Source organism: Cyprinus carpio, chromosome A23, assembly GCF_018340385.1.
Source record: "Cyprinus carpio isolate SPL01 chromosome A23, ASM1834038v1, whole genome shotgun sequence".
NCBI lineage: Eukaryota > Metazoa > Chordata > Actinopteri > Cypriniformes > Cyprinidae > Cyprinus > Cyprinus carpio.
This window is the reverse complement of record NC_056594.1, coordinates 10165532-10409324: the sequence shown is the minus strand read 5'-3', so window position 1 is coordinate 10409324 and position 243793 is coordinate 10165532. Positions and strand designations below refer to the sequence as shown.

General features: G+C 37.1%; 12 protein-coding genes across 30 annotated transcripts in view; 10 read left to right on the top strand and 2 right to left on the bottom strand.

Annotated features, from left to right (window-relative positions):
• Nucleotides 1–2224: 2224 nt before the first annotated feature.
• Nucleotides 2225–41151, top strand: LOC109066020 (laminin subunit beta-1-like). 2 transcript variants are annotated; one of them, XM_042713032.1, is made up of 35 exons: nucleotides 2225–2300; nucleotides 7952–8027; nucleotides 14481–14650; nucleotides 18606–18741; nucleotides 20638–20711; nucleotides 20950–21138; nucleotides 21244–21307; nucleotides 22117–22319; nucleotides 22430–22550; nucleotides 22626–22814; nucleotides 22907–23086; nucleotides 23297–23409; nucleotides 23514–23593; nucleotides 24153–24309; nucleotides 26115–26168; nucleotides 26275–26445; nucleotides 27108–27229; nucleotides 28749–28869; nucleotides 29036–29228; nucleotides 29390–29533; nucleotides 29768–29999; nucleotides 30698–30861; nucleotides 30934–31158; nucleotides 32106–32320; nucleotides 35552–35648; nucleotides 35728–36100; nucleotides 36397–36578; nucleotides 37320–37567; nucleotides 37676–37891; nucleotides 37972–38116; nucleotides 38683–38893; nucleotides 38989–39130; nucleotides 39734–39910; nucleotides 40011–40170; nucleotides 40351–41151. In XM_042713032.1, exons 2-35 carry the CDS (start codon nucleotides 7997–7999, stop codon nucleotides 40485–40487), a joined length of 5436 nt encoding a protein of 1811 aa, XP_042568966.1. In that variant the 5' UTR covers nucleotides 2225–2300; nucleotides 7952–7996; the 3' UTR covers nucleotides 40488–41151. The 2 variants fall into 2 exon arrangements, with proteins under 2 accessions (XP_042568966.1, XP_042568965.1); XM_042713031.1 differs by lacking the exon at nucleotides 2225–2300 and adding an exon at nucleotides 7456–7605.
• Nucleotides 41152–42416: 1265 nt separating this feature from the next.
• Nucleotides 42417–74857, top strand: LOC109064189 (laminin subunit beta-2-like). The gene is made up of 34 exons (XM_042713030.1): nucleotides 42417–42655; nucleotides 42813–42883; nucleotides 52419–52588; nucleotides 52704–52839; nucleotides 55928–56001; nucleotides 56076–56264; nucleotides 56347–56410; nucleotides 58043–58245; nucleotides 58720–58840; nucleotides 58933–59121; nucleotides 59208–59387; nucleotides 60072–60184; nucleotides 60679–60758; nucleotides 60861–60999; nucleotides 61387–61545; nucleotides 61631–61758; nucleotides 62456–62585; nucleotides 62681–62873; nucleotides 62965–63108; nucleotides 63592–63823; nucleotides 63999–64162; nucleotides 66041–66265; nucleotides 66352–66569; nucleotides 68049–68145; nucleotides 68321–68693; nucleotides 69327–69511; nucleotides 69684–69925; nucleotides 70262–70465; nucleotides 70613–70757; nucleotides 71447–71654; nucleotides 71740–71881; nucleotides 71972–72148; nucleotides 72593–72752; nucleotides 74004–74857. The coding sequence occupies exons 2-34, from the start codon at nucleotides 42850–42852 to the stop codon at nucleotides 74138–74140; spliced, it is 5355 nt and encodes a 1784-aa protein (XP_042568964.1). The 5' UTR covers nucleotides 42417–42655; nucleotides 42813–42849; the 3' UTR covers nucleotides 74141–74857.
• Nucleotides 74858–76873: 2016 nt separating this feature from the next.
• LOC109064219 (ubiquitin carboxyl-terminal hydrolase 19-like) lies at nucleotides 76874–104671 on the top strand. 7 transcript variants are annotated; one of them, XM_042713024.1, is made up of 27 exons: nucleotides 76874–77279; nucleotides 79122–79445; nucleotides 83390–83521; nucleotides 83915–84051; nucleotides 84398–84903; nucleotides 85007–85319; nucleotides 86202–86358; nucleotides 86440–86511; nucleotides 86610–86725; nucleotides 89966–89998; nucleotides 91799–92016; nucleotides 92118–92310; nucleotides 92405–92538; nucleotides 92653–92811; nucleotides 93192–93302; nucleotides 93447–93557; nucleotides 93683–93784; nucleotides 93968–94108; nucleotides 94205–94323; nucleotides 94440–94583; nucleotides 95348–95685; nucleotides 95764–95877; nucleotides 95964–96180; nucleotides 96270–96422; nucleotides 97215–97381; nucleotides 97464–97639; nucleotides 99661–100327. In XM_042713024.1, the coding sequence occupies exons 5-27, from the start codon at nucleotides 84415–84417 to the stop codon at nucleotides 99940–99942; spliced, it is 4059 nt and encodes a 1352-aa protein (XP_042568958.1). In that variant the 5' UTR covers nucleotides 76874–77279; nucleotides 79122–79445; nucleotides 83390–83521; nucleotides 83915–84051; nucleotides 84398–84414; the 3' UTR covers nucleotides 99943–100327. The 7 variants fall into 7 exon arrangements, with proteins under 7 accessions (XP_042568958.1, XP_042568956.1, XP_042568960.1 ...); XM_042713022.1 differs by having other exon boundaries at nucleotides 91793–92016; XM_042713027.1 differs by lacking the exon at nucleotides 99661–100327 and adding an exon at nucleotides 103558–104671 and having other exon boundaries at nucleotides 76876–77279; nucleotides 91793–92016.
• A 464-nt stretch (nucleotides 104672–105135) lies between these two features.
• Nucleotides 105136–109625, top strand: LOC122135083. The gene is made up of 5 exons (XM_042713029.1): nucleotides 105136–105991; nucleotides 107531–107925; nucleotides 108001–108161; nucleotides 108240–108372; nucleotides 108449–109625. The coding sequence occupies exons 1-5, from the start codon at nucleotides 105733–105735 to the stop codon at nucleotides 108617–108619; spliced, it is 1119 nt and encodes a 372-aa protein (XP_042568963.1). The 5' UTR covers nucleotides 105136–105732; the 3' UTR covers nucleotides 108620–109625.
• A 2605-nt stretch (nucleotides 109626–112230) lies between these two features.
• Nucleotides 112231–121599, top strand: LOC122135082 (transketolase-like). The gene is made up of 14 exons (XM_042713013.1): nucleotides 112231–112501; nucleotides 115597–115714; nucleotides 115813–115926; nucleotides 116466–116563; nucleotides 116840–117031; nucleotides 117384–117511; nucleotides 117614–117810; nucleotides 117938–118102; nucleotides 118652–118808; nucleotides 118931–119061; nucleotides 119165–119248; nucleotides 119385–119481; nucleotides 120514–120633; nucleotides 120774–121599. The coding sequence occupies exons 1-14, from the start codon at nucleotides 112398–112400 to the stop codon at nucleotides 120944–120946; spliced, it is 1878 nt and encodes a 625-aa protein (XP_042568947.1). The 5' UTR covers nucleotides 112231–112397; the 3' UTR covers nucleotides 120947–121599.
• A 433-nt stretch (nucleotides 121600–122032) lies between these two features.
• Nucleotides 122033–123947, bottom strand: LOC109064220 (troponin C, slow skeletal and cardiac muscles-like). The gene is made up of 6 exons (XM_019081212.2): nucleotides 123731–123947; nucleotides 123089–123119; nucleotides 122800–122946; nucleotides 122593–122707; nucleotides 122361–122497; nucleotides 122033–122270 (listed from the first exon to the last, which is right to left on the bottom strand). The coding sequence occupies exons 1-6, from the start codon at nucleotides 123752–123754 to the stop codon at nucleotides 122239–122241; spliced, it is 486 nt and encodes a 161-aa protein (XP_018936757.2). The 5' UTR covers nucleotides 123755–123947; the 3' UTR covers nucleotides 122033–122238.
• Nucleotides 123948–127045: 3098 nt separating this feature from the next.
• LOC109064188 (extracellular matrix protein 2-like) lies at nucleotides 127046–144155 on the top strand. Of its 6 annotated transcripts, none has more exons than XM_042713015.1 (10): nucleotides 127046–127138; nucleotides 128005–128118; nucleotides 129244–129308; nucleotides 129687–130158; nucleotides 130287–130402; nucleotides 131019–131151; nucleotides 132002–132159; nucleotides 132252–132391; nucleotides 141926–142252; nucleotides 143588–144155. In XM_042713015.1, the coding sequence occupies exons 1-10, from the start codon at nucleotides 127090–127092 to the stop codon at nucleotides 143763–143765; spliced, it is 1752 nt and encodes a 583-aa protein (XP_042568949.1). In that variant the 5' UTR covers nucleotides 127046–127089; the 3' UTR covers nucleotides 143766–144155. The 6 variants fall into 6 exon arrangements, with proteins under 6 accessions (XP_042568949.1, XP_042568948.1, XP_042568951.1 ...); XM_042713014.1 differs by having other exon boundaries at nucleotides 129241–129308; XM_042713018.1 differs by lacking the exon at nucleotides 127046–127138 and adding an exon at nucleotides 129411–129458 and having other exon boundaries at nucleotides 128077–128118; nucleotides 129241–129308.
• A 5509-nt stretch (nucleotides 144156–149664) lies between these two features.
• On the top strand, nucleotides 149665–169111 carry LOC109061910 (biglycan-like). Its single transcript, XM_042713020.1, has 8 exons — nucleotides 149665–149958; nucleotides 160850–161127; nucleotides 163864–163976; nucleotides 164821–165034; nucleotides 165162–165272; nucleotides 165517–165610; nucleotides 167183–167321; nucleotides 167399–169111. The coding sequence occupies exons 2-8, from the start codon at nucleotides 160881–160883 to the stop codon at nucleotides 167594–167596; spliced, it is 1116 nt and encodes a 371-aa protein (XP_042568954.1). The 5' UTR covers nucleotides 149665–149958; nucleotides 160850–160880; the 3' UTR covers nucleotides 167597–169111.
• A 1270-nt stretch (nucleotides 169112–170381) lies between these two features.
• On the top strand, nucleotides 170382–182790 carry LOC109060458 (beta-1,4-galactosyltransferase 3-like). 2 transcript variants are annotated; one of them, XM_042713012.1, is made up of 8 exons: nucleotides 170382–170754; nucleotides 170923–171002; nucleotides 173823–174279; nucleotides 175159–175394; nucleotides 175577–175767; nucleotides 178219–178341; nucleotides 180394–180498; nucleotides 180990–182790. In XM_042713012.1, exons 3-8 carry the CDS (start codon nucleotides 174018–174020, stop codon nucleotides 181309–181311), a joined length of 1239 nt encoding a protein of 412 aa, XP_042568946.1. In that variant the 5' UTR covers nucleotides 170382–170754; nucleotides 170923–171002; nucleotides 173823–174017; the 3' UTR covers nucleotides 181312–182790. The 2 variants fall into 2 exon arrangements, with proteins under 2 accessions (XP_042568946.1, XP_042568945.1); XM_042713011.1 differs by having other exon boundaries at nucleotides 170384–170711.
• A 2809-nt stretch (nucleotides 182791–185599) lies between these two features.
• Nucleotides 185600–187408, bottom strand: LOC109060577 (protein Flattop-like). 2 transcript variants are annotated; one of them, XM_042713010.1, is made up of 5 exons: nucleotides 187093–187408; nucleotides 186951–187013; nucleotides 186312–186389; nucleotides 186005–186202; nucleotides 185600–185918 (listed from the first exon to the last, which is right to left on the bottom strand). In XM_042713010.1, exons 1-5 carry the CDS (start codon nucleotides 187117–187119, stop codon nucleotides 185658–185660), a joined length of 627 nt encoding a protein of 208 aa, XP_042568944.1. In that variant the 5' UTR covers nucleotides 187120–187408; the 3' UTR covers nucleotides 185600–185657. The 2 variants fall into 2 exon arrangements, with proteins under 2 accessions (XP_042568944.1, XP_042568943.1); XM_042713009.1 differs by lacking the exons at nucleotides 186951–187013; nucleotides 187093–187408 and adding an exon at nucleotides 186538–186649.
• Nucleotides 187409–187464: 56 nt separating this feature from the next.
• Nucleotides 187465–193102, top strand: LOC109048766 (cyclin-Q). Its single transcript, XM_042713007.1, has 5 exons — nucleotides 187465–187608; nucleotides 187773–187956; nucleotides 188038–188170; nucleotides 188816–189034; nucleotides 191875–193102. Exons 1-5 carry the CDS (start codon nucleotides 187515–187517, stop codon nucleotides 191962–191964), a joined length of 720 nt encoding a protein of 239 aa, XP_042568941.1. The 5' UTR covers nucleotides 187465–187514; the 3' UTR covers nucleotides 191965–193102.
• Nucleotides 193103–197103: 4001 nt separating this feature from the next.
• The window catches only part of LOC109048868 (plasma membrane calcium-transporting ATPase 3), a 56213-nt gene continuing 9523 nt past the window's right edge, over nucleotides 197104–243793 (top strand). Inside the window, exons 1-21 of one of the 5 annotated variants that reach the window (XM_042713006.1) lie at nucleotides 197104–197486; nucleotides 205575–206227; nucleotides 216255–216452; nucleotides 218261–218518; nucleotides 218774–218899; nucleotides 220588–220713; nucleotides 222772–222813; nucleotides 223388–223552; nucleotides 224908–225122; nucleotides 225338–225580; nucleotides 226296–226537; nucleotides 226659–226893; nucleotides 226976–227155; nucleotides 227260–227347; nucleotides 228772–228878; nucleotides 229136–229327; nucleotides 232295–232508; nucleotides 232818–233029; nucleotides 233601–233708; nucleotides 235628–235810; nucleotides 240544–240630. In XM_042713006.1, the coding sequence (XP_042568940.1) occupies nucleotides 205999–206227; nucleotides 216255–216452; nucleotides 218261–218518; nucleotides 218774–218899; nucleotides 220588–220713; nucleotides 222772–222813; nucleotides 223388–223552; nucleotides 224908–225122; nucleotides 225338–225580; nucleotides 226296–226537; nucleotides 226659–226893; nucleotides 226976–227155; nucleotides 227260–227347; nucleotides 228772–228878; nucleotides 229136–229327; nucleotides 232295–232508; nucleotides 232818–233029; nucleotides 233601–233708; nucleotides 235628–235810; nucleotides 240544–240630 (3450 nt within the window). In that variant the 5' untranslated portion in view covers nucleotides 197104–197486; nucleotides 205575–205998. Of the gene's footprint in view, nucleotides 197487–205574; nucleotides 206228–216254; nucleotides 216453–218260; nucleotides 218519–218773; nucleotides 218900–220587; nucleotides 220714–222771; nucleotides 222814–223387; nucleotides 223553–224907; nucleotides 225123–225337; nucleotides 225581–226295; nucleotides 226538–226658; nucleotides 226894–226975; nucleotides 227156–227259; nucleotides 227348–228771; nucleotides 228879–229135; nucleotides 229328–232294; nucleotides 232509–232817; nucleotides 233030–233600; nucleotides 233709–235627; nucleotides 235811–240543; nucleotides 240698–243793 lie in introns of all 5 variants that reach the window. The other 4 variants (XM_042713004.1, XM_042713002.1, XM_042713005.1 and 1 more) reach the window with 4 other exon arrangements.

Here is a 243793-nt window from a genome sequence, read left to right as displayed (position 1 = left end):
CATTTTTCAGTATTCTTTAATGAATAGAAAGTTCAAAATAACATTTACTTAAAATAGCGATCTTTTGTTAAATTAAAAATGTCTTTACTGTCACTTTTGTTTAATTTAACACATCCTTGCTGAATAAAAGTATTAATTTCTTGCAAAAAAAAAAATAAAATAATAAAATGACAGCAACCTTACCAACTCCAAATTTTTGAATGGTATAGTGTATATACAGTAGAAATATGCCTCATGTATAGTTTGTGGGTGAATCTGCAAATAAAGATGAAGTTTTTGGATTTGTAGAAACTGAAGACAAAGAAATCAGAGAAAAGTTATGATGTGAAATGAATATGAAATATTTAAGATATTTAAGTCTGCTGTCTGTTATTAGATCACATGAGTGCAGTTACCCTATGGGATGCTCTGAGACAACGCTCTGCACAGATACTGCAAGAATCAAACACAGAGCCCTCGATGGCGATTACTAATGAGGTCCAACTCACTCAAACAACTCTGAAATCTCTAAATTCGTTTTTTACTACGAGACAACCAGCAATGTAACACTTTGCTCTTCTTCAACAGATTGTGAGAAGGGTGACAGACTGGAAGACACTCAAGAAACAGGATCATCTGATGCACCTATCAGAGGTGAAATACATGTTCCGCTGTGCTCAGCGTAACCAGGCCATCTCTGCACTCCTTCTACAACATAACCCTCTTTTTGACTATGGGTTAAATAATGGACTGAACTGATTCCTGTCTATTATGCAGAATCAACCAAATGGTGAGGTGAAACATCAACACAAGGGGAGTGTTGAAATCAGGGATATGTCTCAGATGAGCAAGACATTTAGGACATAGGCAAACTGTATTTTTTTTCTGTTACTTTTAATGTTCAGTTGCCCCATTTAAAAACTTGCACAGGCTTGATAAATGAGTCAGTTAATGTGATGCACTGTAGTAGGCATTTGTACTTGCCCTTCCCTACCATCGGAGGGCAGCAGATTGTGAATTTGGCTTTTAATCTTATTACCGAAATAATTCTTTTTCTCTAGCACTCATCTGGTTTTTGCTTCAGGACCCAGACTGTACTTATCCAACACATATATAAAAACAATATTATAACCTGTATATATTGCCATCTGTGTCATATTTTATTGTGTGCAGTTAGACTTGATAAGCATATTTTGTTTGATATTTAATCTTGCTATTATATTTTATGTTTTTGATTTTTGCATTTAGCATTGTTTTGTTTTTTTACCTGTGAATCTATGACTCTAGGCCCACCAGTTAAGTAACTGTAATTAGCCTATATAAAAGCTGAATACACAATTTCATTTTTTCCCCCTTGCATTACATTATCTCTTCTGTGCCTCGTTAATGTATATCTCAGCAAGTCAAGTATATCTTCAGGTGTTCAGCCTATGTGCAACAAAGATACCTGTTAACAGGTGAGAAGTCACTTGACAGGAGGCAGTGTCTCCACGTCACGTTGAAATGACATGAAACGATAAGTGAGTGAAACAGTTTTTAGTGAATAAATACGTCATTTAATTTAAGTGGTGCATCATGCCTGCTATCGTCAATAAACTTAAGTTGCAGTAGGTGGTAATACATTTGCAGGGTGTCATATAAACAAGTTAAATTTAAGAATTTAATTTAAAGACCTTGTTAATACCATCTTATATGAAATTTAAGACCAAACCTAGATTACATGCATGCACCGATGATTTTTAATGGCTGATTCAGGTTTTTTTTTTTTTTAAGCAAATTTATTTGTTGTTTATTTGCTCTATAGAAGGCAAACTGGCTTAAACATGTATATTTTTCTTCCTATGTTTCGAGCAAGGTGAACATCTTGCTCTGGCTGCTGTAAACGGTCTGTCAGACTGGAGAAATTTTTGCGGTAACCAAAAACATTTTAAATCCACCAAAACTGAATTTAAGAGAACTTAATACGTTTTAAAGGCCTTTAATTAGGAAAACGTTATTTAAACCTGGACGCTTAACTATTAAATAAAACTAGAACATGACTACAAAATGACTAAAAAACAAACGCAGTGGAGACTGTCTCCTTATTTACAAGATCACCATAAAGTTACAAACGGGCGTATACATTAAACGTGTCATTTGAGGACTATGTAAAACACAAGCCATGACGTTGTCATACAAACACAGTTACCTGTTTAATACAGCGCGAGGAAAAACCGCGTGGACTCCACCTTCAGAAGTGAGCTTAGTTTGTATATAAACAGGTGAACGCGCTGCTCGCGAGAGGAGCGCTGCTGCTGCTGCTTATGAGAGTCAACCCACAGGTAAGAGTTAAATCTCTGCTGTCTAACTTTGTACTTTGATTCATTTACATGCACTTTTACCGGTTTTAATCTTATTTTTAAAAGATTAAACTCTTAGTATGTTGCACATATAAACTGGGAAGCCACAATTTATATGAACTTCTGATTTCAAGTGCAGTGCTGCACATTTCCCGTTGATTCTTTTATTTTACTACTACACTTGTTTCATGTTTATGTGTTTACTATACCAATACGATTGATTAGATATTGTGGAAGACAATAAGGGTAGAAGCGTTTTGTCTGAAGTTGAACTTCTGTCTGAAGTGCACAAACTCGTTATGAAAACGATAGGATTGTAATAGAAAAGCATGCTCTGACAGAGAAAGAGAGGCATTTTATTGGTCATGTGGGACTGTAGATGGAGATCTGTCATCAAAATCAGTTTCATTACAGTGGCAATGAAAAGATAAATGACCAGACATTGATGTTCTAATGACATTTTCTAAAACACACTGCAGAAAAATAATGAAAGAACATAAAATAAAATAATAAATTGACAGTGTTTAACTACTAGATGAATGACAAAGCTCAGTGTGTACATCAGCTACAGCCATAAATTACAATATACTGAGTACTGATTATAAGGCATTTAATAATGTATAATATCTGGGCTATCTGAGACCCCAAGTAATGCAACAATTTGCATACAGTATAGCTGATGCATTTAAGAAATGAATGTTGTTTTCTTATTGGTTGTTATAAGATTATATAAAAAAATCTTCAGAGTGTATGTTATATTTCCAAAATCTCCAAAACTGTCATACACTGTCATAATTTGCTCATCCACATGCCATTTCCAAAGTGTTTTCTTTCTTCTGTTGAACATAAAAGAAGATGTTTTGAGCAATGACTCTGTTTTTGTTGTCTTTACATCGGAAGACAAAACAGTTTGGTCACCACAGTTTATCAAAATATCTTCTTGTGTACTCTGCAAAGGAATGATACTCATACAGGTTTAGAAATGATGACAGAATTTTCATTTTGATTGAACTACCCCTTGAACTTTCCTAGTGCATTCTGTCTTTTCACAAAATGTACTTGTCACTGTGACAGCTTGCTTGTGAAGTCCACAGTATAATTGGAGTTAATGAGTGTGATGTCACATGATGATGTCAAGAATGTGATTCTTTCGTTTTCATTCTAAATATTTAGAAACCACTGAGACTGACAGTTGTTTTGTCCCATCATGTCAGCATGGCATTGACCTTGAAGTGGTTTGGTCTGAATTAATAAAGACTGATTATTTAAACTCTCCTACATGAGCAGTCTCATCAGTCAGTTGAGGTATTCTTCACTGTCAGACATGATGAAATTATGATGGAATTTGGTGTTCTGCATGCATATTAAACTGAATTGGCAAATACTGTATACACAGTACCTAAAAGCCTGTGTGATTTCTTGCTGGTGTACTTAAATGTTTTTATAAAGTGAATTGCTATGAGTCACAATGCCATTACAATCATAGGGAATATAATATTAATGTGCAGTCAGTGCCATATTTTGCATAACATGTTGTAGTAAAGATTAAAGTACAGGTATTTGGTAACATTTGGTAACGTCAATACTGAAATACAAAAATACCATTATTTTGATTCAGTAACCTGTATTGCTCTACTAAGCTCTCTAAAACCAAACATGAACATACTTAACCCCGTAAAGCGACCTTGTGTAGCCTGACATATGCAGTATAGTCAGAGAAATCAGTTCACTGTGCACTTTAAATATTAAAAGTAATTAAAAAAAAATAAGGCTTTTATGGCTTATATGTTATAGTATAGAGTTCACACTCAAGCACACACTAATTCAGAAAAAAATATGCAGATTGAGAAAATTGAGAAAGAAGAAAAATATGCAGTTTGGTGCAGTTGCTGATATTTAAATGATAAAAAGTAAGAAATTCTGATTGCTTGTAATATAAATCAATAAAATCTTTATAAAAGAATAGCAGACTAGAATAGCACACAACTATAAAATGCATATAAATATAAGCAGCACCCTATATCTCCCAATAATATGGATTAGTACAAAAAAAATGATGTATGGATAATCAAGTAAACCTAACATACTTCAGTCCAGTAAGAATTCATCTTGAAGTATTAATAACAATGTAATTGTACATTTATATTTAAAATTATTCATAATCATTTATATTTAAAATATTTCTCAGCAGAAAGATTTCTCTAGTATAATTTAGAATTATACTAGAAGGTCTTTTACTTGCTAAAAAAAAAATATAAAATATCAATCAGATGACAGATAGCATGTAGAAGTACGGTGTACCACAATGTTTTGATCATGTTTATATTTAGAGGCCATAGATATTCACATATTAAATAGGATACAGTAGACTTTATAGAGTTAACTGCAATTACAAATAATTAAATATTAATAAATTACAATTTATTTGTTTAAATGTTTACTTAATTAAAAATACTAGAAATTTTAATATTGAGAATGGTGTGATTCTACTGGTATTGGTATCAAGTGCCCTCGTTTACATCAGTGTGGGGAGTAATGTACTGTAGCTCTCTCCGGCATTCTAAGAGGAATGCAGGGAATTAGTTCCGGAACACAACTCGTCACTTTACTGAACCTTCTGGAATGACCCTCTCGGGAAGACCTGGTCTTCTTCTTAATCTTTTATTCTGTGGAAGTTCAAAGGTGATCATCAAGTGCAACATGAGTAATTCTGTAACATGTAATTGGTTCTTTGATCATGCACATACTGTGTCTCCTCAGGATTCTCCTCCTCCTGCACACACCAAATGAAAGAAACATACTTCTATACTGTTACATGAAGGCATGGCTTTGTGTGCATTAGGAATGTCAGTTTTCTGGAATTTCCATAATCCATTGTCATTAAATGATCTATAAATGATTTTTAATGATTTATTAGTTAACATGAACATAAAAAACATGCACATTCTTAAAGGGATAGTTCACCCAAAAATTTTAATGTCATGAAAAGCTGTTTCTTTTATGGCACTTCTTAGAAATTTTTCACAAACTTTCAATGATTCCCTCTTATACTCAGCCAACACTGACGTTTTGATGCGATTGATGTGATGATGTGAAACCTTGTCAGGGAGACTGATTGGTGATTGTTCTTAAATCAGGGATCTGCATCCTTTTTCAGGTCATTCACCAGGCAAAGTTTTAACTAAACTTTCACATGCCTTTTTGTTGTATGAGAAGAAAGCAGCTTTTGCGTTCCGTTTATATGAAAAAATGTCATGAGTTTAAGCTACAATAACGTTTTCCTGACTGCCTGTGCCATCACCAAATAACTAATTATAATAACTCACCAATATAATTATATAATTACAAAACATAATTACAAAATAAGTAATTCAGGCAAGGAAATGTTACATTTGGTGATCATTTGATATATTAGCGTAATGACATAAGATTAGTATAATCAACCAATTTATTAACTAATTAATTGATTGAATTTTGTATTAACTCAATTTTTTTTTTATTTTTTTTTTTTATTGTGTTTTACGGAAAAGGGAAATATTAGGAAGTGCAGTTGCTCTGTGACTGAAGGTAAGCAGAGGTTTACAGTTGGCTACTGTTTGGTCTTACTCTGGAAAAAGCCAGAGGTTGTTTAGTGTTGTTTATTTTTGACTGAAGGCTCAGCTGGAAAAAGCCAGAGGGAGTGTCTGGTTAGAGATTAACCTTGATGATAGATGGTTTTTAAACCAAGCACAGAAGCCAGAACCTGCAGTCCTGCATTAAAATTCAGTTTCTTTCTTACACCAAGTGATTATATTCATACAGCAGGCATGCTCAATTATCTGTAGTAGATGCCTGTATGGTTTCATACAGCTAGACATGACAAATGTTAATGCCATGAAAAGCAGTCAAATCAGATAAATTTTCAATTTCTTGTCCCATACACACACTTGTCTTTGTGTGTGAATGAGAGCATATCTGTCTTCTATTCTGAACGAAGCTGATTCTAAAGTCTCTTGCATACTCTTTTTAGAATGTCACATTTATAGTTATGTGAGTGATTTAAAACAAATAACCAATCCAACCAATTCAATCTCAGTGACAAGCAGTTGTACCCCTAAAAGTATATATTTTCACATTTCTATTCTATTCTATTCTATTCTATTCTATTCTATTCTATTCTGTTCTGTTCTGTTCTGTTCTGTATGACACTAAACAGTATGTTCATGTTGACTGTTGACTTGGTATAAAGTCATTAAACTGCTTTCTTAACAGCTGTGTGTGTTGTACATAAGTTGCTATCTCAGACATCGTGGCAGCCTATTGAACACTGAAGACCAACGTCAGTTTAGTATCTTTATTTAGTGTGTAAGGAGTGTTTTAATATGTTATACATTAATATTGATCTCTGTAATATTTCATCTGTGTTAGTTCTAACGTAAACATATTGAACACTGTTTAAACTCTGATTTAAATGTTAACAAGATAACGCTATCTAGCTGACTGGCAGGTAAAGTTTTGAGGTTTATATGAAATAAATAAAGGTTTATTGATTGATTGATTGATTGATTGATTGATTGATTGATTGCATTTTTATGTTTGTTTTAACATATTTTTTGGTCCAGGTGGGCTAACAGAACAAATATTTATGAACTAAATTTAAAGAAATACATAACTCCTCCAGGGATATATGGTGTTTTTATGTTTCCTTTCAACAAAGTGTTCAGTTCAGCTCAGCATCTCTTTCAAGTTTTTCCTTCTGTTCCGATTGTGAGTTGTATTGGAAGAGAAGAGGGTGTGGTCAGAGAAAGCCAAAGCATCACTGCCCTCCCCTCTGTACCCCTTAACCAGTTCAATGCCCCCTTAAAGAATGGTTCAGTGCATTCCATCAGCATGGAGACCGGCTCCCCCTTTAACACAGTGGCTTTCTGAGTGACAGCTGCATTTTAATAAGAATCGCTCTCCATTCACCACATTGCTGCGCTGAAGGCGGGGGAACCATTTTCCATCCACTCTGATTGGCTTAAGCAGGTCCTTCTGTTTTTGTCCGGAAAGGCCTGTTGTGCCTATAAAGGATTTTTACATTTTTTTGCATTCTTAACTTTACACACTCACACTTGTTTACACACAGAATCTTTCACACACACACACACACACACACACACACACACACACACACACACACACACACACACACACACACACACACACACACACACACACACACACCAGTCTCTCTCTTTTTGTCCCTCCAAGGGAGCTTTTCTGAGAAAAACCTTTCCAGAGGATAATTAACAACTTATGAGTTTCTGTGAGTACTGTATGTTTATTGTATTTTACATATAAGGATTTAGATAAAGAATCAGAGACTGTGCTTTGGTTGGTCTGTACAGATGAAGGTGATGTGCAGGTCATGCTGGCTTTACCAGTCAGTTTTGGGGTCTGTAAATACTGTCTTAATCCTGTTATTCACTTTATATGTGTCTTTTGTCCTTCCTCTTTGATTTGACAGTGTCATGTTGTGCTCTTTTTCTGAGAGGCATCATACCTTAGTGTGCTATGATGGTCTAGGTTTGATTTTAAGGACTGTGATTTTTCTTTGTAATTTTTATTTGATTTTACAGTGTCATCTTTTCTTATTTTTTTCATACTTTTAGGCTCCTGGAAATCATCTACTCATGATTGTTTGACAGCCCTTGGTGATGGCCAGATATTTCAGTGTTCTCCTTCTGGGTAAGTCCCATCTTAAATTGAACAGATTTCTGCATATACTAGAGTATGGTGGTCATGTCTTTACTTTCCAGATGTCAGATAAAAAGCTTAAGGTGGGATCATAAAATGACTGATGACAACACAAACAATCCCATGTGATTATCAAAGTCTGACTCTCCAGTGAGGTGAACGGGGATAAGCTTCTTAAACAAAGTGAAGTTCAAACGCACAGTCCCCAACCTGCCCCCCACCCGGGAGGTCTTTCACAGAAACTCCCACGAGAGCCCTTTTCAACACAAAACAATCTAGTCTTAAGCAAACGTGACATGACCATCCTGTTACCCCTCTCTCTTCTTTAGCATCAGTGCCTGCCATTTTTCTCTCTGAAGAGAAGTAATCAGGGGCATTGTGTTTGCTTGTCCTTGTGTCCTTTGTGTTTCATAATGAAAGGTATATGCATTATGGAGAGGAAACCGTACACCTGTGGCAAACTCTGCTAAACATGACAAGGAAAAGTTCTGTCTATGTTAGCACAACACTGAGAGATTACAAGTCTCTGGAGGGACCACCCTAAACATGCACTGCTTTTCCAAGTGAGGTGTTTGAATGCTTTTTCTTAATCATGACAGCTCTAATTTGATGGGCTTACAGTTTTAACACATGCTTCTGACATGTAGACTGGTGCTCCTGCAGAGGATGCACATTTAAAATCAAGTCAATTTCACTCTGTGCTATATGCATTGAATCAAATGAAAGAGTGAAAACTGAACAAGAGGTAGAGAAGTGGAGAATAAGAGTGGAGAGCATGATTTCATTAGCAGGGTGCTTGACTGAGAATGGAATGAGTGCAGTGCTGAGGATGGCCATTAGTTTTGACAAGTGATTGAGAGGGGGATCAACACACTAAGTCTGGCCCATTATTCTCATTGTAGCACAGTGCAATTATAAATGCATTTATTACTTTATCAGGATCCTTATATGCTCAGTCATTTAGCTAGATAACTAAATGTATTTTCCCTGTTGAAAGTACTTCACTTAAATGATTAAATGACTTGGATTGGAATGGATGGAAAATGGAAAAACAGTGCAACATTGGCTCTGTTCCAAACCCTAGTGAACTGCCTACCCAGACGGCATGTTTAGACATCATACTGTAGGTCCGCTCCCAATCTAAGGATGTTCTGAACAGTAAAATTATGCAGCTTTAGTTGGAGCAATAGCCATGTAAGTAGCACTCCAGTATATGTTGTGGCCGTGCCTTTGGTGACCCAAAATTAAGCTTTAAGCTGTGCAGGGCTTGATTGTTTTTAATATAAGAAGTTCTATTTATAGCAAATGTAAAAGCCCTTTCACACCAAAAAGTGTAATGAATAAACCTCAGGCAGAAGGAAAAGTAAATTCATGTCTGTACAGTAGAACACAGGAGAAGAAAGTTCAACACTCTTCAGCAATAAAAAAAACAGTAGCACGATTGTTAGTTTATCTAAAATCATTTTTGCTTATTAGTACGGTTGAACTGGATCATCAAAGGTCAGCAGCAAAGACATTAGTTAATCAAATGGGATTAGATATATTTGTATTATTTAACATTTAATGTTAAATAATCAATCGGCCATGTCTGTAATTTGTAAAGTAAAAATTCCCCCGCAAAAGAACTACCATATTTCGCTGAACACCGAGGTCCTGTGATAATAATAGTCCCGTGCGAATCAACATCTAATCTAATCAATGGCTCAGTACTTTCTTCCTATCTCTCTTCTCATCCCAAGCCACTTTTCGTTTATTTCTTAATTACTGGTCTTTCCCAAGGGTTTCGGGTAGGAGTTCTTTTCCCTCTCTCTACTACTTTTGTAGCAAAAAATTTATAATCTGCTCTCGCTGAACCAGACATGTTCTCCGCTTTGCTCGAGAAAGAAGTTAATAAAGGTTATGTAATCGGTCCACTCTCATCTCCTCCATTTAGTCTTTTTTTGCGTTAATTCGCTCTGAGTCGCCACCCACAAATATTCAGAGAAAGAACGGTTAACATTTGACATGTCTTCTTCCCATTCCAATTTCACAGCAGGCGTTAATGAATGTATCCCCTCAGAACATTTTTCTCTGCATTACGCTTTGGCTGATAACGCCTTGAGTATAATTCCCCAAGACAGATCTTTTATCTTTCGTCTGTTAAGCTTAGCTCATTCCATACCAAATCTATATGGTTTGATCCACTTAGACAAAGAGTGCTTGTCCGATCTCAAATTCTGGACTCTTAATGTCTTCTGGAATGTACGTCTGAATCTAAGCGTTTTGAATCTTCACAAGATTTGTCTCTTTCAGATATTTGTTTTTCACCTAATTTCTTTACCATTTTCCTTAAGCACTCCAAGAACGACTTGATAGGATCAAGTGTCACATTGTCTCTATATAAAAATTATTACCAGTTCTGCCCTTATTACTCCATGATTAGATATCGTAAAATTTGTCTCTGCACTTCTTTTTTACTCTCCTTTATTTATTTTACCTAACAGTGCATAACACCCATAACTAAGGCCTGGTTCAGCTCTCATTTAGCCACTGTTTTAGAAAGCTGCGGTCTGTCACTACTTCAATACTACACCAGCCATTCCTTTAGGATTGTGGCAGCCACAACTGCTGCTGAATGCGGAGGTCTAACATTAACAATCAAGTTACTGGGCAAATGGTCATCCTCCGCATTCAAATCTTACATTAGACCTGAACCACAAATCATCTCAAAGGCTCAGCAAATAATTTCAAGTTGTCCTCAAGGTAATCCATATGCAGTTACTGATGGTGGTGAAATACCTATTCATATTACTTCTAACTAGCTCTATGGTTTACTATCTGCGGCTTAACTTACCTAGCCTTTCTTTCTACAGCCTGTATTTCCGGCCTTCCCCTCTGTTGCCTATCTTTGCGGCATTTCTTCCTGTGGCCTGTCTTTCTCAGGCTGGATATTAAGGTCTTTCTCCTGTGGTCTATCGGGGCCTTTCCTCCTGTAGCCTATCTCTGTGCAGTCTATCGTGGCCTCTATCTTTATTTGGCCTATCGTGGCCTTTATCACTATTTGGCCTATCATGGCCTCTCTCTCTCTGAGGCCTTTGTGGTTCATCTCCTTTACTATATAAGCTAAAACTTTATCTACAATCTGTTACTTTTTTTAACACTTGTTATTCTCACCTTAATTATGACTAATTAAACATATTTTCTTTACTTTTGTTCACATGTTCTAGGATCTTCTAGGAAATACTTAGTCTGGTGGGTATTTAATTTTCTGTTCTTTGTATCAGTTTTGTAAATAAATACTTTTGAGATTTATCTTCACCTCCTGAGTCTTTCTGGTAGAATTTAAAATTTCCTTTATTTTTTTACTGTGATGAAATTTCTACAAATTTAATGAAGTGGTTCTGTTTAGAATTTAAAATTTCCTTTATTTTTTTACTGTGATGAAATTTCTTTTGTCCTTCCTCTTTGATTTGACAGTGTCATTTTGATTTTGTTTACTGTGATGAAATTTCTACAAATTTAATGAAGTGGTTCTGTTGATAGATTGTTTATGTATGCTGTTGTACTTTTTATATGTACTCAAGGAATGTATTGTTGTAACGAACACAAGATATTGTACATTAAAGTTTTTTTAGATTTGAAAGTGTGTGTAGATGTGTCATTTTAATTTAATGATTTAATATACCATTTTAGAATTCTGAAAAATAGCTTTATAACAAACTAATAGTGTGATGCATTTCTAATGAGCTGAAATGCTATTGAAAATGTTCTTGAACATTTCTCATTCCCCTCTCCTATTGTTTCCTGTCTCTCCTCTTACTGTCCATTATTCATGAATTGTAAGCATTAGCCAAGTCGTATTCTCATCAGTCCATGGGATTAAAAGTCGATGGCATGTCGCAGGTCAATATAAAAATCTGAATGAGAGGACGTTTGTTTGTTTATTTGCTTCCTTCATTCCATTTACACCCAAGGTACACTAGAACTTAATAACGGAAGATGGACACCTGAATAAGTTTGTCCACGGCTTCTCAGGAATTCAAGTGCTAATCATCAGAGATAACATGGACTTGTGGTTTACAGTATTTTGCTGGCTCAGGTACAAGTTCATTATCCGAAGCTTTGGGCTCTGTGCCCATTGTACTCTTCTTGACTCGATGTAGGTCAGTGAGACTGATTGTACAAGGAATATGATCAAGGTGTGTGAGCATCTGCCATTGTAATGGAATGTCTCTATGTGTCTTACAGCATGTGTAGTTTGTGAACTCTGGCCTATTTTGGAATAAACTGCATGTAGACCATATCCTATAGGTCTGCCAGCTTTGGGGTGCATATACTCCTTCATAAGCCCTTTATTGTACTATTATCAGTTCGATATGGATATGGAGGAATTGTAGTTGTGATCTGCCAAGTATTCAATTGTGATTGTTTGACTTTATAGCTGCCTTGCTTTGTCTGTACCTGCAGGTTCACTAAATGATTTTTTTTTCTTCACATTCTAGTTCTGGGTTTGACAGTGCATTGTCTATGGTAGCCCACCTTTTATTCCTGAATTACAGTGCATAAGTCCACTTATTAATTAAGGCATCATAACATTATAATATACAGTATGAAAATTGCATATTCATATTGAGCACATATTAATATCCAATACTGACCATTAACTGCAAGTTTAAAAAAAATCATTAATGTGGTCAGAAAAATGAAATGGCTCTAAAATGTCATGCATTCCTAGTAATCATAATCATATTGTTTGGAGACACATTAGTCTCTTCTGCTGTGGTCTCAGCTACCTTGTTACATGCAGTGCAACACATGTGGTGGCTTGTCGTTAAATGTTTGTGGAATGCCATTCCTTAGTTACCGATGGGTATTTTGTAAGACCTGTGTGATATACTTTTACACCTGGGATTTTTCTCTTAATGAATGACATCTTCCTGGCTTGGCATTCCTGTACTGTTGTCACTTTCCAGATGCTCATCTGCCTCTGGAAACGGAGACGTTGTTGTGTCTTCGGCCAGATGTTTGTCTTGAATCCGTGTGTGTTTTTAAAGTTAGAGGGTTGCGGTAGCTTATGTAATTTATGGGTGTTAGAGAATACCGGGGGGGAAACCTGCCTCGACATAAAAGATGCTTGTTCGTGATCTTGTTTATAAGAATTTACATTCTGGAATGTATTTGTTTATTTATTTACTTATTATAACTATAAATAATATATTAAGATATTTTTGATAAAATCCAAGAGCATTGTGACCCTGCATAGACAGCAATGTAACTACCACATTCAAGGCCCAGAAAGGTGGTAAGGACATCGTTAAAATAGGACATCTGTGGTTCAACCTAAATGTTATGAAGCTATGAGAATATGTTTTGTGTGCAAAGAAAACAAAAATTATTCAACAATTTCTTCTCTTGCGTGTCAGTAGAGAGTACCACGATGCATGCGTGTAGTGCTGCTGACGCAGGACCCAGCACTCTGACGTAGAACACTCATGTGCTGTGCTTTGTTTGCCAGCAGAGGTTATTTTTGTTTTCTTTGCGCACAGAAACTTTTCTCATAGCTTCATAACATTAAGGTTGAACCACAGATGTCACATGCCGCCATGACCTGTGTATTGTAATGATAAAGCAATGATAAAGAGCTCAAACACACTGAGATGTATCAAATCCTGAACCATTATGAGCTGGTATCATTTGAGGGTGTGGTAACGTGCTAGTCCTCTGTATTGATAGTTCCACAAAGTTAAAAATATATGTTTGAAATCCATTCAAGACCACCCATACATCTGGATTTGACAATGTCTGATAACCCTATGATGAAGTGTGGATTTTGAAAGGCAAACACAGTGTATTTTGAGTCCTACCTATGCAGAAGTAGCTATGTGGAACAAAGTCAGTTATTTACATGACTCAGTGAGAAAACTAAACCCTCAGTCTTTGATTCTGCCACCTGGATGGGAACGTGAGCTGCACGAGGTCATCAAACAGAAGCAATGCCATCCAGTCATTGGAATGTGTCATATGTGGTGTTATAGAAGGGAAAGTGTGGGTCAGGAAGAACTGATGCTGGAGCTTTTACTTTATCTTGCTGTGGATCAATTGCATTCACCACTCCCTTAGAAACAAAGGTCCATTCCAGTCACACAGTTGTAGACTTTGTAGGATATTTGGTCGTCTTAAGAGAATTTGCAGTCAATATGTCCAAAAGGCACTGCAAAAAGCATAGGGAACGTGTATATCAGAAGTCACTTTGCAGCAAGTAGAAAGGGACATTTACCCACAAGTCATTGTGCACCACCTTCAGTTTGACTATAATAAACATACATGAGATGCAGCCCTTCAAATATATTTTCATATTACACATAACAGCGAAAATGTAGTAATACATAATTTATTTATTTAAAAATTATCCAAACAAATTATAATTAGCTAATGACCTCCACTTCCTGTCTGTTTCCTCTCAAGTTCTTCCAGTTGTGGCTCAGGAGCTGCCCTCCACCCCACACGCCTGCATGGAAGGTAGCTGTTATCCGGCAACGGGAAACCTTCTGATTGGCCGAGCTATTAATCTTACTGCCACCTCCACCTGTGGCCTGGATGGGCCTGAGCAGTACTGCATTGTCAGTCATTTGCAGGTAAACTCAATAGTATTCCTGAACCATTGTTTCTCTTTCATATAGACACAGAAACATGATCTCATGCTGTGTAAACCATGCTCTCTGCTCCTGCATGTATGGCCTTGCCCTGTGCTCATGAAAATTATTTGTCATATGGAGATAGATGTGCTCATGCATGCAGGCCCTTTAGAAGGTTTTTTTTTTTTTAATGTGAGGTAAATTTGCATATACGAAAACTTACCATTCATCAAAATGTCACTGTTGTTGATTTTAGTTAAGCATGACGTTTTTCTGTCATGGCAAGGATTTTCCATCCATTGACTTCCACTGTTTGGAAATTTTAGGACTTTAATTAAAAAGATTGTTCACCCAAAAATCTGTCATCTGCTAGCTCATCTAACTGTTCCTTCACAACTTTAAAACGTTAAAACTGTTTTTTCGGTCGCCACAATATAAGTGATTTCATTTAATTTTTTTACTATCCTTGTAGGGACTTTTGATCCTCAAAATGAATAAACCCCAACCCCCCCCCCCCCCACAAAAATGAAGGCAACCCCCCCCCGCTATACACTTGCACACTTGTTAGATAACTGTACACACTGCTCTCTTGCATGTGTGCGGCTCAGTGAGCCACACCTCTTTTACTGAAGTAAAATATGCAGCCTAAGGCTTTTCTGTTCAATGCATGTGTAATTTAAAATACCTTGTATTCATCTACCTCTGTTTGCTTTTCCTCTTCTATCCTGAATCATTACTCCTCCCTTTTCCTCCAGGTGTCTATAAAGCACTCTTTTCTCTCCTCATAAAATGTATTTTCATTGACTGTTTAATGTTATATGAATGTCTTTTTAAAATGGTTCTGTGTATGTTCCCCTTATTAAAGCGTTTTGGGTGCATAAAAATGATAAACTGTTCAACTGCCTGGAGGCACCATACATCCTAGACAGGGAGAGTTAACACCCATTTTGTCCTCAGTGCAGGTGCTACCTGTCAGCAGTCTGACAATTTGTTTGTCAGTAGGGTGTCTGCAGAGTTCTCCATATTTCTGTTTGTGATGTGATGTACAGTATGTGATGTGATGTACTTCGCTTTGCTTCGTAGACAGAGTCTGGAAGGGCATAATTGACAAGCGTTTACTTTCTCATGGGGGGGGGTGCTTGTCTGAAGTTTAAAATCATTGGTGTACCTGTAAGCCAATCACATAACGTTTGGTTATGACGTGTGTTATGCGCCGGCTCAGCTACCTCGAACTGAAATAAACTAACTTGTTGAAGTTAATAACCAAACCCGTATATGCAAACTCACCATTTGTATGCGACGTGTGCCTCATCAATGACAATGGCGATGAGGTTGTCTTGGTATAGGGTTGATGCCAACATAGCTTGCCATTTTGGATTGAGAATCCAGGATTCAGGGCTACCAAAAATAAGGCTGAAATTCCCCTCCATGATTTCTCGATAATTGTGCATTCCAAACTGTGCAGCACACAGCAGTTTTGCTGCCTCCTTAACCTGATCCTAGATGAGAGCAACCAAGGGGGACACAATCACAATTATCGCCTTGTCGGACTTTGGCCTCCCCAGTTTCTCGCTGACAATCGGTAACAGTTGATAAATTAAACTTTTCCCAAAATCTGTCGGGAGTAGGGCCACAACATCACCTCCATTCAAAATGTGAAACAAACACTCTTCTTGTTCGGGCTTCAGTTGGCAAATGCCTGGAATATTCTCCACAACAGAGCAAACAGCTTCCCGTGTCTCCATGTCCGCTGTCGTTTTCGATTTCCCTAACCTAAACTACAATCTTAAATTAGGCGCTTAGCGTCTACGTCACGGCTCTCAGCCTGCCCTCTGTTCGTTGGTTGGATGGCTGGTGCGGAGCCGGAGAAATTCTGGGAGCTGGTTTGCTATCTCAGACTTAGTACAGAAGCGAACTGAAATTGTGCGGAAGTACGAAGTCTGACGTAGTCAGGCTATCTGTCAAGAGTGTCAAATGGAAATGCTAGTTTTAATTGACTGTGCTGTTATTTATTATTAATATCAAAAAGTGCATATGAATGAATCAGGATGGATGGATGAATAGTTGATATTTTTGATTGAGTGTGGTGTTATTTATTATTAATATCTGAATTAATGTCAAAAAGTGCATATGAATGAATCAGGATGGATGGATGAATATATGTCATGATCCGGTCACTGCACATCCGTTTATTCATCACACAGACTTTCACACAACACAGTACACCCTGGACTTCATTTTCCATAAACCCCTGCCTAGGAACTCATTATTGAACCTCACCTGTTTCCCATCAGTGACACTATAAAGGTTGCACTCATCCACACTCACATTGCGAAGTCTTATTTAGTTCTTTCTGGCATTTCCGAGCATGTTCCCTGTGTTTGTTCCTTCCGTGTTTTATCTTGGATTGTTTATACCGACTGTGATTCTCTGCTGCCTGCCGCGACCTCTGCTTGTTTCTGTTTTTGATTTTGGATATCCCTTGACATACCTGACGCTGTCCTTCGATCATTGCCTGTTTGACCATTCTGATAATAAACTACTGCATATGGATCCGAACGTCTCTGACTCCTTGTTACAGAAGACTTCGGCATATTAGGATCCAGCAGCCCGCTATCCTCTCGTTACCGAGATATCTGTTCCCACTCCTATGTCAGCGTTTCACCTACCAAGCACAACCATGGACCCAGTAGACCAGCTGTTCCGCCTCCGCTCCACCGCCCCTCCTAGTTTGTTTAGAGCGTCTGGAAGCCGCTCCTTGGGGGGGTCCAAACGTCTCTGACTCCTTGTTACAGGATGGATGGATGGATGGATGGATGAATTGTTGTTTCCTAAATAAAATAATTGGCTTATTGAATGTAAATATTTACTTTATTAATTTCTTTTTTTCCCTACCCCCATAATAATGTTGCATGAATACACTTAGTATAATAATAAATATTTTCAAATAAACTGAGAATTATTTCTAAACCACTTCTCACAATAAATATTATTTTAAGGCCACATTTAAAAACATATTTTGCTAAACTTAAATATAACTTAACTTAAATAAATATCTTAACAACCCTAAAAAAATATTTTTGTCAACAATTATTTTCTTAATTTTATTGAAACTAATGTGTAATTTAATTGTGGTGTATTTTTAGTGTAAAGATGACTATTTAGACATATCCAGGTCATTATTTTTATATAAATATAAGTTTAAACTTAACCATCTTTACCATCCTTATCATTATGTGTACATTCTTGCATCAAAAAAAATTATTCTCAAATAGAGTGGGATGCCACAAATATTAGAAAGTGTCTTTCTTTATCTCTATTATCCCTTATTTCAGTCCACGCACTTAAATTGTGTGAATCCACAGAGTAGCAGCTAACAGTGGCGCTAGAGGAATGAGAAATGTGGTTCATAATCCAGTTGATCACTTCTAATCCTATTGTTGGCAGCTCACAGTCAAAACTAGCCCGGTAAGCATGTGTCTAGTGTGTGGTAAGCACAATATTGTATAGTGTTGATATCGATGTCCTGCAGAGCTTGTGAAGATGTGAAATAGATACTGAGCTTCTCCTGGTTGTTGCTGTGACCTTTTCAAGGGTGCTGAAGAAATACATGTGTTTCTGTCGGTTCAGCCAGGTCACTGCTGGAGGTTTTGTTGCTCATGACAACAACTCGGCTTAGACAAAGTGCTCTGGCGTTTGTCCACACTAACGTTCATGTTCTGACCTGAATCCAGAAGGCATATTCCCCTCTCCTCCTCTGCTTCCAGGTTGGCATGGAACTGTTGTATGTCTTGGAAGCTACATGAGCCACGAGCCATGCTGGTTTAAGTTGTTATAAATGAAACTTTACCTGAAAAAAAGGTGTGGAGAGACTCCCGTCAGACTGCACAGCCATTGCTAAGTACTTTTGCAGAATGAGCATTTATTTCACTTTCTTTCTTGTGACTGTGTGCAGGATGTAAGTAAGTGCTTTAAGTGTGACTCTCAGAGGCCGTACGATGCCTATCATCACAAAAAGAGCCACAGGGTGGAGAATGTCATCTACCAAAGAGACAGCAGAGGAGAACTCACCTGGTGGCAGTCTGTAAATGGTGTGTGAGGGCCCAAAAGCCCACTTTAAAAGACCACTTTAAAAGTTTTTTTATTTTAAACTTAAGTTTTAGGATTTGGGGGAAACAAAAACATGAGAAAAATCGTCATGTTAATTTTTCAAATAGGTTTTTCACTCAGTATTTTGTAATGAAAAATTTACTATTTATTAATGTATTATTAAATGTATTATATTTATTTATTTATTTATTGTGTTGTTGTTTCTATTTAATACATGATAATAAGTGTGGTAAAATAAATGATTATTAAAATTAATTATTATTAGTACACATTAATGTTAATGTATACTATGGAAGCCCGTTTCCGCCACTGAATGAAATATAAAAAAAGGTAACTGCGACTTTTTATCTCACAATTCTAACTTTTTTTCTCAGAATTTTTTATTTCGTTTTCTGTTGCAAGTTAACATATGAATGAATGAATAATTGAGTTATAAAGTCAGAATTGCAAGAAATAAAGAGATATAAAGTCGCAATTCTGAGTTTTTTTTTTTTCTCACAATTGCGAGTTTTGCATTGTGAGTTTATATCCTGCATTGTGAGTTTATATCCCATAATTCTGACTTTATAACTCACAATTGCAAGTTTACATCATGCAATTCTGAATTGTTATAACTCACAATTGCGTGTTTATATTTTGTATTTCTGACTTTATATCTTGCAATTCTGACTTTATAAACTCACAATTTCGTGTTTATATCACGCAGTTCTGACTTTATAACTCGCAATTTTGACTTTATAACTCGCAATTGCGAGTTTATATCATGCAATTCTGACTTTATAACTCACAATTCTGACTTTATAACTCGCAATTCTGACTTTATAACTCGCAATTTTGACTTTATAACTCGCAATTACGAGTTTATATCATGCATTGCATGTTTTTTATCATGTAATTCTGACTTTATAACTCGCAAGGTTTTTGACTTTATAACTCACAATTGTGTGTGCCTTATATCACGCAATTCTGATATAACTCGCAATTCTGACTTTATAACTCACAATTGTGTTTATATATCATGCAATTCTGACTTTATAACTCGCAATTGCATGTTTATATCATGCAATTCTGACTTTATAACTCACAATTGCATGTTTTATATCATGGAATTCTGACTTTATAACTCACAATTGCGTGATTATATCATGCAATTCTGACTTTATAACTCGCAATTGCATGTTTATATCATGCAATTCTGACTTTATAACTCACAATTGCATGTTTATATCATGCGTGAGTTTATATCCCATTGAGTTTATATCCCATAATTCTGACTTTATAACTCACAACTGCAAGTTTAGATCATGCAATTATGAATTGTAACAATTTATAACTCGCAATTTTGACTTTATAACCTGCAATTGTGAGTTTATATCACGCAATTCTGACTTTATAACTCGCAATTGCGAGATATGAACTTGCAATTCTGAGAAAAAAAGTCACAATTACCTTGTTTTATTTTTTATTTAGTGGCAGAAACAGGCTTCCACAGTATACTGTATATTCAAATTGAAAAAATCTAAAACATAGAATGGAAACATTTGAAAAACATTTGAAATGTTTTTTAAACTACCTGAAAGATATTTATAATGTTTTTTATTTTTTTTTACTTTCACACAATAATTTGTAATGATTTGTATATTAATTAATTAAATTAGTTTCTATTTTTCATTTTTCTTTAATTCTAATAATACCTGATGATAGTAAGTGTTGTTTTTTAATAATTATTCAAATCATTGTTATATACAGTTAAGTAGTGTATACTGTATAATAAAATTGAAAAAAAAAACTTTGTGATATAACAAAAATTGACTGTATAAGTTCCACTTAATACAAGCTAATTGACTTTCAGTTTTCTTTCACCCGTTTGTGTGCAGGAGAGGAGAATGTCAGTATTAGACTGAATCTTGAGGCCATGTTCCATTTTACTCATCTCATCATGAAGTTTAAAGTATGTATACAGTATAAATGGATATACATAAGCACAACAATACATTTCAGTAATAGTTAAGTACAATATATATATATATATATATATATATATATATATATTATATATATATATATATATATATGTGTGTGTATATGTGTATATATATATATAATATATATATATATATATATTTCAATAAAAGTGAACCAACTTCTTCACTGCTAAAGACTTTAACCTTGTGTTTGCATCTTCATAGACGTTTAGGCCTGCTGCTATGATAATTGAGCGTTCGTCTGATTTTGGCCGTACATGGAGGCCATATCGCTACTACGCCTACAACTGCACCAAGACTTTCCCTTGGGTTCCTGCCCACTCGCTGTTGTTTACTGATGAGCTCATCTGTGAGGAACGCTACTCTGAAATTGAGCCATCCACTGAAGGAGAGGTGAGTGTGTGCTGAGGATATTTTAATAAGGATATGTTTCAATCTGTCTTTTATTGTTACTTTTGAATGCAGTCCTGCTATTTGATTGTATTAATTTTTTTTTAGGTCATCTACAAAGTGCTTGATCCTGCTGTCCATGTCAAAGACCCATACAGTCTTGGCATTCAGGGTTAGTGAACTAAAACAAATCTTTTACCATGTAACTGTTGTGCATTATTTTTTTATTAAAATGTATTTAGTCCTTATGTCAATAGGATTATTTAAGAAATATTTCACCCAAAACTGAAAATTTGGTTAAAATGTACTCACCCTCAGGCCATCCAAGACGTCAATGAGTTTGTTTCGACATTGGAACAAATTCTGAGAAATTTATCATTACATCACTTGCTCACCAATGGATCCACTGCAGTGAATGGGTGCCGTCAGAATGAGAGTTATTAAAACATCACAATAATCCATAAGTAATCCACATGACTCCAGTCCATCAATTAATATCTTGTGAAGCTGCATGTGTGTGAGAAACTAATCTATCATTAAGGTTTTTCAACTTTAAACCTTCACTTCTGGCCAAAATATGATTATATGATCCATAATAATGCTTCAAGCAGTCAAGAAGTCGATCCCCGTAGTCCACTCACTTCAGAATTTACCAACATATCTGTTTACTTCACAAGATAGTAATTGATGGACTGAAGTTGTGTGGATTATTGTGTTGTTTTTATCATCTGTTTGCACTCTCATTCTGACGGCACCCATTCACTGTAGAAGATCCATTGGTGAGCAAGTTTCTCCAAATCTGTTCCAATGAAGAAACAAACTTATTTTGAATAGGCTGAGAGTAAATTAAAATTTTTGGGTGAACTATGGCCAACTTGTGAGTTTACTATGAGTTTACTATAACAGGTGTACATTTTGTGTATACCGCACTGCATATAATGCAGTTGCCAACCACACAGTGTGTTAACAATCTTCCCTCAGATTTGTTGCAGATCACTAACCTACGGATAAACTTCACTAAACTGCACACTTTGGGTGATAACCTGCTTGACCGGCGTCCGGATGTGCTGCAGAAATATTACTATGCTCTGTATGAGCTGGTTGTTCGTGGGAGCTGCTTCTGCTATGGTCACGCGTCAGAGTGCGCACCAGTACACGGAGTGACCACCAGGGATCCAGGCATGGTGGGTATCGGTCAAACTGATTTGTAGTTTTGATTTAAAAACAGCTTGATTATTGTTGGATTGTGAATGAAGCACACTATTTAATAAATCCAATCCTTTTCATTGGAAAGATTCATGGACATTGTGTGTGTAAGCACAACACTGTGGGATTAAACTGTGAGCGCTGTAGAGATTTCTACCATGATGCACCCTGGAGGCCCGCCGAGACTGATAACACACACACATGCAGGGGTAAGATCCTGTACAAATGGATTTACTTATCCTAATACAAATGGCAAATATGTCTTAATTTGTGACTTTTCCCAGAATGCAACTGTAACGGTCACTCCAACCAGTGTCACTTTGACATGGCGGTGTATCTGGCTACGGGGAACGTCAGTGGAGGTGTGTGTGACAACTGTCTCCACAACACCATGGGCCACAACTGTGAGACCTGTAAACATTTTTACTATCAGCATCCAACTCGAGACATCAGAGACCCGGCAGCATGTATCCGTAAGTTGTTCATTTTCATGAGACTTTTTTTTTCGTTTTTGCATGGTTTTCTCCTGCCTGTTGTTCATGTTGTTTCCTATGTATGTGTGCAGCCTGTGACTGTGACCCGGTGGGATCTGTGGAGGGTGGAGTTTGTGACAGTCATACTGATCTGGATCTGGGTATGATTGGCGGTCAGTGTCGCTGTAAGCAGAACGTCAGGGGTCAGCGCTGTGACTACTGCAAAGAGGGTCACTATGGACTCAGCCTTGACAACCCACTGGGATGTCAGCGTAAGTGATTGTGTGCGTTTAGTGGATGTGAAGTCATTTCTTCTCAAGTTCATCACATTCACTATGAATGTGTTCCACTAACATTTGACAACTAGAAAAAAAATATTGGTCTCTAGAAATTCTGTTCATGTTTTTGAAAGAAGTCTCTTATGCTCACCAAGGGGCCTCTGCATATGACATTTATTGTGTTTATGTGTATGTCGTTGGCAGCATGTAACTGTGACTCCCGTGGCATCACTATGCAGCATGCGCCATGTGATCAGATCAGTGGCGACTGCTCCTGTAAGAGATACGTAACCGGCCGCTATTGCAACCAGTGTCTGGTACTAAATTCACTCTCTCCTTAAACAATAACCACCGCATAATATTTTTGCAGTTTTAATATTGAAAATTCAGAAAATGCCTGTATGTATTTGTTTGTGTACAGCCTGAATACTGGGGACTCAGTAATGATCTGGCTGGCTGCAGACCCTGCGACTGTGACTTCGGTGGAGCAACCAGCAGCAGGTGAGTCACTGATGTCTGTTATTGCATTTAAATGTGTGTTTACCCTTGATTAGCAATAAGGATGTGTCTGGTATCTGGGTGAAGTTTTGATATGTCAAGATTAAAGTCCTGCACTCTTTTGGGATTTGATTGGGATGGGTACTGAAGTCAAGAACTCTTTAGTTTGTTTAGAGAACTGAACTGAATGGAAGTGCTGAACTACAAGGTGAAAACAGTGAACGTTTTGTATCTTTTTTTTTGGTTTGTTTAGAGAACTGAACTGAATGGGTTTTTTTTCATTTTGAGACAAATGAAAAACACTTAAAAATAATGTCTGTTAAATACAATTTTAACAACAACAAAAAATGATTAGTAAAAATCTATCAAATAAAAAAAATGTAAAAAAGTTTACAGAGGAAAAAGTTATGTTGTGTAGAAAAAATGTTGTAATAGTTGTTGGGTTCTTCAGAATATTATGTGATTTTTTTATTATGAAAAGTAGTTATTAATTTGTTTTTTTGAATTTTTTTGAAGATATCCATGACAGTTTTCTCTAAACTCTGTTCTCCTTCACCTTCAGATGCAGGATGGACAACGGTCAGTGTGAGTGTCGGCCTCATCTGATTGGTCGGCAGTGTTCTGAAGTGCAGCCTACGTTTTTCTGTGCTTCTTTGGATAATAACAAGTATGAAGCAGAGGAAGCTTTAGGTCACTCCCCTGATGATCCTGCTCTTCCAGTGAGTAATATTGCTCAGTTGCACAGAGATCACATTTCTAAAGTCCACCTATTACTGGCATTTTAACTGTGTGTTATTTTTCCTTTTGGCAGACTAAACTATGCAGAGTTCATGTCATATTATCAGGGTACTGCTATATACAGTAAATCTTCCTGTTGTTATGAATGTGTCTGTTTTGCTCTTGGGGGGTGACGCTGGTATCATGGGTCATGAAAACAGGATCAGGCACATAGATCGAGTAATATGTCTGTGAAAGAATTCAGCTGAATCTTTCAGTCCATAAATGTTGATGTAATGTGTAAAATGTAAAACCACCTACTTTGTCAGTTTTTATTGATGTGAGTGGAACCCTCAGGTACCTTGACTGGCACTGCTCTGTGATACAAAACAATCAGATCAGCATGTCTATCTGATACCATCATATCCAGTCACACTTGGGTTTGGTGATAACTTTGGTTAAAAATTCAGTGCAAAAATAACTTTTTCCCCCTTAAATCAAGATTTTGGCCTTCCAGTTTGTTTCTCAGTTAAAATAAATATTTAAAAAATATGTATATTAATATTTTAAATAAAGGTTTAAAAATGATTTTTCTTTCCATATTGGCAGTTTTTCATCATAATTTATTTAGGTTTTCCCAGGATGGTTCACTGTACCCCCCCTCAGGAACTCAGTGCTGCGCTGGTTGTGCAGACACACTGTGGCATACACAAACAAACACACAGACGAACTGCAGAATGCTCCACAAGTCCACAGCTGAAGTGATCCAGAATAAGATCAGAGAGCAGAAGAGGTGCCAGCCTGTCAGAGAGCGTTATTAATGCACACCACACATATAAACACCTATCAGCACTGTCTGTTTCACACAGTCTCTCACAGTCTCTAGGTCTCTTCACCATCATCATTCCAGTTCACACTTTCACCGCCTGCCACCTCACTTACCTTTCTCCAGAAATGTTGTGTTCAAACGTTTGGGGTTGTTAAGAATGTTTTTAATGTTGATAAAAAAAGACTCTCATGCTCAGTAAGGCTGTATTATATGATCATTTGAAAATACAGCAAAAACAGTCATGTGAAATATTATTACAAATTAAAATGTGTTTTTTGTTCTTTTTAAGGTTGTGTTATATGATTATTTTGAAATATTGTTACAAATTAAAATGCTGATTTGCTGCTCAAGTCTTCAGTGTCACATGATCCTTTAGAAATCATTCTAATATATTATTACAAATTAAAATGCTGATTTGCTGCTCAAGAAAAATTTATTATAAATATTTATTATAAATAAAAACACTTATGCTGAATATTTTTATTGTGGAAATTGTCATACCTTTTTTCAGACATTTTGGATGAATAGAAAGTTCAAACAGAACCAAAACATTTCTGTTGATCCATTTAATGCATCCTTACTGAATAAAAGTTTTCATTATAAAAAAAATCTTACTGATCCAAACTTGAACTATAGTGTATATACTGTGTACTATTTGCATTGAGTACTGTACATTGTACTGTATACCAGTAGTATCCTTTATTGTAACTTGACTACCGCATGTTTACTTCAGGTATCTTCAGGCATTTTTTATCCAATTTTGTATAAAAACGTCTTAACTTTAGGCCATTTGGTCAGGTAATGAGTTGCAAAAGACATTACAAGTCACATTTGGTAAAAATTTCTGGAGCAGTGATAAATTTTGAAGTGGAAGGTTTGAAGTTGGAAGTTGAGCACATTGTAATGTGGGATGCAATAGCTAATTAAACATATTCTGGTTATATACTGCATATTTTAAGTTTGTGTGCTTGTTTTTAGGGCAACCCAAGGCCTCAGGCTGAGACTGACTGTGACCGACAGTTGCAGCAAACTGTAAGTTTCCCTTCAGATAACTCCACCTCCTCCTTCATCAGCCAATCCATACCTTGCACTACACTGCTGTATCTAGTTTAATAAGAATGTGTGAATCTGTTTTCAGTCCAGCGCAGACACGGTGCATAGAGTGCATAGAGAGAGACAACCGGGTCAGATGGTCACATGGACGGGGCCGGGCTTCGCTCGGGTTAAAGATGGCGCTGGCCTCAAGTTCACCATCAGCAATATCCCTTACGCTATGGAATATGATATTATGATCAGATACGAGCCAGAGGTGTGTGGTCTGAAACACTTAAGAGATTGTTTCGAAACATAGTAGCTGATTACTAGCTGGTAGATTATCTTAGACCAACCTACAAACAGCAACCAGCTATACAGTATGCCAACTACAAGTAATCCCCATATGGAACCATCTTAGAACAGGACCCAGCTACCATGTTTTAAAAAAAACAAATACCAGTTTAAACTGGTTTAAATGTCCAAAATGATTTTCTTCCTTAGTATTTCATCTAAATTTCCAGTGTAAACATTCTTAAATAAATACACATTTAAGAGGGAAAATAACTTGATATAAAGTTTTGTTTTTCTGAAAAAATGCATCAAAATTAAGTGAGTTTAATCTTAAAACATGAAAACAAAAATCTGCTAGTGAGGTTACATCATTGACAGAATTTTTTTTGTTGTTGTTGTTGTTGTTGTTTTAAGCATGAACTCATTTAATTTTGATACTTTTTGCAGAGTTTTTTCATTTTGTTTCTCAAGTAAATGAATCTTGATTAAAGAACACTGATATATTTGTACTGGAAAACAAGACAAACAGGTTTTTTTTTCCTCTTTGCAGTGTATTTACTTAATAAGATATCCCAAAATATCAGCCATGGTTTAAAATTAATGTTATTATTAATCATCTTGTCTATACTTTTTGATTGTATGCAGTCCACAGAGGACTGGGAGGCTCTAGTGAGCATCACGTCCCTGGATTTACCCACAAGTCTCCGCTGTGGAAACATGCTGCCCACAGAGCAGATGTACACAGTCACAATGCCCCACCACAGGAGGTGATATCATTGTGTTTATGTCTGTGTGTGTCTGTGTTTACCTGACACATCAGGAATGCTTTGTTTTTGGATGCAAGTATGCATTCATATTTCTTTGTATGCACTCCATTCATATTTAGTGTAAAGTAGACTTTTGTACTATTGCGTATTATGTACAAAGTACTATTTTTAAGCTTGTTTAACCCATCCTCACGTCATGGGAAACAGAGTTCCATGGCAGTTGTTTTGATCTCTTTTAGTGTAAGGGTGAGTTTTTGGGGGCCATTGTAATCTGAATCTAATCTGATTTCTGGCTTTATCCCAAGGCTCAGGGAACGCAGTAGTAAATTAGACTCTGTCAAAAGCTGCATACCCTTTTGAGCAAACACTGAGAGAATTAAAAAATAAGATTCTGGCTGAGTGAGAAAGTGGGAGAAACGAGAAAATGAAAAGAGGAAAGGGAGTCAGGCGAGTTCAGGAAGTTCAGTCTGGATATATTACTGGTCTAAGTCTTTCGATGTGGAATTAAAACCCAGGCAGTAGATAAGACTTCAGGCTGGTGGAGCATCTGTCTAACTGAGGGTACATAAATAAGGGTGGCTTTTTTGTTGTTGGAAGGGGTTTTGACTCAGTGAATGATTTATGATAGTTTAGTGATTGGCATAGATAAATGAGGCAGCTGTATGTGCTGGTGACGTTGATTGTTGTTTAGTTTGTGAATGGAAGTAGTTGTAATATCTCAAATAGCATTTGCATATTTCTACGATATACTGACAAAGATGCATTAAATTGAAAAGTTTCGATTTCAAATATATATAAGGAATAAATAACATTTTACAACATATTAAAATAGAAAACTACATTTTATAATTGTAATATTATTTCATAATATTACTATTTTATAGTATTTTTGATCAAATAAATGCAGTCTTGGATTAAATCATTAAAAAAGGGGTCAGCTGTGGCCTAATTTTAATTTTAAAACTCTTGTAACCCAAAAGGAAAACTATTATATGATTATGTTGATATAGGTCAGCTGTTGATGGTCTCGGTTGGACTGGCGGAGGTTGTAGTGTGGCAGGAGTTGGAGGTGGCGGGGGAGTGATGAAACACCGCTCTCTTCCACCCTCAATACCCAATGGCTGAAGTGCCCTTGAGCAAGGCCCTGAACCCCCAGTTGCTCCCCGGGCGCTGGATATATAGCTGCCCACTGCTCCGGGTGTGTGTTCACGGTGTGTTCACTTCTCACTGCTGTGTGTGTGCACTTTTGGATGGGTTAAATGCAGAGCACCAATTCCGAGTATGGGTTACCATACTTGGCAAATGTCACCACTTTCACTTTACGTTTTTTTAAAACCTCAAACTTTATTTACACATTTAAATTAGACATTCAATTTAAAAATTTTCCTAGGACCCCAATCAGATTTTTTGGACCTCATTGCAAATAAATTTTTTAATTATTTGTAGAGTAAAGGGAAAGAAATATGCATGACTGTACTGTACATAAATATTGTTAGTAATGGTTTGCAACTCTTTACAGGTACGTTGACATGCCAAGGCCCTTTTGCTTTGAGCCAAACAACCAGTATGTGGTTTCCATCCGTTTCCAGCGTCATGCTGTGTCTCACCGGCATCCCACCGCCTTCACCCTGATAGACTCAGTAAGGAGTTGTTAAATGCTTAAAACAAGGAATACATGTGGTGCAATTTCCTAACCACAGTTACTGTAATACAAGCACTGCCCCCTGCTGGTGTAATTATATTAAAGTATTGAGATTTCTGTTGATCTAATAATGACAAAAACTTACTCTTTCTCTCTTCCCACAGCTTGTACTGATACCCAGGTATGAAGAGCTTCCAGGTTTCCAGGGTGACGAGGCCCTAGATGAACGTCGACGTCAGGAGATGGAGTTGTACATGTGTTTGGATTCCTTCATGACTGTGCCGATGCCTGCGCTGGGCGAGCAGTGCACTAAACTCATCTGCAGCATCTCCGCGATCATTTATAACGGTGCCCTGGGTGAGTCACACAGTGATGGGGTCAAAGCTCAAAGATCCTTCCTCAATGCCCAGTCAAAACAACAGTCACATCACAACACGTCAATTTATTATGCTGTTGTTTAGATTCTTAAGAATGGCTTCCTAAAAAGTGGTAATAGTTTGAACTTTTTGTTTCTGCAGCATGTCAGTGTGACCCTCAGGGTTCACTGAGTGCAGAGTGTGACAAAATCGGAGGTCAATGTCACTGTAAACCCAATATTATTGGCCGTAAATGTGATCAGTGTGCACCGGGGACATTCAGATTTGGGCCATATGGCTGCACTGGTGAGACAATTTTTATTGTCAGAGGAGAATAAGCATATTAATTGATATTTAAATGAAAACACGTTGATAGTGTAAAAATATTTATTTGATAGACACCTTTGATAGGGCCATCAATGTTCTTTTTATATTGTAACTGTTTATTTTTTTTTCACAAATGTTAGTTTAAGATTTTAATTAAATTAAATTTGACAAATTTCGCATCGTCCCTCACTCCCTTTTCTCTGTCTCCAACAGTATGTGACTGCCACTCTCAGGGCTCTGTGGGGCATCAGTGTGACCCTGTGACGGGCCAGTGTCCGTGCCAGCATGGGGCGACTGGCCGCCAGTGCTCGGAATGCCAGCCAGGTCAGTGGGGATTTCCAAACTGTAGACAGTGCCAGTGTAACGGCCATGCGGAGACCTGTGACCCTGAAACAGGTGCCTGCTATGAGTGCAGAGACTACACAGCTGGACAGTTGTGTGAGAGGTGAGAGACTGCTTAATGTGGTCAATGCACTGACTATATCAGTGAGACGAAATCAATGACAAACTACATTTGGGTCACTGATTGAAGTCACAATGTAATGCATGCTTTGCAAAGGAGGTTGAGACAGCCACAATCTATATGTCAAATATGATCGCAAGAAAGTTATTAAAGTAAGTTAATTAATTAATAAATATAGATATATCTATATTAGATGCTGACTCCAAATGTTTGAAAGGTAGTGTAAGATTTGTTGATTTTATTCTGCAAGGATACAATAACTTGATCAAAAAATTAATAATTTTAGATTTTTACAGTTTCTATTTCAAATAAACAGTCCTTTGAACTTTGTATTTGTCAGAGAATCCTGACAAAAAAAGCATCATGGTTTCCACAAAAAATGTTAAGCAGCTCGATGGTTTTCAGCATCGATAATAATAAGAAATGTTCCATGAGCAGCAAATCAGCATAGTGGTATGAATTCTGAAGGGTCAAAATGCTCCATGAAATATGTTTATTGTAATAATAAATGTATGGTATGATACTAATAATATGCACATATCCATAGGCTACCCTGTAATAAATGTACAGTAGTGAGAGAAAATGTAGTCTTAATGTAATTAGAGATTAGTTAGAAATAAAATGAATAAGATATTATTCTCTAAAGAAGTGCATCTATTATTCTGCCCTTTCTTACTTAGGTGTGTAAACGGTTTCTATGGTAACCCAATATTGGGTTCTGGTGAGCACTGTCGCCCCTGTCCATGTCCAGGACACCCTGACAGCGGACACTCCAATGGTGCTTCCTGTCTTACAGATTATGCCTCCAATCAGATCCTCTGCCAGTGTGGTGAAGGATATGCAGGTAAAATAGTGTCACTAAATCAGCAGGTTTTAATTCTCATTAAGTAGTTTTACTGACAGTGTCCTCTCTAAGGTCCTCACTGTGATCTCTGTGCACCCGGTTACTATGGTGATCCTAAGCAGCCTGGTGGGACATGTCGGCCATGCCAGTGCAACGGGAACATTGACCCCCAAGACCCAGAGTCATGTGACCCACGAACTGGCCAATGCCTCAAGTGCCTGTATAACACAGACGGCCACTCTTGCTCTGAGTGTAAACCAGGTTACTATGGAAACGCACTCGCTCAGGACTGTAGGCGTAAGTACAGTGACTCTAAAGCTTCAAAGCATTTTTTGTAAAAAGGGGTCATATGACGTTGTTTAAATAGACATATTAAAAGACATAAATAAGACAACATTATTATGTGAATTTGGTGTGATGAAATGTGTTTATACAGTTTAAGGTTAAAAAAAAAACACATTATTTTCCACATACTGTGCATTATTGTTTCTACTCTATGCCCCGCCTTCTGAAACGTGTCGATTTTTACAAATCTCATCGCTCTGAAAAGCAGGGTGTGCTCTGATTGGCCAGATATCCAGTGCGTTGTGTGTGATGCCGAGTCCCAGCGCGGCGAGACAAAACCAATAAAACCCATTACAAACGATGTATTTGTAGCATCCAGTGGGGACATAATTACTGATTATAATGACTTATACTGTGTTTTTACGCGTTGCGTTGCATCACGCCATGTAAACATAAAACCATGTCTGCATTTGTGATCGGAGAAACGACAAACAACTAGCATTGCTGTACACTACTCAAAACCCGTGTTTGAATCATCAGTGGCAAATCCTTTAAATATGAAAATGTACTTACAGGCTGTGAGTGTGTCCTCTTTTGGAAGACCAAACAAAGTAGTTTCGCTCTGCGGCAACAATACTACAGCGAGAATCAAAGTTACGCCTTCTTTCTTTGCGTGAACATTTGGGCGGTGTTATGCAAATCTTCCCTCACAGTGACGTAGCGTAGGGGCATGTTTAGACGAGGCGTTTTAGGAGGGCATGGATGAGTCTTAACTTTTATAAAGAATATCTCTTTGGGTTTGAGACTTTAGTCTTTGCAACTTCAGGGATCTTATCTATTCACGGACAGCTTGTAACAATACAAAGATAAAGGAAATATTAAAATCACATTATATGATACCTTTAAATGAAGTAATTCATGCATTTATATCTAATTTTGCACTCTGTCTCGTCCTGCAGGCTGTACTTGTGTAACTGCAGGCACTTTAGAGGACTATTGTACTGATGGAGTGTGTCACTGTGATAAACAGACTGGTCAATGCCCCTGCAAACCAAACATCATGGGTCACAACTGTGACCAATGCACCCCCAACCACTGGAACTTCGGCTCAGACAGTGGATGTGAGCCCTGTAAATGTGCCCATCCAAATGCCCTCAGTACCCACTGCAACATGGTATGTTTAGTGACATACAGTATCTTTATTTATCGTTACATCTTTATTTTATCAGGGTTAGTCTCTCAAAATTGAAACCTCAACATAAAGCAATAAACGACAATAAACAGATGAAGGTCAAGGTATAATGTGACATGAACAGATGTGACTATACATTACAACAGGGGTTTTCAAACCCCCAAATGTGGTGAAATATACATGGCAACTGTCTTTTGTAATGCATAAACATCCAAAAACATAGTGCTACTAAACTTGAAATGATTTAAACCGCATGTTGTTTGCTAAATTAATTTATTAAATTCATTAAAGATAATAATAAGAAATGTTTCTTGTGTCTTTTGTAATGCATAAACGATCTGCCACAATAAAAACTATATTAATGGATGCAGAAAATTCAGCTTTGCCATCACAGGAATAAAATAGAAAATTGTTATTAGGGGCCAAGCACCGAAGGTGCTTAGGCACCTATTGTATCCGTCAGTAGGATTTTCTTCTTTTTCTTCTTCCGCCGCAAGTCTATGGCAGCCCATAGAACCACTTGCGGGACAGTTGTGAAATTTGGCACACTGATAGAGGACAGTGAGAAAAGTCACCATAGCAAATTTGGCGTCTCTAACTCAAACTCTCTAGCGCCATCACTTGTCCAAAGTTGCACTCATGTTTATGCTAATAACTTTTAAAACGTAGGTCAGAAAATGGTTTAGTTTAAGGTTTAGTTTTTTCACAATTTTTAATTGTTCGTAAAACCTACTTTTTCGAACTCATCCTAGGCTGTTGCACCGATTGTCATGAAAATTGAACCAGATTATCTTCAAGTGGAATTCAAGTTGTTTCGTCCAACCATTCTTGATTAACATGCGAAAGAATTCTATGAAAAGCACTCAAAAATGCATGTGAGGCTATATCTCCGCAACGGTTAGGCATATTGAGACCAAACTTGGTGTGTGTTATAACAAGCATGACCTGAGACTACTTGCAGCATTTCGGCACTGTACCTGGTGGTCAGGAGATATGAAAAATGCATATTTTTGCTTATAACATCTGAATGGTTGGGCCAAAAATGCCAAAACTGGTCTCTTTAGATTTGATGCATTATGCCAAGTCCAATGATATCCAATTTTTTCCATGTCAGCCATTTTGGGTGTTGGCCATTTTGAATTTTGTTATAAAATGCTATAATTTATGAACACATTGACGTATCCTAACGAAACTCGGTAAGCATCTTTGACCCCATGCCCTGGTGGTACTCAAAAAGTTTGGGTTCAGCGCCAACTTGTGGTCATAAGTTATAATGACGTTTATAAAAATGATAATAACTTTTGCTTACATTAGCCTATTGTAATGGGACTGATTTTGATAGATTCCTTGGATCATGCTGAGAACATTGATACCAATTTTTGCCATAATTGACTGAACTTCCTGTCCACCATTTTGATTTATGTTGAAAACCTACTTTTTCGAACTCCTCCTAGACCGTCAGTCCGATTTTCAATAAATTTGACTCAGATCATCTTCAGACCATGCTGGCAAAACGTTATGGATTTTGTGTCGTATGGATTTTAGCACTTCAACGAATTTGCTGGAAAGATGCCAAACTGCATCTGAGGGCTGTATCTCTGCAATGCTTTGACATATTTACATCAAACTATATATGTGCTATTGTCACCTCAAACTGATCACGCCACATCAATTTGGTAACAGTGCCACCTATTGGTCAAGAGTAATAAACCATTCATTAACTGTTAATTATTAAATTTCCAAAAATGCTAATAACTTTTGATTGCATTAGCCTATCGTAATGAAACTGGTGTCAAAATATTCCTTGGGTCATGCCCACAACAAAGATAAATTTTCACTAAGACATTCCGAACTCCCTGTCCGCCATTTTGATGTATGTTGAAAACATACTTTTTCGAACTCCTCCTCGACCATTGGTCCAATTTTCACCAAAATCGAGTCAGATGATTTTCCGACTGTAGTGACAAAACGTTATGGATTTCGTGTTGATAAGCGAAACGTTTTCGTACAGCACTGCTACAAATTTTAGGCACGGTGGCAAACTCCATCTGAGGCTTTATCTCTGCAAATATTTGACATGTTGATACAAATCTTTGTATGTGCCATTATCATCTCACCCTGACCATGCCACATTCATTTGGTAATAGCGCCACCTATTGGTCAAGACTAATAAACTATTAATTAACTGTTGATTATTAAATTTCCAAAAAAATGCTAATAACTTTTGATTGCATTAGCCTATTGTAATGAAACTGGTATGAAAATATTCCTCGGGTCATGCCAACAACATAGATACCAATTTTGCCATAGTCAGCCAATCTTCCTGTCCGCCATTTTGATTTATGTTGAAAACCTACTTTTTTTAACTTATCAACTGTTGGTTAGAATTTCACCAAAATCAAGTCAGATGATCTTCAGACTGTGGTTACAAAAATGTATGTATTTCGTGTCGATAAACAAAACAGATTTTGTACAGCGCCGCTACAAATTTTAGGCATAGTGCCAAACTGCATCTGAGGCTGTATCTCTGCAAATTTGACATATTGACACCAAACTTTGTAATTGCCATTGTCACCTCACACTGACCATGCCACATTAATTTGGTAACAGCGCTACTATTGGTCAAAAGTGATAAGCTAATAAATCATATTACTAGGTGTTGTATTTATGATTTTTCAGCCATTTTGACTAAAATAATCTTAAAATGGTTTTAATTACTCATTCCTGCAGTTGGTCTGAGGCTTGCTTCTGTAGTGCTTGGCCTTGTAATTGCTGCTTGCAGCTATATTTTTAAACTGTAATAATATTTCGCAAAATTATTGTTTTTACTGTTTTTTTTTGTATCAAATAAATGCATCCTTGATGAGCATAAGAAACTTCTTTCAAAATATTACGACACCAAACATTTCAACTGTAGTGTTTCTTACAAAAATTAAAAATACATTTAAACATAACATTTAAAATTAAATGTAAAATTAAAAAGACAAATTAGACTCTTTAGATAACTGAATATTTACTACATTGAACAGTTGTATCAGGCATTTTAGGCTTACGTTACGTTCAAAGATGCTTCAGATTATGTTTATTTTTTATGTATAATTAATTAATCTCATTTCTAATTAAGTTTTTTTTTTTTTGTCTGAAGAGGGTCTTGGATTTGATTGTTTTCATGGCTTAATGATTTTCTTCCTCTTCCTCTCTATGTACTTGTAGTTCAATGGTCAGTGTCATTGTCAGACAGGTTTGGGAGGGCGACAGTGTAATGAATGTGAGGCATTGCACTGGGGTGATCCCAGAGTGCAGTGTGAAGGTGAGTAGTGCACATACACACACATCTTCTTTTTCTTCTCGGTGTATATATCATTATTCCTTTATCTCCCTCTGATCAGAATGTAACTGCCACCCTCTGGGGTCCGAGATGGCTCAGTGTGACCATGTAACAGGAGCATGTGTGTGTAAGAAGGAGGCTTCAGGACGACGCTGTGATGAGTGCGCCCATGGCTTTACCGGAAACTTCCCCAAGTGCATTCCCTGCCATCCCTGCTTCCAGCAATGTGATGATGCCATATGCCAGATCGGCCGGGATCTGACCCACATCAAGAGTGTCATTGCCATGATTCTGAAAAAGGGTGAGGTGCCCGGACTCAGCATTGACCGCATACGTGAACTGGAGAAGAAGCTAGCACAGGTTCAAGACCTGATTCGAGATGGAGACCGAGAGGGAACCTATAACGTAATAAGCCAGGCTATCGATGACTTAAGGTAAAGCCTGAACATGGTGGGCGGTACTGTAAATGTCATTTCACTTTAGTAAGCCTTGCAGACAGGGCCTAAAAATCATTTGTGTCACTTGCATTAAAAAGGGTTGTATTGGCAATCTTGCAGTTTAATTTAAACCATGAATTATTTTGCAAAAGTTGTTTTATTGTTGTTTTATTATGCATTGTTAGTGGATTTTTGGTGTTATTTGGCACTTTGCGAGTATAATTTTGGACTTTGGTTGCACGTTACATCAGGATAATTGTAATTGTTCTCCATTTAAATGGACATATTTTCAGAGTGGAGATAGCTTTGACTGATGGGCGTCTGATGAGCGTCAGTCGGGATATGAATGTGACGGCAGACCTTGACAATGCTCTGAAACGAAACCTAACTGCACTGGATAAAGAACTGAAAGACTTTAACAAAACATTTCAACCAGTGCATACGGACCTAGAGAACTATCTCACTGCATTTGCAGGTAAAGTATTATTTCTGAAGTTTTGGTTGTGTTGGTTGAAAAAAAATATAAGATATGACATTTATTAAATTCAACATCCAGTCAAAATCAACCAAAGAAAACAATTACTCAATTACTTGATTACTTTGTAATTTTCCATCAAAATTCCTCTTCTGAAATGACTTTCCTTTAAGGTTTCCAGTTCACACCAAGAATGAACAATAACTATATTGAAAACATCAACAGATGATAACGTTCTGTTTATTAAAAACTCTCACTGCCGTTTGGTTGTCTGCCGCTTTAAATGCTTGACATCTTTGAAGTTAATTATTATGTCAATAATTATATCGTTTCTCAAAAAAAAAAAAAAAAACTTACTAAAAGTGATTCTAGATATATTGTTCCTCTGTCATTATTTTTTTTTTTTAGCCATTATTGCCCTATTGCTAAATATTAACTAATAGCCAAATAACTAGTTGGGTATTATTAAGCAAACTTCCACTTCCATTGTAAAATGTAAAATCTACTTTTCAACATCCAATCAATACAAAAATTGAAGTCAATAAAGCCTTTTTTTATTGTATGTCCTGTTTCCCTATGCCACATACATTAGGGAAGTAATTTTTTTTACAATTTTTAGACCCATTCCATAGCCTTTTCCCAGAAAATGGGCAGGAAAACCACCTTTTCATTCATATTCACAACAGTTTTGTTAAAAACATTTAACCCATGTTAATGTCTTTTGTCATTTTTGTTTTACAGACCAGTTTGAAAACGTGCGCAAGTACTACCAGAGTTCACTGAATTCAGAGAAGCGCTGTTATGCCTCCGTATATGGACCCCAAAGTCCTGTGGAACAGTCTGAGGATACACGTAAACGTACTGAAGCCCTGCTGAAAGAGAGAAAGGACCTCTTCCTCCGCACAATCCTCGCCAATAATAAGTCTTTGTCTGAACTGGAGGGAAAAGCTCCTGAGATAGACCGAAAGCTCCAGGACCTCAGCAACAGGGTAGAGACTTTGAGCAAAACTTTGGCTTGAGACCTGGAAGAGAGTGTAAGAAAAACATTAACTTTATCAGTGACGCATTCTTGTTTCTTGTTTTTCTTATGCCTTAAGGTATGTGGTGACAATGGCACTGCTAGTGCAAATAGTAGCTGCCCAAATAGCCCATGTGGAGGAGCTGGCTGCCGTAACAGTACCGGTGCGCTGAAGTGTGGAGGGAAAGGATGTAAAGGAACTGTTGGTGCCTCAGTGACGGCCCTGGACAATGCTACTGATGTTCATAAGAACATGACCGCTACCAGCGAGGAGCTACAAACCATTGCTAAAAAGGTAAACGTTGTTTCTTTAAGCTAGTGCAGTGTGAGCATATGCTTGTGAAAGAGCCTGAATAATCTCTGCTTACCTCTCAGCTCAGAGACATCACCACACTTACCCAGACTGTGAAGACTCAAGCAAAGGACACACTTGATAAAGCCCAGCGCAAGAAAGAACTCTTTAAGAACTCCAGCAATATATTTAGAGACTTCATTAAGAAGATTAAAGACTTTTTGAATGGTCAGTGATTGTGTCTTCAGTATTGTTTTTGTGTTGTGTGAAATGCAGAGGCGTTAAGGAATAGTTCAGCGAAAAATGAAAATTTGCTGACCCTTGTGTTGTTCGAAATTCCATACAATACCATAAATGTATACTACCTTTCAAAAGTTTGGAAAATATTAAAAAAACAAACAAAAAAACACCCTCTTACTGACAGTAGTGTAGTCTATATAACAGTATGGCAATAGCGACATGTATCCAACAGACGACAGTTTGAGTTACTTAAATCTTCCCCCGCAAAGCTCTAAAATTTTATTCCTACTTGCACACATTCAAACCTGGTGCATCATGATTGGTAACAAGATGCACTAGAATATTTGTTCAAACTTGCAACATATTTTGTGTTCCATGGATAAAAAAGAAAATCATTTAAATTTTAATGTTAACATACATGTGAGTAAATAATAAATTTACATTTTTGCATGAACTGTCATTCTAAAATGTTTAATTGTCATAAATGCCTAATTATCACTTATTTGAAAACCTTAAAAATACTTTTTTAATACTAAAACTCATGATATATTCAGAGAAGGGAGCAGATCCAGAAAGCATTGAAAAAGTGGCCCAGCAGGTTTTGGCGATCTCCTTGCCAGTCAACAGGACCATAATAGAGAACGTCTTGATCAAGCAGATCAAAGCCAACATCGCCAACCTCACCAGTGTGGAGGGAGTGTTCAACCACACCTCAGAGAAACTGGCCAAAGTCAGGGATCTGCTTAAGAGAGCTCAAGATGCAAAGTAAGCAAGAGAGAACATTGTTCACTTTGGTACACAGAAATCCACATACTGTATAGTAAATGACATTTTGTGTGTGTGATTTTGTGTTGGTGCAGGGCAAATGCTGAAGGGGTGAGCGATAACATCAATAAAACTAAAGAAGCACTTAAAACTTCTCAGAATGCCATAAATATTGCTGAGAAGAAAATGACCACAGCCCAGGAAAACCTCAAGAATGCCCAAAACATCACTACTATGGTAAAACTGATATATGTTGCTACATTGTTTCCTGTTTCTCTCTCTCTCTCTCTTTTTTTTTTACTAACATTTTTTTTTTCTTATTTACACTAGCATTTTTAAAAATGTTTTTGAAAGAAGTCTTTTATTTTCACCAAGATGGCATTTATTTAAAAAATTCTGTAAAAACAGTACAATGTTGTTACAATTTAACATTTTCTGTTTTTATATATTTTAAAATGTAATGTGATGAAAAGCTGAATTTTTCAGCATCATTACTCCAGTGTTACATGATCCTTCAGAAATCATTCTAATATGCTCATTTGCTGCTCAAGAAAGATTTATTTTATTGTTATTATCAATGTTGAAAACAGTTGTGCTGCTTAATATTTATTGTGGAAACTTTTTTTTTTCAGAATTCTTTGATGTTCAAAAGAACAGCATTTATTGGAAATATAAATATTTTGTAACATTATAAATGTCTTTACTGTCACTTTTGATTAGTTTAATTTGTCCATGCAGAAAAAAAGTATTTATTTCTTTAAAAAAAAAAAAAGATCCCAAAACTATTGACTCGTAGTGTCTAATTTGATCTAATCTCCTGCCTATCCCTTCCCTGAACAGGTGAACAACAAACTCTCAAATTTAGAAAAAAACCTCATGGATGTGATGATGCGATTGGCCAATTTGTCAAATGGAGTAGATTCACTGAAAAATAAAACGGAGCAGAACAGGGAGATGACAACAGATGCCAAAGCTCAGTCTGACAGTGCAACTCAAGAGGCTGCTGGACTTCAAGAGGTATGTGTACTGTATGTGTGTGCACGTCTAGCTATATTTATTTAGAGCTTCTGAAATGAACATTTAATGTTATTTGTGTATGCATGTTTGTGTTTAAAAGGAACTGGCAAATGCTGAGAATAAGTATAAGGAGCTGAAAAAGAAGGTGGACTCCGTGGGAGGAACAGGAGAAGGTGACATTAACCAGAAAGCCACGGAGATGAAGAAAGAAGCAGAGGAGCTGCTGAAGAAGGCCACCAAGGACATGGAAACCCTCAGAAGTATGTGTCCAAATGCATTGATCATTTACTGAAGCTATGAGCCAAGTGTTATGCCGAGTGTTTTTTATGCTCTTATTTTGTTTTAAACTCAATGACAAATTTGAAAAATTTTATTCAACAGTTATTTGACTTTGTTTGGCTCTTTTCTCATCGTCTTGTTTTTCTGTCCCTCTTTTGAAGACCTGGAGAGAAAGTTTAACAAGAACGAGCAGGAACTGCAGGAGCAGCGGGATGAACTGGCAGATCTGGAGAAAAATGTTACAGAAGTCAGAGAATATATCCTATTAAGAGTCAAGGGCTACAACAATTGTCAGTAGGAACTGTAAATAAATGACAAAAGCCTGAAATCAGAAATCAACTTATCTTCTCAATCACCCTCTGTGTGATATATATTGTTTCATTACAGCCCAAATTGCTGTTTCATTTACGAATCAGCAGCTTTGCTACTTAATTGTTGTGAAGTTGATGACAAACTTCAGAATGGAGCACTAGGTCTTATCGTCATCATACTAAATATGTTTTACTAAATATCGACCATACTAAGTGGTTCTCAAACTTTTTCAGGCGTCGGTCTCATTTGATGTCCTTTTCACTGCTCCTGACTCGAGTCACCAATTCATATTTTTTCCTAAACTGCTGTTTTGTTCTTATTTTATTGAAACTAGCAAACTTTTTGCTAGCTAAGAAAATGAAACAAATACTTACATACATTGGCAGAACCATCAGGTATGTTATTTAATGTTAACAGTGTCAAAAATCAACCAAACAGACCACAGTTTGAGAACCACTGTACTAAATGAGCTGCAGACCGACTGTTGTGTAGCCTAGTGGCCAAAAACATGCACTGCTCTTCAAATGTTTGGGGCCAGTAAGATTTTTTTGAAAAGAAATTAACACTTTTATTCAGCAAGGATGCATTCATTTGACAAAAGTGAAATTAAAGACATTTAGAATGTTACAAAAGATAACAACTAAGATGAGAACTATTCATCAAAGAATCCTGAATGGCTGCTGAAAATTCACCTTTGCCATCACAGGAATATAATACATTTGAAAATATATGTTAATATATGTTATTTCATAACATTACTTATTTATAGATTTTTGCAGCCTTCATGAGCATAAGAGGCTTCTTTCAAATACATTTTTAAAAATCTTACCGACCATGACTTTTTAACTGTAGTTGCATTTACACACTGAAGTGCCTAACACCATAATTTTTATGTTGCGTATAAGACATATATGAACACATTAAACCTTTGGCATGGAATTCAAAAGTTACTGTTTTGTTTTATTTCTATGCAGAAACAGACTCAGTTCTTTAATGTATTACATGTTTAGTACAGGAGGGGGCGATAGAGAATGTAGAAAAAGTGCATCGGTGGGACACATTACAATGAAACATAATATCAGTCCTCATGTTTATGATTCTAACGCATATTTCAGAATTTCAGGTTTGTTTCAGCATTATATATTGCACCTTTAAAGCTGAGCCCACTGGCTTTTCTGTCTCTGCATCGTCCTTCCTGTGTCTGTTAGTGTTAGGCAGGACAAGTTCATTTCTCTAGTCTAGAGTAATCCTGTCTGTGTTTGGATCAGTGGCTTTAGCTGATTCTGAGCTTTGATTCATATGATACCACTGAATCCCATATTTGTTTCACATCATATGTTTAACTGCTCTTCTCCTGATAGTCCTGGACAATAGGTCCTGTACATTTCATGAGAAAAATTATGTTTGATAGATCACCTGAGTAAAATTAGGCTATATCCAGTTTTGAGTACAGACACATACACATCTTAAAAGCATTATATAATGAATTCATATTAATGAGTTTAAATAAAGTGATTATAAAGTTTTGCTGACAAAATCTAGCTTGTTTTATTATTATTATTATTATTTATTTTAAATAAAGTGATTATAAAGTTTAAATAAAGTGATTATAAAGTTTTGCTGACAAAATCTAGCTTGTTTTATTATTATTATTATTATTATGGGGCTCTCATTTTGTGGGTTTTATTACACTTGTTTGGGCAATGTTTAACATAAAGGTCTTTTTTATTGGTTATTTGCATAAATATATAAATGGTTGCTTAATCGATCATGCAGCTTTCCTAAACCTAAATCTATTAAAAAAACGAATACAGTATTGTGTAAAATTTAATCGGATATTGGTATACTTCTTACTGTGAGAGTCCTTTTAAATCAGTTTTTCAGAAGCGCGCGCATTCCTGTTGGACTACGCGCGTTCATGTGGGCGCTCTGGAAAATAAGTAGTGGATTATTTTTCCTAAATGAGTCGGTGACATTGCCTAAGGACTGTGTTGATTCACCTTTAGCGGGGATCTCTTGAATCCAGTGCGTGATTTCCATCGGTCATTTCCGCGGCTGTAACAGGACTTCAGAAAGTCCGTCTGGCTCTGATAGCGCTCAAAGTCTCAATGGCTTAAAGAACAGCCTGACCATCGACAACATCACAGTAAACATGTGAGCACTCGCTTCCAGCATTAGTAACTGCATACGCATGCTTGTGTTTTATTACTGATATTACTGAAGCTTTCATGTGAAAGTACACTTTGTCTAGTAGTTACAAATATGATAAGTTGAAGTTGTGTGACAGCTGACAGTGATTTTCATATTTTAGAGACGCGCGGCAGCTGAAGGGAGCTCATCGTGAAGCCATGCGCGTGCTTCCCTTCCTGATGATCATCTGTGGTGAGTGTGGCATCAATCGCGTTTTGTCGTTGTTAGAGCAAGACTGTCAATATTTATTCATTTTGTTATTGGTCTTAATATATTTAATTTTTATCTTTATACATTATTGGTAACCTATTAGTGTAATTTATAATGGATGTTAATATGTTTTTTGTATATTATGAAACGACTTTTTTGTTTGTTTGTTTTGTTTTGTTGTTGGGGAATGGCCTCTGCTTATTCCATACTCCTTTTGAGAGAAAGTGCTGATTTTAGAGGTGTACACACACAGTACACTGTTTATTGAATTTTTCTTTTGTTTAGAGAGAGAGAGAGAGAGAGAGAGTATTTATTATTTTTATTAGTAATTATTTTATATAGTATGTATTATATTAATTTATTATTTATTATGTTTTATATATTTATTATATATACTAAGAATTAATTAATATAGTACATTACTATTTTTAATGTTTTTGAAAGAAGTCTCTTCTGCTCATCAAGCCTGCATTTATTTGAAAAAAAAAAACAGTAATATTGTGAAATATTATTACGACTTAAAATAATAGTTTTCTATTTGAATATACTTTTAAAAAATAATTTATTCCTGTGATGCAAAGCTGAATTTTCAGCATCATTACTCCAGCCTTCAGTGTCACATGTAACATCCAGTCTATCACATGATCATTTAGAAATCATTCTAATATTCTGATTTATTATGAGTGTTGGAAACAGTTCTGCTGTCTAATATATTTGATGAATAAAAGGTAAAAAAAGAACTGCATTTATTCAAAATAAAAACAAATTCTAATAATATATATTCTAATAATATATTTTCTTTACTATCAATTTTTATCAATTTAACACATCCTTGCTGAATAAAAGTATTGATTTTATAAAAAAAAAAAAAAAATACTGATCCCAAATTACTGACCAGTAGTGTATATTGTTATTACAAAATATTTATATTTTAAAAACATAGCTTCTTTTTTTTTTTTTTTTTTACTTTTTATTCATCAAAGTATCCTAAAAAAGTATCACATGTTCTGAAAAAATATTAAGCAGCAGAACTTTCCAACGTTTCCAACTTTGATAATGAATCATCATATTAGAATGATTTCTAAAGGATCATGTGATAATGATCCTAAAAATTCAGCTTTGCATCACAGAAAATAAATGATCATTTAAAGTATAATAAATTTAAAAACAATTATTTTAAATTGTAATAATATATCACAATATTAAATCTTTTTCTGTATTTTGATCAAATAAATGCAGGCTTGATGAGCAGAAGAAACGTCTTTTTTAAAAACATTAAAAATAGTAATGTTTCCAAACTTTTGACCTGTACTGTATATATATATAGATATATATATATATATACACACACACACATATATATATATATATATATATATATATATAAATAATTATTAAGTTATATATATAATATTTATCTCTCTATCTATCCATCTATTAAATCTCTCTTTTTTCCATATTCAGTTTTATTATCAGTTTATTTTGATCTGCATTTGTTTCATATTTTCTAAGTAGGGCAGACTGATTGACATTTTTTTTTTTTAATTTGAATATCCATGTTTAGATGTGTTTGAGTCATAAGTCTTAACCTTATGTATAGCTCTTATACCTTTCATACATTATGTATATAGGAACATTTAGATGTGTATGGCAAAGTTTAATCATTCACCAAATGTTTTTGTGACAGACCCCACACAAAACCCATGAATCATTTGCACCTGCTTATATAACTGGAGTCTGTTCTATCAATGTCTCAGTAGACAGTTCAGTTGACTTGTGATGCTCCACACTAAAACTGAGTCTGAAGGGAGGCTTTTTCTCAAAGGTCTCCAGACAATGTTATTACCCCCTTCTGGCACCCAATTAGTTTATTTGCTTATTTCCTCTTGTCTGTCTAGTTAAAGCTGAAACAAATTTATAGGCATACTGAAAGGGATACAAGAGGTCAGCGGGTTACAAAGAGGTAGTATGTATTGGATTCATTCTCTCACCTTTTCAAAAGCGTTAATGTATACTCCTCCTTGAGTTCTTGTTCTTTGATGAATTAAGCTGAACCTTTAGATATCAGACACTAAATCAGCTCAGTTGGATATACTGACCTTCACAATCTTTTTCTTCTCAACCTTTTCTTCCTTTAATCCGGAGTTTGACATTAGTGATATTTGAAGGACCTTCAGTGGGCATGTGATTAGAAATAAACTAAAATGAAATGAAAAAAAAAAATCTAGCAAAATAGAATATATACGTAAGCTTATTAAAATTTAGTTGATACTTAATTTTAATACATTAAATTATTATTTATTATTTAATAATAAAGTTGGGAACCCTCTTTTAATCTTAAAGTGGTCAGCACATTTTATGGTTATATTTAATTTTTCTGGTGGTAATTTCTCTGAATCTGGTACAATAGCAACTATCAAGCTTTCTCCCCATTGTGCTCAAGTTTCTGGTCACTCAGTAGCCAAGTACCGTGGTGAACGGGTGAAGTGTTTGTCTAACATCAGAAATTATATTTGCAGTTTAGTTTAAATAAATGGGCGCTTTGGGTTTGGAAGGAAGGTTTGAGTTAGATTAAGCTTTTACATTTTAAAATATCAAGGAGCATTTGATTCATTGTGCCTTTTTAAAGAGATAACAAGGTTTGGATATTTCAGTTTTGTTTTGTACACATTGCTAATAGTCAGTCACAGTTGCCATTTATACCACTGACCTTGCTCATTAAATACTCCGTCTCCTCGGTGCATTTACAGTGTTCCATATCTTTCTTTATCGTTTAGTGTTACTGTCCAGCTGTCCTCCGCTGTAAGGATTGTGTAGGTGATGGGCTGCAGGGCTCAACAGGAGCCTCTGTGTCTGAGAGGATTGATAAAGCTGGAGAGAATGTGGAGGTGTCGGAGGCAGAGCGGTAGGAGTGTTATTTTTGGTGAGGATCTAATGAAAGTAGCAGGCTTGTAGGAGGCAGACAGCTGATGAGGAGATGCTCTTATTTAGTTCCTGTCACATTTACCGTCTGCTGCTTGTCTGAGTTTAATTTTAAAGCCCTTTGAACTGTTCACAGATTGCAAGACTCTGACACTATTGTTCACAGACAGTTGTGGTTGCCTGTTAATGCAGACTGAATTAATTAAGTCAATTGTTTCTAGAGTTGGCATTCAGATTGGGCGAATAGGTAGAACTACTTTAAGCAAAGATGCTCAAAGGATAATAAGTAAGGAATATTTGACGAGAGAATGTGAGTTATGGAAAATTAATGCGCACCCTGCTGGTGATGGTTGCATCTCAGTGAGTCAGTTCTTAATGAGGTATTTCACTGTTTTCAATGAGTTTTCTACTGGTTTAAAAAAGTTGCACAGAATTTTTTTTTTTTTTTTTTTTAGAAATGATCAGCATTTCAAGTTTGATTCATGCTTTTATAATAATTGATTTTGTTTTGATTCATGTGGACATTTGTAATTCACATGCAGACTGATTTTTTCTTATTTTTACCATCAATACGTCACATTTATGATTACATTTTCAAAAGCAATGGCCAATTAGCGGGAAGGGCCATCCAGCTGTGGGAACATCTGGTAGTGACCAAAAATACTACCACTAGATGATCTCCTTTAATATTTGTATAAATAGGGCAAATGAATATGTGTGACCAATCAGAATTCAGAATTCAACTTTTAAGGGAAGCACTCTATAACTGATAGAATTTATAATTTTGTGTACCAGGACCCTAAAATTCCATCATAATCTTTCTCCAAAAATCAGGAAATAATCCAGTCAAGCTGTTTCTTCAGAGAGACAGAGAGAGGGAGAGAGAGAGAGAGAGAGAGAGAGAGAGAGAGATGAAAAGAAAAGAAAGCCTTGATGAAAATGACATGAAAAGCCATAAGGAACCTTTGTTCATAATTTTCCTCTAAAGGCAAAGCTTTGGTGAAAGTGGAGGAGAGGAAACTGCAAAAATCCCCTTTGACTCTCCTACTTTCAATCTCTTTTTCCTGCTTGTTTGTCTTGTGACTTTTTTCATTCTTCTGATGTGTGCTGAGATCATAGGTCCCCCAGTGAAAAGCTGTGTGGTGGGGACACAGGTAGAAGCCGGCGCATTCAGGACGGTGGCTGTGATCCATAGAGCCGCTTGAATGCTGTCACAGCCGAACACTGCAGAACTCTGCACTCAATAACAATGGGGCAATAGGACGCTTTGATAGAGCTTTGAGGTGGAGGAGGAGGGAAAATAGAAGAAAGGATGAATACAGGGGGTGGAGAGGTGGTGAAATTAAAGGGAAGAAAAGTGTCTGTTTATGTGAGTCGAGCTGAATAAGATTTCCGCCTTAGGGAGGACGTTTCTAAAGTGAGAGAGACGTTGGGTTGTATATCAAATATATGCAGCAAAGTGAGTGAGAAAATGAAGAAAAAAGTTCTGTTGTTAAAGGAATAGTTTAGTTGAAAAATTACAGTTTTGTTATATTTTACTTACCCACATGTTGTTTGAAACCTGCATGACTGACTTTGTTCTGGTCACTTTTTTCCATTCACTTGGGCTTTAAAAAGGACAGTTTTTCTACTGAGCAAATCAATCAGGATGTATTTGTGATCTGAACTTGACTCAAAGGAATGATTTGTTCACAGATTGAACCACTTTTCTCACATTCTTTTACATTTCTCATTCTTTCTTAGACCATTGACCTTTTCCTGAATCATGTCATATTTTATGCTTACTCCAGATGTGGACGTGTGTGTCACAGCTGTATATACCTCCATATGTGATTGTCTGGATATGAGTGCTTTAACAGGCTGTCCTGAGGGGAATGAAGAATGATCTCATCTCTCATGCAGGTCAGGGGAAGGTGTGCAGCACATTATAATTCATGCTCAGCTGTATGCGTTTTCCCCAGAGTACCTGCCCACAGAACATGCTCTTTAATGAGCTGGAACAGCTCCAGAAACTTTCACCATTTCATCTTAGAATTCACTAACGCTTTACAATAAGGTTCAATTTTTTAACCTTAATTAATGCATTTAAAATACAAATATAATACATTGGTTATTAATTTAAGTTAATGTTAATTTTGAAATTGAAAAAAATTCTAAAGGTTTTTACTGCTATTATAATGGATTTCTGTTGAATAAAAGTATTAGTTTATTTAAAAAAAAAAAAAAATCTTAACCAATACTTTTGAATGGTATAGGTAGAACATTAATTAAATTCCATCTGTTTTCTAGATTACTGTCCATATACTGTAGATAAACGTGATAAGCATGGTAAATTTGAATGTGGTCAGATTGTTTGGAATGTTATATTTTTTACATTTTTGGCACAGTTCTCATTGACTTTGTTAATGTGGTACAGTATGAGAGCAGGGCAGGTAAACAGTTAATCGTCTTCATGCTTCGTGTCTTATCGGGAAAAGGTTTGTATTTCATTTCAATTCAAAAACAAACATTTGAAGACTGATTATCTGTATTGTATCTGTCATGTGACACTAAAGACTGGAGTAATGATGCTGAAAATTCAGGAATAAATTACATTTTAAATTATATTCAAACAGGAAAATGTTATTTTAATATTTTATTTTAATGTTAGAGTTTTTATTTATTTATTTATTTATTTTTTCTTTTTCTTTTTTGAGTATTTTTATAGTTATTTTAAATGATACAATATTGCTATTTTTACTTTTATCAAATGAATGCAGCCTTGAGTGTTTAATTACTGACATAATCCATATTCGGAGAGTAATTGTTTCTCATGTGAACGTCTGTAAAAACAAATTTACATGGCATCTGTCAGGATTATGGACCTGTCTGTGTGTGTTTTTGCCCCTGTGACCTAGTTTCTGTCTCCCGTGGTTTGTTCATTTGATTCCAGGTGTGTCTAGTTTCTTCCCCATGCGTTCCATGTCCCCGTTAATCTAGTCATTCCATACACCTGTGTTTCCCCTATTATCCTGCCTTTTATAACTCTAGTCCTTTCAGTTCAGTTTTGTGGGGTCTACCAGTTCCATACGTGTGTCTTCTTCCTGTTTGCCATGTTGGATTTACCCCGTGTTGGATTAATAAAGACTATTTCTGTTATCCTTGGCTCCGTGTTCCCTCCGGCACATTAGTGTGACAGCACCTCAGTGATGAAACTCATGGATTCAGATGGAGATTTATTCATGGTGGATAAAGCGAGTTCTGTGATCCTACGAACCTGGCAACACGCTGCTCACGTGGCCAGTCACATGATTGTCTGATGTAAATAAAATGTCATATGCTTGGAATAACAATTATAAATTCATATTTAATAATATCCTATTTGGTTTTCTGTCTTGCGTTTTATCTCTGAAAATGATGGATGTCATTAAAATGTGGGGATTAGCAGAAATATGTTAATGCAACCTCTTATTTACATAAGGTAAACATAAAGTTGCTTGGTTTATATTTTTATGTAATTGCATGCCTTTATATTTTAAAATTATATTGCATAACTGTTGCGGCCATAATAATGACCTATTTCAAATGTTCATGTGCTTTTCATCTCTTTCTTCTTTTTGTTTGTAACAGCTCCCACTCACTGTGGTGGAGCAGTTATGAAATATTGTTCTTATAAATACTTTCCAGTATGTGTTTTTTTTTTTCAGTAATAACTATGCATGCAAATTCATGTTCTGCAATGCTCAAAAAGGAGTTAAACATTGAATTTTTAATCAATTTCTTGTTTCTTCTCGGATGGCGATTAAATTACCACACAACCTTGGTGTTTGTCAAAAAACAATAGGTGATTCGTCCAGGGATTTTTACTCGCGTGGTGGGAGAAAAACACTGGCATTCTAGATTCAGACGGCGATAAAATCACAGACTAACCCTGTAAATGCTGAAAATCACTTGGTCCAATGAGAAACAATTACTGTTTGAATCGGGATATATCATTGGGATATGTGTAATGGCTGTTCTGCTTTTGTAAGTTTTCGTGTAAAAGCCCTGCTTTCAGAGGGGCCTCTGTGCTTCTTAATGGACTATTTAGAAAGTGACCGGCTGTTTTCTGTCACTCAGCTGATGAAGAATGTGCCATGTTAGTGTCACTTTTTCCCCTTCTGTCAAATGAACAGTCCCCAGGATTAAAATGGCTCTCTGGGGTTATAGAGACAGGCACAAGGATTTGATTCTCTGCCTTCCCTGGTTGGGAATAATCTCCCTCTGAAAGCTAAGAGGGGCAGAAATGCAAAAGAATAAAAAAAAGTGGAGCTCCTGAACAAAGCAGACAGTCCCAGCTGTGATAATCCCTACCTGGCACACTGAGCCAAACCCAGACCATCAGAAACTGAAGACTACAGATTTATTAGGTTTATTAGATTCACAGAAAAAATATCTTAATGAAAAAGTGCAAGAGAAAGGCGGAATGTGTTTAAGAGAGAGAAAGCCAGAGAAAGAGAAGCCCTCTCTTTGTCTCATCCTCTGGGTCTTACTAGGAGATTAACTCAAACAGGACACAAGAGAGCATCATGGGATATGGCCAGTCCACAATCACTGTGTGGCTGTGTTTTCAGAGATATAGAGAACACACTATGCCCTACTACAGTCTGCACTGTACCACACTGAGGCTGAGTTTGTCTATTCTGAGACAGTGAGCCTTGTCAGGACCACAGTACAGCCCCTAGAACAGCCCTTCACTCATTCACAGCAAGAAAAATAAATCAACCGAGGCTGACGCTGTTACAGACTACAGAATATTTATGTCGGTTTGGCAAAGACAGCATATTCTCATTGTAAAATACTTCTTTCAAATGATCTAAACAAACTCCTCTTATCTTCTTTTTAAGATTCCCATTCACCACCTACACCACAGTCCTTGAGTCTCTTCTGATTGTCTATTTGTCTCTCTATTGATCTGTCTATCCATATCTGTCTGTCTGTGTCTTTCAGACTGTCTAGTCATTTATCTATCTATCCATCTCCTGCTGATAACTATCTATCTATCTATCTATCTATCTATCTATCTATCTATCTATCTATCTATCTATTTGTCTCTGTCTGTCTGTCTGTCTGTCTATTAAAAGTCATTAATTGTACAGTGTACCTTGATTGTAATTAGTATATTCTATTCAACACAATAATGGTACATTTTATGTATTTCTGGAACAGCAACCTTGGCTGTGGGGTCTTTAGTTTGCGATCTCCTCAGTGAGTACAGTAAGACAACGGCAGGTCTTTGTTAGCTCTGAGGTATGTCTGCCGTGCCAGCTGTCCTCCCACATTCCTGAGAGCTTGTCCATGTAAGGCAGGAGCAGAGAGTGGCACACACACTGACTGAAGGGTAGCTCTCTCAACCAAACCCTTGGACACAGTATGAAATCTGTATATATGACACACGGTTTGATCATCGTAAAAATACAACAACAGTATGGGCTTTATTATCTTGGCTTTTTTTTGGTGTATCGTTTTGGTTGTAGACTGTTTCCATTTGTCAGTCCCTAAAGTGAATGATTCGTCCTCCATCCATGTCTTTATTTTGCTCTTGCCATCTGTTGGTATTGTATAGACAAGAATATTTAAAAGGATAGTGCACCCAAAAATTCTGTCATCATTTACTCACCCACGTGACATTCAAAAACAGTATGGAACACCAAAGAATTTTTATCCATTCTGTGAAAGTCAGTGGGGTCCAAAACAAAACTGGACCCCATTAACTTTCATTGAAGACTGAGATATCACTGAGACATTTTACAAAATGTTCCACAGAAGAAAGTAAGTCCTGCAGGTTTGAAACAACATGACGGTGAGTACATGATGACAGGATTTTCATTTTTGGGTGAACTATGCTTTTAAAAGAAGAACTCCTCTGCTACTAATTCACATTGAAGACTTTGCTTCCCATAATTCAGCTCCTGTCCACTTTCTCACTGTGTTGTGGTTCAACATACTGCCAGGAAGATTAAATGTAATACCAGCGCCAGATTTGTCATTGCTCAGTAATTGAATTTGGTGTATCTGGATTTATCTGTGGTTAGTTGTTCTGCCTGCAAGGGGGAAAGAGATAGTTTTCCCTCGAGTTTCATTTGATAATTTCTGACGCATTTTCCCATCAGTTCCTACAGTTTACTGTAAGGCTTTATTTTTGAGTTTGGCTCCAGGTGGTTTTGTTGCCATATGTGGATGTTTGAGGGTATTTGCGTGTGTGTGTGTATTTGGTGCCAGAAGGGTGAGAGATAGTACCATGCCAGACTGACGCAACTGTCTTGTGTTGATGACACAAATCTCTCACGATTTTGCTTAATTTGATATTGCCAAATAATTTCCCATCATACTAAAACAGAGATGTTGCTTCTCACCACCAAAGCCTGAAGGGACTTTTAGTGGAAACTTGGCCTTTGCTGAGCATTAATGGAAAATTGTTTGAGCTCTGGATGGCCAAACTGGCAAGAGAACGAGAATTACATGTTACATTTTTTCTTGTACACTACAGACTGAAGGTTCTACTTGAACAGCATAACAAATACAATCATGTTCTGCTCATCATGTCTATTTTTTTTTCTTTTTGTTTCCTTAAAAGTCCTGTCAGTGGCCAGCACACAGGAGCCTGATTTTGCCTATGGCTGTACCCATGGAAGCTGTTACCCTGCAACTGGTGACCTCTTGGTGGGTCGAGAGATGAACTTAAAAGCTTCATCCACCTGTGGCTTACGGAGGAGAGAACCCTACTGCATTGTCAGCCATCTGCAGGTAGAGCCGACACCAGTTCTTACAGACCATTACACACACATACCATTTTTGTGAAGATACTGATACTGCTGAGCTGATCCTTTTTTTTTCATTTTCGACCCTTGACCTTATTTAGGAAGAGAAGAAGTGTTTCCACTGTGATTCACGGCGACCTTATGATCCTTATTCCAACCCCACGAGTCACCGCATTGAAAATGTCATCACCACCTTCAAACCGCACCGCAAGAAGTCCTGGTGGCAGTCTGAGAATGGTGAGAGAGCAAGAATTTGGATCAAAAGTCCATTTTTCATAATCACCTATTGTTTTTAGGCTTTTTACACTTTATAAGACAAACAGCTCAGAGCTGGATCTAGATATCAACCACAGCTCAACCTCAGCCAACTGTTAATTAACACATGCAGAAAACCATGTGTGCTAATCCGCAGCTTCAGTGACGTTTTGATGGAAATCCACGCATCCGTTTGGTTTCATTTGTCAAATGTAGAGTAATATGTCGCCAGGAAATTTGAGCCCTGAGCCCTCCAAACCCAGCTGCGTGGCAAGGACTGGAAACGCTTCACATGTATTATTAGAAGGTTGAAGTTTAGGGCATCTATTAATAACACAGAGACTGAGGAAGAGAAATGCATGCCCTCAGAATGAAGCCCAGTGCTGGGGCAAATTAGCCTAAAACAGAGTTTAATGAAATGAAAATAAATAAAGATTTTTTTTTTTAAAGAAATTAATGCATGTAATCAGCCAGGACATTTAAATGTATACATTTATAATGTTATAAAAGATAGTGTTTATTAATTTTCTTTTAATCAAAGAATCCTGACATAAAATGTGTCATAGTTTCCACAGAATTATGAAGCAAACTGTTTTCAACATTGATAATAATAGGAAATGTTTCTTGATCACCAAATCAGCACATCAGAATAATTTCTGAAGGATCATGCGACACTGAAGAATGGAGTAATGACTGCTGAAAATTCAGCTTTGCCATCAAAGGAAAAAATGATGTTTTAAAATATATTAAAGTAGAAAACAGTTATTTGAACTTTTACTGTATTTTTGATCAAATCCTTTCAGATCCCTTGAGTAGGCTAAACATAATTGATTGTACAGCTTAAATTGACAGCCCTACTTTTTGTATAGTACTAGGATGAAGATTGATATTCAGAATGGAAGTATGTACAAGAGTGCAGAACCAGAGGAAGGTTGTTAGTTGACTTGGCTGTATTTCAAAGCTAAGACACACACTCCCTTAACCCTGCAGTATTAGAGATAATTACAGACACAGCCTGCTGCTGGCATACCCATAGAGAGGTTGAAAGAGGGAAACAAAACTCTAATAGAGCAGAACATGGAAGAGAGAAGAGATGGAAGGACAGAAAACTTTGAGAGATCAAGAAAAAGCTGCAGACTAATACCTGAACCTAATGCACTCACAGCATTTATTGTTTACTCTGCTAAGTGCACTTGTGGGCTGCAGTGTTGGGTGTTGGGGAGTAACTAGCTAAAAATAGTGATGCTACTAACTTAACTACATTTTCCATAGCATGATAGTTATCTGTAGTTATATGATAGTTTATCTGTTTTCAAAGTAGCAAGTTTTTTTTTTTTTTAGATCTTAAATGTCATTTTATCCAAAACAATACCTCTTTACATCTTAACAAAGTTCCTTTTATAGTATAAGAGAGTGAAACCCCTGTTTGTCAGCTGTGTGTTTGTCAGTTAAGGAATTCATTCTGGGTGTTCACAAGAAATGGTCACTATTTTTGCTCACAGTCACTATGGCTTCAGTGACTTTTCTGTAAAAATGCAATTTAGTGAACAGTAGATTAGTTGTTCAGCATGTCTCAAAAGTGGACCCCTGTCATGACCCCTATATCGATATTGAGTGGATACTGGATATGGTACTTTTTGGTGTCGAATTTGGTGTACTTTTTAAGGCTTAAAATTAGTCGTTAGAGAATATGATCAAATACATTCTTTTTTTAATTTGTGGGAAATGTTAATTGATCAGTAACTAGATACCAACATTTGGTCTCAAACTGTTCTCATCAGCTGCTCTGATGAATAGAAAAAAAGTAGGCACTGTTATGTACCCTCTTCGTGGAAACTGCCCTTTGTCTAGATTTCTTTATGGTGTGTCACATGTTCTACAGGAAAAAATCAGGTGCTGTACATGCGAGTAGTCTTTTTAATGGTTCTTTGGCATTGAGGTTTAAAGGCAGCGACTTAACGACTTCCTCCTCCAGGCAAAACACTTAAACATGCATTAAAAAAACAGCAAGCCATTCAGTCAATTTCCTTTTGTGCTCCACTTCACCTCCGCTGGCCTCTCCCCCGACTCTGGTCCCTCATTCTCTTCGGCTGTGGTAGAACCTGTCTCTCTTTTCCTCAGCGTCCCTTTCCTTCCAGTTTAGCTGTTAATTATGAAACACAGGTTAAATCCAGCAGTCACACAAAGGGCCGCTGCAGTGGACTGAGTTACAGCTTTGTAATGGTAATGCAGAGAGGCACAGGTGAGCTCTATATGGTGCCAGCTCTGCAGAATACAGTTCGTATGTCGCTCCAGATGAATAATGAACTGTGCAAGTAAGAGCTGAACAGAACAAAAGTAGATTGTTAAACCATCCCATCTATTTCTAGCTCTGTTCAGTCACTGTAGGACACTGTGTTTCAATGTGCATATTGTTGTGCATTGTTATTCAGAGTTAGTCAGAGCCTTATTAAATTCCCAGATAAAGTGGTTCAGGAAGAAAAATACAGGATCTTGTTCACTGCAGTCGCTGTGTTGTTATTGTGTTTCACGTGTACTCTGGGTTACAATGAGAGTGTAAAAACACCTGTATTCTGCTAGCAAAGACAAGTAAAATAAGAATAAATAAGAATCAAATAATATAATAAAATAAGAATCAGTTTGAAGTCATTAAAGTTCTGAAAATGTTGAACCAACATACAGTATAGAGCAAAATCTACCTCACAGCAACACTAATGTTTGGACATTTTATGTCTTATGGTTTTTGGGTTTTAATAAAACAAAACAAAACAAATGCTGCATGGAGGTCGCATTGGCACTAGTTAAATATCATTGGTTATTAACAAGGTATGTTTATTGTGCATTCAGTTTGCTTAAATTAGTTAAATTATGCAAAAAGTATGAACGAATTGGTAGAGTATTAGTAAATGAGAATGTCTTATCTTTAAAACATCTAAAGCAGACCATAAAAATGTAGTGTTACTACAAAAATATCTTCTCATTACAGTCATGGGGTCTTTTGTGAAATTGCTGAGCCAGCGTTGACCTCTTGGATCATTAATGTGAAACATGATTTCTCTTCTCTCCTCAGGGAAGTCTGATGTTTATCTTCAGCTGGACCTGGAGGCAGAGTTTCACTTTACTCATGTCATCATGACTTTTAAGGTAAGACAGTTTTTATCCTTTAAGAAATCACCCATGAAAACTGACCTCATACTGTCAACTGGTTTTGTACACAGACTTTCCGTCCAGCGGCCATGTTGATTGAGCGATCTGCAGATTTTGGCCGAACCTGGCAGGTTTACCGTTACTTCGCCTTTGACTGTGAGTCTACCTTCCCAGGAATTTCCCAAGGTCCACTTCGTAAGGTTGATGATGTTATCTGCGAGTCCAGATATTCTGACATTGAGCCGTCAACAGAAGGAGAGGTGAGAGGTATTCAATTGGAAGACTTTGTTCATTTGTCAGTTAATTTGTTAGGTGGTTGACTTGCACTTTCTCTTCTCTCAGGTGATTTATCGTGTTCTTGAGCCTGCTATCCAGATCGAAGACCCTTACAGCCCTAACATTCAGAGTAAGTAAACCTTAACAATCCTAAACGTTGACTGTATATTTCACAGCTATTTGCATTGAAAGGTTTTGCTCTCTTTTCCATCACTGGCAAACATCTAAATCAAATTCAGTTTCCAGTTTGCTGCTGTCCATCCTGCCTCTTTATTACATGTCAGATGGAGGGATCTAAAATTAAAGCATGTTACATGGAAATAGCAGCTGATTTTTCCTCCTCCAGGTTGTTGTTCCTGTACTTTAGCTAACCTAAAGTACTTACTAGGCACAGCATGAATAACCTATTTCTTCTTATAATAGGAACGTGATGAATTTTTTGTGTTGCAGGTGTTTTTTTTATCCAAATACATTAATATAAATTTAACTGGTGTCAATAAATGTGTGTGTCTGTGTGTGTGTGTGTGTGTTTTTTGTGTGAAAGTTTTTTTTTTCTGATGGACTTGTTAGCTGAGAAGTAACTGAAATATGAATTAATGAACGTTTCAGATGAGACATAATTCAGATCCAGTACATAATGAACCAGATGTGCTCTAATAACCCAACACAGAGACATAAACAGGTGCACTCTACATATCATATACTCTAGACATTTCTTTTGTCTCTTCTTCCAAATTATCACTTAGTTTTCCCTCTTTCAGATTTCCTCTGCACATTGTAACTTGTGTGTATGGTGTATATAAGTAAGAGTTGCATACACATTTACATTGAATTTGCAGGAAAAGAATATAGTAAAATAATTCATAAAGTGAACATTTCATTTTTTAACTAAAGTAAAAACATGGTATAAAAATGAAAATAAAAACAAAAGAATGGAAAATAAACTGAACTATAAATGTGCACTAAAATACAAACAAAATATGCACAGTGTGAGTGTGTATAAATTGATCTCCTACTCTCTGTGTGGCTCTCACTTTCTGTTATACTGAACATTTAGAGCATGACTGGAACCAACATGTGCACAGAAGCTGCATTCGCTGATCTCTGATGTTGAGATAAAAGCCCCTCACACATGCACGATTCTAGAACTTCGTGATTTTCCCTCCCACTGTTTATATTATAAATCACACAAATCCCACTTTATTGAGTGTCTGTGAAGCGTAAAGGCCTCCATGGAGGAGCAGACCATTGGCTTGAGGGAAGGGGTCAGAGGTCATGGCTTAACAGGGTTAAGGGATTTTTTTTACAAGGGGTGGAAGGATGTTTTCATAACTGGGTGGTCGTGATTGTGTGGTTGATGATGGTTATTTTTTCTGACACCCAATGTCATTTAGGCTTCATAACCTAAAAATGTAAGCACTTTTGTTGTTACAAAAATCTGTAATTACTTTTATTACTGTGTTAAACAGGGCCAGACCTGTTCAAAACTGTTCATTTTTTAAGAATGTCTTTTACTAGAATTGTATGTGTAGACAGTAAATACTCTACAGACAGTAAATACACTTGGTCAGTAAGATTTTTGACTGTTTTTTATGTTCACCAAGAATTTGTTTAATAAAAAATATAGTAAAACAGTAATATCATAGAAATATTATTACAATTTAAAATATCACATCACATCACATCATAAATAGCATTAGTGTCTTTCTGCTTGGTTTATGGTCCATTATACTTCACTAAACCCAATGTCTTCATATCGCAGACCAGCTGAAGATCACTAATCTCCGTCTGAACTTAACCAAGCTGCACACTCTGGGTGATAACCTGCTGGACTCACGGACTGAGATCAAAGAGAAATATTACTATGCCATATATGAGCTGGTTGTCAGGGGCAACTGCTTTTGCTATGGCCATGCCTCTGAATGTGCTCCTATTGACGGGATCAGGGATGACATTGAGGGCATGGTGAGTTACAAAACTAGCTAGTTGTAGGGATGCATAATGTACTAGTACCTAATTGGTTATCAGACAAAACTGGAGAATTTTTAGATTTAATGGTTTTGGTTAATATTAGATATTATCTTTGCTGTCATCTAACACTCACTGAAAGTTAATTTTCAAAAAGCCCTAATAATTAAATAACATTGTTAAATGTAATCTTTAACAAATCTCAAAATGAATATCCATTTTCATAATGCACATTAAAATATTGTGATGCCTAAATTCACTTGTACCATTTAAAACGGTTTTGTTTTTAGTGTTTTATTTATATATAGTTTATTTAAACAAAGCTGTATAGAATTTTAGTGTGGAACACTTATTTGTTATCGACCATAACATGAAAAAAATTATCAGCTTATTGTATCCGAAGGCAAACATTAAGTCACCAGGGAGGTTAATACTGCAAGAGAAGTTGAAAGTCAGTGTTTCCATCTCTAGGTACACGGGAGGTGTGTGTGCAAACACAACACTAAAGGACTGAACTGTGAACAGTGTGATGACTTCTATAATGACCTGCCCTGGAGACCAGCTGAGGGTCGTAACACTAACGCCTGCAAGAGTAATAATGAAGAATCATAATAATATAGCTCATAAAGTACATAGAGACATACATCTCTTATGACACGGTTAACACTTTCCTTTTTTTCCTAGAATGCAACTGTAACGGTCACTCTAACCAGTGTCACTTTGACATGGCGGTGTATCTGGCTACGGGGAACGTCAGTGGAGGCGTGTGTGACAACTGTCTCCACAACACCATGGGCCGCAACTGTGAGACCTGTAAACCTTTTTACTATCAGGATCCAACACGAGACATCAGAGACCCTGGAGTCTGTGTGGGTAAGTGTGACATGGGGCTAAATGCTCAGCAAATTCATTGACAGTATGCATTATATATGATTGCTTATTTCTGTTCTCTCCACCAGCCTGTGACTGTGACCCAGATGGTTCTTTGAATGGAGGCATTTGTGACGGGCATGATGACCCCTCTCTGGCTATGATCGCTGGGCAGTGCCGCTGTAAAGACAACGTTGAAGGCCCACGCTGTGATAAATGCAAGCCTGGTTTCTTTGGGCTTAGTGCTAGTGATCCTCGTGGCTGCCAACGTAAGTGCGACCCAATACCAATTATTTACATGCTGTCACTGATAAATGGCCAATATTCTGTTTTTTTTTTTTTTTTTTGTCTAAATAAAAAATAAAGCACAAAAAAACTGTGAATTTTGGCATCACAACATTAAAATGTACAGTATGAAAAATTATGTTCATTTTGAGATTTGCAAAATTATTAGGGTTTTTAAAGATGAACTTGGAGTGAGCATTAAGAAACAGCTGAAAGAAGTTGAACAGATTAAGGTAATCTAAATGTAAAAATAGAGGAAATGATCATGACCAATTAAAGCATAGATAGCCAATGTAAATAACCATTCAAAAGTTTGGTGTCAGAAATATTTTTTGTTTTGGAAGTCTCTTATGCTCACCAGGGCTGCATTTATTTTATCAAATAACATTTTTCTTTAGGATTCTTTGATGTATAGAAAGTCCAAAAGCACTGCATTTATTAGAAACAGAAATCTTTTGTCTTTAAATGTCTTTACTGTCACTTTTGATCAATTTATCGCCTCCTTACTGAATAAAAGTATTAAATTATTTTTAAAAATCTTACTGACCCCATATTTTTGAACAGTAATTTTTCAGTATTTTTCTTAGATAATTTGACATTTCAGAGCACAGTTTTTTAGTACTCTTGATACTCAATCATTCTGTCTTTCTTTCACCGGTCTACTTTAGCATGTAAATGTGACCCCAGGGGTACAGTGTCAGGTAGCTCCCAATGCGACCCTGTTAGCGGAGACTGCTTCTGTAAACGGCTCGTCACTGGACACAGCTGCAACCAATGTCTGGTAAGAAGAGTTGAAAAATAAGATTGCCTTTTTTAGTAGCTTATTATTCCCCATAAACTTCTGTGAGAACATTAAGTTATCATTCACCAGATTGCACTTCATGATTTTAGTGATACTTTGCATCCCCTCTACTGTGTGGTAACATGAAATAATAGTATTTGCTCTACAGTAGAGCTCTGTGTCTGCATTTAGCCCAAGGGTTCATGGAGGATGGTGTAGGTTTACACACAGCTTAAAATGGAATGAGAGGAAGAGCTGCATCCTGAAATTAGACAAGCAATAAACGTCTGTTGTATTAGTGATGTCATTTCATTTTAAGGGCATGTACCATGGTAATTTGTTTCTATTTTTGTCATGGTATTTGCATATGGTAATTGATTAGCATGACATCATGGTATATATATCAAAGTATCATGGTATTTTTATTGTGGTTTGTGTGTTGTTTTTGTTAGTATACATCACACCTGCTTGTGTTCTATGTCCTTTTCTTATAGCCTGAGCACTGGGCCCTGAGTCATGATGCCGGTGGCTGCAGAGGTTGTGACTGTGATGTGGGTGGAGCTACAGACAACCAGTCCGTATTTTTCAGTTTATGGGGATTCAGTCTTTTGGCGGTGTTTATATTAATAACATAAAAGTTATACATTTTTAACTTTGTGTCATTAACTGTCTGCAGATGCTCAATGGAAACAGGGCAGTGTCACTGTCGGAGTCACATGATTGGTCGCCAGTGTAACCAGGTGGAGTCTGGGTATTTTTTTATGGCCCTCGACCACTACATCTATGAGGCTGTGAATGATGTAATGGTTGGTGTAGTTAGTGAAGAAGGGGGGAATAATAAGATTTGTTTTTTAGCCCCATGTACAGTACTTCATCATTTTAAAATTTCTTTCAAAATACCAAAGGTGCATGCCAAGTGCCAAAAGGAAAGATATACAGATGTCTTCCAAAAATATTATGATCAAATATTGAACTCGAGGCTGATACATTAATTATTTAATATTAATAAATATTAAAATATGATAAAAATATAGTAAATGGAAATTCTCCACTAAATCATCTAAAGAAATTAAACGTAAAACACTATGAACTAAAATCAGATTTAAATGCAAGTGAATTTACACGACATTATAATGTACAGTTTTAAAAATGGATATTCATTTTGACAGTCGCTAAAGACTACATTTGTGTATATTTCATAGGGCTCCGTGTTTGAGGAGAGAGAGTACCAGCCGGGCCGTCCCGTCTCGTGGACAGGCACTGGATTTGCACGGGCTCCTGAAGGTGGTACATTGGAGTTCGCCATTAACAACATTCCATATTCTATGGAATATGACATCCTCATTCGCTATGAGCTTCAGGTAGATTACATGTCTCCCCACTGGCTTCATAGGCTACTCAAAGTGTGTTATGGGTATTATTATGTGCATTTATGTGTTTTTAAAGATGCCACGGGACTGGGAGGAGGTCCGTGTTATGGTTATCAGACCTGGCCCCATACCTACCAGCAGTCCATGTGGAAATACCATCCCTGCTGATGATCTGCTGACTGTATCACTCCCATCTGGTGCCAGGTCTGTGAAACACATGTACAAATGTTTTAAGGGTCAGTCCATCCAGGTCAGTACATTAACATTCTGTCATCATTTACTTATTCTCATGTTGTTCTTTTGTTCTTCTGTGGAACACAATGAAAGATATTTTGAAGAACTGTTTTTACCCATATAATGAAAGTCAGTGGTGTCCAAAACAACATAGGGCCACATTTACCTTCATAACATAAAAAACACAGACATTTTTCAAAACAAATTTTTTCCAAAAAATTAAGTCATTCAAGTTTGGAACATCATGAGGGTGAGAAATTGATGCACTTAAATTTTTTTGGTGGACTATCCCTTTAAGCAAACCAAGTAGGCTAATGTTTTCCTTCTCTTGTATTCCAAAATATTCTCAGTTTTGCTTATAATACAGATTTTATCACTTTTTTATGTTTTTCTTTCTTTTGTTTTTATTGTTGCTGTTTGTTTTTAGCTTCAATGTTTTTGTTTTATTTGTTTCTTTCTCTGTTTTTCTTTTGTTTTCATTGTTGCTGTTTGTTTTTAGCTTTAATCTTTTTGTTTTAGTTGTTTCTTTCTTTGTTTTCTTTAGTTTTTTTGTTGCTTTTTATTTGTTTTGTTTATTGTTTTTTGTAGTCATTTGTTTTTGTTATTGCTGTTTCTTGCTTTTTTGTTTATCCTTTCATTCTTTTTTCTTTCTTTCGCACTGATGCAGGTTTGTGGTTCTGCCTCAGCCGGTGTGTTTGGAGAGAGGAGTGAGTTACAAACTGCGTGTGGAGTTCATCCGTTATGCTGACAGGAACAGCATCATTACCTCAACTAATGCTTTCGTACTCGTTGACTCTGTAAGCATCAATTTGTGATTTTATTCAGCTCTTATGAGATCTTCTTCATGTTCTGTCTAAATTTGACTTGTTCTTTCATCTCTTCACCTCCTCAGATTGCTCTTCTTCCTCGTTACTCTTCTCTAGAGATGTTTACTGCGGGAGACCCCACCTCCGTCACACGGAAGCAGAGCTATGAGCGTTACCGCTGCCACGAAACTGCTAAGAGTGTGTCCCGTCCACAGATGAGTGAAGTGTGTGCTAAACTCATCACCAGCATGTCTGCCCTCATTAACGACGGCGCGCTGCGTGAGTGTCAGCAGAGAATGTTGGGTCTGAGATGGGAATATTGGGGTTTTAACTTGTTCATGTTGTTAAGACAAGAACATTGATCCCACAGCTTGTGAGTGCGATCCTCAGGGTTCGCTCAGCTCTGAGTGTGATGTCCGTGGGGGTCAGTGCCGCTGCAGGCCCAACGTATCAGGCCGGCGCTGTGATGAATGTGCACCAGGAGCTTATGGCTTTGGCCCTTCCGGATGCAAACGTATGACAAATTTTTTCCCTGCTGTGGTACATGAGTAACATTTTGATAAAATTCCTTTTTGTTTGTTCATCTTTGTGTTTTCCCCTTTATTTCTTTTCTTATTTGTTTTTTTATTCTTTTGTTTTTCTTTATTTTTTTCCCTCTTTTTCTTTTATGTTTGTATTTGATTTTCTTTTTCTATTTTTCTTTGTTTGTTTTAATATTTTGCTTTATTTCATTTGATATTTTTCTTTCTTTTATTTTTTGTTTTTCTTTTGTTTTTATTGTTGCTGTTGTTGTTTTATTGTTGTTATTGTTTGATTAGTTTTATGTTTGTTTTTGTTTTATTTGTTCTCTTCTTTTTATGTTTTTCTTTCATTATATTTGCTATATTTTCTTTCTTTCTTTCTTTCTTTCTTTCTTTCTTTTATATTTTCTTTCTTTTTTTTTTTTTTTTTTTTTTTTTTTGTTTATTTATTTTTTTTTTTTTTTTTTTTTCTATAGTTTGTGAATGTAGTTTGGAGGGCTCCCAGAGCCGATTCTGTGAACAGTACTCAGGACAGTGTCTATGCCGGGCCGGTGCATTTGGTCAGCGCTGTGATGGTTGTCAGGCTGGACACTGGGGCTTCCCGAACTGCAGGCCGTGCGAATGTAATGGACATGCTGACGAGTGCCACCAGAGGACTGGAGCCTGTATCAACTGTAGAAGCAATACAGCTGGGGAAAAATGTGACAGGTACAAGGAAAAAACAGACATTATTCACATTTTAAGCTGTATGGTTAAACTGATAATTATTATCATTAGAGGACACTTAAAGATATTTGAGAATATTTTAAAGCTTGCAGGCACACAGTGAAAAGGGTTGGTTTTTCTCTGTCTAAGCTAATGAAATAAATACCTCTTGCCACAGGTGTGCTAATGGTTACTATGGAAACCCAACACTTGGTTTAGGGAGTCAGTGTCGGCCCTGCCCCTGTCCTGAGGGCCCAGACAGCGGACGTAACTTTGCTGCCTCTTGTTACCAAGACAACCGCAACCAACAGGTGGTCTGTAACTGCAACCAGGGTTACACAGGTATTTTTAACCTGTTTATTTTTAAATAGAATTTTCTTTCCTTCCACAGATGATGGATTAAAATTAATTAAGATGAGGTCTGGGTTATGTGCAGTTGCATTTCTTACATACATGCAATGCGTTAATGTACTTCTTGTATGACATCCCGAATTAATAAGTGCTTGAATTGGGCTTTATATTGACATTTAACACCCTGAGTCCATCTGCATCTGGATAGGATGCAGAAAATGCCATAATCAGAGATAAAGGTCACTGTCACTCTGATCAGACAGTGCAGTGATCATTTGTGTTATCTCCTGTCACCTCCTCAACTGGACACAGGGATTGTAAAGCGCACTGCAGGGGCAGTCCTCAAGCGTGAGTAACCATGGAGACCGACCCCACCTCTGCTGCCCGACCTCCATCACCCCTCCCGTCCCATCCCGTCCCTCCCTAGCGCATGGCTCATGCACTTCGCACCTTGCATGTACATTTGCAGAACCCTGTGAAACTGCACCAAGCGGAGTCGTATATAACTGAGCAGTGTTGGGGAGTAACTAACTAAATGTAGCTACTAGTTGTTTCATAAAACTAAGCTTTTTTAGCGCTTATTTTTACAGCAGAGCGAAATTAAATAGTAATAACTACACGATAACTTAAATTGTCTTCTCTCTCTCATATTAAGCATTGGGAAGTCCAGTTTATTCAAATGCAGAGTCTTAAATATTAAATATACTATAAATATACTAATATACTATTTATTACAATCATTTTACAAAATAATATTTATTATTCTATTTTAGTTCTAGTTTTCTAATTTTACTTATGATTTTTAATGTAATTTGGTGTTTTTAAGTTGATATTCAAATACTATTAATTTCTGTCAATTTAATAGAGATCCTATTTTTTTTAGCTGAATATCTATTCTGATATAAATTCTATTCTATTCTATCTATTCTATCACTAGAAGTGAGTGCCCATCACTGTTCTTTTGCCAGCATTTGAGCCAGAGAAGCAGGCGTCTGTCTCTATAGCATTTGGCTGCAAAAAAAATATGAACATAGCAACAGAGTGAATAAATATACATGAATCAGAGCTTCCTGTTTAGACAAAATTAAAATAAAGATAACTGAGCTTCAAAAGTGATTCAGATATATTAATGTAAAACAGCTTTGTACCGCTTCACTCTTTAGGAAATTATTATATTAGTAATCAGACAGCTGAGTGTATTATGATTTGACATTAAGACTAAAACATGAAATTTTCATGAAATCTTCTGGAGAGTCATTTTTCATCATTTGTAAGTTATGTTATTTGTATTCTTAGAGTGTATTCTTGGTAGAGCTTTACATGAAGATTTTGTATGCGTGCACTTGCAAGCATCCCTTAAATATTCATTTAAATAAATTTCATTAATAATTACATTTATTAGTTTAATGTCATAACTGAATATTGTTCTACTATTTAAAGTATTGCCATTATTAAGCAATCAATAACGATTTAGTTCCAACTCAGTTTAACACCTTTTCCTTTAGATATGTGAACCTAATATTGCTTATTATATTGCTCATTGCTAATATATTAATTATGTATTTCTAAAGTTTCACTAAGAAACCCTATTAAATAAATTGTTATGGAAAAAGCATCATGAAACTGGAGGTGCTTTATCCTAAGAGGACAATGGATTTTCCAGCTGTGACAGTTTAAGTCCTATTCCTTTAAAGAAAATATTATTAAAATCGGTTCAGCATTAAAAAATGTCCTTCATTTGTATTAAAGCCATTTTTTCTTCTTTTCTCAGATGCTTTATAAACACATTGTCTCTGTTTAATTGTGACATGGGAGGATATGTTATCAAAATCTTTTTGCAACTAAACGCCTACTTTCTCCATCAACCAGGTCCACGCTGTGACGAATGTGCTTCGGGTTATTATGGGGACCCCTCTAAGATCGGTGGACGGTGCCAACCTTGTCGTTGCAGTAACAACATTGACCTATCAGATCCTGAGGCATGTGACAAACATACTGGCCAGTGTCTCAAGTGCCTGTACAACACAGAAGGACCGGATTGTGGTGTGTGCAAGAGCGGATACTATGGAGATGCTTCCCGCCGTAACTGCCGGAGTGAGTTTACCTGGGTCTTAAATTACTTTTATACATTATAGTGCACTTTTAACATCAAAAACATATCAACACTTTCACCTACCCAGAGTGCACCTGCAACTTCTTGGGCACGGAGCGCAGTCAGTGTCTGTCTCGAGAGGACTGTGTGTGCCAGCGTGCCACAGGACAGTGTCAATGTCTGCCTCATGTTATTGGACAAACCTGTGATCACTGTGCTCCCAATTACTGGAACCTGGCGAGTGGACAAGGCTGTGAGTCCTGTGGCTGTGACCCCGACAATGCCTACACATCTGCTTGTAATGAGGTACCTTTGGCTCACAAATTAAGCTCATATTCAGGGCAGTATATATGTATGTAGCATTCAAAAGTTTGAGATCAGTAAGGTTTTTTTATTTATTTTTTAAAGAAAATAATTCAGGTTGGTTTAAACTGATCAAAAGTGACATTAGTAAAGACATATATAATGTTATAAAATATTTGTTCTTTTGAACTTTCTATTCAGCAAAGAAAATGTCCTGGGGAAAAAGTATCATGATTTCTACAAAAATATTAAGCAGCACAACTGTTTTTAACATAGATAATAATAAGAAATGTTTTTGATCATAAAAATCAGCATATTAGAATCATTTCTGAAGGATCATGTGACACTAAAGATTCAATTAACGGTGCTGAAAATTCAGCTTTTCCATCTCAGGAACAAATTACATTTTAAAATATATTAAATTAGAAAACAATTAGTTAAAATTTTAATAATATTTCACAATATTACTTTTTCATGTCCTTTTGAATGCAGCCTAGATGAGCTTAAGAGACTTCTTTCAAAAATAAATAAATAAATAATCTAAGACTTTACATTTCTTTGTCCTGATAAAGTCCTTGACTGAACTGGCAGGGTGTTTTGGGTCATTGTACTGATCCAATATGAAGTGCTTTCTAATGAGTTTGGTGGCATTTTCTTGAATATTGGTAGCCAAGATGATTTTGTACCCTTCCAAATTCATTCTGCTACTGCCATCATACATTAAGTCATGATTAAAATGAAGAGGTGCTGTTCTAGAGACAGCCATGCCCATGCCATGACACCCCCTCCACCAAGCTTTACAGATGAGGTTGTATGGTTAGGATCATTTGCAGTTCCCTTTTTTCTCCACACTTTTGCTTTCCAGTCACTTGGATAAAGGTTAATCTTTGTCTCATCAGTCCATCAACTCAGTTCCAAAACTCTTGCCTTTCTATTTTTGGTGCTGATCAGAGGTTTTGCTGATAAGTAGACTTAGGGGAAAATCTGAAAAGCTTGACTTATCTAATAATAAACTTCTGGCCAATACAGAGCAATTATTATTTTTATATTATGGCTGATAACTCATAAAAGTGATTTTAAACTTATATACTGTTTTGTCTAAATAAATTAAAAATAAAGAACTAAAAACTAAAAGCAGTCATTTCAAATGCTACAATTGAATTTAGGCACAACATTATAATGTATCATATGAAAAATAGATATTCATTTTGAAATGAAAGATTACATGTAACTAAACTAAAGATTACATTTAACTGTGTTATTAAAGATTAAATGAGTATGAGATGATGGAAAAAATGATCTAAAGGTAAAAATAGAAGAAATGAGTACAAACAATAGAATATACATTATTGACCGATATAAAAAAAAAAATCTCTGATAACCAATGTGATATCCATATATCTTGCATCCCTAGTTTTAACTTGACTGCAGTAGACTAAAATATTGCTAAGCCTTTTTTTTTTTTAACCCAAATTCATATAGTTCACAGGTCAGTGCCAATGCCGTGTTGGGTTTGGAGGGAAGACCTGTAAAGACTGCCAGGAGAACCACTGGGGTGACCCAAGAGTACTGTGCCGAGGTACCATGATACTTTCAGAGCACTTTATATATTTATAATCTGTGTCCATATCATCTCTAACGCTAATGTAACACCATTTATCGTCAACTTGAATGCTCTAATTAGCATATTTTTGATTCACAATTAAACTTAATTCCCAAAATCCGATTGATTTGGTTACTTCTGTTCCCCACAGCATGTGACTGCGACCCTCGGGGCATCGAGTCATCTCAGTGTAACCGTGTGACGGGTCATTGCGAGTGCAAGCAGGGAGTTTCTGGTGTCCGCTGTGATCAGTGTGCCCGTGGTTTCTCTGGCACCTTCCCTGACTGCAAGCCTTGCCACCAGTGCTTTGGGGACTGGGACCGCATCGTTCAGGATCTGGCAACCAGAACTAAAGTGCTCACAGATCGAGCCAAGGAGCTTCAAACTACTGGCTTGACTCGAGCCTTCGAGAGAAAATTTAAGGAGTTGGAGGACATGCTGGCACAGGTGCGGGACATTGTTAATGCGCGCAATGCCACTGCTGAGGCTGTGACCACTCTGATGGGCATGATCGAGGATCTCAGGTACAGTTTGGTTAGAGGGAGATACACCACAGGTGCAGACAATACATTTTTTTGGATCGCTTGAAAGATTTGCTTGACTAGTTGAGGATTTTGGAGGTTTGGGGGGAAATTACCCCCCATTAGAATTAGTTATTTTACTTCATTTCCATACTCAATTATTAATATTGGGAATTTATATGTTACTAGAATTATTTACAAGTACTATTGAAATTAATTTAAATATGGCAACAAAAAAATTAATAAGTAGATTTAATTTACTGGTCATTATGACAAATATATTCTGTACATTTAAAAATAAAAGAAAGATATTCCTACTTTTTATTACTAAGACTAGATTGTTTTAATTAGGTTTTCATTTTAATTCATTAGAAAATGCCTTTTGATTTTATCTGTCATTTTCAATAGCTATGGAAAAGTTTTATGAATTTTAAACAATAAAGTAATTAATTTAAAAATATATATTTTTGTTGAATACTTGTAAAGGAGTTCAAGTTTAACACGTTACCCACACTTTCACATAAATATTAAGTATAATTTCAAATTTGACCATTTTTCTCACATTTTGTCCTCACTTTTTACACCCTTGATGGAGTTGAGTTTGGTCAGTTCATCAGCTCTCTTTCTGTCTCTCAGAGCTCAGATCACTGAGACCACGGACACACTGAACCAGCTGGAGGGAGACCTGACCGCTGTGCAGGACAGTAACTATGAGGCCAGTAATGCATTAAGTACCCTGGAGAGAGAAGCAAAAGAACTCAACCTGAACTCAGATCAGCTTAACCGTCAGCTTGACATCCTCAAGAACTCTGACTTCTTGGGTTAGTCACTGATTCTGTATTACTGTATCTAAAAATATACATAAATATGCTAAATATTGAAACAAGTGGCATTTATTTATTATAACCTACCATAGAAACAATCCATTGACTGATCTTTTGGGTCTATTGAAAAAGGAATACATAATATTTAACATGTGGTATTTTTCCTCAGGTGCATATGACAGCATCCGGGCCTCGTACAACAAGTCACGTGATGCAGAGCACCGCGCCAACAGATCTACCACTGACATTCCCAGCACAGTGAGCCGATCAGCAGACACCCGCAAGAAAACAGAGCGACTCATTGCCCAAAAGAGAGACGATTTTAACCGCAAAAATGCTGCCAACAAACGGACGCTCACAGACTTAAATGCTAAAGCTCAGAATTTGGACATAAAGAAAATCAATGAAAAGGTAAGCAGGATGCAACACAAATGACGACAAATGCCTCAAAAAATTTAAGTTAGAACAGTACATACATACATACATACATCTGGCTTGTTATTTTAAATATTTTCTTCGAGAATTTTAATAGAATTTCAAAGAATAGAAAGGTATATATTTAAAATATTATAAAATCATTGTTTATATAATGTATAAAATATTATAACGTGTTTATCTAATAAAATATTAGTATTATTACCATATTAATTATTATATTGTATCTTATTATATGTAATATTATTCATAGTGTTTGATTTTTTTATGATACTAATTTACTTTAGAGCTCTTGATATATCGTTTTTGTAGGTATGTGGAGCACCGGGTGACGCTCCATGTGTGGACAGTCCTTGTGGCGGTGCTGGTTGTCGTGATGATGAAGGCAAGCGCCACTGTGGTGGTATGAATTGCAATGGAGCCGTTGCAGTGGCCAAAAATGCCTTGGATAGATCCAAGCATGCAGAAAAAGAGTTGAATAAAGCTATGGGAGTAGTGGAAGAGCTTTTTAAGCAGGTAGAGACACTCTTTAATTTTTCTGACCAATGAATAGCACGATTAGTGTGTTTTTAGTGCTATCAATACTCTTTTACGACTTAACAATCTCCAGAAAGTCTTCAGTCTTTTCTCTGCAACTTATATTGTCTTGATGGTCTTATTAAGGTGGCAGATGCTAAGACCAAGGCACAGGAAGCTAAGGATAAAGCCCAGGCGGCTTTGGAAAAAGCTAGTGATACCAAAAATAAGGTGGATCATTCTAACAACGACCTGAGGGACCTCATCAAACAAATTCGGGATTTCCTCATGCGTGAGTTTATATTATATTATATTATATTATATTATATTATATTATATTAAATTCGGGATTTCCTCATTTGTGTTATATTATATTATATTATATTATATTATATTCACATGTATGGTTTTTGTGTTTTTGGTTTTGTCTTTAGTGCCTTGTTGCTTGACCCATTTTCTTATTGTGCATGTGATTATTGTATTTAGTTCACCTGTTGTCTTTTAATTAGCCTATTAAGTCCTCATTTGGTTTAATACTTATAGTAATATACTTCAGAGATATTTTACTCATAAGAATTTCTAGGGGTGCCAATAATTGTGGCCAACATGCATTGTAGAAAAACATTTATTTCATAATGTGAGTTTCCCCACCACTTTTAGTTGTTTTACTTCAGTGAAAGGTTAGAATTATGTGAATTTTTTTAATGAAAGATCAAAAGGATAAACTATGCAGATTTCTTTTCACAGCCGCCTTTGCTAATATTTACCAAGGGTGCCAATGTTAGTGGAGGGCACTGTATATTCCCTCTCTGTTTTTCATTTCTTCTCCCAGAATTTTAACTCCCAATACTTTTGAACTCCCAATACTATTTTATTTCCTGAACGCCAGGTTCAACCCTGTCCCAGACTTGTCTGAACACTGAAGACCCTTTAATGCTCATACTTTGGTCACTGTCTACATGTCATGTTGAATATTTGTAGAGGAGGGGGCAGATCCTGACAGCATTGAGGCGGTGGCCAATCAGGTGCTGGAGCTGTCAATCCCTGCTTCTCCCAGGCAGATTCAACACCTCGCAGATGAGATTAAAGACCGTGTCAAGAGCCTGTCCAATGTGGACGCCATTCTGGAACAAACCCAGAATGATGTCCTCAAAGCAGAAAAGCTGCTGCATGATGCCAAGAAAGCCAGGTGACTATTTGCACATCTGGTTTTATGCACTGATTCAGTACATCACTTTGTAAATGTAAATGCAAACCATATTCTTTCACTCTAGGAATAAGGCAGAGGGAGTAAAGAACACAGCTGAGAGTGTGAAAAAGGCCCTGAACGATGCCGGCCGGGCTCAGGCAGCTGCAGAAAAGGCCATTCAGAAAGCTAAAAAGGACATCGGCTTAACTCAGAACCGACTAGCACAAGTAAAGCAACTTTAATTAGGATTGACTTGAATTTTTATGCTCCTAAATTGATCAGTTTTGACCACAAGTGCCCTCATAATTTTTCTAAAGATCCAATCAGAGACCACAGCTCGTGAGAGAGATCTTAATGATGCAATGGACAGGCTGGGAGATCTGGGGCGCCAAATAGAGGCCTTAAAGACCAAACGTGCCAACAACAGCCTGGACGCAGCACGGGCAGAGGAGACGGCCACCATGGCCCGCGACAAGGCCAATGAAGCTAAAGAGGTGTGTGGCTGTCATCTGTTTGTCACAAAATGTTTTGTTTAGGGATGTGCCTGAAGTCAAAATCCAAATGAGTAAAACATTCTACGGAGTCCGTAAAGGGACATGGTTAGCCTTGCTAAGATAGTCAGTCACATTACAGTACATCAAATTTCACTTATCATGTGAAGATATTAAGGAGAGATGATTGACCGGACGATGTTGGAGGATTTGGTGAGCAACAGATCCTTAGCGTAACTGAAAAATGATCTTATCTTGTAAAATCAATAGCACCACTCCCTAGACATAGAGTGGTTGTGATCATGAATTTGAAAGTGAAAGTAAAAAGACGCACAGATAGTAGCTCCCTGATGCACGCAAAATAAATACAATATAGCCTTATTACCCAACTATATAATTGCAAGACATTTAGAATGCAGAATTTAGTGACTTTATTGTCTGTTTTAGATCCTGGACGGCGAGCTGTCTGATAAGTACCGTACTGTTCAGGGTCTGATGGAAAATAAATCGAAGACAATGCAGGACGCTAAGCAGAAAGCAGAGCGCCTGAGAGATGAAGCCAAGGAGCTGCTAAAGGATGCTCAGGATAAACTGCAGAGGCTGGCAGGTAAATGTGTGAGAGACACACAGAGAACCGGAGGAAGTTCTTACAATTCAGTTTTATGTTTAAATTGTTTTATGGATTTGGAAGAACCTGTACAGTTTGGTCAGAAAAGTCTGAGACCAGTAGTGGAAATACTTTGCATTTGTTTCTAATTTAATACATTTTTTTTATTACATTTTATATTATCAGTATGGAAGTTTAAGTAAGATTGAAAAATTAACATATATATCAGAATTTCTTAGTATTTGGTTTGTCGCTCTTTTGCTTTAATGACGTCTAAATATATATGTAAAACGGTACAGGGATGAACAGCACTGAGCTGGCCTAATATAGCATAAAGTGAATAAATATTATTTTGTAAATAAATATTAAACATAAATATAATTAATATAATATTATATAATTATATATATTTTGAATATGGACCCATCATAGATGTACAGTACAGAGTAATATAGCAATAAATAAATACTGAATTACTGAGGTGTGGATGTGTGAAACGGAATTTCAATTTATGCGGAGCATAAAAAATTAAAATAAAAGGAATCTGAATCTGAATAATTAAAATAAATGTTATTTTTATATTTAAGGGTATTGAGTTATTTTTGTTTTCATTTATGTATTATTACTTTTATTCTTTAATTTCTTTAGTTATAATGAAAATTGGAACTGTTGTTTTAACCTGTGACAATGTTTGACAAATAAGAAGTGTTGTTCAAAAAATCAAAATTATTATTTTTATTTTATATTTATATTATCATTTAAATATATTTTAAAAACATTATAAATATAATAATTTTATGTTGTAAAATAAATTTTGTGTAATAATTATAATATGTATCTATCTATCTATCTATCTATCTATCTATATATATATATATATATATATACATTCCTTTTTTATATTGAATTTAGGTTTTTGGCACAGAGCTGGTCTCATATAACAATCAATAAATGCAAAATGAGTGAATGAATTAATAAATAAGGCACATATATTTATTTATTTATTTATAAAATATAAACAATAAAAATAAATATTATTTGTTATCATCAATATTATAACTGTATTATAAATATTATATTTTTATGTTGAAAAGAACACATTTCTGAAGCGTACCAGTCAAGTAACTGAAAAACAAACTGCCCTCTTGTGGAAATAAGCAATACTGATCTTTTGCCATTTCCTTTGTTAGGCAGTCATTGTTTATTTCCTTGTACTTCTGACCTGGTTTTGTTGTTGTTTTGCAACCATAGAGCTAGAAAAGGACTACGAGGAAAACCAGAAGGTGTTGGAAGGAAAAGCCAGGCAGCTGGATGGCCTGGAAGATAAAATGAAGGCAATCCTGAATGCCATCAATAAACAGATTCAGGTCTACAACACCTGTCAATAATCGGTCACAGGAAGGAAACAGCTGGACTGCTACTGTCTCTAAAAAATCACTACTGTCTGAAAGGATCTGTCATTTGACTCTTTTCCCAGCCTGCTACAATTTTTGCCAACAAACCTACAAAACTATGCTAAACTGCTACCAGATGCAATGTCTGGAACAAATGTTGTTTTGATGAAGGGCTCCTGTTATAACGACACTACATTAACATATTTTCATTCTGGAATTGAATGCAATGCAGATGTTCACGTGTGTGTTGTAACTAAGGCAGAGCAGTATTCTACTTTTTTGTTATTAGAAATTTGGTTGTAAAATACTGAATACAGTATGAGGAAGGTACTGAGTTTGCTTGAATGTAAGAGACACTGAATTGTGGCACAGAAGTTTAATTGTATAGATTTTCTGCTAGCCCTTTTTCTTTTGAAACTGGCATAGCTTGGTACTTTCATTAACACTCATTTTCTAATGAGAAACATTTGTTGTCTTATGAGAAATTAGTTTATATAATAGGCTGAATGTATAAGAAAAACTACTGTAAGAATGAACGTACAAAGACATTATTAAATGAAGTAAAATGAGTTAAGCTGTCCATATAAAGTCATTGGTTGTGTATCACGTACATTGATGTACAGCGTGTTTCTTCACAAGTAAAAATAGCAACAATGAAATAATAAAAATAAATAATATCGCTGTAATATCCAATAAAGGAATTAGGTTTAATTTCTTTTCAGCATGTTTAATGTATCATAAGTATCATTTTCCAAGTGCTTTTCTTCCAAATCTCCTCACATCACGTGTGAGAACACCATCAGATGGTGGAGGAGAGTTTTTAATAGATTTTCAACTCCCATCTACTGAATTGTCAAAGCAGTCATTGCATTTTCCAGTGTTGACAAAATAACCATGTTTGCATATCGCACATGTATTAAATCCAAAGGCTGTTTTTATAAAATAAGACCATATCAGACTTATTTAAAATAAGATCAATGAAAAACCCAAACAATTCACCATAGTTGGCATACATTAGGTTGGCATACATTAATGTTTTAATGTGTCTGAAAGAAGTATTATATGCTCGAAGCTACATTTATTTGACCAAAAATACAGTAAAAACAGCAATATTGTGAAATATTATCACAATGTAAAATAGCTGTTTTCTATTTTTATGTATTTTAAAATGTAATTTATTTCTTTGTTGGCAAAGCTGAAATTTCAGCATCATGACACCTGTCTTCAGTGTCACGTGATCCTTAAGGAAATCATTCTGATATGCTGATTTGGTGCTCAAGAAACATTTCTTATTATTACCTATTGCCGAAAACAGTTGTACTGCTTAATATAATATGAGAAAAGCACAATTTGATGAACTTGAACACTTTTGATAAGAATCCACAAACGAAACAAGGACTGTCTTTGACGTTTTAAAGGGGCCATGAACTGTTGTTCTCTGAGGTCCCCTTATAATGTTATCAAGATTTTTACATCAGAAAATATCATAAGTAATGGGCTATTTTCTGTCTTGTTTTGACCGCCCTCAAAGGCATGTTGGATTGTAGACTCGGAAGTAAACGCCCACTGCTATGATTGGCTAACAGCTGTGTATGTTTGACAGCCGACATCCTTCATAGAAGGATGCTGCTGTGATTATAAATACTCAGTACATATCAAACGATCAGTAACTGACAAAGCAATATTTGAGCACATAATAAAAACAGTTACTCACACTTGTGTGAAGCGACATTACTGTCAGATCCAATATAGTCAGCACAGCATCTTTTAGTTTCAGTCTTTCTGAAAATCCTGCATCGAATTGTGCCTTGTTTGTAAATGAATCTAAGGTGAAATTAGCTTTTTTTTTAATTTTGAGTATTTGTGATTATTTTGAATTGAGTTTTATTGTTTGTTTCCTAAAGTTGGGATCAGAAGGAAGGCAATATGTTTTTTCACAGCTTGGCACTGCACAGCCTCTTGTTGTTTTCGAGGCATCATTATCGTTTGATTTCCGCTTGTGCCTCTCAATATTTATATACTCTACAGGCGCAGATTAGTGGGCGGAGCTAAACAGGCAGTGATGTAGAAGAAGGCGTTGATCTTCCACTGCGGAGGCGGGGTTTAGCCACACTATTACGTCATAAAGTGGCGCATTTCACAACCTGTTGTTTTGACAGATTGGCTTCAGTGGGCGGAGCTAAACAGATTTATGGTGACCCATACTCAGAATTCGTGCTCTGCATTTAACCCATAGTGCACACACACAGAGCAGTGAACACACACACACACTGTGAACACACAACGGAGCAGTGGGCAGCCATTTTATGCTGCGGTTCGATGCCTTGCTCAAGGGCACCTAAGTCGTGGTATTGAAGGGGGAGAGAGAACTGTACATGCACTCCCCCCACCCACAATTCCTGCCGGCCCAAGACTCGAACTCACAACCCTTCGATTGGGAGTCCGACTCTCTAACCATTAGGCCACGACTTCCCCTTCAAGCCACACTATTACGTCATAAAGTGGCGCATTTCACAACCTGTTGTTTTGACAGATTTGTTTTAAATTTAAGTTTTTTTTGTCTAATGGGGTGGATTTTGATTTCTCAGTTCATGTCCCTTTTAATGAATAATATCCAACAGTATATTTCAAATGTATACTTTAAGATACTTACATAAGAAACGTATCATGAAATCTCACATTTAAAAAAAAATAAATTATAATCTGCGCATGGTTGCAAACGCATAGGGACTGGATGTCCGGAAGTAGACCGTGCGTGTGTTTGTGTGTGGAGCAGGTTGGCGTGATCGCAGTCTCTACCCGGTTTGTTTTTGTTCTCTTAACAAAGTGAGAGTCACGGAGCAGCGGTCGGCTCAGCAAGTGGAGGACGGACACCGTCGTTACGTCTTTGTTTGTGTTTACAATAGCCCTGTTTCTGTTTTAACACCACAAAATGGGTCCCGGTTAAGGATTATTTTGGAAATAAAGAAGAATTCAATTTTTAGGGGGCGAGCTGATGCGGCTCAGGGGCGATCGGCGGCCCGCTGCCGTGTGTGAAGCCTCGGGCTGAATTAGCTGCAGTCGCCGCGGCTCCGCTAACGGAGGAAAGGACACGCCGTTGCGACTCCTTATTACAGAAAAACAACGAAACAAAGTAAGATTTAATTTAAACAACTGCTGTCACATCCAAGTATCGTAATAAGCCTTCACTTGTCCCGTAGGTGTACATACGTTTGTCAGTACTGCTCCACCCGACCTTGCGGTAAAGTGTTTCGGCTCGTGATTAGCTGGGCAGCGCTTCTGTTCCCTTTAACGGGTAACGTTACGGCTAACCGGCGTCTCTTACAACCAGACAACATAGTTAAGATATGTCACACTTCGTACCAATGATATTTAGCTGTATTTAACCAAAATGAACGTTAAGGGACAGTTTGTTAGTGACATGTTTGCAGTTAAAGAGAACTTGAGTGTGGAGTCGCTACGCTAGCCGGGTTAGCAGCCGCGGCGTTAGCGGTCGTTACAGGTTTATAAGCTGATTGAGTTCCCTTGGATACAGTTTTCTCATATGACAACCGAAAAGGAGAACAAAAGTAAAGGTGGGAATGACTAAAGAGATAATATTTTCTCTTTCTCTATATTCATTTTGCATAATGACAGCGAAGTGTCTTGACATTGACAGTAACCGGCATCGTTTTTTGTGGCTAGACGTTAAATATTTTAATAAACAACCAATAAGTATTGAAATCAGAAGGTTTGTTTGGACATCTGATTCTCCGAACACACCAGATTTTTAAAAAGAACGGTCCTTAATTATTATTATTATTTTTTTTTTTATAATGGCAATTAAATTAACACCAATAACCATGATAACAACCACTTATATATCAAAATACAGACTTAGTTTTTTGCTTTAATATTATTATTTTTTAAATCCTACCCGTTGAAATTAAATTATCACCAATAACCATGATAGATCTATATTATAGATCAGTGAAATCCTACCCCACACACCCCGCTTTTGTTTTTGTTTATGTATATGATATTTTACCATAATTGGACAGAGATCGATAATAAAGTCCACATTTGCTGTAATCTTTGTCTAGCAGAATATTCATAATTAAAAAGAAAACCCGAAAGATGAATTTTAATAACTCAAAAATGCCTTCGAAGTCAATACAAAATGTTCTGTTATAAATGTGAGGTCCTTGGATTTCAGAACATGTCTGTTGTTCAGTGACTCTTTTATATCCGATTACATAAAGAAGGATCCTATGAAAATATAGATTTTTCTTTAATCCTACCCGGAAGTAAACAGTTTTTCAAAACAAAGAAATGAAATAAAAGCAGATATATTTATTTCATATTTTACTGTGATGTTTGAAAGTGTTTTAAAGTCAGCATGCAATCACAATCTATTTGATAAACGCATGATTCATCCATGTATATGTCGCATTTGTAAATAAAAATAAAAAATTACCTCGCAATGTAATCAAAATGTCATACCTGGATCATCTCTCTGGTCACGTATGCCAGACTTCTCAAATCATTTAATCCCCTTAAACCCTTCCCCTCTACAACTGACTTAAATCTTGTATTAATTTTTGAGTGCAACACCACATATCTCAAAATCAAACTAACAACAAATGGTTAGAACCTGATGTTTTTTTTTTTGTTGTTTTTTTTTTTTTTTTTTACAAATATCTGTTCCTTTTCCCCTGTGTTTCTAAAATATCTTACGCTTGCGCACACACTGGAGTAATATCGGCTCAAATTATGAAACTTGTTTCAAGCCAAAAGAGTCTGTTTACATCATACACTACACAAATTTCTTCTGTGGGATCTGTCAACTCCAACTGCAGACTGACTTTCTTCATCTAGCGTAGAAAATCTGTGCAAAAGTTGTGTAGTTTATTCTAGACTTATTAATATGTACTGCCACTCAACCAGAGTCTTTTGGTAATACACACATTGCTGTTGTTTTTTTTTTGGTTCACAGTCTCCCTCTGATTCTCTTCTGGGAGTGCTCTCACTTGAAACGCCGCCAAGATAGCTGGACCGGGCAGGAAACGGCACAGCTCAGATCCAGACCCCTGTGGAAGCAGCTCCGGGAGCGAGGTAGGAGACAGCCGACCCATTAGCGGCAAGTGGCTGAAGATGGCCAGCAGCAGTACAGGCCCCAGCGAATCGGGCCGGAGGCGAGGTCAGAGAGGACCTGACGATGCGGTCAGCACCAGTAAGAAGAAGCAGAAGGACAGAGCCAACCAGGAGAGCAAGGAGGCCAAGCGGGCCGTCTCAGCCACCAGCTCAGAGACTAGAAAAGGTGAGGAGGTGACTTAGTTTGTAAACACTCATGAAGTAGGTCTGAATTGCTTTTTCTTATTCAGGTCCTTTACCCCAATTCATTTAATCTCTTATCTTTTTGATTATCATTTCGCTTTGTCTCACACCAGGTGTTACTCTTGGAAATCAAGCTGTTGAGACCTAGACAGATATTTGATTCATATACTTGGGGCAAAAGTATAGTGTGGGATAAAACATTTACTGCAGTGATATCTAATGTAATATGAACTGATAGGAAGCGTCTGTGGTGCAATGTCCTTTTGACCGTTATAAAATGCAGTCTGGCCCATAACTTGAGGTTAAAGTCATTAAAGGTATGGTATAGTCCTTGTCCTATTTTCATGTGCAGAGCTGGGCTGGTTTCCAGTCTGTTACGTAGTGTGGTAAACAGGGAACTGGAAAGTTAACAGACATTAACTGTGTGAAACAAACTGAATTTGTGTAGTTGTTCTGCTATGCTAGTCAGTATTGATTTAGCTATGGCGCTGCACTGCGTTCTTAGCTTGTTTAATAAAATGATTGTTGTGTGGCATTAGAAGCTGGTTTTGGTGGGTATGTGGTGAATCCAGTTTCATTTAGGCTGACATTTTTGATAATCATCTTTTGGTTATTATCTTTGAACAAAACAAAGAGGTTATGAGAGTAAAACTGCAACATTTAACTAAACAAAGTGTTTTTTTTATTAATTATTAAATTAGGGAGTTTTTGATGGTTTATTTGCAACAAGGGAATTTTGTATATATAGATATACACACACATATATATATATATAATCTAAATTACAGATATGTTATTTTCCACTTTTGAAAGTTACTGTCAGTTGTGCTAAATGGATAGTTCACCTAATACTCTAAATTCTGTCATTTATCCACTTCATGTGGTGTTGGCTACCAAAAATCTAAATTCTGTCATTTACTCCACTTCATGAAAGTGAGTGGCTACCATCAACTGTAACTATCATTCTTAAAGTTATGTTTTGTGGTTTTTTTTGGTTTTTGTGGAAACTATCCCTTTAAATAAGCCTTATTTTACCTGTTGACTGTTTATATAAAGACCACAAGTATTGTTTGTTTGATTAGTGGTGGCTTTTTAATCATCTAATGTTATCATGGACTTGGCATTCATGGAGAATCTTAGCTAGGGATGCACTGAAATTTTAGCCACCGAAATTATCGGCCAAAAATGGCATTTTCGTTTTTGGGTCGAGAGAGAAAAACGTCTGAAAATGTATGGCACACCTTCCAGCAGTGTTCAGTGTGCAGGTTTCACTCTCCCTCTAGCCGTGTCATCACTGCATGGTGTGACGCTCCGCTCAATATTCCGCTCTATGAATGTGCGTTCCATTGAGTTGATCACTGCCCATGTGAACGCTCTACTCGTGTACATCTCATGATCACCAGAAAAGCAAAGTCCGCTCAAATAATGTGCAGACAGGAGATATCTATGTAGTATACTTGCTATACTACATAGACTATACATTATTTTAATAATGAAAAAAAAATCTGATATCTGTTGCATAGAACTGAATAAAAATAATATATTGATATTTAATATAAATATATTTACCGTCCAATTTTATTTATATTCAATAAATGTGGTTATTTTATTGGCTTTTATTTTTTTCAGTATCATTAAAATGATTGAGTTAAATGGAAAAAGTTTAATAAAATAATTTTTTATTATTCAATAAAATAATCAAGAATTATTAAAAAGTATTTTTGCTTTCGGTTTTTGGCCAAGTGCATCCAGAATTGTTTTTTTCATTTTTGGTTTCGGTTTCAGCCGACTTTAACTTCTTAGACTTAGTTGAATATACTTAAGTTGACCGGTCTAGAGAGAGATGGATAATGCTTTATGACAGATACAGATTATTTTTGTTTTACATTTAGATAACTGATATGCTGATATGCTTTTTAATTAAAATTTTTTAGTTCTGCTTTCAACATCACAATTAAAGTAGGCATAAGAGAATCTGCTTTATTCGCAAAGTGTGTGCAAACACGCAAAGAATTTTTTTTTTTTTTTTTTAGGAGCTCTTGGTACAAACATACATACATCAGTGTTTTCCATTCATCACGGCCCACCACAGTCTAATCTGTCCTGCCACAGTTTCATAATAAATCGAAGATATATTTATACTTCTCATATAACATAAAAGTTGTTTAACGTTGTGTTTCACGCCATTGCTTTGGCAAGTATCCATCAAACGAATTAAAACTGAAAGCGTAATATGACTTATCAAGTCTGTTTGCGTTTCTTGTTTCAAAGGGAAGCGCACACTTTGCGCATGCGATCAGCTCATGATCAGGTGTTTCCCGCGTCTCAGAGCGGCTCCGTTCACAGTTTCATTAAATTAGTAATGTTTAGAAGCTGGAATTTTCCACCAAAATAGAAGTTCAACTGACGTTTCTGCCAAAATAAAAGCTCAAAACATATACACTGATGCATATATGACATTGAGAACAGAAAGAATATTTAAATAAGTAAGACTAAGGGGAAAAAAAAATAAAAAATAAATTGCCCTTCCACTACGCCTACGTAATACGCCCGAACACCTTGTCATGAAAGCGCTTGCTTGAGCGACCGGAAGATGGAGATTACAGTATATGCGTTTTTAAAAATTTAAATTTTTCTCACACTAAACCATCATTTTGCTTCATATGGCCTTTATTAACACCCCGGAGCTGTGTAGAGTAGTTTTATGATGGATGGATGCAGTTTTTTAGGCTTCAAAAACAGGGGCACCATTCACTGCCATTATACAGCTTGGAAGAGCCAGGACAATTTTAAATATAACTGTGATTGTGTTTGTCTGAAAGAGGAACGTCAGATATGCCTAGGATGCCCTGAGGGTGAGTAAATCATGGGCTAATTTTCATTTTTGGGTGAACTATCCCTTTAACTTCACAGAACCAAAAGAAGGCTAATTCTAAACACTGACACTGACGTTGTCTGGCAGTGTTTTCAGTTTACAATTACAGACGATGTCTGTGACATGTTACTACTGATTGTTGGCAAGCGTATATGAGCGTTTTGTTTGTTTAGTCCCCCTGTGCCAGCCTGTGTCTAGGGCTGTGCCCTTTCTGCTGAGTGTGTTTTGCCTCTGCAGTGCTGTGCTGAGTGCTAAAGTGTTGTAATCTAAGCCTGTGAGTCTCTGCTTCAGTGAAGAAGGGGTTTGTCAAGGTCAGTGGAGTGGCTCTGACCAGCACATGCATGAGAAGACTTCCCTCAGAGAGTATTCCTCACACTCCCTTCATTTACTCGCTGCCCTCATTGCCCTCTCTACATGCATTTGATATAGGTGACCATTGTCTTCCTCTTGTCGAGGTGTCACATTTCGTCTCGGCGAGACGGGAAGGCAGAGCACTATCCCTAAATTAACAGCAGGAGAAACCTATCTCTGTAGTGCTGATTCCCGTCATGTAAGGGGGGCTCATGGGATACTTGCAGATGACATCACATGGAATTGAAGCCCGGCTGTGGGGCGTGGTGGCTTTTTGATGACCTTTCAGATCTGTGTGTCTCAGCAAGAGAGAGAGAGTAACGGGACGGGACGGGGCTAGCTGTCACTTGACCCTGAAGCCTGATCCTTAGAGATAAACACGCTCTCTTTCTCGCTCTTTCCTGGTCACTCTGACCTGTTCGCTAGCATGCACCAAAGTTAAACTCAGTAACAGAGCAGTTTGAAATCAAAGGGAGTGTGGCTTTCTGCTGTGACTGGCTATCAGACTGTGTAGCATTATCATGAAATCAGGTTTGATTTTGCTTTATTAGTTTGTAGTAATCCTTTGTGTATTATCTGTACATAAATGTTCTTTTGTTTTCTCTCTGCTCATCTAATAACACATTTAATTACAGTTAGTGTTATTAGGTAATTTGTTTCTGACTGATCCAGCCTACATAAATATTCTTTTGTCTGTGTAGATTTGTTTGTGGACTGGAAGCAGAATGCTCACGAGGTGATAGTGAGGCTGAACTGTGAAGATGCTGGGGTGCTGAGAGTGGGAGATATTGACTATGCCTTTTCCGATTCGGCCTGCCACATCCGCCTGCCGGGTAAGGACATTATGTGTGCTTGAGTCTGATTTGGTCCATGTTGGTCTTTTTTGTAAGTGTTGAATGTACACTTTTGTTGTGTACACTTTTGAATGTACACATTATTTCTGATGGATCATGTGTCACTGAAGACTGGAATAATGGCAGCTGATTACAGATCTGCCTCACAGGAATAAATTACAATTTAAAATATAATCAATCAGTATGAAATTGTAATATAATTAAATATAATCAAATTTTAATGCTATTTGACAGTATTACTGTTCTTTGTTTTTGATCAAATAAATGCAGCCTTGGTGATCAAATAAGTCATCTTTTAAAGATTTTAAAAATCTTAATGATACCAAACTTATTAAAAAATAGTTTTTATACTGTGATTTGTTTTTTCCTCAGATGGTCGTGAATGGAGCTGCCATCTTCATGAAGAGATTGAAGCCTCCTGCAGTAAACTGCTTTATAAGGAGAAAACAAATGTTCTGCAGATTGTCATGCACAAGAAGATCCCCCTCAACACATGGCCCACCTTTGCTGTAAGAACACCGACGTTCTCTTTGCAGTTTTATTTTGTGCAATAACTAAAAAAAATTTAATTACTAAAAAGATATGGTTTATTTAGACATATTTTTGCAAAAAAATTATCACATATATTATCTATTGAATGTTATATATCAAATATTGTATTATATACATTATATCGTCAGATTGGTCTGTGATTTATTTTTTTTATTTTTTTAAGTTTATCAATCATATTGGTCTGTGAAAGAAGAATATCAGATCTGTATGGCCATGCACATATGCAGCTTTGAGCATTCATAAATGTTTTCCTGGTCAGAGATCCCTCAACCAAGCTTTATTTATTTGTTCCCCATTAAACAGAACAAAAAAAGACAGAAATGGTAAACATCCTTAGAGAGAATGGCAGCAACCACCACCAGTCAACCACAGGGCAGTCTGAAAAATCTGGCGAGATCATTGAGAAAATGCCCACAGCGACCTCTGCTGAGCAGAAACGAGGTAAACCTGACCGAGGGTTGAAGCGAGGGATGAAAGGCAAACAGGTGGAGCTCATCGAGAGCACAGGTGTGAAGGTAGCTGAGATTAAATCAAGTGATAAAGCAGACGCGATCAATGAGCCCAGCACAAAGCGCACCACACAAGTCTCCAGAAACAAAAAGGAGCCCCAACTAGCTCCCTGCTTGACAAAGGAGACTCAATCCAAACCAGCAGTTAATGGAAAAACACATTCATTAGCTGTGAGCAGCGGTGCCTCTTCAGCTAGTAATGCAAAAGACAACAGGGTTCAGATGCAGGTCAAAGGTCAAGGATGCCAGGCATCATCAAGAGAAAAAGAGGTGGACAGGAGGCCAAAAATCAATGATCAGGTGAGACTTATAATTCACTTGAACGTGAAAACAATCAGCAGGAAATGGAATGGTGGAAAAGAGTCTCTCACAGCCTGTTGTCCATCCTTTGTGTTGTTAACAGGTTGAGGAAAATGAAAGTAAGACTGTTTCCTCAGTGTGTGAGCTGAAGGTGGCACAACAGGAGAGTTCTCCTCTAGTGAAAATGCACACTGGAAAAATAGCAGCTGATGAGAGAGAAAACCGAAAAGATGAAAAGAAGCCACAAGTTGATGCTCAGATCCCTAAAATGCTTCCATCTCATGATTTGGTATCTGGAGCGCCTGTTTCAACAGCCTCTAAGAGAGAGGAGTCTCCTCAAAAGAGCTGCACAGAGGAGAAGAGAGACAAGTCCAAGGAGGATCCACATGGAGGGAGCCAAGAGGAGGATACAGAAGGTCAGTTAAGAACAATTGTTGCATCATTTGTTCTTTCATCAGAGCACAATATTAGATTATACAATACAGTTCAAAAGTTTGGGGTTGGTAAGGTTCACTCTCCGTCAAGCGATCTGTGCAATTTTTTTAGTTCATCTTAATGGATACGTATTATCCCTGTATTTGACATTCCGCAAACTCCGTAGTGTGACATTCCATGGTGTGAAGGCACACGACACACATGCAAAGAAAGAGATAGAGCAAGCGAGAGAGTCTTACATACCATGCAGAATTGACACGCTACATGAAAACAATATTCTTTTTTGTATTTTCCTGTCAAAATAACAGTTCATTTGAAATTCTTCCGCTTTTAAGAACAACCATAAGATACTGGCGGTTTCTCCAGTAGTGGGTCGAACTCATGCGCAGTCGGCAATCTCATTGGCTGGCGCTCTCCTATTAGATTCTCTATTGATCCTTTACAGGAAATTACATTTTCGCTGCAGCACACAAAAAACACAACACATGTAACAAACAAGTCATTTCCAACTCAACAGATCCACAATGTAAAACTTAGAAAGAAATAATATATAACAAGAAAATAAAATACATATAATAACATAACTGCAAAACTAAACTGTACTTGGTCTTTACTATATATAGGGCTACAGTACCAGTAATTCATGTTATTATCATAACACATTAAGCAATCATAGAAAGGTCTTTCTGCTGCACACTTTGGGTGATCAGTCTGTGATTGAAGGTGCTATTGATCACCTCCAGGGCTTGGAGTGGATGTGAGGGATTGTTCATTATCGATCTCAGCTTCAAGAGCCTGTTGACTAATGTTAGGGGGCAGGCCTAGTTTACTATACTTTATTTCTCATGATTGATTTGTGTTAGGTCCGGAGCCGATGGTGAACTTGAAGTTTGTGAAGAATGACTCTTATGAGAAAGGGACAGACCTGATGGTTGTTAATGTCTACATGAAAGAAATCTGCCGGCAGACGTCCAGGGTGCTGTTCAGGGAAAAAGACTTCACTCTTGTCTTCCAGACGAGGTGAGAGAGTCATCCACACACAGTGTCCAGAATAAAGATTCCAATTCTTACATTTGCACTAATTGTTGAAACTGTTCACAGTGATCCCAACTTTTTGCGCCTTCATCCGGATTGTGGACCAAACACTGTCTTTAAATGGCAGGTTAAACTCAGGTAAGACTTTCTGATGGGCATCCTAATCTCCATCGATCCACTGGTCAAGTGTATGTTTCTGAGGGTTTGTTCATTGGTCCCATCTGCTGATGTTTCAGGAATCTAATTCAGCCAGATCAGTCCAGCTATGCCTTCACTCCGTCCCGTATCGACATCAGCCTGAAGAAAAGACACAGTCAGCGTTGGGGAGGTCTGGAGGCACCTGCCACACAAGGTCTGCTGCCTGGATTCTGTTTGCTTTTGAGCAAACCCATTATTTTGTCTACATTTATGATACTTTATAGCATTAGCTGCATGACCAGTGTGTCCATGACTAAGGTTTGGGAGGATAAGAACAGCTAGACCCTTGATCTTTCCAGAGAGCTCTGATGTGTGATAGGGAGCATACATGAGATGATTACTGTGGAAAAAGCAGGACTGTTTTTGTTTACATGTTGGAATGAGGGCATGGTCAAGAAGAGGAATGTGACTACAGGGAGTGATCCAGTAACTCAATACGAGTGTGGGACAGGGTCAAGCCAAATGTGCCAGTATGTTCTTGTTAGGGATGCTCATATTGACCGTTTAACCGTTAACCGAAAGTAAGAACGTTGAGCGATTAATTCTATCAGTTAAACATTTTAAAAGTAATTTTTTCCAAGTATTTTTTTATTTTATTTTGCTGCATTATTAAAGAAAAATAATCTATAGATATTTAACTCAATACCACATGTGCCTAAATATTTTGCTGCAAGCACCTACACTTTCACTTAACTGAAGTAGTAAAGTCAACACATTGGTAAAAGGCAATATTGGATAAATGGTTATCCGAGAGTGAATCAGTGGGTGAATGTATTCAAATTCTGAATGGTTTATATCCTAGAAAGCGTGCAAAAGGGTCCCCCCCCCTTATAATCATTAAAAAGCTGTCACTCGTCTCTTCATTCTTCACAATCTCACCGTTCCGTTATATTGAAGTCAAGTCACATTTATTTGTATAGTGCTTTATACAATACTGGTTGTGTCAAAGCAGCTTTACAGTGTTAAACAGGACAATAGTCAGAAACACTGAACAAAACTCCTGATTGAGCGATGAGTGAATTCTAACTTAAACACCTCTGATTGGCCATTGTGTTCATGAAATCAACCGATACGTCTGTGATTGACTACAGTGCTCAACGTTGCAGAAGCCAGTGTTTTCTGCCACGGAACAGGATGCACTCCAGACTAGGGATGCACAATATTATCAGAACGTTATCAGAATCGACCGATAATGGCTTAAAATATAAATATCGGCATCGGCAGATATGACAGATTATGCCAATATGCCTTGCCAATAAATATGAATAACTCTCATGTGCTCAGGGTGTGCTAGCGATAAGATCACATCAGCGGTGTTGTCATTCTTGAAGCAAACTTTTTCCTGAATGATGATTAGATTCACTGTTTTGGATTGCCACATTTAATCAGAGAATGCAGATAAAGAATGGTGTGTTTGGTGTGCAATAGTCAACAGTTACTAGTGTGTGCAGTAGCAGCAGCGGCAGCCAGGTCCTAATGCCCGTCCAGTAAGGCTTTTTATTTACTTAGGGGGCGCTGTTGGCCTACTTGTAGTGCCCTAGGATTTCCCGCAATTCAGAAAACCCTGACATAATAGCGGAATCCTGTCATAAAAATTTAATTTACCGTATAACGCGGAATGTCACGTAATTTGCCAAATTTTGGATAAATAAATCAAAAGTAGGTCAGTACACTTAAATCAAAACGCGATATGGACTAGTGTCTGTGAATATTAAGCCACAAAAATATGATTTAAATATGAATCCTGCATGTTCTGCGTGTCTCTGTATGAATGAATCATCATCATTATATCGTATACAAATAGAAACTTAAAGGTCTTCACAACAACCTATCAAAATAAAAGTTTTTTTTAACCTGAAGAAACTTTGATAAATATATTACTTCATATAATGATTGAATATAAAATATTTGATTATTTTATGGAATAGTCACACAGGTTCTTCCATGTTTTAATTTTAACCATTATGCATCACTTTGTTTGTCAAAAAGAAAGGGTTTAGTTTGTTTAATTTTCATCTGATTAAGATAATGTTTTATGCCTTAATTTATTTACCAGAAACATGTAAATACACAAACACACACAATATATATATATATATATATATATATATATATGTGTATATGTATGTGTGTGTGTGTATTCAAATTCTAATATAAATAAATATATATATTCAAATCAGTTAGTTGCAGGTGCTTTTATTAAAATTTAATTAAACCATTAAAATTAAAATGGAAAACACAGAATTTGGTAAAAATAAAACTGAATTTGAGAGAAAAAATAAGGCCCTAAAATTATTCTTTTTTTTAAAATAAGTTTGTTGTTTTTTTTTGATTTTTATTCTTTTTTTAACTTTTAATAAATTGTTGTACATTTCATGATTTCAATTGCACATGCTTTTTGATTAATACAATTTAATTTATCCATTAAAAGAGTCCAGAATAATTAAAACAGAATTTGGAAAAAAATTCAATGGAATATGGGAAAAAATAAAACTGATATCTTAGGGCCCCATAAAATGAAAGTAAAATATTATACAAATATCATTAAGATTGTGTTTCTGATTAAATAAAGCAGTAATTAATGTCATTAAATCACGAGTATGTTTTGATTTTAAGGTCAGAAGCTGTAGCTTACATGAATAAAAATCACAAACATAACGCTTATAAATTATTCTATATATACAGTTTCATTCATTAATGTGTAATATGTTTTTTCCCCAAACAGATTATGAAAACTTAAATACAAGGAGCTCTAAAAGATTTTCAGATTTTTTACAACTCCTTTGCTTTAGACAATCTACAAATGTTAAATCATCTACAAATGTTACCTCTGCATCTATTTGGAAAAAAAAAAAAATTGATTTGATTTATAGTTATTTTCAAAGCTTTCAATGTACTCTTAGTATTAAAGAACTTAATTATTGTTTATTTAATTCTAATAAGTAAGTTTTTGTTAGAAACCAATCAGAATTAACAATAATTTGTTTAAAATCTCTGCACAGGAGAGACTTGGTGTTGTTTTCAAACAAAAGGAAATATATCGGTATCGGTATCGATTATCGGCCAAAATGAGCTGAAAAATAACAGCATATCAGATAACAAACAAAAATCCAATATCATGCATCCCTGCTCCAGACTATGCCCCACAGCACGTTGACATGTTCATTTTTTTCAAATAAAAGCTACACAAGTTGTGTTCTGAGGTAGACCTGCTATTTATTTTTATCCCTGACGAAAAACATGCGGTTCTTCAAATAGCATCTAAGGATTCAGAGTGTGTTTTTGTTTTGTCATCTTAATTTGTTAATTATATAAGTGAAAAATATTTAGTGTAGGCCTATTTATTTTATTCTTTTTATTTATATTATTTTATTCTGTTTTTCTTTGTTCTCAGAAGTGCTGCAGGTGCGTGATAATTCAGATGCAGGTGCGTGATAATTCAGATATGTGTGAATTCAGGTTCTGTTGTTGCTGTATTGTTCTGTATCCTCCTGTTTGCACATGTTAAAATATAAAAATAATAATAATAATAATAAAATATGTATTATCATTGTTTTAATGAGTCAAAGGCACTTGTCCATTCAATTATGTATTTAATACTAATTTAATGTTCTAATCTTCTCAGTTAAAGGTTAATACTCGGATAACGAGCGGCGGTTGTCGGTCGGGAAAATTATCTGAAATGAGCATCCCTAGTTCTTGTGTTGGTGCCAGGCTCCTGACCCACACTGCTCTACATAGCCTTCTCTCAAATATAGCTGCCTCTCCAACATTGCATTTTACTAGAGCTGTGACGATCTGTTTATATATTGATATTGAGGTTTATATATTGAATCGTCACTTTAGATCCTTAGTTTAAAATGTATTTGTTTATATTGATGAAACCATATAAGAGAGAATGGCATCATCCCACAAATTGATTCCACACTTTTGTTTCAGATTCAGGTCTGATAAATTCAGAAAGAGTTCCAGTATAGTGATGTGTCCCAAATTAATTGTATCATGATTGTTCAGTTGTGATTATGTTAATTCACATCATATACACTTACACTACTGTTGAAAAGTTCACACGCATGTTTGTTGATCTCTACAACGCAATGGCCAATCAGAAGTGTTTAAGTTAGAATCAAGTCACTGCTCAAAACCCTCGAGTTTTTGTTCAGAATGCTGCCTGCTCATGCTAATCCTTTCTCATTAACAGCGACAAGACATAAGAGATTCATTATTCAGTGTAGACTACTTTATTGATTTTTAATGGAACGTTGTGAGATCACAAACTGAGATGAGTGACCGCTTTCTAGAGATTGTAAAGTGAGTGGATAAACGTAGTATAAAGGAATTGAATAAAAGTATTGTTTTTACATGCTGCAAAGTTTTGGAAATCACTTCTACATATAATTTCGTGATACACTCCTGAAAATGCAATCGACAGTTATACTGGCATAGGACAAGAATGTGGCATGGCAAAATTGATGGCAACAATGTAAATATAGAGCCATTGCTTATATATTACATCTGCACTTTACTTGAGTATAGTCCATCTGATTAGTAAAATTAAAATGTATGACTCCGCAAATTCATTAATTACAACAACTGCAAACAACAAATGAATTGTGATTTTTATCGTATCATTTTGTTTATGATGCATAAAAGTCAGTTTTAACAGTGAAAAGTAATATACAGACAGTGATGCATGTGCAACTTGCATAGTTCTGATCTACCTAATATAACGTCTTAATCGTAATATGGTTAGTTTCTATTAATATTGAAAAACATTGAAGATCCCTGCATTAAATTGATCAAAAGTGATTGTAAATACATTTATAATGGTGCTAAAAGATTTCTGTTTCTAATAAATGCTGATCTTTTGAATTTCTATTCGTTAAGGGATCCTGAAAAATAAATATCACAGTTTCCACAAAAATATTCATATTAGAATCAACATATTAGACTGATTTCTGAAGCATCATGTGACACTGAAGACTGGAGTAATAGCTACTTAAAATTCACATTTGCATCACAGAATAAATTACATTTTAAAATGCATTAAAATGGAAATCAGTTATTTGAAATTGTAATATTTCACTATTACTGTTTTTACATCATTTTTTGATCAAGTAAACGCAGCCTTGGAGAGCATAATAGTTGTTAATAGTGAGCGTAATATTAGAAGCTATGATATTTGGCTGCTAACCACAAGCTCTGTTGTCATCTGTTTAAGGTGCAGTGGGGGGCGCCAAGGTTGCTGTGCCCTCCAGCCCTTCTACTCTTGAAAAGAGCCAGCCAGGAAGCAGCCAGCATGCACTTCCTGCTAAAGAAGAACCACGAGTGGGAGAGGAGAAAGCCAAACCCCCTCGAGCCCCAGAGGACTCAGGTCTGGATGCCGTGGCCCCACGCTCAGTCTCCGAACACATGTCCCTCAAACAGGAACCAACTGTTGTTACGGTAATAATGAGTGCATCGTCTGTTTGTCACACATGATAATCTAGTGTGCTATAACTGGTCTCAGGACTATTAGTTATGACTTGCCCTTTCTTTGTCCACAGCCCAAGCCCACCTGCATGGTGCAGCCCATGACTCACACTCCTCCTGCAGGCAGTGAGAGAGCTGAAGAAGTGGAGGAGAAGAAAGTGTGTCTCCCCGGCTTCACTGGACTGGTCAATCTGGGAAACACTTGCTTTATGAACAGTGTGATCCAGTCCCTCTCCAACACACGGGAGCTCAGGGATTATTTCCATGGTCAGTGGCAATTTGATTGATGAGAACTGCTTCTTTGTTGTATGGTTGTGTGTTCTACCCAGGTGTGTGTTTTTGTGGTGTTTGTTATTTCCAGACCGGGGGTTTGAGTCTGAGATTAACTGTAGTAATCCATTGGGCACGGGTGGACGGCTGGCCATTAGCTTTGCTGTTCTGCTTCGAGCGCTGTGGAAGGGCACTCACCACGCATTTCAACCCTCCAAATTAAAGGTATCCATGCAGCAGCAAATCTCTCCTCTTATACCATATCTTTTAGTTTCCAATATGTAGTTATGTAAGTAACATATAATAACAGTGTTTTTTTCTTTTCATTTCTCTTCATAGGCTATAGTAGCCAGTAAGGCCAGTCAGTTTACAGGCTACGCACAGCATGATGCTCAGGAGTTCATGGCTTTCTTGCTGGACGGGCTGCATGAGGACCTGAACCGCATCCAAAACAAACCATATACAGAGACCGTTGATTCAGATGGCCGTCAGGATGAAGTGAGCACTTGTTTTTGTCTCAAAACGGACTGCATATACTGCATCCTAGCAGAGTGTGTTGCTAATAAGCATGTCCAATAGAGTCCAAAAGTCTGAGACCACACTGGCAATCTGAGATTCAGAATCTAATTTATATCTGACAGTTGACAAAGCATTATGATGTCAAATTAATAGGAAAGATTCTGTGCTGTCATTAATCAAATAATTGAATATGTGACATTTGAGCATGTGAATTCAAATACCAAGACAGACCAAATGGATAAATAAAGAAATCTGAAAGTAGTCTTAATATGTTTGTATCATGTGAAGTGATAAGTCACCACAAGAGGCTTTCCCATGATAATAAATCTTTGAAAATTGTTCTTATTCACGGTTGGCAGGTTGTTGCAGAAGAGGCGTGGCAGAGGCATAAAATGAGGAATGATTCCTTCATTGTGGACCTCTTTCAGGGCCAGTACAAGTCAAAGCTGGTGTGTCCAGTGTGTTCTAAGGTAATACATCAAGAACTACGATTCAAATTCATAAAGTCAGTAAAAACGGTCAAATTCTGAAATTTATTATTTTCAGTATCTCTTAGCAATATGGTTGTTGAAGTTTTCTCATCGTTTTTATTTATTTATTTTTTTTTTATTAAGGTTTCCATAACCTTTGACCCCTTCCTGTACTTGCCTGTCCCGCTACCTCAAAAGCAGAAGGTGTTGACTGTTTTCTATTTCGCTAAAGAGCCTCACAAGAAACCAGTCAAGGTACACAAAACAACTTTCTGAAGTTCTTAAGTAAGCCTGTGCACAAAAGGCTCAGATTGTTCAACCTTTTTTAAATTGATAATCTTTTTTTATAAATATTTGACCTAAACATTTTGCTTGTGTAGTTTTTGGTCAGTGTGAGTAAAGAGAACTCAAGCACGGCTGAAGTACTGGAGTCAATATCTCGCAGTGTGAGGATCAAACCAGAGAACCTGTGGCTGGCAGAGGTATGATGATTCGGTTCTGAATATTAGTTTTATCTTGATTATCTAGTTATAATCGTTGGAAGCCTCTTTCACAGTAGAAAATAAAATTTGGTAAATCATCCAGATCTACTGATGTGTCTCTTGTGACGTTTATGAATTTTATTCTTCATTAATAGATAGTGTTCCCTCAATATTTTCTCCCAGGTGGTGAAGAACAGGTTCAACAGAATCTTCTCACCGCCTCAATCTTTAGACACAGTCTCGCCCAGTGACCTGCTCTTCTGCTTTGAGGTGTTGTCTAAAGATCTTGCCAAAGAGAGAGTGGTGCTGCTGAAGGTCCAACAGGTACACCATTATTGTCACTCTTCTTATTTTCCTAGGTTTTGTGGATGTTCTTACTATGATATAATGTATTGATTGTGTCTTTGTATTGATCTTCAGAGACCTCTGGTTCCAAGCATCCCAATCACAAAGTGCGCTGGCTGCATGAAGCCTCCTGCCTCTGATGACGAGAAGCTCAAGCGCTGTACTCGCTGTTACCGCGTCGGCTACTGTAATCAGTGAGTTTTCATCTATTCATTACAATAGATGTGTTGTGCTGGCTCTGAGATCATGCTTGGGATTTAGAGACTTTGCCTTGGCTAGTGGATGTTAAGTTTCTTTCCTCTGATTACAGGGCCTGCCAGAAGAACCACTGGCCCAATCACAAGACCACATGCCGGCCAAATGTGGAGAACATTGGACTGCCGTTTTTAATTAGTGTGCCTGAGTCTAGGCTGACTTGCTCCCGCCTGACACAGCTTCTGGAAGGCTACTCTAGGTATGATTTTCTCTTCACCATGAATGTGATTCGTGGATTAATTGCAATATTTAACCATCATAAAGTGAAAGCTTATCATTTGTACTTGTACACATTCAAGTGATTTTAAACCATTCTAGCACAAGTAGAGGCAAAAGACAACTTAACTCAGATGTGTATTAATTGAACAAAAAAGACTGAGAAAGAAATTGCATGTGTATAATTATATTGGATCTGTGCTTCAGGTCTTAAAGGAACAGCAGCCTATAAATACCTGCTGCTGTCTGTCATTAATGTTAATAAAACAACAAAACAAAGATTAATATATATTTCATTTATACAGTGAACACTGCACTGTACCTTATTACATTTCTATTCCTGAATGTTATTTTATTTGTAACTTATTGTATGTATCTATGCTTGTGTATTTGTTGAGTGTGCTTTAATAAATGGAAAGCAAAGTTACATTGATATAAATTTTCTTTTTCATGCTTTAAGTTTTATATTTTATACATTTTTATATACTTATTTACTATATTTAATAGCATTTTTATAGAATTTTATTATAGCATTCAAAAACAGTTTTGTATTTTATATACATAATTTTATAGCATTAACAGCATTTCATTTATTGTTATTTATTGTTTATTTTTAGGTTTGTGTAGTTATTACAGCATTTATTTATAAATGATTTATTTGTTTAGACTGGGATATTCTGACATAAAAAGTAAAATCTTTTAACTAGGAATCAGCAGCACTGTGTAAACCTTCATTTCTGTGTGCAGGTACTCTGTCAATGTGTTCCAGCCACCTTTCCAGTCTGGTCGGACGTCTCCAGAGGCCAGCCTGTCCCATGTTGACCTGGACTCCATGGCGAGCAATGTCTCAGAGTGTCAGGAGCAAGAGGAGGAACTGTCATCTGCAGGAGAAGCGGAAAACCAAGCGGAGCAGGGTGACTCTGGCACAGCCCCACAAACTGAGTCCGCGTCTGTTATCTCCGCTGCAGGTGGGGACACTCTCTCCACACACACCAGTGACTCAGGGTGCTGTGAGCTCGCCACCAGCTCCCAAGATTCTTTGGTGGAGAAAGAAACCTCATGTGAAAAGGCTATAAAACCAGAAGGTTAGTTGGTGTTAAAATCTTCGCTAAAGTCTTTGTTTGTTGTGGACTAATAGTCAATTGCTGTATGTTCATTGGTAGCTGTAGTGACCGGGTATCAGCAGCCTTTTGAGTCAGCCACTGGAAGTGCGTCTCAATTCTACATCACAGTTCTGGACTCAAGCCAAAAGGAGGACAGAAAACTTGAGGACAAAGGTCAGTCAGAGGTTTCTGGATGGATTTGTTTTATAAAATGCTTGTGTTGGAGCTACGTATCTTTATCATCCCGGTGCCACCTACAGGTGATGCGATACTAGAGCTGCCTGATGACTGCACGCTAGAGCTGGTGTGGAAGAACAACGAGCGGCAGAAGGAATATGTGCTGGTCCGCTCTAAAGAGCTGGAGTTTGATGAAGACCCTGGCTCTGCTACAGAGACATCCAGGGCAGGACACTTCACCTTAGAGCAGTGCCTGAACCTTTTTACCAAACCTGAGGTGCTGGCCCCTGAAGAGGCATGGTATGGACAGACGTGTCAGTTTCAAAGTGTGTATAAATGACATCATAAATGTGACTGTCCCACATATATCTTCTCTTGTTGTGGTTCAGGTATTGTCCTAAGTGTCAGCAACACAGGGAGGCCTCTAAACAGCTGCTGCTTTGGCGTCTTCCCAACGTGCTTATCATCCAGCTCAAGCGCTTCTCGTTTAGGAGCTTCATATGGAGGGACAAGATTAATGATATGGTTGATTTCCCAGTCAGGTACACTGAACTATACTCTTGTCTCACACGTGGTCACTAGCACAGGGGTTCAAAAGTTTGGCATTTGCCAGATTTATTTTAATGTTTTTGAAAGAAGCATTTTATGCTCACCAAGAATGCATTTATTTGATCAAAAATACAGTAAAACAGTAATGTTGTGAAATATTATTACAATATAAATGAACTGTTTTCTATTTTAATATATGAAAATATATTACTCCAACAATATATTACAAAGTATGCACGTAACAAAAATCGGGTAGTATGCATAATATTCTGTTGACGAAAATGTCACGTGCACTGTACTCAGACCCTCGCTTATGTGGAAAAACCAAAGTATACTTTGGCCTATAACTTTTGATCAATTTAATGTGTTCTTTCTGAACAAAAGTATTACTTTTATTTAAAAAATAAATAAATAAAATTGACAGTGTTATTTTAGTACCAAGATAATATTATAGCTTTAATTAATATTCTGAATTTATTTGTCTGTTCACATTGTTTTTAAAGTTTCAGAAGTGTTGCTTCTGAATTCTAAGAGTGGTTTGGAAAAAAGTTACACCGTTAATTAGATACAAAGTGAAAATGAAAAAATGACAAACCCTGTAATAGCAATAATACGTACTCAGTTGTTTGTGACACTACAAAAATAATCCTGATAAGTTTAGGTGGCGTTTAGTAGCAGTATGAACTGTGAACTTGTCATTTGGCTGGATAGGTTTGTTTATTTTTTGTTTATTTTGGATTGACCGTATAATAGATGTTTTACCTAGATTTTTCTGTCTTCATCAGAAACCTGGACCTGAGTAAGTTTTGTATTGGTCATAAGGGTGACATCCAGCAGCCCCCCATCTATGATCTCTACGCTGTGATCAACCATTATGGTGGCATGATCGGAGGACACTACACGGCCTACGCTCGTCTTCCCAGCGACAAGAACAGCCAGCGCAGCGACGTTGGTACGAGTGAGCTCTTCTAGATCAGTAATGTCTCACCAGCTATGATGTGAAACATCTCACTGTCTGTCGTTTATTCTTTCAGGCTGGCGTTTGTTTGATGACAGCACAGTAACAACGGTGGAAGAGAGTCAGGTGGTTACACGTTACGCCTATGTGCTGTTCTATCGCCGCAGGAACTCTCCGGTAGAGAGGCCATCTCACTTACTGGGGCCCCTTGGAGCCGAATCCTCTGCTGCAGCCGGCGGTGCTGCCAGTCAGGTGAGCTCAGCTCCTTCTCAATTCACTGCACCCCAATGGAAAAACAGTTTAATCTTAGTGGAGCAGCTATATACTTGTTCATTAAAGTTGCAAGGGATTGGGTAACATTCCTGGTAGATTCTCAAAATGGAAAAAAAAAAAGCTGTGTTTCTCCATCGTTCATTTTTTAATGAGCTGTGTCTCAGAAATGCTCAGACAACATCAGCTGATTATAATTTAATTAGGCATTTCATGAGAGATTATGTGTTCTTGGATGTTCTGGAATATAATCACCTTGTGATATCTATCAGTCATGACTAATAGATGAATCACAAAGCATCATGAATATTGAGTTAATTTGATGAGTTGTGTTATGATCTTCTGACTTTTTCTGATTATTGCTCTTTGTTCATGACTTTTGCGAATCTCAAAAGGTGAAAATATACAGAAATCACATTTGCACCTTGGTTTCAACAGTTTCTAACTAGGGCTGGGTATCGTTAAAAAAAATTCAAAATCGATACTGATACCTTGACTTCGATTCTGGTTCCCGAACGATACTTTTTTCAATACCAATTTTATGAAATCCGTTTTAACAAGACAGCATTAGACATTACCTAAAAAAAACTTTGGTTTCTCATCTCATCTCCTGAGCCACTGCACAAAAGAACAAAATGTAACCAAGAAAATATATCAGTGCAAATAGTTTTAATAAAGTTCAAATAGTTTTCAGTTTCCACATCTTTTAGGCTATGTTTACACAAGTGCGTTTTCATTTGAAAATGCATAGCTTAGACAGAATTATAATTTCTATTCCTTTTCCACTGCTTCCAGCGCTGTCTGCCTGTGTTTTCTCCTCCGCGATCGCTGTTCTAACTCATTATCTGCTCGTATGTCAATCATATTACGTGTTCATAACCCACCCTGTTACTGAACATCCATTACACTTCCACGTTCAGTTCTGTACATAAAAAACCCAGAAAAACATTTATAGGGATAAAACATGAAGCTAATAAACAAACGATTACAACAGTATATGTTTTGTATTGTAAGTGATTTTCATAAGATTCTGCCTATTTTCATAACAATACAGGGTTTAGAAATGCTAAGCAGGTGTAGTGATTAGCATAATATATAAGGCTACAAATAACACATTTCAGCAACATTATGTGGCCAAAACCCTCAAGTTATTACAAACACTCGATGGTGGTTTAAAGTGAGTTTTGAGTAAAAGCACAGTATGAATCTGCAGCATGAAGCTACAGTGTGCATGAATGGTCACGTAACACGCGTTTTCGGTCGTCTAGTGTGGATGGTGATCTTCTCTGAAAACGCCAGTATGGACGAGGATTCCGAAGATGTTCATTTTCCTTGATGCCTCACCAGAGGCAATCACCAGCACTTGATTTAGGCACATCAAGCTTGCTTGCATGCTTATTGGCTCACTGACGTTGATGAGGTATTGAAATTTCATACCAAACGATGACATTATTCGATACTCGGTATCAAGGCAATTCGGACAGTGCCTAAAAAGTATCGAACTTGATACCCAGCCCTATTTCTCACCAGAAGTTTCTTCACATCTTGTTCTCAGCTCTGTTGAACTTAAGACTGACCGTCGTAAAACTTTGAAAGTGATTCAGTAACATCAGCATCTTTAAAAAATAATAGATTATGATGCACATGAACCAAGTTAAACATTTTGGTACATTTTAGGGGAATATTTTGCATCAGTGGTCCATTCTTAAAGTTCAAGCTGGTGATTTATGGGTCCAAGGAAATGATTTGCCTTTAATTTAGTAGATGTGTCAGTCACAGGCTGTGTACATTGATTCAAAAAGCTATGATTTGAAAATGCTACTCTTGGACACGAAGAGGCCTCTTGGGGTCCTTTTGCATGCTATTTTGCTTACCCATCCACCTGAGTGTGTGTGAAACTGGATCAGTGAGCTCTCTGATACACAGTGTAATTGGTGTTCTACGGTGGAATGATGAGGCAAGGCCCTTTCCCAGAAGCTGACACAGGTTTCCGCCAATCGCAGGCGTCTCTGATATGGCAGGAACTGGAGGAGGATGAGGAGGGGCAGCGAGAGGCCTCTTTTCGGAGCCTGTTCTGCCCCGGTCTGCGTGGAAGAAGAGCCAGGATGAGATCAGAGGAAGAAGAGGAGGGCAGGGCAGGACATTCTCACCGCAGACGAGACCGCATCTCAGATTACTCTGATGGCGAGCATCTGAGATATTTCATCATGGGCACTGTGGCGGCAGTCCTAGCCTTGCTGTTCAACCTCATCTATCCTTTGTTGTACTGGTCCAACTGGGCTTAATTTACTGGTCACTACAGCCGCAGACCCTCAACAGAAACTAAAGATTTGCACTTTGCGTTTTTCTTTGCTTTGTTTTGTTAATCATCACTCTTCTCTTAGCAACTTCAGTGTTGTTTAGCTTGGGAGTCACACAGCCTGATATATATCCATGCTGTTTAGGGTTGTGTTTTTATTTTTTCATTTGTTATTTTTCAATAATGTCCAGAATGTTTCATGAACACTCAGGAAAAATGTAATAAGTATATGCATTTAAGGTTGACAAATTCTCAGAGCAGTTAGAAGGACGCCACCTTTTTAGCCAGACTTGAGATTTTATGTTAGCTCTATGACCAATCAATAAATCAAAACTTCGATTAAAACTATTTTAAGGGATCCAAAAAAAAAACAATTCCAAAAGTGAAAATTGTAATTTCCTCAGTCATGTTTTTCCAATCCTGTATGACTTTATTTTTCAGAACATAAAAGAAGATATCTTAAAGAATGTTGGTAACAAAGTAGTTTCCGTTTCCATTGGATTTTTTTTTCTCCATACAATCAGTGACGCATTAAGCCTTTGCGGGGCCCTGGGCTGACGCAACTTTGGGGGCCCCCTACCCACCCCCTTCCGTTACTCGCCAATCAAAATAAAAAATGCAATCAAACACTGTATAAAGATGCGCACTATATACTCGTGAAATAAAAACAAACTCAATGCAAACATCATAATCACATAGAAGGCAAAAATAAATAAAAAATAATAATAATATGTAGGCTACATAAACAATATTGTCGAGTAATAATCTTACAAATCAACAACAGCCCAGCAAATAAAATTAAATATCATTCACCACTAAAAGGGCTTCTTCCTGCTCTTCTTATAATGCGCTAGAAGTTATAGACATTTTTAAAAATGTATAAATTTGTTTCTCTATTTAACAACATTAACTTACTGTACAATAGTGAAAGACATCTTCCCTCAGGTATTTGTATTTGTAGCTATTTATTAAACACATAAACACAAAAGCAGTTGACCATAGTGCTGTACAAATAAAATCAAAACCAGTAAAAAGAATAACATCAGTAAACTTAAAAGATAATTTAACATACAAAGTTTAAAAAGCCAGTAAGAAAATAAGATTTCAATATTTAGTTTTAAACTCATAGACAGAATTTGAAGCTTTCACAGATAAAGGAAGGCTATTCCATAGCCTTGGTCCAACTATTGCAAATAGTAAAAGGTAAATAGTATGTTTTCTAGCTGGATGTTGTGTTTACGATCAATAATCACATCTTTGCATTCAACCAAATTGACTTCACTGTGAAGCTGAGCGACTAGATGGCAGAGGATTCCGCTTGGTCTTAAAGCCTTGTTTGAGCGGCTACGTTTGAGTAATTCAAACAATGCTTTGGGAAAAGAATAATTTATTTGTTATTTGTATGGTCTAGGTGGTCATTCGGCGTATGCCTGCAAATACGGAACAAACTGATGCCTTAAATATGGGATGATCCCGTATTATATGGAACGGTTGGCAGCTCTATATAAAATGCAAAAGAGAATTGACTCGGGGGGTTCTTAAGTGTTTGAGGCCCTGGGCTGCAGCACATGTGGCCCATTAGGATAACGCGGCCCTGCATACAATGGAAGTCAATGGGCACTAAAGCGGTTTGGTCACCAGTGTTCTTCAAAATAATATATTTTATGTTCATACAGGTTTGGAAGGACACAAGGGTTAGTAAATGGTGACAGAATTAAAAAATTTTTTGTGTATGAATACAGAAAAGAAAAAAGATAGAAAGAAAAAAAAACAATCAGTGAATAAATAACAAAGAACTGAACAGACAGGTTACCAGAGGCATCACATACAGTTCTTACATCCTTATACAGTTACATATTTTCATCCCCCCAGACACACTTTATTTCACAGGTTCATGCTCACACTTTTTTTTATTTTTTTTTATTTATTTTAATTTCTAATATGTTTTGTTGATCTTATTTTTTTATTTTATAAATTATTTTATTTTGTTTTGTCTTATTTTTTTTTTGGTGTATTGTATGTTTTGTTTTTTTATTTTTTTTGTTATATGGTGTTCTTTTGGGAGTCCACTCATTGTCTTCATCATCAAAAGAGACCGAACACCTTTAACTTTTTTTTTTTTTTTTTTTTTGGTTTAACAGTAAAATCTATGTAATATACTTTTGTTCAATAATATTTTTCATTTATTATTTTATTTTTTTTTTTTTTTTTTTGTGGAAATTTTATGGTACTAATGAATTTTTATGGCATTATTTTTTTTTTCTTTTTTTTTTCTTTTTCTTATTTCCAATTGTTGCAATATTTCAGACAATACCTTTAATCATAGTGGGTGAATTATTGATTTTATTTCACACATTTCCAAAATGTGGATGTGTCCACTTTTTATATTTTGAAGTTTAAAACCCTTCATCGCTATGTCCTTTTTCCTGCATTCTTGCTGAACTGATTTTACACATTTGCAAAAGCATCTGTCACTCTTGTTGTTTCAGAGTGTCACCCCTTCATTGCTTTGTACTTTTTTTTTGACAGGCTGATTTGTAGAATCTTCATGCAAAAACGTATGTATTTTCGTATTATTCCCTATTTCTTGTTCATGTCCTATGGAAATCATTTTTGACCAAGAAGGCCACAAGTGTGACTCCTTTTGTTTTTTTTTGTTTTTTTTTGTTATTTTTTTTATGACCACTTAGCCTTTTTGAATCATTGCCTCAATTTTATTTTGTTTAAATAGCAAGTGCCATAAAAGTCACCTTTCAAGTTTCATACCTTTCAGATGAAGTTAGAATTTTGAAAAATTAAAAAAAAAATTTAGGCCAGTAGTGACCAAAGAACACCAGAGGGTTAAAAATAGATTAACTGATTACCATTTTGTGAGTCTACGAGGCAGATCTGCTCAGTACTGTACTTCTGAGTTTTTTCCCCTCTACTTTGCATCAAGCCTAGTTGCACATGTTGTAAATTGAGATGAGATCCACATATTGTAAAATGAATGGTACCAGGGTTTTTGGATATGTGGCTGTTACAAAAGTCTCAGGGATGCTGGTGGGCTATAATGGTTGATGTGGCTGTCCACACTATAAAGCCTAAAGACATTTGGCTTCTGTGAATGCCTCCGGTCTGGAGACCATGACCGAAACAATCCCATCAGATTGTTATAATACCTCACTAAGGTCATAGGTCAGGATTATGTCATGATGGGTGTTCCTGTTTGAAATGCTACTGGTTCTAATTGAAAGGTAAATCTTTGAGCACAGGACTGCTTTGTGCATGTATGTTATCATTTAGGCAGTAATTGAATATGTTTGGGTAAGTGCTTTTTATTTAAATATTATCTTAAAATGACAATATGTCCATATTATTTATGATGCTGCACAAAATGTCCCAGCAATAATTAAGACCACTTTAAATGCTGCTCAATTGTAATAGTGCCTGTATCACGCTCTTCATAAACAATAAATAACTCAAGATGACCCTGTCTTGAAATCACTCATTTGAAATAGTTGAATACTTAAACTTTGTTTTTGTGTGTGTGTTGGCATCCAAGACTCCACTCAAAAGATGCATAAAGTTTCTCCCTTTATAATGGTGGTTTATTTTACAGGCTTCTAGCCAGAACCTGTTTGGGACAGACCTGGACCCAGACGGACCGCCTCAGTTGAGCACGGAAGTGACCTCTGACATGTTTGCACACTCTGGAGAATGTGCCGCCCCGTCCTACAGCAGCATGGAGGAGGTAGATTGAAACTTCACCCAGTCAGGGAGACTTGCTATCTCAAAAAAAAAAAGCAAAAAAGAGAAAAATAGACATTAGTACTCACAAGTGGATCTAGCATGGCAAAGGTGCTCAATTTAGTTTTTTGTTTTTTTTACATTTGCAATGTGGACATAAAGGCCACATTGCATTTCCAGTGCAAAGACTGTTTGGAAACGGCTGATTAAAGATGACATGCTTAAAGTAAAGACTAATCCTCCAACACATTCACAAATAATTCTGTTATTCTGAAAGGTGCACACATTGAAATACACTGTCATAAGAAGAAGCGCACATGTCTCTAAGGTTTTTTTTTATGTATATATGTAATCATTTTAACAGAAATTATGCCATTCACAATTTTACATGGTAGGTTTCTAATACAATGTTTATCTTGCTTGTATTTACACGAGGTGTTACTTTTGTAAAAAAAAACAATCGGCGAGTGCGAACAGCATGGTTGCTTTGGATGCACAGAAGAGTTTGGTGTTTGTTCTCACTGAAATGTCTCCTGGCCTGATGTGTTTCTCTGTAAAGAGTCTGGAGGTGTTGTGTAAAAGTTTTTGCAGGTGTTGTAGGTGAGATTTTAAGTGTGGACAAGGCAGATTGTTTGAGGTTTTTTTTTTTTTTTTTTTCTCACACTCAGGCCATCTCTCAGCTTGATGTTCTGTTCTTTCTTTCTCAGACAATCAAGTGATTGAAATTCTTTTGTTTTACTCCATGTCAGATCCTGTGGAAATGCAAAAGCTTGATCGTTTGAGATGCATGTTGACCTACAATAGCCCTAGTACTGTGTATCATATATCATCTCTTTTGTTTTTCTAAGTTTTGAGTATATTGCTGTTTTCGTGTTGGACTGCATAGCAAGCAAGCAGGAACTGGGGGATTTGATCGTAAGAATGCTGCTGTGAATAAAACAAATGGTTAATATAAATAAAGGCCTTTTTTGTGTAACAACCTTAAATGTTACAGTTGTATGTGCATATTTATTTGTCAAGTTTCACATGTTAAGTTTAGAAGTAAAATATTGTAACAAGCAGGTGAACCTCATGAAAACTTAATGAAGGCAGTAACAAAGCAATATTTAAAAAAAAAAAAAAATTAATACAGTCTATATATCAGACAACTCTGAACAGACATACACAAAAATGAAGGGGAAAGACTATAAAATACACACAGATGCACACCTACAGAGATGGAGAAAGACTGAAATGTTAAAATATAATACTTTATTTGAAATGTAATGCTGTTATTGTCTTGATACTGATGTTTCTTACAAACACAGCTTTTTGCTTCAGTCGTGTGGTTTGTTTGTGGATTATTGTGCTGTTTGGACTTTCATTCTGACGGCACCCATTCACTGCAGAGGATCCACTGGTGAGCAAGTGATGGAATGCTAAATTTCTCTGGTTAAGAAATAAAATCTTCTACATCTTAGATGGCCTAAGGGTGAGTACATTTTCAGATGAATTATGCCTTATGTACATGCCCGTATACTCATAAAGACTGTTATGGTCAAAATGGTCTTTATGCATGATTTCAATCAAAATAAATGTAATATAGGCCCTTAATTTCACCATATTTAGTCGATGAATATAATTTCTCGGCGTCGCCGGGAGGAGAAGGAAGGCAGCAGTAGGTGGCGCGCTCACTACGTTCACCGGTAACGCGCTGCAGCCCCGCTCTTTCTCGCGGAATTTGACACTGACAAGGAAGTGATGCTGTCATTCTAAAAGCCGGTTTTAGAGCTCAGCGCTTTTCAGTCAAACGTTCTTTCTTAAACGAACGCAGTATCTGTACCAATAGAGAATGAGAGCATCACGTGTCAGGCTGTTCTTCTGTTGACTAAGATGTGTGGCATCCGCATAAGTCACATGGGATCTGGAGGCATTCATCGCCAGGGACGTTTATCCTCGTGTACATTTAAGTATCTTTGTTTAGTGTATATATATATGAATAACTGTAGTTTTAAGTATATCCTCATATAAATATACGTATATCCGCATATACGTACGTTGTAGCACCATGTATAACTCGGAGAGAATCCCTGAAACAAGTGTCGATCAGAACCAAACTAATGGAAGCAGAAGTGATGTGAACTCTGACGGGACAGATCAGTATAAAGACCCCACTGATTCAGTCCCAAGAAGACCTTCCAGAAGAATCGTTCTTCACTTTGATCTCAACAACACAATCCTTGTATCTGACGCAGTCACGCGACAAGGATCTGTAGCTGCTCTTGAATACTTCCTGTCCACGGTGACCTGGGGGCGCATGACAAAAGGTAAGACCACTTATCTGGGGTTTTTCAACTTTTACAGACCAGAAACCCTCAAGCCAGATTCTCAGCCAACCACGACTACCTATATATGTGTCGCCTATGAAATGTATATTAAATAAGTAAACGTTATTTCCCATGCAAAAATAATATAATGTGTTAAATAATATTTTAATTTAAAATAAAATATATATAAATTATATTTGTATATATTTATGTGTTTATATGTTATATATAAGCACGTAAATATACGTGTTAATATTAACCATTTGTATAAGTTTGTATATACTTAAAAATATATATTATAGTACAATGCATTATGCTCAAAGAAATGTGTTTGTGTAAAATATAGGATATTTTTAATCTTTTATATAATATATAATGCATAATAAAATGCTATGCACTCCCTTATAAAGAGTTTTCATTTTTAAATGTTTACTCTTAAAGGATTAGTTCACTTCCAGAATAAAAGATTCCTGATAATTTACTCACCCCCATGTCACCCAAGATGCTCATGTCTTTGTCTTCAGGCGCAGAGAAATTGACATTCCAGGATTTTTCTCTATTTAGTGTACTTCAACAGGCACCAACAAGTTAAAGGTCCAGATTGCAGTTTCATTGCAGCTTCAAATGGCTCTACACGATCCCAGGCGAGGAAATAAGGATAATGTAGCAAAATGGTCGGTCAATTTCGTGAATAAAAAAAAAATATATATATATATATATATGTGCATGTGTGTATGTGTGTATATATATATATATATATATATATATGTATATATATATATATATATATGTATGTATATATGTATATATGTGCATATGTGTATATATATATATATGTATATATATATATATATGCATGTCCACGACTTCACGTATTACATAATCACGTTGGAAATGTCGCATACAGTTAGCTCTTCATCTGTGTACTCCAGTACAAAAAGGTTGGGTAAGGCGAAAAACTCTAATTTTCTCCTCCAACTTCACAATCATCTGACATTGTTGTTTTACCTTTTTTTTGTAAGTGTCGTTTGACTTTCTTTGTACGTTCACTTTGTAAACACTGGGTCGGTACTTCCACCTACAGTACGACCTTTCCAACGTGATTACGTAATGCGTGAAGTCGAGCTACTGCAAGACATGCATTTGTGATTAAAAAGTGTACATATTTTTATTTTTCTGAGAAGTCGACCAATTGTTTCACTAGATAAGACCCCTATTCCTTGGCTGGGATCGTGTAGAGCCCTTTGAAGCTGCACTGAAACTGTAATTTGGACCTTCAACTCGTTGGCCACCATTGAAGTCCACTATATGGAGAAAAATCCTGGAATGTTTTCCTCAAAAAACTTAATTTCTTTGCAACTGAAAACAGAAAGACATAAACATCTTGGATGACATGGAGGTGAATAAATGATCAGGAAATTTTTATTCTGGAAGTGAACTTATCCTTTAATATTGTAGCACATGCAGTGGCTGGTTTGCATCATGACTCAAATGCCTTTGCTCAGCATCACGTCATATGGTTCTTCTCACTGTTCTCAGGTAAATGGGAGTGGTTGTCAGAAGCACCATCTCTCCTCCAGCCTTGTGAGGGCGCCATCACATACTACACACAGTTTGGCCGAGTGGCAGGCTTCACCACCGTAGGTCCAGGCCGACGGTTCCGGAGGGTCCTGGAGGAACATCTAGACCTACTCCGATGGCCGTCGGACATACCTGCAGATAAAGAGCTGTCTGTTAAGGGAGAAGATGGGAAGCTGTATCACTGGATCCTCCCTTCCTTCTTCCAGATGCTGCAGGACTTATCTTCACAGGGTTTGGAGTTCTCCATCCTGTTCCGTACATTCGGCTCAGATCTGCCCCGTCTTCTGAATGCTGTCAAGCGTGCTGTAGAGCAGGGCTCACATCCGCTCTTCCCCGACCTCCCGGCTCTGAAGGTATTTGATATGGAAAAGTAGGTTTTGTGTTGTCCCAGATAAACCGAGCCTCATTAAGACCGTCTCCTCTCACAGCTGAGGGTGAACGTGACCGCCGGGCGCATCAGGTGCAGCGGTAAAGGCGCAACTCTGATTCGTGGAGAAGAACACGTGTCCACAAGGGATGGAGAGCGGCATGTTTACCAGTACCTGAGCACTGCTGAGGGTCTGGGTGGCTTCCAAGACCACTTTGATTGGTGAGGAGCAAGTTATGGATCTGAAAACAATGTAATTGTATTGCTTATCATTATCAAGCTTTTGTTTTTCCTAAATAGGTGGGCACGGAACACATACTCCATTTTAGGAGGAAAGCCACTCTGGATTGACCCTTTTGACACCAAAGTTCAGCATATCTTCATTGATGACAATATTCGACAAAACGATGAGGACACTATTGTCCATCCTAAGGTATTAGATGTAAGTTTTCCCTTCTCCAGTTTGATCGTCCCATGTGTCTTACCCCTGTGCTCACCTGTTTCTGCAGGTGTTTCTGGACCCTGAGGGCTGTCAGACTCGAACAGCCTCCACATCAGAGCTGTATGATCTGTGTCTGGTACAGAACGACCTGCTGAAGGCCATTTCCGAGCCTGGATATTTCACCCGACGCATCCAGATCTGCATGGAGAACTATGAGGGGAACATCCAAACGGGATAGCCAGATGAAGCTCAAGTCATGCAGGGAAACACAAATTATGCTTAAACACTATCCTGTGGTACGTGCCTATATGTGGAAGAACCACGTTTGAAGATCTCTGCTACAATAACAGATCGGCACTCTTTAATGAAGGATGTTGTAATCTATAGATACATATCTACTTTACCATCATAGTCAAGGGTCAGATTTTGCCCCTGAAGATCTAACAATCATAAACAGCACATGCCATAGTGTATGTAGACGTTATTATGGTCATAAGCATTGGCAGCTGCTTCATAGATCTATTTTGTTATATCCACACATAAATCAAGGAAGGAAGATGGTTCGACCAACAGTATTCTCAGGAACATTCAAGGGTAGTTTTTTTTTAGTGTTCTTTATTTTTTGATGCATTTAAAACCAAATAAGTTGAATATCAAAACACTTAAATTTGTAGACATATTTTGTGAAGATTTTTTTCTTTTTTGCACTGACACTAATATATTTTGAAACCCTTTTGGTTTGTGCTAACACTAATTTGAAGCTGAGACTAACCAAAGCAGAATTTGCTAATATATGTAACATGTTCACTGGATTGAGTTGCTCAGAGTTTACATTAATGTGGTTTTACATGTGGTTATTTAAATCACATTGCAGTTACCTGCTAAAGTGTCTGCATCCTCCTCTCTAGGTACAGAGTTCTGAGGTTGTATTATATGCACAATACTGAACTTCTAATTTCTAAAACAATGTCTAATTATATTCAAATTTTCCAAAAACAATAATGCGTTTTGATTCCAGTGGAATGCAGTTTTTCACTCGATTTGTGCATCCATTTCCTCTCACCGTCATTGGAGGATGTTAATCTACTGAAGCTTATCATTGCACAGTTACTGCTTTTATTGTGTTTTGTTACTTAATGCATTATTTATGATGGCTATTTTGAAGTAGGTTATTTTGTTTTACTATTTATTATGGTAGAATTTTTATTTGGCAAGAGTTGCGAAAATAAATTATTTGGACTTAATTAACTTTGAATTGTGTTGATTGCCTCTGTATTTATCATTTGTTTACATAGGTTTTAAACAAACGTCTTATCTGCGTCTTATCTTACATCTTAAGAACTGATCATTGGGGATACTGAATAGTAACTAACATTTGCTTTAAAAAAAAGAAGCTTTAATGAGATATTAGTCAGCTTTCTTTTTAAATGTTTCATCAAAACAAAAATGATAATCATACTCAGGGTTGTAACAGGGCTGAGGTTTTGTTCGGAATGCATGCACATGTAAACGAAAATGTGAGTCGGATTGCAAGGTTTAGAGTTTAATACAAAACAACATTCAGAATCTAATTTTATTTTTATTTTTATTTTTTTTATTTTTTTTTGAGTGTTACTGTATGTAAAACCCCCTACTGAAGTATGCCACAAGAAAAACTGCTTCTAGCTTCTTACCTTCAGGTTTTGATAAAGATTTATAATATTGGTATATAATGCATACATGTTCACATAGGAGATAAATATGAATCATATGCATATGCCACAACTTTTCAATGGAGGCACTAGTACTGAGACTCGTGGTGTTACTATGGTAACGATTCAGCGCGAGGTGAGTGCCACAGAAAATATGTTCAGGTCTACAAGCTTAAGTAAATCCTTTGTTAATTCATTGATTGGAGTTAGCGTGCTGATTACGTCACTGTGAACGAACTGATTCATTTAAAAATCGAATCATTTAAGCACTGAAAATTCTATCAACAAGGTAACATTAACCAAGACAGAAGAATAATGTCAGACTGTGATGAAGATGAGCTTTTGAAAGCAGAGAAAGAGGATGAAGAAGGACAGGGAGAGAGAGATGATCTTGAAAGAAAAGAGAAGGATATTTCAGGACAAGAGAATCAGGTAACCCAAATTTAGCTATATAGACATCAAGAGCCAGCAAATAACGTTAACAGTCATCAAGTAAGGTTAAAAAGATTTTAATTTATTATAACTGTGGGCAAGCAGTAAAGGCCCTTGTGCTCTTGGACAACCCTTTAGCAAATACTGACGACTACATCTCTCTCAGCTGGACAAGGATCCCATCACTGATGGAGAGAAGTCTGAGGCACAAGAAAGGGTGCGAAACCATATTCTGTGCTTAATTAACTGTTTTCATTTAGTTGTGTCAATAAAGGACAGTGTTTCCAATGTAATATCTTTTTTTTTTTTTTTTTTTTTTTTTAGGAATTTGAAGATGGATATGCTGAAGATCAAGAGGATTACTGAATAGGCTGTGCTACATTGAATATACTTGTTAATTTCATATTCAGTAAAGTTTACTATCACGAAAAGTTGGTTGGTTTCATTTCATGTAATATAGTTCCTGATGTGATCTTTATAGCTGTAGCCGTTGGTAAAATGATACTGTCTAGCATTTATCACTAGATATGATTACAAGGTTCACTGTAATTTAATTCCTACTATGAAGAAAACAAGGAAATGCATTGCGACCTAATTTACTGTCTAATTTAAATCAATGTGTTAAAAGGAAACAAGAAAGAATGTGAATAGAAATTGGGAGCTTGAGTAGCCTTTGTTTGTATGTGTTTTATTTTTTGCAATGTCACACACACGTTGATATTTTGCCAAGAGAGAACAAGAAATGTCACTTCCTGGTTTGTTAGTACCCATCCATATTAAAGGGGCAGAGCCTTTTTCTTTTGTAAACTGTAAGCCTGACATAGCAAATAATAGTCTTTTTTTTAAATGTAATCACTTATTGAACCTTTAGAAAAAAATATAAAAGAAGATCTAAAAAAAGGTTTGCATATGTTTTGCATTATATTTCATACATTAGGCTTTTATGGCCCTTATAGTTTGAAAGGCCTATAATGATAATATAGAGCTCACAATCAAGGAGGAAACACACAAGCGTTTTATTCAAAAACATGCAATTTTGTGCAGAGTTATGTTTATTTAGTTATGATTTTCAAGGAGGAAACACACAAGCGTTTTATTCAAAAACATGCAATTTTGTGCAATATTCTGATTGATAAGCTTATTTATATGATCAAAACTGTATAAATAAGATTATATCTGTATAACAGTACAGCTAAAAAATAAATAAATATATATGAATCCCAATAATGTGCTTAGCGAAGATGAAATATTAGCATTTTTTTTATGATCAAACCTCTGTAATGTTTTACTTTGTGGGGGGAAAATGTAATGCAAAAATGGAGGTAGCCATTTATGAATGATTTAGAAGAGATGTTGAGAAAAATGAACTATCACTCAGAAAGCAAGTGTACACGAGTTCTGCACAAAAATTTAAATAAAGACATATAGTGTAATACAATCAATGGGTATGATTGAGAGATGTTAAAATGTATCATACTGTGTACACGGTTTTAAAGATTCGTTGATCCAATCAGCTCCTTCATTGATTTTACAACAATCGCAAACATTTAATCACTGAAGATTTTATTTAAATGTAAAAAAACAACAACTCACTTGTGTCCCACCCTAATCTTATTTATGCAAGGTTTAGTTTGTCTGATCTGGCAACCTCTGCTCTGCTGTCCTGTTGCGACACGCGTCTCGTCCAATGGTTAGCGTCATCGGATGAGTTGACAGTTGACGTAACGCCTCATTTAAAAGCTACAGCGCACCACGTTACCCGCGTCCCACACCACGCTCGGCTCTGGAGGCTACTGCGTCTGTTTTAGCAATTACAGATTAACGTAGTATCAGAAGAGTTCATTTTTTCTGCGTTATAGCCTTCGCGTTCATTTCATCGCACACAGCTGAAACATGAGCTATCACAAACCCGACGAGAAAACCCTGCAGGCCCTGAAAGACATCGCCAACAAGCTCAGGATTCACTCCATCAAGCAAACATGCGCCTCAAACTCCGGGTAAAATCTTCTGCACTTATTGAAATTCATGCGTAGCGTCTTTCTATGATGGCGAACGACAGATTAGCAACCGTATGCGTACATTTATATAATGCATCGTGCAAGTGTTCACTTGTTCCTGCATAGCACGTGTGAGGGGGCCGGGCACATTGGTGCTACCTTTATTAGTTTCGAATCATTCGACCTTTTTAGCTATTATAAGTGAGTCGATAGCTTTGCACTACTTACGCGACATATTTGAGAGCTTTTTAGCCCCTCGTGGCCTCGGTGAAAATTGGCTTAGCCTCCCATCGCCCCTTCATTAGCACAGGTCTGTGGGATTATAAAGTGTGTGTTAATAATTTCTAAATCCTCGCGTTTAAGTTCTACTCGCTGAGCCGCAACTGATTTATTGTGGCGATTCGTAAATGAGTTGTTCATTTGAGTCGGATCTCTTCAGAGCGGTTGTTGAACCTGTTCACAGACTCGATTCAGAAGCTCGCTGAACCGATTTAGCTGACAGAAGATAATGTTACAAATAAAACGTTATGGGAATGCGTTTGACTTGTAATAACAATGAGTTGCGTTTTTAAAAAGTCGAGATGTAAGTTAAATTAAATATTTTTTTAATTCCAATTATATTTAGATTCTAGGCGACTTTTTAAACTGTTGAATCATGGACAATCACCCTTTTATACGTACCAAACAATATACAAATTTATACATGATGAACCGCAATATATGTTTACATAATGACTTCATAAATCGAGCACGTAGTACCACGCCGGGTCAAGGCGACGTGATGACGCAATTACGCTGTGCCGCAAAAGGATCTTTTTTTTTCTTCTTTTTTTTTGAGCCGGTTCTTTAAAATCAACTGTTCGAAAGAACCGTTCTGCGCAAAAGATTCGGCCTTCCCGTTACTAATTAGTTCATCGTGCGAGCTCGCGGCTGCACGCTACAGGTTGTCACGTGGAGTCGTGTAGGTCTCGTGGTTTCCGTTAAGCTGTGGGTTAAAGTGCTGTTAGGCTCCATGAAGTTATAGTCTGCTGGAAATCAAATCAGAAGCATGTGGCGATAAGCAGAGTTCAAATGAAGCTTCCGTGAAAGGAGAGCTTTGCTTTGGCATTGCTCAATCTCTGCGTCGCGGTTCTCTTTTGTAATGCTGACCAGTGACCAGCTAAAATCGAAGAGGGGAGTTTCTAAACTTGACGAGGATAGAAAAGCTGTTTTATTAGATGCCTTCATTATTTTTTTTGTAGCGGACACCTTTTATTAGAGGGTTAATTTGTTACAGTACTCTGCACACACCCTTGCTGGCATGCAACAATCTTTCATTCATTGAAAATATTGTAAAGGAATTTCCTTGAGTGTTGAAACTTTCCCGTGACTGTTTTACGGTTATGACACTTCCTCTCTTTCTGTACTTCTCATTTCTATTGGCGTTTGTTACCAAAGTCTTTTTCCCTCCTCTCAAGGATGATCACATGTGGAAGTTTAAACAAGGCAACAAGAAAGTAGTGATCATGACTTTTACAATCTAATCCTTCATTCAGAAACTGATCAGTCGAGATTTGTTTAACACCTTTTTTCCGTTTTCTTTATTTCAGCCTAAAAGAGTCACTGTATAGGACAAAGATGGTAATTCTTCAGTGGTGTTTTGTTTGGTGGATAGTTAGGAATGTATTGAACAATAACATAAGACTGCATGTATTTACTTTCACAATAAAATGGTAATGTTGTTTTTTCAACAGGCAGTTTTGTGACTACTCAGTTGCATGAGTGCTTTACAGACTCTGACTTTAAGATCATGTTACTTTAGTTTAAACCACTTTGGGAACAAACAAACTAACAGTTGTACTGCACCCTCAATTCAAGTTCAAGCTCACACATTTGTATGTTTTTAACAGTGTGTTTCAGCTTAATGTTTTGATAGTAACCATTTTTTTTTTTTTTTAACTAGCTTGTCCATTTTGTATGAAAGTCCATTTTTGCGAAAATATATTTGTGACTTTCTCACAATTATGAGTTTGTCTGTCAATTCTGAAAATTCAGGATTTCGAGGTATAAACAAAATTGCAAGAAATTTTTTTTTATTATTATTATTATTATTAGTATTATTATTATTCCATGGTGAATTCTGGTTTCCAAAGTACTGTGAGTCACACGTTCATTAAAATAATGTAATTTCAGTCCTCTTACTTGCCCTCATATCGTTTCAGATTTGTATGAATACGTTTCTTCCATGGAACACAAAAGGAGAAATTCAGAATAATGTACAGGTCACTCTTTTCCATGCGATTACAATGAATGACGCTATATTTTGAATATTATTTTTCTTTGGAGGACAATATTTTGAGTGATTTTACAATGAATGACGCTGATGTTCTGTTATTTTAGCTGGGCTGGACAATATATCGAACGATATGATCATGCGCATCTCATCATAAAGCCGGTTCCATGATTAGCGGTAAATCCCCATCACCTGCTTTCAAAATGGAGCTGCAGTTAATACACAGAGCCGTAGTTCATGACAAGCTACGCTATATCGAGTTCATTATCAAAGGCGATTCATCTTCAATAATGAACTCGATATAGCGTAGCTTCTCAGTGAACTACGGCTCTGTGTATTAACTGCAGCTCCATTTGAAAGCAGGTGATGGGGGGTTTACCGCTAATCATGGAACCGGCTTTACTGACGAGATGCGCATGATCATATCTCGATATATTGTCCAGCCCCTAACCTCTGTTATTTTAGCTTTGTACCTCAAAAAAAGCAAGATATGTGCCATGGTTTGAGTCCTTAATCTATTGCATTGTTTCTTTATCAGAATATCAGAGGCTTCAGCCCTGCTGATCATTAAATGGCTTGTATATGATGTGCCTAGTTTGGCAGTAGCTGAAGTCATTGATTCTGATAAGGTCTGTTACTACACCTCAAGCCCCAGTGATGACAGAAGCAACTTTTGCCCTTGAGTACCATTTGCAATCGTGTTCTAGTTAGAAGTGAAAGATAACCTGCATGTCTGATTGGTCTTTAACATCCAGCATGTTTGAGCTGATGGTTACTGGTTGATGGCTGGATTGATGATGCTGATGTGTTTTCTCATTCACAGACACCCCACCTCGTGCTGCAGCGCTGCTGACCTCATGTCAGTGCTGTTCTTCCACACCATGCGCTACAAAGCCGATGATCCTCGCAACCACAACAACGACCGCTTCATCTTGTCCAAGGTGGGCTTTCAGTCCGTGTTGAGCATCCTTGCAATCTTTAGCTTTCTCAGAGTGCTTAGAGATTAAATGTATTCCGCCCCTCATGTTACTGTTTTCAGGGCCATGCTGCTCCCCTTCTGTATGCTGCCTGGGCAGAGGTTGGATTCATCAAAGAGTCTGAGCTGCTAAACCTGCGCAAGATCGACTGTGACCTGGAGGGTCACCCCACCCCTGTGAGTAAGACCACTCTTATCACCGCATATACACTAGCTTTCAAATGTTTGGGGTCGGTAAGATTGTTTTAATGTGCTTGAAAGCAATCTCATATTCCAACTTAGTGCATTTATTTAATGAAAAATAATACATTGAAAATAACAGCTTTCTATTTTAATGTAGTTCAAAATGTAATTTATTACTGTGATGACAGGTGAATTTTCACCAGCTATTACACCAGTCTTCAGCGTCTCATGATCCTTCAGAAATCATTCTGATATGCTAATTTGATGCTTAAGATTTTTAAGTATTAACAATGCTGAAAACAGTTGTGGTGCTTAATATTTTTGTGGAAACAGTGAATTTGTTTTGAGGATTCTTTGATAATAGAAATTAAACAGAACAGCATTTATTTGAAATCGAAACTTTTAGTAACGTTAGTTATTTTGATTTAAATATATGCATCTTTGTTGTAAAGTATTAATCTTGCTGACTTGGTGTATAAATTCTTTCACATAACCATTTATTGTGCAATTAACCTCACTTCTGTTTATTTCAGAAACTAGCGTTTGTGGATGTTGCGACAGGTTCTCTTGGCCAGGGTTTGGGTGCTGCATGCGGTATGGCGTACACTGGAAAATACTTTGATAAAGCTAGGTATACACGTTCTCCCAGTTCTCCACATTATTTGATTCCCTCTTTAAATAAAGTTACTCCACTTTTTTCTTTTTTTTTTCTTTTTCTTCATACTATAATCCTGTGTACTCATTACTTGTGTACACCAAATGAAACGTCTCATGCTAAAATGGCTCCTAAACAAAAGTTTTGCTCTCAGACCATAGTAATTAAAAAACAGTGCAGTACAGGAAAATTCCCATTTCTGCTGATCATTTGATGCTTTTGTAACTGGACGTGTCTGTCTTGTCTCATTAGCTACCGTGTGTACTGCATGATGGGAGATGGTGAGTGTTCAGAAGGGTCGGTGTGGGAAGCCATGGCTTTTGCTTCCTATTACAAGCTTGACAATCTGGTGGCCATCATTGATGTGAACCGCCTGGGTCAGAGTGAGGCAGCACCACTGCAGCACAACATGAACATCTACAAGGATCGCTGTGAGGCCTTTGGGTAGGTCTCACGACTACAGCGAGTTTTATCTCCTGCTTTGATTTGAGATAGCATGGTAGTATACTACTTGTACACAGCACATATACTCCAGAAACAGCTGAACTGTGCAGCACCGCAAACTGGAGCTCCTAATAAAATTACTTTTTTTTTTTTTTTTTTTTTTTTTATCAGGTTTTTTTCTGTTTTTTTGCTATTTTTAGTTTTTTTTCCCAAATCTGTCAGGCCTATCATTGCAAAGTAGGCAGTATAGAGTGTATACTAAGCAGTGTGCTAGTATTCTGTTGAGAACCCAGCCACTCTCTTTGTATTTCATATGTTTAGTCACTGGCACGTAACCAATTTGTTTCTTCAGCTTCAACACTTATGTGGTGGACGGCCATGATGTGGAGGAGCTGTGCAAGGCTTTGTGGCATGCTGAACAAACGAAAGGGAAGCCCACTGCCATCGTAGCCAAAACATTTAAAGGCAAAGGACTCAAAGGTGACTATCTATATTCTATACTGCAAGACCAGCATTACATTAATGATATCTGTTATTCTGATTGTCCTCATTCTCATGGTCTGACCTGTGATCTTTGTTCAGGTATTGAGGATCAGGATAACTGGCATGGGAAGCCTATCCCTAAAGACTGTGTGGAAGAGCTGATTAATCACATCCTGTCCCAGATTCAGTCTCCCAATAAGCCCCTCCACCCTCAGCTGCCTAATGAGGATGCTGCTCCAGCTGACCTCACCCCCATCCGCCTGCTCACAGCTCCAGAATACAAGATCGGAGATAAGGTGATGAACTGTCACTGTAGATGTTGGAGTTTTTAAGTGGTTCTTTTTTCTGAGCAAATGCTTCCTGTCTTCATAAGTTCCTCAAAAGAAGGGTCTATAAAGCTTCTGCTTTTGTTTTCCTACTCAGATGTCCACCCGGAAGGCTTATGGTGTAGCCCTGAAGAAGATGGGGGATGCCAGCCCTCGTGTGGTGGCCTTGGATGGTGACACCAAGAACTCAACCTTCTCTGATATCTTCAAGAAGGCCCATCCTGATCGCTTTATTGAATGCTTCATTGCCGAGCAGAACATGGTGTGTAAATGGATGGGATTTTTCTCCCCCTTTTAGAATGATAATCAACTAGTCATGATGGCAAAGCAAAAGTACATTTGCTGACAGTGTGTGTCATATGTCACAGATGAATGGGTCTGAATACTGTGATAAGTTGAAGGTGTGGTGCACTATTCATACAGCGCATTGTAAACGCCTGACCTCACCCCGTTAAAATGTTCTGTTACTATTCACTTTGACTAATATTTTTGACTGCCTTACTCACTGCCTCAAGTTCTTACTCAAAAGGACATGATTTCCTTTCTGCATAAGCGTGGTTATTCTAAGGTCAATATAATCTAAAAATTTTCATAAAATATTTTTCTTAAAATATAACTTTCAGCAGTAAGTAGGTAGACAGGTTGTTGTATTTAGCTGTGTATTAAATATTTTATTGTTCCTCTAAATGTTTAAATTAATCTAAAATACACTCTACTGTTCAAATGTTTGGGATCATGTTTTTATATGCATGCTTTATATTTTATCTAATAATATAATGTATTAAATGTATTTAATTCCTTTGTTATCCAGGTGAGCGTGGCCATTGGTTGTGCTACTCGTAATCGCACCGTTTCATTTGCCAGCACTTTTGCTGCCTTCTTTGCTCGTGCCTATGACCACATCCGTATGGCAGCGATCTCCCAGTCTAACATCAACCTGGTTGGCTCACACTGTGGTGTTTCCATTGGTAAGGCTCTGTGCTGTGAAATTCATGGATTCTTTCCATTTTATCTGGTCTTAATTTATAGTCAAATCTCTTGAATCTGAAATATTTCTTTAAAATGTTTCTTGACTTCTAATTTTGTCCAGGTGAGGATGGCCCCTCGCAGATGGCACTGGAGGATCTCGCAATGTTCCGCGCTATCCCAACATGCACAGTGTTTTACCCTAGTGATGGAGTATCTACTGAGAGAGCCGTGGAGCTTGCAGCCAATACAAAGGTGTGGTTTATGGTTTCCACCTGATGGTCTATTATATATAAAGTTGTGAGAAAGTTAATCTATTGTTCTTTGGCTCAGTGTTCATGCCATTTCCTGCTTTCAGGGTATCTGTTTCATCCGTACCAGCCGACCTGACACTGCAGTCATCTATGATGCCGGAGAGAAATTTGAAGTTGGCAAAGCCAAGGTGAGGAGAATAGCCATGCTGAACCTTGTCAATTTGGTGTGATGTGTTTAGTAATGCAGTGAGCCTCCTGTTGGACCGCTGTGAAATGTCTAAGAGGTCCAAGGGCTGTTCTAACAGTTCTCTTTCTGTCCTGTAGGTGGTGCGGCAGTCTGACAAAGATCAGGTGACTGTCATTGGAGCTGGAGTAACACTGCATGAAGCGCTGGCAGCACATGACCAACTGGCCAAAGAAGGTTTGTATAGCGCTTATTGGACATAACACTACATTGCTATCATTAACAGTACCTCAGTTACAGTATAGAGAATTAAACTTGTGATGAAAGTATAATAAATTTATATATAAAACACAACGTACAGTATATATATTTTTTTATATTTGTTTAATGGCATCTTTTTTATGACTCTGAATTTTTTTTCTTCTAATATTTAATCATTGACTATAGCCATTCAACATTATAGTACAATTGAGAGCTATCCATTTTAACATTTATTAGACTTTAAAAAAATAACTTCTAATTTAAGTGAACTTAAAACAGTCTTCACATAAACCTATTATAATGTCATATTTAGCTACCTGTGCCCTTCAGCAAGTAGGAAATAGACAGAAATTGAATAGTCATCAATCACTAAATTCTAAATTAAAGATAAATCCTTAAAGCTACCAAAGTTGATTTCCTCGTATTTTATTTTTTTTCCTCTTCTGTTCTTTGATTAACTGACATCACAGTAGCTGGGTTATTAAGGGTATTTTATTTGCTTTAAGAGCTGCTGCTGCTAAACATGCCACTGATCTGACACGCATCGTATTTTCCTTGACCTTTTTCTGACCCTTCAGCTCTTAAAGTCTCTACTAATGAGCTGATTTGTTGAATCGGGTGTGTTAGATGAGGGAGACAGTGCTGGGCTCCAGGACCGTTTTGAAAACCACTGCATTACAGAGACAGGTTCTTAAATGTGACTCGGATATAACAAATATTTACATGCATACACACTGTTAAGGCAGCTTTAATCGCCTTTTTGTAACTTCATCCCTTAGGTTAACTGATGACACAACTACGTCATTGCATGTTTGTAGTTTCTTTTGCGCTTCAATATGAAATGATATACAGTGTGTCACCGCATTTGTGCATGCAATTAAAAAGCACATGCTATGAGCACAGTATAATGGCTGACAGGACAGGAAAACTATTTTTTTTTTTTTTTTTTTTGTTATGACTTAGTACTGAGTTTCAGTTATTTTAAAACCATGTTTTCTATTTTCCCAGGTGTGAACATTCGGATTATCGACCCATTCACCATTAAGCCCCTGGATGCCTCCACTATTGTGGCAAGTGCTCGTGCCACAGGAGGAAGGGTGATCACTGTAGAGGACCACTACAAAGAGGGTGAGCTACTTTTATGCAGTGAAATACCATCAAGATTAAAGAAAACTAGCTTTTTCCCCTTCCTGTTACCTTCTTTCTTTAGTTTTTTTCTTCTGTGCTGTAAGAGGTCTTTTATGTTGGTTCCTCTGATCTCATTGTAGGTGGTCTGGGCGAGGCCGTCCTGTCTGCAGTGGGTGAAGAGCCTGGCATTGTGGTGCACCGGCTAGCCGTGAGCCATGTACCTCACAGCGGCAAACCGCAGGAGCTTCTGGACATGTTTGGCATCAGTGCCAAATCTATCGTTGCTGCAGTCAAGCAAACTTTCGCCAACTGAAACCGTTTGAACCACCTTGAAAGACACCCTTCCTCTTTCTTCACTTCTAATCCAGACCCTAAAAACAAGCTCACCACACATCCTTATCATTCCAGAGGCTCACGGCTTGAGGATAAAACTAACTTAGTGTGTGAAAATACTCTTAACTTGTGTGCTATAGTCTATACAGTGTTGCCCATAGCTCTGAAGTGTTTTCACTTTGCATCATCAGTTTTGACTTCTTGAAAGCTTTAAATGCTGTATTAGTGTTTTTTAAAGGCTTGGAAGTTTGGATTAGATCAGAGTGCTTTTCTAAATATCATTAAAAACAATGACTATTTCACATTAAGGAATTTCATCCTTTCCCTAGCTTTTGACTGTATGTGTGCTTCCTGGAATTATTACAAGCCATTATCATGAGAAATAAATTTGACAGTAGCTTTGATGCTTTCAGGGAGTAACAAAGTATATATCTGTATTTTTTTTTCTTTTCTCTTTTTTTCTTTTTTTTTACCGCTGTTGCATAAGCTATTGGACAACCCAGTTTTGGAAAGTTAGTACATCAATGTTTTGGTGACTTGTTACCGAGACACGGTCACTGTTGTTGCTTGTGTAAACCTATAGTTTTCACTGAATTTGATGTAATGTGTTAATAAATTTAACTGCCCATCCAATATGCCTAATGTCTTCTTGGTATAGCTTTGTGTATGAATGTGTTAGCAGGTGAGTTTCTCTTGCAAGGGAGCATTTGTTTGGACAAATTGTTTTTTTGTTTTTTTTTTTGTTTTTTTGGATAAAGTTTTGTATATGATATGATCTATGATAGAGGACTGGTTTTCATTAGTTTGGAAGGTGCAAAATGTTCACAATTTCTCAGCTGTCAACAAAATCTTACACTCACTAATGTTTCTTTTTGACAGGTGAGTATGTTATAGAAATAGGGGACGTGTCTAATTCAACACGTGTGTGTGTGTGTGGGCTACTATGGCTAATATCAATTACAATGCTTTGTTAGACACTGTATGTTTACCTCAAAATTAAAAGAAAATCCCAATATCTTTTTTCATTAGTGTTAAATGATTAAAAAAAAAAAAGATGCAACTGTGTACACAATGTTTTTACTTGAGCACAAACAACATTGCTATTTTGGGCAGCAGTACATGACTCCATTTACTTATTTAAGCAAATTACAGAAATATATGAAATACAGATCATTTTCTGTGATTCCCAGCTGAGTGTCCATGTGGTGAGGTCAGAGAGATGGATTATGTCAGGGAATGAAACGACAGGTCTGGATCCGTCAGGCGGTATTTTTACTCGACACCCTTCATGAACTCCAAGAACTCTGTTAAAAGTAATACATATTTAATTTGTTGAAATGTATAGTTTTTCAATAAATATTCATAAATGTACCATGTTCTGAGTGCAAATTTACCATCATAATCAATCTTGCCGTCGTTGTTCTTGTCTCCGTCTTTCATGAGTTCCTCGATGTCGTCCTCAGTGATGGCCTCACCTGTCGACTCCAGCATGTTCTTCAGCTCGTCTAAATCAATGTAACCATCTCCATTCCTTAAGGAGACAACAATAAAACATATCTAGTATAAGGGGTAATGTGAGATATAGCCTACACTACCATATGCTTAAAAAAGAAATCCAGTTCATACTTATCAAACATGCGGAAGACTTCAGCCAACTCTTCTTCTGATTTTCCTTTGCTCTCCTCTTTCATGCAGCGCACCATCATCACCAAGAACTCATCAAAGTCCACTGTCCCGCTTCCTACAACCCACAGAGTCCAATCACCAATGAAATCCCAATCCCTGCCATAAACTACACATGAATATGAATGATATAAGTAAAATCCAACATACCATCCTCATCTACTTCATCTACCATTTCCTGCAGCTCTTCTTGAGTGGGGTTCTGGCCCAGCATTCTCATCACCTTGCCCAGCTCTTTGGTGCTGATACAGCCATCCTCAGCGTCCTGAACGAAGATGTCAAACGCAGCGCGGAACTCTGCCAGGCACAGTCAGAAAGCAGCGCAAATGTCACACGTCAGTAACATTTGTAAGTTTACAACTAAGAGAGCTGACATTGTGGTACATCACAATTCATGCAGCTTTATATTCAAACTGACAGATTAAAAGAAGAAACTCACCATTTTTTTGTTCTTCTGTCAAGTTCTCTACCTGTTAGGTGGAAAAGAGAGCTCAAAACTTTGCTCCACTTGACTTTGATCTAAAAATACAATATGTTGTAAGACTGTACAGCATGTCATTCGACAGACTGACCAAGGTCTTTTCTTTACAGGAATGACAGCTGTCACTCGCGTAATGTTCTTCAGACACCAGACACCCTCTGCCCCATTGTGAAATGCTTAAGCCTCAATGACACTGACCCTTCTCTATTTCACCACCTATTACGGAATATGCTAAATCTAAACCTTACACTGGTGTTGTTGCTAATTTTTTGATGGTGTGCCCTGTGCCCTTAAAAGGGCCCCAAACTTCTGCCTTTCCAATCTTCCATTTATTGATTTAACCTTGAGAGCTAGCTACCCTGACAGTGCACAGATTGATTTCTCTGGTTGATTATTAGTTATAATGCTGAAATCTGTCATTTACAGAGAAAGGAAATGGTCAAGGACCGGTTAACTTTTAAATTTTAACATTTATTAATTTATCATTATGCTGACACGATCATACGATACAACTTATGGGACGTGTTATTACAGGGTCACTCTCCATTCAGGCAGCCTGAGTGGAATGAAATGCTTATAATTAGTGCATTCTTAACTTACCGCTGCTTTATATACATCATCCATGGCTGTTCTGGGTTTGAGGTTTCCTTTTTGAAATTGTCTGTAAACTCCTCACAGGTAATCCAGCACTGAAGCCCTGTCACCCAGCACTCCTCTCTTCACGGCAGACACAGGACGAAGAGTCCCAGGGCTACCTGCCTTGGCCTTTATGGCTGGAATGGATCACCCCAGAAAAGACAGAGCCTTTTGTCACTCCCCTTTTCTATCTAAGAGAGCGAGGGATGGGTGAAAAAGGAAAGGGAGCAGGACAGAAAGGGGTTAGAGATGGTATGGGCTATAAATAGAGGAGGAATGTCAGAGACAACAGGCAGGAGAACTCGAGTTATGACAATAAGTCCTTGGCACTTGTCTCGCTGGCAGCCTGAGCAACAACCCCATATCAAGTTCTAAACTTATCCGCTGGTCAGCTGCATTTGCCAGTCATTGTTGAGCAGCATCCCGACTACATTCTTGTGGCAGGCACTGGTCCTATGTGTGAAGAAAAATTACTATAATCAAAGAGGCCAATAGCAGTCTTGTTATTAAATCTTAACCAGTGTTTGGGGTTGCTGAAGGTTTGGGTCCTTTAAAGGACTGAACATTAATAATTCCCTTCAAAGTTTTACCTTTAGTCAAAGAAGCACAGTGAAAATGTGGAACTGGATAACCAAATTTAAAAAGAACCACACTGGAAAAGTGGTTCTTTTTAAATTTGGTTATAGAAAATATTTGAACAAAAATGTGTTGATGTAAAAATAATAAGAAATATTTTAAAAATCAAAGGTCTGCATTTGTTTCTAGAGCACTGCAGCTCAAGAGGGTCTCTGGGTTGTTCTCAAATCATCCTGGAGAACATGATCATCAGTTAATTAATGAACTATAGTTTTTAAATAAACTCTAATTCTATATTATTCTAAAATCTTATTTTATTGGTTTATTTTTGTTTAATTTGGTAGAGTTTAATTGGGTTTCTCTGGTGTTTTGATGTTTTTTGTTTATATTTATTTTTTCATGTCCACCATAGATAACGTTTTAGATGCAATTCTGAATGAAAGATCAGGGGAAACATCTAATTATTCCAGATCTAAGACTAGTGATATATAAACAGCTCCTTCACTGTGGCACCTCCGCACCACAATTCCACCTTTATTCTATAATTAAGTCCAGAGAAGGCAACCTAGCACTCAAGTCACATCTTTTGCTTGAGCTGCTTGAAAACTTATTTTGTGAATTATTACATCAGTCCTGACTGCAAGTGATATGTCAATTTCTTATCTTATCGTGTTTGCGACAGTTTTATAATTCAGAATCATCTGATGTTGGGTTTTTTCCCCCCTCGTCATCTTTCTCTACAAATCAATCAGTATTTTATGTCAAAATCAGACTGCATCAGTATAGGTTGCTGCCACAAGCAGCATGAAAGCTTCAAGCATAGACTTATGCCACTGGTGCTGACATCACAATGATACACTATGCTATTCTGGATCCCTCTGGCCTAAATTAAGAACCACCAACTAGCCATGAACCTTCCCTTAAAAGACTATTAAAGTAAGAGATTACAAAGCACACATGTACAATTCATAGACAAATAGTGGTATAATTTCATAATAAGCATGAAAGCATAAGGATTTGGGTTCATTTTGCCATCACAGTTTACAAACTTTTTTTTATTTTTTTAAATAAAATACAGCTAAGTATGGTGACCCATACTCAGAATTTGTGCTCTGCATTTAACCCATCCAAAGTGCACACACACAGCAGTGAACACACACACACCGTGAACACACACCCAGAGCAGTGAACGAACACACACACACACACGCACGCACGCACACACGCACACGCACACGCACACACGCACACACACACGCACACACGCACACAGCAGTGGGCAGCCATTTATGCTGCAGCACTCGGGGAGCAGTTGGGGGTTCAGTGCCTTGCTCAAGGGTACCTCAGTCGTGGTATTGCCGGCCTAAGACTCAAACCCACAACCTTAGGGTTAGGAGTCAAACTCTCTAACCATTAGGCCATGACTTCCCCATAACATTTTGTTGTGTTAGAGGAAGCTCCTTCCCTTGCTTTTACTCAATAAGTCTAACTGACGATCAGATGTATTTTTCTCTTCCCATGTTCTCAGCAGCTCTCTCCATGACCAGCAATGACGCACCCACCTCATGTAACAGCTGAAACACTGAGGTTCAGAGGGTGTGTGTGGGACAGAACTATGAGTGGGCTTGGACACCGGACAGATCAGCAGATCACACTCACACCAGTAACTTACTACAGACAGACAGACATTTGCAGGAGCAGCAGTCTGGCGAAGTGGTTTAGCCAGATAGCATAAAATTACAGATACTGTCTAACTCTCACCCACAGTTTGTTCGGACAGAAGGGTCATTCCTTTAAAAAGGTCTTGGTTGACAAGGTAGAATATGAGAAAAAGTCATTTTAAAATGGGTAGCTTCAATTTTGTTCAACTGCATATTGAGTTACTATTTAAATTATTATTTATATAATTACTTTAATTGAAAAGATAGTGTTTACGGAACTTTTACACAAAAAAAGTATTTGGACACTGGTGCCAAACTTAAAATGTATGAATGTCATTGTCCAGAAAACAAAATATCAAACCTAGTGGATCACAAGCATTGCAATCGAATTATCGAATGCTATGACATTCAGACAATGTGACAGAGACACTATACTGTATATAATTCAGCCTATATAAATCTCCATAAATTAGAGGAGTGTGTAACCGTATGCTTTGAAAACACATAGCATTTGTCTGTATGCCTGTCTGCCTCCATCTGTGTGTTTTAGGAGTTAGAGAACCATGTCTTTCTCTTTTGGCAAGGTCTATTTCTTTTTCTTACATAGGTGCTAATAACAGCATGCCAGGCAGGAACATGTTGAGGACGAGACGCGGAGCCGGAGAGAGATCTCTGTATGGTTCAGTCAGGCTGCTCGCTGCACTCTTGTTTAGATAATTCTCTCATTTGTCCATCTCAAGTGCTACAAGGTGTGAACACTGTGTCATTGTGGCATGACGTGGCTGACACTGACCATCATTCCTCTGCCTCTCTCTCTTTCTGTCCCGAGCGCTAGTGTTTGTTGGCACAACCAGGGCTCGAATTAAGGGGGGATGGCATCCCCCGGTGGAAAAAAAATGACAAAAAGCATCCCTTTTAATCAGCGGGTCTGTGATTGAAGGGCCCTACCCATCCCCTTTAGATTAATAATGTTGTGTATTATGTAAAATACTTATGATAATTCATGAATTAAATAATGGCGATTGTCCAATCACATCTCGTTTCTGTAACAAGCTGCGCACAAGCGGAAGCAAGTTTTCGTGCAAAATGGTTCAAGCACAACTTTTGAATTTCTTTAAAAAGAAGACAACAGAAGGTATGATTTTTCCTTGATTAGACTTTAAAGACATTCCCATGACATAATATCATTGTGCTGTATGTGTGACAGTAAGGGACTGAGAGACGATAGAAGAGCTGAGTGTCACCGACTTTGCAACAAACAAACAAAAACAAACACATCTTGAAAGTCCAGAAGCATTCACTGCGCGATGAAGCCCATTATAATGCATTTAGAATGCCCTTAATTCAAGCAATGAAAGAAAAAATACCAATGTATGAGACTTTATGCTTTTATATTCATTGCACAAGCAATGTACTTTTCTGAATATCAGCACATAAATATGCTAATAATTTTATACAACAGTGTAGAGCAACTCGGTGTTTCACGAATCATGTGAGCCAGTGATTCAACGGTCCACTGAATTTTCTAATTGAATCAGCTGTTTTGAACGAATCGTTTGATTTGAATGATTCAATAAATCATTTATTAAAACAAGGATTTGCTGCCACCTACGGGCGTTTTTATTGTCATCTTTATTTATCCATGACAGGCCTAAACCAGCCAAGGTGCCAGCACAAAACACATTCAGCAAAATATTGTTTAATTAGCAGTATATATTGTTTAATTAGCGCACCCCAAAGAAATTGACCACACCATCCCCTCTGAATTTTTTTTAAAATTCGACCACTGGGCACAACCGTTGACTTTATAAGCAATGAAGGTCCTTGTACACGTCTAGCTATCTCCTCCCTGTTTTCTCCACCTCCTCCTCTTTCTCACTGCTGACTAAGAGGAGATTTAAGAGGGCAGCTAGAGGTGAGCCTGCAGGTAGACGGGGAGCGTCTCAACACATCAGATCAGAATCATGCAGGCTCTTTTTGTGTTTTGCGTGTTCTTTGGAGCTTTATCTGTGGAAGGAGAAGTCCTGAATGAACTGAATTCACTCATCACATTTTCACCTGAGACAGATGTTTCATCCTCACAGCATCAACCGGTGGATTCTTCATCTGCACCAAGTGAGTAGACCAGCAATTATAGTAATTATAATTTCAAGAGCAGTGAGAGAGGATGCAGTCCGGGGATGGTCAGACAAGACCACTGTGAATAGCTCATGGTGTCTATTATATTTCGTTCATGTTTATTGAAGTGTTTATTGAACTAGGATAAAGTTCTAAACTAAAGTTACAGAGAATCAAAGAATATTTTGTTAGAAATAAAGAGAGGTAAATGCAACTTCCTTTATGTTTTTTTTTTTGATAGAGTGTATCCACCACAAAGTAGTTTAAATTGTTGAAAAGTTCTTGAAATATTTGGACGTGTGTGTCTCTGCATTTAAGACCTACAGTAAATTATTTGAATACTTAATGACAATTCATTTAAAATAGATGAATTGTATTGCATTAGAAAACAAAATATGAGCAGATGGTATTGCAGATGGTAAAGCATGTGGTATTGGCAAACAAATTAAATTGTTATTTTATTTTATTTTTTACAATAATTTGGACTTCGAGGTAATTTTTAAAGTTACTGTAGGTCACCTCAAGTTCCCACAGGTGTCCTAGAAGAGTAACCACAGGTGTAGTTATTCACATTAACTATGAACATGATCCACTATACGTTACATTGCACAGTAGAATACAATACATTACTGTTCAAATGTTTAGGGTGGGTTCAAATATTTTTGAAAAAAGTTTTGCTTATAAATATAGTACTATTGTGAAATACTGTTACAATGTTCTATAACCATTTTCTATTTGTATATGTTTCACAATGTAATTTATCTCTTTGTTGGCAAAGCTGAATGTTTAGCAATCATTATTTCTTATTCAGTATTCACAATATGCTGATTTGGTGCACAAGAAAAATTACTTATTATTATCAATGTTGAAAACAGTTGTGCTGCTTAATATTTTTTGCAGAAACAGCTTTTATTTTAAATACATGTTTTTTGTAACCCTTAAAAAGTCTTTACTGTCACTTTGATTCATTTTATGCATCTTTTTTAAAGAAAAACTTACCCCAAACTTTTGAATGGTAGTGTATGTGTAGCTTCTTCTGTCAACACACAGCTGTTGGTTCACACGTGGTTCTGAATTCACTGATTTTGTTATTATTGTGTTGAATCATGGCTGCATTAGCAGATGAAAAGAGAACCAATGAAGCACAAAGAACAAGGCAAGTAAGCGACACTGCCACAGGTACACAGGTGAGTTTATATTTCTGGAGTCAGACCAATCAGGTTTCTTACATCAAACAGTATTATATTGAATATAAATATTGAATTAATGACCATACTTGTGTTCTATAGTAACACCTGTTTGCTGCACAGGCTGCTACTGTTGTTACAGTGGAACAAGTATGTGTATTCTGGAGGTCCAAGATAGTACAACCATACCATAAATGCTAATTATAAGTCTATTTTTGCTTCCTGTCTTAATGCTCAGCCTCTCATTTTCCACCTTCTTTATTCCTGCCTCTGCTATTTGTCCACTATATTTAGTTTGTTTAGTTCAGTGTGTTTTGGTCATTCCTGTGTCACTAATGGGCTTGATTCCTGCTGTGTTCCTTCTGTGTATCCCATCAGTCAGTTATGGGGCGAACCGAGGCTGTGTGGGTGGAGCTTAATCCTGTGTTGGAGAGATGGGCCGGAGCCTCAGGCAAACTAAATGCAATCTTGAGGGAACTCAGAGAGGAGAAAAAACACCTCACGAACCAAGGGAAAGAACAGAAAGCAAAGAGAAAAGAAGAGGATGAAGATGATGATGATGATGATGATGATGAAGAAGAAGAAGATGATGATGATGATGATGATGATGATGATGATGATGATGATGATGATGAGGAAGAAGAGGAGGGGGAAGAAAAAGTGGAGGAGGAGAAGGGAAAGAAAAAAGAGGCAGCCGAAGAGGAGAACGATACATCTAACAGCACTTCGACTCAAGACTCGTTACCAGAAGGCTGCCAACTGGCAGAAAGTCGAATGTCCTGCAAGCAGATTGGCTTGTCCCACCTGCCTGTCATCACAAACCTGGAAGTCACCATCCTTGAACTGCCTGGTAAGGTCTGGAGACTGAAAGATCCAACAAAAGTATAAGCATCACTGAGATGCTCTATAAATTATGTTGGTTGTGTCTTGTAATAAAGTACAGCCATTCAACATTTTAACCAATGTGCTGTTGTACAGGGAATAACTTAACAAGAATTACTCCCAGAGGTTTTTCTGAACTGCCAAATCTTGAAGAGCTCGACCTAAGTTTGAACAAGCTGGACGGCTCCTCTTTCAGCCAAAGTCTTTTCATGGTACTGGCATTTTTTATCCCTTCAATTACACCAGCTCTATGCTCCTATAATCTTTAAAGTGAATATACTGTACATGTCTACATCAAATTAAAAAATAATTCCATCCTTGTCAGGATTTTCAAGAACATACAAATTAAAAGTTTCAAATTATAACTGCTAATTACAAGTTCAGCCAAGATAAGTCTGGATTTCACAGTAGGAGACTTTGAGAAGAGACCAAACACACCACTCCCAAAGTAAACTCAGCAGCATGAAAATAGGAACCACAGTTTGATCAGAGGAAAATGCCACTGTCTTCTTTGGACCATCTATGAAATGTCAGTGAAATTAACATAAAGAGTAAATGCTCTTTATTGAGGGAAATGATTGCACAGTGTTGTTCCACAAATGAGAAGTAGCTGGAGTCAGCCAGCTTTGATAGTCCGGGGCAGCACGGTTTGAAATACATGTCTTAACATTAAAATAACTGGACAAACATGTGCAATTGAGGCTTTTCATTTGGTGGTAGACACAGTGGAAACATTGCTTTGTTAAAATGCAGGCTCATAATTCACTAGGCCCAAAACAGACAGAATGTAACAACAAGTAGACAAGCATTTTTCTGCTCTTTTAACAGAATCTGACAAAGCTGAAGAGTCTGAAACTTGACAACAATGGACTTACAACAATTCCACGCTTGCCATCTTCTTTGGAGGATCTAAAGATAAACAACAATAAAATAAACCAACTGGCTTTACACAGCTTCAAAGGTTTGTGCTGTTTTCATGCCAGCTGCACAAACATGAGTTTATTCAGTTCAGTTTTTTATTCATTTTTTCTCTCTCTCTCTCAAAAAAAAAATGGTTTACAGTTGAAGAATGGAGTAGTACTTTTGAAAAAGATATTTTAAATAATTTACACTTAAAGGAGATATAATCTAGATTCATATCAGTAGCTGAATAAAAGCTCTATTATTACGAGTCGCTTCATTGGGGTCGACATGTTGAGATCACATGACCTGCCGATTTTAGTAACTTCCCTGCTGCTGGATATTTTTGTTCACAAGATGCATGTGAAGGCTGGAATACACTGCAGATTTTTGCCCCGATTTACAGTCTGGAAAAGTTGAGGCTATAGATGACAGTCAGAGCCAGTCCACAGATTTGAGCTGACAGATTTCACAGAAAATCGTGTGTATGATGAGCACACTCCGATTTTTTTTATCTTCAGACTATGATTCCATACAGTCAGATGAATTCAAACATGTTTTATATTTTGAGCCTATATAGTGACACGTAATATTTTCATTTGTCACTTATCTCTCAAAGGAACTTGAAAGTCTGGTAGTCTGTCAGTTGTTTAGTGTATGAAGCACAGTTTCTCATCTGTAACTATTTAAAAAGTTGGTATAATAAAATCTATTCAGATTTTAAAACTCCTGTAGTGTATTCCAGCTTTAAATAAATCATGACTGACTTGTAATAGATCATTTGAACAATAATTATAATAATAAACGTTTTGGTTTGTTTGTTTGGTTACATCCACACCACTAGGTGTCCGAATAGGTCTAGGATAGATCAAAGTAAAAAGAAATTAATGATACACCTTTGTTTTCTGCAGGCCTGCCTAAACTAAAAGTCTTAGAACTGGCAGGAAACATTCTCTATGAGGGCAGCATTGCACCCTTTGCTTTCAAATCTCTGAAGGCACTCAAGTTTTTACGACTGGATAAAAACAGATTCAGTGCTATCCCAGCAGACTTGCCCCCATCTATAGAGGTCAGTTCTGCAACCTAGCCAATGTTTCAGTCACTTGCTTCTCTGTATAGGTTTATGGTTTCTACATTTTGATAATCTTGGTGTATTTGCAGGTTCTGAGGTTGCAGGACAATCAAATCGTGGAAGTGCAGGACAGGCTTTTGGATAAGTGTGTCCACCTGAAGGAGTTAGATCTCAGTCACAACCTCTTAAAAGAGAACAGCTTCTACCCTGAGGCCTGGGTCAACCTGCCGTGAGTCTCACATGCACTTTTTGGACATTATTAATGCACTTTATAGATGTTTATTGCTTCTAGAATGGTAATCTGCTTCAACATTTTTTATTTAGTTATAAATTGTACAAAATATATATTTAAATAACAATATTTTATTTTATTATATTTTTAAATGTATTTAAATATATAAATTATAAAGGTAGTCCCTTTGTACATTTACCTTATTAGCCACTAGATGGTGCTCAGAAGACATGCTGAGAAAAGTCTCTATTGCTATACGTGTTGTGGTAGAACAAGGTTCTAAAAACCTGTGTGTTCGTCATCATCAGAATCAGTTGAAGGAGGGGTTGAGGAGCTTTATTCCGGAACTGCTGTCAGCCTGCATCTGCCTCATAGTTTCTATTCTACCATAGTAGATGTGCTTCTCCAAGGTCTCACATCACTCATCCTCAGCGACAGAGCCCATTCATCACTCACTTTGCCTTTTACCCCATTAAACACACTGAGTGATGGGGTGATGTTAGAAAAACAAGGCAGAGAACACACATACACAGGGTTCTGCACTTACTTTTCTTTTCATTTAAAAAATTTAGGAACACCATCTGATAGCTAATCAAACATTCTGATCAAAAATAAACCTTCACAAATGAGGTGATATTTGACTCCTTAAAGTGATTTACAGGAGCAATTTTTCTTTTTACCTTTGTATTGACATTTTTCTACATTTATTACAAGTGTCATCTTTTATTTTAAATTCAAAAATGGATATTTATAAGCTTTTTAAAATTTCTAATTAAAAATAGAATAAGAAGAATAAGTTACCAATCATGAAATCAGTATTTACAAAATTGATTTGTAATACAGAGGTGGTACAGAAGAACACAAAAGTGGCTTGTAGGTTTATCTTTAGACGTTTAATAAAGCGGTGAGCGCAATTAAATTCAAAAATTCATGTTGAGATTAATGTTTTAAATATACAATTTTTAATATGGAAATATTAAATGATTTGAATAACTGAAATTAATCTTTTAAAAACTAAAAACTAAAACTCAGTATGTGGTGGCAAGTCACTTTATCACCGAATCACTCACCTTAGTTCATCGCGATCTCACAAAAATCCATTATAATCAACGAAGCTCCCTACACTGAACAATGAATCTCTTATTTACACCCTGTCTACCCTTTGTTAAAATGAGAGGATTTGTGAACTCAGCACTGAACAAAATGCCAGTGTTTTGAGCAGTGAGTGGGTTCTGATTAACATTGTGTTCAAGGAATCAACAGTTATGTCTGTGAAACATTACTCAAAGCTGCAAAAACATGTAAGTAGAAACCTTTGACACCCCACTGAGCACATACACAAAAATGCTGAACGGGTTAATCGCACTGGTGCTTCTAAATATTTTTTCATAGTCGCAAGCAGTAGTGAAATGGTCACACTGTAGAGCCCTGATACCATGTGCCAGCTGTTTGGAAATCCAAGCTTAATTTCATGAGTAATAAAGACTTTGTCTAAGGTCGTATGTGGGTGATTATAGGGACTGTTTTGTAATTAGGCATAAGTTCACTCATGGATAAGAGTTTGCACTTGTATTGCAGTGAAAGCAGATGTTTGGCTGGCCGCTGATCAGCCAAATGGAGTGCACTGGTTATGGCTTGGCTGTGTGATGGTGAATGTGTGGGGTATGATTCATACAGGGGTGACTGTGGTGCTCAAGCCTTCCTACAGAGAGACATTTTGTGGATTTCATTTTGTAGAGTTGCCAAACTGCAGACACGTGGGTAACACATAAAACCATCCATACTTCAACTAAAAGCTAAAACAAAAACCCAGAAAAGATGCAGTAATCAGAAAACAACAGTAATCAGTACTTTATACCTAAAAGAGACACCCACAGTTTATCCAAAAATGAAAATCCAGTCATTTACTCACCCTCCTGTTGTTTCAAACCTTTATGAAGAAGATATTTTAAATCGCTGGCCGCGATTCACCATCCAATTACAATGAATGTAAAAAGGAGCTTTCACGTTTTTAAAGAGACAAAAGCACCACAACATTAACATAAAAGTAACCTATATGGTTTATATTTAAGTCTTCTGATATTATACAATAGCTTTATGTGCGAAACAGACCAAAGTAAATTAAAATGATCCATTATGACTTTCTCTGCTCCATAAGTCCTCATTTGTAAGTCGCTTTGGATAAAAGCATCTGCTAAATGACTAAATGTAAATGTAAAATGTAAATAAGCTTTTTGTCTTTTCCACCTCCTCCACCCCCTCTCTCACACTGACTCATACTGTCAGCGAATCATACAAATGCATGATTTATCTCTAACATCTTTTACTCATTTTCTTTCCTTGCAAGTTGCAAATCTTTTTGAAAAAGTGCCATTCAAAGTGGTTTGCAGGAACTCCTAATTCTGTTTCTTTCTGTTCACTCTCATCAACATTTGGATTACCAGGAAAGTGGACATTATCACTGGAATTGCTTCCATGGCTGTTGCACTGTTTACTTTCCAGCTGCCTTTTTAAGGTAACCTGTAATTAGCTGCAATGAGTGCAAGTGAGATTTGATCAACCATCAGCTCAACTTTAGAGGCTCTTTATTTTAAAAATAGTGTCACATTGTCACCAAATTGCTGCTGTTAATTATTACTGTAGATGTGTGTGTGTACATGCATTCATGTTTGTGATCCTGTGATCTACCCAAACACTGCAGCACCATGCTATTATCTTGGCACAAATCTCTGAACCTCCCCAAGTTAAGGCAAGACTTTTAACTGTCTGCTTTAATTTCTTCAGCCTTTATGAGTGCCTCTCAGCCCAAATAATGTCCCGGTTGGCACCATGGACCACGTCTAAATACCACTGTAAATCCCAGCCCCATCAACACCTCAACACTCCATTTCTCAAAGCAGCCCAACAGCATATTCTACATACATAAAGACATAAAGATGTAGCCATGACAATATTTTCTTGAATCTTGTTTGTGATCAGTCACATGACATTTCCAGCTGAGACGATTTGCTCAAAAACAACAACAACAACAAAAAAACATCTGTAGCACAAAGATGGCAATTTGCATGCTTCTGGGGGGTCTTGTGCCAGAACTGCTGTTGAAATGATGGGAAAAGCTAACGGCTTACTATTACAGATCCTCAGCATTTAATGAAGTCACTTCCTATTAATCAACTTTTTTCCTTTTCACCCTGTGTTTGTTTCTGCATTTACACTTGCTCTAGCTTCCTTTCAATGCCTTTATGACCTTTTTGCACCTTGAAAGTTTTACTTGCATGGACTTTCAATGGAGTGACAGAAATCTTTCAGGTTTAACAAAAAATATATTGATTCCTCTTAGAGGAAAAGCTCTAGTAGAACCGATAATAAGATTCTTTTAAAGTTTCTTTAAAAGTGACACATCTCTGACCAGTGATGTCACATCTGCAATACGCAGTCAAATGTCATGGGAAACTGTGCAACTTGGGGTTGACAGACCGTGGTGCTCTGTGTGTTCATATGCCTGTTTGTTTATATAAGTGCACAATTTTTTGTGTTTGTGCATTGACACAAAAGGTCCCCTGTCATCTGGAGGGTTGTTTTGGTTCTTGGGGTGAAGAACAGGGTGTGCTGGGAGAGGGCTCCTCTGCAGGCTGATGACCTGAGACTGAGGATTTTGATGGATTTGAGGACAGTGTTGTTGCGTTGGCTGGACTGAGCTTACGGGAATGAGGCAGGGGGGTGAAACAAAGGACACTCACTGCTTGTTTTCTCACACAGGCAGACAAAAATGCAAGTTAGTGCAGTTTCACCAAGAAGTTCACATTCTCATTTCATAATGAATTATATAAAGTGTCTCTGCCTGAGGAGACAACCAAGAGCCAGCGTTTGTTCAGATATGAAGAGACGCAAACGCATACATGTAAATGCCATTTATTCTTTTAAAGTGTGAGAAAAAAACCTTAAAACCTGTTCTGTGAATAATGTCAGGAAAAGAGCACGAATTACAGAGCCACAGCTGGAGATGGTTATGCCATTGCTCACTCTTGCTAGTTCAAATCATAGTGCCCTAAATGATGGGGCTGAGTTTAGCTATGCCTGGGTCTCCCGCATGCATGATATAACATGAGATCCAACTAAATGTGCCTTGTCGTGACAGTGGTCTTCCTGTCCTGTGTGCCAGGTTACGTAAGGGTGGTTGTGCAACACTGGCATTGGTGTGCCTGTGGACATGAGGTGGCAGCCGTGCTCTCTGCTTCTCATTATGGGAGTGCTCCCTGAGGATGCCCACCATTATTGACTTGTCAGTGGGGGGGATCTGTGTGGAAACAATGTCAGTATATAAATCTGACTCAGACATCAGAAGTCAATAATCTTGAAACTGCTTTATTGTGTTCTGGAATAATACTTTTTATTTATTTATTGAATTATTTATTTATTTATTTATTACAAAACTGTGTTTTATGGCAGTTTTGTCACTCGGAGGTTATCTTGTTTTGCATGTTTAAAAGTTTTTATGATGGTATTTGTATTTAGATATAGCTCAGGCAGTGAAATACTTTTTTTCTACTGGTCAGCTTAATTGTGGATTTTCACAGACTGCTAATATAATATGAATAAAAATTAGCTAACAATATATAAAAACTTCATATAAAATAAATATGTAATATAAATAATAGTAAATATAAAAATACTTAAAAATAATAAAGTATACATATATATTGTCACGCCCCTGGACTCATTGTGTTGTGTTTTTCCTCCCCAGGTGTGCCGTGTTCCCTTTTAATTAGTCATTCCTTGCACCGGTGTTTTCCCAATCATCCTGTGTTTAAAGCTTCAGTCATTTCTGTTTGTGTTGTCAGTTATACTTGTTGAATGTCCTCGTTTGTTCTCTGTTTCCTGTGGATTATTAAAGACATTTGTTCGTGTTACTCCAGCGACTCCTCGTTCCTCATTCCTCTCCTTTGAATTATGACAGAATAACCGACCCAAACAGTTTAAATTGCGTGTCTCCCCTCCATTTTGTTTCCGTGTTTTTTCTCTCAGTTTTTTGTTTCCATAGTGTGTCCCATGTATCCCCTCCTTCGCCCGGAATACCTCCTCCTCCTGCTAGACTGTTCATGGTTCTGGCAAGCCTCACCAACTACCCAGACGAGGACGGTCCCCGAGCCAATTTCACCAACTTTGTGGAGTGGACACTGGTGAGAAATGGATCTCCATTCCCTGCCGGTTCCCGGGAGCTAGTCGCCAGTGCCACTCCCGACCCAGAGCCCAGCCCACCATTTCCCCGATGCGCAGAGCACATGCCAGAGCCCACCGCTGATGGAGAGCCAGAGCCTGCCGCGACTGACGAGCCATCGCTAGAGAGAGCGACAGAGCAGAGGTACACTGTGGAGCCAGAGGCCGTGATGTCAGTCCAGGTGTGTGAGCCGGCAACACCGCCTGCCATGAGGGAGAAAGCCATAGATGGTATGAGCACGGAGAGGAGCTCCGCTCCCTGCACCATGGCTGAGGGTGAGCTGAGTACAGTGCAGCAAAAGGGCCAAAATGAGGAGGAGGATCTCATTGACTGGGAATCTGATCTGGAGATCGAACTACCCCCTCTTCTCTCTCCGTTGTCGCCGCTGGTCCTGTCCAGTCCTCCTTCGTCCATTGTTTTGTTGTCCAGCCCTGAGGGGGCTTCCAATTCTCCAGTGCCTGCTCCTAGAAAGCGCCCTCCAGTGCCTGCTCCTAGAATGCGCCCTCCAGTGCCCGCTTCTCGAAATTTACGCCCTCCCACCCGCTCTAGCCTCCTCCACCGCTGTCGTCTGGCAGCCCCTCTGCTCACCCTCAGCCCACCATCATTGCGGTGTGAGCTACGTGGGACTGGCATCCTCCAGCGTCGCTGTGGCTGGAGTCTCCCTTGACTCCGCCTCCAGCCTCCGAGGCCTGGACTCCGCCTCTGCCCGTTGACCCGTCGGCTCCACCATGGTTCCTAGCTCCCTCCTCTCTGTTGTGGCACGGCAGTCCACAAGATCCGCCTGGCTCCCTTGTCCCTCCGGCTCCACCTTGGTCTGGCGTCGACCATCCTGCACTTTGGAACTCCACTCCTCTGGCTTCGCCTCGTCCCTCCGGCTCCTTCAGGCTCCTTCATCCCCTCGGCTCCACCTCAGTCCTCTGTCGCTCTGGCTCCACCGTGGCCTCTTGGATCCACATCTCTGCGTCGGTGGCCGGCACCATCGGTTCCACCTAGGACCTCCGGATCCTCCCCATTACCCTGGGTCTTCAGCTTTTTGTTTGTTGGTTGTGCTCCTCCACCATCTGCTCCGCCGCCATTGGTCAGCCCCCTGAAGTCGGCAGCCACTTCTCCTCCTCCACCATGGGGCGCTGTTATGGCTGTGGCGTGGGTCCAGCTGGAGTTCTCCTGCTCCGGGTCCCGCCTGCCTCCTCCATGGCTCCTCCCTTCATCGTCTCCCCATGAACTCTGTCTGCCCACTCCCCCCTCCCCGGTGGACTTGTTACGGGGTGGGACGCGCCTTCTGCGAGGAGGGAGTAATGTCACACCCCTGGACTCATTGTGTTGGGTTTTTCCTCCCCAAGTATGCCGTGTTCTGTTTTAATTAGTCATTCCTTGCACCAGTGTTTTCCCAATCATCCTGTGTTTAAAGCTCCAGTTATTTCAGTTTGTGTTGTCATTTATACTTGTTGAATGTCCTCCTTTGTTCTCTGTTTCCTGTGGATTATTAAAGACATTTGTTTGTGTTACTCCAGCGACTTCTCGTTCCTCATTCCTCTCCTATGAATTATGACATATATATTTTTTCTGTCTATATAAGGGTATGTTGGATATGGATATATATGTGTGTGTGTGTGTGTTTTGTTGGCTCTATCGTGACAGTGGTTTATTGCGCACATGCTTAATAAAACATTCATGGATTTATTTAACTACCCAACGGTTGATGAAAATCTCCTAAAGAGGGAGAAAAATTCCCTCTATTTATTTGCATTAACGCTTATTTCCAAAAAGCAGAAACGTCATGCACTTACATTATTTGTTTTTTAAGGGTCACCAGTGGCAGTCTTGGCCCTCTTTGTGCCCTAGGCAAGACGAACCAAGTTTTTAGATTTTTCAAATGTCTGACACTGTGTTTTAGACAAACACATCTGGACAACTAAAAAATTAATCTGACATTGTTCAAATTAGTTTTTCTTTTAGTATTCAAAAGCTTTCTAAAATATACATTGATGCGATACCAATAATTGCTTTATTTTACTTCAAACTAGAACTAAACATATTAGCTCAGGGCTCCTCTCTGGAGCTCTGTCAGCTACATTCACTGCCAGATATTCTGATTGACATTCAGTCTGCAACATCTAACGTTTCATCTCAAGGTCAGTATCAGAGCTTGTTGGGTGAATAAAATCCACATGGAGGTCACTGTAGCTTTTGATGTAATAGTAACAGTCATTGCAATATGAGACTGAGAATAATTCATCCTCAGCACACTGGTGGACGGGGCAGACATCAGTGTTACGGAGGCAGAGGAAATGTGCTCCTGACTCCTACTTAGACGAACATTGTAAACTTACACCAGCTGCCTTCTCCAGACCCCTCTCAGAAAACACAAAAGCCTCTCTTACACTACCATGACTTTTAGGACATTCTCTCACTCTCTCAAAACCTTCCACCCCCAAACCCCCTTGTGCTTTCACAATACGCACACAAATACACTTAACCGAAGTCGACACACAGGCTTTTTTGGCTCTAGATGTCTTGTGCTGGTTTAATGACCTGTCATGGGGCCCGTTCTCCGTGCAAACACAGCAGAACACTTCACAAGCTTCCCAAGCAGTTGAGAGAATCCCACTACATATGATGCAACTGATGTACACTTACCATCAAAAATACTCTAACATTGTTTACACAAATACAAGTTGTATTGTATTGTACAGACATGCTTAGACGGGCATGAATTCCGTTGGTCCATGCTGGTATAGGAAGGTTAGAACAAGTCTTATAGATCAGTGGTTCTCAATTCCAGTCCTCATGACCCCTCACTCTGCATATTTACCCTGCGTTCCATTCAGAAGGGCTCATCCCTATGCCCTAATCCCTTCATAGGGTTTACCCTCTGGAGTGAGAGCTTCAAAGGGTTGAAGGGTGTATGGGACCAAACGACTGTTTCTTGAAGTGCCCTTCTGCCCCATCATCACATGCTCACACGGAGGCGCCATCATCATGCAAAGAATCTGCGCAAAGGATCATGGGAGCCCGAAGTGTCCATCAGTTGTACCCATCGAAATTCTTCATTCCGAAGGGCCCTTTGAAGTGGCCAGTTTTGAGCACTTCGGTTTGGAATGACCCTTCAATATGGCGGCCATGATTGTTTTCATTCCGAAGTGCCCTTCGGAGGGCGATATATCCCATTTGGAACGCACCGTTAGCATGTCTTGCTTATTTAACGCACCTGATTCAAATAACCAGCTCGTTAGAAGAGAGCTCCATGCATGAACTATGTTCCAATTGACAGCGTCCCTATACAGTGTTCATTGCTTCCTATTCCCTGAGCACAGGAAATCCATTGAAGTTTACTTTACTTCGGAATATTCATTCATGGATTTGAGCTACACCACAGCCTGCAGTGTCTTCACACATTGACGAAACTTACTAGAGAAGTGTGAAATGTGAGATAATACACCTCTGTAAATAAATACAATTTAAATTCACGTCTCGCACACTTCAGTGCCCTTTGAATGGAATATATACGCTCCCTTCAAACTGGAATATCCTGTGTCCACTTCGCAGGGCACTTACGAATGGAACAAATGTCTCAAGTGATAAGAGATACATACAAAATGTGCTGAAGTGGGGGGCTGAGAGGACTGGAATTAAGAACCACTGTTATAGAAGACATAGTCTTTCTGATAAAGCTGTTTGATCAAGGAAGCTTATAATGTTCATGCTACCTACTAGTGATGAGGATACATCCCAAAGTCTTGAATTTTTTTAATCCATTCAGCAAAAAGATTTGTTCAGATTTGTCCACTGATATTGTCAATAATTAGTTCAGTGACCATGTCTTCAGATTACATATTTACAGCAGTAGGTGGCAAAAATATGTAAAGTTAGCATCATTTATGTGTTATGAGTGAGCCCTTGAATCATTGAATGATTTGTTAAAAAGCACATTTATTGACAACTAGACAACATCAACAACAACAACAAAAACAGAGCTCACTGGGTTCAGTTAATGAGAAATATTAGTATATCGAATTGAATGAGAATAATTCCTTCACTTAAAAGATGTGTTCAAAACACTCATTTGTTAGCAAAAGACTAACATTAGCACAGTTTTAGTTTTTGCTTTTGTATCAAAATTGGTGACAAGAATCATGAAATTTCACAGAACATTTTGGTATTGTATCTCCAGCAAAAATAATGATGTTGTAATATATTGTTATCGTGAAATAAAATTACTCATATTGTGATATAAGAGTTTGTTTGTGTCACCCAATGCTCATACACTCCATGATGTACTGTAACACCACGCCTCTGTCTGTCTGTTTTCTCAGGAAGCTGGAGACCCTTGACCTGTCCCATAACCAGATGACAGTGGTACCCTCAGATCTGCCCAGGGCCTTGCGCCAACTCTCCCTGCAGCACAATCAGATTCACTACATTCCTCCACACTCACTGAGTCACCTCCGCCCAGGCTTACAGTCCCTACGCCTCTCCCACAATCTGTTAGAAGAGCACGGTGTGCTGGGGAAGTCATTTCGTGGTGTTTATAAAACTCTGCTGGAGTTACACTTGGACAACAACAGGTTTGAAAGGGTGCCACACAATATGCGCCATTTCAAGAACCTCAAGCTACTGCATCTAGACCATAACCGTATAAGGTATGTATGCTAAAGATCTGTTACTTAACACAGTGGTCAGCTGGTGTCTGAAACCTATCTAATGATACACAGTATGTCCAGATCAAGTGAAAGTGTGATGGTTTAACATACTGTGAATGTTGCACAACATTAATCTGGGGTCCCCCATGATCTTTGCATCTCAAGTGATCTCAAGGTAGTGTATACTTTGCAGTACTGGATAACAATGTTGTTATAAGAACATTTTTACTGTGCTCATTGCAGTGCATACTGGAATGCCTAATTCTTTAAAAAACATATAATGAACTTGAATCTGAGAAGTATCTGAGAAGGCAGAATAATGTTTAGAATAATATTTGCATATTGAGCACAGTTTGAATGCCTTAAAATGCTATCTAGTATATCATTAGGTCTTGGAACAGAACCATAGTGTTAAGCTTCTACATGCCCAAATGATGCATCCTCCATTTGTGAAAACCTCTCAACCTTACACCTGTTATTTATTGAAATCCTCATTCTCTTTAGATTTTTTTTCGCCTGCTCAGACTCAGCTCTGCAGATTTTTTCTTTGATCTTCTTTTAAACATTCTCTCTCATTTATTACTCAACAGTTTCACTTTTTCTTTTGTATAAGTTTGCATTTTAAAGGTGTTAAGGCTTAAAGGATTACTCCATCCCAAAATGAAAATTTTGTCATTTATCACTTACACCCATGTCGTGCCAAACCTGTAAAAGATTTGTTCGTCTTCAGAACACAATTTAAGATATTTTGGATGAAAACCGTGAGGCTTGAGACTGTCCCATGGGATGGAGTATCCCTTTAAGCTTGTCCGTACCTGCAGACTATAGTGCAACCAATATTGCAGCTGTGTAATGTGAGCTTCATGCTCAAGAGTGAACTACATGAACTGCACTAATTAAAATATTGTGCTTTAGGGTCTGCCAGTAATTACAAGGATGCATATCTCTACTCTCTAAACAGCTCTTGAATTAGTAAGGTCTAAAAACACTCGATCACTATCTACACTGCAGTCGTGTTCTGAATGAGCATTTTTGTCTTGTTTTATAAATACATTTACATTTATAAAACAAGGATACTTGAGGTATCAGGTAAAGTTAAAGTGAGGTAAAGTAAAAATAAATAAAGTTAAATAAATTTAATTGAAAATTAAATTTCAATAAAAGACATGTATCTTGCCCAAATGGCATATTTTTATTTATTGACATATTTTTAAATAAAAATGATGTTTAGGTATTTTAACTGAAAACATTACAAAAGGAATGATTATGGAAATATGCACATCCCTACAATGAAAAATGTGGTAGTAAATAATACATTTGGTTTTGTGTTTTCAGCTCTGTCCCGGTCAAATCAATCTGTAAGTTTAAGGGGACTGAGGAATCTCCCCTGTCAACTGTCCATTTAGAGTACAACTACATCAATGTGAAGAAAATCCCCCGTGCTGCTTTCTCCTGCATTCAGGATTCCAGCGGGATCATACTGGAGCCCCAGAGACAATCACAGGGCTACTAAACTGCTACAGAAACATCACCCTGTCACTTCACTGCTTCTCCTGTCAGTCACTCTCAGATTGAATACTAAACACTATGTCTATTAGATCTATTAATAATGTGCATGCTTCCTTTTGAGTTGCACAAATGGGTCATATTCAGCAACTTGTTGCATACAATACATGATTTTGTTTCTTCTTGTATGTAATAAACATTCTTGTAAGCTAATGAAACAAGTGTGCTCATAAACTCCCTTGCTGAAAAAAAAAAAAAACACTTTCACAGTGTTCATTTAGACTTTGGTGCATCTGTAATGCTTTTATTATTTTATAATTTTATATTTAGAATTGTATTATTTTAAATCTTCATATTCTGATGTCACATTAAAATGGAGTCATGTCTAATACTTTAATTTGAATTAATTTATTTCAAGATTTTATTCAAATGCAAGACAGCAAATAAATGTTTTAGTAAATCTAAACAATTACCACAATTTGTCTGTCAGACATATTGTATGATGGAACCAAAGCTCACAGCCCAGGTAGGTGCACCTAAAATAATGTTGCATTCTGAGACTGAGGGGTACTGTATGTGACACCATCTTTATTATCCATGACTTTCAGGACACACTGCAGGATTCTTGAGTGAAGCCTCAGGTGAACGGCTGGAGGCCTCTGAGCAGAGATGATGTTTTGAATGGCAAGGTAATGAGATAGAACTTATGAGCTGTGATGTCTGCTGAGTTCAGGTGTGAATGACGCCCACAGATCTGAACTGGGCTCCTCTGTGCTCATTCAGCAGCACCGCCTCTGGGTAAGAACGGGTCACTTCAATGCGATTTACATAAGTACCTCAGACTCAAGATGAGTTTCTTCAAGCATCTATGTCGAGCCTGCATTTTTAAATGATTTACATCAAGCTGCGGATGCCCCCAATGACCTTGACTGATCATTCAAAGGGAATCTGATGGCATGACACATTTAGTTTGAATTGCATTACACTGAAGGCATTTGGGCTCATTTAAAGTCCTTTAAAACAGTCCACTCGCTGGCAATCTTGGTAATGTCTTTGGGCAGCTATTACAAATCATAAAAGCACTGCTGTAATCTACTTAAAAGGGAGAAGTCCTAAGACTCTTAAATGGTTTGCCAAGCCTGCATTTCATTAGTGTGTAAGTTCACCAATAATATCTGACAAAAATGCTGTATTTCGCATCATATAGTAAGATACAAGTTGGTTAGCATAGTGTATGTCACTGACAAAAAAGACGGTTGTGATAAACAAAGATGATGTGCTCCCATCATGTGAACAGTGACCCCATCAAGATCAAAAGAGCAGCTGGACACTTCAAATAGGGCATGCAGGGAAAAAAGTAACGTTACATGATTTAAAAGTTCATATATGTTGGTGTTAAATGTGCCATGGCCTGAATATGACACATGAAAGGCAGCCGGGCTTCTGTCTGCTGTTCAGGGATAATGGCTCTGAGGTTCAAATGTGCATAATTCCTGGTGATCATTTTCCTGGAGGAGAGGTTAAATAACTGGTTGCTCTGTTTGCAAAATACAATGCCTGTATTCTTGCAGCCGCATAAGCGGAAAAAATATATATATTGTTAAAGATATTGGGGCCAAGCATAAAGAGAAGAGCTAAGAGTCTGTGATCCTCTCCACCACATCAAGTCCACAGAAACCCTGGTGTGCTTCCAACTTTGTTAACAAAGTGACTTCTTCTTGACGTTCTTAGTCCTGAAGTTTTATAAGCAAGCATTAATGAAAAACATGCACAGTAATCAAAACAGCATTTCGGGATGCTAAAGTCTTTCTCTTTTTAAGAAAACCTGTCTAATTTGTATCACATTTGCACATAATCCTGCACTTGCTGTAAAATACACAGGTCAATTATTATTATTGTTCTCTTTTCAAGTCTTCTTAGGCTTCTATTTATAGAGTCTTCTCCTCATGAAGAGTCCTTATAATCTGAATGCAAGCAGTCTTCTGGCAGAAGTTTAGACATTCTAGTAATCCTACTTGTCTTGTACTTAGAGAACATAATTCATCTCCTTTAGTCACCACGTACACACACACACACACACACACACACACACACATCACACTTAATGCTTTAATTAGCCAGTTCACTGCTTAGAAGACACTTGCCCACAAAACTCAGAAGCATTACTTTATCAAAGCCAATATTGATTTCAAGTTTCAGCAATAATTTTAGATATTTTACTAGACAACAAGCCAAAAAAATATAATTTTTATACATTTATATAATTGTACATATTTTATATTTGATTCTCCTGCTTATGTAATTTATATTTTATAACAATCAAGACTGTAATAGTTTTCAATGGTTCTCTCCTGATATAATTGGCCATTTTATCATTTATAGCCATTTTTACGCATAAGATCCATTTAAATGTTGCTTATGCACATGTGTGAAATGGCCTAATATCCTAATCTGATGACTTTCTAGTGCACCATCAGGACTGACAAGTTGATAATGGTGCTCCTTAAAGCTAAAAAGCTGCCCTAAAACAAAAATACATACATCTGGAGTTCTTTTGAAGCCATACAATAAGCAGTACAACTCACGATGTGTATTGTTAAAAAAAGTACTGCAAACCACCTCTGTCTCTAACTCCCAGCTGAGCATGTAGTCACACATTACCTCTAAGCACCACTGAGTTGGCCAGTGCAATTGGTTATCTGATCTGCACGCAGAATAGCCACAATTTGACATAATTGTACAGTCATTTTGAAAACAGTGCTTTACTGTCTAAGAAAGTGGCTACTGCAACTAAAAAAATGTATGGTGCTCATGGTCCTGCTGGATTTTCAGATGACATCTGAGCGATTTTAGCTTGGGGTGCATATTTAAATACAACTAAAATTTAATTTATTCTTAAGTCCATCTGAACATCTTCCCTAGTAGTGTAATTTAAACAATACACTCTCATAGCATCACTGCAGGAGACCATCTGTAGGGTGGTGTAGTATAACTCATGCAGAGATCCATTGTCAACTAGACTCACTAATTAGAACGCATAAGAATGCGCATGACGCATGAGAGCATAAGCACTGAGGATACGCTTTTTCAGCCCAGAGGAGATCTGTCTTATCCTTCATGTCCTCTTTGGCCCACAGACAATCATTCTTTATTCAGCCTCAAGCTGTTTTCACATGTGCAACCGGCTCTTCCAGTGAAGGCAAGGCTAGCCTTCACACATCCTCACAGACATGCAAAAACATCTCATTCTCTCTGAGCAATTTTCTGTCTGATTTGTCAGTTATATTTATATAGAAGAAAGATGTTTTGTAAGTTGGATGATTTCCATTTTTACATTTTTAAAGTTCAAATGCAAACTCAAAACAAATCTCTTTCATCATGATTTCCTGGAAGAATTAGAATTAATCATTTATCTTTAATTATTTAGAATATGTATTTAATCATTTGTTGATTAGAATAAGAAATAAAGCCCGGTGGCAGGATAAACTACATTTCAGTGCTTTTGTGAGCAAATTTAAAGTTTCCTGGAGGAACACAATTGTTATGCCAGCAAATGCAAAAACATACATAGCCTCTGATGGCACATAAGCATTTTTCTGTTTTTCTGTGAGATTTACTGTAAAGTCAACCTGTGAGATATAAAGTGTAGATAAGATTATAATCTCCTTAGTTGTCCCTCACACATGAAAATCCACCGACATATTTGTTTAGAACTGGACAGTGCTTGATCTGCACATATTGTATTTCTCTTCTGATTCAGACAAGATGACTTTTTCAATGGAGTGAGCAATATTGTGGATAGAAGATGGTTTCACCATCTTAATGATTCAAGTGTTTCTTACAAACATACAGCTTTTCACTTCACAAGACATTAATTGATGGACTGGAGTCATGTGCATTATTGGATGTTTGGATTATTGCGATGTTTTGATCAGCTGTTTTGGAGTCTGACAGCACCCATTGGTGAGCCAGGGATGTGATGCTTAATTTCTCCAAATCTGTTCTGGAAACAAACATCTCAGATGACCCGAGGGTGAGTACATTCTCAGCAAATGTTCATTTTTGGGTGAACTATTCCTCTAACTTGCAGCTACTTTGCATGCAGTGCTTCTAACATGATTTTCTGTTAGCAGTACTTTTGAAAATCACTTTGGGCAAAATCATCTGCTTTTGCCTTACATATAAATGTTAAATCATATATACATTATCATGCACCTGCTATCTTAATAACACAGATTAATATTATAATAGTCAAAAGCACATTGTACAAAAATAAAATGCAGGTATAAATTCAATGTTTTTTTTTACTTTATAAGTGTAAGAAACTCTCTGTCCATCTGTGTTGTCCTTTTTTCTGCACTTGTGCAGTGACAGCAGCTTCCTGTGTTTGTTATTAGAGGAGCAAGAACAGGGCAGTGGCCTATAAAACCCCTACTGGACAGTGAACCCAAGCATGATGCATTCCATTATAAAGACAGAAAGGAGAATGGAAAGACTGAGAAAAGAGAAAGCAAACTGTGTTCACGGTACAAGAATATGCATAGACAGAGTAGTAGGATCATACACAGAAATGATGACCAGGACAGCTGACAGAAAGATGAAGGCAGAGGAAATGTGTGCAATGACATAGCGGACAGTCCATCATACTAAAAGATCCGTACATGATGGAGTGGATGGGGCAGAATTTCAGCTGTTAAACTATGAAAAGTATACTGACATTGTAGGTCTTGTTTTAAAAATATAATTAGTGCCCTTTAGCATCAGGAAAATGTTTTTCCTTGATCGTCTTTAGGAAATCTACCAGTTTCTGTTCTCGTTCCTCCAGCTGCAGTCAGTGAGTGGGTGCTGGCAGTAGAATTAACTAAATGCTATAATGAATAACGGTGCAGGTTGCCAATGATAAACAGGAAACAGACCTGAAACACAGCATCATCATGAGCTAAACTCTGCTTTCTATAGCTCAGCATTACAAGAATTAAATGAGCATATCCATAAATCATGATGAAGAAAAGTAGTACTCTTCATATTAGATTTTGTAGCTCTCTACTGTCTAACATTAGAGAACATTTTAATGTAATCACTGATGTCCCCTTGCAGACTAACATCCTGACTGCAGTTTTCTCTGAGTGAATTTCTTTATTGCTACAGTAGACTGTGTCCTCAGAAAGTGCTATACTTATGAAGCCACAACTATGCGCATCTCCACAACCTCAAACATGGAAGTAAAATACAAGTTACACTGAGTATGCCATGTTGAGAGCTGATCAAACTGGAAAAGACAAAGCGTCAATGAGGAATAGCTGAGAGGACAGCTTGTTGAAAGAGGCAGGCTCTTGCTCTCACGGTTTTGACAAGCAAAATTGATATTAACACGCCTAATGATTCATTTCATTACATTCCTCAGAGTTAAACCTGTCACACTGATAAATACCTGTGCCTGCAAAACATCACTTAAAAAGTTCCAGTGATTATTGTATTAAAATCATAAAATTAAAACAGTTTATCTTTTTGTTAAATGTACAAATGTACAACAGTGAAAATAACACCAAGAGAAAAACGTACTTGTAATATCTTGCTGACATCATTTTTTCATAATTTTCATTTTGTAAAGTTTCCCATTTGGAAGCTAAATAAAATCGAAATTAAAAGTATCTGAAAGTACACATATAGCAACGTTAATTTATTGTGTTTACAAAAACTTGCAAATGGTATTTTGACAGAAACTTGACGGCTACCATGGTGATATTTTTTTTTTTTTTTTTTTTTTTTGTCAGGGCATCAGTGCAGGAATTTGATATCCACGTTTTGAGGAAGCGCTTCATTAGCTTGATTGCACTTGAATACGTGTAGAAAATCATTAAATCATGGAACTTTAAGCGTGTCAGAAGTCTTTTCATTAGTGTGTTGTGCAGTAAGAAGTGAGTGAATGGGAGCGGCCGGTTGGCTGAAGTTGTGGCACTGTTCAACCCCCCAAACCCGCGCGCCTGTGTGCTCTCCGCCTGTAAACCAGTGCAGCTCTGCGCCTCACTGACAGATACAAGCTTGATGACCCGGGGCTAGTTAAGATCGTTAAAACTAGAAGACCAAGTCACGCCGAAGACAAAATATATTTGCTTTAAAGTCCAAATAACAAACACTGAAGTTAAATACGGGCGCACGAGCTCCAAGTGTGGAAATAGCCTATTGCAGTCCAAATTAAGGTAAGTGGTTTATTATTATTTTGCGGGTTTTTTTGTGCTGTCATTTTCTTTTGACTAGCTACTTACACGTTTTTGATTATTTGCGTAATGCACCTCTTTATATGTACAGTTTAGGAACTATTAAGCATTAGTGAACATTAAAACTCATGAAACCAATGGATTGTGAAACTTTCTCAGTTAATATTTATGCATGTGCAAACTTTGTTGCTCTCTGTTTATTCATATGCACATATATGATGGTGGTTAATGGGTTAAGTTTAAATCCATTAAAGAGTTTGTTTTAGTTTATAAACAAATGCGCAAAATGTAAAGAAACCAGTAAGAATTAATAATCTCTCTCTCTCTCTCTCTCTCTCTCTCTCTCTCTCTCTCTCTGTCTGATTATTTGTCTATCCATAAAAATATAGTCTGTATGAGAACACTCTTTAATAACTTGTTTTTCCCCCTGCATGATTGCACTACTACTACATAAAAATAGGTGCATGATGCTCTTATAATAATAAAATAATAATTAAAATCCTGTTCTTTTCTATGAGATTTATAATGAGGTTTTGTGATTTATTTACAAGTTTGATTTAAAAAAAATTTTTTTTTTTTATTTCTCACATGTTTTAAAGCATAAATTTCAGGGCATCTCTGTCCTTTTCCATTTCATTTACCCTCACTTTGTCTTATTCGAAAATTCGAATATAAAATTGTGGAAATGGCCAATATCCTTGTTTTTTTTAGGTTTTTTTTAGTACTGCTTCACACTCAATATAACTCTTTTAACAACTAGCTCTGCTGATCAGGTCTGCCTTCACTTTTTGTTGTGCCAGTCACCACATTCACGCAGGGCAGTAATAGACATTGCCAGGCAGAAGTTTTTTAGGGATTGAAGTTAACAAATTACAGTCAAGACAGCAGTTAATTCCTGCCAAGCGCATAGAGTCCAGAACCACCCAATGGTTTGTCAGAGAGAGAGAGAGAGAGAGAGAGAGTAAGTAGCCTATACATGTGTGCATGCAACAGACAGAACTGCTGAATTTAGATGATTGACTTCATTTGTGAGTACACATTAGGAAATCTTCATATATTTGATTGCTGATGTCAGACTTTTATTATGAAACCAAGTGTGTCTCCCAATCAGACCACATTTAATGTGTCAAAGCTGTTGTTTTGAAAAAAAATCTTCTTTCTAACTAATGTAATCGACCACAGATTCACCGAGGACATATGAGTTCACTGGCTCCCACAGTTAGTGCAGTAAACTGAACAACTGAACTGTTAGAGAAGTGTCATTTATCTCTAAACATTCAGCTTCTTATGGTCAAGGCATTTTTTATTAACAGTCCCACTTGAAGATCAAGAAAAAATATTAATAAAGTTATCTTTTCATTTAATTTTTTATTATATTATTTTATTTTACTAGTAAATTAATTATTTTACTCTGAGTGAGTTTGAAGCTGTTTCGTGAATCCTTACTCATTATAAAGAACTGGTTCTTAAAGGGACAGTTCACCCCAAAATTAAAATTACCCCATGATTAACTCACCCTCAAGCAATTCTAGGTGTATATGACATAGTGATATTTTTTGAAGCCCCCAAAAAAAGCGCCACTTCATCCGCTGGAACACCACTCTCTCTTTTTTGGGCTTCAAAATCTTGACCACCATTCACAGCCATTATAAAGCTTGGAAGAGCCAGGGAATTTTTTTAATATAACTCAGAGTGTATTTGTCTGAAAGAAGAAAGTCATATACACCTAGGATGGCTTGAGGGCCAGTAAATAATGGGGTAATTTTCATTTTTTGGGTGAACTATCCCTTTAAGAGTCATTTGTTCATGAATCACTACCCCAGCTAACAGGTAACATTCTCAAGGTTCTCTTAAAGTTGTGAACAAACATTCTTCCAGGAACATTAACAGAATGTTAGTCCTATCTGGTCTTTATTAATGTTCTCAAAACATTAGCACAAAAATTTCATTTATACATCATTCATGGAATCTTTTTTTCTGAAACAAAAAAGTTGCAGGATCATCAGACATTTTTAAAATGTTACTACTTGTTTCAGAATGCTCAGAAAACATTCAAAAGTAAAGTTGTCACATTGTTACTCTATATAATAAAGTGCTATGGTGTCTTGTCCACTGCAAGTGTTTGTTTTTTCTCAGAAAGACATTTTGTCAGCTGAACAGTTGATATTTTTTTAAACAACAGTACAAGCCATTGAACACACTGTACTTCTGTCCCTCACAGCCTCATTTCCATTCTTGTCAAAAATTTAACATGGCACTACCCTAACTAAGGTCTGCTGAATTAAGTATCCGTTATAGATTTAGCGAAGCCATATTCAAAACATTTCAATGATAACTGCCTAGTTATGAAACAAAACTCTGTACTGTTTGCTTTTAAACTAAACATCCTGTGAGGAAGTCAGGAGTTGATACTGATGGAGCACTCTTTCATATTTCTGAACTCCTCTGATGTTTTCTGTAATGTTGTCTCAGATGTTTAATCTTGTGTCTTATTTATAAATTTCAACTCACTGTAAAACTCAATGGCAGACATGCCATAGTCTTGACTTTTATTTTTTCAGCCTTAACTCTTTAAATGAATCTTAAATACATACAAATCATACACAAACACACGCATTGCAGGGAAATTCCCTTTTTGGCTAATGTATTATTGTTGTGTTTTATTATTATTATTATTACAGTAATCATGGGAAACATGCGGCAGTGTTCAGACAGATCTCTGTGTGGGCACTGCTCAGTCTCTGTCATTTCTGGAGAGGTGTCTGCTGTGCACTCTATTATTAAAATCTGACATTTAGTTCAATTAGTCTGTCTTTTTCAGAAACACCAGTCTAGGTGGAGATTTAGACGGAAATTAATTGTTTTAATGACGAGAAAATACATGTATTGATGCCAAAGATCTAAATTTTAAAGAGCATTGTTTCATAAGCTTATTTGTCAAAGACGGGAAAAAAAAAATCTACAGAAATCTGGTGTACACTACCATTATACACTTCCATTGAAAAGTTTAGGGTCAGTGTTATTATTATTTTTTTTTCAAAAATTTGGTGTAAATTATCTTTATATATTTTTTTTTTATAATTAAGTGTCAGTGTTATTATTATTTTTTAAAGTTTAATTGTGACAGTCAGCAAAAAACATTGATATAATGTTTCTACAAATCATATTGTCTGAAGGATCATATGAATAAATTCTTTAAAATGTTTGTATATATGTTTTTTTGTTATTTTTTTAATTTAATATTTTTGTTTGTTATTTTGTATTTTTTTTTTTTTAAACTTTATTTGTACTTTTGGTCCAACTGGACCAGCAGAAAACAGTTTATGCAGACATAAATCATCTTAAGAAAATACAGCACTTTCACCTTGCTTTTGCCATCAGCAGCTGCTCTCTCTCTTAATTTCTGTCACATGTAACTTTAAAACTAACTGACATTTTGAGTGCTAGAAATAGCTGTCTGCGTTCCACATTGAGGAGTATGTGCTGTGTAATTAGCAGCAGAAGTGGTTGTTATGTCTAGGCCATACCATTCCTCAAGTCACCGTTCTGGAGAGGACTGTGTTTTTAGACTGAGTGATAAGTGCTGTGAGCTTTGGATTATCCTCTGATGTATTTGGCTAAGGCCATGAGAAAAGATTATCCTTGTTTCAGCTAATGTTTGTATGTTTTCATCAAAGGCATTATGATGTGTTTGGATTTGCTTATTGGCTGCTTTCACACAGTCACAATTTTGGATCCACAAGTGTATTTACTAACAGGTTTGATTCCAGGCTTTACATACTATGTAAGTCTCACTAAATTAGAGATCAAAGGCTCTGGTTCATTTTGAATCAGACTTATCCAAAAAAATGACACTTGCGTGATGACTCTGAACTAATCAGTGACTGAATGGATAAGTGATTCACTCTCCAGTAAGTTTGAAGCTGTTTCGTGAATCCTTACTCATTATAAAGAACTGGTTCTTAAAGGGACAGTTCACCCCAAAATTAAAATTACCCCATGATTAACTCACCCTCAAGCAATTCTAGGTGTACTGTATATGACATAGTGATATTTTTTTGAAGCCCCCCCAAAAAAAGCGCCACTTCATCCGCTGGAACACCACTCTCTCTTTTTTGGGCTTCAAAATCTTGACCACCATTCACAGCCATTATAAAGCTTGGAAGAGCCAGGGAATTTTTTTAATATAACTCCGAGTGTATTTGTCTGAAAGAAGAAGGTCATATACACCTAGGATGGCTTGAGGGCCAGTAAATAATGGGGTAATTTTTATTTTTTGGGTGAACTATCCCTTTAAGAGTCATTTGTTCATGAATCACTACCCCAGGTAACAGGTAACATTCTCAAGGTTCTCTTAAAGTTGTGAACAAACATTCTTCCAGGAACATTAACAGAATGTTAGTCCTATCTGGTCTTTATTAATGTTCTCAAAACATTAGCACAAAAATGTCATCTATACATCGTTCATGGAATCTTTTTTTCTGAAACAAAAAAGTTGCATGTTCGTCAGACATTTCTTAAATGTTACTTCTTGTTTCGGAATGCTCAGAAAACATTCAAAAGTAATGTTGCCACAATGTTTGCTGTAAATAATGTATGATATAATGGAATGCTTTATTAACATTTGCTAAACCAAGAAATTAAAAAAAATGTTCTGAATGTAAAAAAAAAACATTTAGAAATAACATATTTATAACTTAATACTAACATTAACGAAACATTCCTAGAATATATTTTTGTTGGCAGGGATGGCTATGCTGTGTTCGTTGTTTTGTGGCTTACATGAAACACTGGCACACATTTTAACAAGATGAAACAGACAAAGCTTTCCCAACTAGATTGTAATGATTCTAAGACGTTTGTGACCATTTTATTTGCAGTATGGAGCCATCCAGAATTGTATTTAGCACTCCAAAACAGCACAACTGTATTCTGCTGATGTGCGTACATAACTATTGAGATCCCACTCAAGACACATCATTTTGTTGAGCAGCTTCTAATCAAAGAATTTCTGCTTGGAAGTGCTGAGTGCAAAAGTATTTTATCCAATAAAAAACAGCACATATACTTACCATATACTTGTGTTATGGTGCTTGTGCATAAATAACGCATATAGTTTTCAAACTCTTCCGTGAAGAGCAGGATGCAAGGACTTGTGTGTAATTGTGCCTCAGCCCTCTCCTCGCATTCCTCTGGCAAGTCTAAACCAGACCTTTTTTGGGAGCTTGGTATAATTTAGCCACTATTTTTACAAATGGGTACATTTTCTTCCCTCTTTGCTTTTATTCCAGGTCAGAGGCATAAATAACGGCTGTCGATTCCCATGTGTTTGACTTTAAAGTGAAAGATGGGCAGACGATATGAGAGGAACACACATAGATGTTGGCATGTCAGGATAAAGAATGGGATTCCATTGGATACTATAGGCTTTAATGCGTACCTTGGATGAACTGATATTTAGGAAATGTTTGGATCAGCTACATATGGTCAGCTCTGGGAACTGTCAGGCACCATGCAAAATTTTTATTGTAAATGTCTGTTTGTAGTCATTTCAAAGAACTTTCTGTTGCCTCAGACCTAGACAACAGTGTGAATGTTCACAGAAGATGATTGAGGAGTAGCCAAGGGGAACGGCAAAAGCATCCATGCTCATTACTCAGATAATGACACAGTCACAGGCGCAGTGTGGAATGGGGGACATAAAGGACTCAGCGGACACATTTACATGAACAACATTTGTGTGGGATCCCTCTAAGCTCAATGGGAGTCTTTACTATGAGTTTGCCATGCATAAATAGGAACTGAGGCTAGTTCTTTGACTTAGAGGTGTCTCTCAATTCATTGTTCATCTTTGATTGACAAATGTTATAGCAGATATTATCTAACTTAGAAATAAACAAAAAATTAAGTTCATCGGAGGTCTTCTTGGATGCACAGGATAGAAAATACATATATTAAAGTATATTATATTATTATATACCTCAACCGAGTGTCAACTACTGCTACCCACAAATCAGGCAACCAACTGGACCTTATTAACACACGACACTGCTCCACTGATCATGTACTGATTACTCCACTGCACACCTCAGATCACTTCCTCCTCACTCTTAACCTCAACATGGTCCCTGACACATCACTTACCCCTCCACATGTCATTTTTCGACACAACCTACGCTCACTCTCACCCTCCCGGCTATCTGCAATGGTTTCATCTTCTTCCTTCCCCTAAACTGTTAGCATCTTTTGATGCTAACAGTGCTACTGATACTTTCTGCTCCACTCTTACATCTTGTTTAGACACTGTTTGCCCCTTGTCTTGCAGGCCAGCCCGTACCACTCCTTCAGCCCCTTGGTTATCTGATGTTCTACGTGAACATCATTCTAAGCTTAGAGCTGCTGAAAGAGTGTGGCGCAAATCCAAAAATACTACTGACCTTAATGTGTATCAGTCACTCCTCTCTTCCTTCTCTGCTAATGTCTCAACTGCTAAAAGGACATACTACCATAACAAAATTAACAATTCGTCTAACTCTTGCATGCTTTTTAAAAATATTTTCCTCGCTTTGTCCTCCTCCTCCCCCTCCTGCTTCATTTCTAATAGCTGATGACTTTGCCACGTTTTTCATTAATAAAATTAAAAACATCAGTGCACAATTTTCCACACCACAATCCATCAAGCACATCTCACCAGCAAACATAAACTCATTCACATCCTTTTCTTCACTCTCTGAGGCAGAAGTCTCCAATCTCTTTCTTTCTAATCATCTTACTACTTGTCCGCTTGATCCTATTCCATCTCATCTCCTTCAAGCCATTTCTCCTGCAGTTGTACCTGCACTCACTCACATCAGTAACATATCCCTCCACACTGATGTTTTCCCCTCATCATTTATACAGGCTTGTATAACTCCACTACTTAAAAAACCCACCCACAACCCATCTCTTTTAGAGAAATACAGACCAGTTTCCCTTCTTCCTTTCATTGCAAAAACACTTGAATGAGCTTTGTTCAACCAAGTCTCTGCCTTTCTCACACAGAACAACCTCCTTGACAGCAACCAATCTGGCTTCAGAAGTGGACATTCAACTGAGACTGCCTTGCTCTCAGTTGTTGAAGCCCTAAGACTGGCAAGAGCGGAATCCAAATCTTCAATACTTATCTTGCTTGATCTATCCGCTGCTTTTGACGCGGTTAACCACCAGATCCTCCTGTCAACCCTACTGACAAAGGGCATCTCAGGAACCGCACTCCAGTGGTTTGAGTCATACCTATCAGATAGGTCCTTCAAAGTATCTTGGAGAGGTGAGGTGTCCAAGTCGCAACATCTAACTACTGGGGTGCCTCAGGGCTCAGTTCTTGGACCACTTCTCTTCTCTGTCTACATGGCATCATTAGGTTCTGTTATTCAGAAACATGGCTTTTCATACCATTGCTATGCTGATGACACTCAACTCTACCTCTCATTCCATCCTGTTGATCCGACGGTAGCTGCTCACATCTCAGCTTGTCTAACAGACATTTCATACTGGATGAAGGACCATCACCTTCAACTCAACCTTGCCAAGAAAGAACTGCTTGTGGTTCCAGCAAACCCATCGTTTCATCACAATTTCACAATCAAGTTAGGCACATCAACCATAACTCCTTCAAAAACAGCCAGAAACCTTGGAGTTATGACTGATGATCAGATTACTTTCTCAGACCACATTGCTAAAACTGTCCGGTCCTGCAGATTTGCTTTATTCAACATTAAGAAGATCAGGCCCTTTCTTTTGGAACATACTGCACAACTCCTTGTTCAAGCTCTTGTTCTGTCCAGGCTAGACTATTGCAATGCTCTTTTGGCAGGACTTCCAGCCAGTTCTATCAAACCTTTACAATTAATCCAGAACGTGGCAGCAAGATTCATTTTTAATGAGCCGAAAAGAATATACGTCACACCTCTGTTTATCAATTTGCACTGGCTACCAATAGCTGCTTGCATAAAATTTAAGGCATTGATGTTTGCATACAAAACCACCACTGGCTCTGCACCCCTTTACCTAAATTCGTTACTTCAGACTTGTGTGCCCTCTAGAAGCTTGCGTTCTACAAGTGAACGTCGCTTAATTGTGCCATCCCAAAGAAGCACAAAGTCACTTTTACAGACTTTTAAATTAAATGTTCCCTCTTGGTGGAATGACCTGCCCAACTCAATCCGAGCAGCTGAGTCCTTAGCCATCTTCAAGAATCGGCTTAAAACACATCTCTTCCATCTTTATTTGACCCTCTAACTTTAGCACTCACTACTCTAATTCTATTCTTAAAAAAAAATATATATATATAACTACCTTTCTAATCTTTTTGTGTTCTATCTATTTTCTTTTCGTTTATTATACAATTATAAAAAAGACTTCTAACGCTAGCTTGCTCTATTATTTTTCTGTTGTATCTGTTCTATCTATTCTTTTTCTGTTCTACCCTTGCTACGTGTACTGTGTTTAAGCTAACTGAGACTTGTTATAGCACTTATATATCATTTATCTTTTGTTGTTTTTGATTGCTTCCATTGTCCTCATTTGTAAGTCGCTTTGGATAAAAGCATCTGTTAAATGACTAAATGTAAATGTAAAAATGTTCTTTTGGGTAGTTTTTTTCCATTTGATCCATCCACAGTAAATGAGACTGTTTATTTCAATTTGATTGAGTATCAGGGATTTTGAATGCTTTTCATACCTTTTCAATCTTCACTTCCTGACTTAAAATGTTGTTAAGGGAACATATTTGAATGGGGCTGTAATTTGTGACGGGAAGACATTGAGTTTCTGTCTTGAGACATGTGTCATCTTCTGATATCTGGCTTCTCTCTCCAGCATGTGTAGGGAATACTATGGGTTAAAAGTGTTGCGACTTATTTGTGAAGATAATGACAATCTATGATGGCAGTGAGATGAACAGATTTTTTTCCCCAGCTTGTTGGATTTAAAGGATAATTGTAATGTTATGTTGTTTGAGCTTTTGCCATGAGATATCCCATTCAGTGTGACGTATTAGAGTATGCATAATTCAGTGTTAAAGTTCAGGAAGCAGGTTGGGTTTAGGGTGTTGATTTGGGTTTTGAACAGGTGTTGGCTTTAATTTTAGATCTCGGTATGTTCAGGTATAACACACAGGCCAAGGTTAAGTCAGAAACTGACAGGTGGGGGGCATGTTGCTGAATAGGATTTGCGGTTTAGGTTACAGCCCCATGTTTAAGGTATCAGCATGGTCCTCTGGTTGGTTCTGCAGGCCCCAGATCCTTAACCACATCTTAGCCCCAAAATGTCTGGTGACGTCACAGGACTCAGTTGGAAGACATTGAGAAATGACATCATGAGTGGCTCCCCACCCTTTTAGTCACAAACAGGGACTGTCAGAAATATCCCCTCCTACCTCCTTCCTGTCTAATGAATGGCTTGTTTTAAGATATGTTTTAAGAAGGCCAGTTTGAGTTTTTCCACCACAACACTCCGTCTGACCAGACCTGTCCTACAGACACAGACACACTGCTTGTCTCTAGTTTCCCCTTTGCTTATTTTTTTTAAATGTCAGCAGATGATACCAAAAGATAAACTAAAAGGTTGTTCATTCAAATGTTTTTAACATCAGACAAACTTATTTATGCACTTTTAAATAATAGTACTTTTAGTACTTTTGGGTAATGTTTACATGTCCATGTCAAAGCTTTTAGTGTTTCTCAGGGAGTGCTGAATGATGTATTCATATTCAGATGGCAATGTTACAATATCCTCCCGAACCCCAAATAACATCCTTGTTCCACCCTGTTTCTTTGATGTACTTTGTGGAAACTGTCTTAATTATTATAAACATAGCTAAGGAAATGGTTTGCGGGCTGAACTTGAAGAAAGGACATAGAGTCTTAAAGGGTTACTCCACCGCAAAATGAAAATTTTGTCATTAATCACTTACCCCCATGTCGTTCCAAACCCATAAAGCTTCGTTCATCTTTGGAACACAATTAAAGATATTTTAGATGAAAACAGCGAGGCTTGAGACTGTCCCATAGACAGCCAAAAAAATAACAGTGTCAAGGTCCAGGAAAGTATGAAAAGCATCGAGAATAATTTTTGTACACAAAGAAAACAAAAACAACGACTTTATTCAACAATTCCTCTCCTCTGTGTCTCTCCAGATCAGCGTAGCACCATTTAGGCTCTTCTGTGTCAGCCGAGTTGCGCCGATGCGCTGTTTTCTTTTAAACCAAAGCGTAAATACACATAAAAAATGTATCCTTGTGGTGCGGCTGATACAGAAGAGCGTAAGCCGCCTGCGTACTGCTCAGAATTGCCAAAATGGCGATACACTGATTTGAAGAGACACAGAGGAGAGGAATTGTTGAATAAAGTCGATATTTTTGTTTTCTTCGTGTACAAAAAGTATTCTAGTTTGCTTCATAACGTTACAGTTGAATCACTGATGGCAGATGGAGTATTCTGACGATGCTTTTCATACTTTCCTGGACCTTGACACTGTTATTTATTTGGCAGTCTATGGGACAGTCTCAAGCCTCCCGGTTGTCATCCAAAATATCTTAAATTGTGTTCCGAAGAAGAATGAAGCTTTTACGGGTTTGGAACGACATGGGGTTGGGTTGTTTGTTTAATGATTTTATTTTTGTTTTGGGATGGAGTATCCCTTTAAGTAACTACACATTGTCCCTTGTGTAATAAACACATTAACACATTCAGCTCCAAAGAAAGTAAAGGCTCAGTGTGTTAATGAAAGTTTATGACAATCCCACACAAAACAGGATATGCAGTTATGTATAAAAACAGCCATGTCAAATGAAATAAACAATGATTAATCTCTTTTTGTCTCCTCATCGTGCAGGTCCGTGTGTGTAAGTCTCTGTATCTCTGCAATGTTCTCCTGCCGCTCTCTCCTGCTTCTGCTGCTCAGTGTCTGCAGCCTGACTGCTCCCTCACTGGCTCTGCCCTTTGAGCAGAGAGGATTCTGGGACTTTGCTATGGATGGAGAAGTGGGAGATCTGACAACGGTGATGATGAGAGATGAAGAGGGTTCAGGTGTAGAGGAGCTGTTACCAGATGTGTCCTTATGCCCCTTCGGTTGCCATTGTCAGCTCAATGTGGTTCAATGCTCAGACCTAAGTGAGTATCTATCTATCTATCTATCTGTCTATCTATCTATCTATCTATCTATCTATCTATCTATCTATCTATCTATCTATCGCTCTCTTTATCTATCTATCTAACAACACAGTGAAATGACATTGTTGGAATCACTTTCAGAATGATTTTTCCAGCTGATGAACGATAAAAACATTGACAGCCAATCAGAATCCAGCTTGATTATTTAAAGAGGCAGATGTCAAAACAGCAGCAGAGGCTTATAATAGAAGGAAGGGTATATTCTGTTGATGTGGACACTAATATAGTCAGTGTTACAGTTATCTTCTAGTCTAATATATCACGTAATATTGTTCTTGGTGTGAATGGGCTAATAAACATATTTACATTAATTGTACAATAAATCATAAAATCTTTCAATTGTTTCAGTTCTTTATTAAAAGCATCTTATAGAGACAGTTTGAAGCCCACAAACAAACAGGCTAAATCCGTTGTTCATGAACATGTCTGTTGGTTGTAGTTCAGTCTCTAAGAAAACTTGGGCCTGAATGGGAAAATGAAAAATGCCTGTGTTTTCCATTGAACTGTGGTGGTTGAGTGGTTCTGTGTTGTTTTTATAATACACACAGGATGTTTTACAGGAAAACAGTCTGAGAGAGATAGACAGGGAAAGTGAGAAGGAATGTGAGAGGGAGAAAGAGAAGTGATTAGTTTGTTTATTTCAGAAGGTCGGAAATAGTATTGGGTTATGTCTTGTCAACAGTACATCAACAAGAGTGATAATTTGGGCCTAAAAAATGTAATGTTTTGTCAGGGACCACTTAATTTCATTGTGATTTCTTCTAGATGCTCTTGTTTTCTTTTCCACGGATAGGGAATAACAGACCTGCAGTCAAAGAGGAAACTTTACTCTTAACTGAACTGAAAGGTTAAACCCTCACCTTGTAGGAACTTGTTGTCATTCAAGTGAATGTTATGCTTTTCAGTGATCACTCAGTTTGCAAATCTAAATACATACACTGTGGATAGACAAACATGTACGAGAATTATATAAACACAAAACAAACAAACCAACCACCATGCATGTGTGCACCCATAAAACAGACGGCGGAGCTTGCCTTTTTAGTATGTGGGAAAGTGAGAAGACCTGGGTTCAGAACTTGGATAAAGCCTTTTGTGTATTTTTTTCTTCATGGCCCTAACAGCACCCATTGAAGCGACGCTGTAACCTTATAGTCATATTTACGGATACACACGCTCTTTCTCTCTCCAGCCAAGTTTGCCCAAGTTATGATCCTCATAGAACATTTACAACCATTGAACTGACAGAAGCAACAAGAACTTAGGATTTGGAGCTTATTATTTTAATTATATGTATTCCTTTTTAGTTTGTCCATGTCTGACTGTGTTTGCATATGTGCATGAATGCTTTATGCCATGTGTTTTGGTCTTTGCAAGTGTTTTTGTTTTTGTAAATGTCATTGCATCTTTGTTTATGCTTGTGGATTTGATATAAAATTCGAAAAATACAGCCCTCGCTTTAGGCGTTTTTTTCTATGCTTCCTCCTGCTGTGATGAAGGTTTGCTTGTAATACATTGATCCATCCACTGCACTCTTTTATTTTCTTTCGTATCTGGAAGTTCTGCCATGTAGGCTATAATTTAATTGATGGTGATGTTTATTCACAACAGATGTTTATAATTGTGTATAAATTTAGGTTGTTACGTGCCTTCATGATAAATATGTTCCTATTTGGGGATGTGAATGTTGGTCAACATTCGTGTTGTTTTAAGGTGCTATATAAATAAACTTTGACCTTGACCTTGTATATGTGTGCAGAGCTGTGGTTGGGGGGCTTTGATGTGCTGGGCTCTGGGGTTTGGCATTGTGTTTGTTAGCAGGCGACTGGTGGGCTCAGATGGCAGTTCCCTAGATCTGAATAAAGAGCATATTAAACACTACGACACACAGATACACAAAAGTCTTTTCTGTGAAAATGCTTGAGTGATTAAGGTATCCAGAAGGTGTTTTTTTACTAATAAAAAACAAGTCAAAATGATTTTCTGTGGTAATTGACTGCAGGGCACATATCAATATATTCCTTTGATATGCTTAATAACTCATTGATTTTACTTTTCGCTCCTGCTGGAAGCTAGATGGGTTGGAAGTTGTGGTTCTCAAGAACATTAGAAATGGCTGGAGGGAAACAGAGGTTGAACCCAGAGTAGTACAAATTATTGGGCTATGCTGGAAGTCATCATGAATCATTGGCCTGATTTAGAATCTTGGACACTTCACTGCTAAAACAGACACAATGCTGGATTTGTGCTTTGGTGTGGTTCTGCTGGAGTTTTGTGATGTGGTCCATTTGTGGCAAAAGAACCTAAATGTTTTTTAAAGTACATGTTTCAAGTGGTGGCAGAACATTCTCAGGTCACTCTAATATGAAGATACCCTTATGCAAATATAAACCTGACACTGGATTGAAAATGCCCAATAAGCACACAGTTGGCCACAATAACTGATTTATATCGAACTAAACATCTTGTCAAAGACATGCTGTAATTGTTAAGATTTTCAACTGTGTTCACTATTTAATTCTGTTGTTTTGATGTTGAATAAGAAGCCCTGTCATGGGGAAATCCAGACCAGATGGCAGGCTAATGGTCACTTGTACAGACATTTGTATACAGATCTGTATGCTCTATATCCTACAAGCTTTAAATTAGCTGTAAACATTTAGTTTTCCTGTTTAGGTTTGACTGCAGTTCCCAAGGAAATTCCCAGAGACACCAAACTCCTGGACTTACAGAACAACCGCATCACAGAACTGAAGGAGAATGACTTCAAAGGACTTACCAACATCTATGTAAGACACTGATACTGATCAAAGAAATGAGAACTAGAGAGGGTGAAGGTCAAGCAATAAATTCTACTCATCGTTAATAATAAGATAAGTGAGAAAAATGAAGATAGATGAGGCTGAGACTTTTTGGCTTATTGGTGTTCCTCAAAACACTAACATATTATTCAAATTGAAAAGTTCATAATATTGTAAATTTATGGATGGTTTCTGATGCTGTTCACTGATGTGTGCCAGTCTCACAGCTTCTTACAGCATCACAGCATCTTTTTATTCGCTGTTGGCTGATGCAACCCATCAAGCTCCATATTAGCTAAATATTTCACTATTTACTTTAATGCTGTAGATTTAGATGTGCATTTAGATTGAATATTTACATTTTAATATTAATATTTAAGATTTTTATTTTATATATTTTACATAGAAACAACGAGACAAGCATGTTTTGGCTAGCTCCTGAAAAATTGGTGTGTCGTTCGCAGCACACATTACTTTACATTTGGCCCTCTGTGCAAAACAGCCTGACGGATGTTCAAACAGTTCAAGTCTCTGAAGAAGAATGCTCCTGTAGTTCGGGAAACACACGCCGGTGCCAAACTGAATGTTTTAGTTCCCTTCTTAGAACTCATATTATCCCCAATATTTATCCCTAATATTTACTCAGCCTCTCTCACCAAACACAATATTTGACATGGCCTGTAAAACAAAAAAACAAGACATTAAATTATAACATCATTTATAAGTCATTTGATTTTGTGTACATATTTAATGCTCATGGTCAAGCTGTTATTAATCATGTCTTCCTGACTTTCCATGAACCAAATGCTAACGTCTTCCTGTCTCCCACCAGGCTCTGTCACTGGTCAACAACAAGATCTCCAAAGTCCACCCGCGAGCCTTCACACCCCTCTTACGCTTAAAAAAGCTTTATTTTTCTCGTAACCTCCTGACAGTGATACCCAAGAACCTTCCCCCATCCCTGGTGGAGCTACGCATTCATGAGAACCATATTAAGAAGGTTGCAGAAGGAACGTTCTCTGGTCTGGGCAGCATGAACTGCATTGGTTTGTATGCACGCTCGCCATTATGTGGTATAGAGGTTACAGTCTGACCAAACCATTTCCTTTTTTAGATGGAGCCTGCTGGTTTTTGTGATGGGATATTCTGTCTGATGTTGAATGCTTCTTATAGAGATGGGCGGAAACCCTATTCAGAACAGCGGCTTTGAGCCTGGCGCTTTTAAAGGCCTGAAACTCAACTACCTGCGCATCTCTGAGTCCAAACTCACTGGAATACCAAAAGGTGATTCTTTATAATATTCATAAAAGTCATTAAAGTGTGAACACTTGTCAAATGATAGGATCATATTTATTTTCAAAAAGAACATTTGGATAATACTGTTACTCTGTGCAGTTTCTCACTTGAATGAGCTTTAGGAATATCCTTGGTTAAAAATCACAATTTGCATGAGTTTTAAGGTAACGCTAAGAGCAGAGACATGGTGCTACTTCCAATAATATAATGAGGAATGTTCCTCTCCTCCCAGACCTCCCTGACAGTCTTCATGAGCTCCACTTGGACAATAACCAGATCCAAGCCATCGAACTGGAGGACCTGAACCGCTATAAACACCTGTACAGGTGAAGCCACTCATGACTCTCCTGCACTCCAACACACAACATGGCTTTTCCTAGCCTGTGGGCTCTCTATAAAGCAACAGCGCCACCTGGTGTATGAAATTTTATTGATGTGGGGGAAGGGAAAAAAAAAATGATTGCTTGTTGGTTTTGTTTGTAGAGAGTAATTGGTGTTTGTTTATAAACTATGTTTTTGATATTTTGGTCTTGTGAATCTATTATTCTGTGAAATAACTTTATTTTTACTGATAACAGCAGCATTTATTTCACCCAAAGTCAAGAATTATCCTTTAAACTTTACAAAAATCACAATTTCCAGTTTAATTTGAGTTATTTCAGAAGTGTTGTTAACTAAAACTACTGTGCTGACAAAAGCTTGCAAGGAAACAATATTTTTAAATAAAATAAGAAAATAGATGTTTGCAAAATTCTAAATTGAAACCATAAGTGTGCATAATAACAAACTAAAAACTTTTTTTTTTTTTTTAAATTCGAGACGGTCTGGTTTCGTGTTTAGTAGAGTTGGGGTACTTGGACGTGGACTCAGACTGCAATTATAAATGAATATGGATGCACTCGGGTGGACTTGAATTTGATGATGCACTCGAATTTGACATATAATCTGATATTTTGGACTTTTGAATTTTTCAGAGTACAGTCAAATCCAAATCATGTATAACATGAAAGATAAAAAATAAGTAACAACATAAAGTTAAGATAACAAGACATTAATAAACGTCAATTGGTTAATGTCTTGGACTCAAAAAAAGTGAACTCAGATCAAATACTAGAAACTAGAGAAAGTGGGATTGTCATGTAACTCAATGTACACAACCTGCCACTATTTGATGACGATTGGTCTGAAATCACTATAATAAACCAGCGTTCAGCAGTCAAGTTAAGCCATGAAACAATGCAAAGACAACACAAAACAAATAATTCTCATATGGTGAATCCAAATGACCTCAAACTAAATTTGTAACTATATTGAAAACGATTATAGGCTTTAAAGTTGCTAACTTTGGCAAATCCAGTGACTAGTTGTTCTTCTGCATGGCCCATCTGACGGTGCTGAATCATAGATGCCCTAGAGTTGCCAGAGTGATGGCAGTTATAAATTCACTGCTAAATGTTCCCACAATGGCACATTTCATTGTCAGCAAGTACTGCAGCTGTTTTAATATAAATTTGACCAATGATTTTTCATAATTTAGTTGGTATTATTTTTATTTCTTTCTTATTATTTTATTTTGTACACAATTTGTAAGTTATACAGGATGAAAACATCAAGGAATTTAAATACAACAAAACAAAAATTCATTATGCATCATTAAAGCAAACTTAAATTAAACTGAAATTAAAAAGACCTAAAATAACCCTGATATTGGTCTAACAACTCATGCAAATCTCTTATTCCTGTCATATCCTGCATATAGTGCAGCTTGTCCTGCGGGGCTGCAGTTGACCCTGTGCCTGTTTACAGTGTTTCCAGTCTATTGTGTTTCCACCTCACTAGATGTCTTTCACAATGTGTGCAGCCCATCTATTGTCTATTGCTTATTCATTGTTTGCCAGATTGGGTCTGGGTTTCAACCACATCCGGATGATTGAGGACGGCAGCCTATCATATGTCCCTAATCTCAGGGAGCTGCATTTGGAAAACAACCGGCTGAACCGCATCCCCATGGGTCTGCCAGACATGAAGTACCTGCAGGTGTGAGAAATCAAACTGATGAACAAAAAGTGTCCCATCCACACAAGCACAATCACTGATTTTTGCCTCTTTTTCAGGTGGTCTACCTTCATTCCAACAACATAAGTCGAGTGGATGTTAATGACTTCTGCCCTCGAGGTTTCGGCATGAAGAGGAACTTCTATAATGGCATTAGCCTCTATGGCAACCCAGTTAACTACTGGGAGGTGCAGCCTGCAACCTTTCGCTGCGTTGGTGACCGATTGGGCATTCATTTCGGAAACTATAAGAAATAGAGAATGGATGAAAAGAGAGATTTGGGGACCAATACCAATGCTGGAATTGAAACAGAACAGAAAAACTTGGAAAAAGTGGACCAAAATGGTGTTAACAAACAAAAAAAAATTATGTACCTTTGGATGTTTATGAATTCTAAAGTTCACACCAAGGATGCCAACTATAATGATAAAGATATAGTTTTAAAAATGAAATGAAATTTAAAGAATAAAGTTGAAAGAAAAGCACAGTCCAAACCACAACTGTACAAAAATGGCACAGAGAGGAATATTATTTTTGGAATCACTATCAGACCGATTGATGACAGCCAATCAGAATCAACATTATAAAGAGATCAAGCATTTAAAGGGGCAGACAAGAAAACTGCAGCATGCTTTTAATGAACAGAACGTTATTGTCTGTCGGTCACCGTGATTTTGCAAAGTAAGACATGTTCCTGGATCAACATCTTTTGATGATCCTGGATCAACATCATTGTCCATAAATATAGACTTAACCCAATCCCTACCCCTAAACCTAACCTAACCCATAATTTATTACTAAAATCAGTGTGAAATGATAGCTGATTAACAAGGATGTTGATCCAGGAACATGTACTTGGTAAAATCACGGTCACTAATGTCTGTCGGTGTGGATGCTAATATAGTTATCATTATCTTTATAGTGATCATATAGCTAATGGAAACAGACCTGAAAGAGAAAAGGAAGGAGCAATAAAAATAAGTAATGGAAAATTAAAAAAGAAACTCTATTTACAAAACCATAATAAAGGTCATTGTTTCATAAGTGTTTTACAGTACATTCTTACCATTATCAGTTCACTTTTTAAGGGCTCTTTGTTCGCTTGACACTTTTATAATAGTATTATTGATATGTACTTTTATATTATTATTTTAGTTATTATTTTATTATTGTTATTATTTTATTAGTTTATGTTTTATTATTAATAGTGAAGTTTGGATGGGATGTTGAAATGGGAAGGCTGAATCTAGATGTTAAATTCATGGTGCTTATAATAAGTGTATCTGTGTTGTTTGTAAAAATGTTAGTTTTCTTTTTTCTCCTTTTTTGCCTTATTGTTGTGGGAGTACTTTAGGGCAATGGAGGAACTTTACACAGACACCATATAATTATGTTGTCGAGTTTCATTCAGCAAAATGCCTCATGTTCTTACCCAGCCCTTTTGGGTTTGAGGCTGATTTAGAAAAGGATTGTTATGTTATGTTGTTTTGCACAGTTTCCAAATCTTTTCTTTGTAGCGTGTTGTTTTTCTCATGTTTTCTTTGGCAGTGACCCTGCATGCATTTAGGCCACACACTACTGCATGTTTCAATAAAATATCTTTCAGCTTGACTTCAGAAGCAGAAGTGGCGTACCATCATGGTTTGAGAGCTGTGACTAATAAAACTTGAGTTAACACGAGTTTGATGAGTTCAGTGAACATTGCAGTGCTCTTCTTGTTAAACAAGAATGTGTCTTCCTTTCTCAATAAAGCCAAATATTGATTGATTGCATTATCAAGCACAATGTCAATGGGTCATTCTACTTGTTGCAAACCATGTCAGAGAAATTCCAGATTTTATACATAAAAATAAAACATAACATTTTTAAAAAATATTGTGGGAGATGTATTAATGTATCTGAGTATTTGTTGTATGATTAAGTTACTGCATATACACTATATGGACAAAAGTATTGGGACACACCTCATAATTACAGAATTCAGGTATTTCAATCAGTTTGTCATTTGTAAAAATAATAATAATAATAATAATAATAGAGTTCATGAAATTTAATCACTTTTAGATATTCCATGTCCAACTGTTGGTGGTATTATTGGAAACTGGAAGCATAGCAGCGACTCAGTTACAAAGCAGAAGACCACATAAAGCCTCAGTTCCAAACTTCAGCTCCTTTTATTCAGAATTGAATCCACAACCTTCGGATTACAAAAGGTATTGGGACACACCCAATTAGGCCACATCTGCTCCATATGTGTTTAGAATGTGATTAAAATACCTGATAGTGTAATGATTAGGTGTCTCATTACTTTTGTCCATTTATTGTATATTAAATTGTTTAATATCAACAGCAATCAGGAAAACATGTAGCCTATGATCTGCAGCCACACTTGACCATATGAATTCATACATTTAAATTTCAGTTTTTTTTTTTTGTTGTTGTTGTCCAATATGACACTGAAAGTAGTGCTTACTCTGTCAAAATCTTTATTCAAATTCCAAATTATTGTTTTGGTACCCAGATCTAAACCATAAAGATAGGTCATATACTATCTGTAATAAAATAGTCAATAATTATTTTTGTGCATTTTTCTCAGCTAAGTGCATTTAACAGTATATAAACAGTGATCCGGATCCAAAGTCCAGATTAGCTACTGATTTGGTAATAAGAAGATATTTATATTAATTAAAATAATTTGAACGAGCTATCTGAAAGAACTCAATCAAAGTTCTAATATTTTTATGCATTTTCTCAGCTGGTCTGTAACAGTTTCAGCAGAATCACCTCAGCTCTATTAGGCTATTATGAAAACAGTTGTTTGTAAACACGTTTAATCGTTTTGTTGAACACAAACAGTTTCACAGACGTCATAATTCACGTTAAAAAATCAGAATATAATTCTCAATCAAAATGCCGACGATGGCATTAGATGCAATCCACATGTCGTGTCCCATTTTCATCAGATTAATTTCGCTTTTATAAGCCTGTATTGTAATCACAAGATCATCTGGTGTATGAAAACCGCCTCTAGCATTAAACCTGTCCTTTTTTCTCACTAGAAGGCAGCACTGTGATTTTAACACAGGTATCTTACGGCTTTTATTGTAACAGCCGCGTCAAAGAATGCCCGTCGATAGCGCGTCACCGCGTCAAACATGTCTGTCGGTGTCTGCAGGTCTCTGCCATGAGCGTCTGACGCGCTCAGGAAGCGTTTCACCACAGCGTTCCGCGACGCGCTCAATGCGACTGCGGATATTAGACACTATTTCGGGCGCCATAGAGGAATGAGTATCCACAATCCAGTGGTTAATATTAAATAAAGGCCTAGTTATCGACTGCTGGAGCCTGGTTTGAAGCGTCGCTGTGGTCCGGGTGAGTCAGAGGAAACGACTGACTGACTGAAAGTGCTGAAAATGTCAGTTATATTGACGATTATTTCACAATAATTGCTCTGTGCCTGTCGTCGCTGCATGCATGGCTGCTTAATAAATACATTTCAGTTTTACCACAACGCAAAAGATGAGCTGGTTTGTAAATAAGCAGGGGATCTTGTTAATCAGTCCAGAATTATCTGTCTCCTCAGGGTGCACGATGATTTGTGATGGACAGGATGAAGAGGACAGTGCTCTCTCTCACCTCTGTGTTTATGAGCAGTCAGCACAGGTAATCCTGTTACTGCAGCACATTTTCTTATCTACATGTCTTAATATAATAACATACTGTACTCACAGTTTTTAAACAATGAGATAATAGTTGTCACAAAATCTAAATTAGTGAGTTTCTAGTTTAGTTTGAGTTTGTTGCCTTTTTTGCCATGTTTGAGTGTTTTTAATTTTTTTAAATGTAATTTATTAATGCAACGAAAGATTACAGGTTTTTCTATTTTCAAAATTTTTTCAAACTAACTATCAGTTTCATATTAGTTTCTCCATCAGTTTTATTGATAGTCCTATCGTGTAATTTCTCTCTAAAGAATCATTGCCGGTACTAAATGATATCACATTAATAACCACCGCACAAACATAAGCAAGTATTAGCTATGGATTTAATGAATTCTGTGATGTTTTTGTGGTATGTGGAAGATGGTCCATTGTCCTTTGAGGCATTTTATTCTGTTAGATACAATTATAGATATTTTGCACAACATATGATAATATCAGAATTTCAAAAGATTGACAGCCTCATACAAAGTAACTCACAATCCTTCTTTGAATGATGTATTTCCATCCTGTTTTCCAATCTGGAAATTCAGTTATTTCTTTTTTATTTTATTTTAGTGCTGTCAAACGATTAATCGCGATTAATTGCATCCAAAATAAAAGTTTTTGTTTACATGATATATGTGTGAGTAGTGTGTATATTTATTATGTATACAGTGCCCTCCATAAGTATTGGAACAGTAAAGACAAAATTGTTCTGTTTGCTGTGGAGTCAAGAAATCTGTAATTATGATTAAAAGATGAATATGAGACAAAACTACAGAATGTCACATTTTATTATTGGGTGATTCAACACAAAGATGTTTTACCAGCTAAGAAGATCAACACTTTTAGAGTTTCATCTCCCTATCTGATGTGAGCATAAGTATTGGAACAGTTGCCTCACAGGTCTTTCTGTGTCCTGTTGCATTAATTCTTCAGATATTAAAAGCAGGGAATGTGTCTTATCAGTTATATCCATCGCTTCTGCATTCTAAGTCTTGCATTCGATGATGACACACAAACCAGGATGAAGACAAGGAAGCCGACACTGAAAGAAAAGTAAGCAATTTGGATGCTAAAAGAATAGAGGAAGTCAATTAAAACTAAAGAAAAAACAAAGGGCATGGAGAAATCAAGAGTTTGGAAACTACCGGCGACATCACCAACCAACGACGACCTGATCGGTTGAGAAAAACAACAGTACTTGATGACAGACAAATCATAAAAACTGTGAAAATGAACCCTAATATACATGTCTGTAAAATCACCAACAACCTCCAGAAAGCTGGGGTGATGCTCTGTCAATCTACAGTCTGCAGGAGAATTTGACACAGAATTACAGAAGCTACGCAGCAAGATGCAAACCTCTGATCAGCACCAAAAATAGAAAGGCAAGATTCTTCACAAATGTGAGACAGTAGAGTTTTGAGTTGAGTTGATGGACCGATGAGACAAAGATTAACCTTTATCTAAGTGATTGGAAAGCAAACGTGTGGAGAAAAAAGATAACTGGAAATGATCCTAAGCATACAACCTCATCTGTAAAGCTTGATGGAGGTGGTGTGATGGCATAGGCATGCATGGCTGTCTCTAGAACAGGACCTCTTCATTTTAATGATGACTTAATGTATGATGACAGTAGCAGAATGAGTTTGGAAGGTTAAAATATCATCTTGGCTACCAATATTCAAGAAAATGGCACCAAACTCATTAGAAAGCACTTCATATTGGATCAGGACAATGACCCAGAACACCCTGCCAGTTCAGTCAAGGACTTTATCAGGGCAAAGAAATGTAAAGTCTTAGATTGCCCAAATCAATCTCCAGATTTAAATCCGATTGAACATTAATTTCATCAGCTGAAGAGGAGAGTAAAGACAAAAACTCCCCAAAACAAGCAACAGTTAGAATTGGCTGCATTAAAGGCTGGAGAAAAGCATTTCAAAGCATAAGACCTAGAGTTTGGTGATGTCTATGGGTTGCAGACTCACTGCTGTGATTGCATGCAAGGGATCTGCAACTAAATATTGGCTTTTAATCTTTTACATCTGCCTTAATTTCAGCTGTTCCAATACTTATGCTCACATCAAATAGTGGGATGAACTCTATTTGGTAAAACATGTGTGTGTCGAAAAACCTAATAATAAAATGTGACATTCTGTAGTTTTTTCGCATATTCATCTTTTAATCATATTTGCAAATGTCTTGACTCCACAGCAGAGAAAGCAATTTTGTCTTTACTGTTCCAATACTTATGGAGGGCACTTTATATACATACACATGCATGCATATATTTAAGAAAAATATTTTACATTTATATATTAAATATATTTATGATATAATTTATATGAATATAAATATATACACATAAATACAAGTAAATATTTTCAAAATATATGCTGTATGTGTGTGTCTTTATATATACAGAATAAATATACACACTACACACACATATTATGTAAACAAAAACTTTTATTTTGGATGCGATTAATCGCGATTAATCATTTGTTAATCTATATTTATTTATTTATTTATTTATTGTAAAGCATTTTTTTGTACTCATGCATTTTTTTATTTATATTCAAGCATATATAATACATATTATTTTATTTTTAAAGCACTGTACTCTGTAACAGGAGTGACCCAAAAAGTGTGTGGTCTTTGCTTATCTAATTCGAGATCTGGCATTGATCCCGGGCACACTGACACTTTAAAGTTCTCCTTTTTAGTTTGATGTGATGGATCTGTCACTATTGATTTTTGTGTTCCTCTGTTTTTCCAGTGACTCCCACACATGCCATAGATGTCCTTCCCTTAGCTCACTGAGCTAACTTTATTGCTCCTCATCACCCCTGTTATCCTTCCACTCTTTCCTCTCTCATGCCTCTTGCTTTACTCTGTCTCTCTTCTCTTATCTGTCCCTTGTTCATCTCCTTTAATTTTCCTCTGCCACTCCTGCTCTTTGTTGGATGTCATAATGGTGTGCTGCGGTCGAGTGCTGGACTCCCCTTGCACTCTGGCTCTGTTGGTGGGCTTCCAGTTTGCGTTTGTCCTCTACTTCTCCCTGGGAGGCTTTCGTGGCCTTGTGTCTGTATTGGTTCATTCCACTGAGCCTGAGATCGACTACTCTCGACCGCATGACGTCTACACTAACCTCACATCTCTGCTGCTCCATCATCCAGGACCCAGTGGACCAGAACAGCAGCTCAGGGACTGTGTTCTGCCCTCTCCACTGCTGGGTAGATATAAATCCACACTGAAGTGCTTAAGACATTGATCATTGGATTTGTTTTTTTACTTTGTCTCATTATCTGTTTTTAAATAAATGTACCAAACACACGATAATGAGTTTTGTCCACCCAAAAAACTGAAGAATTTGTCATTAATTATTCTCACTTTTATCTTATTTTATCTTATGTGTAAATTCACTTGCAGCATTTAAAACAACTGATTTTAGTTTTTAGGGTTTTTTTTTTTTATTTATAAACAACTGCAAAACTGATATATTTCTTACTAAACTTCATTTTGTACACAGCACACTCAAAAATGCCAAAAATGGCAAAACCCATTCAAACTATACTGATTGACTTGGAGTGACACTTAAAAAAAAAATGAAGAAATAAGCTGCTAATTAAATAAACAGTTTTAAATGTATTTTATAATGATTCATTAATTTATTATTACTATAATTTATTATTACTATATAATTGATTTACTACGTTTTAAAACATGAATGACAGTTTTTAATGTATATCGGTTTGCCCATTTAAACAGTGATTTATGACTTTTGACTCCATAAAAGATTACATTTAACAGTGATATAAATTTTTTGTGTTTTGAAGATTTCAAGTTGGAAAAATGAATACAACAATTAGATATCTAGTCTTGACCAATACAATAATAAAAACAAATTCTTTGATATTGCGCAATAACCGATATGGTCAAATATATTGTCCATCCCTACTCTGAAATTCTCCTCAAAAAGGAATAAAGTCATACAGTTTTGAAACAAAATAATGGTGATTAAATAATGACAGAATTTAAATTTTTAGGTAAAAATTGCTTTAATTTGGTGTTGTAGAAAAGATTTTGTGTGCTCTCATCCTGCTGTCTGCCAGTGGGTCCTGTTTCTGTCCACCTCGCCTCACCCCCTTCCCTGGAGAAGATAAAAGAGAAGAACCCCTTGGTGACCTTAGGGGGTCATTACCGCCCGCCAGACTGTGAGCCACAGCACCACACAGCTATCGTGGTCCCCTACCGGAATCGGCAGACCCACCTCCGCACCCTCCTCTACCATCTGCACCCCTTTTTGCAGCGGCAGCAGGTCCACTACGGCATTTACATTGTGCACCAGGTCTCTAGTTCATTGTTATGCTGACTTGTCACATCTATTGTATGGGGGGGGGTAATTAGAGGAAGTAGCAGGGACAAAGGATAACGAAAGCTCATTGCTTATTGTCAAGCTATATTAGTGTTCTATTCTTGCCGAAGAATGCATTTGTGTACACTTGATTTGCTCATAGTCTGTGTTATCAGTCAGGGAACTCCACCTTTAACCGAGCGAAGTTGCTGAATGTCGGAGTGCGGGAGGCGCTGAAAGAGGAGAACTGGAGCTGTATTTTCCTGCATGACGTCGACCTGCTACCTGAGAATGACCACAATACCTACACCTGCCACCCCCAGCACCCTACACACCTCTCCGTAGCTATGGACAAGTTCAGATACAGGTACCCTACCCAGGATTTAATGTTTTAACAAACCTTTTCTCTAATTTTATCTTAATGAACAGGGGTGACATTTTTGTTTGCATTCTTATGTTTGTAGTCATAGTATTATAGTCACGTCAATAAAATTAGTTTTAATATTATGTTATTATAATAATAATAATTTTTATATTACAGTATTATAATATAATGATTAAAAAAATGGTGTGTGGTTGAACAGTGTCAAGATAAGATGCCAGTATACACTACCTTACAAAAGTTTAGGGTTGGTAGGGTTTTTTAATGTCTTTGAAAAAGGTCTCTAATGCCAAGGCTGCATATATTTGATCAAAAAATACAGTAAAAACAGTAATATTATTAAATATTATTAGTACTATAATAATATATTATACAATATTACAATATTACAAAATAATGATTTATATTTGAATATATTTTACAATATAATATATGCTTATGATGGCAAAGCTAAATTTTCAGCATCCACTTCAGTGTCACAAAATACTTTGTATTTTACTTTATATGTGATACATTTTTTTTAGGATTCTTTGATGAATAGAAGTTTCAATAGAATGTCATTTATTTGTAACATTAAAATGGCCTCAATTTAATGCATCTTTGCTGAATAAAAGTATTATTTTCTTACAAAAAACTTACTGATCCCAAACTTTTGAATGGTAGTGAAAACTTATGTATATAAATATTTTAAAATAAATTGGTGGTTTTAAATTTTTTAATTGGTGGTTTTTAATGGAATTAAATTCTACACACTTTAATTTAAAACAGGCAAAAAGAAACAAAGAAAATAAAAAATAAATTAAAAACAGACAATAAATAAAAAAGAAACTTGTTCATTTAACAGCAGTTTTTTCTTTTTGAAGAATTTGATATATCTTATAAAACTTCTAGAAAGAAAAAGTTCATCCTCTTCACGCATGGTAGAATAGGCGATGTAGTTCATCCATTATTAGTGCTGACACAGTTGTACCCAGTAACTCATGGCTCTGGTCCTCTAAATTGACATCCAGGTCTGCACATCTTGGGTCACAGAGTCTGCATTTCTGTACTCTGCAGCCACAATGTCCACCTAGATATAAACATTCAGTGAGAACAAAAAAATTGCAGAGAAATCAACCCATAAATTCAGTGCACCAAGGCTGAGGACAACATCAGAACCTCTCTGTGATGAATCCCCAGCATTCAGACATGACTCAGTGAGTTAGTCCTTGGGTAGAAATACAGAGAAAATTACAAAGAAAGATACATAGCAACAGCTCATCTAGCTATCACTCAAAGATATTGAGTTTGATATTGATATAAAGACATAAAAAGAATTTAGAACAGGTTTAAGAGTATAAGGGATCTCTGGAGGGCAGGTTAAATCAGCAATTAAAGTTACACTACCAATCATTTTTTATTTGTTTTATTTATTTTATTTTTTTTAAAGCAATGAGTACTTTTACTCAGCAATGGATTAAATTGATTATTTTTTTTTTATTTGTTTTATTTATTTTATTTTTTTTAAAGCAATGAGTACTTTTACTCAGCAATGGATTAAATTGATCTACTGTATCTGTTCATTATTTATTCAGTATCATGATCATGAAAAAATGTATCATGGTTTCCACAAGAAACATTGATAATAATAAGAACTGAGCACCAAATCAGCATATTAAAATGATTTCTGAAGGATCATGTGACACTGAAGACCAAAAAAAACCTTTCATACCATCATACAAAGTAAATTATATTTTAAAATATATTATAAATCAGTTCACAATATTACTATTTGTACTGTATTTTTGATCTTTCCAACCCCAAACTTTTGAACAGTCATGTTTATACAGCTCAACAAACACACATCAGTTGCTTTTCCTATCCTTTTTTCCAGATTTATACAAAGAACACATTCAAATACACTGAAACCACATTTTAAGGATTTACACATTATCTATGGTTGTCACATGATGTCATCATCTTGCAGGTTTAATTTTTAAAACCTAATCGAACTTTATTTACTTATTATTTTTTGTCCAAGTTTGTTTAAAAACCCCATTAACATTTGGCTGCCTTTTCAAAAAACGATTCAAGAAAAAAGATCAATATAGTATGATTTGCACCCACATTTTTGCCAATTGTAGCAGGTCATATGGATAGAAAATATATGCATACTATACAGTGCACATACTATATACTATTATTAGTGTGGTAGTGTTCTGAAAATAGTTCAAGACAAAATTATTGACACAAATTTAAACAGCATTCTATGTTCATTTATAAGGGGTCCTGGTTTTCTATCCATTCATACAGATTGCTGTACTGATGTAATGCAGAGGTACAGATGCACATTAAACTGCAGGGGAAGCTGCGACACTTCAGATAGAATGATTGATGAAGGATAGTAGAGACAGATGACCTTATTCCTCTGTGCTTCACCAAATCATTCCTTTGCAGGCTTCCATACTCACAATACTTCGGAGGGGTGTCTGCTGTAACCCCAGAGCAGTACCTCAAGATGAACGGCTTTCCGAACCAGTATTGGGGCTGGGGAGGAGAGGACGATGACATCGCAGCTCGGTGAGGATGGCAGAGAGTTATTTCAACATAATGGAATGCATTAGAGATCAAAGTAACTGGCACGTCTACATCAGAAATGTATCCTGTTAAGCATTTGTGTTGCACGTCTGTTCGTTTTCAGTTCACATTCGCATTGGTCTCTTGCCATTATTCTCATTTTCACTGCATCCGTCTATCCCTCATGCCCTCCCCTGCATAGCCACAGGAGGGACCAGTAAGTACATGCATGAATCACTAGATTGGACTCAAGGCTTCCAACTATTTAGGTGTCAGTACACTTTTTATTCAATAATACATTCAAGTAATTTTACTTCTGTGACAATAAGAAACATGCTGTAGAGGATTAAAAGTTGTTGAAGGAAGCCTTGAAACCAGAATGAGTCAAGTGTAGTAGATTATTAGTAGTGCTGAGGATTTGAATCACCTTTTCTTTATGGTTAGTTCTCTCTTAAGTGTCTTTGGCCTGAATAGGATTGAGCATCATGAGGAATCTAATACATCTATTTCTGATTCCTTATTAGCAGTTCCCTTTCATGATTCTTTTAGAACTTTTGAGGAAGGTGTATTTGAAAAATCTATGATGAGATCATTTTAATAATAAATACATTTAAAAAAAAATTATTTTGTATAGGCGGCATATATTCAAAATAATAATTGTCCTAACTGTGTATTAAATAAAAGTGCTAAAACCAAAATGTGGCGTACAGTATATCATTCCGCCATTATTTTGATAAAATACTACCGACAAAACCAATAGTGTGCATGCTTAACTACACGTTGTCATATGAACAACCAGTCTGTAATTACATTAAATCTCATAAGCCTTAAAGGGTTACTCCACCCCAAAATGAAAATTTTGTCATTAATCACTTACCCCCATGTTGTTCCAAACCTGTAAAAGCTTAGTTCGTCTTCGGAACACAATTTAAGATATTTTGGATGAAAGCCAGGAGGCTTGTGACTGTCCCATAGACTGCCAAATAAATTACAGTGTCAAGGTCCAGAAAAGTATGAAAGACATCCTCAGAATAGTCCATCTGCCATCAGTGGTTCAACAATAATGTTATAAAGCGATGAGAATATTTTTTGAATATCTTAAATTATGTTCCGAAGATGAACGAAGCTTTTACGGGTTTGAAACGACATGGGGGTAAGAACTTTTCCAAGACATTCTAATTTATTGAAGTACACCTGTATGTATTTGGTTCAGTAAATGATCAATAATGGAATCATTTGGTCTAGAATCAATGGACTACAATAGTCCTGCTGAAAAGTTTTGATTCACTACAAAGATCTGGCTCATTCGTTCTGTAGGAAAAATGTTTTAGTACATGTTCATGAACCATTTAATGGAACCAAACGTAATTTGCTGTAATGTAATTGCCTATTTAGAATAAAAGTCCCAACCTGCTCAACATCTTTGACAAGGCAGAACCTCTGAGTCCATCTGTTTTTCTTTTCTTTCTTGTTATTTAATATGCCTTAGTTTGATTCCAAAGCTTGGTTTGAATATGGTTTGATTTCACCCTGAGCGATTTTTCAGGGTACAGATCAAATCTAGTCCCAGGCAAATAGTATTTCAGGAGATAATCCAGGACCCAGCTTTGTGTTTTGGAAAAACTGACATAGCATGTATTCTTGGAGAACATTTTGAAGGGCATATCAGCTCATGGTGATTTGCAAACCTGGCTGTCGCATAAATAACCATCAGTATCCTTGCCTGACTCAGATGGCTGAACCAGAAGCAAGAACCCAAAGTTTTAAGTATTTAAAAGCTGGATTAGACTCTCCAACTTTAGATGAACCTTTTGTGGACTTTCACTTGTGGTTAGAACCTTTTTACATAAAAACTACTGTTGCTGAGGATTTTTTTAGCTAGTTCACATCCATCTGGCCCACCTTGCAGACTCTGCTGGAAATGGTTTTCCTGCTGTGCTTTGTGCCACTCTTTCTTTTGTCTCTGTCTGTTTGATACTTCATACCATCCTTCTTCATGTTTTTTTTTCTTCTTATATGTTACTGTTTCTACTTGCCCTGTGGTTTTGTTTTTAGAGTCCGTCTCTCTGGGATGAAGATAATGCGCCCGCCTTTGGCCATTGGTCATTATAAGATGATCAAACATAAAGGAGATCAGGGTAATGAGCAGAACCCAAGAAGGTGATGTCACTTGGCAAACTATATTTTATTATAAACTTGGTGTTGGTACTAAGGTTGAAAAGGGACAGAAAATGTTTGGTAAATTTCCAGAAACTTTCCATGTTCTTTTGGAAACTTGCAGAAAATTTTGGAAGGTTTCTGGAAATTCTCCACCCTTTTGCAGCCCTAGTTGGTACAATCTTAAAAATAAAGGTTCTAGCGATGCCATAGGAGAATCATTCTGGGTTCCCCAAAGAACCTTTAAGTGAACAGTTCTTAAAAGAATCATTATTTTTCTTGTTGTGACGAACATTTTAATCTAAAGAACCTTTTTCCACTGTAAGAAGCTTTTGTCCATCAAAAAGGTTCTATGGATGTTAAAGGTATGGAACCATGGATAGCAATAAAGAACCTTTACTTTTAAGAGTGTATGGATAGATAAGTTTATTATTTAATCCATTTGTTCAGTCTGTTTATTGAGTCAGGTCCTCTTCATGAATTTGTTCTTGTAGGTTTGACTTGCTGAAGCGCACAAGGCTGAACTGGCGCTCAGATGGACTGAATTCACTGACTTATGAGCTCCTGTCCAAAGAGTTGGAGCCATTGTACACTAATTTGTCTGTCAACATTGGGGATGTTCCACACCATTCCCCTCTGAAGGCTCCACCTCGGAAGTTAGAGCCTCAACCCGTTCCAACTAATAAAACAAAGACTGAAAAAGTGGGTGTGATCATTAATCATAATGCTACAAAAGTGGAGCCTACCCACTTGAAGGCCAGTAATGAAAGTTCAAATGTTGGTCAAAAAGCTCCTTTGAAAAAGGAGGTGGGATGATACTGATAATCGAGTATCCACAGACAATCCACAGGGTGAGTTATTAATGGATAGTGGAGGAAATACCAGTTTGCTCTTTGTTTTATATCGTAAAGCATTGCTACTCAAGGCAAATAAGTTCATTCCACTGAAAGTTGACTGAATCTGTCTGGCCGCCTCTGAATGTTTATCAGCTGCTGATATGGTGACATTTGCACAAGTCTGGAATCATATGCTGAAGATCTCGTTTTGCTGTAGGAGTCGTATCAGAGTGGGCCGAGTTGCAAACCCTCTCGAAAGTGACCAGTCTATGTACCCATGCAAGTCCTGTGTGTTTTTGAGCCGATGTGCTGCCAGCTGCTGCTCTTCACCCCACTGTGTGTGTGGGTCTGTTTTTCTGTGCCTTTTCTTGCCCTTGAACCAGTCTCTTATCAAGATGCCATGACTCAATCAAAAACATTATTACTGCACACCACTGTTATTAATACTACAGTTGAATGCTCATTCCACATTTATCAGTTTTTCTCTTCTTTTAATATCTAATCAGCACACACTGCTTTGTGATCTAGTGCTTGAGCAGACGTGCCACTGTGGTCTATTTTTGGTCTTACTGTACAAACTTAGAAAGGTGTGATCTTTGATAGTGAGCACTGGTTTATTTTCTCTTTTAGCAGCTCAAGATACCTATTAATAGTTTTATGATACTGTGTAAAAGAGTTTAATTATTTTAGGTATTGTGTGGTGCCTTTGTTGGATTCCATTTTGGTTGTAGACAATCATTGGGATAAGCATGTAAAATTACAAAAATATTTATAACATTTTCCCACTTCTATTTTTCTGTTAAATGAAATACGTTTGATGGTTTAGGTTAAAGTGTGACTTTAGTCTAAGACGTTAGTTGATATTTTAAGATTTAATAAACATTAAACAGGTAATGGGAACTTTTAATGTTTCGTTATATAGAAAGAATACATTTTATTTGTTAGTCAAAAATATTGGTTGTATCAGCGTCATGGCACTTTTACAGTATGTAAAAAAACTGCACTCTGCATTAAACACAATCCTAGAGTATAAGCTACATTTGGAGAACAAATATATCAGCGATAGACATTTATCTTTTAAAATAAAAACTGCATTGCACATTATATTAGCAGGTCCACTTACATTTTTCACTCTCCCACAATGCAAACTACAAACCATTAAGTAAAAGATCATATAATTTGCTGTAAATGGTAGTCTGAAGGTGCTCATTGAGAATTCACCCCATCGTGTGACATGGTGCATATCTCACTGAATGTACAAATTATTTCAAATTTCATTTCAAAGAGGCTGTTTAAATTATGTATTCTGGTTTTGATACGCAATTCTTAGTGTGACAGCCTAAGAAAAAAAAACATGGTGTTTTACTTCATGCCTTTGTATTAAAACTACAAAAAGTGTATTTGCAAGACCCTTGTATAATATATATATATACAGGTGCATCTCAATAAATTAGAACGTTGTGGAAAAGTTAATTTATTTCAGTAATTCAACTCAAATTGTTAAACTTGTGTATTAAATAAATTCAATGCACACAGCCTGAAGTAGTTTAAGTCTTTGGTTCTTTTAATTGAGATGATTTTGGCTCACATTTAACAATAACCCACCAATTCACTATCTCAACAAATTAGAATATGGTGACATGCCAATCAGCTAATCAACTCAAAACACCTGCAAAGGTTTCCTGAACCTTCAAAATGGTCTCTTAGTTTGGTTCACTAGGCTACACAATCATGGGGAAGACTGCTAATCTGACAGTTGTCCAGAAGGCAATCATTGACACCCTTCACAAGGAGGTTAAGCCACAAACATTCATTGCCAAAGAAGCTGGCTGTTCACAGAGTGCTGTATCCAAGCATGTTAACAGATAGTTGAGTGGAAGAAAAAAAGTGTGGAAGAAAAAGATGCACAACCAACTGAGAGAACCGCAGCCTTATGAGGATTGTCAAGCAAAATCGATTCAAGAATTTGAGTGAACTTCACAAGAAATGGACTGAGGCTGGGGTCAAGGCATCAAGAGCCACCACACAAGGAAATTGGCTACAGTTGTTGTATTCCTCTTGTTAAGCCACTCCTGAACCACAGACAACGTCAGAGGTGTCTTACCTGGGCTTAGGAGAAGAAGAACTGGACTGTTGCCCAGTGGTCCAAAGTCCTCTTTTCAGATGAGAGCAAGTTTTGTATTTCATTTGGAAACCAAGGTCCTAGAGTCTGGAGGAAGGGTGGAGAAGCTCATAGCCCAAGTTGCTTTAAGTCCAGTGTTAAGTTTCCACAGTCTGTGATGATTTTTGGGTGCAATGTCATCTGTTGGTGTTGGTCCATTGTGTTTTTTGAAAACCAAAGTCACTGCACCCGTTTACCAAGAAATTTTGGAGCACTTCATGCTTCCTTCTGCTGACCAGCTTTTTGAAGATGCTGATTCATTTTTCAGCAGGATTTGGCACCTGCCCACACTGCCAAAAGCACCAAAAGTTGGTTAAATGACCATGGTGTTGGTGTGCTTGACTGGCCAGCAAACTCACCAGACCTGAACCCCGCAGAGAATCTATGGGGTATTGTCAAGAGGAAAATGAGAAACAAGAGACCAAAAAATGCAGATGACCTGAAGACCACTGTCAAAGAAACCTGGGCTTCCATACCACCTCAGCAGTGCCACAAAATGATCACCTCCATGCCACGCCAAATTGAGGCAGTAATTAAAGCAAAAGGAGACCCTACCAAGTATTGAGTACATGTACAGTAAATGAACATACTTTCCAGAAGGCCAACAATTTTCTAAAAATGTTTTTTTTTTTTTTTTTTTTATTGGTCTTATAAAATATTCTGATTTGTTGAGATAGTGAATTGGTGAGTTTTTGTTAAATGTGAGCCAAAATCATCACAATTAAAAGAACCAAAGACTTAAACTACTTCAGTCTGTGTGCATTGAATTTATTTAATACACAAGTTTCACAATTTGAGTTGAATTACTGAAATAAATGAACTTTTCCACAACATTCTAATTTATTTAGATGCACCTATATATATATATATATATATATAGAGAGAGAGAGATAGAGATATAGATTAAAGTACATAGTTTTCTGTCAGATACAGTATTTGGCATTAGTGTTAAATTACTTTAATGCCTAATAGTCTCCAGCTTGAGAACATCATATCTGATATTAACTGTTTTAGATGTGACATGCTCTGGAAAAGTGGTAAGATTTTGAGAACTTATTTATTTTTTGGGTCATGTCATTTTTGGTCAAACATTTTGTTGATTTGAATGTGTATTTGAATGTCTTTTCTTTTGGCTATGGTGACTGTTGGTTATATATATATATATAAAACAGAGACTCTGAAGCTGCATTTCCACCTGTGTCTGAGTTACATTGAAGTTTGCCACAGATATTACTATTGATCGGTTATCTTGTGAATAAACATTGACAACATTGTACAATTGTGATTTAGCCGTGCATCTATTTATTGTGTGTTTATCAAGAGAGAGTGGAAAAATGTTTTAACAAGGACCTTAATTTTTAGGACCCGTGACTGACTAGAGGGACTCTTAAAGGGATAGTTCACCCAAAAATTTAAACTCTGCCATAGTTTACCCTCATGTCATTCCAAAACTGTATGACTATTTCTTATGCAAAACACAAAATCAGATATTTTGAAGAATGTTGGGAACCACACAGATTTGGTGACTACTGACTTGCGTTTGGACAATTAGAAAAACAATGAGACAAAATATCTTATGTTCGAACAGAAAAAAGAAAGTTAGGTTGGTTTTTGGGTGAACTATTCCTTCAAGTTCACCTTCAGTTCCCCAAGCTTTCAGTGTCTGCTCACAAAATCACTCACTGGCTTCCAAGCACCAAAAACATAAACCGATGACTAGTGAATCAAGCTGATGTTGTGTCCTATGTGGCCTACAGGTGTGTCAGTGTATTATTAAGCAAATAAAGAAGAAAATATTTAAAATCTCTTATGCTGTTTATCTTATTTAAGAATATTATTAAAATACAAATATCAAGGTACTCTGATATATTTTCTGGCAAAACTTGACCCTGCATTTAGTATTTAATCTAAGCAGATTCCATTACAAAAGCCATTTAGTAAGACTAATCAGCTTTAGCTTCATTGAAACAATTTAGTTAATGTGTTCTGACACACACACATTATAGTATGCACAAATTGAGAGCACAGTTACAAAGCATTCGAATACACCAAAATAATATCTGTGAAGTATAAGTGGTTTTCAAAGAAGTGTTACAATTACATAATGCCATTTCATGGAACAACTTTTATAACTGCCCATGCAGGGGATCTGATTATAAATGGTGTTATTTCTGCTGAGATGCTGGTCTGCTGTTCTGGGTTGGTGGTCTTAACTCGGCTTGGCTCTCCTGAGTGACTGGTCTGGATGGAGCCTGACTTCCTGGTCTAGACTGAGTTTGGTTTACTGGGTTAGACTGAGCTTGTTGGCTTGCTGGTCTAGACTGGTCTTGGCTATACTGTGATTTGGGCCTCTCTGGTTCGTTTTGGTCTGGGTCATTCACCGTCATTTTTGACTCTTCTGCAGGCTGGTCCACATTTATGTTTTCCTTTAAAGATATTGTTTAGTCAGAATTCATAAAAGCAATGTTATCTAACACCATAGCATCATAAGTTGGAGATATTAAATACCCACCACATTGTTAACAGTTCTGTTTGTTGCCTGGCTGCCAGCAGGGGCCTCATGTGTCTGGTTCGGGGACAGTTTCATCTGTCTCCAGGTCCTGAGGCGATCCTGTCCCTCTTGTGAACGGGCAGTGGGGTTTATGGAAGCAGTGGGGATACAGCGAGGTAAATCCCATGTGCCTTGGAATGCTGGCCATGCACTTCCACGCTAATAATGAAATCATTTATAAATAGTAAAATGAAACTGCTGCAAAATGTTTTAAGCTTGGTAATTACATTTAAATAACATGCAAGTCATGCAAATCATCAAAACAAACCTTTGTTCTCACACCAGACAGAAGGTGGCCACGGTCAGTGGCTATAAATGTAGTGTGGCCTTCTGCTGCTGATGGTCTCTTGAGGAGCAAAAAATAAGTAAATAGACCAAACACAAGTATTAATATGAACTGGGCGATTATTCTCTACACCCAGTGCAATTGGTATAACTGTGTCATTTAAATGAAAAACGACTTGAAGCCTGCCAGTAATTATTTTTTTCCTTACCTTTCCTTTCTTTTTGAAAAAAGTAAACATTTGTAATGTTTGCACACTCCGTTGTGCTCTGTTTGATTGACGTGCATGCTTTTGCATTTGCAAGTTTAATGTCACTGGCATGGTTCACTGTTTGTGTAATGAAAATGCACAGTTACAGTAAAATGTACACTACAGTTCAAAAGTTTGGTTCAGTAAGATTGTTTTTGAAAGAAATAGATACATTTATTTATTGTATTAAATTTGTCAAAAGTGACAGTAAAGACATTTTTTTTTTTTACAAAGGAATTGTTTTCTATCAATAAAAAATATATATATTTCAAATAAAAGCTGTTCTTTTGCAAAAACTTTGTAAACGATTAAACTGACATTTATTCGAGCTCAAACGAGTTTACCAGTGGGACTGACTGACTGTGTAACGTTACCTCTTTGAAATGTTTTGGGACGGTCCAATTCTGGAGCTTTTGCGACTTGAAGGCACTTTCATACTGCAGGGAAAAAAAATCAACAAAATACAACAAAATAAATAAATAAAATATGATGCTATAATAGTTATAATTTAAGCACCTGGTTTGCAGAGTAAGAAGTCGACATCTTCCCACTCGAATTTGCTGGCAGTGGTCTCCTAGCAACCAGTCAACATTATACGTTCGAATCAAATTGTTTCATAGTCTTTGACTCTTTAAAATACTCCTGTGACAAAGCGTCTATTTTTAAGGTTCAGCCCCTTATATTATAGGTTATATAATATTTAAATAAAAAATGAATGTTTCCCTTTCGTTCAGCGTACAGTGGTCTCCTCCCGTGCGAGGGGGGCGCTGGAGACCACTTGAGCTCTACGTTGCCTGCTGAACGATCCGCTGAAGGAGAGTCACAACCTCGTTGTATTGCTCAGCAGCGTCTACACTGCCGGAATTCTACAAGAAGAAGAAGGGTATAAATTGAATAATTCGCTTCGAAACTGTAACCATTTTGATGCAAGCCGTAAAATGAGCACGCAGGCGTCAACATCTGGATCCGTCAGAAGAAGTGCCGAAGACTCCAAAACACACTTCAGAGTCTGTCGGTTTATCATCGAGACTGGTATTTGCAATTTTTCTGAAATGTTTAGAGATTTCTTTAACTGCCAAAATCGTAAGGATGTGCTGCAGCTGCATGCTAGTTCATTTTCATTATCCAAGGATGAACTGCTGTGCAGTTTCTGATCCCACGTGCATTCTATGATCTTATGTTTTCCGCATCTGTAGGAGTGAAGTTAGGCATGAGATCTGTGCCCATGGCTACAGCATGTGTGCTGTATCACAGGTTCTTCCAGTCTGCCAGTCTGCAGGTCTATGAGCCTTACCTCGTGGCCATGTCTGCCATCTACCTCGCAGGCAAAGTAGAAGAGCAGCATCTCAGGACAAGAGATATCATCAATGTCTGTCACAGGTATATAAGGAGGATATTAAGCAGCAGTTCTGTTCTTAGAGTTCATGTATAGGCATAGTATGTCCTTTTTCTTTGATCCAGGTATTTTCACCCAGAAAGTGAACCACTGGAACTGGCTGGGAAGTTCTGGGAGCTGAGGGACAGTATTGTACAATGTGAGCTGCTCATCCTTCGACAGCTTAACTTCCAAGTGTCTTTTGAGCACCCACACAAGGTAATGCGTGCAATGGTTATCTTGGGTATCAAGCTTTTAGAAGGAGTAATTTATCTGTTGTCCACAGAAAAGAAAAGTTGTATAGGTTTTAAACAACGAGTGAGTAACTGATGACAGAATTTTTAATTTTGGGTGAACAATTCCATTAATGACTGGCAGCCAACATTTTGCAGAAAGCCTATATAATATATACTGTGCTTTGTGTACAAAACAATATAATATATAATTATATAAAAAAAATAGTAATGCTCTGCAGGGTTATTATCATAAACTAAAGCTATTAAAAACATTTTTGTTAATAGAATTAAAGTTGAAATCAAATAAAATATTAATATTAGGTAAAAAAAAAAAACTAACTACGCTGATGCCTTGGCTACTAAATGAAATAGGTATAAGCTGAAGCAATAAAATTAGTAACTGGAAATAAATAAACAAATAAAAATAAAAATAAATTATATTGATTGAAAATGAAACAAAGTTTAAAACTGAAAGCTAATGTGAAATATTAATAAAACTATTATAGTATGTCAGGGCTGTAATACTGCTTTAAAGTGGCATCACTATCTAATGCTATTCAAACCTGTGTTTTTTTTTTTTTTTGTGTGTTTTGCTCCATCTAACAAACTTCATTTTGCTGTGTCCCAGTACCTGCTGCAATACCTGCTCTCTGTGAGGAGTCTTTTGAATCGCCACGCCTGGTCTCGAACCCCCATCGCAGAGACGGCCCTGGCTGTATTAAAAGACAGTTACCATGGCTCTGTGTGTGTCCGCCATAAGCCTCAACACCTTGCCCTCACCTCCCTCTGTCTTGCTCTCCAGACATATGGAGTGCAGCTCCCCAGAGGAGAACTGGAGTGGTGGCAGGTAGGATTTATTTTGATTTTTTTTTTTTTTTTTTTTACAGTTTTTTACAGTTTCATGTGGAGAAAAACAGAAAATGTCCAGGCAGCATTTGGGTCATGCTGTGTCTGCATTGAGTCACTGAGACTGAACGTTGACCAGTTTGATTCTCACCATTGCCAGAGCCAGATCAGGCATCAGCGATTGCAGTAACCTTTAGAGAGCGGCAAGTAGTTCCCATGGCAATAAGGGCACCTAATGACTGCTGCCTGGTCTAAGAGCAATAACATTGTCTTTCACACAAGATGTGTTCCCTTAGTGACACTCTAAAGTAATATTTAAGATTCAAACCATTTCATATGTTTCAAAGGACTCTTAAAACCACTGGCTTGGCTTCAGTTTCCTAGAATTCTGTCAAGTTCTATCAAAGAAATACAGTAGACATTTTCTGACATATTTAGCCGTAAGACTATGATTCATTTTTCTAGTTATTTGTTGAAGCTTTTTAGGTAAGAAGAGACCGTCCAACTGACATGTAAAGGGACCTCAATTTTGTTTTGTTTTGTGAGTTTTTTTTTGAGTGGGTTTATCTGACATATGACAAATAATGATTGGAAAATCTATTCAAATAATTTTGTGCAATTGTTTGTACAGAAGTCATAAAAAAAAAAAAAGAGTAATTTTTCTTGTGCTGTCTAGACTTTGTCTCTAAGTGGGCTGCTAAAAACCTGTGTGAAATATTAAGATAATCCGTATATAAATATGACTTGTAAATGTTGTTGGTAGGGCTGCCCCCTAATAGTCAACTAACCTTTAGACGATGAGAAGAAAATTTTTTTAGTCGCTTTTCAACGGCACGGTACGGTTCGGTACGGTTCACTTTTGGGGGGTTTTCCATTGGGTACGGTACCTGGTACTTTTTTTGTACCACCTCGGTTGAGGTTCCAAGTCGTACCACGCAGTGGAAAAGCGGCATTAGTCTCAGAGAAGAAAAAATCCACAGGAAGTGGTGAGGTCACACAGTCTGTGACGGACAGGTCGTTAACGGCTGGTCTTTGTGGTAATACAGTACATCCAAAGCTTGCCTATCATTCATCAACCTCAAATATGGCTTATCATCTGAAATGTATAAGTAGTAGCAACTTTACATGGCCGCTCAATCTAATGTTCACCTAGAAAAATGTGCGCTGTTCAAGTGTTTGTGCGGAGTGTGAAAGCAGAACAGTAGCGCGCTCACTGCATGACAGACGGAGGCGCCTGTGCGGTCACTTGCTCTTAAGATACTCCGTAATTTTGTTCATACGGATAAGAGTAATACATCTTTCGAATCTGTAAAACCTCTACGTTTATTTGTGTGTACTCACAATAACAACAAAACATGGCGCTTTTGTAAAATAATGAAAGCAAACAGGATGTGCTTTCTGCCGTCTCGGCCTCTGTGAACTTGAGCGCAAAACTCTTTGTAAACCTGCCTTACAGACATTAAAAATATATCTATAGAGAGTGAAATCTCTATTTTCAAAAGAAACAATTAAAATCTGAAAAAAACAAATATTCTAAGATTATGTGATCCGTATGAAATTTTCATGCAGGCGCATCCATTACTGTGGAGATGATGAGTCAGTGTCGCCGAATTCATCTCTTAAACCGAAAACACTAGTTTATCAATAGATTATTAAAATGTTAATGCAGTTTAATCTCACTGTTTTCCCTGACACATTCATCATCATTACTTCTGCCGGTGTGCTGTTGCAGCTTTTATGCGTTCGCTTGAGCGCTTATTAGGCTATGTAGGCAGTTAAAGGCTCATTAGCGTGATTTAAATGGTTTATTAATAAACGTGTGATGGCACACAGGCATTTCTTTATCTTTGTTATATTTGTTAAAGGTATGATTTCCATTTTACATTTCTAAAAAAAAAAATTAATACAATGATAATGTTTTCCTAATTCCAGTACTTCATAAAAGGCTTAAACTTAAGTAATCATAAGATATGAAAGATTGTTTTCTGCCATTGTATTCCACTCAGTATGATGTCTGGTGTTATTTGACACATATCTGGATCAATACCAGAATATTGGTCAATATATTGATTACAACTTATGAATGCAAAAATATGTAAATGCAAAATATGGTAGTGGCCAAAAGTGATGTCAAAAATATGGTAGTGGCCAGTGTATGCTTTATTTCCTGTCAGCTCATTTTTGCCTAGTAAAATAAAACCTGTATTCCATGAAAAGCTGTAGTTTGCTTTCCAAATAATTTTATAAGTTCAGTATCTTAACCAAGTTAGTTTGTTTTCTTCATTGCAATATATTTTGATCTTGCAAGGTCATTGAAAGCAGATATTGAGAAATATCCTCTCCAGACATCACTTTTGGCCCCTGCTGTATAATTAATTATTGGTTATTATTAAATATAATAATCATAAAATTTCCACATTGGGGCATCCCTGTGTAGTATATATCATATGGGCATGCCATCTTAGGCTAAAACCTAAAAGAATTGAGGTTTTTGGTACTTTAATGAAATATTTTTATGAAACATTTATATCTAGTTATTGAATGTACCATTGCACACTCTCTGTTTTTTCTTAATGTTTCTCTTGCCTTTATTGGGTTTCCTGTTTACGTTGACCTATTTTAAATGGAAATTTGAGGTGAAAATCTAGCCACAGCAAGTCCTCTTAGAGGAAATTAAAATAGGAGGCAGTTGTTTTCACTAGACTGCAAAAAGAACACTACAAGAGATAGACTCTATTATTAGTTGCCTCAGAACTAATATTTAGATGTCATCTCCGATATAGCATGCAGGTGGACCCAATTCTGGGATCTGCATTGATGTTTTTGCTTGTTTCCTTGCAGGTTGTTTGTGCAGACATCACCAAGACTCAGATTGAAACCATCATGAGTGAATTACTGCAGCTCTATGACATGGAGGCCAAGTGTACCTGAGAGACAAAGAATTAAATGGGTACTAAAACACTTGACATGGAAACCAACACCTTCGGCTGTATATGTTCCTCAGAGACATTTTGTGACTGCCTGAGATCTGTGACGATGATCTTAACTCATGCATTGAGCGTCTTTCTCCTGATGTTGTGATTTAACCTAATGAGCTCTACTTGCTAATTACATCACAGAACGTGAAGGTTTCTAAAGGCTCTTCAAGAATGATGAGGGGAATTTATATATATATCTCATTGTAAGTGGCTGTATGGAAACCAGACTTTAGCTACACCACATCAATCAATTCCCAGCCAGCGACCTACTTTCTTCTCCTTCCTTGTGCTATTTTTCCTCCTAAAGAGGGGGAGAAATTATAAAAAAGGATGGAATAGCTAGGAAGAATGAAACAAAAGAAGAGCCATCCTGTCCCCAGAGCTAAATTCTGAGGTAAACGGCTAGATCTGAGCCATTTCTTTTATATTCGCTAATTTAATTACTCTCCTCCTCTCCCTACAGAACTTGTCCCGGTAGGCTTCTTTATGTAACTCATTAAAGCAGTATTACTGTATGCTGTAAAGCTAATCAGCACAGTTTTAGTAGACACCAGACTTCTATTTCAAACTTCAATAACAACACTTAACTGATTTTTAAATTAATATTCTCAGCTAAAGATGAAAATGAACTGACAAGTTCATTCAAAGTCTCTATTTAAAAATGTAATTTCTAATAAACATTTTTTGCACTAATGCTTTTTTGAAACAGCACCTGTAAATAGTCTTTCTTTGTAGATGTTCTTTTCCATCTATGATGTTCTACTTGAAATTTATGGATCTAGTTAGGTCAGGATATTGCTCTAGAGTGGATCTTAATAAGTTACTATGGCAACTGCTATTGTAGAGGGAGCCTTTGAAACATACAAATGTGAGACTCCATTATAGCACACCTGTCAAGCTCAGCACATCAAATAATTGCAGTCAGGGAAATGTACTAATTTAGTCATTATTTACCAAATCAGTCATTGCTAACGTGTTAAACAGCTGTTTCCCCTCTAGCTAACTGAATAGACCGGAGACTGCAACCGTTGTTTTAAGAGTACCCTTGGCATCAGATTTCAGTATGTGCTACATTTGTTATCTAGATCTTGAAAAAAAAAAAAAAAAAACCTAGAAGGATTATAAAATCAGTAGGATTTAGGAATATTGTGTTTAATCACTATTACAATATTACAATTGTTGCGATTTGTTTGCATAAATTGTTACCAAAATAACTTAATTGTAATAAAAATTAGTTTTATTATATTTATTATTTTGTTGCATTTATTCATATTGATTAATGTTAATTTCTACATATACAAACACAATTTTCATGTGTAATAAGATGTATTATATAACAACAATTATATATTGAACAAACATTAACAAGCAACAGTTTCAACACATTTAATCTAGATTAATTAATGCTGTAAAATTTGTTGTTAGTTCATGATCCGTCATACATTAACTGATGCACTTAAAAACTTCTTGTAAAGTGTTAGTTATTTTACAGTTTTGGGGAATGCAGATGGATGAATTTCCTTTGCGGTAAGATGTTTTATGGATTATATTTGGGAAAAATATCTGAACATTACTGCTTCACTCTCCCTCTCTTTGCCACACGCACACAGTTACGTACATACAAACACACGCACATCTCACAGCAGGCAGGCCCTAATGCTGGGCATCATGAATTATGGAGAGGGTACATGTGCAGCCGGATTCTCTCCCATCAATAAAACATCAGCATGGCCCTCACTATGGGATAGAGTGCTGGGAATAGGAAGGATGGGATTGATTGTGACTCTAACCTTACTCTCTTTGCCATCTCTCTTGGTTCTCTACTTTCAATCTGTGTCCCCCATTACTAGATTTTGTCCTGTGTGAAAGCAAGCCTCTTTGTTGCTTTCTTGGCTCTGCTTTTCTCTCATGGTGTCCATCTTGTAGTCTTTAATCTCTTTCTCTTTACCGTCCTTTCTCCTCATTGCTTCTAATGGTACTGGATGAAGGAAGTTTTTATATATATATAATTCTGGACCTTATTTAATACACGGTGACAACTGATTTCCAAAAATATCTCGGAAACAAAGACCAAACAAGTTTTAAATTGGACAGGTTCTTAAAGGAACAGTTTATCCCAAAATGAAATATTGTCATCATTTGCTCACCCTCATGTTGTTCCAAACCTGTATGATGTGCTTTTTGTTATGAGGAACAGGTTTTTTTTTTTTTTTTTTTTTTTTTTTTAAGATTTTTTTTTTTAGTTTATCCCAAAATGAAATATTGTCATCATTTGCTCACCCTCATGTTGTTCCAAACCTTGTGTTTTTTTCAGTGAAGGTCAATGTTTTGTAATTTTATATTTATTAATCCCGATTAATGTTATTTTCTACATACACTAATACATTTTTAATATTTCAAGCATGTTATATGTTCCATATTATATATGTCCACACAATAAGTCAATTTAGTCCAAACAAAAAAAAATGAACCCCATTGACATTCATTATATGGATAAAAACTGTTCTTCACAATTTATGCTTTTGTGTTTTGCTGAAGAAACTGAGTCATACAGGTTTGTAACAACATGAGGGGTGAGTAGATTATTACATACTTTTGGTTGAACGAGCCATTCAGCCTGCAAAATAACTTGCCCATTTTGGAAGTACTACGATATCTATTGCAGACCAAAGATGCAGCAATTTTCTCTTCTTGACATAAGAACTCCTGCCAGAGTTGGGAGTACAGCCAAATCAATCAACTCTCAGAGAGGCATACTGTTCAATTCAGAGTGTGGTTAAGAAAAGCTAAATTCAAGTGTTTTAATGTATCTTTTTGTATTTACAGCATAATGAGAAACAGAAAGAAGTGCTAGGGGATTTAGAAATGAGTAGTTACAGGTAAAAACTGCAGTAGAAATGGGAAGATTAGGCAAAGGGCCATTAAAGGGATAGTTCATCCAAAAATGAAAAATTTTTCGTCATTTACTCAGCTCCATATTGTCTCAAACCAGTATGGCTGACTTACATCTGTGGAAAAGAAGATATTTTAAAAGTGATTCAGCGTTGTTTTTTGTCCATACAATGAAGATCAGTGGGGTCTGGTTTTGTTTTGGACCACATTGGCTTTTCATGGTACGAACAGAAATAGTTAAAAAATGTTCTTTTGTGTTCCACTGAAGTAAGAAAAGCATATGTTTGGAACAACGTGAGGATGAGTAAATGACAATTTTTAAATCTCTTTAATACTGGTCTTAAAATGTTTTCTGCTCAACCACTCTGCTAAAATAGCTGTAAAATGACGATTGGTTCTAATCTAATCTCCATCCCAGAACAGAAAGACTTCAGATGCAACCACATTCATGTTGAATCCTGGAGATGTGGGTTGGAGTTCACAGACATGGAACGGTCTCACTCGGGTAGCTTTTGGATGGAGTTCCTCAGTAAAACGTCGAGATGTAACACACGATTGGGCGGATTGTGCTTTGACTGACAGTGAGACTCCATCTGTTGGGTTGGGCTCTGAGGCTGGGATGCACTACCTGCAGGGCTAATGCATGACAGCTCCCAGAGGGACAGCCATCTCCTAAACCCCTCACCTCTGAATTATAGATACAACTCATCATCTGAAACATTCTCTTTACTTTCCCGGACGTACCTCACAAATATTTCAGTGTGAGCAGTCTTATGTGCACACATAGGTAAGAAAAATGTTGTGTTCATGAATGTGCAATTGGAGCCATGCAAAATCAGCCTATGCATGCATGCATTTTTTTGCATGTCGATTGGGAGGACAATGAAACATAAAAAAAGAAATTGTTGTTTTGTTGGTTGGTTTGTTAGTCTTGGGAGTATAGTGTGGACAACTAGGTGCAACCTACCAAAAACTATCATCCAATTCTTGGTATTTCCCTCTGTGTTTTTGAGTTAACATGAACATCTGCTGAAGAGCATTTAGTGCCTGTGTGTATGCATGTTTGCATATGAAGGTTTCAGGAGAGGCCCACTTGAGCACTCGTCAGCACATAAAAGCTTTTTCTCGCTGGTCTGAGAGGCCTCCTGCATTAGGGCAATTAGATTTGAGCCCTGTATGCTTGGAGACAGCTACAAGATTACACCTGCGTGGGTGTAATGGGGCGTCTGAATTTGTGAATTGAAAACACAACTGGAAAGTGAGATGTACAGTACCAGCGACACCAAGAGGATTATGGTCCAGATTTGAATCAAACGTACATTATAGAGAAACTGCTCCTCAGCTGTTTGCTGCTTTGAAGCTAGATTGCATAGTTGGCCATTAGATGCACTATCTATCTATCTATCTATCTATCTATCTATCTATCTATCTATCTATCGTTCTATCTATCGTTCTATCTATCGTTCTATCTATCGTTCTATCTTTCATGTAAAAATGTACACACATATTTGACTAATTATACATATTTTAATTTAGAAATGTATATATTTTCTTAATGTTAGTGGGCAGTATATTTATTTATTAAAATAATATTAGTACAGTTACATAAACTCACAATAGTCAGATCATGATCATGAACCCCTGAAGGAAGTGTTTCCTCTTTTTTTTTCACTTTTTCTTATGTATTAAGTTTATGAACCCCGTTAACCATAATTGTTTAACTGTTTATTGAAAAAAATGTATATTTGTGGAAATATGAACAGTAAAATTAAACATCACTAGTCAACCCTGCTACCATCAACCTTACGTTTTTGCATATGTAATTTTCTGTTACATTAATTTACATAATTTAGCTTGAGATGGCACAATGCAGTTCCTTAGCACTTAAGACATTCGTTAGTCTCAGAGAATATTTAACATTTTAAAGAAATTACTTTAAAAAATGGGCTAAAAGGCACCTGTTTCGTGGAATGACCCAAAGCACCCATCCGACCTGGTCTTGCATTAACTCGGAGGTCTGAACTCGGCGCATGTGGCATGTTGTGTGAGCTGACGTGATCGCACTGTAACGGAGCAGAGTAGGAGGGAGTGAGAGAGAGAGAGAGCCCCCCCCCCCCTCCCCCTCCCTTTCCGTCCTCTCCATCCGCGCGCATAACAGCCCGCGCGGATGCTGCGTCCACGGTCGTGTGCTCGGAGCTCAGCTAGGGGGCTGTGGTTACACATCGCATAGAAAATCCAAATACCGCATCACCACGCTTCAGCACCTCTTTGATTTACACGTTCAAGAAGAAGCGTAAAACAAACAAAACACCTTTGCCTTTTTTGATACATTGGTCGGGACAGTCATCTCAGAACGATGTCTCCGTCGCTCAGTTTTTCCTCTGCGGAACCTCCATCTAACCAGGCAACAACTGCACTATTTTAGGATCCATTATCTCCATCCGTAGTAAACACGCTGCTGAACACCTGGAAGATAAAGGACGACAGGATAACAGCTACTGAGAGATCCCAACCGCTCTTGTGTTTCTCCTGGATATTCCCTTTTCCCAACAAACCACGGCAATGTCCTTGGAGCATGGCCTGGTGAGTATCTGATATTTACACCAGTCAGGATGTGTTTGCCATGGTAACAGTTGGCTATTCGTTATAATTAACGTTCTGCTCTCTGTCTGTCATACTGTTACATTGTCCCTGCATATGTTTTTCTAATGTATTTTAATAGCTGTCAAACTACTGCAACGAAGCCTTAATAATCTAACAGTTTTCTAATTATTCACAATTACACGTTTTCTCATCTGTGAGCTGTTTTGTTGACTGTTTACCATCGCTTGTCCTTTCGATTGTGTTGGACTGTATGACTTCCCAGAATGTTCTGACATTTTCCTGCATAGAAAATATATAATGCATTCTCATTTTGTTTAAAAACAACAACAAAACCCACGTACATTTAGCTTATAGGTGTGTTGTTTTTGTCAAACGTCTCTGTGAGCGCGTGTAGCTCGCATTGGTACCCACACTGGTCACCTTGCGGAGGGGCATTGCGCTTCCGGATGCGAGTGGCGCACCATCCTCTCACGAGCAGCATCTTCGCGCTGTTCAATTAACATCGCGAGCCGCTCACGGGACTCAAAAGAATCGCGTTTTGTTTGTAACTATTCGAGCTGTCACTGTTGTTTTTGCGTGAGGAGCGGTCGCCCTCTGAAGGTGACCAGTAAAGGTCATTTTATCGTGGAGAACAGCGCGATGGGAAACACCTGAATGATGGAGCGCGGTGTGGGAACTTCACCGTCTGAGTTGAACAAGGTGCTCTGCTTTAATTTTCCCTTGCAACCGTGCGTACTTTTTTTTTTTTTCGTCCTTCCTGCTGCAAGGTGTGCGAGTATGCTGGGTGTGGGACGAGGAGAGGAGGGGTGGTTGTAGTCTCGCATGGCTCAGACAGCCCGGTAACCGTGGATGAGTCCGTAAATCTATACTCGACACTGATTGGCCATTTACGTATGACCGTGAAAGCAGGATCCCAGTTCTGGGGGTTTACATAATTTCAGAGAGACTGAGACTGTTACACTGTGCTGTGTGGAGACTAAAGTGACGTTTCAAACATTTACCAGTGACTACTGGCTGATCAATAAGGACAGTTTTTGTATTCTTTTTTAAACAAATTGATGGCTGTAGAGCAGCATTTGATTCTCAGGCTAATCGATATACAAGGTTTCTTTGTGTTTGTGTGTTTGTCTGTTCAATTTAGAAAGGGGCCAGGCAGTGTTGTAAATTGTGCCGGCTAGCGAATTGTAACATCAGTTTAACAAATTACAAATGACCTACAGGGGTAAACTCAATCTCCTGACACCAGAGGTGTCCTGAGGTGACAATAGACTGAGCGTAATATGAAGAATTTACAGGACAAAAAAATATTTTTTTGGATAATTTTATGTCTGGGTTATTTGATTGATGATCATGCTAATGAATGTTAAATTGCAAATTCTTGTGTTTAATTTTATGTAATATTATTAAAGCTTTTGTACATGGAAAACATACTTAATATGTAATAAAAATTATGTACTTTATATATCAGGTATCAGTCAGGCACACACACACACACACACACACACACTTTAAAACATAAATCAAAGAGTTAAATATATTTAAGCAAAATGTTTTACAATAGTCCTCTGTCTCTGATGTTTATTTTATATACATCGATGTGTATAGCTATAGATTTTCTCATTGGACATTACAATGTCAGTTCATGCTTTGGTGTTGCCCATTAAAGCAGTTGCTTGACTCTTTTTGATTATCGTTGTGAGTAACTTTATATCTTTTAGCATAAAACTTGCTCCAGTTCTTTGTCCAGGTTGCCCCAGTTTGAATGCTGTTGTTGCAGCAATAAGGAAAGTTGACCTAGAAGATCTCTGGACAAAACTGCAGCTGCACTCAGTCTTATATGGATAAAAATTTATGTCAAAATTAGTTAAACATAATTTAATTAATATTAAAAACTGTATATATATATATATATATATATATATATATATATATATATATATATATATATATATATATATATATATTTTTTTATTAATTAATGTATTTTTTTTTGTAGTTTGTGTTATTTTAAATGAAAAACCATAAAAAGCCAAATGTGACATCCAATGGACAAGGACTGAATATCAATATACATATGTATGTACTCTGTGGACATGCATATGACAATGATGCTTTCTGCAGAGCATGTGGAGTTGTGGATACATTGTAATACATGAATGGCAGAGCTGATGCTGGGTTAGATAACGTGCATAGACCAGGGCATGGTGAAAACAAATGACCCATGGGATGGCGGTTCATGGTTACATTTCATCTCAATGAGATAAAAATGTCTCTAGCCTGTTTGCAACACACAAATAGAACAAGAATCATCCCATCCTTGTGCATTCGGTCAACAACGCACAAATGTCTGGTCCATGAGCAGGTATTTAGAATCGAAGCCGAGCAGCTTATGTTACTCCCTACAGACTCTTATGCCAATGCAGTCCATGTCTCACTTTGAAAGCCTGAAACCAGTGTAACGAATACAGGCCACTGCAGTGAAGGTGGATGGGAGGAGGTAAAAAGGGAAGAGCAAAGAACAAATGGACAAAGAGAACAAGATTGAGGATAATGTAGTGAGTGCGGAGGGGGTTGGAATCTTATGAACTTATAAAGAGAGAAGGTAATGTTCACTTACAGTAGCATGCACTGAGTGGTTTTGTGCTCACATGAGAAGATAAGGGAGACATAATCATAAATGAAGTAATTCAAACAGGTTTTGTTGTTGGGGAATGTGCATAAAAAGTTAAGAAATAAAGCTAATATCACATCCCAGCAGTTGCAGCTACAGCTAGCATGTGTGTTCAGACTCCATAAGTGTCATGTCAAATGAGTATGTGGATGAATGACAGTAAAAAAAAAAAAAAAAAAAAAAAAAAAGGTCCAAGGCATACTATACAACATTCACCAGTGTTCAGAGTCATTGTGTCCCAAGGCTTTATTTTTCCCAGTGAGGTGCCTTTTCTTAATTATTAGCTTATGGCATATTCCAGAAGGAGTGTGTCTACTATGTCCTACTCCATCAGTTTGGCAAAATCATCTTTTTCTCTCCTTCAGTATGACAGCACTTTCATTACCGTCACTGTTTACCCGATAGGAAAGCCATGTCAGTTGCAGGCCTGTGGGCCTCTGTGCTGTATTTTTGTATCTTGTCACTGGGACACTACATAAACAGCGAGCTCATGGAAAGATTTTATTTTCTGCTTTTTAAAAAAAGCAAAAAACTACTGGCTGACAATTAGATGGGTTCTGTAAAGTGTAGCTGAATTTGAACTCAAGCAATGTCTGTCCACTCATATCAAAGCAGCACAGGGCTGGACTTATTTTTTTCTTTCCTTTCTTTTCCTTTTTTATTCTCTCTATATCATTTCTCTTTGTTCCATTTTTAGAAACCGAACAGGAGGACATTTTTTCTAATTAAAGAAACTCACTGACAGTAAATTAGTGTCATGGATGTCATTTGTTAAAGTGACAGTCCACCAAAAAATTTAAGTTCTGGCAACAGTTACTTACCCATAAGACTTTATTTCTTGTGTGAAAAAAAAAAAAAAAAAAAAAAAAAAAGATATTTGGCAGATTGGTCTTTTTCATACAGTAAAACTGGATTAGGGCTGTAGACTGTAAATAAAAAAAGAAAAGAAAAAAAAAGATGGACGATGCGTCTCCACTTCCTTCCACTAAAGTGAAGCCAAAACATCCCAGTATGGTCGCTGTCATCTTGTGAAAATGTCATTTGGTGCCAAAATTTGCACAGTAGTGATTTGTTTGGAGCCTGAGTCTGCGCAGTACTGATTGTAAGGTGGAGCTTTAGTATCAAAGTCCTACCCGAACTCACACAGACCCAATTGCAAGCACACAATCATGACTCCATATCCCTTTTTTATAGCATCAAATAATAAACTAAAAGCAAACTTATTATAAAAACAATCACATGAACACATGTTAATGTGATAAAAAATGGAAACCATCTTTGGGGAAAACTTTTTTTTTTAGTTTGATTCATGTCCCATTCATTTACATGACCTATACTGCAGCCAGCCACCAGATGGCGATCAAATTGTTTTGGCTTCACTTTTCAGGATGTGTGCGGCACACTTGATTGGGACCAGAGACAGTTTTGGTCCCCATTCAATTTAATTGTATGGAAAAGAGCAACTTGCACAATATGCTAAATATCTCCTTTTGTGTTCCATGCAAGAACAAAGAGTCCCAGTGCACCAAAAAAAAAAAAATTAATTCTAAAATAATTTGCTCACCCTCATGTCATTTCACACCCTTAAGACTTCTTTTTGCGTGGAGCAAAAAGAGATATATTTTGCAGATTGCCCAAGCTGCTCTTTTCCATACAGTGCAACTGAATGGGGACAAGAGATAGTTTTGATCCTCATTCACTTTCATAGTATGGAAAGGAACACTTTGCACAACATGCTAAATATCTCCTTTGTGTTCCACAGAAGAACAAAGGGTCACAGCGCACCAAAAAAAAAGAAAATTCTGCCATCAGTAAATCACCATCATGTTGTTCCCCCCCGGTAAGATATTCTTGCATGGAACACAAATAGAGATATTTAGCAGATTGTGCAAGCCACTCTTTTCCTTACACTGAATCTTGATGGGGACCAAAACTGCAAAGAGCAACTTGCAAAATATGCTAAATATCTCCTTTTGTGAGTCCTACGAGTTTGGAACAACATGAGTGTGAATAAACAATGACCATTTTCATTTTTTGGGTGAATTTTTCCTTTAAGGCATTTCATGTCTGTTCAGATTCGGTTTGTTTACACTCTAAAAGCTTCTTTACTTGAGGCCTGTTTGAATCTGACTCAGTCACAATAGTCTTATAGAACTGGTGTTCATATTTGTTTTTGTTTAGTAGGTGTTGAGGGAATGTGTCTTTTTTTTCCCCATGGAAACTGTCATGCCTTGTTAAACAAGTAATTTCAGCTGATGTCTGGATGCGAGTGGACAGAAGTGTGGCTAAACTACTTCGCTCAGTAGTTGGGAGTGTGTGTTCAGACTCTGTCAGTGGCCTGTCTCTGTAATAAGAGTGAAGTGAGCAACACAATGACTCATCGACCCTTGCTTGCTTTTTATTTTATTTATTTATTTTTTATGCTGCAGACATCTTGATTTTAAATGTTGTCAGTTAACAAAGTAATCTCCTGCATTGTTTCACAGTGCCAGATCACTGGCTCCTGGTGTAAGACTGGTGTGGCTCTTATTTAATGGTTGAATATGGGTTAGAGTTTCTTCTAGCTTTAGGGGGTTGTGTTTTTGTGTGTGTCTGCACCCGTGAGTGGGTGTGAGCGTGAGTACTTCTCTGTTGGTTACTTAGACTCATTACATAAGGCGCTGAACAATTTATGTAAATCTGGCCCCTGTGTCTCTCCCTTTTAACTTTAGCAGATTGGGTTGGGTCATAGTAGTCAGGGCTGGTCTGGGCAAGGCAGACCTGGGAAAGCTCATTACATTTTCAACAGTGTCTTACTTAATGGCACTAGAGCACACTTGCTGAAAGGTTTGGGAAAACACGGATCAATATGAATATTCAGCATAATCTCCAGACCATCTGCCTCCTGCACACTGAACATAACTGCATGGTTAAGCAGTCTCTTGGTGAGGGAAATCTGGGGCTGCATAGATGCTTAAACAAATGTTTCTGATGCCAGCAAGTGGCCCCAAAATATGCAAATATGCTCAAGTGCATATCTACAAAAAAATAAAATAAAAATAAAATAAACAAAATAATAATTATAATAATTCATAATTCATGTTCAGAGGCTATACTGTATTGATGCAATGATTACTTTTGAGGGAGAACTAATTCACTAGATTTGCAATGTGGCATTAGTGGCATTATATTTACAGTTTTTCTGGATACACTACAAAAGAAAAAATAAATACTTTTATTGAGAAAGGTCACATTAAATTTCTCAAAAATATCAGTAAAGAAATGTATACAGTTACAAAACATTCTTATTTCATGCTTATTTAAAATGTATCACATTTCTATTTCTGCTACAATATTAAGCAGCACGACTGTTTCTACATTGATAATAATAAAAAAATGTTTTTTGAAAATCAAATTAGCATATTGTGATGATTTCTGAAGGACCATGTGACACAGAATACTGGAGTAATGACTGCCAACAATTAAGTTATTTTAAATTGAAATAATATTCATAAATATTATAGTATTTTTGAACAAATAAATGCAGCCTTGGTGAGCATAAGAGACTTCTTTCAATTTAACAATGATTATTAATTTTGGATGGACAAAAATGCTTCTGTTATCTGCACAACCATAAATGGAGGAGACAGTTTTACCATTATTAGCCTATCTTTTATTTATATATATATACACACACACACTGTATATATAATTTTCAGATGATCCCTGGCACTAAACACATAAAAATGTAACTGTGGTTGATCACATTACATGGCGCCCATACTGTATTTTCTCATCTAAGTAGGTGGTTCTTGGCCAGAATAAGCTGCAGTGAAGACCAGACTTTTTGCTGTCCTATTTGGGTACATGAGACTAACACATTCTAAGTTTGTTGTATGTTCATACTGTATATGTTGCATTTTTGGATAATTTGCTTTCAGCTACAAATAAGAGCATAGTACACTCAGCTCTGTTAACACATTTTACTATGTTTAAATAAATTCTTCCGATCTTCCGCCAAAACTAATGTAGAACGGGTGAAAAATCCCCATTGATTCTGTCTGGGCCTTTACATGACTCCTGATTATCTCTAGACTGTGCAGATCCTTCCTTTTGTGCATATATGCAGTGCACCAGAGATAAAGAAAGGAGGGGGAAAGGAAGGCTGGGGTTAGTGAGTCAGCATGAAAATGATGACACCCTCTATGTCACTCCTGCACATAACTGCCCATATCTGCCTACACACATACTCTCACAGCACGCTGCATACCCCAGACTCATCACCATATAAGCAGTCTTGCATAGCCAGACTTTGACTAAACTGTATACGGCCTAGTCCACATTGCAGCTTCTTCAGAGCAAGAATCATTATTTATATAATTACTTATCTGATTACATTAACCTGGCAAAAAGACTGATGAAATAAATGACAATAATGACAAGCATGAAAGCATGATAAGTACATTTAATTTTTTTTTTATTAAATCTTAATCTTAATCATTTTTATTAAATACATTTCCAATAGTTAATATTCCAATATATTTATCTACCCAGTGCCTAAACTTTGTTTCCAAAAACACTGTGACTTTACTCCTGGATTTTGCATACTCAGTCAGTGTTATTAGACCTTGCCAGATTGTGAAAGTTCTTTCCAGTTTTTTTGTTCTGTATGCATCAAACCCACAGTGAATGGACCGTGGGTGGTCTGTGGGCGTGCCGTCTGAGGCTGAGACTGTCATCTAAGAGAACATAGGGACATATACAGAGGCATGCTGGGAGATGGAAAAGAGAAATAGAGAAAGATGAAGTAAGAATATGGCATTAGGGCCAAAATAATAGAGATAGAGAGGAAACTCTGCTAGTGTAGAGGTGTTTGTGAGTAAGTGTGAATAAGAACCAAGTGTGTGTGTGTGTGTGTGTGTGTGTGTGTGTGTGTGTGTGTGTCGGGGTATAGCGAGGCCAAAGGAGCTTTGTGGGAGTCAGAGGCATTTGTAGGTTTCCATGGCAACTATGGGCCAATGCAGTGGTCTGGATGGCTAGAGATACAGTATATGTTATATGCATCACCATCTGTGAGAGCACCCATTCCTCATACTATATACTACACTGTATGTTCAGGGAATTTAGTCGTGTTGCACTCGAAAACAACTGACCTGTCCGTTTAGCATAATCAATATCGCAAAGACCCTGGCTAATACTTCATTAATGAGAGTAAGGGAAGTGTGTGACTCAATTAAAAAACAAAAGACCTTTGAATTGAGGTGAAAATGTGCTGATACGTTTGAAAGCATTAGCTTGAAGCCGTCTGACTGCAAGCTCAGTCCGTCTCTTAAGGAATGCCCACTGTACTCTGAGTTGCTGCCCACACAAGCACTTTGAAGACTGTAATGTGTTATTCTGTCTGTGTGTCTCTGCAGGCTTCCTCACCAACCCCATCATCCCGCATCATTTGAATCCTAACGCATCAGCACTGCAGATCTACACAATATCCCGCTCAGTTTTTCGCCCCCTCTTTGCTCTCGTTCTCTGTGTCCTGATGGATTGGAAGCGGCCCGATCCCTCGTTCTGTTGACCCTCGGGGTGAGGGGGTTGAGTGGAGAGGACAGGATTTCTCCAAATACACTAGAAGTGTCCTGCCGTTGTTGTCCCGATTTCCTCTGATGGAGAGTTAGAAGAACGGGAGGAACTACCGGGGAGGGAGAGGAGTGGAGGAGCAAACTCAGAACCAAAAAACTCAAGCCAAGAATCATCACTAATACTGACCTCGTGTTGCTGAAACCTCCTGGACGAGAAGAAGTCATTTAGATCAAACATCGTGGACCCAACAAGCTAAGATTTAAGATGTCCACAACAGCAACCATGGGTGAGATGGCAAATAGCGCAGTGGAGTTTTACCCCAAGCGGGGTGGAGGAGGTGCAGAAACCAACCATGCTGGAGACTTTGGGGTGACACTGGAGGAGCTCCGCTCCCTGATGGAGCTGAGGGGACCCGAGGCCTTGCAGAAAATTCAGGACAGCTTTGGAGATGTAGAAAGCCTTTGCCAGAGACTCAAGTCTTCCACCAGTGATGGTGAGAGAAATGTTTTGCTTGATTTCTTGAGGTCATCTCATACATCTCATTTAGTCCCTACACTCTTCAAAGTAAAGTTCCAAAAGGGGGTTTCACAGCAAGGCCATAGAAGAACCAATTTTGGTTCCCCAGAGAACCTTTCAGTGAATAGTTCTTCACATAACCATTTTTCTCAGTGTAAAGACCTTATTTCACTATAAAGGACCTTTTGTGCAATGGAAAGGTTAAGTGAATGTTAAAGGATCTTCATGGAACCATAGCACATTGTTCCCCATCAGATAGCATATTTCTCTTTGAGCTGGTTAAAGACACCTTTAAACCCCTAATATTTCACTTTCTTTCCTCCTTTCTCTTTATTTCTCTCTCACCTCTTCACACTACTTGTCCACCACCTCTTTCTCTCACTCGGCCAGCTTCCCACTCTGAGTGCATGCGTTGTGTTGGGTTGCTAGGCGACGGTGCTGTCGGTGGTGAGGTGGGTGTAGAGAGAGGGGTTACTGGGTAAACAGAGTTGGAGAGACTCACTCACTAGAGTCAGTGACTTGAAAGGTCCCCGCAGTGATCACAATTCTTGGCATATCCATCCATCCTATTCTGACTCGTAATTGCATGAGTTGCTGTGATGTTTTATACGCCATGATGACTGCAGATGAGAATTTAGATCACTGGAGATAATGCTCAGTCATGAGAAACAGATAAACTCCATAAAACTCAAATTGGATTGTACTGATTGTGAGCATTTATAGATTTATGACAAAGCTATTGCTTATAGTTCTTATGGATCTTTTGTTTTGTCGATATGATAAGCTCATAATTATTTTCATGTTAAAGCCATTTTTTACCTTTTATTTAGCCTTTTTGTCTAAATTAAAAAATAATACACTAATATTTTCAATAGTGCAAGTTCAATTTTGGCATCACAACATTATAATGTACAATATAAAAAAATGAGATTTGCTAAAGATAACATTTTAACAGTGTTATTAAATTATTAGTGGTAAGATTATAAGATTAATTTTAAATGAGTGTTAGATTATGGCAAAAGTTCTCTAAATGTATAAAATAGAGCAAATGAGCATGAACAATTAATTATCCAATTCCTCAGAAAAGTCTGTATGGGACAGACATACACATATATTGCATTCCTATTAGTATCCTTATGAATATGCTGTATTTAATATTGCATGAAAAATTGTTTAAGGCATTATGGCTGTTTTTTTTAAGAGCACATAAAAATAAGAATTTACATCAGGAAATTTTATTGCTCAAAGGTTGATTTTTCATAGCTCATTGTAATATTATATTTTACTCAGCTGTTTCTCCTTAGATTCCTTAGGGGAAATATGAAAATGTTGTCTATAGAAGTAGACCTGGAAAAATTAATGTACAGTAGGTAGTTAAGATAATTTGGTCTTGGAAAAACTGATGAGAAATATTTGAGTTCAGTCTGAAATCTCTGACTTTTGGCTATTATTTTGACGCTTATCATTTTGTTTTATTTGTTTTGATATTGTTTAGATCTCTTCTGAAGCACTTATGAGATAGATGAGAGATTGCAAAGCAAATGTTTTTCAGGAGAAACATCTGAGATATTACAGAGATTTCATGTGTGACTTTTTTTCCCTGAAGGATGACAGTTAGGGGTGAATGCCTACCGTGCAGTTTTTGCTCAGTGGTTCTAGTACTGCATCCTGCTGTTGTATAATGAGTGCCTCACCCCACCCCCCACATCCGCTTTAAGACCACAAACATATTCTTTGAACGTATTCAAACATTGACCCAAATGTTTAGCCAATGCACTGAAACCCGTTGTTCACACATGCATACCTAAAAATTACTATCGAACTAGGAAACCTCAAGGAGGCGATAGAGTTAAATGTCTCCTTAAACTGGATGTTATTTTTCAGGTTTCAGCACCTGTAGCTATAAACAAATTGACATGCTTTAGTTCGATTCTCTTCAAACTGCTGTTTTGAGCTAGAAGGAGAAAGTGGACAATAAAAGAAGACAGTTGGGATAATGCTCATTTTAGTGTCCCTGGTGGCCACACTGAGAATGCAATGCATAGTTGTGTTGTGTTATGAACTTCTTCCATGCACTTCCAGCAGTGATTCTCATTCTTTTTGACGCCAAGGCACTCTCACAATATCCTCAACAATAATCAGCCCTATGATGAAAAGTTTTTCCTCCCTATTTCTTTCTAATATTTTTTGTTGGTTCACAAATTCTACCAAACAAAATATTGTAAAGCTTGGCATAATTGTAAAAATAAAACTAAAGTAAACATAACATTTTAGTCAACTATATTAAAAGATAACTTTTCAGTAATGGATTCCAGAAGCATCAAGTATCTTTGTGAAGGTGGATCGTATCAGTATTGCTTTGTCCTGTTGTGTGACACTTCCTCAGATTTAAAGGGATACTCCACCACAAAATTTTGTCATTAATCACTTACCCCCATGTCGTTCCAAACCCGTTAAAGCTTTGTTTCGTTCGTCAGAATACTCCATCTGTCATCAGATGTGCAATCTGGGTTATATGAAGCGACGGGAACACTTTTTGTAAGCGAAAAAAAACTTTAATCAACAATTCCTTTGTCAACAGTCTCTTCTGTGTCTCTGCATATCACCATATGCTGTGTATGCTCTTCTGTATCATCCACGCCACAAGGATGCGCTGTTTTCTTTCAGATCAAAGCTAAATACACGTAGAAACAGCGCATCCTTGTGGCACGGATGATTCAAATTTTTCTATTGACTGATCACATCTAAATGTTTCAGTTGGCCAAATTGAATTAATGTGAATTTAATTTTATAAATTCACTAGAAAATGTTGAGTTGGAGAGGTTTTTATTTTTTACAGTGTGCTATGTTGAAAACCAAAACTGAAATTAGAATCGTACACACAAAATGCTGCCTGAAAAAGTCAAATTTGACTTTTAGATTTTTGTAATAAACATTTTCAAAATGCACCAATTAATATAGTAACATGTCGAATTTACAAATATTCTTTGACAAATTAGAAGTAATGCATTTCCCGCACATTCAGTTGAGAACTAGAGTCGTCTCTGAAACAATGCAGAGACCTAATACATTAGGGCTACGTTAAAATAATTTTGATTTTAAATGATTTTAAAATAGAAATATATGAAATTATAATTTTTCCTACTTGTCCAGATACAGGCAGACCCAGTTCCAGAATCAAATTACTTGAGAGTTCTGAAATAAGTTAGGGTGCTCTAGCCTTAATGTAGACTACATCTATTTTAACCCATTTTTGCCGTGTCCATTGTTATGGTTATCACTATCATTGCAATGCCAATATCAATATCTTTGTATTTATATGGGTATGTCACTTCTGAAACTTTGCAGTGTGTAAGCGATCATGAAAAAAGCAAATTTTCCGAATTTAATTTCTAGGTTAATGTATTTCATTTCTCACAGACCTAAACCTGAAATGAACTAAAAGATTTCGACACCTCCACTGCAATGTTCCCTCTAAGCTGCGCGCGCGCGCGGCCGCGCACTTCTTCCACCGCAGCCGCGCAGAAGAAATAATGTGCCGTGCACACGCATAAATGAGTTGGGAAAGCCATTTGCGAAAGCGAATAAATTGCAATGCTCGGATAAACCGCTACAGAGTTGATATCACGATAGAGTTAGAACCGGTGAATGTGGTTAGTTTCATAGAAAAGGAATGTGCGGCAAATGAATCGCTGTAGAAACCGAATATTTTAATGGTTGCGTACGAAATAGCTCAAATCGTGCGCCGACGCAAACGCAATGACGTGAAATAAAACGTCATCATGTATTAAAGAAGAGCGGCTTGATTAAGTGCTGGAAATAGCGGACGATGGGCACAGAACGGTAACAAAACTCAGAGACATTTACAGTCACACACTGGTGTAGTTTACATAGCTATAGAAGAATTGACGTTCACGTTTTTTTTTTTTTTTAAATATTTAACTTACAGATCTCAGTTTAAATGCTTCAGTTTCTATTCTATTCTATCAGTTTAAATGCTTCAGTTTCTATTCCTTCTATTCACCATAACATATGATATCCATAACATATGTTCTATTCTATTCTATTCTATTCTATTCTATCAGTTTTAATGCTTCAGTTTGTTTTGATATTATATTATGTTAGGCCTATATTATAAACCTAATAAATAATTGACCTTGTTTTTAATGGGGTCTCTGCTCATCAAGGATGTATTTATTTTATCGAAAATACATAAGAAAAAAACAGTATTATTGTGAAACATTATTGCAATTTCTAATATTGGTTTCCTGTTTTAATATACTTTAAAATATAATTTATTCCCGAGGAGCAAAGCTGAATTTTCAGCATCATTACTCCAGCCTTCAGTGTCATATTATCCTTCAGAAATCATTCTAATATGCTGATTTACTATCAGTGTTGAATCTGTTGTAATGCTTAATATTTTTACTTATTTTTTATTTTTATTTTTGGAACATGTGATAATTTTTTCTTTGATTCTTGGATTAATAAAAAGTTAAAAAGAACAGCATTTATTCAAAATAGAACTCTTTTCTAAAAATATGTCTTTATTATCACTTTTTATCCATTTAACACATTCTTGCTGAATAAAAGTATTAATTTCTTTAAAAAAAGAAAAAAAATTACTGACCACAAACTTTTTAGTAGTGTATATTGTAACACAAAATTTATATTTTGAATAAACACTGTCCTTTTTAAATTTTTATTTATCAAAGAATCCCCAAACAAATCACAAGTCCCCAAAAAATATTAAGCAGCACAACAGTTTCCAGCACTGATAATAAATAAGCATATTAGAATGATTTCTGAAGGATCATGTGACACTGAAGACTGGAGTAATGATGCTGAAAATTGCTTTGCTTCATAGGAATAAATTATATTTTAAAGTATATTAAAATAGAAAACTTTTATTTTAAATTGCAATAATATTTCACAGTATTATTTTGTGAAATAATATTCAGTAAGTTTTATTAGGTAATCTAAAATGTACATCATTTAGTCACGGGTCAAATCAAATACAAATAGCACATTAAAGTTAAAAGTTACACACTTTTTTTTGTGTGTGCGCTGTACAGGTCTGTTATAAACGATGTTTTTGCACAGGTGGCCGAAATGTCCGCCCAATAGAGAAAAGTTTTGCTCAGCAAGAAAAAAAATTAGAGGGAACATTGCTCCACTGGTGTCATGGTTAAGAAGATGTGAATGCTTTCAGACTAGCTTTATGTATGGAGATAGCTAACAGCTATTATCAGGGACTACTCTGTTGACAGGTGATAACAAAACCTGATGCTCCTGATACTAATAGTCATACAATAGGTGGAGTTTGCCTCTAAGTGGATGTGGAAGCTGAACTAATCCTGTTACATGGCCATGACAAAGCAGAGACAATAGAAGAGGAAAGGAAACCAGAGGGGGCGGAGATGAAGTGATGCTGAATAAGGCTGACACTGTGAAGATGAGGTCCTGAAAATGGAAGTCCATTAGTGTCTCTCCCTCCTCTCCAGCAATGCATTTCAGCTGAGCTTCGGACCAGGGATCCACAGATCTCAGCCTGCTGCTATAAACACTATTTTCAGTGCAAGGCGTGGACATATCAATCTATCAGCCTGAACATACACAGATATCTGTTCTGCTGCAGCAGGACAAGGAGATCTGAGAGCAATGGGGGGTGGAGGGTGGAAAAAGAATGAGAAAGAGAGTGGTTAGGAAGGAACAGAAGGAGAGAGAAGGAATTCTGGTACAGCTTGCCGCATTGTCAAGGACACAGCAAGGGGAGATGGCGAGAGAGAGAGAGTGAGTGAGCGGGGTGGGGGGAGAAGGAGGTGGGGTGTTTGAAAAGCAAGAGATTCTTTAAAGCGAATGGATGCGGGCATGGCTACTCAGCAGTTTTTCTTAAAGGGACAGTTCATCCATAAATGGAAATCTGGTATTCATTTACTCAGCCTCCTGTTGTTCCAAACCTGTATATCCTACATACACTTACAAACATGTATAACAAACAACCTTCTGTTAAACACAAAAGGAGACATTTTGAAGACGTGCTGGTCACTCTTTTCCAGACAGATAAAATATCTAGAGATTGGAACTTTAAAACTTAAAAATACTGATAAGTATCCTTAAAGTGGTTCATATGATGTCTGCTGTACAATATTCCAAGTGTTCTGAAATCATACAGTACAATAGCTTTGAGAGGAACAGACCAAATCTTACAATCTTATTCATTGTCAAGTCCCTTCTAGTGACCGTAAACAAATCATTCAGATCGATTTTGTGATCTGGATCAGTCAGAATCATTTAGATTCAATTTACTAAAAAGATCCGACTCAGGAAAACAGTTCCTTTAACCAGACATAGCTATTTCTCTCATAAATGTGCCAAGGAGATCTATAAGTGAGTTTTTTAGTGAATAATCACTTACTGTAAATTTCATTTTTTTTCTCTCTAAGGGCCTGTTCACTGCTGCACCCAGCTAGTGAGTGAACTAGGTCAGTCTGATTCATGAACAAATCAGTTCAATTGATTTTGTGAACCGGATCAGTTGGATCTCTTTAGACTGATTTTGTGAACCAGATCAAGCAATTCATTAGCAAATCGTTTGGATTGGTTTTGTGAACCAATCAGCCATTCACTGAAAAGATCTGATTAAAAAAAACAGATCCCTTCACGAATCAGACATAGCAGCTTTTCTCACGAATGTGCCAAGGAGAGCTAGGAATATTTTCAATGAATAATTAAAAATCAAAAGACTTGGAATACAGTGCTCGTTTTGTATAGATCACTTTTTGATACTTTTTCTTTTGTGTCTTTGTTAAAGCTTGAAAGGTCCCCATTCATTTTACTTTCATGAAAGTTAAAAAATATCTACATTTCTCAAGAAGGTCATTAGATAACATGCACTAACAATGAGCAATATATTTCTTAAAGCATTTATTAATCTTTGTTAAAGTTTGCTATTAAAAATAGTCACACCAAAGTGCTTTAACTAATGTATGTACAACGTCTGATTCAAACAATTTATCAGTGAATGTTGAAATTGACATTAACTCGGACTAATAAATTCTGTAGAAGAAATGTTCATTGTAAGTCCATGCTAACTAATTAATGTTAATAAATAGAACCTTGTTGCAAAGTGTTATTTTTAGCTGCACTGTCCCTCTTCAGATAGCATGAGTTTGTCATCTTCATTCATCTTCTGTCCTTCCTGACTCTCTCTCTCTCTCTCTCTTTCTCTCACTTTGTCTTTCATTCATTTGTACACTTCTCATCTAGAGTGTTGTATAATCATGCATTCAGTAATGGAAATAGCAAGGTTTAGTGCTGGTATGGAGTGAGTATGATCAGTGTATAACCCTCAGGAGCTCTTGGCTACAGTCAGCCTGATGCTCTGACTCAGTGGAGGTATACATACCAGCCCATACATTCGTCCTTTGTCCACCTAAAGAATTTTCTGGTTGGATTGTCCTGTCCTTATCTGTCCCTGACTGAAGCATGTTCACTGCACACTCATAGGCTGACGTCAATAGTGCCTCATCCAGCTGAGCTGTAATGCTGGGTTTCACTCCGGGTGACTCTACTGACTTCAACACTGACTGAAAACATCATGAATTTTCTCTCAGGCTCGAAAAGACTCACTGTCTGCAAAAACAGCTTCCACAGCAGACCAATCAAAAATCTATTATAAGGCTCACGCGGACCACACCAAATCAACAACATCATCTGTAGTTGGGCGAAAAGGTGCCCAAAGACAGGAAGTTGAAGAGCAGCATGATTTGTGCTTGATGTCTTCATCACCATGGAAACTGCACAAATCTGTGAAAGAGAGAGTAAGAGAAAGACTGAAAGACATAGATGGCTGGGGAAAGGGGAAGTGGGGGCACTGGGCACATTAAACGCAATGTGTCTCATGTCTTCATATCCATTTCTCTTCATCCTTCCTGTCCTCTCGGCACCTTATTCTATGTAGGAGCCTTTTGAAATAAGCCGAAACATAAGATTAATTATTTACATCAGAAATTCAATATATGTGGATCAGTCTGCATCGTTTCTTACTTTGGCACAATCTGCTTTAACAAATCGATATGTTCTAATATATTACACTTCTGTCATTATGATCAGTTGTTTATGTTTTATTGTATTGTACACATGCAATATATTGTGTTATTTGTTTTTTCTTTGTGACCCTCATTTGAATCTCTGAGATTGTAAGATGGCTAAATGTGTTTAAATGTGTGGTGATAATAGGAAAGGTAAGCAGTGCAAATGCTATTAAAGGTGTGAGTTAGCTCCATGGTGTATTTAAAGCTAGTGTGTTTGTGTGTGTATGTGTGCTTTTGTGTGAAATGGTATTGGAGTTGTTCACTGTAGGAAATTTATTAATTATTTATTCATATAGTTTTTTTTTTCAAGCTGTAAGGATTGGATTGGTCCAAAGTGCACTGATGAAAGACTAGAAATGAAGAAGAAGAAGAAGAAGAAGAAGAAACAACTACCGTGATTCTCTCTCATACTGATTTTTTTTTTTTTCAAAAAGACGCCAATATTAAATTCTGACTTCACTAGTTCAGGTTATTTTTTTCAGTAACTTTAACCTTGAACTGTTGTGCGATGTCCACCTTATCATTAAGCTGCATCTTTCCCCACTACATTTGTTTGTGTGTTCAGCGTCCACTGGCCTGTAAGATGATAGTTAAAATGTTGACTTTTGTGTTGCAATATTGAAAGCCTTTTCTGAAACCTTCAAATCTTGTCCTATCCTGTAGCTCAAACTGTGGAGCATGACGCTAGCAACACCAAGGTATTGGGTTTGATTCCCTGGGAAAGCACGACCTGACAATATGTAAATTTGTACCTAGAAATGAAATGTAAGTCACTTCGGATAAAAGTGTCTGCCAAAATGCATAAATAGAAATGCAAAGTCTTAGATTTCATGATGGAAATCTAGGTGTCAAATCCATATTGAGGAGGGGGAACAAAACGGATATCCATAAATGCATTCCACTAAGTAGGAATTAAGCTGATTATTTTCAAACTATTTATTAACATAAATTGAGAGTGTTGATATATTTAATGAATGACACAATTCATTTTGTGATTCTAGAAGTTTCAAGAAATGTATAGTCTTCAATAAAAGCAATAATTAGTGATGTTTAGTTTTTATTTATCACTTATTGTTACGGCCCTCAGAAAATCGTGTAGTGCATAGGTCTTCGACCCACTGTCCTGCAAAGTTTATTTCCAACCTGGTTCAGCACACCTGGCCTGTGACTTTTCAAGTGATCTTGAAGACCTTGATTAGCTGATTCAGGTGTGTTTGATTGGGGTTGGAGCTGAACAGTGGGTCCCCAGGAGCAGGGTTGAAGACCTATTGTGTGACATGCACAAACTCGTTTTTTTTTTTTTTTAAGCAGCTTTAGACTATTATTTCCATCCAGTCAGAGGATATCAAACATGTTGTTTTCATCACATATTGTTGTCATGTGTCTTCTACATTTGTTAAAAAATATTTAATTTAATTCAGTTTAGACAATTATTTTCTGTATTTTATATGAATTACACTGTATTTTTACACTCTATAAATGTGTTCATTTAAATTTTTTAATAAATCACACCCTGACTGTATATCTTCGTCATTAGAGAGATCAAGGATTTATCAGTAAAACTTTATAGTACCCTTGTCAAGACGTTAGTTTGGCCAAAAATGCTTCTTGCCAAAAGACATTGGCGCTGAAGACCATTAAAATCCAAATTGCGTCAAGAGCCAATCTGCAGATAGCAAACACAAGCATCTCATTCTTAATGACTGTTTAAAAAATAATGTGTTCTACATTGGGTGAAGCCACATGTACAGGATGTTTCAAACTTAACAGGAAAGCCCGGGCTCTGAAATGAGAAAAGCACACTAAGTTCCTTAATGGTATATCCTGCTCATTGCCTTGGGGGTGAGGGTGCTCATGCATTACAAAATTGTGATGACCTCTGTTTGACTCCTCTTCTTTTCCTTTCAGGTTTGTCAGATAACCCGACAGATCTGGAGAAGCGCAGACAGGCATTTGGACAAAACTTTATACCCCCGAAAAAAGCCAAGACCTTCCTTCAGCTGGTGTGGGAGGCATTACAAGACGTCACCCTCATCATCCTTGAGATTGCAGCCATCATCTCCCTAGGCCTGTCCTTCTATCAGCCACCCGGACACGAGAGCGAGGGTGAGAGAGAGAGGGAAGCTAGACAGGGATGTTAGAGGGATGAGGTATGTAGAGGAAGGGAGTTAAAGGGATGGTGTGGGTCGAGGGAGGAGGGAATGACGGATAGAGAGTGGGAGGGAAGAGAGAGAGAGAGAACTGAATCAAGGGAGTGTGGGAGGAAAAAGGTGAGAATGAAGGTGAGAAATTAGAGTGAGAAAAGAGGATGTCAAGTAGGAATGCAGAGAAAGAGAAAATTAGTTTAAGGGTGCTTGGGAAAAATAAACAGTAAAATATGCAGCTTCGTGGCAAAAAAACTCTCAAAGATTTATACAATCCCACATTAAGTGCTGCATAATCTATATGTCACTCTGCATACGGAAGGCATAATGTACAACCAGCAGAGAATTATTGCAAAATAAACCCTGGCAGGGTGATCAGATTTCTGAAAGGGTAAATTTTTAATATTGCCAGCTGTACTGCACAGTATCCTGATAATTACATTGCTATTACATGCTAACATTAAATACTGATTTGAATATATATACATTTTTTGATTTTATTCTTTATTGTATCTACCAGCAGTATAAAGACTGCAACACTATTACAACATTAATTCATATATTAATATTAATCTGCTGTCCAAGTCACTTTTTCTTTAAATTAGTTAGCATAAGATATTTAGCTACAATATAAAAAAGCTTCTTCTATTTTAAGGTTTTCCTATCCAGTTTTTCCTATTCAGTTTGTTGTTCTTCCAAGTGATATTTTTGTTTGCTTTAAATGGGGACTGCTGAGCATCTAGTCATCTGTCAAAAGTGTTATGCTCACCATACACTAACCTTAAAATGTTTTTTTTTTTTTTGCATGATTTTAAAAAAATCTCTTATGTTCAGCAAAGCTGCATTTATGAATCAAGAGTACAGTAAAAGCAGCAATGTTTGTGCTCCAGATACATTTCTTATTATTAATGTTGAAAAGTTGCTGCTTGTGGAATTTTTTTTTTTCAGATTCTTTAAAATATCATGATAATACACTACATTTTTCAGATATTGACATTAGCATTTCTTTAATGTCATTTGATTCAATTTATGTTTGAAACAGAAATGTTTTGTAACATTATAAATGACTTTTACTGTCATTTTAATCAATTTAATTGCACAATTAAAGTAATAATTTCTTTCTTTCTACAATTCTTCCAAACTTAAAGAATTGATGTATGTATCAGTGTATTTAAAAATAATAATAATAATAATAATGAAGTGCCCAAGCTCGTCAGTCAGCTAATCATTTTGAGTTGCAAGAAGACAGCAAACTTGTCTTGGTATGAAAGGAGAAAAGCAATTTGAAAGACATTAAAGAAAGGTTTATCTCAGTATCTGAAAAATGAGTGTGTTGTCATGATATCTTCATGATATTCTAATCAAAAGAGCTTTCCTTAACCAAATTGTGCTATGCTAGTTAGCTTGCTTATTGAAAACACAAAGAATTTACCATTTTTTGCCTCTTTAATAAAATGTGTTATGTTTAAATTGTTTAAAATATATTTTATGCTTATGATGTGGTATTTAAATGAAATTAATTAGCATATTTCGATTTTTAAGAATAAATACATATAAAACAATGTTTTATAGTTTGTAATCAGGCAACAAAAAGAGTGCCCAATGATAGCTATGGGCTCCAAGGATAGCACACATACAGTACGTCTCCAAGATATCTGTTAAAGAGCGCTTTATCTGGAAAGCATCTGCTTCTAGCATCAACTGCAATTGATCAATAAGAATCAAGTATTCCAGACGCCCATGTAATAATGAACTCTTGAACCTCTGCAGGTTGTGGAAGTGGGTCAGGAGGAGGTGAAGATGAGGGGGAGGCAGAGGCAGGATGGATCGAAGGTGCAGCCATTCTACTATCCGTCATTTGCGTGGTGCTTGTGACAGCTTTCAACGACTGGAGTAAAGAGAAACAGTTCCGGGGACTGCAGAGCCGCATCGAGCTGGAGCAGCGATTCGCTGTGGTGCGCAATGGAAACGTCATCCAGATCCCCGTCGCCGAGATGGTGGTTGGGGACATGGCCCAGGTCAAATACGGTCAGTTCCCTGTTTTGCTGGGCCTAAAGAATGGAATTAATGCTTAGATTAGGCTTAACCCATCTAATACGAGGAAGGTGTGGATTAACACTGGGGTATTTTTAGAGTAATGTTCATAGTGTTCATTTCCACAAATCACAATGGGAACTCATTTGTTGATATACCCTGTGCAATATAACCATGCTTTTTGGGATATTAAGGATGCTTTGCCGATCACATGATATTTATTTGTCCCACTTTTGTTTCCTCTCTCAGGTGACCTCCTACCTGCTGATGGGGTCCTGATTCAGGGAAATGACCTGAAAATCGACGAGAGCGCTTTAACTGGCGAATCAGACCATGTGCGGAAGTCGGTCGACAAGGACCCCATGCTTCTCTCTGGTAAGCATGTGAACATATGTGGATCATACAGTAGATGTTGCTAGACCATATATAATGGTGGCTTCAAAATGTTAAAAAAAAAATGCAAAGTGGTCAATGTGGTGGAAGTTATCAAAATGGCTTAAGTTAGCAAATGAGCTAAAAATTGCTGACAGCATAATTTTAAGGACAGTCAGTCAGAATCTGCTTACTTTAAAGAGCTTGAGCCTTTAAGGTGGCAGACAGTATACAGTAACCGCAGCACTTATAATAAACAGAACATTATTGTCTGTAGGTGTGAATGCTAATATTGTTATGACTATAATTTTCTGTATAGGTATCATTCTTAGTGTGAATAGGCCTTTATTCTAGAAGCAAAAAAGTCGTTGTGTATTAAAGTAAAATCGTTGTTAAAGGTTGATGCCCATCACTCTCCTTAAGAGACTGGTCAACCTTTCTTGAAAGTGTCTGAAGTAGTTTGGTATTCTCCTCTCGGCTGCACTCCTTCAGCTGTCAGTCAGCTGCACAAAGCACTCGGAGCGTCCGCATTCTGTGTGTCAGAATAACTGAGATGCTGCAGTGGCATCCAGATGTTGATAATTAGATCTAAGAATCTCTGTTTCCTGCTGTGAGCACTGGTGCATGCCCTCTCCCTTCCTTCTTGCTATTCTTAGACACTTGGGATGATAACTCCATTCTCATCATGAGGCTGTCCTGCTCTATTGATGATATTATTGAATAATATCCCAATTAAATTTTTGTGAAGTTGATGCATGGAGGCTGTTGTTGTGTGCAGTCTGGAGTCAAATGCTAATGATGAACTGCAGCAGGCCAGACTGTCTGTATTAGAAGATAAATAGTCAATGTCTAAAAGGAATTGTTGAGAAAATGTGAAAATAATCACAGAAATATGTCTTAATAACTGTCTTTGGTAACGTCACTTTGTTTAGCCAGTTTGAATTTGTGCACTAAATGTAAAATGTTACTTATTTAGAAAATAAGAGAAAAATGTAGGGTGGTTATTTATTTATTTATTTATTTATTTTTGTAAAGCAACCTTAAGCTTTGGAAAAGCACTATATAAATTATTACAGAAATTGGTAATTTTCTTGTAAAGTGGCTTTTGAAAAAAAATAATTTAAATTAAACTATTATTATTATTAAGCTCAAGGTCACAAAATTACAATTATTTCATTGTTTTAATTTTTTTTTATTAATTTAGACATTATTATTATAGAAATTTGTCACTTTCTTGTAAAATTAACTTGAGCTTTTAAAAAACAAAATTTTACATGAAACGTTGTTACTAAGCTCTAGGTCACTTTACAAGAAAAATACAGTTATTTAAATTAAATGTTTTTTTTTTATTAACTTAGACATTCTAAATATATTTACTGGCATAAATATAAAAGGTATGATTTAACTCTAACATGTAGTTTTATGCTGACTTATGAAATGACAATCTTTGAAAAAGAAGGATAGAACATAATTTATTGATGCTGCAATGCATGCTGGGAGGTCACAAATCAGCAACATTGTTCAATAGGAAATTATTTATTTACACTAGTTCTATGAGGCTAGTTGGGACAACCTTTGCAGAATTTTTGGGAGGTCTATCCATTTATGCTACAATAAAATATCAATCATTCATATCTACATTGTGTCTTTTCCTAACTCTGTCTGTCTCTGTCTCAATCTTTCTTTCTCAGGTACCCATGTGATGGAGGGATCAGGCAGGATGCTGGTGACCGCAGTTGGAGTCAACTCTCAGAGTGGCATCATATTCACTCTACTGGGAGCTGGAGAAGGCGAGGAGGAGAAGAAAGAGAAGAAAGGTAGGTGTAAGAAGAAAGAGCATCAAATGCCAACCAAAACACACTGTAATACTGAAGCTGAAGAAAATGTTGAGACTGGTGTAGGATATAGTGAGAATGACTGCACACGTTGTGAGTAGCACTACCAGACAGTGGAGAACGGAGAGAGAGGGGGTGGGAGATCCTTACATAAGAGAGAGATGGGATGGATATGAATGGAGGACCAGTGGGCTCGGAGCCTGCAGGAATATTTATGAATGGTAAGACGAGCAAGAAAGACAAGCAGAGCTCCACTGCTGCAAACTTTATGGCCCATGTCATGGGTAATTTAACCTCCGGCCAACAGAGAGGAGACTGGAGAGAAGGGAATAGAGAAGGATTATGAGTTATATTGGAGTAGGCCGATTAATTATTCAGAGAAAGGGAACGAAAGAGAGAAACAGAGAGAGGGAGAGAGCAAAGGTTGGATGTGGGTGGATGAAGGATGAAGTGGCGCCATGTTCTGTTACTGTCCCACTGAATCGCTTTATATGTGTCATCAGCCACCGAACAGACTTAGAACTGCCTCACAATCACAGCTGAATTGTCTTTTTTGCTTTTGTAATATTTATACATCTTTTCTGATACCCATAATTATAGATTTGTCTGTACTTTTAAAAGAATGCACATTATTGACAAATAATGCCAACAAAACATTTTTATTCACCATTCAAGATTTGAAGTTAAAATCTATATGAATGCACAAGGGATAGTGTATATTTAGTTTTCTTTCGTTTTTTTTCAAAAGTTTTTTGCAGTCCTGCAGTGTGATTTTTTTAAAAATATAAATATTTTATGTGGCTCATTTAACAGGAGGCCATAAAAACCACAGGTGTAACAATTAGGACTATCAATTATAAATATATGTTCATTTTTATTTAAGGTTTAGTTTAAATTAAAACTAAATGAACTAAAATTAATTAGTTTCAGTTTTAGTTTTAGTTAACTATAAGAACTCTGTTGCATATATAAATATTTGCAGAGCAAAGCCCCAAATGCTGGTAATTCAAAGACATTATTTAAGAGTAACTCATTGAGTAGATCAATAGATTGTTTGCTTCATAAAGTAGATTCACACTAGAAATGTGCTTTTATTCCTTCTGCAGTATTTTTATTTTATTTTAGTTATTTTTTATTATTGATCTATGTCTTTGGCCATTGCTCTGTTTCATAGTTTTTCATGCACCAAGAGTGCTGCATTTTAGGACATTATAAGTGAAATGTAGCTAAAAACACGTCTCAAGATCCCTCCGTTCTGTTCCATTCTGTAGCTTGTGAATCTTTGCTGATAATTAATCATGCTAAATTAACTAGATTATTAATTTACTAATTTAACTAAAATGTTGACTGCCCAAATAACTGTTTCACAAGAATTAGAAAACAATCTTTTACATGAAGTAGAATCGTCTTGCAGGAAGTCACATTGTAGGATACTGATGAAGTACACCAGTACATGTAATTTCATATTAACAACCTACGTACAGTACATGCAGTTTTGACTTTTTTCAGTTTTCCTTAGTACCATATGATCATCATTAATTTCTCTTTTATTTTTGCCTCTACACCCACTCCTATCCTAACAATTTCCCACGACCCCCCTCCTCCACACCTGCATTATCCCTTTGTTTCGCTATCCAATCAGAGGACAGTAGTTACTCACTAACAACTATGGCCAAACCAAGTGGCATCACCAATGGTACGTAATCCACAGCCCTGTTGTTCTGAGTCCACTGGTGTTACAGAACACCTTCAGCATAGATGAAGTGACTACAATCAGTACTAAATAGAGTTGAATTAGCCCAGAATTGTGGTGGAGTGCATTCCCAGGTTTAAAATATCATAGTTCAAGAGTCCAGCTCAATGTGTATGCTATATGTTTGCATTTGTGTGTCTGTTTCCATAGTTCTGTGCACTCTCATTTTCCCCACTCAAGAACACTGTGTGCCCTGTCTCTCATTCTGTCTCTGTCTGTCGCTTTTTATTCCCTTGTTTCCCCTCTATCTCTCTCTCTCTTTCTCTCTCTCTGTCTTTCTCTCACAGGCAAGCAACCAGAGGCAGCTGTGGAGACCAATCAGAATAAAGGTACCACAGGGATAGTAGAGTAGATGAATGGAGAGAATGAGGGGTTAATTGTTTTCTTGTCGTAGAAAATTTTTGTGGACTCCTCAGCTACGTTGTTGCTATATGAGGATAGCAACGGGAAATATAAGCACTAATACCATGTATGCACACAGCCACATGCATAAAGAGGCAGAAACACACCCTTTGTGTAACATCACACAGGGTTGCTCAATGGCATACATGACGACCGCTTCCTTGCGTAGTACATTGTATTCGTAGTTCATTGTTTCCGGTGTCGAGGAAAAGCACCCAAACACATTTTGCTGAATAGTGCAAGCTCTGTAGAACTCGAGAACTTGTTGTGGTCCGACTTTAACCGATGTCAGTGTTTATGCTGTGCCTGTCTACATTTGTCTTGCTTTCCTTCGTTGTGTGTCCAGTGTATGTGTGAATGCCACTTTGAGTGTAAATATTCGATGTGTGGCATGAAGGTATTCAGGGCTTTGAATGAGTCTCGTTCTTGCCGGAGGATTCTCACGATGCCTCTGAGTTGTAGTCCATATGTAGTGACGCTAAATCTTGTCCCGCCCACCAGCCAAAAAGCAGGATGGAGCTGTTGCCATGGAGATGCAGCCTCTGAAGAGTGCGGAGGGTGGAGAAGTGGAGGAAAGAGAGAAGAAAAAATCCAACGTGCCCAAGAAGGAGAAGTCTGTATTGCAGGGCAAACTCACCAAACTGGCTGTACAGATTGGCAAAGCAGGTGCGTGGGACTTCATGTGGCCAATTACGAGGTGATGTCATATGGAAAGATAAATCACCTCACTCTGACACACTTACACTCTGCTTTGCCGATCCTATTGTCTTTTATTTTTATCCTCATACAAAGCTATATTTATTGTTGAACAATGTTACTTTTAAAAGTAAAGTATGACAATATTCTATTACTTCTTTAAAAAGTAACTATTTGTGCTAGATTTATTTTATGGAAAGTAACATGTTATTTTACTTTTGTTAACTGAAAGGAAGCACTCGCTAATTGTGTTACATTGTTACTTTTTATGGAATGTAACTTATTGTGTTACTTTTGTTACATATTCTCTCAATTAATTGAGTGAAAGTGCGGATTAATTGTATTACGTTGTTACTTTTTATGGAAAGTAAGTGTTAAAAGTTTACATGATAAATTTTATGCTACATTTTTCACTGTTTACTGAAAGGAAGCCCTCGCTAATTGTGTTACATTGTTACTTTTTATGAAATGTAACACATTGTGTTACTTTTGTTATATATTTGTTACTTTTTATGGGAAGTAACATGTTAAATGCTTGTGCTACATTTTCTCAGTGATAAAAGAAGTACCAGCTAATTGTGTTACAATGTTATTTTTCATGGAATGTAACAAATTGTGTTACTTTTGTTACATATTCTCACCAGTAATGGAGTGTAAGTGATTCATTTTGTTACTTTTTATGGAAAGTAATGTGTTACATGTTATGCTACATTTTGTCACTGTTAACTGAGAGGAAGTACTGACTAATTGTGTTACGTTATTATTTTTCATGGAATGTAACACATATTACATATTCTCGTCCATTACTGAGAAGTGCTGACTAATGAATTTGGTTCTGTTACTGAAATTAATGTGTTAAGTTACATTTGTGCTATATTTTCACACTGTTAACTGAGCAGTTACTGACCACTAACTGAAAGTGAAAAGAGTTAAAGTGTTGTGTCAAGTATGGTAACCCTTTTTGGCAGTTTGTGCGACCTTTGGGTTACAAGTCCAACTCACTAACCATTAGGCTGCAACTTTGTAATGTTGTTACTTTTTATTATAAAAAGGAACATGTTAAGCACAAGTGTTTCTCTCACAATCACAATAGTTTATTATGCACACAAATAATTCTCATAAAAAAGACAAAGATTTTAGTTTATGGCACCTAAAATGTACCCCTATTTTTATTTTTGCATAATAAATGAATTAAATAATTAGAAATTAATCTTGATAAGTAATTTTGATAAGTAATCCGTTAGTTTTAATTTTAGTCAATAGATTGATTTTAGATTATTCTGCAAGTATCATGAAGATTATTTATTATGCTGTTTTGTTTGTAGGTCTTGTAATGTCAGCCATTACAGTTATCATCCTGGTGCTGTACTTTGTGATCGAGACGTTCGTGGTGGAGGGGCGGAGCTGGTTGCCTGAGTGCACGCCCATCTACGTGCAGTATTTTGTCAAATTTTTTATCATCGGTGTGACTGTGCTGGTGGTAGCTGTGCCTGAGGGTCTTCCCCTTGCTGTTACCATCTCCCTGGCCTATTCAGTAAAGGTGAGAGAGAACAGGTGCACTGTGTGTGTGCGTGTGTGTGTGTGTGTGTGTAAACAACAAATTAATTGAATTGTAGAGCTAACAGATTACATAAGCAAATTTGAAAAAAAAAAAAAATTCTCTCTGGATGTTTTTTCATGTAATATATTTAGCATGTTTTGCTTTTGTCAACACTGTTTTTTCACCACCCAAATCTTCCATTGCTGTTAATTCAGAAAATGATGAAGGACAATAACCTAGTGCGTCACTTGGATGCCTGTGAGACAATGGGCAATGCCACTGCCATCTGCTCCGACAAGACCGGCACCCTTACCACCAACCGCATGACTGTAGTGCAGTCCTACATCAATGACCAACACTTCCGTGAGATCCCGGACCCCAGCCAGATCAACCCTAACACCCTGGAGATGATTGTCAATGCCATATCTATCAACTGCGCCTATACCTCCAAGATCATGGTGAGAGATTGGATATGATTAATAAAAAAAACTGATATCAACTAATATCATCCAGCCACAGCTAATTTAAGCTGGTTAAGCCCTGTTCAAAATGGTCTTCAGATGGTCTAGCTGGACTCCCAGCCTGGCCAATCTAGTTTTTAGCTGAAAAGTGCCCAAAACTGCCTGTGTGTAATCTGTGAAATTTACAGTAAAAACATACAGCAGTGGTTGCCAGAAATGTACTATAAAAAATATGGTAGCACCTTTTTAGGGTTACAGAATTAACATAAATTTACTGCAAAAAGAAAAGAAAGTATATTCCATTAACTGATATAAGCCTAATAGTACATCCTACTACTCTGTTTTGTACCTGTATAATATACTGATAACCAAGTCTGTACATTTAACAATATTTTACTGTAAAATTACTTAAAATGTCCCCTTTTAAAGATATTCACCATATATAGTAAGGGAACTTGCCGTTAACCAAGTAACAGATGTACTGTAGAATTTTACAGCATTTTACTGTATTTTAATAGGCTGGGAGACTACAGCATGCCAACTTAGGCTGTTAAGATGTTTTTTTGTTTGTTTGTTTTTGTTTTGTTTGTTTTTTTTTACAGGAGAGAAGCTACTGTTATACTGGCTTGTCAAATACAAATAGAAACTTTTTCATCCATTTTTTTCATTTTCTCTTCTCGGTGTCCCTTGCTTCATTTCAATTCTCTTTCAGCCCCCGGATATGGAAGGTGGTCTGCCCAAGCAGGTTGGTAATAAGACAGAGTGTGGTCTGCTGGGCTTTCTGCTGGACTTGAAGAGAGACTACGCCCCTGTGAGAGAGCAGATCCCAGAGGAGAAGCTTTACAAAGTCTACACTTTCAACTCTGTACGCAAGTCCATGAGCACTGTGGTGCAGATGCCAGACGGAAGTTTCCGGCTCTACAGCAAAGGAGCTTCTGAGATTCTTCTGAAAAAGTTAGTAAAACACAACAAGATCTGGGAATTATAACCGTAACTTCAAACGTTGTTGTTTCATTTGTTGACTGTCATTAAACACCTCTTTTTGTCCTTCCTGCTTTCTCTTTTTCTACCTCAGGTGTTCCTCGATACTTGGTGCCAATGGTGAAGCAAGAAACTTCAAGCCACGGGACCGAGATGAGATGGTGAAGAAAGTGATCGAGCCCATGGCATGTGAAGGCCTGCGAACCATCTGCATCGCTTATCGTGAATTTCCCTGCGACCCTGAGCCTGACTGGGATAATGAAGCTGAAATTGTCACCGATCTGACCTGCATCTCTGTCGTTGGGATTGAGGATCCCGTTCGGCCTGAGGTACAGTATGTAGTAAGAACATGTATCCTATGTCCTTGGAATGCGTTTTCTCCTTTCAAGCATTTCTCTGCTCCCTCCGCAGGTCCCTGAAGCCATTCGCCAGTGTCAGAGGGCAGGCATCACTGTGCGCATGGTCACTGGCGACAACATCAACACAGCACGAGCTATTGCTACCAAGTGTGGCATCATTCAGCCCGGGGATGACTTTCTGTGCATGGAGGGTAAAGAGTTCAACCGAAGAATCAGGAATGAGAAAGGAGAGGTTTGTGAAAATTGAATTTCAGACATCTCAGCACCAAACCAATACAGACTAAACTGAATCATGGATGTCTGGGCTCTGCGTACGTGCATGTGTGTGTGTTATAGATTGAGCAGGAGAGGATTGATAAGATCTGGCCCAAGCTCAGAGTCCTTGCACGTTCCTCCCCCACGGACAAACACACTCTCGTAAAAGGTGAGATTCTCTATCTACTCATTCTCAAACCTAGAATCTTACTGTACACTAGCAGGTATGGTATGGGGATTATGTATTTTCCAAAACTGTTAAACTAATATTATATTTATATTTTGCAGGTATGGTATGGGGATTATGTATTTTCCAAAACTGTTAAACTAATATTATATTTACGCCTATTATTAACATACTGGCTGTTTATTAGTATTTATAAAGCACATATTCTGCATGACCATATTCTACATCCCTAATCCTACCCTATACCTAAACTTAACCAAAGATTATAGAATAGCCAAGACGTGTCACTTATATAGTTTTGTATGGGGGAAAATGCAACGCTCAGTATGGCTGGTAATCTGTGAAATCATTGCGTCACTGCAGCTGCCGTTAGAAGTCCTGGTTGCTATAGAAACATTCAACGTTCTGAGATGCACGCTTAGGACTGCGCACTGGCTGGTCTAGCCTGAAAACTATTTGAGCAAAATAAACATCATTTATGAGACAGTTGTCAGATTTCATTGGTGAATTAAAAAATTTGAAATTTAATCGTAAGCTTGGTGAACAGTTTTGGAGAATCTGATGTTTCCCCATTCAGAGAGATAGGAGCTGCACTTTAATTCCAGAGAGGCGTTTCAAATATGCCCGCTGAGTGAAATGGCTTGCCTTAAAGGGACTTTGACTTGACTTAACTATCTTACTAACTATTAATAAGCAGCAAATTAGGAGTTTATTGATGCAAAAGTCATAGTTAATGGTTTGTTAATAGTGAGAATTGAACCTTAAAATAAAGTGTGACCATTTGTTCAAAATCGTAATCCCTTGCCAACAGCTCTACACACTTTGGATCAAACTGACATCTAGATTAAAAGATTTTAAGACCACAAGAAACTTGTTTAAACATTACTGTTTTTTTTAATGTTTTTAAAAGAAGTATCTTATGCCAACCAAATCTGCTTATGTTATTAATATTGTAAAATATTATAGCACTTACACTATATGTAAAATATTATTACAATTTAAAATGACTGTTTTCTGTTTTATTATATTTTAAAATGTAATTTAATGCTGTGATGGAAAAGCTGAATTTCAGCAGCCATTACTCCAGTCTTCAGTGTCATAAGATCCTTCAGAAATCATTCTAAAATGAATATTTGGTGCTTAAGAAACACTTTTTATTATTATAAATGCTGAATAAATATTTTTGATCGGTTTAATGCATACTTGCTGAATAAAAGTATTTCTTTAAAAAATGACTGACTTATTAAAAGATAAATTTGACACTCAGTAAGGCGTAACATACAGTCAATTAAAATGTATCAGGCTGATGAATTCATGTTGTGTGGTGACAATAGTTGTATTCAGTGATTGGTCAAGGTTATGTGCTAGCTGGTAATTGTTTGCTGGGTGATGATGCCATTGTGTAGGCATCATTGACAGCACTGTGCTGGAGCAGAGACAGGTGGTGGCCGTAACTGGTGATGGGACCAATGACGGACCGGCTCTCAAGAAGGCAGATGTGGGCTTTGCGATGGTAAGCAATCTGACGAACACTTCCCACTAATCTATTCATATATTCGTCCTTTCATCCAAGAGGTAGTTAAGAGATGAGTAATGGTAAGAGATGAATATTGATTTATTAGAAGCTCTACTTATATCATGTTCACCCAACAAGGGTGTATGATAACATAAGAAGATCTCCAGTGAATAAAAGCCACTTTTCTCCAATGAATCTGACTTTGATGAATGTATTACCTAAATCTCTCTGTCTTTCTCTCTTGCCGTCTCCAGGGTATAGCAGGCACTGATGTAGCTAAAGAAGCCTCTGACATCATCCTGACCGATGATAACTTCTCCAGCATTGTGAAGGCTGTCATGTGGGGGAGAAATGTGTATGACAGCATCTCCAAGTTCCTGCAGTTTCAGCTTACTGTCAATGTTGTGGCCGTCATCGTAGCTTTCACCGGGGCCTGCATTACACAGGTAGAACACACACTCAAACCACTGTAATTTTAGTATTATTAATATGCTATTATAGTATTTATTAATATTTATTTTATTTTTTTTAGTTTTAATTTTAATTTTGGCTTTAGTGATTTTGTGATGTCAGCTTTATCTTTTTTATATTTCCATATAGCTTTAATTAATTTTATTTCAGTTTTAGTTTTAGTAATTTATTGCTAATTATTTTTATTTATTGCTAAATTTATTGATAACTTAAACGTATTTATTTATTTGTTTTTTCTTAGGTCTTTTATGTAAGTTTTTATGTAATATTTGTAATTTATTTTCTTTAATCTTTATTTCAATAACCCAAAATGATTTTTATATTTTTAGTTTTAGTTAACAATAACAACACTGACTCAAACACAAGTTAAGCTCAATCGACAGCATTTGTGGTATAGCATTGATTACTGTAGTAAATTAGCTCAAAAGGGAAATGTATATAAATAATTACAATTAATTATGATTAGTTGCAATTATTTATATGTGCTGCCAGTAGTAACTGTAGCAGAAATAAATTGCCATCAACTAATCTGTTTGTCCAGCAAACATTTAGCGTAATTTCATATTAACTCTAAGAAAGGATATTTCCATGGCCACAGAAAACAACCTTCTTACAGTAGTCTAATAATGCATTAGAGCATGTAGCAAGGATCAAAATCATAAAGGGACAATTAATTTGCAAGGCAGAATCAGAAACTCATGTAATTTGTGCACAAGAGTTTTATTAACTAAATACTAACACAAACTAGTCTAACAAACAAACAATCACTCATACAGGGGAAAGGGCAAATGAGATGTTTAATGGATGATACCATCAGGAAAACCAGAGAATGAAGCTATGAAAAGAGTCAGTTAACCATCAGCGCCGTTTATAACGGGGTCTAGAGCTTATACTAAACCTCTGTTTCGTTTAGTTAAATGTACAATACTTGCATTGCCTTGGCCTGGAATGAGTGCGGGATGCAGTCTCGGATGAAAGTCTTGATGGTTTGGAGGTTCGGTGAGTCGCAATCACTTTCTTCCGGGTTTGAAAAGTGATGAGTTCCAAAGATGTTCTGACTCGATGGTGACTGGGAGTTTCTTCCCAGTGGAAAGTGAAAAAGAGCTAAGAGAGACATCAGCTGAGATTCTAGGATCTTTGGTGAATGGAAAGTCAAGGCACGAGGCCTGGCACGAACTTAGGGTGTCCTTAGAAGCATTCTAGCTCACATCCTCATCTTCTCAGAATCTAACAGAACCGCAGACTGAAAGGCTATGTTTTGGAGCCCACTGGGCACGCCCACACCGGCTCAGACTCTCCACGTGGGCAGAATTTTGTTTGAGACGAATTCTGACTCTACCATCTGAATGTCTCAACAGAAATCGAGACTCATCAGACCAGGCAACATTTTTCCAGTCTTCAACTGTCCAATTTTGGTGAGCTCGTGCAAATTGTAGCCTCTTTTTTTTTCTATTTGTAGTGGAGATTAGTGGTACCCCGGTGGGGTCTTCTGCTGTTGTAGCCCATCCGCCTCAAGGTTGTCCGTGTTGTGGCTTTACAAATGCTTTGCTGCATACCTCCGTTGTAAACGAGTGGTTATTTCAGTCAAAGTTGCTCTTCTATCAGCTTGGCCCATTCTCATCTAACCTCTAGCATCAACAAGGCATTTTCTCCCACAGGACTGCTGCATACTGGATGTTTTTCCCTTTTCACACCATTCTTTGTAAACCCTAGAAATGGTTGTGCGTGAAAATCCCAGTAACTGAGCAGATTGTGAAATACTCAGACCGGCCCGTCTGGCACCAACAACCATGCCACGCTCAAAATTGCTTAAATCACCTTTCTTTCCCATTCTGAGCTCAGGAGATTGCCCTAAATGCATTGAAGCAACTGCCATGTGATTGGTTGATTAGATAATTTCATTAATGAGAAATTGAATAGGTGTTCCTAATAATCCTTTAGGTTAGTGTATATGTGTGTTTATTCAAAGAAAGGTTTTCCTATAAATTAATTAGAGAAGAGTCCATTTTGCTGTCCATTATGTGTCTTTCCTATGGAAAATGTAGTGAGAGGGAGAATTCTCAACATGCCATTAGGTCGTAAAGGTTTATCTGATCTGGCTGAGGGGCCTTGGTTGCCATGATAACCAGGGGCTTTGTGTCTTTCACAGACATCCTGGCACCCAGTATGTTTATTGGGTGAGGGGTCTGTGACTATTTGTTAATCTAATGAATAATTGATTTGTTAAATCTAATGAAAAATGGTGTCTGATTGGTCCTCAAAAAATTATTTTAAAATGTCCCTCAAAATTCCAGGTTGTGGTGATGCACTTACAACTGGACAAATTATTGTTATTATTAATATTATTTATTTATTTTGTAGAGGATTTAAAAGGAGAAATATGATGCTTATACTTTTAAAAATGCACTAGCAGTCATTTTTATGTTAAAATGTGTAATCTTAGGTGCTCGTTATTTTAAACATTTTAACTGTCAGGTTGTCATGGCAATGAAGTTGTAAAATTGGAAATAACTTTACACAGAGGTTTTTTTTTTTTACACATTTTGTGGCTATACAATTGAAACTAAGTATTTTAACAATGACTCATTCACTTTGGAAGTGCCTCAGTGTAAAAGATATTTCCTTTTTTTATATATATAAAGAAAAGGGGGACAGGTTGAACATTGCGTACCCCCCAAATCTACTCCTCAGATCAGTGTTGTTTGTCTTAGTCTGTAGCGTTGCGGTAAGTGTGAGACAGCCACTCTAGATCGCTGATAGCTCTGACATGCGGATTAGGAGAACTGACTGCATTGCACCTCTCAAGCTCGCAGCAAAAGGAAGTTGTAATTAAACCAGCCACTAAGCCCCCTGCTGGAGATCGGTGGTATTGCACACACTTCACTGCACACAACAATTTAGTTCGCTACCTTCAGCAGTAATCTCTGTGTTTTTGTGTGTAGGACTCTCCACTAAAAGCAGTACAGATGTTGTGGGTTAATCTGATCATGGACACATTTGCATCTTTGGCTCTTGCCACTGAGCCGCCCACCGAAGCTCTGCTGCTTAGGAAACCCTATGGCCGCAACAACCCCCTCATCTCGCTCACAATGATGAAGAACATCCTGGGTCATGGAGTCTATCAGCTCGTCATCATCTTCACCCTGCTGTTTGTCGGTGGGACAGAGAGTTCAAGAATCAATATATGTTGTTTTGCATAATTTATTGATGATGAATAATACAGTAATAATAAGGATGAAAGTCTTAACTGAAAGTGTAGCAGCTTACACCTCAGAATTATAACATTAGAGTCTCATATATGTTACGTATATTTACATATTCATTTAGCAGAAGCTGTGAGAATGAGAGCAATGCTAGCATAAGTGACTGGGCTAAAGGTGAAACAATAAGTGCCTACTGAGTGCACCTTTAAAGGTTTTAAGAACGGCTTAATTTTTTATGCCTTCATCTCTTTCATCCTGACAGGAGAGAAAATCTTCAACATCGACAGCGGCCGTAATGCCCCCTTACACTCCCCCCCATCTGAACACTACACCATCATCTTCAACACCTTTGTCCTGATGCAGCTCTTCAACGAGATCAACGCTCGCAAGATTCACGGTGAAAGAAACGTATTCGACGGCATCTTTGGGAACCCTATCTTCTGCAGCATTGTTCTGGGAACATTTGGAGTGCAGGTCAGAGCAACTGTTTATATTATGCTCCTTGAGCAGATTCTCCAGATTTCTGCAGAATTTGAACCCCATCATTAGCAAAGTTCTGCATATCTCTCACCCCTTGGCTGTTAGTTTATTAATATACTATTTCATGAGAATTTTTGTGTCGTTTGCCCTTTGAAAAAATCTAAATATCTTTTAAACAAGATTCATTTATTTGAGAAGGATAAAAGCATTATCTATCTATCTATCTATCTATCTATCTATCTATCTATCTATCTATCTATCTTCTTCAAAATACCATCTTATATGTTCCACTGAAAAAAGAATGCATGCAAAAACGCATATGGGTTTGAAATGACATGAGTGTGAGTAAATGATGACAGAATTTACATTTTTGGGTAAACTACAGTATACCTATAAATCCAATCAACAGATTTATACAGACTATTTTTGAAATCAGTATTCTATCTGGGCCTGTCCATGAGGTTTTATGAAAGGTGACATGAGAGGGTAACTGATGTACTGTGTGCCTGTGTTGAGTTAGCTGGTGTTGACTATGTTTGGTTGTTTGCTGTTGATCTGTGTGCAGATTGTGATTGTGCAGTTTGGGGGCAAGCCCTTCAGCTGTGCCCCTCTCAATGTGGAGCAATGGCTGTGGTGCCTCTTCGTGGGAGTTGGAGAATTGCTCTGGGGTCAGGTAGGAGAGTGAGAGACAAAAAAGAACAAAAAAGGAGAACAACTATGAAAGACAATATTTGTGTAACTGAAGGTGTGGAGTATTTCATCAAGTTTAAGATTTTTCTAAATCTTTTTCCCCAAAGATTGTAACGGCTGATAATTGTCCATTTTGGAAATATTGCATCAGCTGATAACTGTGCTAGACTGCCTTATAACACAAGTGGTTATCCTGCCTATAATCACATATGTTTCAATATATTTTTAGTGAAGTTTAAGAAAATATTAAAGTAAATGTTAATTATTTTGTGTGCATTGTGTGCAATATACTTTCCTTTTTAATTGTATTATACAGTGTATGTGAACACCCAAATGTGCCACATGCGATTAATTTTAAACCAGTGTCTATTAATTGGGAGTAAGTCCTCCTTTTACTGCTACAACAGCTTCTAATCTTCAGGGATTGCTTTTTTCTACTAGATGTTGGAACATAGCTTTGTAAATTTGCTCCCATTAAGACACAAGAGCATCAGTGAGGTCAGGCACTGATGTTGGGTAATGAGGTCTGGCTCATCCCAAATTCATCCCACGGGTGTTCAATTGGGTTCAAGTTCTTCAACACTACAGCATTTTATTTGTCTAAGAGCTCTTTGGTTCTCATCCTACTGTGAATATTTGTCAGTGGGTGTATGATCAATTTTATGCATCTTGAAGTATCATGAATTGGTGTAGCCAAAATAGACAAGCCCGTTAAAGGTGCTAAAAATTATTTTTAATAGAATACTTAGAAAATATCACAGACCACAGGCTCATTGTCTAACCACTCAAAGCCAAGTTTTTAAGGTACCTTCTGCCTGTCATTTTGCATATTCATAGGGCAGTCCAAATATGGGCAGCAGGAAGCTGAGAGCTTGGTAGATGAATTGGATCTTGCAAGTTAAGTGCCAACTCCAGCTTCATAAGCATTTTTTATTTTTGTCTCACAAGAATGTTATTTTGCTGCCACCACTTCTGAAATCTGATAGAATGGCAGTACTTTTAAATAATGTCTATGTATTTTTGGCCATAGTACCATCCTGGAGCTGCATGGGAATTGAGAATGTGGTTTCTTGGACATACATATTGCTCAGACGGTTGACAGAGCTAAAAATGATTGTGCCGATAATAAAGATCTGGTAGATATGATAAGCTGATAATTAGTTTCATGTTAAGGCTGACAGTAAAAATAGAGTATTTGTCTAAATAAATACAACAAAAACACTAAAAACTAAAATTAAATTAAAAATTAAAAATGTTATTAAAAAAATTAAATCACAGCATTATAATTGTACAGGATGAAACATGGGGAAAAGCGCTTGAACAGTTCAATATCCAATATGCTACCATTCAAAAATTTTCCATGTTCAAATATTTTATTTTCTCTTATTCTTAGAAAAACTGCATCTATTTGATCAAAATTACAGTAATATTACAATTTAAAGTACAATTTAAATTTAAACCGTTTTTTATTTTAATATATTTTAAAGTGTAATTTATTTCTGTGATTGCAAAGCCATGAATATGTGCTTTTGACCGATATCTTTGTAGGGCAGAGTTTTGGTAATAGGGAGTGTGTTCACATTCAGTTTCGATCAGTTCCAGATTTCTATAAGATATGTCTACATATTTTGCCCATGTATTTTATGTACTGTACTGTATATCAAGCACTGCTCACCATCATACACAGTGGCATGCACAAAACCTCCGGAGGGGCAGGGTGAAATGGCATTACGAGGGCACAATCGCGGTCCGGGGGGTAACCAGGGGCACCTAGATCGGACCGAAAGGGCACTTTAGCACACCTCGACTTGAGCCCCCCTGCACCCACCCCTTGTGCATGCCTCTGATCATACAGTATCAGTCATTCCACTCCTTTTAAACTAATTCTTCTTTTCATCTCAGGTGATAGCCACAGTACCCACTAGTCACCTGAAGTGTCTGAAGGAGGCAGGCCATGGGCCAGGGATGGACGAGATGACGGAGGATGAGCTGGCCGAGGATGAGGAGGAGATAGACCACGCTGAGAGAGAGCTACGCAGGGGGCAGATCCTCTGGTTTAGAGGCCTTAACCGTATCCAGACTCAGGTGCTGTGCATGCGACCCCTTACCTCTGACCAGTTAGAGCACTAGTCACGTAAGATGGTTTCCACAGACAGTAGAACTTTTGTCTCCTCAAAGAATGCTCTTTTGCTTTTCCTTTCGTTTCCTCCTCTACTCTCCCCGCTCTCTCTAAACCCTTTCTGAATCACCAACATTAGTTCATCCTTGCCTTCTTCCTTTTCTTTTTCCTCCTCTCTTTAGCTAATCTGTCTTTGTCTCTGCTTCCCACTGTTGGGACCCTTCACTTGCCTATAGATTTCCCCAAACAAGAATGTATAACATTCCCTCCCCCTTCCTGTGCTCAGAGCTCTGTTTTGTCACTGTATTATGTAACTCGAGTCCTTTAAATTCCTAATTTATTGCTTAGTAACTAATTTGGCTCAGAGTCACAGCACTGAATCAGACACATCCTGACGTGCTGCATGGGACTTGAGAATGTTGCTCCTCAGACTTAATAGAGCTTGAAAGATTTGATGGGGATCTGAACAATGTTTGACTCTGGGGATGCACCAGTATTTAAGATCTGGTCGATATGATAAGCTGTTAATTATTTTCATGTTGTGGCTGATATTGAGTATGAGTATAAAATAAGGGGTTCAGATGTTTGGGGTCGGTAAGATTTCTAAAAAATGTTTTAATGTCTTTTAACTCTAGATGCTTACCATTTATACTTTTGTTCAAAAACAGTCTAAATTATGAAGTAAATTTTTTATTTTTATTGTTATTATTTGAATTGGTTTTTATTTTTTTGTTTTTTTTTTTTTTTAGTGTTTTTTATTCCCGTGATGGCAAAGTTGAATTTTCAGCAGCAATTACTCATTCTAAAATGCTGAATTGATGCTCAAGAAACAAGTTTCTCCTCTATGCAGTTTCTTCTGTATGACATTGATTTTTTTTTTTGATAATCTCATCGGTCTGAAAAGCAAGGTGTGCTCTGATTGGTCAGCTATTCAGTGCGTTGTGATTGGCCGAATGCCTCAAGCGTGTGACCGAAATGTTACGCCCCTTAACATACTATGTGTTCTCCCAGGCCAGCAGCACGAGATTCAGTCCCAGCTGCTCTGCGCGTGCACATCCCATCATCGGTTCTCTTTTAGCAGTTCAGTCAATGTACTGTTAGGAGTAACTGAATAACTCGGGGTATTGGTTTATTTTGCGTCAGAGGGAGTGTAAGGCACATTTATAAACCGAATAACTTAATTTATTTGTAGATTAGTGCGTACTGGAGATGCAAACGTTTCAAATGATTCAGATTGATTTGGTGAACTGGTTCGACCGGTTCATTAAGAAGATCCGGTTAAATAGAAAGATTGTTTGCGATCCGGACGTCACTAGACTAGACAAAACAAATAAAACCCATTACAAACGAGGCATTTGTTGCATCCAGTGGGGACATAATTACTTATTATAATGACTTATACTGTCTTTTTACGTGTTGCTTTGAGTATAGCACTACGTAAACATAAAACCATGTCTGCATTTGTGATATGAGAAACAACAAACAACAAGCCTACTCTACTGCTCAAAACTCGCATTTGAATCATTATTGGCAAATTATTTAAATAGAAAAAGTGTACTTACAGGCTGTGAGTCAGAAGCGCCAGACTGTCCTTGCGAATTTTGAACTGCCCAACTTTATAGAAACAGCCGTTGTGCCACAATACGCATTGTAGGCTACTGGTTCAGGAAACAGTCCTCCATAAAATGCGTTGCACACATCTGAATATTTGGGTTGGACTGTTCTGGAACAGTGTTGAAATACAACTTAACCACTGATTTATAGTCATGTCCTCTTTTGGACAGCCAAACAAAGTTTCACTTCAACGAAACATACAGCGTCTCCACAGCGCTGGCAACAGAGAGAATAAAAGTTATGCCTTCTTTCATTGCATGAACATTTGGCCGGCGTTATGCAAATCTTCCCACATAGTGACGTAGACACGTGGGGGTGTGTTAGAACGAGCCATTTTAGGGGGTTGTGGTTGACCTTTAACTTTTATAAAGAATATCTCTTTGGATTTGAGACTTTAGTCTTTGCAACTTTACAGATCTTCTTTATGCACCAAGAGCTTGTAACACTCTAAAGACAAAGGAAAAATTTTAATTGCATCATAGGACCCCTTTAAATTCAAAAGAACAGCATATGTAACACTCCAAAGAGAAAGGGAAACAACATACAGAACTATCATATTTTGCTATAAGTTTGATTGCATAATTGCTGTTAATAGTGTTAATCGTCTGTTTGTTTATGTCTTTTTATTGATTTTTCTAAACATTTCTGCTATATGCACATGAACTGACAGTCACCACTGATAAGCTACCTACTAATATTGTAGAAACTTAATTTTCTGTAAAGTTGCCTTGTAATGATTTGTATCGTAAAAAGCGCTATACAAATAAACTTGAATTGAATTGAATTTGGTTTATATGTAAACTTTAATTTAATTGGATATGGTTTATTGTTGTAAGGGAAGGTTTTTAACGTTTTAAATGACTTTATAATTTCTTTCAGGAACAAAAACTGACCCAAACTTTTGAACAGTAGTGTATCTGCTGATACAATAAAATTACACTCTAATATCTACTGATATGGTGCTGTTTTATAGTGCATCCCTATCTTACACATCAAGGCTCATAACATTATCATAAATGTGCCTAACTTAATTACAATATAGGGTATATATTTTAGAAGTGGTTATTTTTTTTATTTGATCTGCATAATCAACCAAATGTCTATAATACTATCTTGTTTCTTTTTCCATTTTTTGTTTCAACCTTCATGGAAACAGCTCTCAGGGTTTTTTTTTTTGTTTGTTTTATTTGGAATGTTGAAGTAGTTTGATTTGAGGCAAATGCTTAATTAATTTCCTTGAGTACAGCTGAATTATACTGAACTGAATTATATTGATTTATATGCTTATACTTATAGTTCTCAGTCTGGACTCCGTCCATGACTTTAAGTGAGATTTTTCTCTTTTTTTGGGTTTGCATAGAATTGTCATCTGATGGTTCCTTAAATTATGAAACTTAAGAAGCATCTTTGTGGAAGGATCTGTTGTGTGGTGCACTTGTGACTTGAGTTAGTGAGTTAGTATTACTTTTTTGTTTTACGTTTCCTGATCAGAACTGCGCTAGGTACATACACAGTATGATACTGAACGTCAGCAGGTGTAGAGGAGGTGGGTCATGGTGCCTGTTGGTTTATGGCACTGTAACTTTAGAAAGAGCTTTTATAATAGAACGTTCTCAGAGCACATGCATGCATGATGTAGCACTTACTCTTTTGGCCATGTTCTTGCCAATATACACCATCAGTGAGCAGACTTTATGGGATAGTAGAGCATTATATAGATATTTTTTAAATTTGGAGTGCCCGGTATGGATTTCTGAAGTGCTTATAAAGCTCCTTACAAGGTTTCCATTGATTCCTTCACTGCTCGATACTGAGTAGGCAAAACACAACACACATTATAGCAACTGGCCTCATATCACCAGTCAGCCTAATCTAATCACGGCTTTCATCCTGCGTGACTCCACTGATGAGAGCACCTCCATTTCTCAGTGTTGTGTTTTTGATACAGAGTATTTGCAGATTAATTATCGAAGAGGTCTTATGCAAGCTGATTGCATATTCTTACTGCATTTCCCATTTTAGTTTGGCATGGTTCAACTTGTTCTTAAGGGCTGCATGTAAAATTGATTCAGCGCACAAAGTGAGTTTCAGAGAAGTGAAACATTTGAGGTGGGGTGGTTGCAGAGGTATCCATTTGTTGTGTTAGCTTTTATTACAGTGATGTTCAGTGAACTTATCTTGTGCAGTCAATGTGATATTTTAACAAAGCCATTTAGAAATAAAAAAAAAAATACTGCAATGACATCCACACTCTATTTGTGGAAAAACAGAACAGAATCCTGTTAAATGAACTGACAAATGAAGGCAGCGTGTTTCTTTAAAGTGAATATGAAACGCAGATGCCACCAGTTTGAGTGAATGTGATATGGAAAATGACTGAAGAGTGGAAAATGATCTTGATATGACAGGTCTTGGTGGTCAGTGATAAGTTGTTTTAGTGCCAGAGAAAGTTATTACATTTTGATGAATGATTATAAAGACTTTTATATTCTTTGTTATATTATGCACCAATAAATTATTTCCAAAAAGACCCAGACCATGTACTAAGAAAGTAAATTGAATCAATTATAATTTCATCATGACTTTCATTATGATCCTGGTTGCAGATCCTTAAAGGGGTAGTTTACCCAAAAATGAAAATGATGTCATCATTTAAACAGCCTCATGTTGTTTTATGTATGACTTCCTTTCTTCTGTGGAATACAAAAGAAGAAATTCTTAATTAATTATGTAGGTTCCCATGTTTGTGAAGCCCCAAAAAGGAAAAAAACACCATGTGCTTTCCAAGTAGCTAGAAAGCCGCTTTATGTGAGGAACAGACTGAACAGCAAAAAATAACAGCAAATGGTTTTGGAACAACAAGCGGGGGAGTAAATAATGACAGAATTTTCACTTTTGGGTGAGCTATCCTTTTAATGTTGAAAGATGTACCTATAGTACACAATGCCAGCATAGCTTTGTTTTCTCTTGCCGGGTGAAGTATCACAAGCATATTTTCTCACACTCTGCTTCTTCCTTGTTACTCTTTCTCTCTCTTTCTTTCTCTGAAGTGTGTATATGATGTGGTTCTCTCTCTCTCCTGCAGATGGAGGTAGTGAGTACGTTCAAGAGAAGTGGTTCGTTTCAGGGTGCAGTGAGACGTCGATCCTCAGTGCTCAGCCAGCTCCATGACGTAACCAATATTTCTACCCCCACTCATGTAGTTCTCTCCACTGCCAATGCAAGCGTCGCTCCCGGGAGTGAGTTCCCTGCTTTCCCTACCTGTGTCAGACACGACACTCACACACTCAGAAACACTCACAAAACATCAAAACTCTTACAAACACACACACACACACACACACATACACATGCACCAAGTATTTCTCCTCACACACAGCAGCACATGAAACACCCCACGGTGTGTGCCGTGGTACTTCTGTTCTGTATTTGAAACCTTCTGTGTAGTCGTCTCTCTGTGATTGAGTGGCTCTTTGCAAGATGGCCTGTCTGGCTTTGACTGATTCTCTATGGGCCGCTGTTTGTGTCTCCTCCCCGAGTCCCTCCTTTCCTTCTCTCGGTTTCTGTGTGCTGTCTTGCTTTGTCGGGCCTTTTCTCTTGCTGTTGGGTTCTTCTTTGTTGTCTAAAGGTCTTGGTTTTGTTTTCAAATCCCCGTTTCTCTTTAAGCCATTCTCTGCTTCTTTTTGTCCAAAATGAAACCTATTACCTACAACAGAATGTGCAAAAAAAAAAAAAAAAAAAGAAAAAAAAAAATTCACTGCTAGTGTTGAGTGCACAGCAGAAAACTTTTTTTTTTTAAGCTGAAGTGGTTAATTATTTATTTATTTATTTATTTGAGCAAATGGAATTGCAAAAATAATGACTGATCAGATTTCATAAACATGAACCACTGGTTGGATAAACAGATAGTCCTGCCCCCAATCCAATGCCATTGGCTCAATCATATTTTTAAGCATATTGTTTTAATTGCACCACAGAGAAACACTTTTTGCACTTTTTGTTTAATTCAGTCTACAAATGACTCATTTATAGTTGTCTATTGATATTTTGGACTGTAATAGGATTTTAACATCAACAAAAATTACTTCAGCTTTAAAGTAACGCATTCTTAAAGATTTGTTAAAAACAATTGGAGAACAGAATATATCACGACTATTAAAATAACATACAAGACATGACTTCGATATATATTCAGGGCTTGAATTTCGGCGCGGGATTGCGCATAATTCTACTGATTCCCATTCTGCGCTTGTAACGCGGGAAATTCCAGCAAAAATTTCAACGTGAAAGACGCTCGCGACAGATGACGGAATGTATCATTTGCACGTGCTTTTGAGTCTCACAATTTAAAACATTCAACTAAGTGCTCAATACAGTACTTAAGTGCACTGTGACTGTGAGACCCTTTCTGTGAGCCGCCTCACACCCAAAGCGCACGCACATAGAGACACATCTGAGAGAGCGCGCCTTTGTGCGTAAACGGCCAAATAGATACAAAAATGTCAAAATGCCTGTCTTGATGAGTATTCATGTAAACAGTCGATTTATACTAAACATTGTCGGTATACAGGCTATTAAGTTAATGTAAACAGTTGAGAAAAAAAAACTTGTGTGTAGAAGTTTGAGCCTAGCATGAGGTCTTAAAGAGACAGCAACCTGAATAAGCCTGCTGCTGTCATTAATGATGAAACATTTAGTTTGGATGATTGTAGTTTAAAAATATATCTAAAAAAATACCCTAACTCCCCCCTCAAATGAATCCCCCCATAAGAGCCACCTAAAGGGGGAATCCCCCCCCACCATTTTCCAAAACGAAATTCAGGCCCTGATAATACATAATTTAATAATTGCTTGAAATGATTAAATAATTGCTTTTACCATTAATTATTTTAATAGAATTATGTCTGGACATTGCAAGAAGAACCTGTATTTAAACCTGAAATTAGTCCAAAAATCCACAGAAAGAATACAGAGAGAACACGGCACTCACTTCCAAGAGGCTTCTGTTAGCGTGGTTTGCTATAAAGATGAGGTTTTACAGTATATGCAGAGATACTCAATGTGCTGCACTGCTATGGCTTTTGAGCCTACACAGGGGTAAACCTTCGAGTATAAGCCCTATAAGGTTCTTCTCCCTCTGATAGGTCTCTCTCTCTCTCTCTCTCTCTTTCTCTCTCTCTTTCATTCTCTTTCCCTCTGTTACTTTTTTCCAGATAATGCATCTTGTAACTTTCATCATAAGACTGTGTGAAAGCATCCTCTTCTGTCCTCACAGTCTTTTTCTCTGTCCCATGGTTCACATGGTTCATGGCTTAAATCTGTTTTAACTTGTCTCCTGTTCTCTTCTCCGTGTGCATCTTCTAAACTCTTCTAATCTAACAAACATTCTTTCATTTTTCTATCAAACATAGTACATTAGCATATGTCTAGATATCATTCTTTAAAGGAATCAAAACAAGGGTTGAAAACAAGTTCAGCTCTAGCATCTGTGTAATTCTGTTGAAAATATTATCAGCTTGTCCGTCAGTTTATAAAAGCAATCATAGATTACATATGCTGTCAATAGAGTCAAAAGTTAAAATTCTGTCCTAAAAATACTTTACTAACTCATCCAGTTCCACACCTGAATGGCTTTCTTTCATATGTGAAACATGCAATAAGATTGTTTTAAAGAATGTTCATGCTGTTTTTTTTTTATACAATGACAGTGGATGGTGACCAAGTGCTTCATTAAAAGCACCTTAAAAGCATTCTAAAAGTATAGCATACACACTATATTCAGACAGCATTGTGAGAGGAACAGACCAACATTTAAGTATTAAAAAAAAAAAACTTGGATGGTCACAATTCACTTTAATTTGTATGGAAGTTTGGGCTTTAACTTGGATTTAGCTATAAATATCTGCTTTCATGTTCCATTGAAGAAATAAAGTCATACAGGTTTAGAACAAAATGAGGGTGAGTAAATTATGACAGAATTGTATTTTAAAAAGTAATAATTACAATTTGGGTGAACTATTCTTTCAACTTGTTTTCAACCCAGAACAATGCTTTATACACCCTAATAGCACTTTAGTAGCGATTTTAAGAATGTGTATTATGTTTTCTTGCTGGGAATAGTGAACTAACTAAATTTTTATCAGTGCTTTTAGATTTTTTCCCCAGCTATTTCTCCATCGTTGTGGATATATATATATATAATTATTTTTTTTCAGGCTAGAAATGTTAATTACAACTACCATATCATTGCATCTGACTGCTCTGTGATGTACTTCATTTTTCATCACAATTTTCACTTTGTGTCTGCGTACTGTGCTTATGTGGATGAAATGTGC

Bases quoted from the DNA above. Each gene is read 5' to 3' on its own strand.
- LOC109064188 (XM_042713014.1), top strand. From the start codon at position 127,090: ATGGTTCAAGCACAACTTTTGAATTTCTTTAAAAAGAAGACAACAGAA. The intron at 129,309-129,686 runs GTGAGTTTATAT...GTATCCCATCAG, and splicing joins ACACTGCCACAGGTACACAG to TCAGTTATGGGGCGAACCGA. The intron at 132,160-132,251 runs GTCAGTTCTGCA...GTGTATTTGCAG, and splicing joins ACTTGCCCCCATCTATAGAG to GTTCTGAGGTTGCAGGACAA.
- LOC109060577 (XM_042713009.1), bottom strand. From the start codon at position 186,648: ATGCCAGTGACATTAAACTTGCAAATGCAAAAGCATGCACGTCAATCA. The intron at 186,390-186,537 runs GTAAGGAAAAAA...TTGCTCCTCAAG, and splicing joins TTTTCAAAAAGAAAGGAAAG to AGACCATCAGCAGCAGAAGG. The intron at 185,919-186,004 runs GTGGGTATTTAA...ATATCTTTAAAG, and splicing joins ACAGAACTGTTAACAATGTG to GAAAACATAAATGTGGACCA.
- LOC109064219 (XM_042713028.1), top strand. From the start codon at position 79,280: ATGGCCAGCAGCAGTACAGGCCCCAGCGAATCGGGCCGGAGGCGAGGT. The intron at 85,320-86,201 runs GTCAGTTAAGAA...GATTTGTGTTAG, and splicing joins CCAAGAGGAGGATACAGAAG to GTCCGGAGCCGATGGTGAAC. The intron at 86,726-91,792 runs GTCTGCTGCCTG...CATCTGTTTAAG, and splicing joins GGAGGCACCTGCCACACAAG to GTGCAGTGGGGGGCGCCAAG.
- LOC122135083 (XM_042713029.1), top strand. From the start codon at position 105,733: ATGTATAACTCGGAGAGAATCCCTGAAACAAGTGTCGATCAGAACCAA. The intron at 105,992-107,530 runs GTAAGACCACTT...CACTGTTCTCAG, and splicing joins CTGGGGGCGCATGACAAAAG to GTAAATGGGAGTGGTTGTCA. The intron at 107,926-108,000 runs GTATTTGATATG...CTCCTCTCACAG, and splicing joins CCGACCTCCCGGCTCTGAAG to CTGAGGGTGAACGTGACCGC.
- LOC109064220 (XM_019081212.2), bottom strand. From the start codon at position 123,754: ATGGATGATGTATATAAAGCAGCG. The intron at 122,498-122,592 runs GTATGAACTGGA...TGTCTCCTTAAG, and splicing joins GTCTTCCGCATGTTTGATAA to GAATGGAGATGGTTACATTG. The intron at 122,271-122,360 runs GTAAATTTGCAC...TACTTTTAACAG, and splicing joins CGGCAAGATTGATTATGATG to AGTTCTTGGAGTTCATGAAG.
- LOC122135082 (XM_042713013.1), top strand. From the start codon at position 112,398: ATGAGCTATCACAAACCCGACGAGAAAACCCTGCAGGCCCTGAAAGAC. The intron at 119,062-119,164 runs GTGTGGTTTATG...TCCTGCTTTCAG, and splicing joins AGCTTGCAGCCAATACAAAG to GGTATCTGTTTCATCCGTAC. The intron at 119,482-120,513 runs GTTTGTATAGCG...CTATTTTCCCAG, and splicing joins TGACCAACTGGCCAAAGAAG to GTGTGAACATTCGGATTATC.
- LOC109064189 (XM_042713030.1), top strand. From the start codon at position 42,850: ATGCGCGTGCTTCCCTTCCTGATGATCATCTGTG. The intron at 61,546-61,630 runs GTAGATTACATG...GTGTTTTTAAAG, and splicing joins TCATTCGCTATGAGCTTCAG to ATGCCACGGGACTGGGAGGA. The intron at 66,266-66,351 runs GTGAGTTTACCT...TCACCTACCCAG, and splicing joins TTCCCGCCGTAACTGCCGGA to AGTGCACCTGCAACTTCTTG.
- LOC109061910 (XM_042713020.1), top strand. From the start codon at position 160,881: ATGTTCTCCTGCCGCTCTCTCCTGCTTCTGCTGCTCAGTGTCTGCAGC. The intron at 163,977-164,820 runs GTAAGACACTGA...GTCTCCCACCAG, and splicing joins AAGGACTTACCAACATCTAT to GCTCTGTCACTGGTCAACAA. The intron at 165,035-165,161 runs GTTTGTATGCAC...TGCTTCTTATAG, and splicing joins GGGCAGCATGAACTGCATTG to AGATGGGCGGAAACCCTATT.
- LOC109048766 (XM_042713007.1), top strand. From the start codon at position 187,515: ATGAGCACGCAGGCGTCAACATCTGGATCCGTCAGAAGAAGTGCCGAA. The intron at 188,171-188,815 runs GTAATGCGTGCA...GCTGTGTCCCAG, and splicing joins CTTTTGAGCACCCACACAAG to TACCTGCTGCAATACCTGCT. The intron at 189,035-191,874 runs GTAGGATTTATT...GTTTCCTTGCAG, and splicing joins GAGAACTGGAGTGGTGGCAG to GTTGTTTGTGCAGACATCAC.
- LOC109066020 (XM_042713032.1), top strand. From the start codon at position 7,997: ATGGCCAGATATTTCAGTGTTCTCCTTCTGG. The intron at 8,028-14,480 runs GTAAGTCCCATC...TTTCCTCTCAAG, and splicing joins TTTCAGTGTTCTCCTTCTGG to TTCTTCCAGTTGTGGCTCAG. The intron at 21,139-21,243 runs GTGAGTGTGTGC...ATTTTTTTTTAG, and splicing joins AGCCATCCACTGAAGGAGAG to GTCATCTACAAAGTGCTTGA.
- LOC109060458 (XM_042713012.1), top strand. From the start codon at position 174,018: ATGGTGTGCTGCGGTCGAGTGCTGGACTCCCCTTGCACTCTGGCTCTG. The intron at 175,395-175,576 runs GTCTCTAGTTCA...CTGTGTTATCAG, and splicing joins GCATTTACATTGTGCACCAG to TCAGGGAACTCCACCTTTAA. The intron at 175,768-178,218 runs GTACCCTACCCA...ATTCCTTTGCAG, and splicing joins ATGGACAAGTTCAGATACAG to GCTTCCATACTCACAATACT.